The sequence below is a fragment of the Rhinoderma darwinii genome, chromosome 1, assembly GCF_050947455.1.
Source record: "Rhinoderma darwinii isolate aRhiDar2 chromosome 1, aRhiDar2.hap1, whole genome shotgun sequence".
NCBI classification, from domain to species: domain Eukaryota; kingdom Metazoa; phylum Chordata; class Amphibia; order Anura; family Rhinodermatidae; genus Rhinoderma; species Rhinoderma darwinii.
This window is the reverse complement of record NC_134687.1, coordinates 442,627,432-442,915,789: the sequence shown is the minus strand read 5'-3', so window position 1 is coordinate 442,915,789 and position 288,358 is coordinate 442,627,432. Positions and strand designations below refer to the sequence as shown.

The following is a 288,358-nucleotide window of genomic DNA, read 5'->3' as shown; positions in this document are numbered from 1 at the left end:
TGCTGGGCAGATAATACATTGAAACCATTCAGGTTACTGAATAGTATTGCTGCTGGAGGCTTATAAAGATTCCTCCAATCCCTTAAAAAAATGTCACAGATCTGATTGAATTTGCTTCTTGTCCAGGCTAATCCCTGTCTATATGCCCTGTTTGGGCTTACAGTAATCAAAGAGGGGAGGTTTTTTTTGCAAATGCCAGGAGAACATTACCAGCCTGACTGCATTGTGCCCAGTGGTGGATTAAGAAGACCATAGGCCCTAGGTCCCCCTTCTCCACCGCCACCCTGCCACGCCGTAACTATTTTTAACACTGCCTTTGTGGGCAAACATTAACAAATGGGTGTTACGATTCCCCTTGTCAAAGCACTGTGTCCCTACATACTGAGCATCTCCAACCATCACTGACAGTATCACACTGTGTAGGGACACATCCTCCTGACAAGTGGAATGGTAACACCCATTTGTCTATCAGTCCTGGACTACACAAATACTTTTTGTGAAATACAAGGATTTCTTAGAATAAACATGTCAGGAGAGGTGACAGATTCTCTATAAATCCAGTGACTCACAGTTAACGACTTCTCAGATTCTAGGCGTTCATTGCGACTTCTCCCGGCCATTACCCATTTCTGCAGAATTTGACCCTCAGATGTGTTCGGCTGCTCACTTTTACAACATATATATAGTGTATATAGGGCCACACAGCCCCCCTTGTATATAGTGCCACACAGCCCCCTTGTATAAAGTGCCACTCAGCCTCCTTTGTAAATGGTGCCACACAGCCCTCCTTGTATATAGCACCACACAGTCCTCCCTTGTATATAGTGCCACACAGCCCCCTTGTTTATAGTGCTACACATCACTCCGTCCCTCCCTTTTTTATAGTACTACACAGCGCTCCCCCATTGTATATAGTGCTACACAGAAATCCCCCCTTGTATATAGTGCCACACACTGCTCCCCCTTGTATATAGTGCTACACAGCGCTCCCCCTTGTATATAGTGCTACACAGCCCTCCCTCCCTTGTATATAGTACTACACAGCGACCGCCCTCCCTTTGTATATCGTGCTACACAGACATCCCCCTTATATATAGTGCTACACAGACATCCCCCCTTGTATATAGTGCCACACAGCGCTCCCCCTTCTATATAGTGCCACACAGCACTACCCCCTTGTATATAGTGATACACAGCGCACACCCTCCCTTGTATATAGTGCTACACACCCCTCCCTCCCTCTCTTGTATATAGTGCTACACAGCACTCCCCCTCCCTTGTATATAGTGCTACACAACCCTCCCTCCCTTGTATATCGTGCTACACAGCACTACCCCCTCCCCTGTATATAGTGCTACCCCCTCCCTTGAATATAGTGCTACACAGCGCTACCCCTCCCTTGTATATAGTGCTACACAGCGCTACCCCCTCCCTTGTATATAGTGCTACACAGTCCTCCCCCTTGTAGATAGTGCTACACGGACATGCATCCATTTTATATAGTGCTACACCGCTCTCCCCCCTTGTATATAGTGCTACACACCACTCACCCTTGTATACAGTGCTACACAGAACTTCCCTCCTTGTATATAGTGCTACGCAACATTTCCCTCTTGTATATAGTGCTACACAGACATACCCCTTGCAGGGGCGTAGCTAAAGGCTCATGGGCCCGGGTGCAAGAATTCAGCTTGGGCCCCCCTACCCCTCCCCAGCACCACCATCACCAGACCCATGTGCGCGCCTATGCCCAACAGCCCCCATAGTATAATGCCCCCACACAGTATAATGCTCCCATAGCTTCCCCCAAACAGTATAATGCCCCATAACTGCCCCATACAGTATAATGCCCCCCATAACTGACCCATACCGTATATTGCTCCCAATATCAGCCCCCACAGTATAATGCCCCCCATATCAGACCCCATACAGTATAATGCCCCCATATCAGCTCCCCATACAGTATAATGCCCCCCATATGAGCTCCCCATACAGTATAATGCCCCATATGAGCTCCCCATACAGTATAATGCTCCCCATACAGTATAATGCCCCTCAATATCAGCTCCCCATACAGTATAATGCCCCCATATCAGCCCCCTATACAGTATAATGCCCCCCATATCAGCACCCCATACAGTATAATGCCCCTCCATATCAGCCCCCATACAGTATAATTCTCCCATATCAGCCCAATGTAGTATAATGTCCCCCCATCGTATCACCCCCCCATGCAATATAATGCCCCCCGCCATAACAGTCCCCCAGCCGTATTAGAATCAATATATAGACTCAAAACGAATTTGTAACAAGGGCTGGGAACTGTTTAAACCACAACTGTCCCCCCATATCATCTAGGCAGCTCCATGATAATCCATATACCACAAAGAGACAAATAAGAGCCTTTATCGCCAATGTATATATAAAAGTTTAAATCTTTATTACACAAACACTGTACATAATAAAATAGCATAAAGAGACAACTCTAGTATAACAAGCGGAGACCGCACCAAGTATTGTGACTACCTATCATCCAAGGGTAGCTACATAAATATTTAAATAGGTGTCTGATTCAAAGTTAACATACCAGTAATACACCATTACTCAGAGGTAAGAAGAAAGGGAGAACAATGTCTCCATAAGTAAATAGTTTGAGTAGGAAAGGGTGCAATACCTATCATAATAGATAGTGATTGAATCAGATAAGATTACTAAGACACAGGCTTACCCATAGGTAGAATTAAGTAGGTATAAACAGGTGGTGTCCGCTCCGCTGCATAGACCCCAGCCGTATTCGCCCCGATACAATATAATGCCCCCCTATGTGCATAATAGAAAAATAACATAATTACTTACCTATCCCCATTCCCACGCCGGGTGGAGGATCCTTCAACTCCTCCGGTGTGTGCTTTGAGTGACTCGGCGCAGACAGGCGTGATGATGTCGCTACATCGTGCCTGCCTGCGTCGAGCCGCTCAGGGCACAGTGAATGCTGGAGCAAAGGAGACGTTAGCTCCTTGCTCCAGCATTGAATGGAACCGGGACCTCGGTGAGTGACTCGCGACCCCCTGGAGGTCTTCACACGACCCCCCAGGGGGACGTGACCCACCGTTTGTAATGTATTGTGCAGTTTGCGGTGGAGAGAGGAGCGGGGGTCTCCACCGCAAACACAGACAGCGCAATACAACACAATATATCACAATACATTACATTACAACAACACAATACATTACATTACAAGACAACACATTACATTACATTACAATACAGACTGCAGCTCACCTGGAATCCTCCGCACCGGCTCTTCCACTGCACTGGCTGGAAGACGTGGCACGTGACGTCACGGTCACATGGTACACTAAGTGTACCATGTGACCGTATACAGGAAGTGCCGGCTTCACGGCACAGAAAATTTATTTAACCAGCATGCTGTATGGCAACGGGGGCCCCGTGGGCTCCCCACGCTTAAGGGCCCGGTCGCAGCTGTGACCCCTATAGCTACGTCACTGCCCCTTGTATGTAGTGCTACACAGCGCTCACCCCTTGTATATAGTGTTACACAGCGCTCACCCTTTGTATATAGTGCTACACAGCGCTCCCCCTTGTATATAGTGCTACACAGCACTCCCCCTTGTATATAGTGCTACACAGACAGACATGCCCCTTGTATATAGTGCTACACAGACATCCCCCCTTGTACACAGTGCTACACAGCGCTTCCCCCTTGTATATAATGCTACGCAGACATCCCCCTTGTATGTAGTGCTACACAGCGCTCCCCCCTTGTATATAGTGCTACACAGTGCTTCCCCCTTTTTATATAGTGTTACACAGCGCTCCCCCTTGTATATAGTGCTTCACAGCGCTCCCCCTTTGTATATAGTGCTACACCGCGCTTCCCCTTTGTATATAGTGCTATACAGCTCTCCCCCTCCCCTTGTATATGGTGATACACAGTACTCCTGCTTGTATATAGTGCTACACAGCGCTCCCCCCTTGGATATAGTTCTACAGAGCACTCCCCCTTGTATATAGTGCTACACAGCACTCCCCCTTGTCTATAGTGCTACACAGACATCCCCCTTGTATATAGTGCTACACAGCGCTCCCCCTTGTATATAATGCTACACAGACATCTCCCCCTGTATATAGTGCCACCGGGCTTCCAAAAAAAGATTGTGCTTACCTTACCCGTTCCTCTGGCCGGGACGCCTGCTCAGATGAGCGTGACGTCATCACGCAGGCCTATGCAGGGAAACTTCCCAGCGCCTTATAGGCTTCAGGCTTGTCGTGGCCTGCAGCCTATAGTATTCATTTGTATCTGCGTCCTGAGTGAATGTTGCTATTGCTAGCACCAGGGCCCACTCCAGTGCAAGCGATGCCACCAGGCATGAGGGGGCCATGCGGTTCGGGCCCTAATGATGATCCGCCACTGATTGTGCCAGCTGTAAAGTTTGGTGGAGGAGGAATAATGCTATGGGTTGTTTTTCAGGGGTTAACTTGGGTCCCAGTGAAAGGAAAACTTAACTTAATTTTTCAGCAAACCAAGATATTTTGGACAATTATATGCTTCCAACTTTGTAGGAACAGTTTGGGGAAGGCCATTTTCTGTTCCAGTATGACAGTGCCCGAGTTCATAAAGCAAGGTCCATACCGACATGGTTGGGTGATTTTGTTGTAAAAGAACTTGACTGGTCCGCACAGAGTCCTGACCTTAACCTCATCGAACACCTTTGGGAGATTGTAAACCAGGCCCTCTCATCCAACATTAGTGTCTGACCTCACAAATGCTCTTCTGGATGAATAGTCAAAAATTCCCATAGACACACTCCAAAATCTAGTAGAAAGCCCTCCCGGTAGAGTGGAAACTGTTTTAGTTGCAAAGGTGGGACCAACTCCATATTAATGCCTATCGCTTTAGAATGGGATGCCATTAAAGCTCCTGTAGATGTAATGTGTAGGAGTCCCAAAACTTTATATATAGTGAGAGAGGTACCAGCTGCACCCAAGACTTGGTGCCTGAGACGGCCTGAAGGCTCCTCTGCCACATAAGAGAACACCAGTTATATAAATGGCACATTATGGGGGGCCCAAGGTTTTGCACGGAGGCCCAGGAGCTTCAAGTTAAGGCTCTGCACCTATTTGAAAGGCTGCTATGTAAAACTAAATTTATTCTGCTGTCCTTTAACAAAGTGTTAGAAATAGTTTGAATGTGTCTCATGCAATTGCATAAACTTTGAATTCCCTGGCATAAGGGGAAACTAAACTGTTATCAATAACTCTGTAATATATCAGCAGGTTCCCGAAGAAGCTGTCAGCAAGCTATTGAGCACTGTGTATAGCAGACTACAAACATGAGCAATGGGGTATAGGAAAGTAATGGACTGACACAGAAACCTCAGTGCTATTTTTCTCCAGTGGCAGCGCATGTAAAAGTAGCAATATAATAGGGACCTGTTGTTCATGCCATTCCATAATATTCTATGGTATAGCTAATAAGATGTGTACAACAAATGATTGTTTGTCATCTCCTATTGCTAAAATTAAAAGTACAGTATATTAAGATCTAGATCAGGTGTCTGTGGTCATTCACTGTGTTGTTGCATAGCATAAAAAGGGTTTTCCAGTCCCTAAAAATTGAAGGCCTATCTTCAGGCTAGGCCGTCGATAGCTGTTTGCTTGGAGTCCGACTTCCGGGGACCCACGCCGATCAGCTGTTTTGAAGGGCCGCAGCGCCCGTACGAGCGCTGCTTCCCCTTCATTCCGGTCACTGCTTGTATTGTGAATCGTCTACACAGCAGTAGCGGTGGTTCACATTATTACAGCCTTCTCCCACTCACTTCAATGCGAGAAGGTTGTAATACTGTGAATCGCTGCCGCAAGTGTGTCCTGAGGTTAAGCCATCAGTTGTTAGGGACTGGAAATCCCCTTTAAGTAAACTAAATGCAGCTAGTACAACTAAATAACGATTCTTACCCCTGAATGTCAATGTCCTCAGATGTGCCATAAAACATTTGATTTCATTTCTTAATGCTATTTATGACAGCACACAAGCATCTTGGGCAGATCTTTAAATCAAAACTGACAGCCCATGAAAGAGCATATGGATATCTTTGATATTAAATGTAGAGCTTCTTTTTACAGCTTTTAACTGAACGAAGATAGAAAAGTTCAGCTTATGACAACACAAATACATCAGCTGTGTCATTCATGCAATGTTTTTGCAGTTTGGTTCAATTCACAAGGCTGACCTTTTATCCCAATCTCCCAAATCCTTTACAGCCACATTTAGCATCTACAGACACATCCGTCATGCTCTGACAAGCACACAGGACAAGTTTTAAACACGGCACCAGCGATAGGCCGCCCTGAATATTTATATTGATTGTCCTCGTAAAAGCCTTGGCCGGAGATCGATAACCAGGTGATATCTCTTCAAACACTGAGAGCGATGGAACAGATTGCACTAATTACACGGCATGTACACAATCATTAGGGATCATATCATGAATTATTGCGTGGCCTTCTCAGCCGGCAGATTAATAATATGGAGAGCTTGATGTCGTCAATAATATAGCAAATTAGCTGGAAACAAATGGACAAAAAGACCTCTACTTTAGTATTTTTTATTATAACCGTAATGAAATGCAAAGAAAAAGTTTTACTGTGTGTGCATGAATTAATAATCTGGATAATGTCTGCTAATCCGTAACTCACACACAGACTAATATATAACAACGACTTTTATAACTTCTTATTAAAACTAAGCTCATTTGCAACATAATTGCATCACACTGATAAATGATTCAGGGTTAAATTTGTAATTGGTGTCTAGCCTATGCGCAACCTGTTAATATAATCCGATTTACCAGTCGTGCCCACAATATGCTTGATATAGCTATTAACTGTGGTTATAGTGTGTATTGGCTGAAGTATCGATCTCACCCGTTTAACCCCTCAGATGCGGTGCTCAATAGCGAGCACCGCATCTGAGTGGTTTTGGAGAGAGGGAGGGAGCTCCCTCTCATCCCACCGACACCCGGCGATGAGATCGCCGAGTGTCTGTGTCTCCAATGGCAGCCGGGGGCCTAATAAAGGCCCCCAGCTCTGCCTGTAATGAATGCCTGCTAGATCATGCCGCAGGCATGACCTAGCAGATGCCTGTCGTGTTAAACGGACAGGCAAGTAATACCCTGCAATACAAAAGTATTGCAGTGTATTATAATAGCGATCGGACGATCGCATAGTGAAGTCCCCTAGTGGGACTAGTAAAAAAGTTTAAAAAAAAAGTTTAATAAAGTTAATAAAAAAAAAATGTGAAAACAAAATTAAAAAACACACTTTTTCCCCTTACAAACTGCTTTAGTATTAAAAAACCAAAATAAAGTTAAAAAGTTACACATATTTGGTATCGCCGCGTCCGTAACAACCCCGACTATAAAGCTATTACATTACTTAACCTGCACGGTGAACGCTGTAAAAAATTATATAAAAGACCACGGAAAAATTGCTGTTTTAGTGAATCCTGACTTTAAAAATATGTCTTCCCGCAAAAAAAAAGCCCTCATACAACTGCATCGGCGAAAAAATAAAAACGTTACAGGTCTTCAAATATGGAGACACAAAAACAAATAATTTTGAAAAAAAAGCGTTTTTACTGTGTAAAAGTAGTAAAACATGTAAAAACTATACAAATTTGGTATCGTTGCAATCGTAACAACCCGCTGAATAAACTTATTGTGTTACTTATACCACACGGTAAACGGCGTAGATTTAGGATGCAAAAAAGAGTGGCGAAATATCCGATTTTTTTCTATTCCCCCCACAAAAAAAGTTTATAAAAGTTAATCAATAAATAATATGTACCTAAAAATGGTGCTATTAAAAAATACAACTTGTCCCGCAAAAAACAAGACCTTATACAGCTATGTCGATGCAAAAATAAAAAAGTTATAGCTCTTGGAATGCGACGATGGAAAAACGTAAAAAATAGCCTGGTCATTAAGGTCTAAAATAGCCTGGTCATTAAGGGGTTAAAGACATAGATACTCCTGTGTGTCCCGCCGCATGGTGACTCCATAGGATACTGTGATATGGAGGTATGCCCACCTAGCATCAATGTTTATATCTCACGTTTTTTTTCTTCTGTTTAGACTTTTCAACGGCTCTTTATGTCTCTGTATGAATTCGGAGTCATACAGCGGTATAGTAGGCCCCTATAGATTTCTATGGGTTTCTTATTACCACTCCATAAACTCAGAGTTTGTATGGGGTCTAAGGGTATGTTCACATGCTTAACAAAAAGGGAAAACAGTTCTTGAGCAACTGGCGTTTTTCGCTGCGTTTTTTTACGGCTGTTTTTGGAGCTGTTTTCAATAGAGTCTATGAAAAATGGCTCCAAAAATGTCCCAAGAAGTGTCCTGCACCTCATTTTACGCGCCGTGTTTTTACAGCGACGCGTAAAATTAAGGCTCGTGGGAACAGAACACCGTAAAACCCATTGAAAGCAATGGGCAGATGTTTGTAGGCGTATTAGGGGCGTTTTTTCAGGCATAATTCGAGGCGTAAAACGCCCGAATTACGTCTGAAAATAGGCCGTGTGAACATACCCCGATAAGGTGGTGCGCATAAACCCTAAAGCAGACTTACTAGAAGAAAATTCAAAAAAGCTCTTGAAAGGGAATCTGTCACCCCCAAAACTCCTAGACTACAGTAATCTGTAAATTGCTTAAAAGACACTGATTCCGAATCTGCAATTTTTATCTTTCTACTCACTTGCATTCTCCCACTGTCCGCCCCCAAAAAGGGTCGTGCGCTGCGTGTTGATGACGAGTCTAAGTAGACCTCTCCATTAGATCGCTGACTTCAGTAGTACGCTCTATGCATCAGCATACAGCCCACTGCCCATTTGCGAGCTTACAGCGGGATGATGCAAGGGAGTAGAAAGATAAGAATTGTAGATTCTGAATCTGCGTCTTTTAATCCCTTAGTGACCACCAATACGCCTTTTCACGTCGGTCACTAATGGGCTTTAGGCTAGGCTGACGCCTTTTCACGTCAGCCTAGTCTAAGTCCTGCACGGGTCTCCCGTGCAGGCAGGAGCCGGGGCTCTGCTGTCTGATGACAGCTGAGCTCCTGCTCCAACGCCCGCGATTGAAGTTTACTTCGATCGCGGCCGTTTAACCCGTTAAATGCCGCTGTCAATAGCGACCGCGGCATTTAACTTTGTTTACAGAGGGAGTGCGCTCCCTCTGTCACCCATCGGCGGCCCGCGAATGCAATCGCGGGTCTCCGATGGGGTGTCATGGCAGCCGGGGGCCTGATAAAAGCCCCCAGATCTGCCCTGGACATATGCCTGTTAGGACGCGCCGGAGGCACGTCCTAACAGATTGCCTGTCAGATTTACACTGACAGGCAATAATGCTCTGGTATACGAAGTATACCAGAGCATTATAGCAGCGATCGGAAGATCGCACAGTAAAGTCCCCTAGTGGGACTAATAAAATCAGTCATCAAAGTGAAATAAAGATTATTAATAAAAACTACAGTAAAAAAATAAATAAAACCAGTGTAAAAAAAAAAAGTACACATATGTGGTATCGCCGCGACCGTAATGACTCCATTAATAAAGTTAATATGTAATTTAAACCGCAAAGTGAACACCGTAAAAAAAAACGCAAAAAACCATGGCGAAATTGCAATTTTTTTCCATTGCCCCCCAAAAAAGTCATAATAAAAATGAATCAATAAGTCCCATGCACCCCAAAACAGTACCATTCAAAACTACGTCTTGTCCCGCAGAAAACAAGCCCAAAAAATCACTACATTGATGGAAAAATAAAAAAATTACAGCTCTTGGAAAGCGACGATGCAAAAACCAATAATTTTAGTTCAAAAGTGTTTTTATTTTGCAAAAGTCGTAAAACATAAAAAAAAACTCTACATATGTGGTATCGCCGTAATCGTACCGACCCATAGAATAAAGGTAACATGTTATTTACGTCGCATAGTGAACGGCGTCAATTTAAAAACGCATAGAACAATGGCGGAGTTTCAGGTTTTTTTTATAATCCCCCCCAAAAAGGTTAATAAAAGTTAATATAAAAATTATATGTACCCAAAAATGGTGCCATTAAAAAGCACAACTAATCCCGCAAAAAACAAGTCCTCATACAGCTATGTAGACGAAAAAATAAAAAAGCTATAGCTCTTTGAATGCGACTATAGAAAAACGAATAAAATAGCTTGGTCATTAGGGCCTAAAATGGGCTGGTCACTAAGGGGTTAAACTATTTAAGGATTACTGTAGATTAGGTGGGGGTTTCAGAGGTCACAAATTTCCTTTAGATGTACATTAAAATGTGTAAACCAAATATTCTATACTGTGAAATGATTGCTGTCCAAATCACCAAATACACGGATGCCCCTACATATATACACATAACTGCTACTATTCAAGTCTGGTAGGATGTAAATATTATTCCATTTGGTGATTTGTATCACATCAGTTCGACACTTGTGGAGCACTGTGAAAGCCCTGATGATACTAATAAAAAAAATAGAGACTATGTACTATTGAATTGTTTCAGTCACTTTGATAATATCATATAGTTAAAGCTAAGGCAATGTAAAATAATAAATTTGATATTTTATGATCTTAAAAACACACATATTAGTTGTTGCTTCTTCAATAGGCATCCTACCAGATCTATCATGTTATACCATGGCTCAACAATCCGCCCTCCGAACACTCCTGGATGCACTCAGAGAATGTTACATCCTATACCATTGGGGCTTCCCCTTGGCCTAACATTGGGCCCCTTGCCTCTGGAGGTGCTCAGTGACCCTGACCTGCACAGCCCAGTTCGGACTCTCAAATTGCCCTTCCACTGTGGTGCCCCTAGGCATCAGGATCCTATGCTAGCTTCATCATAGAGACTACCTTCACTGCCTAACCCGGCAGGTCTACATAACCCCATATGGGGTATTCTCTCTTTGGTGATGGGATTCTTTATGGTTTTCTCTTAATTTTTTTGTCCTCCTAATGCATTATGTGTATGCTGTTCCTTCCCCATAACTACTACTCCTTGCTCCACTGGTTGAAGCTCTATCACATTGCCAGTTTATTATTGTATTATGTGCTGTATACGGAGTATAAATTATCTCATGCCTGTCTACTTGACCCCCCTCTTATTGGCACCCTTTTCTCTCTTTCACCCAGGTGTATCAGTTGCTGCATCTTTTTTAAGCTAAATGTAGCTTCCTTCAATGCAAAGAAATGAAATACTCTAGAAAAGTGATGCCAGATTCTCCACTATTTTCGATACTCAATGCCACACTTTTGAATGGGGCCTTCCCCATCTTGGAAACCTTATCATGGTTCCCCCATCATTGATTCCCCCAGTTTAGACACCGTAGCAGACATAAAAAAAGGCCATTTACTTACCGTTCAATGCTTAGCATGCCCCAGGCTTTTTTTCAGTGCCTGACCATGAACCCCACAGGCTACCACATCAGACCACGGCACTGTGCCGTGGCGCATATAATGTCCTGATGCCGGGTAGCATCAAGATATAGTATATGTGACATAGCACACAACATTCTGATGCTGGACTTAATGTGTTGCGGTGCATACAAGATCCTGATGCTGCCCAGCATCAGCACCCTCTATGTACCCTGGCACAGTGTCGGGGCCTGATGTGGTAGACAGCCTGTGGCAATCCCGGGTGAGCCTACTGGGGCCCCCCTTCCCTCTAGTCCCGGTCGCACCCCCGCGGACCATGATTGTTATGCCACCGCATAAGTGCCAAATATACATAATGGCACTTTGCCAACAACCCTCACTCCAGATCCCATGGAGTAGCAATAGCCATCCACAAATCTTTTTGACCACCAACTCTTTGATTCTAGCATCCAACTACTGTTAGGAAAACACCTGTTCCCTTAAGGTCGCTACGACAACTTGTCTAGCTTCTGGACGGTTCCTCTTTTACCTTGAGACTATCTCTCTTCTCTGTCCTTCTGCCAATCAGCTGTGGGGTAATATTTATAGCTGGCTTCATCCACCTGTCTGTGCTTGTGAATGTTCCTGTTTTCTGGTATCTTGATCAAGCTTCTGACACCTGGACCTTTTGGAAACTGACCTCGGCTTGTCTCTTGTTAACCCCTTGTTTGCTGATTTGGATTATTCGTTCCCGTCCGGTTTTGACCTTTTGCTTTTTCTGATATCCGTTTGCTTTCTGATTTGGACTTTCTGTTAACCTCTAGCTATCTGGTTTCCTGCTCAGGTTAGTCTGCATTGCACCTCCTATCCAATGCTGAACTCTGCTAAGACAACCTGGGTCCTAAGCAGCAAAGACCATCTCACCCTGCGGTCAGCTCTGGCAAACAGCTTAGGATCGCCTTAGACACTGTCGATCAGAGTTGTGACGGATTCGAGGTTGCGGTTTTATGTGCACGCTCTCTCCCGGCACTCTCCAGCAGCCTTTGGAGAATCACTGAAATTGCAATTCCATAACCTCCGATACATTATAATTATTACATTTACCATTTTATCTGTTCCCCAAAAAAACACCACAGCATGTTTACTGACTCACTCATCATTGCAGCTGTTGTTTGTTTACAATCCTACCGCCCATTTATGCCTTTGCTTAACTCTATCCACATCAGTCTCTCTCTCCTTCCTTCGACCATGTACAGCTCCCATGCACTATTCACTTTCCTTAATCACCTTTAAACCATCTCATCTGTTCAACACAAAAGTCACTCTTATAAATCACTGAAACATTTGCAGACTCACTTCATTCTCCGGTTACTATCTGCAGGGGACATCTCTCCCAACCCTGGTCCTCCCTTTTCTTCTGCTAAGCTCAACCCCTTACCTGCCACACATAAACCCTGCAAATCTTCTTAACATTCCTTATATGTCTTCTCCTGTCTCTTTTAAGGGTATGTGCACACACACTATTTACGTCCGTAATTGACGGACGTATTTCGGCCGCAAGTCCTGGACCGAACACAGTGCAGGGAGCCGGGCTCCTAGCATCATACTTATGTACGATGCTAGGAGTCCCTGCCTCTCCGTGGAACTACTGTCCCGTACTGAAAACATGATTACAGTACGGGACAGTTGTCCTGCAGCGAGGCAGGGACTCCTAGCATCGTACATAAGTATGATGCTAGGAGCCCGGCTCCCTGCACTGTGTTCGGTCCGGGACTTGCGGCCGAAATACGTCCGTCAATTACGGACGTAATTAGTGTGTGTGCACATACCCTAACTGTGCGCTCTGGAATTCTCGGTCCGTGTGCAACAAACAACTTATTCCTTTCTAACACTCTCAACCTCCTGGCTATTACAGAAACATGGCTACACCTGTCTGGCACTGCTTCCCCTGCTGCTCTATCTTATGGAGGTCTCCTCTTCTCTCATTCCCCCAGAACTGAGAACAGGCAGGGTGGAGGTTTAGGCATACTTCTTTCCCCACACTGCACACTCCAGAGCATTCCCCCGGTACCCTCACTCACATTTCCCTCTTTTGAAGTCCACACCCTCAAACTCTTTCACCCATTCTTCCTCTGAGTGGCAGTTGTCTACCACCCCCCGGGCTCATCGCATCAATTTCTGGATCATTTTGCTGCCTGGCTTCGCAATTCCTATCATCTGAAACACCAACTCTCATCATGGGTGACTTTAACATCCTCATTGAATCTCATCTGCCTCCCAGTTTCTATCTTTAACCTCCTTCCTAGGTCTGTTACAACTTACTAACTCTGCTACACATGAAGACGGGCATTCACTTGACCTGGACTTTTTTCCGTCTCTGCTCAGTTTCTGACTTTAATAACTCTCCTCTCCCGCTCTCTCATCACAACCTTTACTATCGCAAATTCTCTGACACCCATCAGACGTACAGAATTCTACATGCCATTAACACTAAGCAACTCATAGACAGTCTACAGTCCACATTGTACCCTATCTCTTCCCTCTCCTTGTCCAATCTGGCCACCAAACATTACAATAAACACTCTCAAAAATGCTTTGAAAGAAGCAGCCCTCTCTACACTCCGAGCCACCAGGCATAAACGTCCACAACCCTAGCACATGCCTCAATCTCAATGCTTGAGATGTGCCGAACGTCTGTGGAGAAAATCGCATTTGTCAGAAGACTTCCTCCATTACAAATTTATGCTGAGAACTTACAACTCTGCCCTTCACCGAGCCTAAGAAGTCTATTTCACCTCTCTCATCTCCACACTATCCAATAATCCAAAATGCCTTTTTGCACTATAGGACTAAGGAGGGAATGAAAAGTATCAGACGCCAATCACAGATCTCAGTGCTGAAGACCTGGCCACTTATTTCAAAGTTAGAATTGACAACATCCGGGATGATATCTCCCATTCCCCTAGTAACATCGATCCTCTTCCCTCCCGCACTCCCTCTTCTCCACTTTCAGCATTTGACCCGGTACAGTATAAAATAGTGCAGTACCGTTAAACTTGCCTGAAGAAGGAGCCTGTGTGCACTGAAAGCTTGCATATATAATTTTTATGGTTAGCGAATAAAGGTATCATACCTACAATACTTTTTGTCTTTTTTGCCACAAGTATTTAACATTGCATAGCATTTGACCCAATAAACAGAAGAAGTCGTCTCTAGGCTCCTTTCTTCTTCTCGTCCTACTACCTGCCCTAGTGATCCTATCCCCTCAAACCTTGTCCAGTCCCTCTCCCACCTGTCACTAGTCACCTGACTAAAACATTTAACCTCTCTCTTTCTTCTGGAATCTTTCCCTCCTCTTTTAAACATGCTGTTATAAACCCATTACTGAAAAAAAACAACTCTACCCATCCAGCGCTGCTAACTACCGACCAGTCTCTAATCTGCCCTTCATCTCCAAACTCCTGGAACGCTTGGCCTACTCTCGCCTTATCCGCTATCTCTCTGCTAACTCTCTTCTTGACCCCTTACAATCTGGTTTCTGCTCTCTACACTCCTCAGAAACTGCCCTTACTAAAGTCTCAAACACTCTGTTGGTGGCTAAATCTAACGGCAAATACTCTACTGATTCTTCTAGATCTCTCTGCAGCCTTTGACACTGTAGACCACCAACTCCTACTGAACATGCTCCAATCTATTTGCCTGAAAGACACGGCTCTCTCTTGTTTTTTTTTTCCTACCTCTCTGACTGCTCATTCAGTGTGTCACTCGCTGTTTCTACATCTTTTCCTCTTTCTGTTGGGGTTCCTCAGGGATCAGTCCTAGGTCTTTTCCTCTGTTTTCTCTACACAGCCCCTATTGGACAAACCACCAGCCGATTTGGCTTCCATTACCACCTCTACGCTGACACAGGCTGATCCAGACTACCATACGCGTCAAAAGAGAATTCCTAAAGTTGCAATTATGTGACACTTCGAGGCTCCAACACCTCTCTGATAGGATAATAGCTATTACTTTCCCTCCACACAGTATGTACAGCCTCCTAGACCATATTGTTTTACAACATAACGACCTCCCCTGACCTTTTTTTTCTCATAGGAAATATCCTCTGATCTGACCATGCACCAGTCTTCTGTAAGCTACTGCTACCATTCCTCACTAAGGCTACATCCACACATAGTGGATTTGCTGTGGAAAATTTCCGCAGGGAAATCTGCAGCCTCAAATCCATACCAAATTCTGCGGATATCCCTGCAGTGAACATGTTAAAACAAAACACACTATACTCACCTCCACTGGCGCTCTCATGGCAACAATTCCTCAGTCCCTGCAAGTCTCTGAAACACCTGGCCTTCCGCGATTATGTGTCATCACATTGGATGCAGCGGTCACGTGTTGACAAGACACGTCTTCGCTGGAGGCTGGGTGTAAAGAAACCGGTGGGGACCAGGGAAGCGTTGCCATGGGAGGCGAGTATAGTGCTTTTTTAAATGTTATTCTTATTTTATACTTATTTTAAAAGATCTGGACTTGCAGATTTTGCTGCGGATCCAAAAGGTAATGTGTTGTAAAATCCACATCAATAGATTTTGCTTGTTTAATTTTTCTTCCCCATTAAATTCAATGAGGAAAATCTGTAACAAATCTGTGCATTTTCCGCAGCAGAAATTGATATGCTGTGTATTTAAAAATCCACACCACATGTCCATCTCTGTGCAGAAAATTTCCACAGCATGTGTACTTTTTCATCCGTGTACAAATTCTTGATCTCCCACCGTACTCAACAGCATCCTCTATGCTGTAAAACCTGGTAGATTTGACTGGACAAACAATTCACTAACCCCCAACTGGCCAAGTGTTTTTATTTATTGCATAAGGCAGCCATTGCCACCAAAGCTCAAGAAACGAGTTTTAAAATCCAGTCATGATGGTACAGTGCTACCTATCACAGGTGTTATCCCTTGGTACTGGATGCCTGCAATGTGATGATGTCACATATTTGGCAGAGTTGTCCTTCCTTCAGGGGTTTCTGGGATGCTGCCCTATTTTTATGTTTAACATGGCCGATTTACAAACAGAAAATCCCTCACACGCCACCTTTGTCAAGCCGTAAAAACAATTCTCCTGTATCTATGGAAAACTGTTGACTCTACAACCTTAGAGGAATAGAACTTAGAAGTGTCCCACAGCTAACGCGTGGAATAACTTATTGCACAAACCCATGAGGAAAGCAATCTATTTAACAATACCTGAAGTATAGCCTAAGGGTATGTTCACACAGGCTATTTTCCGCCGCTTTTCGGGCTGTAAACTGAGCTGTTTTCCCTTCCCAAAACGAATCTGGAATGGCAGAGAAATGAAATGACGAAGATTATGTAGTTTATAGTTATTCATTCAGTACGATACCTGCTACAACATTGTTTTAATGTGCACAGGCAACGATTACATTGTTTGCTATACAACAACTTGAGTTCAGAAAAGTATTACGATCACTCCAAGTCTAAATGCTGCTTGCTTCCATGGGATATATAACATCAGACATTTTCATTGCCCTGCAGCTCTCATGTGTCCTTCAATATCTTTATATTGCATTTATATTTCACAGTAGACGAAAGCATCATCCCATATATCTATAGAATGAAGCTGTTGGTGCATATAGTACAGTATTAGACATTGCAAGGAAACATCAAAGATGGACATCAATTCAGCTGCAGGGACGTATTTATATTGAGCCATCTGTCTCAGTTACAGCATTGAAGCACAGCAAAAACGCGAAGAAATTCATAAAGAATGCACATTGTATTGCTAGAAACTATGAACGTACGTGTTTTATTAGCAGCTCTAATGATGATTAAGAAGCTTGCTTTAATAATGTTAGCTATAATACAATTGTATATCATCTACTCCATTAAAAGAGTTAGCTTTGTGTTCACTCTAAAAGACTCAATTATTGCAGCAATTCTGCTGTATCAAGAAGCACTCTGGCGTTTAGATGTAGTGAAAAAAAGGCAAATATGAAACACTGCCAATATGTGGGCACCCATGTATATTTACTTTAAATGATTCATAAAAGTAACAGATCTCACACTTACTTCAACAGTTGTGTGTCCTAAAGCTGCTACCCTAGCTGGCCACTATAATGGCAACACCACGACCCGCTGCTGCTGCATACCTATAGGCTCCTGACGTCCTCTGGCTCCTGGCCAGTGCTGCTCCGTTCCTCCGGACTCTGCTGCTGGCGGCCTCTTACACCGCCTACACTCACCTCCTGGCCTGTCTTGTGTGACTCCTAATGCCCAAATTCCACCCAGATTTTGTGGGTATAAAAGGTTCTACACAAGGTTGCTAGTTGTACCCTACATTGTTGTATATTTGAATTAACCATTACTGGCCTCTTGCCTGAACTTTGACCATTCCTGACTGCCGCCTGCCCTGACCACTTGTCTGTTAACCGTGATGACCGTCTGCCGCCTGCCCTGAGCTCTAGCTCTGCTTATCGTGACTGAACGTATGCCACTTACTGACCTACTCTATACTGGACTCTGTATTCTGTCTGATGTTATTGTACCTGGTCTGTCCACATTGGCCATTGCTAAGGGAGACTACTCTGGGTGTAGCGACCTAGGGATACAAGTTCCACTCCCAGGTTTAGCCCTATGCAAATTCAAATCAGCTATTGATGGCCTATCCTGAGGGTAGGCCATGGTAGGCTATGGTAGGCTTAGATACATGGCCCACGTGTGATCCTGTCTGATGGGCCCTGTATCGAAGCCTACCACATGGTAGGTTTAGATACATGGCCCCAGCAGACAGTAGTATTATACTGTTTAAGATTACTATCTGCTGGGGCCCTGTGTCTAAGCAACTTACGATGACCACATGGTAAGCTTAGATATGTGTCCCATGTGTGATACTAATCAATATATGCACCCCAAAACGCATTAGTACTATGGGCTAGGTCTAAGTCAAAGACCGACCTCCCATGTGTAATCAAGATAGGCAACTCTATTTAGGTATATCGAGAACATACCTGTGGACAAGCCCTAAGATTACGGTCTGCTGGAGCCTTGTGTCTAAGCCTACCATATGGTAGGCTTAGATACAGGGCCCATCAGACAGTATCACACATGGAGAACACAGAAAGAAGAGAGCTTATAGCCAGGGGAATATATTAAACATACAAAATTTATTAGTAACATATACAGAAATACAATTTATAAAAAATATATGTATATGATACAATATATTAGAAGGACGAGACTCTAGAAAAAAGTTTCATGGAGCAGGTATCGGTAATCTCAATATGCAGATTGGGTTAGCTATATTGTCAAAGAGGCAAAATCTCTCAAATATATTTGGGTAAATCCCGTTTCTAAGACGTGGTCAGACTCACAAAGTCCCAGTATAGAAAGACATGATTTATATAGATCTAGATACTAAATATAGCATCCAAGTTACCAATGTCTAGCTAAAGTAGTGACTAGGAGAGAGAGTGCATTGGACAAGGCTTACCCATATTAGATTGCAGTAATAGTCCGATATGTGCTCCAGCACAAAAGCCCCATATCGGACTATGGAGCACATATCGGACTATTACTGCAATCTAATATGGGTAAGCCAGGGGGGATGCATACAGACTCTTATCTGTGTGTATAATGTTAACCCCTTCAGGACTGAGCCTGTTTTGGCATTGAGGACGAAGCCGATTTTCTCATATCTGACATGTTACCTTATGTAGTAATAACTTGGGAATGCTTTTACCTATCCAAGGTTTTCTCGTGACATATTGTAATTAATGCTAGTAAAAAAATTTGCTCGATAAAAGTAATATTTATGTGGGAAAAACACCAAAATGTTGCAAAAATTTGCATTTCTCTAAAATTAAATGTATCTGCTTGTAAGACAGACAGTAATACCACACAAAATAGTTAATATTTCATATATTCCAAATGTATGCTTTATACTTGCATCGTTTTTTGAACATTTTATTTTTCTAGGTCTTTACAAGGCTTAGAACTTTAGCAGCAATTTCTCATATTTTCAAGAAAATTTCAAAAGCCCATTTTTTCAGGGACCAGTTCAGTTCTGAAGTGGTTTTGAGGGCCTTATATGTTCGAAAGACCTCATAACTCACTCTATTTTAAAAACTGCACCCCTCAAAGTATCCAAAACAGCATTCAGAAAGTGTTTTAACCCCATTGGCGTTTCTCAGGAATTAAAGCAAAGTAGAGGTGAAATTTACAAATTTCATATTTTTTTTTGCCAAAATTCATTAGTAATACAGTTTTACACGAGAAATGCAACTCAATATATATTGCCCAGATTGTGCAGTTTTTAGAAATATCCCACATGTGGCCCTTGTGTGCTTATGGCCTGAAGCACTGGCCTCGGAAGCAAAGGAGCGCCTAGAGGATTTTGGGGCCTCCTTTTTTTTTTTTAATATATTTTAGAGGTCTTGTGGTGCCAAAACAGTAAAAAAAAAAAAAGTGACCCCATTTTGGAAACTACACCCCTCAATGAATTTATCTAGGGGTATAGTTAGCATTTTTTTTTTTTTTCGTTTCACTCCCCGCATTCCAAGAGCCATAACGTTTTTATTTTTCCGTCAATAAAGTGGTGTGAGGACTCATTTCTTGCGGGACCTACCATAGTTTTTATTGGTACAATTTTTTGTTACGTACAACTTTTTGAGCACTTTTTATTAACATTTTTTTTAGAGCTGAGGTGACCAAAAAACAGCAATTTTGGCGTTTTAAATTCTTTATTATTTACAGCGTTCACGGTGTGAGTTAAATAATGGTATATTGTAATAGTTCAGACTTTTACGGAAGCAGGGATTTTTTTTTTTTTTACATTGCTTTAGTGAAAGAATTGGAAAACGGGTTTTCTTTTGGACTTTAAATATTAATTTAATTTTTTCCACGAATAACTTTATTTACTTTTTTTTTTTTATATATACATTTTATTAGTCCCCCTAGGGGACTTGAACCAGCGATCATTAGATCACTGGTACAATGCACTGCAATACTAATGTATTGCAGTGTATTGACATTTTTACAAGCTCCTGTAACAGCGTGATCGCTGTTTCTGTCTGTTAGGCCTCATTTACACGAGCGTGTGCGTTTTGCGCACGCAAAAAAACGCTGCGTTTTGCGTGCGCAAAAGGCAATTGACAGCTCCGTGTGTCATCCGTGTATGATGCGCGGCTGCGTGATTTTCGCGCAGCCGCCATCATAGAGATGAGGTAGTCGACGCCCGTCACTGTCCAAGGTGCTGAAAGAGCTAACTGATCGGCAGTAACTCTTTCAGCACCCTCGACAGTGAATGCCGATCACAATCTACACCAACCTGTGAATAAAAAAAGACGTTCACACTTACCATGAACTGCCTGCTTCCTCCAGTCCGGTCTCCCGGCCGTTGCCTTGGTGACGCGTCCCTCTCTTGTCATCCGGCTCCACCTCCCAGGATGACGCGGCAGGCATTGAGACCGCTGCAGCCTGTGATTGGCTGCAGCCTGTGCTTGGCTGCAGCTGTCACTTGGCCTGAATTGTCATCCCGGGAGGTCGGACTGGAGGAAGAAGCCGGGAGTTATCGGTAAGTCAGAACTTCTTTTTTTTTTTACACGTATATGTATATTGTGATCGAAAGTCACTGTCCATGGTGCTGAAACAGTTTAAGTCTTTCAGCACCGTGGGCAGTGACTGTCTCCTGACGTCGCGTACCCGAACATTTTTTGCCGGGTTCGGTTAAAACGAGTTCGGCCGAACCCGGTGAAGTTCGGTGCGCTCATCTCTAATTTGACACTCCGTTTGGATGTTTGTAACCAGAAAAGCACGTGGTGCTTTTCTGTTTACATTCATCCTTTTGACAGCTCTTGCGTGATTTTCGCGCATGCAACGCAGGACCGTCAGTGTGGCATGCGTTGTTTTCACGCACCCATTGAAGTCAATGGGTGCGTGTTGCGTGAAAAACGCAAGAATATAGAACATGTCGTGAGTTTTACGCAACGCACTCACGCTGCGCAAAATTCATGCATCGTCTAAACAGCCCCATAGACTATTATAGGTGCGTACGACACGCGTGAAAAGCACGCGCGTCGCACGCGCGTATAATACGCTCGTGTAAATGAGGCCTTAGTCCTGGGTGTCATCTGTAATACACAGCTGACACCCGCAACGTATGGCACAGGCTCAGCGCGTGAGCCCACTTCATACATCCCCCCGCACACCACGACATGTTATTAAGTCGTGGTGCACGAAGGGGTTAATTTTTTTCCTATAGTAAAAGACTTATTATAGGAAAAAAAAATTTGTTGATGTAACTTATAACTTTTATATTTAAACTTTTATAAAACATTTTAATAATCTTTTTTTTTAACTTCTTTTACTTGTCCCACTAGGGGACACTTAGACTTGCAGCTCTGATCGCTGCTAGAATACATTACACTACCTACGTAGTGTAATGCATTCAAACTGTCATTGTGACGTGACAGTCACTCTGGCAGGAAGCCTCCGGCTGGTCCTCGTAGGCTTCTGTACATGGCAGCCTGGAAGCCTATGTCTGGCGTCCGGTTGCCATGGGTACCATCGCCAGTGACTTCACGTGGGGGCTGCTGATCTCCGCTAAACTCCTTAAATGTGGTGATTGTAATCAACCGCCGCATCGAAGGGGTTAACTGCCGAAATCAGCGGCAATGGGCTGCTGATCGTCAACAGGGAATGCAGGGCAGACACCCTGCACAGTTAACCGCCGCTGTCAAAGTACAGAAGTAACTGCACGTCGAGGTGCGCAAAGTTACTGCTCATCTTGACGTGCAGTTACATTAAAGTGCGGGAAGGGGTTAATATCCTGCCTTATCTAGACCTTCAGCAGTACTATAGAGCCCTCAATAATTTAGGCTTCATTCACATCAGTGTCGGGACTCCGTTCATGGGTTCCGTCTGACTTTTCCGTCAGGGGAACCCATGAACGGAAAACCAAACTGAAATGAACGGAAACCATAGGTATCACCAATGATTTCAGTGGTGACAGATCTGTTGCAAATGGTTTCCGTTTGTCATCATTGTGTAAGTGGTCTGTTCTTTTGACAGAATCAATAGCACAGTCGAGTACGGTATTGATTCCGTCAAAAGAACAGAACCCTTACATAACAGTGACAAACGGAAACCATTTGCACCGGATCTGTCACCACTGAAATCAATGCAGCACACAAGAAAATAGCGACAGCGCACTGCGAACACTAATGCCACCTACGCCACTAAATATTAATAAATATGCATTACTGCTAAATGTACTTACAATAGTGAGGTTCTTAGCGCACATTTTGATCAAATTGTGTGAGCCCAGCTGCCACGACAAGGCGCCCTCTAGAAGGTGGTTCCCTATGCTGCACATACACCCAGAACTGGGACTAAACCTACATATATATCTGGGGATAAACTAATTCAACTGAAATCAATCGTGATGCAAATGGAAACCTGTCAGTGTGGATTCCATTCATGGGTTCTCCTGACGGAAAAGGTCAGACGGAACCCATGAACGGAGTCCCAACGCAGATGTGGACGAAGCCTTACTTACCCTCTAATGATAATGAGATTAATCTGCCTATTCTCTCCCAGTCTATACAAGTTGCCAAATGAGCTAGACAACAGGAAACGTCAGCCTATAGTGGCCAGCGTGGATAGTCACATAAGAAAATTAAAAAAAACATCTTATAAAAATTTGTTTATAATAAAAACCTGATTAAATTATAGGTTTCTGAAAATACATTCACTTTAACTCTGGATGGATAACGCGATAGATATGTAAAGAGTTTAAAGGGGTTTTACGAGTTCATAAAAAATGTGGCATGGGGGGATGCAATAAAATAAAAAAGAGGCATTACTTACCCGACAGATCCCCCAGCATTCCAGAAAAGCCACTCCAGTTCAAGTGAGTAATGGCTCTTCCCCCCTCCCCTCCACCTTGGACACATGTTTGATGAACTCAGAAAGCCCCTTTAACTGTACTGATGAACATACCTATTCTTTATTACACTTTTTATATAATCATTACACCGCATATATGCACATTTTTTGGCCATAATCAGAACAATAATTTAATGAAAGATTGTATTGTTAGCGCAAATCGGCATAGCAGTACAGCACTTGCGCTCTATTCCATATAAGACTCTTAGCTAAATATCCTTATAGTCAACAAGTGTAACAGTGGGGACCATCTGCCCCAATAAATAAACCGACACGGTTGCTATATTTTTCAACTAATGGAACAGATTTTCGTTTGTTGAAAATGCTAAAAGTTTTTTTTTATCATAGATTTATAACTGCTTAGTGTCCATCACATCAGCCAAAGGATCTGTCCATCTTTGCCAGCTCTGGGCTATTGAGGGTACAGTATTTACAGCATTTATCTGCAGCATGGAACCTCAGTGACTCCAAGCCATTATATTCCTTTTCTCTTATTTTGGTGGTTATTTGCAAGGTCTTAAAATGATTATTTAGAAAGATAGCACAACATTATTCTTCATTATATAATGTAGTTAAAATGCCTAAGCATGAAATAGAAACTTTTTCCCTTTGGAGTGACCCTTAGTGAGCGGAATATTAATCAGACCCAGACACCTTAAGATGTAAAAAGAGTTAAGGCAAACAATTTCTATAAACAAAGCACGGATATAATTATTACTCTTCTGGGACATTGCCCTACATATGTTCAGAACACTGCTGCTTTGCAAAAAGACCTTTCCATGGTTTAAAGGAATGGACTTTGCGGTTAGAGATCTTGTGATTTTGGCTTCCTGGTCCCTTGACTCATCCCTTCATGTGATCTGGAATACATTCCTACTATTTTACAGGGTATTCCAGGGTCTTAACCCTTGGGGCACCTAAATGCTGACTGTCTGTGTGGATCGTCACCATATGATAATGGACTGGCTCCTATGTCATGAAAGATAGCAGCGGGGGTCCCCCATTTGTTGAGGTCATGCTGCAAGCACAAAGTCAGTGTAGAATCAGAGCAAGTTAAGCATTCTTGACTTTAACATCATAACCTTACAATGTGGCACTCATGAATCTCAGACAACTTCATGAGGATACATAAATGCCTTTCATGCTTACTAGTGAGCCTTAAGGTCTAGACCTCGTGCTCAAGGGATATAAAGCCCAAAACGAAAAGCAGTTATTAATTTAAGCACAGTATAGCATTCCCAGCTTCTGTTAACAGTATTTCATTAATGTATAACTTGTCAGCTGTTCTTTCCACTGGAACATTACACTAGTCATGTGAATTCTGCCTGGGCAGGCCATGCTCTTATTACTATTCCAGAACTTGGGTAGTTTATGTAACATGAAGTCTGTTAAACTCACTAAGAATTTGCTAGAGACACACACACACACACACACACACACACACACACACACACACACACACACACACACACACACACACACACACACACACACACACCGATCGTACGAGCGCTGAGGCCCCTTCAAAACAGCTGATCGGTGGGGGTCTCTGGAGTCGGACCCGAGCCACCAGTTATTGATGGCTTATCCTGAGGATAGGCCATCAATTTTCATTGCCTGGAAAAACCCCTTTAAGAACAATCTTCAGCATAAAGAAGAACAAGTAGTCCTGGAAGTGATGATATGGCCCCCACAGAGCCCTGATCTCAACAACATCGAGTCTGTCTGGGAAAACATGAAGAAACAGAAGGATTTGAGAAAGCCTACATCCACAGAAAATCTGTGGTTAGTTCTTCAAGATGTTTGGAACAACCTCCCTGCCGAGTTCCTTCAAAACCTGTGTGCAAGTGTAACTAGAATATATGATACTGTTTTGAAAGCAAAGGGTGGTCACACCAAATATCAATTTGATTTAGATTTCTCTTCTGCTCATTCACATTGCATTTTGTCAATTAAAAAAAAACAACTATTAACACTTCTATTTTTTTAAAGAATTCTTACTTTTTAGCAGTTTTCCACAACTGTCTAAAACTTTTGCACATGTGCCTGTGCTGGTGAATAAATTGGTCTAATTTTCACTGAATAGGAAGTGCTGCCTCATATTTTTTTGGAATATTGTTTATATTTACAGTATGTAGTATAGCTAGAATGTGAGTAAAATACGCTGAAGCCATTTTGTGGACTGATATACATATACACCGCATTCCAAATTATTATGCAAATGTTATTTTTCGCTGATTTTCCTAAATAGTCAATGCAAATGACAGTCAGTATAATCTTCAAGCCATCAACCGTTGGAGTATATTGCAAATTTTATTGAACAAATCTCCTAATGATAACAGATTGTTTTTTAGAAGTAAAAAACTCAAAATGCACTGTTTCAAATTATTATGCACAACAGAGATCAAAACATTTTAAAGGTTGTAAAGAGAACTGAAATGGTAATTTGTTGAATTTGCAGCATCAGGAGGTCATATTTACAGAAATCAAAAGCTCTTTCAATCAAAAAAAACGTAACAGGCCAAGTTACATGTTAACATAGGACCCCTTCTTTGATATCACCTTCACAATTCTTGCATCCATTGAATTTGTGAGTATTTGGACAGTTTCTGCTTGAATATCTTTGCAGGATGTCAGAATAGCCTCCCAGAGCGTCTGTTTTGATGTGAACTGCCTCCCACCCTCATAGATATTTTGCTTGAGGATGCTCCAAAGGTTCTCAATAGGGTTGAGGTCAGGGGAACATGGGGGCCACACCATGAGTTTCTCTCCTTTTATGCCCATAGCAGCCAATGACACACAGGTATTCTTTGCAGCATGAGATGGTGCAATGTCATGCATGAAGATAATTTTGCTACGGAAGGCACAGTTCTTTTTGTACCACGGAAGAAAGTGGTCAGTCATAAACTCTACGTACTTTGCAGAGGTCATTTTCACACCGTCAGGGACCCTAAAGGGGCCTACCAGCTCTCTCCCCATGATTCCAGCCCAAAACATGACTCCGCCACCTCCTTGCTGACGTCGCAGCGTGGTTGGGACAAGGTGGCCATTCACCAACCATCCACTACTCCATCCATCTGGACCATCCAGGTTTGCACGGCACTCATCAGTAAACAACACGGTTTGAAAATTAGTCTTCATGTATTTCTGAGCCCACTGCAACCGTTTCTGCTTGTGAGAATTGTTTAGGGGTGGCCGAAGAATAGCTTTATGCACACTTGCAAACCTCTGGAGGATCCTACACCTTGAGGTTCGCGCGACTCCAGAGGCACCAGCGGCTTCAAATACCTGTTTGCTGCTTTGCAATGGCATTTTAGCAGCTGCTCTCCTAATCCTATTAATTTGTCTGGCAGAAACCATCCTCATTATGGCTTTATCTGAAGGAACCCGTCTGTGCTCTTAATCAGCCACAAATCTATTCAATGTTTTCATACCTTGTCCAAGGTATTGCACTATTTCACGCTTTTCGGCAGCAGAGAGATCCTTTTTTTTTCCCATATTGCTTGAAACCTGTGGCCTGCTTAATAATGTGGAACGTCCTTCTTAAGTAGTTTTCCTTTGATTGGGCACACCTGGCAAACTAATTATCACAGGTGTCTGAGATTGATTACAATGATCCAAAGAGCCCTAAGACACAATACCATCCATGAGTTTAATTGAAAAACTAATAATTAAATGTTTATGACACTTAAATCCACTGTGCATAATAATTAGGAACACGGTGTAATGTACATACAGCATCATATCAAATGATATTTAGAATTTATTTAATTTTTCAGTCTGTGATTTTTTTTTTTTATGGGAATCTGTCAGCAGTTTTCAGACCTCAAAACTGCTGTGATATAGGGAAGGGTGAGGGGACTGTAATGTTATCTCTTGTCTCAGTCATGCAAGTTGCATAACCAAGAAACAACTTTAAATCTCCCAAGCCGCGGTCGCAAGTGCTACTCTCTGCTCTGAGTGATGGCTCTAGCTGCCAATTAGGAGCCTGTTAGAGTCGTCCCTCAGAGCGCAGGGGCGGGGCTGGCAGCGTTCATGAGGAAAGTGTCACGGTCACAGGGTATGTGGACCCACTAGGCCGCTCCGTCGTGGCGGAGAGGCAGCTTACCAGGTCACAGTCTATACAAAAGTCTATTGGCAGTTCGTAACACTTGGGTACCTGAACTAGTCCAGACAGTGGCTGTGGCTTCAGCACGGATGGAGGTCAGTGCAGCAGGTAGCGCAAGATGTGGCGGGAAGTACAGGATGTGGCAAACGACACTGGATGTGGCAAATGAGGTGCAGTAGGACACGACTCCAACACTAGTAGGCACAGGAACAAGAACAAGCACAGGATACAGGAAAAGGTAACAACTGGAACAGGAAACACTAAGGGATCATTTGCAAAACAGACTTGGGATAAACTAACAACGCTCAGGCAATGATCAGAAGGACTTGGGCCTTCTTATAGGCCAGAAAATTATGTGGATTGATGATGATGATTGTTTTCATGCACGCGCGCTGGTCCTTTAAGAGTGGGCACGGTCAAGCGCGCGCACCCTACGGGACACGGAGCGGAAGTGACGTCTCCTAGGAAAGAGATGGGGACCAGCGCTCACAGATCCATGGCTGCCACCGTCGGGAGGTGAGAGTAGATGGATTTTGATCAATTATGCTAACTTTACTTTTCTTCTTTTAAGAATGTATTTACACAATGAAGGCAACGGATAGACACACCAATGGAACTAACAAGAGGAAAACAGGCTAAGGGAGCTCTGGGCGAGAAGCAAATTAGGCCTCCTGCTATATATATATATATATATATATATATATATATATATATATATATATATAGATAAATATTTAGATAAAATATAAATATCTGCCATATAATATTGAATAATACTTCTACACAATGCCCACACAATATTGTCATTCAGTGTACAAAAAATACTGCCATATATTTCCCACTCATTAGTGCCCCAGTGATCTAGGGTATTAAAAATGTTATTTTTTTAAAGGTCTTAGGCAGTGCAGGTTTAGGGCTCATGCACATGCCTGTATTACGGCTCTGTTTTATTACAGAGTGTTTTTTCCAGGGCTGGCTCCAAGTTTGTGTGTGCCCTTCGCCAATAGTGTTGCCGCGGGTCCCATTAGGGTATATTCACAAGCAGCAGATTTGTTAAAGATTTATCCGCAACTGAACAATCCATTCCATACATCTGAACGGGTTGTTTCTGCAGCATGTGCACAGATTTCTGCAAGCCTCATCCAGCTGAATGAGACACAGAAATTTCTGTAAGAAATCTTCAGAGTGTGAACGTAACCTTATATTCTTTTCTTTTATCTAATATTAATGCCACCAGGTTAATCTTCACATGTGGCATTTTCACAATGTTTCTTGGCAGGTTTTTTTTTGTTGCTTTTTTTCTTTAAATTATATGAATATATTTTCTGGTCATTTTTACCAAGGAATGCCCAAAAAAGGCACCGAAAATGAAATGTTAACATACCCTAAGGCCTTATTCACACGACAGTGATAAATGGCCATGTGACGGTCGTTCTTTTAACGGCCATCACACGGCCGTTTTCAGAACATTGATGTTTTATGGGTGTATTCACACGGCCGTTTTTTAACGGCCCGTAAATAATGGCCGTCAAAAAATAGGACGTCCAATTTTTGTCCGTTTTAATGGCCTGACGGCCCCCATAGACGTCAGTGGATCCGTTTTTAATGGCTGTCAATACATGTAACAACTGTTAAAAATAGATCTGTGACATGGGGATTGGAAGGGGAACTACTAGTTCGCTTGCTGGCTATCGGCGGAACGACAACACATACTCACCGATTCACTGATGCAGCACCGACTTCTTCCGGTCTGGTCGCTTGTCTCACAGGTTCTGCGAAGGTGGCGCGATGACACCATCGCGCCGCCTTCGCAGATCCCGTGAGACTAGCGACCACACCAGAAGAAGACAGCGATGTATCGGTGAGTATGTGTCCTCGCGTTGCCGCAGATTCCGTGAAGACGAGAGGCCTTACCTGAAGAAGACTGCGCTGCATCGGTGAGTATGTAGGGCATTCATGTCGGCCTGTGTGGCATCATATACATCGGGATTGTGTGGCATCTACAGGGGGGCTGTGTGACATCATATACAGGGAGTCGGTGTGGCATCATATACAGGGAGACTGTGTGGCATAATATACAGGGAGGATGTGTGGCATATACAGGGAGGCTGTGTGGCATCATATACAGGGAGGCTGTGTGGCATCATATACAGGGAGGCTGTGTGGCATCATCTACAGGGAGGCTGTGCGGCATCATCTACAGGGAGATGTGTGGCATCATCTACAGGGAGATGTGTGGCATCATCTACAGGGAGGTTTGTGGCATGATATACAGGGAGGTGTGTGGCATCATATACAGAGAGGTGTGTGGCATCATATACAAGGAGGTGTGTGGCATCATATACAGGGAGGTGTGTGGCATCATATACAGGGAGGTGTGTGGCATCATATACAGGGAGTTGTGTGGCCTCATATACAGGGAGTTGTGTGGCCTCATATACAGGGAGGAGTGTGGCATCATATACAGGGAGGCTGTTTGGCATCATCTACAGGGAGATGTGTGGCATCATCTACAGGGAGGTTTGTGGCATCATATACAGGGAGGTGGTGTGGCATCATATACAGGGAGGCTGTGTGGCATCATATACAGGGAGGCTGTGTGGCATCATATACAGGGAGTCTGTGTGGCATCATATACAGGGAGTCTGCGTGGCATAATATACAGGGAGGCTCTAAATAGTGTCTAGGTGAACATGTGACCTTCTTTTGGGTGTTTTCAGGGGGTTGGAACAAAAAAAGCCTGACCAATTAAATTCATCAGTTTTTTTTTAACAGCCATGAAAAGCTGATGCAAAATGGAAGTCAAACGGCCATTAAAAACGGACAGACGGACTGGAAATGGATGAAAATTTAGAGACACACTAATGCAAAACTCCCATGAAAAACTGACAGTTGATCAGTTTTTAATGGACCTTTTTTTCCCACTGTCGTGTGAATATAGCCTAAGGCCTTATTCACACGACAGTGAAAAAAAATGTCCATTAAAAACGGATCAACTGTCAGTTTTTCATGGCCATTTTGCATCAGTGTGTCTCTAAATTTTCATCCATTTCCAGTCCATCTGTCCGTTTTCAATGGCCGTTTGACATCCATTTTGCATCAGTTTTTCATGGCCGTTAAAAAAACTCATGAATTTCATTGGTCAGGCTTTATTTTGTCCCAGTCCCCTGAAAACACTCAAAGGAAGGTCACATGTTCACCTAGACACTATTTACAGCCTCCCTGTATATGATGCCACACACCTCCTGTATATGATGCCACACGCCTCCCTGTAGATGATGCCACACCAGCCTCCCTGTAGATGCCACACCAGCCTCCCTGTACATGATGCCACACCAGCCTCCCTGTACATGATGCCACATACGGGTGCAGCGCCGTCTCTTGTCTTCTTCAGGAGTGGTCACTCATCTGCACGGGATCTGGCAAGGCAGCTCGACGGGGCGATGACATCATCGAGGCGCCTTCAAACCTGTGAAGACTAGTGACCACACCTGAAGAAGCGCTGCAACAGTGAGTATGCCAACGATAGCCAGCAAGGGAACTAGTAGTTCCCTTGCCAATCCCCATGTAACAAATCCATTTTTAACGGTTGTTACATGTATTGGATCCGTTTTTAACGGCTGTCATTGACTTCTATGGGGGCCGTCATGCCGTTAAAACGGCCCAAAAATAGGACATGTCCTATTTTTTGACGCCCATTATTCACGGGCCGTTAAAAAAACGGCCGTGTGAATGCACCCATAGAATATCATTGCTCTGAAAGCGGCCATGTGAAGGCCGTTAAAAGGACGGCCATCACACGGCCGTTTTTCACTGTCGTGTGAATAAGGGCTAAGGGTGCAGTCACGTGGCATTTTTCCTTGCATTTCTGCTGAAAACGTTATCATGTAAGTTTATGAAAAACATATTACCCAACGCAAGAAATTAAGAAATCTGTGTTAGTTGCGAAATAATTTTTCTACTGGATATTCCTATTGTCCAAGTGTACAAAAATCTACTGTGGAAATACGAGGCATATACGTCACATGTGACAGCACTCTTAGGCCCCATGCACACGACAGTAAAAAAAACTCTGTAATTGCGGACCCGCTCAGTTCTATTAGCCGCAGACACCTTTCCGTAACGCTACAGAAGTGTGTCCGTGCCGTAGAACCGTGCCGGGAAATATGGAGCATGTCATACTTTTTGGTTTTTGCAGCCCATGCTCCCATACTTTGTATGGAAGCACGGCACGAAAATGCGGCCTGTGGGTGTCGGCGGCCGGCCGTGATTATGGGCACGGCCGTGGGCATGAGGCCTAAGAAGGGGGAGGCAGCTACATGCCGCTAAGTTTGTAGTATAACCTTTTCACTGAAATATGAGTGCTGTATTTGTTCAGATGGAAAGAGGATGTTTTTGCCTTCCCATTTTGAAAGATCCAAAACTTTTTTATTTTTCGAAGATGCAGCTGTATGAGGTCTTATTTTTTGCAAGATGAGTGGTAGTTTTTTTTAGGCACTATTTTGTAATTCACATAAATATGCATTTCATCTATATTAACTTTTTTTTTTTATAAGAGAAATGCAGAAAAAAAAACAATTCCACAATTTTTTTCTGCTATGTACCTATTACCATAACTAACGCATTCAATGTATTGTATGGGTTGTTACGGTTAAGTAAATACCAAATATGTCTATGTTAATTTACTTTTTTGTGACATTTATTTAACAAAGTGTATTTTTACTTTTCATCTTTCTTTTCCCTATAATATCTTGGTAAATCTCTGAATATCAGTACATTATTCCTATAAATAATAATATTGAGGCATTTAGGCAGAGAGATCACACACATTAGAGGCAGTGAAGCTTGTGGCCACTGCTAGTGTTTCTGCCTCCCATACAGCAGGCCCTGAGTTTGAGACCCAGCGCAGAAGAGGTAAAAGTAGAGCTTGAAAATTAAATAAAGAATTTACAGAGCCCAGACTAGAGCCCCTAACCCAATATCAGAGATATGTGCAGCATCCTGTGTAGTTTCTGTGTCTGAAAGACAGGACTTAAAGAGAACCTTTCACCTGCCCATACATGTGCAGCTGAGTGCAGCATGTAATGGGGAGGCCTGCACAAACCCTGGGGCACTTTACATATTTTTTTTCTACCCTCCTCCGTTATTTAGATATTGGTGCCGTTATTTTGGCGCCCGATATTTAAAGAACCCCCTGAACTGTCAATAGGGCGTGTAATGGCAAGGGGATGTGTAACATGGCTGTGACACTGTCCAATCATCTACAGACAGTATCACAGCAAGAGCTGGAGGGAGGAGAGCTCTTACACTGTCCGTAGCAGTGACACGCCCCCTTGCCAATTCGGCAGACAAGAGATAAGTCTTGTCCTTGACTGCCAACAGCTGAAGAGTGAGAGCGTGCCAGTTCGGCACACAAGTACAAGACTGTGATCTCTCGCAAGAGATCTGTCTTGTCCTTGTCTGCCGGGTGCTGAAGAGTGAGAGTGTGCAGGCGCACACACGCTCTCTTCTCTCCAGCTCTTGCTGTGATACAGTCCGTAGCTGATTGGACAGAGTCACAGCCATGTTAGACGCCCCCTTGCCATTACACATCCCATTGACAGTTCAGGGGGTTATTTAAATATTGGGCACTCAATATAACGGCACTGATATCTAAATAACAGAGGAGGGTAGAAAGAAAATGTAAAGTGACCCAACTTTTGTGCAGCCCTGCCCATTACATGCTCAACATGTATGGGCAGGTGAAAGGTTCCCTTTATATGAGGAAAGCAGCGGACCCCGCAATCTGCTCAACCTTGTTGGGTGCTGATGATGGCCGTCGGATTCCAAACAAACAGAAAAACAAATTGTGGCATGCTCCACTAGAAGTTCTAGTCTAGTAGAAGCATTAAATATCTCTGGACATACTTTGCTATGTGCATGAGCTCCTGGGCAGTGGCGTAACTACCGCTGTAGAAGCCTTTATGGCTGCTACAGCAGTAACGACGCCACTACGAGGTCCGCACCGCCTGGCCTCTAACATTTATGGGCCGGGCGACACGGGCCCCCTCATGCCCCGTTTTGTCACTAGAACTGGAGGGGGCCCCGGTGCTAGCGACAGCCACATTCACTGTATCTGCGCCGCTACCCCCTCTTGCACTAATTGTACCTGCGTCTATAGCAGGCAGATACAAATACATGCATTAGCTATGAATGGCCGGGCACGTTCTTTACTATGAGGCTGATTGGCAGGGCAAAATTACTTGCCCCGCCAATCAGCGCCTTTGAACGACGCTAGCGGCGCCACTTCCGTTGTTGAAAGGCGCTGATTTACGGGGAAAATCATTCTGCCCTGCCAATCAGCACCTTTCAACGACGCTAGCGGCGCGATGACGTCATCGCGCCGCTTGCGTCGTTCAGACCCAGCAGACCTGCTCATAAGAGAGCAGGCCTGCATTGCCACAGGATGGCGTGGGAACGGGGTCATGTGAGTACGTAAAGTTTAGTTATTTTTCTAATAAAGCTGTGAGCAGCATTATCTACAGGGGGGTTCTATCTACATGTGGGTATTTGGAGCACTATATACAGGAGGAGCTATATGTAGGGCACCATCTACAGGGGTGAGCTATATGTATGACACTATATACAGGGGTGGGCTATATGTGGAGCACTATATATAGGGGGAGCTATTTGTAGGGCACTATCTACAGGGGTGGGCTATATGTGCGGCACTATTTACAGGGGTGGTTTACCTGTTGGGCTCTATCTACAGGGAGGGGCTATATGTAGGGCGCTGTCTACAGGGGTGGGCTATATGTGGGACATTATATACAGGGGAAGCTATATGTAAGGGAACTATCTACAGAGGTGGGCTATATGTGGAACACAATCTATAATGGGAGCTATATATAGGGCAGCACGGTGGCTCAGTGGTTAGCACTATTGCCTTGCAGTTCTGGAGTCCACATGTGGGTACTATCTACAGGGGGCTGTATGTGGGGCACTATCTACAGGGGGCACGGTGTGTGGGACACAGTGTATTGTACTATTATAAGCAGGGACACAGTCTGGTGCTATTATTAGAGGTGCAGTGTATGGTGATATTCTATTTAGGGGTGTTGAGAATTTTATCTTCGTTTATAGGTACAGAAATGTTGTAAAAGTGAGAAGCTGAAGACATCTGAGCGGAAAACTGCAGAAATGGGTTGTGGCCGGGAGAATGCATCATAGAGGTCTGGACCGGATGGAGAAGAAAAGAGAAAAACAACTGGAATCTGAGACATCATCGTTGAGTCACTTTATGTAATTGTTTATTCTGCCTCCAATCAGTAATGCAGAAGAAAATAACTCAAGCACTCAAATATGCAAATATTTAAAAAAAAATAATCTCTCACTATCAAAGTTTCCAAAGATTTTAATTTTTTATTTTTTGTTATTTTCCAATTCTGTTTTTAAGATATGTATTATCTTGGTACAGTAGTAGTTATAGCAGGTGATGTATTTGACGTTTCGGCCTATCCCAAGCCTTTATCACAATCGCTTGGAAAATGTTGGAAAATGTTGTCGTGTATGGCTAAATTCAGCGTCTTCCAGACGCTCTAATCAGTAATGTAGTCACTGTATGATCTGCAGCGAGATGAAAGGTGGTTTGATTCTGATAAGTTGTTTTTTTTGTGAAATAGTATCTCCCAGCATATCCTTACCATTGTTCGGGCCATGCTGGGAGATGTAGTTTTATACCGTACAAACCTATATGGCAGGGGTTGCACTAAATTGAGCTGTATTTGTTCTGGTGCTGTATATATGTACTGAGCTTGGTTCTCGTGCTGTATATATGTACAAAGCTTGTGTCTGGTGTTGTATTTATGTACTGAGCTTGGTTCTGGGGCTATATTTATGTACTGAGCTTTGTTCTGGGGCTGTATTTGTGTACTGAACTTGGTTCTGGGGCTGTATTTATGTGCTGAGCTTTGTTCTGGGGCTGTATTTATGTACTGAACTTGGTTCTGGGGCTGTATTTATGTACTGAGCTTGGTTCTGGGGCTGTATTTATGTACTGAACTTGGTTCTGGGGCTGTATTTATGTACTGAGCTTGGTTCTGGGGCTGTATTTATGTACTGAGCATGGTTCAGGGGCTGTATTTATGCACTGAGCTTGGTTCTGGGGCTGTATTTATTTATTGAGCTTGGTTCTGGGGCTGTATATATGTATTGACCTTGGTTCTGGTATTGTATTTATGTACTGAGCTTGCTTCTAGAGCTGTATTTATGTACTGAGGTTGGTTCTGGTGCTGTATATATGTATTGAGCTTGGCTCTCGTGCCGTATATACGTCAGAGCTTGGTTCTAGTGCTGTATTTATGTACTGAGCTTGGTTGTGGTACTGTATATATGTATGAGCTTGGTTCTGATGCTGTACTTATATAGGATATATTTATAATAACAAAATTGCAGGGCATTTGGAACGGTTTTCAATTCATTGTTTATTTAATGGGAAACTGTCTGGTAGTTTTAGCCCTTGAACCGCCACCATGCGGTAATACAAGACCTGACAATATTTCCAAATGTATATTTTTTTCAGATGCAGCAAAATCTATAAAATCAACTTTTAAAACGGTGCACACTATATACTAATTACTCATTAAAGTGTCATGGGGCGGTGCCGCTATCCTGACGAGTCACATAGTCCTGCCTCCAAACCCACCATTTCATGTTTGATTGACATTCCCCTGGCTGATACAACTTTCTCAGATGCGCCATTGCCTTGCACTACTTGGGCATTCACCGTGCAGTGAGGTGTACTCTGCCCGGCTTCATCGCTGCAGCGCACATACCAGGGGAGTACAAGTCAATTCAATTTTCGCCTCAAGCAGCAGAAAAGCTAGAATTGGCCCTGAGGCTGAAGGCCACTTTAGGCCTGCAGCAGGTCGGCATGATGACCTCACTGCATCCCGCTGGTCTGCGCATGTGTCCCGACCGGAGCCTGTGCAGCGCTCCGTCCATCGCAAGAACGGGGCAAGGTAAGTACAATATATTTTTTTGGGGGAGGGGGGCTGTGTGGCACTATAGAAAAGGGGGGGCAGGGTAGCACTATATACAAGTGGTAGGCAGGATGGCACTAAATACAAGGGGTGGGCAGGTTGGCACTATATTCTTGGGGGGAGCCTTTTGACCTGCCTGCACCTTCTTGACGCGTTTTTCACACGCTTTCTTCGTCTCCCATGCATTTCAATGGGAGGTCAGAGGCGAAACCGCGGCAAGAAAGAACATGCCACTGTTTTTTTGAAAAAAAATAAACGCCTCCATCTCCCATTGAAGTCAATGGGAGGCGGTTTCAGACGTTTTTGGCACTGATTCCGACACTGTCTCGATTCGATTCCAACAACTGGCCCTAATATATTTGATTTAGGCTAGTTTCAGACAAGCATATTGCAACGATGTATAACAGTGTGAATTATGGACCTTATTAATTTCTACAGAATCGAACTTCGCTTACCATAGGGTTAAGTCACAGGTACAGTTCACAACAATATATCAATAAGAAATACATGTGGTAAAAAAGATGCACAATTTTGAATATACAGTGGTTAAACTTAAAGTTAAAATTAATGCTGTTGTATGGCAGAAGTCTGCCAAAACTTTGTTTCTCTGAAGATTTGCTGAATGTGTGCCAATCCACAAAGAAGGCAGTAAAAATTGTGGCTGTGCATTTATAATGTAATGTACATTTTTTGGCTCCAACCCCTTCTGTAAGTTACATTTATTTCTTCTCTTAATGCCTTTTTATTGAAAACACTGATGTCACACACTGACTGAATATATCCCAAAACAGGATGTATCAAAAGGTAGTGCACAAAGCACTGCTATTCTAGTCTGTCTGCCCTCATATGTGGGTCGTGCGATACAAAAAATCCATAAAATCATCTAAAAGCATTCACATTACATATAAAGATTTTTTTCACCCATTGTGTCTCCCTTTCTTATTTCTGGGGACGCATATGGCACTCTGATGTCACATTATATATATATATATATATATATATATATATATAATGTGTGTATATATACACATATCTTTTCTCCATAACATTATTATAAGGGTTTATTATTTATATTTGCACCTTAGATCGCGCTTTATACATTTCCACATTTCTTCATCTCATTGTTTTTTAGGGAAGGTACAGCTAAGTACATACACTTTGAAAATTGCTGCTTATTTGTCAGTAACTATTGCGCTTATTGCTCTATCCCTAGCTTGGTATAGTCACTATAGTGTCATATAATTACATTAATGTATTTGTCTTATTATCCCTATGTGTGTCATCTGTATTAGTAAGATATTAGAAATAATATAAATAGTAGACCGGTTTGTATTTTACATTATGTGTGAATTCTGCAGTTGGTCCTGTGAGATATTGCACATGAAACGTTTCCTTGTCTAGTTTTAGATGTTTTTATGTATTTTTTGTACTGAATAATAAATATATTTATCTTTATCATATTGGGTGTGCACTTGTTTATAATGTGCTTCTTGACTTTTTGTGAAGCCAACCAAAATAGAAAAATCATGACCATATATTGAAGAAAATACAAAACATTCTTTATTGATGAACCACAAAATACACAAACATAAGTTAAAAACAGAACCCAAAAAACCAGAGCCTTCACAGAAATTAATGGAGTAAGAAAAACTGAGCAGTGAATGGTCAGGGTAATACAGTGTCAAGGTCCTTCAGGAGAACTACAGGCATACCTCCCAACCATCCCGGATCCGGCGGGACAGACTCACTCACCGTCAGAAAAAGGCAGGAGTCTTTCAGCGGTGTTCTCACTGGGATCGATGCCGGCCCGGGAGTGGACCAGTCCAGTCACCTGACCTGTCACCTGACCTGTCACGACCTCACCGGTGACGTGAAAGCAGAGCAGAGAGTGGCAGCAGTAGGCTACCTCTACCACTCTCCACTCTGGCGGCATTGTGGCACAAAGTATAAGTGTGGAGCTATCTACAGGGGGGCTGTGTCTGGCGCTATGTACAGGGGGGCTGTGTGTGGAGCAATCTACAGGGGGGCTGTGTGTGGAGCTATCTACAGGGGGGCTGTGTGTGGAGCTATGTACAGGGGGGCTGTGTGTGGAGCTATCTACAGGGGGGCTGTGTCTGGCGCTATGTACAGGGGGGCTGTGTGTGGAGCAATCTACAGGGGGGCTGTGTGTGGAGCTATCTACAGGGGGGCTGTGTGTGGAGCTATCTACAGGGGGGCTGTGTGTTGAGCTATCTACAGGGGGGCTGTTTGTGGAGCTATCTACAGGGGGGCTTTGTGTGGAGCTATCTACAGGGGGGCAGTGTGTGGAGCTATCTACAGGGGGGCTGTGTGTGGAGCTATCTACAGGGGGGCTGTGTGTGGAGCTATCTACAGGGGGGCCGTGTGTGGAGCTATCTACAGGGGGCCGTGTGTGGAGCTATCTACAGGGGGCCGTGTGTGGAGATATCTACAGGGGGGCTATGTGTGGAGCTATCTACAGGGGGGCTGTGTGTGGAGATATCTACAGGGGGGCTATGTGTGGAGATATTTACAGGGGGGCTGTCTCTGGAGCTATCTACAGGGGGCTGTGTCTGGCACTATGTACAGGGGGGCTGTGTGTGGAGCTATCTACAGGGGGGCTTGTTTCTGGCGCTATGTACAGGGGGGCTGTGTGTGGAACAATCTACAGGGGGGCTCTGGTGGATGATTTTTCCATTGACCGGTAGCAGAGTTACACAACTGGAAAAAAAAATCTTCTGTAACTCTGCTACCTGTCAATTGAAAAGTCATCCACCACAGGGTCTCCCTCTTGACTTTCATTGTTCTCAGCCTTTTGGTTTGTCCTGCAGCTGCCGCCATGATGAGCAAATGTTATACCCAAGATAGGAAAAGTAACACAAAGACGATATGACCGGATCCATAATATCTGTGATATTCAGACAGTCTAGAGATCCGTAGTGAGAATGTGGGCGCGTTATTTGCAGAAGGATCTGGCCGTGATTTGATGGGTTTATGCGCATTATTGGGCGTGGTTAGGGGTCGTGGATTAAAAATGTCCCTCTTTTCCGAATTCAAAAGTTGGGAGGTATGCTACAGGTATAATCAGGCTAGTCAGCACACATGCGGCTATACTCATAAACGGGTGTAAGTTGATAGTAAGAAAAGCACATTGCAGTTAATATTATTGTAGTAGCAAAATATGGCCGACATGAAGTATATACATACACAGATAGTTGCTGGTAACAGAAGAGGGACCAGGACCAGATCACCACTGCTGACCCGACACGCATGAGACTTAGTCATGGGGTGGCCTCTTGCATACAAACATCTCCCTATATACACCAAATCCTAACTATCCCCATGTGTAGCATAAGCAGCTTAATTGCTGCATCCCAGATGTAGGCATGTTATAGTCAGAGTGTCACCTGACGAAAAGCAATAGGTATACACCCAGGCAGCAAAGGTCCTATCAGGGTCTCAGATTAAAGCCCCACCCGTCTAAGCAGACCTTCCATGTCTAGGTCCGGGAGGATACGGGGGAGACGCAAAAGCATTGCGCTCGTGCACTCCGGGACCCACACACGGGGGGGCGTGGTCAGAGGAGGCGCGGTCATGTGACATATGATGAGAGTCATCACGGTCTATATCGTCAAGTGACCTCTGACTAATGGAAGTTGACAGGCTATTCTGGAACTTGTAGTACTACAACAGCTTTCAGAGCTGAAAGGTCATGCTGTAACTTGTAGTACTACAAATGCTGCCAGGCCTGACTAATCGGAACTAAAGGTCAAAAAAGTGTAGGGTGACTCCATAGTGCACAAAGAAATAATAAAAGAGAAAAGGTGATGTAACCAAGCAAACGTGAAGTGCAAAATAAGTGCCCAAAAAGTGAAAAGTGCTGGGGAAAAATACGGAATAGAAGTTAGATGCGAAAACTGAAAGTCTGAAAGGTAAATAAACAAATATTAGTGACAGAATAAACTAAATACGATAGATATATGTATACATGGCCGGCCTTAGATATGTTCGACCAGTGTGGTCGCACAGGGCGCCAGCCGCCACACTGCAAGAGGGGCGCCAGCGGGTGTGTGTATCCCCGCACCGTTGCAACTACCAGCGGGGATACACACACTAGCTGTAGTCGCCTTTCTACCCAGGCGCTTCTTCACTTAGTGGCCATCGCTACCGCTGTAGCATCCATAGCGGCTGCTAGCGGTGACACCGGGCATGAGGGCGGTGGCGCCGCTAGCAGCTGCTGTGGCTGCTATAGCGGTAGCAACGGCACTATAGAAGAGCAGGGAGGTATCTCCCTGCTCTGCTGTCTACTAGCGCCACTGTAGCTCTCTGAAGGAGCGCAATCCCTGTGTGGCCGGGGATTCCGCTCCTGGAGCGCTGCTTGATGTTTCTGTCCATATATGGACAGTGACATCAGGGGAAACTCCTGAAGTGGAATCCCCGGTCACAGCATTGCAGACTCTATGACCGGGGATTCCACTCCAGGAGAAGCCATTGACGTCATAGACACAGACGACAGGAGTTTCTCCTAGAGTGAAATCGACGGTCATAGTGTCTGCAACGCTGTGGACGGGGATTCCGCCTCAGGAGTTTTCCCTGATGTCACTGTCCATATATGGACAGAGGCATCAAGCAGCGCTCCAGGAGCAGAATCCCCGGCCACACGGGGATTACGCTCCTTCAGGGAGCTACAGTCGCGCTATCTTTACTGGAAGTGGGGGTGCTATCTACAGGGGAGCTGTGTGCCACTAACTACAAAGGACAACTGTGCAGGAGCACACAAAATACCCAGCTTTCCCGGGTATCAAAAAAAAGTGTGGAAATAAACTAAGATATAAGTTTTATTTAATCTAGCTAAAAGAATGAATCCTTTACTCAGACTAAATAAAAGTTATATCTTAGTTTATTTCTACACATTTATTTGATAGCTGGGAGAACTGGGTATTTTGTGTGCTCCTGCACAGTTGTCCTTTTTTGAATGTCTATTGCCCGCCAACTATCAGGGTCATTTCGTAGAACTTGCACTACCTACAAGGGGGCTGTGGGTAGTGTGGCACTACCTTCCAGGGGGCTGTGGGCTGTGTGGCACTACCAACCAGTTAGCTGCGGGCTGTGTGGCACTACCAACCAGGGGGCTGTGGGCTGTGTGGCACTACCAACCAGGGGGCTGTGTGGCACTACCTACCAGGGGGCTGTGGGGCTCTACCAACCAGGGGGCTGTGGGCTGTGTGGCACTACCAACCAGGGGGCAGTGGGCTGTGTGGCACTACCAACCAGGGGTCTGTGGGCTGTGTGGCACTACCAACCAGTTAGCTGTGGGCTGTGTGGCACTACCAACCAGGGGGCTGTGGGCTGTGTGGCACTACCAACCAGGGGGCTGTGTGGCACTACCTACCAGGGGGCTGTGGGGCTCTACCAACCAGGGGGCTGTGGGCTGTGTGGCACTACCAACCAGGGGGCAGTGGGCTGTGTGGCACTACCAACCAGGGGGCAGTGGGCTGTGTGGCACTACCAACCAGGGGGCTTTGAGGCACTACCAACCAGGGGGCTGTGGGGCACTATCAACCAGTGGGCTGTGTGGCACTACCAACCAGGGGGCTGTGGGGCACTACCAACCAGGGGGCTGTGGGGCACTACCAACCAGGGGGCTGTGTGGCACTCCCTACCAGGAGGCTGTAGGCTGTGTGGCACTCCCTACCAGGGGTCTTTGCGACACTTCCTACCAGGGGGCTGTGCGGCACTCCCTACAGCGGGCTGTGCGGCACTCCCTACAGGGGGCTGTGCGGCACTCCCTACAGGGGGCTGTGTGGCACTACCAACCAGGGGGCTGTGGGCTGTGTGGCACTACCAACCAGGGGGCTGTGTGGCACTACCAACCAGGGGGCTGTGTGGCACTACCAACCAGGGGGCTGTGTGGCACTACCTACCAGGGGGCTGTGTGGCTCTACCAACCAGGGGGCTGTGGGCTGTGTGGCACTACCAACCAGGGGGCAGTGGGCTGTGTGGCACTACCAACCAGGGGGCTATGGGCTGTGTGCCACTACCAACGAGGGGGCTTTGGGGCACTACCAACCAGGGGGCTGTGGGGCACTACCAACCAGGGGGTTGTGGGCTGTGTGGCACTCCCTACCAGGGGGTTGTGGGCTGTGTGGCACTCCCTACCAGGGGTCTTTGTGACATTTCCTACCAGGGGGCTGTGCGGCACTCCCTACAGGGGGCGGTGCGGCACTCCCTACAGGGGGCTGTGCGGCACTCTCTACAGGGGGCTTTGTGGCGCACTCTACAGGGGGCTGTGTGGCGCTATCTACAAGGGGGCTGTGTGGCGCTATCTACAAGGGGGCTGTGTGGCGCTATCTACAAGGGGGCTGTGTGGTGCTACCTACAAGGGGGCTGTCTGGTGCTACCTACAAGGGGGCTGTCTGGCGCTACCCACAAGGGGGCTGTGTGGTGCTACCTACAAGGGGCTGTGTGGTGCTACCTACAAGGGGCTATGTGGTGCTACCCACAAGGGGGCTGTGTGGCGCTACCCACAAGGGGCTGTGTGGCGCTACCTACAAGAGGGCTGTCTGGCGCTACCTACAAGGGGCTGTGTGGCGCTACCTACAAGGGGCTGTGTGGCGCTACCTACAGGGGGAATCTGTGAGTGGGGGCTGATGGTCATGTTACTGTGAGTGGTGGGCTGATGGTCATTTTACTGTGAGTGGGGGCTGATGGTCATTTTACTGTGAGTGGGGGGCTGATGGTCTAAAAGTGGTTTCCACCTCTGACCTCCAATTAATAGGAGGCAGAAAATACCTGCGGCGCCCATTTGGAGCTTTTTTTCCTGCGTCTTTTGCATTTGCTTCAACAGCTTAAGAACAAACACAAAAAAAAGGTCACACAACGCTGTCAGTTGCTGAAGGAATTTTGAGGCAGATTTTTTTTGCCTTACAAAAAATGTGTATGAACATGCCCTACGAGTGGAGTGCTTGTTCTTAGCCGTTTTCTGTCTTTCTCAAAACAATTTTTGGTAGGTGGGCCCTGAGGAAATGTCGTTTTTCCAGTGCTGCCTCGAGTCCGAAAAGGTTGGGAAACTCTGTACTAGGCTACAGGGTCCCATCATGGAGCAGCTCAGTTCGTCATGGGAACGGGGCCTAGGTGAGTACAATTTTTGTTTTTGTTTGGGGGCACTGTCTACAAGGGGGAGGTGCGGGGACTGTATGGCACGATCTACAAGGGGGAGGTGGGGGACTGTATGGCACTGTCTACAAGGGGGAGGTGGGGGACTGTATGGCAATGTCTACAAGGGGGAGGTGGGGGGCTCTATGGCATGATCTACAAAAAGGAGGTGGGGAATTATGGCACTGTCTACAGGGAGGCTGTATGGCAAAATCTACAGGGGGCATTATACTGTGTGGGGGCCACTAAGCGGACATTATACTGTGTAGGGGTACTACCGATGGCATAATACTGTGGGCACAATTAGAGGACAAAATACTGTGTCCTTGAAGGGGTTGTAATATATTATATTATTAAATATTATTATTATACTGTATGGGGGCACTAAAGGGGCATTATAATTTTTTTATGGGGCATTTTTTTTTATGATGGGGTGGGGCGCCGAAAGATCATTTCGCACAGGGCGCCATCTATCCTAGGGCCGGCCCTGTATGTATATATGCCATGCGATGCATAAGCAGGAAAAATAGTGTACCAAACGGTTGATAAACAGTGTGGTGGACAATGAATATGTGTGTGCGTGTGAAAAAAGGAGATATCAATGTCGTTTTGATAATAAGTAGTAAGAAAGCAAGAAAATGAATGTGAATATAAACAAAAATGTGAGTATGGATGCAAAAGGATGTAAAAAGTAATAATTAAGTGGGAGTGAATGGATATTGCGTAACCACATTCAAATAATGCAAAGAGAGTGTAAATAGATGTATATGTATATCATAAGTGCAAAATACACATACATAACCATACATGCCTATGCCTAATAAAATGTAATTAAAATACACAGTCTGCAAAAAAGTGAAAGTGTATGTTCCACATGTAGCACATAAAAGAATATATATGTATATATACATCCTACTCACCAGAGGTAATCACGATATTAAAGAAATACTTAAATACAGGGACCTTGACACTGAACAAGACATCCTACTTGGTCACGAGAGGTAATCACGATATTAAGAAATCACGATATTAAGGGACCTTGACACTGAACAAGACATCTAGCCAAAGTGAAAGTAAAACTGAGTAAAACGTGAGAACAAAAAGTGCGTTCTGATGAAGAAAAGGACACTCTGGAAGCCAAAACACCAGGCATTCGAAGATGGCATCAAGGATAACACGTCGAAAGAAAGAATCACAATCCTAAATTTAGACAAACATACACTGTAAAGACAAAGTATATACATATCATGTCAGTTTTAAGGCCTACATCATCGGACTGGGGACAGAGGTAAAAGTGACAAGAAGAAGGCGACAAATTCATGAGAACAAATGGCGGACAAATTAAAAAAAATAATATTTTTTTTTAATAAAAACAATATAAAAAACTGTCAGATGCCAATAAGAAAGCGGCAAAAAAAGTACTATTGGTTATAGGAAAGGAACAAAACTATTATGTTCGTTCAAGCCATAAGGATATGATCCACATGGTTTCTTTTTGGCCAAGGGTTCTTTTCCAATTTCCACCCCTAGGCTAGATCAGTACTCTATCGATTCCTCTTACTCTGGAGAGTGAGGCATCACAATTGTGTTCCAACTTGAAGTGGCGAGGGATGGTTTTTAACCAGGACACATCTTCAATGTCACGAGCAGCTTCTATACCTAAGACATGTTCTCGCACCCTCCCGCAGAGCTGTCTGGATGGCAGTCCAATATATATCTTATCACAAGGACATATTGCAAAGTAGATAACCCCGATGGTGGAACATTAAATTTCTTGAACAACTAAACAAAGAAATTGAGGAGGTTGGGTGGAGGGTTCAAACAGAATTTTCAAATGATGAGATTGATCTTCTCAACAATTAATTGGATGAGTCCTTTATTCAGTGGGAGGAAGAAATTTGTGCCACTAAAATGAAAAAGTATCAACACAATGTTGAGTATTTTCAGAATAAACGCATCTATAGGTGGCATTTGAAGTCCAAAGGCATACGAGAACTCTCACATCTATGACCTCTCTATCCTCACTAAGTGGTAACTTCTATTCCTTTTTTTCCCCAGCACTTTCGACTTTTTGGGCACTTATTTTGCACTTCACATTTGTTGTGCCACATCACTTTTTTGGCCTTTAGTTCCCATTGGTCAAGCAACATTTGTAGCACTACAAGCTCCAGCATGACCTTTCAGAGCTGAAAGCTGTTGTAGTATTACAAGTCCCAAAATGGCCTGTCAGCTTCCATTAGTCAGGTCTCGCAGTAGTTGGAGTACTACAAGTTTCAGCATGGCCTGTTAGCTTCCATTAGTCAGAGGTCACTTGACGATATAGACCGTGACGACTTTCATGATATGTGTCGGATGATGTCACATGACCGCGCTTCCTCTGACCACGCCCCCCGTGTGTGGGTCCCGGAGTGCACGGGCGCTATGCTTTTGCTATGCTTAGACGGGTGGGACTTTAATCTGAGACCCTGATAGGACCTTTGCTGCCTGGGTGTATACCTATTGCTTTTCGTCAGGTGACACTCTGACTATAACATGCCTACGTCTGGGATGCAGCAATTAAGCTGCTTATGCTACACATGGGGATAGTTAGGATTTGGTGTATATAGGGAGATGTTTGTATGCAAGAGGCCACCCCCTGACTAAGTCTCAGTGAAACGCGTGTCGGGTCAGCAGTGGTGATCTGGTCCTGGTCCCTCTTCTGTTTCCATCAACTATCTGTGTATGTATATACTTCATGTCGGCCATATTTTGTTACTACAATAATATTAACTGCAATGTGCTTTTCTTACTATAAACTTACGCCTGTTTATGAGTATAGCCGCATGTGTATTTACCCTGGCCATTCACTGCTCAATTTTTCTTACCCCATTCATTTCTGTGTAGGCTCTGCTTTTGTCCTGTTTTTAACTTATGTTTGTGTATTTTATGGTTCATCAATAAAGAATCTTTTGTATTTTCTTCAATATATGGTCGTGATTTTTCTATTAGGAAAATGGGCCTCTCCCTTAAATATGCTGCCCTTACATAGGTACATATTCAGGTGATAGATCTGCTTTTACTCCACAAGAATAAAAATGGCTAATACTCAGATGTTACTGGGCTGACAGGAAAAGTTACCACAATGATGCCTCCCTCTCCGACATGAAGCTATTGGCTGACGTTTCACAATACAGACTTCCTTCTCTACAGCTATTGGTTGATGCTGCACCTCACAGACTTCCTGCTCTGCCCGCCCCCTGCATGCACTGTGCACACAGTACTGGTAATGCTGAGAAGTCTCCACTCCCTTTCAGGCAATTCTCTCTGATTTCTGGTGCAAATACAGAAGAAATTTGTTAAAATGAAGCTCTTAGGAACTTTCAGTATTACCAGTATTGTGTACAGAGTGAATGCAAGCGGCAGAAAGAGCAGGAAGCCACAGCCAGCCACACATTTCTACTACAGTGGCCACTTCAGTTCCATACCAGAGTGTTTGTGGTGATGCAATGGGGTCTCACCCCTACTCTATTTGCCACATTAATTGTTTTTAACTCTCACCACAATTCCATGTGCTTTGCGTGCATCACTTAATCTGTTCGTCTTGGTCTTGTTGGTGGGGGCATTAATGTTGAGTACTGTTGTTTGTTTTAGTTAACACAAAATATATGTTTTATAAAAATCACAGCTATATTTGTATGCACTCAGTTCCAACCTACTGTCCCCAAAGTTGTAGGTAAGGCTCTTCTAACACTAACATCATGGATTCCAGTTTTAAATTATCGAATGACAGATGAGGCAGATTACGCTATTACAGAAACCTGATGGATAGAACCATCAAACTAGTGTGAACAGAGATTTACAATTTCTTAAATATTTACTGTGTTTGCTGATGCATATTTTCCCAGAAATTCTAGGGTTGACATTTGTGGGGTAATAACATCTTACTTCTTCTCTGCTTAGCCATGATGTTGCTGTGAAGTACCATAATCTTATATTTTTTCCAACTCAATCAATTTTAACATAAACATAATTTATCAAATATGTTATATCACCTATAATATTCATCTGAACAGAAATTCCCACTTGCACTGCCTGTGTCTCTCAAACTTTTGCCTTTGGACTACTTACTCAGGCTGTGCCAGCAACAGCCAGATCTCTCCCCTGGAGTGTTATTTCCATATCACGGGATAATATCAATGACTTCGGAATGATTTGTAGTAGTCAAAGAGAGAAATGATTAGGACCTCAATAAGCAAACAGTGATATGCCTTCATTGTGTCAACTCACTCCTGATGATGAAGCCTCTACTGTTCCATTTGGTAGAGTCTGAGTTATTTCAAAAGATAATGAAAATTTCCGGGCCTAGTTGCAAGATACCTTAAAAAAAGATTGGGGGTTCTCTGATATATTGAGAGATTTAAAAGTCCCCATATATAGACAATAGTGGGCCATATAGTTTTTGGGTTTCCTGCTTTGGTCCCATTGAGTCCCCAGACCTAAGCCCACTAAATTTTTACTTGATGGACATGGTGTACCAAGAAAAGATGCAAAACATGAATTACCAATAGAAGCGCATCTAAAATACATACAAATAATATAGTAATTACATGCATAACAACAGAAGTTAGTTCAACAGTAGAGGGAGTGACACATCCGAATTTGTATTCCAACCATATACAGTATATGTTTTGTGAATAAAGTGTCAGTGAAAAAGTGCCCATTTCTCTATGTATTGAGACTTTTAAATCACCTCAGGATAAACCCAAAGACTGACTTCCTTCCTTCTTTCCTTCCCTCCTCTCTTTCTTTCTTTCTTTCTTTCTTTCTTTCTTTCTTTCTTTCTTTCTTTCTTTCTTTCTTTCTTTCTTTCTTTCTTTCTTTCTTTCTTTCTTTCTTTCTCTCTTTCTTTCCCTCTCTTTCTTTCTTTCTTTCTTTCTTTCTTTCTTTCTTTCTTTCCCTCTCTTTCTTTCTTTCTTTCTTTCTTTCTTTCTTTCTTTCTTTCTTTCTTTCTTTCTTTCTTTCTTTCTTTCTTTCTTTCTTTCTTTCTTTCTTTCTTTCTTTCTTTCTCTCTTTCTTTCCCTCTCTTTCTTTCTTTCTTTCTTTCTTTCCCTCTCTTTCTTTCTTTCTTTCTTTCTTTCTTTCTTTCTTTCTCTCTTTCTTTCCCTCTCTTTCTTTCTTTCTTTCTTTCTTTCCCTCTCTTTCTTTCTTTCTTTCTTTCTTTCTTTCTTTCTTTCTTTCGTTTCTTTCCCTCTCTTTCTTCCTTCCTGCCTTCTTTCCTCTCTCTCTCTCTTTCTCTCTCTCTCTCTCTCTCTCTCTTACTTTCAAAAACATTCCATGAAATTAATTTTGTATGCATTTTTGTCTAGAACAGCATTTTTATCTGTAATCCATTACTACACTATAATACACTATAATATCCTAAAGTCATTGTACTACATTGTACAATGGATTGTAGATAAGGGTATTGCATGAAAAGGACATCTATATAATTTTAGATTTTCTGTACATTTATTACAGTCGTTTTGAGAACATCACAGGGTTTCTGAGAATAAAAATGAGGTCGTATTAGCCTTTGTAGAAAAATTGGAACATTGATAAAGATCTCGCTGTTTTTTTATTTTTTATCAGAGTAAAGTTAATTGAATTAGGCATCGCCACTTCAAAACAAGAAATTTGGCAGGGTAATAACTCGATAACATTGCATTAAACACTAAAAAATCATTACTTTAATTTTCATCCAAGACTCTTCTGTTACATAAAAAGTATTCTTTTTTTGGCTGCCAAAGTGTATTTCTTTTCACTCATTGTACAGACTAACATTGGCACATTGTAATACAGTCTTTCTACCTTCTTTAACATGATTATACAAGTTTATATAGTCACGCAGGGTTAACAAGATACACAGCACAACTCTGATAATCTGTCACACTGCTGGATTATTATATTTCCAGCACTACTGAACTGTTTCTCATCTTTCATCTTCAAGTACCCTCAACAGGCCATTGTTTAAGACAGGGGCAGCGTGAGCTTTTGGGCATTAGAGTAGTTCCTGAGAGCTTATGGCCCGTTTGTCAGTTACAACATGGCCTGCAACAAAACATTGCCGCGAAAAGTGCTCCTCAAGGGCAATTTATTGATACAAAACAAGTGTATTACAGCTTTGGTGGTTGGTAAGAGACCGATCATCTTTAACGCCTGGATATTCAGATCACTCTTAGTCCTTTGATAGTTTGAAGATTTTCTAGCGAGAGAATGACTATGGTAAATACTGATGCAATGACAGAAATGAAATAACCTGTTCAGTCCTCAGTACATGACCTATTCAAGGTATTTGAGGACTGAACATGTTTCTAATGCTAGGTTCACACTGTTTTCAGGCATATTGTTTGGTGGGGCCCCGAACCTATTCAACTGCATGCCTATATAGTTCTATACGTCTGCTATTGACTACCTTATTATAATAATAATAATAATAATAATAATAATAATAATAATATTATTATTATATACTATTAATAATAATAATAATAATAATAATAATAATAATAATAATAGAATACTAGATTTACTGTAGTCTGTTTCTGCATTAGAAAAATGTGATGACGAAAGAAAACCCTGAAGATTTGAGCCTAAACTGGAAAATTTAAAGGGAATGTGTCATAAGAAAATGACCTCTTGTTTTCATGTTAAATATATTTTTAAAGAATTTTTGGTGTTTTCTTTAATTTTCTACGACATTAACAATATTAAAAAATAATCCTGAATTCTCAGAATAGACTGACACTTCCTGATCTGTAGAGAACACTTCTCAGCAGACATCTCAGTATTATCACAGGCCGGATTACAATAAAATGTAACACCTCTATATAGATAGCACAGGATCACACCATTCACAATAGGTGATAGACACAGCTCCCCTCTCATTCCTTCCTGCACAGGTCACAGAGCATGCATAGAAAATGTTCCCATTGAAGTCAATTGGTCATCTCCAGACTAATGTTTTCTATGGTCCATGTGGCTGCTGTAAGACATATCTCTAAATGCTGTTAACAGCAGCTCAGCAAAATGGCTGCCCCATATTCATGTACAGAAAATAGAATTAAAAAAATCTACAATCCAAAGATGAAAACAGATTAGAAAAAAAATACAAAGTTTCCCTATCTGGTTTTAAATAGGAAAAAAATATGGGTAATACAGACCCTTTAACTCCTTCCCGCACCTTGGCGTAAATGAACGCCCAGGTGAGCAGTAACTTCGCGCACCTGGGCGTGCAGTTACGTCCGCGCTTTAACAGTTAACCGCTGCGCGGCGCTACACCGCAGCGGCGGTTAACTGTGCAGGGTGTCTGCCCTGCTCTCCCCGTTGCCGATCAGCGGCCTGTCGCCGCTGAAATCGGCAATTAACCCCTTCGATGCGGTGGTCGATTGCGATCACCACATTGAAGAGGTTTACAGCGGATCGGCAGCCCCCCACATGCATTTGCGGGGGCTGGCGATCCTTATCACGGCAACCAGAGGCCAGAAAATGGCCTCCGGGCTGCCATGTACGGAAGCCTCGGAGGAGCAGCCTCCGGCCGGTCCTCCGAGGCTTCCTGTCAGTGTGACTGTTACGTCACAATGACAGTTAGAACACATTACACTACGTAGGTAGTGTAATGTGTTCTAGCAGCGATCAGAGCTGCAAGTCTAAGTGTCCCCTAGTGGGACACGTAAAAAAAGTAAAAAAAAGATGATACATTTTTTTTTAAAAAGTGTAAAAATAAAAGTTAGAAGTGACATAAACAAAGAATGCCTAGCTTTAGAATTCTTTTATTATAGAAAAAAAATTAACACGTAAAAAAAAGTACACATATTTGGTATCACCGCGTTCGTAACGACCCCAACTATAAAACTATAATATTATTTTTGAACACTGCGTAAAAAATAAACGAAAAACAGTGCCCGAATCACAATTTTTTGGTTACCAACCCTCCCAAAATATGCAATAACAAGTGATCAAAAAGTCGCATGTACGCCAAAATGGTACCTATACAAACTACAACCCGTCCCGCAAAAATCTAGCCCTTACACGCTTTTTTGACTGAAAAATAAAAAAGTTATCGCTCTCAGAATATGGTGACACAAAAAATAATTTATTTTATAAATAAGTGATTTTATTGCACAAACGCTGCAAAACATAAAAAATTATATACATATGGTATCGCCGTAATCGCATCGACCCGCAGAATAAAGTAAAATGGTAATTTATAGCCCAGGGTGAAGGCCATAAAAAAAAAGTATAAAAAATATTGTCTGAATTGATGGTTTTTGGTCACCTTGCTTGCCAAAAAATTGAATAAATCGTGATCAAAAAAATTTGTGGTACCCCAAAATGGTACCAATGAAAACTACAGATTGTCCCGCAAAGAATAAACCCTCACACAGCTCCGGTGGAGAAAAATAAACAAGTTCTGGCTCTCAGAATATGGCGATGCAAAATGTGCAGAGTGTCCAAAAGTGGATAAGATTGGGCGCCATTTATCAGTGAGACACCGGCCACATATCTATGAATTATTATTTATTTACTGCATTATTATACCCTCTTATTATACCCTGATGTACCCCACACAGATAACATATGCCCCCACATTATAAACTGAAACACCAGTAAAACCCCAAACAGAACAACTACCAAGCTACATCTGCGCCCCCAAAAGCCAAATGGCGCTCCCTCCCTTCTGAGCCCTGCAGGGTGCTTAAACACCAGTTTACGTCCACAGATATGGCATCGCCATACCCGGGAGAACCCGGTTAATATTTTATGAGGTATTTGTCTTCAGTGGCACAAACTGGGCATAACATAAAGTGCACTAAAATGGCATATGAGTGTAAAATTTAAATTTTCACTCTGCACCATCCGCTGCACATTAACCCCTTCGCGCACCACGACATAGCATGTCTTAGTGTGGGGGGTGATGTATGGAGCGTCTCACGTGAAAAATAAAGAATTTAAAACGGCAAAATCGCTGTTTTTTTTGGTCACCTTGGCTATCCCTAAAAATTTAATAAAAAGTGCTCAAAAAGTTGTATGTACCAAAAAATGGTACCAATAAAAACGACCGCTCGTCCCTCAATAAATAAGCCCTCATACCGCTCTATTGACTGAAAAATAAAAAAGTTATGGCTCTTGGAACGCAGGGAGGAAAAATCTAAAAAGGAAAATAAAAAAATGGATCAGTCCAGAAAGGGTTAATTACTTTCTAATGAAAACCCATTTATGACCACATGTGGGATATTGCTGTACTCGGGAGAAATTGCTTTACAAATGTTGGGCAGCTTTTTCCTCCTTTATCAATTGTGAAATTGAAAAAATGCAACATTTTAGTGGAAGAAATGTTGATATTCATTTTCACGGCCTAATTCTAATAAGTCCTGCAAAAGACTTGTGGGATCTAAATGCTCACTATATCACTAGATAGATTCTTTAAGTGGTGTAATTTCCACATTTGGGGGGTTTCCACTGTTTTGGCCTCTCAGGGGCTTTGCAAATGCGACATGGCACCCAAAAACCATTTCATCTAAATTTGAGCTCCAAAAGCCAAATAGCGCTCCTTCGCTTCTAAGCCCTGCTGTGGGTCCAAACAGCAGTTTATTACCACATATGGCATATTTCCGTAATCGGGAGAAATTGTTTTACAAATGTTGGGGTGCTTTTTCCTCCTTTATTCCTTGTAAAAAAAAAAAGTATATTTTTACCTTTACAGAATAATTCCAATGAATTCAGCAAAACAACTGTGGGGTCAAAATGCTAACTTTACCCCTAGAAAAATTCCTTGATGAGTGCAGTTTCCAAAATGGGGTCACTTTCCAGTGGTTTCCACTATTTTGTTCCCTCCAGTGCATTTCAAACGCGACACGGCACTGAAAACTATTCCAGCAAGATCAGAATTTCAAAATCCAAATGGTGCTCCTTCCCTTCTGAGTCCTGCTGTGGGTCCAAACAGCAGCTTATTACCATATATAGGGTATTGCTATAATCAGGAGAAATTGCTTTACATATGTTGGGGTGTTTTTTCTCTTTTATTCCTTGAAAAAATGAAACATTTCTACGTTTTTTTCAGAAAAAAAGTAGATTTTCATCTTCACATACTCATTTAAATAAATGTAGCAAAAAAACTGTGGGTTCAAAATGCTAACTATACCCCTAGATAAATTCCCTGAGGGGTGTAGTTTCAAAAATGAGGTCACTTTTGGGGGTCTTTATTGTTTTGGCCCCACAAGACCTCTTCAAACTTGACATGGTACCTAAAATATATGCTAAAAAAAACGAGGCCCCAAAATCCACTAGGTGCTCCTTTGATACTGAGACCTGTATTTCAGTAAATTAGCGCACTAGGGTCACGTGGGATATTTCTAAAAACTGCAGAATCTGGGCAATAAATATTGAGTTACATTTCTTGGGTAAAACTTTCTGTGGTATAGAAAAAAATGTATTACAAATGAATTTTGTAAAAAAAATATGACATTTGTAACTTTCACCTCTACTTTGCTTTAATTCCAGTGAAACGCCTAAAGGGTTAAAACACTTTCTGAATGCTGTTTTGAATACTTTGAGGGGTGCAGTTTACAAAATCGGGTTATTTATGGGGACTTTCTAATATATAAGGCCCTCAAAGCCACTTCAGAACTGAACTGGTCCCTGAAAAAATAGGCTTTTGAAATTTTCTTGAAAATATGAGAAATCTCTGCTAAAGTTCTAAGTCTTGTAACGTCCTAGAAGAATAAAAGAATGTTCAAAAAATGATGCCAAACTAAAGTAGACATATGGGAAATGTTAACTAGTAACTATTTTGTGTGGTATTACTATTTGTTTTACAAGCAGATACATTTAAATTTAGAAAAATGCTAATTTTTGCACATTTTCTCCAAATCTTGGCGTTTTTTACAAATAAATATTGAATTTATCAACCAAATTTTTTCCCTAACATAAAGTACAATATGTCACGAGAAAACAATCTCAGAATCGCTTGGATAGGTATAAGCATAGGTATAAGTTATTACCTCATAAAGTGATACATGTCAGATTTGAAAAAATCGGCTTCGTCCTGAAGGCCACAACAGGCTCAGTCCTGGAGGGGTTAAAGGTTCGGTCGTTGGACTACGTCAGATTCGAGGACTACTTCAATTACAGCTTTTTTTTATTATCAATAAAATGGCTAATGAGGGATGTGTGTGGGGGGCTTATTTCAATAAACCTGTTGTGAAGGACTTTCCTGACACAGCTTCTGTGTCGACGCCTGTGATTAATCAGCCTGCATCTGTTCCTAGGTCTGCTAGAGTGACTCGATCTGCTACCACTCAGGCTGGTAGGCTGAGGAGTGGGAGAGCCTATCGCAGCCTGACCAGACGGTTCTAGCTCCCGTCCTTGGTCTACTTATACCTTCATTTGCTGCTTGTCCTTTGCCTGTGATTCTCCTGTTTCCTGGCTCTGCTGTTCCTGCTGTTACCATTGACCTCTGCTTCATATTGACCCTGGCTTGACTGACTATTCTCCTGCTCTGCATTTGTTACCACGTACACTCCTGTTTTGACTCGGCTCATCCACTACACTCTGTTGCTCACGGTGTCGCCGTGGGCAACTGCCCCACATCCCTTGCTTTTGTGTACTCTTGTCTTGTTTGTCTTTCGTGCACATATTGAGCGTAGGGACCGTCGCCCAGTTGTACGCCGTCGCCTAGGACGGGCTGTGCAAGTAGGCAGGGACTGAGTGGCGGGTAGATTAGGGCTCACCTGTCTGTCTCCCTATCCTGACATTACACCTGTTTTTTCTATGTCTTTTTATGTTTTTTTTTAATTTATTACTGCCGCCTTATTAATAGCTGCTGGCTGATTGACAGCGTCCATTACTAAGGCAGGGCTTAGTGTTAGCCAGTGCAAAGGCTAACACTAACCCCCGTTATTACCCTGGTACCTACCACTATAAGGGGTGCTGGGAAGAGCCGGGTACCAATGCCCCTCCATCACTAAAGATGGTCGGGTACTGGATCGTACCCAGCTCTTCCCAGTACCCCTGCTGGCGGTGGGTACCGGGGTAATAATGGGGGTTAGTGATAGGCTCTGCACCATCTAACACTAAGCCTCGCTTTAGTAATGGACATTCAGCCAGCAGCTATTAATAAGGCGGTAGTAGCAAAATTTTGAAAAATACAAAGACATAGAAAAAATATTTTATTGAAATAAAAATCCCACACACAACCCTTATTAACCATTTTATTGAGAATAAAAAAAACGCTTTTATCGAAGTAGTCCTCGAATCCAAAGTAGTCCAACTTCCAGACTTGTAAAAAAAACACAAACACACAAAAATAATTAGTAGCACATAAAGAAGCATCGGGTCACTTAGGAGACCCAGCGGGTCATCGGCCATGAGAAGTTTGGGGGGGGGGGGCGAAAGAAGAACCTTTGCATCGGGGCCCATGAGCCTTTAGCTACGCCCCTGCTCCAAACAACTTCACTCTTAGATCCATGGAGATTGCAAAATCCAGTGAAAAAGGGTCATTCTTAGGAGTACATGGTACAATTTCTAGGACAGACTATTTTTTTATTTCACCCTCTGTATTTGATAAAGTTCAATTTACAAAGATAATTATAATAATCTCGGATGATGCTCCGATCAGCATATATCTGGATATTTATCCGCTGGGTAAGGGTGACTATAAGCAGCGCTTTTCATCATGTTTGATATAAAATAGAGGCCTTCCCTTATGTAAGTATAATATTGAATTACTGTAAAGCTCTATATCTCTTATAATTTGCTCAAGTGCTAAATTGCTGTTCTGATACAACAGATATAGTTCATATCAGTGACACATTTTCCTTGTTTTCCATTTGTTGATGGTTTTGGTTTGTTTCCCCTCTTTTTCTTTGTTATAAGATACTGTATTGGGGAAAATGTAGTGCCTTAGCATATTGTATGTCTCTTTGTATATTGCTTATTTTGATATGTATTTGTGGCTTGGGATTTATACAATGTGATTAATATACTGTGTATTTTTGTATCTTTTTTCATTTTCTTTCCAAAAAATTTATTAAAGTGGAAAATGGGGAATTCTAAGATATGATTGTACAGGAGTGGAATAGATTTCTCAAAGACAATAAGGAATATCAGGGACATCATACTGTATACTTCTATGGGAAACTGCAAACATAGTGAAGAGTATAGAAAATCCAGTTAAAAGAGCTATTTAAGTTGGAAAAAGTGGAGATTTCGTTGGTGAAAAAGGAAACTAAATTGGTTTTATTAGGGAATAAGGCTGGCAGATTGCTAATTTGGTGAGGAGAAGGGGAGTTCAAACATTATTGCCCTAAAGAACCATAAAAGAGAAAATAAATATGATGAGATGAAAAAGTAATCAAATTCCACATCAATTGTATTACGATCTTTGCTGTACCAGACAGTGATATTTCATGAGCCAGCGAATACATGGAACAAATTTAAATTTCAATTTGGTAAGAAGAAATGAAGGCACACCTGACAGCAAAAATTTAATTGCAAGAAGTACAATATAATATTAAGATACTGGCACCAATTCATTTACCAGGATCTGATGGGTGTACAGCAGAATTTTTCATGAGTCACCATATATCGAAACTATTATTAAAGTATACAGGACCCGGAAAGTGGACATCTCAACGAACCGCTCTTAATTTATAGGAGCTATTGGATGCCACTCTGAAAAGTAACACCATATTACCTCATGTAATTAAAAAAAATCATGGCATTGATGATATTCCATAGGGCATACATAATACAATAAGACAAAACAAAAAATAGTTGTTTCCGGACAAGACCAGCACACACTGAGCTACAAAAATAATTAAATTTTATTCTACAGGGTGGGCCATTTATATGGATACACCTAAATAAAATGGGAATGGTTGGTGATATTAACTAGCTGTTTGTGGCACATTAGTATATGGGAGGGGGGAAACTTTTCAAGCTGGGTGTTGACCATGGCGGCCATTTTGAAGTCGGACATTTTGTATCCAACTTTAGTTTTTTCAATGGGAAGAGGGTCATGTGACACATCAAACTTATCGAGAATTTCACAAGAAAAACAATGGTGTGCTTGGTTTTAACGTTACTTTATTCTTTCATGAGTTATTTACAAGCTTCTCTTTGTTTACAGCCATTGACTGGTCGCAGAGGTTAACACGTGAGGAGCGGATAGAAATTGTGTTGATGTCTGGTGAACGCAGTACCCGGGTCATTGCAGCAGATTTCAATGCAAGACACCCTACGAGACCACCCATCTCCCATGCTACAGTTTGCAAACTGCTTGCCAAGTTTCGTGAAACTGGTTCAGTGTTGGATTTGCCCAAATGTGGACGCATGAAAACTGTCACTAATGAAGAAACATCAGTGGCTGTCCTAGCTTCATTCAGCAAAAGCCCACAGCGTAGCACTCGCCACATGTCACTGGAGAGTGGCATCAGTTGAACATCCCTTCGGCGGATATTAGCTACTCACAAATGGCACCCTTACAAACTCCAGCTGCTGCAGCATCTCAACGAGGATGACCCAGATCGGCGCACTGAATTTGCAGAATGGGCAAAACAAAAATTGGAACAGGACCCTCAGTTTACACAGAACAGCAACTGAAACTATGGATACTGGAAGCCTGTGCTAGCATTTCTTCTGCGGTGTTGCTATCAGTGTGTGAAGAGTGGGAGAAGAGGGTTTCATTGACAATCCAACACAATGGGCAGCACTTTGAACACATTTTATAAGTGGTCAGAAACTTGTAAATAACTCATGAAAGAATAAAGTAACGTTAAAACCAAGCACACCATTGTTTTTCTTGTGAAATTCTCAATAAGTTTGATGTGTCACATGACCCTCTTCCCATTGAAAAAAAGTTGGATACAAAATGGCCGACTTCAAAATGGCCGCCATGATCAACACCCAGCTTGAAAAGTTTCCCCCCTCCCATATACTAATGTGCCACAAACAGGAAGTTAATATCACCAACCATTCCCATTTTATTTAGGTGGATCCATATAAATGGCCCACCCTGTATATAATTAAAATATTCAAAATATGTATATAAGAATACAATTTCCCTGAATAATACCTATTACAACAATTTTTTAAAAATTCACCCGCGTCACCTGGCCAGGCAATTGAACAGCAGAACCACAGGTATATCAATATATGAAAAAAAGTTCAAAGTTACAATACAATTGTAAAGGATTTGCCAGACACAGCTTCTGTGTCGACGCCCGTGGGTAATCAGTCTGCACCTGCTCCTATGTCTGTGAGACTGACTCCATCTTCCACCACTCAGGATGGCAGGCTTAGGAGTGGGAGAGCCTATCACAGCCTGGCCAGACGGAGCTAGCTCCCGCCCACTGTCTATTTATACCTGCCTTTCCTGTTCCTCCTTTGCCTGTGATTCTTCTCTGCTTGTTTCCTGGCCTTGCTGCTACTGCTTGTACTACTCATCCTCTGCTTGTTATAGACCTTGGCTTTCTGACCACTCTCCTGCTCAGCGTTTTGTACCTCGTTCACTCCAGGTTTGACTCGGCTCGTTCACTACTCTTGTTGCTCACGGTGTCCCCGTGGGCAGCTGCCCCGTTTCCCTAGCTTTTGTGTACCCTTGTCTGTTTGTCTGTCTTGCACTTACTGAGCGTAGGGACCGTCACCCAGTCGTACCCCGTCGCCTAGGACGGGTCGTTGCAAGTAGGCAGGGACTGAGTGGCGGGTTGATTAGGGCTCACCTGTCTGTCTCCCTACCCCGTCATTACAACAATGGTAAAAAACCAAAATATACCACATACAAATGTACCAGATTATAAAGATGGGGAATGGAATAAAGGAAAGTTCAAATTGTCCTTTCACTTGGAATTATGATTCTTAAACTTTTCCAAGTACATATAGCCAGACACAGTGGCGTAACTACCGATATAGCAGCTATAGTGGCTGCTATGGGGCCCGCGGCATGCCCTATAGCTGGTACAGTGGTAGAGACACCACATTCAATAGTATCTGCGTCCTTAGGATGCAGATACTATTGTACACTATGGCAGAGCAGGGAGGTATCTCCCCGCTCTGCCATTAAAGGGGTTGTCCCACAAAACACATGTATCCCCTATCCACAGGTTAGGGGATACATGTGCATACTTGCCAACTGTCCCGAATTTGCCGGGACTTTCCTGAATTAACAGAGACAGTCCCGGCAAATTACTGTCCCGGGACTTGTCCAGGTAACTGCTACTTTCTATTGTAGGTAAAGTCATAGGGAGAGGGAGTGGGCACTGCTGTGCTGGAAGTTCAATGAAATACACGACACCAGTAACATCAGTGGTTCCACATCCATCCAGAGTGGTGCTCAGCAGTAAAGCATGTCATCAGAGTCAAGCACAACAATGGTAGAAGAGGAATAGAAGAAGCGCTTCCTAGCACCTAACAGTCTGTGACCCTTGTTGTCTGTCTGTCCTCGCTCCACAGCCCTTGGTTGATGCAGAAATAAAGGACTTTTTTCACTACATCTGGGTGAGTGCCACTCGTATTCCTCTTCTATCATTGTTGTGCTACTTTCAATTGTATCTGCGTCCTCAGGATGCAGAGACAATTGAATACTATGGCAGAGCAGGAAACTATCCGCTTCCTGTTCTGCCCTTCACTCCTCCTGGAGCAAAATCCCCAGCGAAAGCGTTCCCGACACCCTGGTCGGGGATTCCGCTGCAGGAGGTACCACTTACGTCACAGCCCTTATATGGACAGTGAAGTCAGGGCTCTCTCCATGAGCGGAATTCCAGGCCAGGGTGTCAGCAATGCTTTGGCCGTGGATTCTGGTGCTCCAGGAGTAGCCCATAACTTCACTGTCCACTTAAGGGCAGTGACATAAGGTGCACCTCCTACAGCGGTATCGTCGGCCAGAGAATTGCCAACGCCTGGCCGGGGATTCCGCTCATAGGAGACACAATGGCTCTATCTACAGGGAGGGGGTGGGGGCTATATACAGGGAAGTATGTGGCACTATATACAGGGGAAGTATGTGGCACTATATACAGGGGAAGTATGTCGCACTATATACAGGGGGAGTATGTGGCACTATCTACAGGGAGGTGTGTGGCACTATCTACAGGGGGCTGTGTGTGACTCTATCTACAGGGGGTGTGTGTGGGATCATCTACAGGGGTTGTGTGTGGCATAATCTACAGGGAGGGTTTGTGGCATCATCTACAGAGGGCTTGTGCACATGCGTAGCCGGCGCTCCATTCATTTCTATGGGGCTTCCGGACACACTAGCCGGACACAGACCCCAGAAGTCCCATACTTCTCATGGAGCACTTCGGGGGACTTTTGGTTCCCCGGTTTCCTTATCGTTGGGGGACCCAGCGATCAGGCCCCCAGCGACCACACATGTATCTCCTATCCTGTGAATAGGGGATACATGTGTTTTGTGGGACCACAATCCAAAAGAAGAGGCAGCACTCCAATAGTATAGAAAAATACAAAATGTGTGTGCTCAAAGCATTTATATAGTATGCAAAAATACAAACAGGCAATGTACGATAATCAAACATGATTAATGTTAAAGTGCATAGTGCAATACAGTAATATAAAATACAAATGCTGTAATTAATACAGCCTTAATGTGGAAGACATGTGAATCAATATTTCAAATCAAAAATAAACATATATCACAATAGTAACATAAAATACATCAATGTGCAATAAAGTATCAATCATATTAATATGAGTTACAGCTGGCACTCACCCCAAGTCGTCACGAACAACACAACTGTTCTAGTTTAAAGATTAAAATAATATATTACCATTATCGTCATGACGCGCCAAAATCTCAGCGTTGTGTAAAACCCATAGCGCATGCTCACCTCGGCACATCCGGGTTCCACTAGTAACCAATCATATAATAGAATGGAAAAAATCGTGAGAAGAAGGTCACCTGACAGGGCATCACGCGCACATGCATATTAGTAAGAATAATGCCTTCGTCGCCATCTTTGAAAAGGTAAGTGTATGTTTTAAATACCAGTCTCCCTTATTGTGTTAGCTAGAAATGTCAACCATAAAATGCTGACATATGTATCATAACGAAGCACAAAGTTTATTTGGTTCTCAAACAGACCCAAACTCAAAAAGACCATGTCACTATATACAGGAGCACGATCAAGAGTAAGATCACCACAGATAAAGCTGGGATGTATAAATGATACATTCCAGAGAACATGGGGCTCAAACGGGTTCTTATGACCAATACGTGCTTAATACAGAACTATATTCCACGTTATCGGAGAAGTATGTAAAGAAAAGATTAATATTGTTCTCAAACTTGGCACAGATGATTTATTATCATAAATCTAAGGCTATCAACAGTGTCCAGCTTTCATAAAGTGTCTAGCAACAGGTAACTCACTTTTACCGGTACGAATACTTGACTTATGGTTAATGAGTCGTAAACGGCATTCGGTAGTTGTCTCGCTGATGTAGACTAAATGACAGGGGCATACCAGAGCATATCTGACATAAAAACTGAGAATGGGGAAAGGGGGGGGGGGAGGAGATCCTCCAGCTCACCTTTTGTTGTGTCTATGAGTAGACAGCGCCCGGAATCCCGCACGACCAGCGGCAAACAACAGGAGAAGAAGTAGGACCAAGTTTAAAAATCGCCTTAATTCATTTGTTTTGCCAACGCGTTTCCGACACGTCTTGTGTCCTTACTCATGCATGCATGCCATGAGTAAGGGCACAAGACGTTTCGGAAACGCGTAGGCAAAACAAATGAATTAAGGCAATTTTTGATCCTTCACCTTCCACCCACCTAATGCACTCTGCAACATCATTTATTACTTTGTCATTTTAACCTGATTTACCATTAATAAAAGTGGAACGTCAGTTGCTTTTACTTACCACAAACGCTGGATTTTGGTCCTACTTCTTCTCCCATATATGACATAGCCATGTTTACACGTCAGCATGAATCTGATGTCACGGTGTATAAAACTATTTCCCTTGAGCATAAGGGGACAATTGTCACAAGACATGCACGGGTAACTGCCTTTCTTACTAGATTGCATGACATGATCCTCAGTTCTGGCAGACCGTATATCTGACTTGACTATTCTGTCTCTCAAATTACTTGGTCTCTTATATGAGAACAAAGGAGGTAAGGAAAACTCAGGTATGTGTTTATAGAAATTACCTATCACAGCCCAGTGTTTTAAGATAATCTTCTTCACATTGGTACTACATTGACTGAAGGAACTGACCATAGCAATCCTGCTGCATTTGTCTACTCTGTCCCTATGTGCTAGTAATGTATCTCTATTCATTATTATATTCCTATCCTTGTTTCTTTTGATTACTTTCTTGGGATAGCCTCTCCTGATAAATTTGTTAGTCATGTCTCTCAGCCTTAAATCAAGATTTTCTGGGTCTACCACAATTATTTTCACCCTAAGTAGCTGACTCAAAGGTAATGAGTCAACAGTAGGTTGTTGCAATCTGTCATTTTAACATATAGGTCCGTGCTTAATTTATCCCCTGACACATAGACAGTGGTGTCCAAAAATTGAATGGCTTTAGCAGAATGGACCATTGTGAATTTTATATCTTGGTCAATGCCATTGAGGAAGATGAAAAAAACCTCTTCCAACAATAAGAGGTCACCTGTCTAGATAGCAAAGACTTCATCTATGTATCGCCACCACCTCAATATGTTAGAGAAGCGGTGGGACACATAGATAAAAGTCTCCTCAAGGTCTGCCATAACAATATTAGCGTATGTGGGTGCCATGTTGGCCCCCATGGCTGTACCTCTCAACTGTAAATAAAATTTGTCGTCAAACAAGAAATTATTATTCGTTAGGACAATATCCAGAAGAGCTAAAATAAACTCCCTACAATTGTCAGAATAGGGTGTTGAGTCAAGGGCTTTCTTGACACTAGCCAACCCTCTATCATAGTTGATATATGCATAGAGGCTTTTTACGTCGAAGGACACAAGGATTGCATTAAGGGGAACTATCACCTCTTTGATTTTGGTCAGAAAGTCTGAGGTGTCACTGATATATGATTTGGAATCCATTGCAAACCTTCTAAGGATTTTATCCAAAAAGATGGCTATCGGGCTAAGGAAGGAATCTCTCCCTGAAACAATAGGTCTTCCAGGGGGTGACTCTAGATTTTTATGGATTTTAGGCAAAATATAAAGTAAAGGAGTCACTGGATAATACAGTATTAAATATGTATGTAGATCCTTATCAATCAAGTCAATGGCATAAGCATTGTCTATAACAATCTTCATTCGTTTAAGGATCTTTGTCTTAGGGTCTACTTCAACACATTTGTACACCAAATCATCACTCAGCTGTCGTCTGATTTCCCCAATATATAAGGATTGGTCCATTACGACGACCGCATCCCCTTTATCGGCGGGTTTAATCACTATGTCGTCGTTATGGACCAAACCCTTAAGGGCACAAGTCTCTTCAAATGACATATTTTTTGTTCCAATAAAGTCGTGATTTTTAGACCATTCCCCCTTCATTTCCTCAATGTCATTTTTTACAGTGGAGACAAATGTGGTGTTTGGAGGCTGAGCATTGCTTCTATTATATAGACCCCATTTCTTCAAGGTTAATTCAATTTTATCTGGATTAACAGGCGTGATTAATTGCTGGTCTCTATGTGAGAAACATGTTTTTAATCTTATAGTTCTAAAAAAATTATATAGGTCTATAACAACATGCAACCGATCAACCTGAGGGGTTGGACATAATCATAGGCCCTTAGTTAATACAGATAAGTGGTGGTTAATACATGTGTGGAGATATTATCGTTGTCGGCAGCACATCTTGTCGCCGACATGACGGTAATGCATGGGGAGGAGCGATCAGAGTAACGATCGCTTGTCCCCATACTTTACCGATCATAGCTCCTTGTGAAAGGAGCAAACAAGCGCAGAACAAAGAGCTGTCTCATTGATCGGCGCTCATTTTTACGGTCCATACTGGCCGGTGTGAAAGGACCCTTACAGTAGCCTAATAAAAAAAAGTTTAGCTTTACAAAATTGCTTTATTACACATTCGAGTCACATTATTATGACCACCAGCTAATATCCAGAGTAACCGCCGTGTGCAGCACGGACAGTAGCTAGGCTAGTGCTGGTAGGTTGTCTCAGGTATCTGGAGTCATGCTGACTGCAGTGCATCCCACATTTGTTGGAGGGTGCGTGGGGGGAGGATCCACAGAGTGAACAAGACGATTGAGGTGGCCCCACAGATGCTCAATTGGGTTCAAGTCTGGCTAACTAGGGGCCAGGGAAGTACTTGGAATTCATGGTCGTGCTCTTCCAACCACTGTCGGACATCTCTGGTCATGTGACATGTCGCATTGTCTGGCTGGAAGATTCCATCTGCCCCAGGGAAGACAAACCGCATGTATGGGTGGACGTGAACTGCAACGATGGATTCATACCCAAATCGGTTCAGAGAGCCTTCCACATGGATGGGTGGGCCCGGAGAATGCCATGAAAAAATTCCCCAGACCATAACGCTGCCGCCACCAGCATCTTCCAGCAATGGTTGCAGGGTGTTTGTTCTCTGATGTTTCTCGCCTGACACGCCAATGTCCATCCGTTCGATGAAGCAGAAAATGTGACTCATCAGAGAAGGCAACCGTTTGCCAATCATCAGTGGTCCAATTCCGATACTGCCGTGCAAATTGAAGCTGTTTTACTGATGCACCTTTGTTACCATAGGAGCAGCGACCATTTGTCTGCTTTGGAGCCCCATACGCAGTAGGTTTCGCTGAACTGTTGTTTTAGACACACGTCTGGTAGCCCCCTGGTTGATCATCATTGTGAGCTGCTCCACTGTAGCGTCTCATTCGGCCCTTGTGTACATTCGTAGCCGTCGTTCACCTCTCACATCAATTGCATGTGGTGCGCCGCAGTTTCCACATCCGTTATTCCCAATGCTGCCACTTATCCACTCACGATGTTCACACTCCCGTCAGAGGCCCCAGCAAATGTGTCGGGAAGAATAAGCGTGCTATTCTTACTGTCAAAATGACGGAAACTATGACAGAATGTGATGGACCCCACTGTAAGTTAATGATGTCTGTCGGGTGCTGGTGGTATTGGTTGTACAACAGATACGGCAAAGCCACAATGTAAATGTGATCATTGCCTAAAAGAAATACATTTGTAATGTACCAAACTCATTAGTAACCTATATGCATGAAAAAAACGAATGCAAAGTCCGGCTTTGGGAAATTCTATTTAGGCATATATGGGCTACTAGGAATTCTATGGGTAAGACATTTGGTTATCTAAGGCTGGGTTCACACACCCTATTTACGGACGTAAATTTAACCTCGAATTACGTCCGAAAATACGGCACCAAAGCGTCATTTTTTTTACGCGCCGCTGTCAAAAGACGGCGCATAAAAAAGACGCCCGCGTCAAAGAAGCGGCTGTCACTTCTTGAGACGTAATTGGAGCCGTTTTCCATTGACACCATAGAAAAAAAGCTCCAATTGTGTCCGTAATGGACGCAGCGAAAAAGCGCCTGCACTTGCCATTACGTTTGAAATGCCGGAGCTGTTTTCTCCTGACAGTGTGTTCACGTTTCCCTTGTAGCATGAAGTCAGTGGGTGACCATGTAATACACGGTTGCGCTGAGTTCTCTAGAATGAGAGATGCTTTTTGGGGTTCTCTACTCTGGTTAAAGGGGTTTTCCCAGAATCATCTGTGGATAGGTGATAATCTGTGATCGCTGGGGCCCCACACCGATCGTGAGAACGAGGGTTTTTGAGCCCCCAGATCTACCTCACTGCACCCCCCAATGAGGAGGAGCTTGAATGGAGCAGCAGTCAAGCATGAGCCACCACTGCATTCATTGTCTATGAGAATGACGGAAACAGCCGAGCGCTGTTTCTGTCATTCCAATACACTTTGAATAAAGCAGCAGCGCCCATGATCAACCGCCGCTCCATTTAATGTCCTCCTCACTGTGGATAGGTCATAATTAATGATTCTGGGAAAACCCCTTAAATAGAGGGGGTCCCTGAACAGTAGAACCCTCTATATGACGTACAGAGACCCTGATAGGTCATATGGACAGGGGTAAATTCTCCATGCCTCCCTTGTAGTCTGTTTTATGTTCACAGTATATAAAACAATGGTAAACATTGGATTTGCTAACAATTTCAAGTATTTCTCTACTGAACTACAACTTTCTACAGTATATTGAAAATTGCTTTTGAAATATATCCTGTACATATTTCCTGTTCAGCAAATGCAGCGATACAATCCTATCATGCTTATGACCGAATTTTGCAGCAGCCTGTGGTTAATAGGGCTCTAGACGACAAGCTCGTGAAAAAGCTCCATTGTATACATTGCAGGGAATGTATATACACCTATTCCCTAATATTTGTATCCAATATACATCAATGCCATGTCCGTAAATAATATCTGTATAAACATCACATTCTAATGTCAGAACCTGACGATTATACAGAGATAAGTGGCTCTAAATGGGTGCCGCTTATCTCTTATGACAGAAGAAGTCTATCCTAGATAGATTTTGCCGGAAATTTCTTCTCCTGTGCCAACCACTGATTGACTGACGTGTAGCGCTACCTTACGTAATACACCTCCGATGCTACAGGCTTTCTTTTCGAAAAAAAGGATGAATGAATTTCATATCAGTGGTGGAGCAGGACCATACACGTCAAATAACTGTCGGACAAACGCTCATTTTGCTGACCGCTACAGTACTTCTCCCGACTCCACCATAAACATGCACGCTCGGCCAATAGTACATGTTTATTTCCAGAGGTTCGAAATCCAATATGCCCGATCCTTCCTTCCCTTGACATCTGCCTTTGCGGAAGATCGGTGAGGCCGCATACACAAAGGATCGGTGAGGCCGCATACACAAAGGATCGGGGAGGCCGCATACACAAAGGATCGGTGAGGCCGCATACACAAAGGATCGGTGAGGCCGCATACACAAAGGATCGGGGAGGCCGCATACACAAAGGATCGGTGAGGCCGCATACACAAAGGATCGGTGAGGCCGCATACACAAAGGATCGGGGAGGCCGCATACACAAAGGATCGGTGAGGCCGCATACACAAAGGATCGGTGAGGCCGCATACACAAAGGATCGGTGAGGCCGCATACACAAATGATCGGGGAGGCCGCATACACAAAGGATCGGGGAGGCCGCATACACAAAGGATCGGGGAGGCCGCATACACAAAGGATCGGGGAGGCCGCATACACAAAGGATCATCGTCCGTTATCACCAACATTTTTGGATTGGATGAGTTTTCTCTTTTGTGTTGTGACTAACGAGGTTCTGCAGCAGTTGAGGTGTGCATTATAAGGCGTAACGTACACCCTGCATCCTTGTGCTCTTAGATAGTCACAGAACTCTAATATTCTTATAATTAACATTGAGGGGGGGGGGGGTGTACATTATCCCTTATATTATCAGATTCGGCTGAAGCGATCCTCTGTCGCCAACGTTTATGGCAATAACCAGAAAAAAACAACATATTCGAATTTTCAGATTAGTTTAAGATTTCTGCAGGATTATCTATGGCTGCCTAAACTAGAAAATCAATAGGAAGAAGCTAAAGAGAGATTGAGGCATAGTCCAGTCACCACAGGGCTTCTCTGGGACACTTCCTATAACTAGAAGGGAAACTCTGGGACTTTACTACAACTCCGGACAGAGGAGAAAACTTCAGTCAGTGACATGTAGCAGCGGTGGCGTGCCCATAGTGTTCGAGGTTGGGTGGGACACGTCCACTATGCCCCACCTCCTAGAGGATCAGGGTAGCAAATCTGGAATTTCCTTCTGCCACTCCTGCCGTAGAAATCACTTCAAGCTGCCTGGCAGTTAGAGGGACTGAGCTCCATTTCCGCTGTGTGTGAGCTGCGGCGCAATAACAAGACGGTCCCTCCTCATCCTCAGCACATCCCTGCTACTTGCTGGAGCCCCCCACTCCCAGCGCAGGGCATTTAGGGAGCTGCAGCTGGGCACCTCGTGGATTGTGGAGAACACGTTTAGAGCCCCCTGCTGACATGCCCATCTGCTCCCTCCTGCCAGCTGCCTCAGGGGGACTTTGAAACTTTGCAGTGGTGTCCGGGATGCAGGCTGAGCTAGCGGCTTCTCTGGGTCGGATGGGGATGAGGAGAGGCGGAAAGTTGACTGGGATGGAGGGAACATGTGTGAGGGAATGGACTCTGCTGCTTGTTAGACACAAGGGGACTCCGGGCTCTTACTTCTTCTTCGTGGTGATTTTAATGCTTTGCTGTGTGGACTATGGAAGTGGCCAAGAACTCAGTCCTAGAGGAAGGAATGTCTGCAAATCTCCAGGGTAAGAGCCGGGACCACTATATGGTCCTCAGCATGTTCTGCTAACAATGTATGTCCCTTAAAGGCAAACGTCAAGCTATGTTAGAACTAATATGTCCCTGACAGGGAAACTTTGGAGAAAACTTTGCAACTACTATGTTCCAAATTTGCAGCAAGCTGTTCCAGAAGTACCACGTTATCTTAAAGGGAAACCCCGGCCAAATTGTTATTGGTACTTTGCAAAGCCATTGGGGAAATACTTTGTCAAAACTCCTGCAGAACTGTTAGAAGTAGCTGATAGGTACATTTGAAAGCTGCTGCAGAAGGTCCTAGTTCCCTTAAAGGGAAACGGACAAAATCTAAAATAATTTCGAAGTTCTATTTCGTTTTCAAAGTAATTACTTTTTTGTTCCCTTAAGAAACATTTCTGCCTTTTACTCCTTTACTGTTGCCTAGCAACATCACATCTCATAGGGAGGTGACCGCTACAAGGGTGCAATCACATGTCACGTTGTTGCCTTGGATTTCGGCAGCGTAAAAATAAGCGCAGGAATACTATACAATGTCCAATAGGAAAAATATTCCGCAACGATGCAATTACTTGCGTTAGGGAATCTTTTCCCCTTAGGTTTACATTGTAACGTTTTCCACAGCATATTTTTATGCTGCGGAAATACAAGGCAAATACGCCACAATACAGCAGTAATCATCTCACTATTAGATAATATTAGATATAGTAATCTCACTATTAGTCCGATAATAGCGCCAGAGCTAAAGACAGGAACGAAATTTAAAATCAGAAGATACCTATACATTTTAGTGCTTGCTGGCAAATGAAGAGGGAAGATGGCGACTGGATCCGATAAAGTTTGGAATATTCTGAAAGTATTAGAAAAGATTGGGTGCAAGTTTCGATAAGGGAGCCAGGTTTATATTGTGAGTGTTTAGCTTTCATTTGCTGTCAATATTTTAAGAATGACACTAAATACCACCCAGAAGCAATAAGAAGTGGTCAGAGCGAAGAAGGATGAATAAGGCTGCGTTCACATCTGCGTTATGGCATCCGTTCTAGCGTATCCGTCTGACGACCACAAGAACGGAAGGTAACGTTTCCCCTTAAAAAACCCATTGATTTCAATGGGTATTATTTTTGCATCAGTTGGGCACTCAGTTAGGCTCCGTCTCCGCAGGTTTCCGTTTTTTTAACAGAAGAGATACCGTAGTCTGCTGCGCTATTGTTTCTGTCAAAAATTACGGAAACCTGACGGAAAGGAGCTTTCCGGGTTATTTTTAACATTGAAGTCAATGGATGATGGAAACAAACTAACCTGCCATCCGTTGGTATCAGTTATGCATTATGTTTAACGGATCCGTTTTTTTTTTTCTGCACATGCGCAGACTAAAAATGAAAGCAAGAAAGAGGCAGAGATAAATAAAGATCCGTTAAAAACGGAGTATAACGGATGACAAGCTGACAAAAACGGAAAGAAGAGAGTCTGTTTTCTTTTACGGATCCTGTAAACGTATCCATCAAAAACAAACATATTTTACCTTCCCTTGTCCTGTAACCGTCAGTCTGTCCGTTTTTTTTTAATTTCAAAGGATCCGCTAAAACGGATGCCAGAACGCAGAGTACGAAGCCTAAGTATGTATCGGTAAGTTTCCAATAGGAGGGCTCCAGGATTGCGTAACACATTATTGATTGGTTCCGTGTGTTCTAGGCAATGAAACAGAACCTAGGAATCCTACATCCGCCACTCTCGCTGAGACAGCGATCACAGTGACGGTGGATTTGCCATTGACAGGCAGAGAATTGCATAGAAAGTCATTTCATAAATTACCGCCAAACACAAAAGTCATTTCAAATGATGTGAATTACCTGGATTTTTTTTTCTAATAACTTGCAGCGTCGGTGACTTTTCGAACAGTTCTTATGTTACTTCTCCTCAACACTTTCATTATATTGCAATATATTGCTTTTGGAAGGCAATAAATCTCGGCTAATGTGAGGAATATGTCCCTTACCTGAGTTCTTTATGGTTTCTGGAATGAAATCCTGGAAGGTCTAATTGTAACAAGTGGCAGAACTTAATTAGGAGATTTATACTTATATTTTTTCTTTAATAATTCATAAGGTGACAGGTTTTATTCCTGTCGGGGACAGTTAAAGAGTGACTGGAGGGTCAGGCAAAATGAGCGTCTTTCCAGCATCCATATAGACCTTTTCTTTCCTCCAGACCACAACTTCTTTTTCCTCCAGCCCAGATCCGCAGCGCCTATACAGCCATGTGGTAAGATAGGGTACTGTTACTACCAGCAATTTTTTATTAAAATCTCAGTATGTCAAATTATTTATCCGACAACATTCATGACTATGTGACGTCAATGACTTGGCTAGCAACCTGTGGCTCTCCTGCCTTTGCACAACTACAACTCCCAGCAGTTGTCGTTTTGTAACAGATCCACTGCAGGCAAAGTGAGAGTCTAGCTCCAGTCTTATAGATCATTTAAAAAGTGGCAGGTTACCGAAAAATACTTTGGTTGCTCATAATGCAAGTTCCTCTGTGCCTTTTATATGGAAATATTGCAAGATTGTAGCTGATGTAAATATAATATTGCTAACATTTGTGACTTTTTTGGCCAGACATGGTGTGTAACAGAGGAGTCGTTGTAAAAATGTGGTGTAAGCTTTAATGTGCTCGGGAGGGGAAATCCAGAGTGTTGAGAAAGTTATTGCAGCCTTTTCCTTACATTGTGGCAGTAGACTAAGTCCCACATTAAGTGGCAGGCCCATAAAGATGAGGAGTATTACAACGTTCCCATACAATGCAGGTTATTTCATTGGAGAATAATGCAATGATTGCTACTCAACAGTAATATTCATGTTGTCTGTACCTAGCTGTGCATTGTATAAAGCCTCTAGAAACAGTATTGATATCTGGCCATTCAGTTCCCCATCATGCTGCTTGTCCAATCTTTAGAGACATAACGTAAAGCTCCTAGGCCCTAATGCAAAATCGGTATCAGAGCCCCCCACCTACCATGTACCAGAGGGGTCTTTGGGCACCTTCAGGCACCAGGTCCTGGGTGCAAGTGTTACCTCTGCACCCCTATAACTACGCCATGCCAGTCTTCATGGTGTTTGAATGTCTCCCAAATTCGTACACATATCTTACTGGAGTTTGTTGACATTCTGTTCTTTTCTACTTAGTAATTCATATACAGGGCCCCATATGGCTGTCAACCCCAATAAATGGAATAAAATAGAGTGGAAAAATAGGACCAAATATGCTAGGCGCTGCTATAAACGAACATATTTAATGCATGGAATAAATTACAGGCTACGCGTTTCGACGCAGGACATGCGTCTTCATCAGGCCAGTGTTTGTTTTTTTTCTCCTCATCCAACCCCAATAAATGGGCATACAGCTATCATGTATCAAAGTGTAGATTCACCATTGGTATGTTTGCTAAAGGGCTGGTTTTAATTCGCAGTGGCTTCTTGGCTGTATTATTGGAATGCTCTTACTTATAACATATGCTATTTATGCCGGTAGCTTTTATATCAGTGTACGTTCAAGTGAATGGAGCTATGCTGTGGTTCCATGCACAGCTGATGGCCAGGAGCGCTGCTGTGCAGGAAAAAAAGCTGAAGGAGCGCAGCACTAAAGTAGCTCAGAAAGTGATGGCAAATCCTACTAGTATGCCATTCATTTCTGTGATGGGTATAAACCTATAGGAAACGTCATTACTTCTGTCCTTTTCCTTCTGGTATTATTGAGTATAGAGATGAATGGTAACCTACACCAATGTTGTAACTTCCATGAATTCTAGCTATTATCTTGTTGGATCCGGTTTATCCAGTTGTTCAAAAAGTAACATCTATAAAATGTCACATTTAAAACGGAACATTGTATCAGTCAACAGAAGAAGCTTGACAGGGGCCGTAGATAATTCCGACAGTTCTGTCATTATTATTGAGGAAGGATCTAAAGATTTCACATCTGAACATTTAATTTCCAACATTATGATGTAATAGATTACGACAAAAATACCTCGTTGTGACTATATGGTTCACTAAGTTTTTGGAGTATAGACCTGAGGAAGAAATTATTACTACTTCAAAGCGTGTTGTCCAATGCAATATATCGTTTTTATATCAACGCGGGAGTCCAGCAGCGCTTCATTTAAACAGCAAGCTTGATCCTCGCGATCTTTGCGATACAGTTGCTTTCTAGAAGTCTGATTCCCACTTATCCGACATTTATGCCATATTCTCGATATATATTTTCAATATCTATGGTGGAAAAAGGACTTTTAATAAAAGTTTAAAGCGTAAATGAAGAATCATTTCTGTCCTTATGATGGGTGCACCATTTTGTATAAGCATAGATGACGAGAACGCACAACAGTGCTTATTGAGTAGCATTTCCTAAAGCCTGTGTGATATCTTAACATGGAAAAGTATGTGTTCTATTGTTTTGTTTCTTTTTGCTGGATTGTTTCGAAGATGACGGACTTGGTAATGGATTCATGAATTACAGGAAAAAATTAGATACAGTACAAAAATTCATGTCATTCGTGGCCATCAGCTTCTAAGTATATGTTGTCTACATAACAATTGACCAAATGATGTTATACAAAAAGATTGAAAACCATAAAACGTATAGAAGGCTCACATATAGAAACGCCTATAACGTCTTTTAGTATTGCTGATAAGTTCTGCTTCTTTTTTTTTTTTTTTCTGTTTGCAGTCACTTTAAAAGTTTTACCCAAATGTATTCCTGCATGACCTCAGAATCAAGCTAGCCAGGGTGGAATACGAAGTCCTTGAAATAAACCTTCCAAGTCAAACATTTTCAATGGCAGAACTAGGAAACATAATAGACCTCATGTAACATAATGTGTAAATGTTGAGCAGATGATGCAGAGCTTTTTGTAGGTGGTTTACTTGCACATAGGTACTTGCATTCTGCTTGGATATCGCAAGGCTTGATATGAACAGGTCATGATGATTTATCGTGAAACATGATGGGCCTCATGTCAAGACCATTACATAGAATAGGTGATCTTGTGGTCTATGGCAACAAACAGAATGTAAGGCCGACCGATAAATAGAAACATTTTAGATTTGGACATCCTACAGAAGTTCTACTGCTGTCATACTGGCAGGCACCTATGCATTCACTAAACAAACGCCCCATAATGTTGTTTTGGGGACTGGTAAATAAGTACCCTCACAAAGAATAAAGAATGAATGTAGTTGTATGACTTATATTCATATAACATTGGCACTTTGTAAAGTGCTGATTCAGAAACTAATATAATTGTTGGAAATTCTTGCCAGGCCCTGGTTCTATTTTTTTTGTGGAATGTACTGTTGCTGTATGGGTTTAACGTAAACTGTTTTGTATGCCCAAAACGAGAACACATTCCATTTGGTGTATTCTTCTTGGTTTAAAGTGAGTTTGAGTGTCCCCACATGTTCCTGTGTTTTTATGTATGTCTCCGTTCAAACAAAAAAGAGGGCTGACGGATAATATGTCCCTAGTAAGCGTCCTGCTCTGCTTACGGAGACGAGAATGCAGCACTTAAATATTCTGTATGTTTAAGGGTATGTGCACACACACTAATTACGTCCGTAATTGACGGACGTATTTCGGCCACAGGTACCGGACCGAACACAGTGCAGGGAGCCGGGCTCCTAGCATCATAGTTATATACGCTGCTAGGAGTCCCTGCCTCTCTGCAGGACAACTGGCCCGTACTGTAATCATGTTTTCAGTACGGGACAGTAGTTCCACGGAGAGGCAGGGACTCCTAGCATCGTACATAACTATGATGCTAGGAGCCCGGCTCCCTGCACTGTGTTCGGTCCACTACTTGTGGCCGAAATACGTCCGTCAATTACGGACGTAATTAGTGTGTGTGCACATACCCTAAGGGAAACTCTGGTTCCCATCGTAATTACCCATTAGCTTAGGCAGTATTTCTGTTTACACATACTAGTCATAGTTTTTGGGAGATTGAATCATTTTGCACGTTATTATGTATTTTTTGCATTGATGCAAGCAATAATTTATGGCAGCTCTATGACGATAAATAGTTCTTGTGCCTAATCTGCAACCTCACAAAATTACATATGCAACATTTCTGTGGATATGGAGTAATGTGCATCATATTGACAGATAAGAGAAATATAGAAGCTCTATTGTCTGACCAAGAGATGAGGAACCTGGACAAGGGACTCCCCCTCTATTATCTCAGAATTCCCTAATAAAGTATATGAAAATTAGCTTTCTAAACTGGACAAACCAGAAGCGATCAGGTCATTTGAGCGCTTCTGCTGCTTCGTTTTAGCGATCGGTGGGGTCTCAGTGCTCGTACCCCCACCGATCAAAACTTCTGATATGTCACTATAACATGTCAAAAGTTTTTAAAAAGTTTAGTTACCCTTTAACAATGATTTAAAAAAATCTTTCCTAGAAATCAGTCCAGTCCAGTTTCTTTAATCATATGGTCCGGAAGTCTTGGTGGCATGTATTTATGTTTTTTTCAGGCCCTACAATAAAATATATATATTAATTTTTTTGGGCTGCTATTCCTAACCAAAAAATACTACAGTGACAAAAAACATAAGTGCGATTTCTCATCAGTTTAAAATTTGGGTTATTCTATTTTACTTGGACAGTACGAATATTATAAGTCAGCAGTCGCTTGTATTTCTTTCTGTGTGACAGTAGAATTGCATCCGCTATCAGACTTGACATTTCTTATGTATATTGAGTGTGAAAGTCTTGTTGTCGTTTATGCAGAATTGATATCTGAAAATGAAATGGATGCCACTGAGATGTGTTCTGATGACAATCAATGTCATCTTTCTGCAGCAAAGGCAGCAACTTATATTAGGGGTTTGTTTATCAAACCTGTGTATTTAGTTTAATTGGGAAATACCTCTTAAAGGGAACCTGTCACTAGGTTTGGGGCCACTAAACCACCAGAATGTTGTTATGCAATGGGGATTTAGTGTTTTAAACCTGCCTACATCAATAATGACCGTTTAGGCAATGTTTAGTAAAATAACTTACAAGTCCCTGAGATAAGTCCGGGAACGGCATTGGGTGCAGTGCGCAGTAAAGCGAGGTGTACTGTCTTCGGCTTCATGTGCGAAATGCGCATGTAGCTGATACCGCCAGACTCCTCTTAGTAACTTGTAAGTTATTTTACTATTTCCTAAAAGGCCGGTTTCGACCTGGGCAGGTTTGGCTGTCGATGCTAAGAGCTTGTGTAGATATAAAAAAAGTAAATATGTCTGGCCACGGATGGCCCTACCCCTTCCACTAAGCTAAACCCACTTTTAAGAAACACTCCACGAGTGGCTGAAACAGCAAAAAAGCCACAATTTTTACTGCAGAAAAATGGCATAGAACAGTTTATAAATACTCCCTATTCTATTTAAACATTTCCTTTAATAGCATGGTTCTAGCTAATCCTGTTACTATGACATGAGATATACAGTAGACCATTAAAAACCCTGACTAAGAATACGACATCATAAATGTATGAACGTGAAATATGAGTAGCATTCCTACAGAAACATCTTTATAACACTATCTATAGGATAGAGTGTCAGGGCATATGGATTATTTTGTAACATTTCTAGACATGTTTATTTCATTGTCCCTATGTCTTAATCCAAACAGCTGCCATATTTGAAAATAGTAAAATGTGGAATGCATAATATTTATAGTATGCATGCACTCTTAGGCCCCATGCACACAAACGTAATTTTCGGGCCGTAGAAATGATCCGCAAAATATAGAACATGTCCTATTCTTGTCCGCAATTACAGCACAGACTTGCCCATAGTAGTGTAGGGGCGCTTCCGCAATTGCAGACGGCTACGGATGTGTATCTGTAGCCATCGGATCCATATTTGCGGACAGTTTACGGTCATATGCGTGAGGCCTTGTATACTCTTAATCAGCATAAGAAATTAAACATTCATTTCTGTTGTTTCGAGTTTTGTTAGAAAAGTTTAATTGTTTCATGTATCAAAAGGAAAAGTAGCCTTGTTGCCAAGAACAACAATTTTTACAATTTTAACTATGACTATTTTCTTATGTGAGGTCAACATTTTTCATCTGTTGATTTATTATTATTTTTTTTTACCTTAAAGCTTAACCCCTTAACGCACCATGACGTAACTGTACGTCATGGTGAGCAGTAAGTTCGCGCACCTTGACGTACAGTTACGTCAGTGCTTTGACAGTTAACCGCCGCGCGGCGCTACACCGCAGCGGCGGTTAACTGTGCAGGGTGTCAGCCCTGCTCTCCCCGTTGCCGATCAGCGGCCTGTCGCCGCTGATATCGGCAGTTAACCCCTTAATTGCGGCGCTCGATTTTGAACGCCACAATTAAGGTCTTTAGCGCCGATCGGCAGCCCCCATGTGAAATCACAGGGGCTGGCGATGGTACCCATGGCAACCGGACGCCAGACAATGGCTTCCGGGTTGCCATGTACAGAAGCCTATGAGGACCACCCCGAGGGTGGTCGTCGTAGGCTTCCTGTCAGTGTGACTGTCACGTCACAATGACAGTTGGAGTACATTACACTACGTGTGTAGTGTAATGTATTCCAGCAGCGATCAGAGCTGCAAGTCTAAGTGTCCCCTAGTGGGACAAGTGAAAAAAGTAAAAAAAAGAATAAAAATGTTTTAAAAAAAGTGTAAAAATAAAAGTTATAACTGACATAAACAAGAACTGCTTTTTTTCCTATAATAAGTCTTTCATTATAGGAAAAAAAATGAACACGTAAAAAAAAAGTACACATATTTGGTATCACCGCGTTCGTAACGACCCCAACTATAAAACTATAATATTATTTTTCCCACACAGTGAACGCCGCAAAAAAAATAAACGAAAAACAATGCCAGAATCACTATTTTTTGGTCACCACCAATCACAAAATATGTAATAAAAAGTGATCAAAAAGTCGCATGTACGCCAAAATAGTACTGATACAGACTACAACCCGTCCCGCAAAAAACAAGCCCTTACACAGCTTTTTTGACTGAAAAATAAAAAAGTTACGGCTCTCAGAATATGGTGACAGAAAATAAATTATTTTCTAAATAAGTTATTTTATTGCACAAACGCTGCAAAACATAACAAAACCTATATACATATGGTATGGCCGTAATCGTACCGACCCGCAGAATAAAGTATAATAGTCATTTATAGCCCAGGGTAAACGCCGTCAAAAATAAATAAAAATCATTGTCAGAATTGATGGTTTTTGGTCACCTGGCTTGCCGAAAAATTGAATAAAAAGTGATCAACAAAATCGCATGTACCCCAAAATGGTACCAATGAAAATTACAGATTGTCCCGCAACAAATAAGCCCTCACACGGCTCCGGTGGTGAAAAAATAAAAAAAGTTCCGGCTCCCAGATTATGGCGATGCAAAATGTGCAGTGTTCCAAAAGTGGATAAGATCGGGCACCATTTATCAGTGCGACACCGGCCACATATCTGTGGATTATTATTTATTTACCCCATTATTATACCCTCTTATTATGCCCGTGATGTACTCTGCCCAGCCTACATGTGCCCCAACATTATAAACTGAAATACCAGCAAAACGCCAGAGCTACTACCAAGCAAAATATGCGCTCCAAAAGCCAAATGGCGTCCCTCCCTTCTGAGCCCTACAGCGTGCCCAAACAGCCGTTTATGTCCACCGATATGGCATCGTACCAAAAAATGGTACCAATAAAAACGACAGCTCGTCCCGCAAAAAATAAGCCCCCACACCCCTCTATTGACAGAAAAATAAAAAAGTATTGGCTCTTGGAAAGCGGGGAGGAAAAACGAAAAAGCAAAACATGAATCAGTTCGTAAAGGGTTAATTACTTTCTAATGAAAAAACATTTATGACCACATGTGGGGTATTGCCGGAGAAATTGCTTTACAAACGTTGGGGTGCATTTTCTCGTTTATCCTTTGTGAAATTGAAAAAATTCAACATTTTAGTGGAAATAATGTTGATATTAATTTTCACGGCCTAATTCTAATAAATTCTGCAAAAGACGTGGGGGGCCTAAATGCTCACTATACCCCTAGATAGATTCCTTAAGTGGTGTAGTTTCCCAAATGGGGTTACTTTTGGTGGGCTTCCACTGTTTCGGTCTCTCAGGGGCTTTGCAAATTCGACATGGCACCCAAAAACATTCCAGCTAAATTTGAGCTCCAAAAGCCAAATAGCGCTCCTTCCCTTCTAAGCCCCGGTGTGGGTCCAAACAGTAGTTTATTACCACATATGGGGTATTTACGTAATCAGGAGAAATTGTTTTACAAATGTTGGGGTGCTTTTTCTCCTTTATTCCTTGTAAAAATTAAAAATGGCTACCTTTTTTCAGAAAAAAAGTAGATTTTCATCTTCACATACTAATTCAAATAAATTTAGCAAAAAAACTGTGGGTTCAAAATGCTAACTATACCCATAGATAAATTCCTTGAGGGGTATAGTTTCCAAAATGGGGTCACTTTTGGGGTGTTTCCACTGTTTTGGCAGCACAAGGCCTCCTCACACCTGACATGGTACCTAAAATATATTCTAATAAAATAGAGGCCCAAAATCCACTGGGTGCTCCTTTGCTTCTGAGGCCTGTGTTTCAGTCCATGACCACGCTAGGGCCACATGTGGGGTATTTCTAAAAACTGCAGAATCTGGGCAATAAATATTGAGTTGCATTTCTCGGGTAAAACCTTCTACAACCTACAAATGAATTTTTGAAGAAAAAAAATGAAATTTGTAAATTTCACCTCTACTTTGCTTTAATTCCTGTGAAACGCCTAAAGGGCTAAAATACTTTGTGAATGCTGTTTTGAATACTTTGATGGGTGCAGTTTTCAAAATGGGGTGATTTATGGTGACTTTCTAATATATAAGGCCCTCAAAGCCATTTCAGAACTGAACTGGTCCCTGAAAAAATAGCCTTTTGAAATTTTCTTGAAAATATGAGAAATTGCTGCTAAAGTTCTAAGCGTTGTAACGTCCTAGAAAAATAAAAGAATGTTCAAAAAACGACGCAAACATAAAGTAGACATATGGGAAATATAAACTAGTATGTATTTTGTGTGGTATTACTATCTGTTTTACAAGTAAATACATTAAAATTTAGAAAAATGCTAATTTTTGCTAATTTTCTCTAAATCTTGGCGTTTCTTACAAATAAATATTGAATTTAATGACAAAATTTTTTCAGTATCATAAAGTACAACATGTCACGAGAAAACAATCCCAGAATCGCTTGGATAGGTAAAAGCATTCTGGAGTTATTACCACATAAAGTGACACATGTCAGATTTGCAAAAATGGGGCTGGTCCTGAAGGCCAAAACAGGCTTAGACACTAAGGGGTTAATCTCGCATTTTCAAGGGTCCTGCAAGCTGACATGGGAGGTTGTTTGGTTCAAGCTTAAGGACCTGTTCACATCAGTGTTGCTTTTCTGTTCATGGGTTCCGTTGCAACTTTCCGTCGGAGGAACCCATGACCGGAAAGGCAAACGGAAACCATAGCTGCCGTTTGCATTACCATTGATTTCAATGGTAATTCTTGCGTTGCAAATGGTTTCCGTTTGTTTCTGTTCCGTAAGGTTTTAGGTTTTTTTAGCGTAAACAATAGCGTAGTCGACTAGTTTAGGCTTGCCTTTAGGTTAATGGGTTCCCCCTATGGAAAGGTCTAACGGAACCCATGAATGGAAGGGTGACATTCATGTGAACATTCCCTTAGGCTACATTCGTGCATTACTCTGGTCCGTGTCTGTTTCGTTATGCATCAGTGTGCTTTGCAAGTGCCATGTGTTTTTCACGCACTCTAAGAGATTTTTTTTTTTCAATAGAATTGATGCGCAAATCTCGCAAGGCACACAGATGTGCATCCGTGTGCTGTTCATGATTTTCACGCACCCATTCACTTCAATGAGCGATAGGTGCGTGAAAAACGCACCAGTATAGGACATGCAGTGAGTATCACGCAACGGACACAAAACTCCTGCATGTGTGAATGACCCCATTGAAATGAATGGGTCAGTGTGCAGTGCGTGATTTTCATGCACAGCACACGGACGAGTTTTACGCTTGTCTGAATGAGCCCTAAGAGTTCGTTTTCATTGGCATTTACCTATGATTTTGATGTCCTGACTAAATAGTGGTATATTTAATCTGTTTTCTGTTTTTTACCCCGCTGACCCATTATTTTGCTAATCACACAAAGAGAATAGCTAGTAACCACGTGTTCTCGAATGTGAAAACTTCCAAACTCTGATGGAGCAAAACAACGGAAACACAGACGCAGCCGTGTGAACAGGCCCTGATTCAGACAAGCGTTGTTAAACTCGTCTGCGTTCAGTCAATGAAAAACTGACGATTTAGCAACAGTTTGCATCAGTTTTTTCTGCGATTGCCTTCAGTTTGTCAGTTTTCTTCCATCCGGATGGTATCAGTGTACCATTCGTTTTTCACGTCTGTAAAAAAAACTGAAGAATGTCCTCAATTGTCCCAACCCACTGTGAAAACCCCCGGTTGGTCACATGACGGCAGAAACACAATTTTCTATTTCTTATAGCATTGAGAGCATTGTGAGATTTTTCTCGTGCGTATTTTTGGCTTTTGACCATGTTTGAATTCAGGACTACGCTGCTCTGGCTCTGAGTCCTAGTTTTACTTCTCATCTGTGGAAAACGGAACAGATGGTATTCACATGGCCTCTGTTTTTCACGCAGACCCATTGACTTCTATGGACTTATTCTGCGTGAAAAAAATAGAACATGCTGCAATATTTCCTTCACAGACGGAGCGTCCGTGATAAAAAAACTGACGGCTGAATTTGCCCATTAACTATAATAGGTCAGTGTTCAGTCCGTTCTACACTGGGACAGCTCCCAGATGTGAAAATTGTTCGTCTAAATGAGCTCTAGGGCTCTGTTCACATCTAGTTTTTGACCTATGTTCAGTCTATGGACAGCATATACAACGGACGTCACATGCCAGAGAAGTCGGCACACTTTTCTGCTGTGCTTTCCTGTACAGAGGCATACAGTACTAAACTTGGATTTTTGTTAATAATAAAATAATAATAATAGTATTAATAATAATAATATGAAAGTATTTTTTTTATTATTTTTTTTATAAAACGTACAATTATCACAAGTAAGCAATAGTAATTCTGTGGTTGCAGTGTATAGGATCCTCACGGACTAGTTATAATGAGGCCTTGGTTCTATTATTTGAGAGTACATTGTACTATTGACTTTGTAAGGCCTGAGAGACAGGAGAAAGGTTCTAAAATGTAAACATTTTACATTGAGTTGTACGTCGGATTTCCTGTTAACCCTCCTATTCTCTGTAGGCCTCGCTGGAACTTCACAATAATTGTAGCTGACAGCACACGCATCAATATTCATGTTCATCTCGGAACATTCTTTTCCTGCATCTGCTTGTATTGTTAGAACACTTCTCTACTTTTACATGATCACGTGAGTGAAAAGTTAACTTGTTTCTCAGCAGCAGCAACGACTGCCTTTTACTGAGGCCCTGTGCTAATAAACTCCGGTGCAGAAAGGCTAACACACTTCCCCAACTCTCAATTGCTTCTTTTATGGTGCTATGAACAACTGTGAGTTACCTGATGGCCTATGCATATTCATATCCTCAGTGAGTTCATGTGTCTTCCATACATTCCCTATGACTGCTGGCGTTGTGCGTGTCAATTACTGGCATAGGACAAAGGTAGCACAGAGAAGGAACTAGTCTCCAGCTTGAGAACTCATTTAACATACCGGTGGGCTGTGGATTAATGGGGAACTGTCAACTGCCCAGAATTGAAGGTGTTGTCCAGTTTCAAAATCCTTTTTGTACTGTGGCACCCCAGAGACAAGCCTGATCATGGAGGTTCAGCGGCTGGGAAGCTCGTGATCAGCTCGTGATCATTTTATAAGTGCTTGTTATACCTGCATGAAAACAAAGCACTATTCAGCACAATTGCAATAGTTGGCCTCCATTCCTCCTGCCACAAAGTTTTCTTTCACGTCAATATGCTTTAATATTTAAAGGGGTTGCCTGCTTTTTATTTATTTATTTATAGAATAGGAAATCATACAGTTTTTCAATATACATGTATTGGAAATTCTGCTCACATACATTTCTTATAACAGTACAGTAGGGCCCCTGTCTCTTCACAGTAGAATGCTATAGCCCACAGATCAGTCCAGTGTAATGCATCCATGGGCTAACTGAATAGGACAAAACATGGCGTAAGTCATGTGACCCCTGTGTATTTATTTGTATACCATGGCAGCCGGTCTGAAAGTGATGTATAAAATGTCTGCCTGTCTCAAGATAATGTTGTCATGTTGTTAATAAAGTTAACTGTAAAAAAACAAAAAAAAAGTACAGAGGAAACGGAGAAGAATGTAAGAGCTGCTCCTCACAAACACTGGCAGACATGATGATGAGATGTTGCTGGAGGTAGAAATACTTTATAACTTCTGCCCCTCAATAACTTACTATTCACCTGTTATATACCTGGACAGTGTCACCTGAATGCCAGGGGTCACATGATGTGTGGGTGGTGGGTCACATGATTGACGACATGTTTAGTCCATTCAGTTGTCATATGGATGCATTACTATGGACTAATATGTGGCCTATACCATTTGTTTTAGAGGCTATAGCACTCATATAAGAAGGGTATGTGAGCAAAATTTCTAATACATACTAGTATATAATATAAAAATGTATTATGTCCAATTCTACAAATAAAAACCGGACAACCCCTTTACTTTCTATATGTTTGCTCTCTGGTATATTATCTGTATTGTGGCTCCCACTGAGAAACAGTTCAAGTGGCTACTTTGGGTGTGATTTTGGGTCATCCAGAATAGATGTCACTATCCTTTTGTGGAGCTTAGGTGAGGTTGGACCTTTTAGGAAGTTTGGAAGTGGTATTTTGCACAAAGCATTATGGGATTTTTTTTTGTTATGAAAGGGATGTTCTTTCCCATCAAACAGTTTGATGGCCTATGATGTGATATTCTGGCCTGATTACCAATAAAGTGTTATTCTAACATAGGCATAAGGAGGTCATTTTTAAGCATTTCTGCAAAGTTTTAAGTATTACAGCCATATGCACATAGAGGTCTCAGTGTTGATCACATAAGTCGCTTACAAAGCATTGTTGTGTACATCATTTTCTTTTTAAAGTTTTATAGCCATATCTGTCCACCCTTTCAGATAATCTGCCACATCTATTGCAGGTGCCATCCATACATGAAAGGATATTTAGCCTAGGTTTGTCACGATTCCAGAATTTGGATTTCGATACCGATACTTAGAGTAGTACTGCGATACTCGATACCAAAACTATACTTTCCCAACAATAAAAAACCCACAAAAATGGTCTTCCGTTTTCTGATGTGAGGCACAGGGTGTTATCAATTTTGAATCTCCATGTGCCTCACATTAATAGTAATTAACCTCATCATGTACCTCACACATTAACCCAATGTTGCCCATTAAGACTGTGAGCGAGGTACTTGATGGGATCACTTACTATAATGATTTTAATGGGTAACATTGGGTTAATCTGTGAAGGAAGTGATGGGGTTAATTACTATTAGGCCTTATTCACATGGCTGTGTTTGGTCCATGATATACGGATTGTATGTTGCCTGTATTTCCCAGACCGAACACCGTTTAAGAAGCCGGGCTCCTAGTATCAGTTATCTATGATGCTAGGAGTCACTGCCTCCCCGCGGGAAAACTGTCCTGTACCGTAATCCTAGGCAGTTACTCCTAGCATCGAGATTTCGATGCATCGTGAATCCCTAGTTTGGCCAGATGACAATCAATTGATAATGAGTTTAAAGTCTAACCACTTTTGGTCAGAATTATGGAGCTCCAAATTTGGCCTGAACTGGGCCATTCTGGAGATTCCCCAATGTCCTCAACTAGGCCACAGCTGAAACCTGAGCAGGTCATGACAGACTCTAAAAGTTCCATCAGGGCAACCCTTTTTATAAGCCTTCCCGGTGATCAGCTGATCTCTGCATTGATGTCCTAATGGGACAAGGGGCTCACATTTTCAATATACAGTGCTGTGAAAAAGTTTTTGCCCCCTTTACAATTTCCTCTATTTTTGCATATTTGTTACACTTGAACGTTTTAGATTAGCTAACTACTTTTAAAATTAGGCAAAAATAACCCAAGTAAACACAAAATGCTATTTTTAATTTTAATACATTTTTATTGAACAGTTTTTTAAAATGTATTTTTGAATGATGATTTCATATATTGAAGGAAAAATGCTGTTCATCCCTTCCTGGGCCTATGTGAAAAAGTAAATGCCCCCTTAGCTACTAAATCAACCAGTTAACCAAATTCAATTGAAAGTTGGGTTCAATTTCACTAGCCACACCCAGACATGATTACTGCCAGACCTGTTGAATCTAAACATCACTTAAATAGAACCTGTCTGGTAATGTAAAGCAGACAAGAAGGTCTGAAAAGCAGCACATGAAGCCACGTTCTAAATAGATTCAAATACAGATGACAAACAAAGTAACTGAAATCTACCAGTCTGGAAAAGGTTAGAAAGCCATTGCTAAGGCTCTAGGACTCCAGCGAACCACAGTAAGAGCCATTATCCACAAATGAAGTAAACCTGGAACAGTGGTAAACCTTATCAGGAGTGGTCGGCTTATCAAAATTTCACCAGGTTTGCATCTACGACTTATCCATGGGTCACAAAATAACCCAAATGTTCATCTAAAGTACTGAAAGCCCCACTTGCCTCAGTGAAGGTCAATGTACACGATTCCACATTAAGAAAGACACTGGGCAAAAATGTCTTTCATTGGAGAATTGCAAGGCGCACACCACTGCTGACCAAAAGAACGCAAAGGCCTGTCTCACATTTTTCAAAAAAATATCTAGATGTCTTCCAGGACTTTTGGGATAATATTCTGTGGACTGATGAGTCAAAGGCGGAACTGTGTGGAAGAGATGGATCCCATTATATCTGGCATAAAACTAAGACTGGATTCACACGAGCGTGTTCGGTCCGTGATATATACGGTCCATATGTCGGCCGCATTTCCCGGACCAAACACACTGCAGGGAGCCGGGCTTCTATTGTCATAGTTATCTGTGATGCTAGGAGTCCTCTGCCTTCCCGCAGAACTACTGTCCCATACTGAAAACATGATTATATTGTGGGACATTTTTCCTGCAGGGAGGCAGGGACTAATAGCGTTATAGATAACTATGACACAAGGAGCCCAGCTCCCTGCAATGTGTGTTCGGTCCGGGAAATACTGCCGACATACGGACTGTATATCATGCACCGAACACGCTCGTGTGAATCCGGCCTAACACCACATTACACCATAAAATCAGCATACCAACAGTCAAACCTGGTGGTGGTATTGTGATGGTCTAGGGCTACTTTGCTTCTGCAGGACCTGGATGACTTGTCATAAATGAGGGAATCATGAATTTTGCTCTCTATCGGAAAATCCTGTATGAGAGTGTCCACCCGTTAGTTTGTGACTTAAAGAGGCTCTGTCACCAGATTCTCAAATCCCTATCTCCTATTGCATGTGATCGGCGCTGCAATGTAGATAACAGTAACGTTTTGTTTTTTTAAAAACGTTCATTTTTGTCCAAGTTATGAGCTATTTTATATATATATGCAAATGAGGTTTGAAATGGACAATTGGGCGTTTTTTTTTCGTTATGTCCAACTGGGCGTGTATTGTGTTTTTAACTGGGCGTGTTTACGTGTATGACGCTGACCAATCAGTGACCAGTCAGCATCATACACTCATCTCCATTGATTTACATAGCAGCGATGTGCAGCCACATAAACGGAGATTAACGTTAATCAAGTGTCCTGATAATGAATACACATGAAATCCAGCCTGGACGTCATGTGTATTCAGAATCCTGACACTTCTGACTCTTTTCTGTGAGATTTCCAGCAAGTGAAACTAAATCTCGTTTACCTCCGTAATCTCGCGAGATGAGTGTATGATGCTGACTGGTCACTGATTGGTCAGCGTCATACACGTAAACACGCCCAGTTAAAAACACAATACACGCCCAGTTGGACATAACGAAAAAAAAAACGCCCAATTGTCCATTTCAAACCTCATTTGCATATATATAAAATAGCTCATAACTTGTCCAAAAATGAAAGTTTAAAAAAAACTAAAAACGTTACTGTTATCTACATTGCAGCGCCGATCACATGCAATAGGAGATAGGGGTTTGAGAATCTGGTGACAGAGCCTCTTTAAAGCTCAAGATGGTTTATGCAGCAAGACAATGATCAGAAGCACACAAGCAAATCCCCGTCTAAATGACTCAAAAGATAAGGTTTTGGAGTGGCCAAGTCAAAGTCCTGACTTGGATCTCATTGGGATGCTGTGCCAAAACCTTATATCCACTTTATTTTTTTGTTGCACCCTCCATTTGTACATTTGTGTTTCAGTGGGGTGCTTTGATCAAAAATACTTACCGATCCCCGCATCCTGTGTTTTTCGGGTCCAACGCTGCTCACGTGATCTTTCCTCTGACTTGTCTGGAGTCACTGTGCTTTTGAATAAACCAGAACTCAGGCTCTCAATGCATTCCGATGGGAGGCAGAACGAGGCTCCATAGGAATGCATTCAGAGCCTGACTTCTGGTTTTCTGAACAGCAGCGATTCCAGACCAGGTCAGAATGAAGATCACGTGAGCGGCGCTGGACCCGAAAAACGACAAGATGCGGGGATCGGTAAGTATTTCTACACACAGCACCCCACTGACACATCAATGTACAAATTGAGGGTGCAATAAAAAAATAAAGTGGAGTACTTCTTTAATCGGGCAGTTCATGCTGGGAAAAACCGCCAATGAAGCTGAATTAAAACAAAGTTTGTGTGCTTGGCTCACAGAGTGCAGAGATCTAGATTGTAGGGAGTCCTTAGGGCAAGGCTTTGTGGAAAATGTATGCAAGCTAGCTTAAATTTTCACTCTACCGCTTCCCGACCGCCCACATTAAATTCACGTCGGCGCTTACTGAGCTCTGTGCAGCGCCGACGTGAATTTACGGTGGGTGTTAAAAGTGCGATCGGGTGTCTCAAAGTAGCGCTGACACCCGGATCGCGCTGTTAACCCCTGCCTCTGGTCCCGGAGACATGATCGGGACCTGATTGGTTCAGGTCCTGATCATGTGATCACAGGCAACGTTTGTTGTAGCAACAAACTGGAAAGTTTGTTGCTATAACAAACTGGAAAGTTTGTTGCTACAACAAACTTTCCCAGGGACCGATTGTGGGTGCTGCCGTCGGTTGTCATGGCAAAACCGGAGGCTGATCCTCATATGCTTCCTGTCAGTGTGACTCTCAGCGTCACACTGACAGTTTATAATACATTACACTACCTTGGTAGTAAATGCACAGGAACTAGGCACTCAAGTTTGCAGTGAAATAATAGGAATATTTTATTTTGCAATCCATTTATTATGAACGTTTTCTGCCCACATAGGCCTTCATCGGATAATTCTATACAAAACAAAGCAAAAGAATATAATAGTACAACAACATCCATAATGTCAATAGAAAATACAGGTGAAGTATAATATGAGATAAACTAAAATACAGATAAACTACAACTCATATTATACTTGACCTGTATTTTCTATTGACATTATGGATGTTGTTGTACTATTATATTCTTTTCTTTGTTTTGTATAGAATTATCTGATGAAAAAAATAAGCCCTCACACCACTCAATCGACCAAAAATAAAAAAAGTTATGGCTCTCGGAATGTGGTGAAACATAACGTTTTTCTTTTTTAACAAATAGATTTTACTTTGTAAAATTAGTAAAATATAAAAAAAAAACTGTATAAATTTGGTATCACCTTAATCGTATTAAGTCTCAGAAAAAAATTAAGTTGTTTTTACCGCACGGTGAAAGCCGTAAAAACGAAACCTAAAAAACAATGGAGGAATCACAGCTTTTTCCAATTTCAGCCTGCAAAGTTTTTTTTTTTTCAGTTTCCCAGTGCATTAAATGAGACTTTAAATTGTGTCACTAGAAACTACAACTTCTGCCGCAAAAAATAAGCCCTCACACCGCTCTACTGACGGAAAAATAAAAAAAGTTATGGCTCTTGGAAAGCGGGAAGAGAAAAACTAAAATTAAAAAGCAAATAATGGTTCAGTACTGAAAGGGTTAATTAATTTCTAATGAAAAACATTTATGACCACATGTTGGGTATTGCCGTACTTTGGCGAAATTGCATTCCAAATGTTGGGGTGCTTTTTCTCCTTTTGTGGAAAAAATGTTGATATTCATTTTCACGGCCTAATTCTAATAAATTCTGCAAAAGACATGTGGGGTCTAAATGCTCTCTTTACCCCTAGATAGATTCCTTAAGGGGTGTAGTTTCCTAAATGGGGTCAGTTTTGGGGTGCTTCCACTATTTTGGTCCCTCGGGGTCTTTGCAAATAAATGCATGACACCCAAAAACTATTCCAGCTAAATTTGAGCTCCAAATATTGCGTCTTCCCTTCTGAGTCCTGCCGTGGGTCCAGACAGCAATTTTGGGGTTCTTTTTCTCCTTTATTCATTGTAAAAATGAAACATTTTTTCAGAAAAAAAATAGATTTTAATTTTCACGGTCTAATTCCACTAAATTCAGCAAAAAAACTGTGGGGTCAAAATGCTAAGTATACCCCTAGAAAAATTCCTTGACGGGTGTACTTTCCAAAATGGGTTCACTTTTGGGGGGTTTCCACTATTTTGGTCCCTCCAGGGCATTGCAAACGCAACATGGCACTGAAAACCATTCCAGCAAAATCTGTGCTCCAAAATCCAAATGGCGCTCCTTCCCTTCTGAGCTCTGCCGTGGGTTCAAACAGCAGTTTATTACCACATATAGAGTATTGCCATAATCGGGAGAAATAGCTTTACAAGTTTTGGGGTGCTTTTTATTCTTTATTCCTTGTAAAAAAAAAAAAATGTATATTTTTTCAGAAAAAAAGATTTTCATTTTCACAGATAATCTCCTGAATAAATTCTTTGAGGGGTGCAGCTTCCAAAACCGTGTTAATTTTGGGGAGTTTCCACTGTTTTGGCATCACAAGACCTCTTCAAACCTAACATGGGGCCTAAAATATATTCTAAAAAAAGGAGGCCCCAAAATCCCCTAGGTTCTCCTTTTCTTCTGAGGCCTGTGTTCCAGTCCATTACCGCACTAAGGCCACATGTGGGATATTTCTAACCAGTTCAGGACCGGGCTATTTTGCGCCTTCAGGACCAGACACCGTTTAGCCATTTTTAGCACATGTTAGTTAAATGGCTATAACGTTTTTATTTGTTGGGCTAACGACGTGATTTTTGCGACGTTTTTTCCGTAGACAATGCAGGTTTCATTTTTTATCGTTTTTAAACACACCATTTTTGCTATTTTAGAATTTTTATTCATAAAGTTTGAAAATAATAGTAAAAAAATAAGCTTTTTTACGTTTCAGCTATTTTTTTTGGGTAATAACATAGTTTTACCCTAAAATAGGCCTTTTATTTGTGATCGTCATTGTCTACCGTAAATTTTAATATATTAGGGTAATTGGGTCAGCGCTAGCGTTACAACAATGATTGGCGGGGGGGAACGTTTCTTTTTGGGGTGGGTATTTTATGTGTATTTATTATTTTATTTTTTTTTGCACTTTACTTTATTATTTTTTTATTACTATGGTCTGTCCCTCAAAGGTCAAAAAAGACCTTTGGGGAACTTTATATATTTTTTTTCTTTCTTTTACACCAGGCTTTTCCCATGTAACTGGGGCTGCACAGCAGCCCCAGTTACAGGGGAAATCAGCCCTCTCATAGTGACGATTGTCACTAACTGGGCTGTGCTGGGTATAGTAAGACCCAGCAGCAGTCTGTCAGTAACGGCACCCGGCGATCATGTGACCAGTCACATGATCACCGGGAGGAATAGAGACAGCGCCGCTGCTGCTGTCTCTATTCCTATACACAGCGTTCATTGAACGCTGTGTAAAAAGACATCGGAGAAGACAGAAGCAGTGAAAGCTGTTTCTATCCTCTCTTCAGGGTCCCCGGCAGTCACTGACAGCCGGAGACCCGACATTGAGCTGCCCGATCGCGCGGGCAGCAAGTTAAAACCCGAGCTGTAAAAAGTCTATGGCTCCGGTTTTAAGGACCCTGACCGCAGGCCGTAAATATACAGCCAGCGGTCGGGAACCAGTTAAAATGGAGTGATTTATGGGGTCTATCTATTACTTTAGGCCCTCCAAGCCACTTCAGAACTGAACTGGTCCTTGAAAAATAGCCTTTTGAAATTTTCTTGCAAATGTGAGAAGTTGCTGCTAAAGCCTTGTAACGTCCTAGAAAAATAAAATAATGTTCAAAAAAGGATGCAAATATAAAGTAGACATATGGAATATGTGAAATAATAACTATTTTGTGTGGTATTACTATTTGTTTTAAAGGCAGATACATTTAAAATGAGAAAAATCATAATTTTTGCAAATTTTCATTACATTTCGGTGTTTTTCACAAATAAGCAATGAATTTATTGACCAAATTTTTCCACTATCAATCTCAGAATCGCTTGGATAGGCAAAAGCATTCCAGAGTTATTAACACATAAAATGACACGTCAGATTTGAAAAAATGGGGCTGGTCCTGAAGGCTAAAATGAACTCGGTCCTAAAAGGGTTAAAAGAGCTTTCAAACATAATGTGTTATAAGACAAACCAAGACAGCCCCTTGTAGACTATACTGTTTCTGAGTTGTTGCTCCTTAGCAGCACAGAGTAGAGTTCTGGCTGGCTGTGTAAGTAGCATGTGTAGTGGTTAATGGAAGGTACTCATTTTCCTTGCGAGATCCAGCTGGCATGGAGCGTCTAATGTAGTAATCTGGCATCAAGTCTAATGAAAGATAAATTAGAAAGTAAACTATGTTACCTGTTTACTATCCCTAAAGGTGCCTTTACACATTAGATGAAAGTCGGCTGAACCCACCGATTTAGGCAGGACCGACCTACTATCTAATGTTTCTGGGGGTTCCAATGGCAGATGGTAAAAGAAAGAGAAGGGGGTTGACCATGTTGCATTTTCACATGCCCGAACCTTTGTTCCAGAGGGGTCTGGAAGTGGCTTATTCCTCTCTGCCCATTAAATTAAGATACCCGGCCGAGCAGAGAGTGTATGTTAATGGTGGAATCGGATGAACGCTCGTTCAGTTGTCAGCTATCTAAAGTGTATTGGCACAGGGGTCTCCAAGTTGTGGTTCTCCGGCTGGCAGGGCATGCTGGGAGTTGCACTTTCACATCAGCAGGTGAGCCACAACCACTATTTTAGATGGTAACCCATGTAGTAAATATGATATTTTACATCATACAGGAAATGCAGAATTCCCCTTTAAAGAGGCTCTGTCACCAGATTTTGCAACCCCTATCTGCTATTGCAGCAGATAGGCGCTGCAATGTAGATTACAGTAACGTTTTTATTTTTAAAAAACGAGCATTTTTGGCCAAGTTATGACCATTTTTGTAATTATGCAAATGAGGCTTGCAAAAGTCCAAGTGGGTGTGTTTAAAAGTACAAGTCCAAGTGGGTGTGTATTATGTGCGTACATCGGGGCGTTTTTAATACTTTCACTAGCTGGGCGCTCTGATGAGAAGTAACATCCTCTTCTCTTCAGAACGCCCAGCTTGTGACAGTGCAGATCTGTGACGTCACTCACAGGTCCTGCATCGTGACGGCCACATCGGCACCAGAGGCTACAGTTGATTCTGCAGCAGCATCAGCGTTTGCAGGTAAGTCGATCTTACCTGCAAACGCTGATGCTGCTGCAGAATCAACTGTAGCCTCTGCTGCCGATGTGGCCGTCACGATGCAGGACCTGTGAGTGACGTCACAGATCTGCACTGTCACAAGCTGGGCGTTCTGAAGAGAAGAGGATGTTACTTCTCATCAGAGCGCCCAGCTAGTGAAAGTATTAAAAACGCCCCGATGTACGCACATAATACACACCCACTTGGACTTGTACTTTTAAACACACCCACTTGGACTTTTGCAAGCCTCATTTGCATAATTACAAAAATGGTCATAACTTGGCCAAAAATGCTCGTTTTTTAAAAATAAAAACGTTACTGTAATCTACATTGCAGCGCCTATCTGCTGCAATAGCAGATAGGGGTTGCAAAATCTGGTGACAGAGCCTCTTTAAGTGAATCTAATTAATTTTAATGACACACAACAGAAACAAAGCGCAGACGTTTTAATATCAGTTCAGGTATTTTTAATCATGGTTAGAAATGCAGACTGGACAGCTCTTTACAGACCTCGTAATGTAAACTGGAAAGTTTCTTCCGTGCACAATGTGAATGTTTAAAAATAGCAAGCTGTGGATGGGATGATTAATATGCGCTCCTTGCTTTGCACAGCTTTCTTTATTTCACTTTGGAAAGATTTGGGGGATGAATCAACTTCTAGATCTAAACCAAATGGCTACTTCATTTAAAGGGAAAGTGCTTAATCTGCTAGTGACCGCCCATAGGTGTTTTTACTGCTGTCACTAACAGGCTTTATTCTGATGCAGCAGCCTTTTTACGATGCTGCATCAAAATAAAACAGCGCCGCCGGATGAAGTAAAAGCTCCCTGCTGCCAGCTGGCTGGGAGCAGACCTGCTTCGGTGATTGGGATCTAAATCAGCATCGATCATGCTCTTTTAACACCTCAGATGCAGGGGTCAATCGCGCATCTGAGTGGTTATCGAGGGAGGGGTATGCACACTTTTACAAAGAAGTACATATTTCTGATAGTGTGCATGTACAAATGTAGGCAAGAATATGTACATTGTATGGTTAACTGTATATTCACATTTCGTGCACCCTCACAGGTAGTGGATTTATTGAGGCTTTTCCGCAGCATATTGCATGCAGATTTTTCTGTAGAAAAGGGTGAACATCCGGAACAGGATGAACATGTTGCGGATTAAAAAATCGGCAGCATTTTCTGATTTCCATGCGGAAAATGTTCAGCAGCATGTGGATGAGATTTTTTAAATCTCATCCACTTGCCTGGAAAAGTCTGGCAGGAAAAGCTACAACAAATCTGCACCGTGTGTAGGTAGGTAGGGCTGGGAGCAGACCTGCTCGAGCGAACGGGATCTTTTAACACCTCAGATGCGGCGGTCAATAGCGACCACTGCATTTGAGTGGTTTTCGAGGGAGGGGGCTCCCTCTCTCATCCTAATCGGCACACCCGCTATGCGATCACGGGTTAGCCGATGGTTTTATTGGCAGCCGGGAGCCTAACAAAGGCCCCCAGGTCTGCCTTCAGTGAATGCCTGTTAGGCCATGCCAGAGGTACCCATTTTAAAGAGATGTGAAATGAGATGGATTCAATGCTGCGAATATGTTTTTCTCCTTCTCTGTTTTTTTTCAAAGTGCCAATCTCAGGTAATTCACATCTTAGAGTTTGTTTTCTACACTTGGAATGCCTAACAACCACAGTTACCCAGCATACCCCTAGTAACTTGTCTTTCTCGTTTACCTCCGTAATCTCGCGAGATTTCGTATCCGTTGCTGGAATCTCACAGAAAAGATTCAGAAGTGTCAGGATTCTGAGTACACATGACGTCCAGGCTGGATTTCATGTGTATTCATTATCAGGACACTGGATTAATGTTAATCAAGCAGAATCGCTGTGTATGTGGCTGCATGTTCTAGTAAGAACGCGATTCTGCTGTCTAAATAAATGGAGAGGAGTGCATGATGCCGATTGGTCAGCGTCATACACTCCTCTGTACAACGCCCACTTGGTCGAAAGTAAAAATACGCCCACTTGGGCATTAAAAAACTCATTAGCATAAACCAAAATCGCTCCTAACGTTGTGAAAATAGATTGTTTTTTTAAATAAAAAGCATTACTGTCACCTACATTACAGCGCCGATCTCCTTATATAGGAGACAGGGCACTTATAATGTGGTGACAGAGTCTCTTTAAGTCTTAAAAAGAGTTGTCCCTCTGTCCTATTTTCCAAGAGTGGCTTTCCTTTTTAAGGACACCGGCAACATTGACCATTACAATTTACTTTGGAAATGTAAACGCAATTCCAGCTCATAGTTAAATATTGAGGTTTCCAGGAGCTGAACCCCAAAATCAGATCAACATTAGGATAGCTGACTCAGGATATGGGCTTTTGCTAGGTGGAGAACCCCTTTCAACTCAAGACAGTATTGACACTGAACTGGAAGTAGAGAATAGATAAAGGTGCCCATGAACATTAGATATATGTTGGCCGAACTCACCAACTTCTGCAGGATCATCTGTCCAGCTAATGTGATTGGAGGTCTCCCAGCTCTCCCCCGATGGTAAATGTTGGAGTACATAGAATCCCTTGTTTCTGCAGGAAATTAGCCTCTGCCAGTGGAGACTTATAGCCTCCCCCATTGTAAAAAAAAGTTGGGAGGAAAAGCTGTCAGCCAAACGGATCTTCGGACGAAAGCTGAGTGCATGGCCAGCTTTAATGCTTGGTAGGGCTTAAACCACAACCTTCTTTTCCTCTTACAAAGTGAAATATTATCAGAAACAATTCTTTAAGAATGTGTACATATTTAATGTATGTACACATATAGGCAAGGTGTTTTTTATTTTTATATATATATATATATATATATATATATATATATATATATATATATACTGTATGTGGGGGTTAAGGGCATGTACACATTGCATACTAAAGGTACTGTACAGCATGGGCACATTTATACACATTTGAGGTTAATGTTTTATGTTCAAATTGAGGTTCAGGGTATGTACATATTTACTCAATGCCATATAAACATTGAGGTTAAGGGTATGTACACATACTGTGTATTCAGTGGCATGACACAAGTAGCCAACTGTGTGCAAGAAATAGCCTAATCCTATTCACAAAAGACACTTTTCAAAAAAAATATAAGGGAACACTTAAATCACACAGCGGATCTTGATAAATGAAAAATTCAAAATGAATATCTTTACTGATATAAATGGTGTAATTCGATGAGAATAAAATGACATATTAACGGTCTATGGAAACAAAAATCATCAACCAATTGAGATGGCTGGATCAGGGCATCAGTCCCAGAGGTTCTCAACTGGATTCGGGTTTTGGGAACGTGAGGGTTAGACAATGGCATGAACTGCCTACACACTCGGGTCACATAAAGCCGGGCATTGTACTGCACCAGGAAAAAAACAAGAGCCCACTGCACCAGTGGAAGGTCTGACAATGGCTCTCATCCCGGTACCTAACAGCGGTCAGGGTACTGTTGGCTATCACGTGGCTATCTCCATGGATAAGACTCCCCAAACCATCACTGACCCACATCCAAACCGGTTATGCTGGATGATGCTGCAGGCAGCATAACGCTCACCACTGCATCTCCAGACTCTTTCACGTCTGTCACATGTGCTCAGTGTGACCCTGCTCTTATCTATGAAGAGAACGAGACCTGCCAATTCTGGTGTTCTCTGGTGAATGGCAATCAAACTGCATTGTGCTGAGCACAGGTCCCAGTACAGGATGTCGGACATTCATGTGGACCCTTTTGGAGTCTGTCTCTGACAGTTTAGTCAAAAACATGCACACCAGTAGCCCGCTGGAGGCCATTTTGTAGGGCTCTCCCATTGCTCTCCTCGTGTAATGGCCCGCTTTCTAGTATCTGTTTCACGCTCTTGACACAGTGCTATGAGACACAGCAAACCTTCTTGCAGTGGCATGTATTGATGTGCCATCCTGGAGGAGCTGTGCAACCTGAATGGGCTGCAAGTACCACCTCATGCTACCAGTAGTGACAAGGACACTAGCAAAACGCAAAACTAGAGAAGAATCAGTCAGGACGAGAGGAATTGTCTGTGACCACCACCTACAAAACCACTCCCTTTTTTGTTGGTTGTCTTGCTGATGCCTCTCCAGTGCACCAGTTGTCACTTTCATTTGCAGTAAAGCAAGTTAAATTGAGTCCCGATCTCTTAAGGGGGTTTTACACTGGGCGATTATTGGGCAGACAAGCGTTCATAAAACACTTGTCGCCGATAATTGGCCAGGGCAGTGATCAGTGGATGAACGAGCAAATGATCTGCCGACGTGATAATAATGTATGTAGCAATCGGAGGAACGACCGCTCGTCCCCATCCATAGCTCCTTGTGACAGGAGCAAACGAGCGCCGATCTACAATGTCTTGTTGATCGTCGCTCGCTGCCCCGGCCGGTGTAATAGGGGCTTTATACTTCCTAACTGGACAGATTGATATCCCTGAAGTTTTATTGACTTGGGATATACTGTGATAGAGGTCTGATATGTTAAAGTGTTTTCCAATAAAAAAATAAAAAATAAAGATTGGCCAAATTGCTGAAGTAACACAATTTTTAGTCTACCTACACCTGTCAGCAAAAGATCGGTGAAGAATGCTAAAGGTTAGAATATTGAGAACTTTATTATTTTAGTATTTTGGGAAGTTTCAATAGTTTTTTTCTTGTTTGTTTTTATTATCCCAGAAAAAACAGTTCAAGACTCATAAAAGAGTGATAGTCTAAGGGCTAATTCACACTGAGTTTTTTTGGCGCTGTTTTTGATGCGGAAACCGCGTCGGAAACTGCACCAAAAAACGGCTGAAATCGCTTACGGGAAATAAAGCGCCATGTTCTTTTTTCTCACGGTTTCATCTCTGACATTCCATTGAAATAAATGGGAGGCAGAGAAGCATTTTTCACTGTGTGTTTTGCCCGCGACACTCAATGGCTGCGGCCGAAAACTGCAAAAAACGCAGCACAGAAAGTGTAGGCAGGTCAAAATCTGCCTGCAAAAAAACTCGGTGTGAACATGGCCTAAAAACTCGCCTATTTTTTTTTAGTAATACTGTGTGGTGGGCACCTTGTTAACCCCTTCCCGCACCTGGACGTAACTGTACGTCCAGGTGAGCAGTAACTTTGCGCACCTTGGCGTACAGTTACGTCCGCGCTTTAACAGTTAACCGCCGCGCGGCGCTACACCGCAGCGGCGGTTAACTGTGCAGGGTGTCAGCCCTGCTCTCCCCGTTGCCGATCAGCGGCCTGTCGCCGCTGAAATCGGCAATTAACCCCTTCGATGCGGTGGTCGATTGCGATCACCACATCGAAGAGGTTTACAGCGGATCGGCAGCCCCCCACATGTATTTGCGGGGGCTGGCGATCCTTATCATGGCAACCAGAGGCCAGACAATGACCTCCGGGTTGCCATGTACGGAAGCCTCGGAGGATCAGCCTCCGGCCGTTCCTCCTCTGCTTCCTGTCAGTGTGACAGTTACGTCACAATGACAGTTAGAACACATTACACTACGTGTGTAGTGTAATGTGTTCTAGCAGCGATCAGAGCTGCAAGTCTTAGTGTCCCCTAGTGGGACAAGTAAAAAAAGTAAAAAAAAGATAATAAAAATGTTTTTAAAAAGTGTAAAAATAAAAGTTATAAGTGACATAAACAAAGAATGCTTTTTTTCCTATAATAAGTCTTTTATTATAGGAAAAAAATTAACACGTTAAAAAAAGTACACATATTTGGTATCGCCGCGTTCGTAACGACCCCAACTATAAAACTGTAATATTATTTTTCCCGCACGGTGAACACCGCAAAAAAAATAAACAAAAAACAGTGCCCGAATCACAATTTTTTGGTTACCAACCCTCCCAAAATATACAATAAAAAGTGATCAAAAAGTCGCACGTACGCCAAAATGGTACCAATACAAACTACATCCCGTCCCGCAAAAAACAAGCCCTTACATCGCTTTTTTGACTGAAAAATAAAAACGTTATGGCTCTCAGAATACGGTGACACAAAAATGTATTTATTTTATAAATAAGTGATTTTATTGCACAAACGCTGCAAAACATAACAAAATTATATACATATGGTATCGCTGTAATCGTATCGACCCGCAGAATAAAGTATAATGGTCATTTATAGCCCAGGGTGAAGGCCATAAAAAAACGAATAAAAAACATTGTCAGAATTGATGGTTTTTGGTCACCTTGCTTGCCAAAAAATGGAATAAAACGTGATCAAAAAAATTTCTGGTACCCCAAAATGGTACCAATGAAAACTACAGATTGTCCCGCAAAGAATAAACCTTCACACAGCTCCGGTGGAGAAAAAATAAAACCGTTCTGGCTCTCAGAATATGGCGATGCAAAATGTGCGGAGTGTTCCAAAAGCAGATAAGATTGGGCGCCATTTACCAGTGCGACACCGGTCACATATCTGCGGATTATTATTTATTTACTGCATTATTATACCCTCTTATTATACCCTGATGTACCCCGCACCGATAACATATAACCTGATGTACTCCGCACAGATAACATGTACCCTGATGTACTCCTCACAGATTACATATGCCCCCACATTACAAACTGAAACACCAGTAAAACCCCAAACAGAACAACTACCAAGCTACATCTGCGCCCCAAAAGACAAATGACGCTCCCTCCCTTCTGAGCCCTGCAGCGTGCCCAAACACCAGTTTACGTCCACAGATATGGCATCGCCATACGCGGGAGAACCCGGTTAATATTTTATGAGGTATTTGTCTTCAGTGGCACAAACTGGGCATAACATATAGTGCACTAAAGTGGCATATGAGTGGAAAATTGTAATTTTCACTCCGCACCATGCGCTGCGCATTAACCCCTTCGCGCACCACAACATAGCATGTCTTAGTTTGGGGGGTGATGTATCGAGCGTCTCACGTGAAAAATAAAGAATTTAAAACGGCAAAATCGCTGTTTTTTTGGTCACCTTCGCTCTAGCTAAAAATGTAATAAAAAGTGCTCAAACAGTTGTATGTACCAAAAAATTGTACCAATAAAAACGACCGCTCGTCCCTCAATAAATAAGCCCTCACACCGTTCTATTGACTGAAAAATAAAAAAGTTGTGGCTCTTGGAACGCGGGGAGGAAAAAACTAAAAAGGAAAAGAAAAAAATGGATCAGTCCAGAAAGGGTTAATTACTTTCTAATGAAAAACCATTTATGACCACACGTGGGGTATAGCCGTACTCGGGAGAAATTTCTTTACAAATGTTGGGCAGCTTTTACCCCCTTTATCCTTTGTAAAATTGAAAAAAATGCAACATTTTAGTGGAAGAAATGTTGATATTCATTTTCATGGCCCAATTCTAATAAATCCTGCAAAAGACTTGTGGGGTCTAAATGCCCACTATACCCCTAGATAGATTCTTTAAGTGGTGTAATTTCCACTTTTGGTGGGTTTCCCCTGTTTTGGCCTCTTAGGGGCTTTGCAAATGCGACATGGCCTCCGCAAACCATTTCAGCTAAATTTGAGCTCCCAAAGCCAAATAGCGCTCCTTGCCTTCTAAGCCCCGCTGTGGGTCCAAACAGCACTTTATTACCACATATGGCGTATTTACGTAATCGGGAGAAATGGTTTTACAAATGTTTGGGTGCTTTTTCGCCTTTATTCCTTGTAAAAATTAAAAATGGCTACCTTTTTTCAGAAAAAAAGTCGATTTTTACCTTTACAGAATAATTCCAATGAATTCAGCAAAACAACCGTGTGGTCAAAATGCTAACTTTACCCCTAGAAAAATTCCTTGATGAGTGTAGTTTCCAAAATGGGGTCACTTTCCGGGGGATTCCACTATTTTGTTCCCTCCAATGCAATTCAAACGCGACATGGCACTGAAAACTATACCAGCAAAATCAGAATTTCAAAATCCAAATGGTGCTCCTTTTCTTCTGAGTCCTGCTGTGGGTCCAAACAGCAGTTTATTACCACATATGGGGTATTGCTATAATCAGGAGAAATTGCTTTACATATGTTGGGGTGTTTTTTCTCTTTTATTCCTTGAAAAAATTACAAATTTCTACGTTTTTTCAGAAAAAAAGTAGATTTTCACCTTCACAAACTAATTCAAATAAATTTAGCAAAAAAAACTGTGGGTTCAAAATGCTAATTATACCCCTAGATAAATTCCCTGAGGGGTGTAGTTTCCAACATGAGGTCACTTTTGGGGGTCTTTATTGTTTTGGCCCCACAAGACCTCTTCAAACCTGACATGGTACCTAAAATATATGCTAAAAAAAAGGAGGCCCCAAAATCCTCTAGGTGCTCCTTTGCTTGTGAGGCCTGTGTTTCAGTCCATGACCGCACTAGGGCCACATGTGGGGTATTTCTAAAAACTGCAGAATCTGGGCAATAAATAATAAGTTAAATTTCTCGGGTAAAACCTTCTGTGGTATAGAAAAAAATGTATTACAAATGAATTTTGTAAAAAAAAAATGAAATTTGTAACTTTCACCTCTACTTTGCTTTAATTCCTGTGAAACGCCTAAAGGGTTAATACACTTTCTGAATGTTGTTTTGAATACTTTGAGGGGTCCAGTTTTCAAAATGGGGTGATTTATGGGGACTTTCTAATATATAAGGTCCTCAAAGCCACTTCAGAACTGAACTGGTCCTTGTAAAAATCACCTTTTGAAATTTTCTTGAAAATATGAGAAATCGCTGCTAAAGTTCTAAGTCTTGTAACGTCCTAGAAAAATAAAAGAATGTTCAAAAAACGATGCAAACATAAAGTAGACATATGGGAAATGTTAACTAGTAACTATTTTGTGTGGTATTACTATCTGTTTCACAAGCAGATACATTTAAATTGAGAAAAATGCTAATTTTTGCAAATTTTCTCCAAATCTTGGTGTTTTTTACAAATAAATATTGAATTTATCAACCAAATTTTTTCACTAACATAAAGTACAATATGTCACGAGAAAACAATCTCAGAATCGCTTGGATAGGTAAAAGCATTCCGGAGTTATTACCACATAAAGTGACACATGTCAGATTTGAAAAATCGGCTTCGTCCTGAAGGCCAAAACAGGCTCAGTCCTGAAGGGGTTAAGAGCAATTCTTTGTGGTTGTAACTACTGCACTGACAATAGTATTTGACCTAGAATACTCCATGGCACTGCAGTATTGACTTTCTGCAAGGTGGCACCACTATGGAGGCACTAGTTATGGCACTTATGAGGTATTATTTTAAAAGAAAATGAGGCAGCACTATCAGATATTTGGATAAGGATCCTTTTATTCCACGTGCGACGTTTCAGCTCAGTGTGAGCCTTTTGCTCTGATTGAGGGGTCACCCTTGGACTGTGACCTAGGAGGCGTGCACCCGTTTTACAAAGAAAAAATAAAATAAAAAAATTTCCTGATCCGGTGCTGCTGATTTGTATCTGTCTATGAGGTATCATTAATGCCACTAGTTCTAAGTTCTCAGGGAACACAGAATTGCCTTAAAGGGGTTGTCTGAAATAAAATGACTATGTGTTAATATTTGTAATTTATTAATGTAAATACATTTGTAATATACTTACATTCTCCAAATTGGCCCGTTTCCAGATGCCATGGGGTACTTGACGGGTGACGTCACTCTCTGGCCGCTGTGTTGATCTTCATTTATTTTCTGGGTATACGACACATCATTTGTGCCGTGCCGTGTATGGGCTGTTCTGCTGTACAGCCCGTAACGCGCATGCGCGGTCCCTGCTGTTATCTCGAGAACAGCAGGGACCGCAAGAACAGCAGGGACTGCGCATACGCGTTACGGGCTGTACATCAGAACAGCCCATACACGGCACGTCACAAGTGATGTGTCGCATACCCGGAAAATAATTGAAGATCAACACAGCGGCCAGAGAGTGACGTCACCCGTCAAGTACCCCACAGCAGGATCTGGAAATGGGACCACTTAGGAAAATTTAAGTATATTACAAATGTATTTACATTAATAAATTACAAACATTAACACATAGTCATTTTATCTCGGACAACCCCTTTAAGATTACAGCTAGGATTCATTTTTAAATTGTAGCCAGGGTAATGATAGGTGAGGCAATGGAGTCGGTTATATCTGGGGAATGTGCTTCTGTGGTTCCATGATTGAGTCTCTTCAATGGCTTGTTGACATTATTTTTGCTCCCAAAAATCATTTTGTTGGATTTATATGTCTTCTAGTTATTAGGATGGTGATTTAGCTCCCTGTCCAAAATGACAGGTATATACCAAATCCATAATAACAAAATTATCATTACATCAGACATAAGTGTTATAAATGTTACAATTGTAAGTGCACATTCACACACAGCCTGATGTTACACTGTAATGAATGGGATTTAATGAAATCCTATTCACAAGGTGCGGTTAAAAGCTAGTTGTTTATTAGGGCATTCTGTGGTTTTTGAAAACTGCAGCATTGTCTGTTCTTTAGGGCATGCCCACACGTGGCGGATTTCTTCCGCCATTGTCCGCATCAATGCCGCACAGAATCTGCGTTGCAGATTCTGTGGCGGCTTTGCCTAATATGGGCATTAAATTGATGCGGACTAGCCGTTGCGTATTGAGGGGAAGAGGGCTTCCCTTCTCTCTATCAGTGCAGGATAGAGAGAAGGGACAGCACTTTCCCTAGTGAAAGTAAAATAATTTCATACTTACCGGCCGTTGTCTTGGTGACGCGTCCCTCTTTCGCCATCCAGCCCGACCTCCCTGGATGACGCGGCAGTCCATGTGACCGCTGCAGCCTGTGATTGGCTGCAGCCGTCACTTAGACTGAAATGTCATCCTGGGAGGCCGGACTGGAGGAAGAAGCAGGGAGTTCTCGGTAAGTATGAACTTCTATTTTTTTTACAGGTTGATCTATATTGTGATCGGAAGTCACTGTCCAGGGTGCTGAAACAGTTACTGCCGATCGCTTAACTCTTTCAGCACCCTGGACAGTGACTATTTACTGACGTCGCCTAGCAACGCTCCCCTAATTATGGGTGCACACACGTAGTCACCAGTAATTATGGGTGCACACACGTAGTCACCAGTAATTATGGGTGCACACACGTAGTCACCAGTAATTATGGGTGCACACACACGTAGTCACCAGTAATTATGGGTGCACACACGTAGTCACCAGTAATTATGGGTGCACACACGTAGTCACCAGTAATTATGGGTGCACACACGTAGTCACCAGTAATTATGGGTGCACACACACGTAGTCACCAGTAATTATGGGTGCACACACGTAGTCACCCGTAATTACGGGAGCCCCATTGACTTCCTCAGTCTGGCTGTAGACCTAGAAATACACATAGGTCCAGCCAGAACGAAGAAATGTCATGTTAGTAAAACCAATACGCTCCACAGCACACATAACATCTACATAACATCTACATAACATCTGCGGACTTCATTGCGGAATTTTGAATCTCCATTGAAGTCAATGGAGAAATTCCGCAATGAGTCCGCAACAAGTCCGCCACACGTCCGCAACAACCATTATATGCTGCGGACACAAAATTCCGTGCCGCAGCCTATGCTCCGCAGCGGAATTGTCCGCAACGTGCAAACGAACACAACTAAAAAGCTGTGGAAGGCAATGGAGAAACGTGTACGCTGCGGATTTTCGCTGCGGACTGTCCGCAGCGGAATTCCAGAGCAATTCCGCTACGTGTGGTCATGCCCTTAATGCTGAAATCGCTTCCGCAAAGGAAACCACTAGGCTGAGTTCACACGTTGCGGACTTGTCGCAGGTTTTGCTGCGGTTTTGACGCAGATCTCACCCTTTTGCATTGCAAAGTGTAAAATCTGTGCTGAAAATCTGTGTCAAATCCGCGACGTGAGTAATCAGCCCAATAACTACTTTACTCGAGGTACTTTTATTGTGGTACTACAATACGATTTTCCAGTGTTCTAAGAAAATTTCACTACGACAATTTTTTTTTCCAATACCACAAATACAATTTGGCTAAACTGAAACAAACACTCATATATTTCAATATTTTTTTTTTGCCACCGTGTCAATGTCTTTTTGCGGTTTTAGTGCAGATTTTCAGCATTAGTTAGTAGATAACCATGAATGTCCTTCCATAGTGAGAAATTAGGATGTATGATTTCCCAACTAGCTGAAGTGGAATCCCTCTTGTCTCTCCTACTTGTACCCGGCCCTGGCACACACTGAATAGTTGTAACCTTTTATTCTGTTGAAGAACGGTCTCGCTTTCAGCAGGGCCTCCGCAGGACGTTTAATACTGTGTGCTACATAGTTTTCCCAGCTGCCCCATAACACATGGCTTCTGTATAGGAGACAAACAGCTGCATCCTGTCAGACCCTGCTCTTATTTTATAGATAGCTGCTTATAAAGCCAAATAAATATTTACTCAAGTTTGAGTATTAAGAATCGTCACCGTTTTTCAGATGAGAAGAATCACCATCCAATTCTGAGATTTCAGGCCTGGCATAGAACAACATATGGACAGCTGGCATACTCATTGCAGCTCCTAGGATTAATGGTAGTCACTTCCTTTCCTCCACAGTTTTAGATAATCAGAGGAAATCAAAGCAATGCTATAAATACGTTTTTTTTTTTTTTAGAAGACAGGCGGAAGGGCTGTCTTGTACGAAATAAGATCATTTGAGCTTTTGTAAAACTAAGAGCGGTTCTGCTGAATATTGTATGCTAATATATGACAAGACTATAAGAAATGTAAATAGCATCCCTTTCATACCACGGCATTAATCATATGTACATAACAACCATATCCTCATGAATTTTTCAAATAAAACAAATATGCAGACTTCAGAAATAAGGTCAAAGAGGGACAGCGTGTATGCAAGGAATGAGTAAAATAATGTAAAATTAAGGAGGCAGGCAATATATAATGTAAACTTAAGGCGGCAGACAATATAAAATCTACACATAAGGCCACGTTCAGATGTGACAGAATTGCAGCAAATTTTCCGTGCAGATTACGCATCGAAAATCCATGACAGATTTACAGTGCAATACATGTGGAAATGGTTTTCAAAACTAGGAACTCAGAGCGAACTCATTCTTTTGTAGAAATCATGAAGATTTTTGCAGCGAATATAGACTTTTGCAGTGCATATTGGGAAATCCATGGTAAAATCAGCATGTAACACAGCAAGTGTGATACTGCTCCATGCAAACTCTATGGGAGTTACGGAAAAACCAAGTGCGATTGTGCAGGTGGGGAGGAACGGGGGATTCGGAATATCTGTTATAGTTATTGGCGGTAAATAGGTGATAAATGTAAAACCACTTTAACCAGTTCCCAACCGCTCACTGTAAATTCACGTCGGCGCTTGTGATTGGGTGTCCCACAGTGCCGCTGATGCCCGGATCGCGCTGTTTACACCTGCCTCTGGACATGATTGGTCCAGGTCCCGATCATGTGATGGTCATGGTAACCAATCATGGCCATCGCAGGGAAAGTTTGTTCCCTGTGATCTAGTATATATAACATCGTCTCTACCCTGCTGTTCTGTCAGAGAGTCAGAGACCAAACAGGAGAAACAGTGTCACATCTGTGAATATCACACGAACAGACACAAAAAAGACACAGTAAAACCAATTCCAATCCCATTAATCTGCCTTGTTACGTATGATTTAGGGTTAGGTTACGTGATTAGGGTATAGTATTAGGTTTTAGCATTAGGGCACATTCAGACGTGGCAGAATTGCTGCTGAATTCTGCTGCGGACAGTCCGCAGTGGAATTCTGCAGCGGCCGTTTTTTACATTTGTTTCTATACATTTTTAGGAAAGTTAGTTCAGACGTTGCGGAAAATAACTGTGCGTAAATTATGCTGCGGTGCAGAATTTTCCCTCCCCAGCATCCTCATGACGTTGCGGAGAAGGAGCGGAATTTCACTGCGGATTTCAGCCTTTGCAATGCAAAAACTGAAATCTGTGGCAAGTCCGCTGTGATATCTGCAACGTCTGAATTACCTGTCAAACATGCAAATGTTGCTGCAGATTCATTGCATAATTGCCCCGAATCTGCACCAACATTTGCAGCGGAAAAATTATGCCACGTCTGAACATGGGCTTAGGGTATAGTTAGTAATAATTATAGGGTATAGTTAATTTAGGGTGAAGTTTAGGGTAGTATAAGTTAAGCTTGAGAATGGCAGTTGCATCTGCCGAAACGTCGCTCACTTGAGGTCAATAAATCCACCCTGTTTCATCTACCTTGAAGTCCTGGTGCCGTTACTTTGCTCTACGGTCATATTGTATTGAAATTTGGGAACCGATTCATCCCCTGGAAACGAGCACATGGCCTAATCTATGATCTATGGTATGTTGGAGTGCTGTGTCCATTTGCTTTTGGACTGTATATATATATATATATATATATATATACGCACATATATATATGTATATATATATATATATATATATATATATGTATATATATATATATATATATATATATATAAAATATACTGTACCAGTTCATTCAAATTAATTTCATTAAGTCGATTAATTTAGAAATTTACAACTCATTTTTAAAACCGGTTATATTAGTAATTAATTTATTTGATCGGAAGCGCTGTGCCAGTTAATCAATTAATTTGTAGTGGCAATTAATTTAAATTCAATTCTTAATCTGATATACATTATTAGTTCAGCAATTTCAATCATTTATGTTTATATACGTTAAAAAATGGCCCATCAATTTTATTCTGCAGAGGAGGCTTATGCCCTTTTATGTTCTGACAGCGAAGAAAGTGTTTTGCCAGATAGCTATGACAATTTTGAGGGTTTTGCTCTTGGCAAAAGTGACAGCTCAGAATCTGGCAGTCATTCTGGTCCTTCCTCAAAAATTACAAGGACCAGTATAGAAGAGGTAGAGAGGGCTGTTCTCCAATTCAGGGCACGATGCCCAGTACAAGCGACATGCCTCGTTTTAGTGAAGAGGCGCATGGCAACCTAAAAGGGAGTTTGCCACTAGATGTAGCCAATGGCGGATCATCATTGGGCGTTTTGGGTGGCCGCTCGGAGCCCGAGACTTCCGGGGGGCCCATGGCCGCTCCAAGTACAATGCGTTTTTGCCACGAATCGCGGAAAAAAACGCAACAAAACGGCATTGTGTATGTCCTGTAAATGACCTGCAGACATAAAGATCACATGACCTTATGTCTGCAGTTCTTGTTACTGATTAGGGACCTGCTGGTCACATGACCGCATGTCCTACAACAGCAGCAAGAGAGAAGACCGTGAGGTGAGGTGAGCTGCTAGGTAAGTATAAGGGGATCATGGATTTGTTTAAGGGGTCTGGGGTCTGTGTTTAGGGGGGTCTGTATTTAGGGGGTCTGGTCTGGGGTCTGTATTTAGGGGGTCTGGTGTCTGTATTTAGGGGGTCTGGAATGGGTTCTGTATTAGCTTAAGGGGTCTGTATTTAGGAGGTCTGTATTAATTTAAGGGGTCTGGGGGTTTGTATTTAGGGGATCTGGTCTGGGGTCTGTATTAGTTTAAGGGGTCTGTATTTAGGGGGTCTGTTAGTTTAAGTGGTCTGTATTTAGGGGGTCTGGTCTGGGGTCTGTATTTAGGGGGTCTGGTCTGGGGTCTGTATTTAGGGGTCTGTATTTAGGAGGTCTGTATTAGTTTAGTGGGTCTGGTCTGTCGTCTGTATTCAAGGGTTCTGGTCTGGGATCTGTATTTAGGAGGTCTGGGGTCTGTATTAGTTTAAGGGGTCTGTATTTAGGGGGTTTGGTCTGGGGTCTACTAGTTTAAGGGGTCTGTATTAGTTTAAGGGGTCTGTATTGAGGGGGTCTGGTCTGGGGTCTGTATTTAGGAGGTCTGGGGTCTGTATATTTAGGGGGTCTGGTCTCTATTTAGGGGTCTGGTCAGGAGTCTGTATATTTTTGCGGGTCTGGTCTGGGGTCTGTATTTAGGGGTCTGGGTCTGTATTTAGGATGTCTGGGGTCTGTATATTTAGGGGGTCTGGTCTGGGCTCTGTATTAGTTTATGGGGGTTTGTATTTAGTGGGTCGGTTTCTGTATTAGTTTAGATAGTCAAGTATGGGGTCTGTATTAGTTTATGGGGTCTGTATTTAGGGAGTCAGGCCTGGGGTCATTATTAGTTTAGGGGGTCAAGTCTGGGGTCTGTATTTAGGGTGCTTGTTCTGGGGTCTGTATTTGCTTAGGGGAGTCTGGGGACGGCAATAGTTTAGAAGGTCCTGGGTCTGTATGCATTCTAATTTATTAGTTTGAGTAAAAGGGGCTGTCCGGGCACATCGATAGGTCATCAGTATGAAAAACTGGTCCGTGCCCAGACAACCCCTTTTATGTATGGTCCTGGGCCTTCGTGTCTGAATTTTTGTGTTTCTATAGAGGCTAGAAATGGCTGCAGAAGCGTGGAGCAAAGTTGTATCATCAGGAAATGTCGCCATACCGGTCTGTGTCAGATGTAGAAGAAAAGAGAACGACTCCCATCAGAGAAGACATCACTTATAAGTCACTGGATCTATAGAGGATCTGTCCCCTCTCCTTACACGTCTGTTGTAGGAAATCCTTGTATTCCACATAAAGTCTTTGTGTACCCAGGACTAAAAGACAAATGCGTGTTACCATTCCCATTGTCAGGAGGTTGTGTCCCTACACAGTGTTATACTGTCAGCGATGGTTGGAGACTGCCAGTATGTAGGGATACAGCCCTTTGACAAGAGGAATCGTAACACCCATTTGTCAATGCTCGCACAAAAAGGTGGTGTTCACTATAGACACAGCAGAGCGGCGGTCGGGAAGGTGAGCCCAACTTTGTGGAACAGCCCAGGGCCTATGGTCTACTTAATACGCCACTAAATGTAGCATTCACTAGATTGGAGGCTTCAAATTCTGGTAATCCATTCATCCCTGATTTTAATGCCATCCCAGGTACAAATGAGGAGGTGAAAGGTTTTGGAACAATTCATTTTTTTAACTTGTTTCTAACAAATAAATTTGCTGGAACATATTTTCCAAACAAATTTATATGCTTCCCAATTCATCTCTCAGAATCCCCGATCCAGGCAAAATTCATGGAGGCCAACAGATATTCATGAAATGAAAAAACTTATAGGAATTACATTTGCAATGGGGCTTGTTAACAAACCGAGCATTCAGTCTTACTGGTCCACCCGTCCTGTTCTAACCACCTCAGCCTTTTCTGCCATTCTTCCTAGAACCCGTTAGGAAATGCTCACGAGATTTTGGCATTTCAACGATAATCGCCAGTGCCTCCCTAGAAGTGCCCCAGATTATGACCATCTCTACAAAATCAGGCTCATCATCAAAGTGTTGTCAGACACATTTTTAAGATGTTACACCCCCACGCAAAACATTTCCATCGATGTAAAATTCAAAGGGAGACTGCACTTGAAAAATGTATTCCATCTAAAGGAGCAAGGTTTGGAATAAAGTTCTATAAAATGTGTGAGAGTGCAACAGGGGACACATTAGCTTTTCGCATTTATTAGGGAAAAGATAGCCAACTAAATCCACCAGGATGCCCTCCCTATCTAGGGACAAGTGGAAAAATAGTTTGGGAGCTGATTAACCCATTTCTAGAAACATAGTTCAGAAAGCTGGGCTTCTAGCATCATAGTCATCCATGCTGCTGTGAGTCCCTGCCTCCCCGCGGGAATGCTGTCCCATAGTGTAATCATGTTTTCAGTACAGGACAGTATTCCCGTGGGGAGGCAAGTTCTCCTAGCATCATATATATAACTATGATGCCAGAAGCCCAGCTTTCAAAACTATGTTGGATCCAGGAAAAGCGGGCGACATACGGTCTGTATTTCACGCACCAAACACAGCCATGGGAATTAACCACATCATTTCCCTCACACATTAAGCCAATGAGGCCGACTATAATCATTATAGTAAGTGATCCCATCAAGTACCTTGCTCACAGTTGTAATGGGCAACATTGGGTTAATGTGAGGTACATGATAGGGTTAATTACTATTAATGTGAGGCACATGGAGATTCAAAATTGATAACACCCTGTGCCTCACATCAGAAAATGGAAGGACTTTATATTTTTGTGTTTTTTTTATTGTTGGCAAAGTATCGTTTTGGTATCGAGTATCGCAGTACTACTCTAAGTATCGTTATCGAAATCCAAATTCTGGTATCGTGACAACCCTAGCTTTTGGGGGTTTCCCTTTTGAGCCCTGCCGTGTGTCCAAACAGCTGTAAATGACTTCATATGGGGTTTTACTGTACTCGGAAGAAATTGCTTTACAAAGGTTGGGGTGCTTTTTCTCCATTAGTCCCTGTCTAAATTTTTTTTTTTTTTTTATCAAATCCTATATTTTATCTGAAAAAAAAAATATGTTGATTTTCATTTTCACAGCCTAATTCCAATATTTTGCTCACTATACCCCTAGATAAATCCCTTGAGGGTTGTAGTTTCCCAAATGGGGTCACTTTTGGGGGGTTTCCACTGTTTTGGCTTTGCAAATTTTACATGCCATTCGCAAACCATTCGCAAACCATTTTAGCTAAATTTGAGCTCCAAATGGCGCTCCTTAATTTCTGAACCTTGCCGTGTGTCCAAACAGCAGTTTATGACCACATATTGGGTATTACTGTACTCAGGAGAAATTGCTTTACATTTTCATTTTCATGGCCTAATTCCAATAATTTCTGCAAAAAAAATGTTCACTATACCCCTAGATAAATTCCTTGAGGGGTGTAGTTTCCCAAATGGGGTCACTTTTTAGGGGTTTCCACTGCTTTGGCCCCTCAAGGGCTTTGCAAATGCGACATGGCCTCTGCAAACAATTCCAGGTAAATTTGAGCTACAAAAGCCAAATAGTGCTTCTTCCCTTCTAAGCCCCGCCGTGTGCCCAACAGCAGTTTATGACCACATATGGGGTATTGCCGTGCTCAGATGAGTTCGCTTTACAAATGTTGGGGTGCTTTTTCTCCTTTATCTATTGTGAAATTTTAATAACCTTTGATAAAATTAAAACCTAATTTTACTAGAAGAAAGCAGTCATATTTTTCTAACCCTAAAAAAACTCCTTTAATATAAAGTAATTTTCAGAATGAAGGGGCCTCCGCGCCGATCCCATAATTTGTGCTGGACAAAATAGTTCAGCATGCAGCACGCACCATGATGGAATCCCGACGGAACCCATTAAAGTCAATGGGTACCGAAGGGCGACGTTAGTTTCCGCCATGCGATGTTTCCAGACGCTTCCATTTTTCTCATTGCTCTGCTCCTATGATGTAGCAGAACAGCGGAAAACAGAACGCAGATGTGAACATAGCCTAATCTGTTACTGCATATGTTATTTTTAGCAGGATTGCTTACTGGTAGGGGTAGTCCACACAGCATATTTAGGAGCTGATACTGACAAGGAAACCACGTAGAAATCAGCACCAAAAAACGCCCCAAATCACCCCCCATTGTTTCAATAAGACGCAGAGCGGGTTTTTTTTTTCCTTATTGATCTATTTTTGTGCTTTCTATAGTTGAAGTGTATATTTGCTTTAATAGAATCCAAACAAATCTAAAAAAAAGAACATACCCAAACTAGACAACATGTTATTTTTGATGGATCTGCACGTACTAAAGGGTCCTGTGGCTGTCTAATCCAGCATCCACACGAAGAAATCATCTGATGAGGAGTCCACGTCAATTAACATTCTACCCTTTATAAACATATTTCTGCATTTCCACGTGTTGCTGTACACCTTATGAATAACATTGCTAAGACTTTTAGAGATCCAGCGAATGTAATTTAAGGAAAGTAACATGTAGATCTGTGCTTCTTATGTCTGCTGTAGGCTAATATAGACATACAGTATAAATCCTATATAACAGTTCTTGTTATGTGTGACTGCGATCTGAAAGACACAGGAAACAATGTGGTTAAGTCCCATTGTCCGGCGGATTAGCTCAGCAGAGTTCAGACCACATCTGGAAAATAAAAATAGTTTATGGCAAGATTCCAGCTATTCTAACAAACCAGTGGTAAGTGGCTGCTTGATAGCCTTGTAGTGATAGAGATTAGTAGTTCTTTCTAATACTTCATCACTTATAGCTGGCTCCAATGGTAGTGGAACCAAAGTAGCTGACAGCAATATCAGTGGCCACCCAAAGCAACCACTTTATCATTGTAGAGGCTCTGACCACAAATGCATCGCAGTACTCAGAATAGGGCCGCTTTCACACAGCTGTAATATGGCCGCATTTTACTGGCTGCAGTAACTGGATCTCTCATTGTACTTAGGTCCATATAGGGTTCTATGGTGTGCTTCATTCTGGTCCGTAGAACTGCAACTAAACAGCTATGACAGCTTCATCACAATGGATAAGGTCTTTAGGGTGCAGTCACAGTGCGTTTATGTTGCATTTTAAAACCGCAGCAAGTCATTTTTCAATAGAAGTCAATGGTGAAATGTTTGTTATGGACAGACTGCTGCTGTTATATTACAATGTGTTTTTTGTGCGGTTGAACGCATCTTCATAATGTCCGACCGCATGCAGTTAATGACCGCTCTGCCAATGTTGTTGCTGAACTGCTTGCGTTTTTGCTAACAGTTCTGCAATGCAATGTAATGAACTATATACAGGAAGCACCTAACAAACACAGAACTGCAGCATTACAGAGACAAAAAACGCATGCAGTTGACCGCATGCGGTTTTCAAACGCAATAAAACCGCAACAGAACCCGCGTCAACGACGCACCGTGTGGCTTTACGCTAAATGAGATATGAAATGAACACATGAAGTACACACAGCTGTATGGGACCATAGCTATAAAGATAGTGTCTGGGCACTGTATATAACATCCTCACCTGTACAGTAAGGTCACGTTCAGACGTTGCAGAAGTTTTCCGCTGCAAATGTTGGTGCAGATTCAGGGCAATTGCGCAATGAATCTGCAGAAACATTTGCATATTTGACAGGTAATTCAGACGTTGCAGATATCACAGCGGACTTGCCACAGATTTCAGTTTTTGCAAAGTCTGAAATCCACAGTGAAATTCCGCTTCTTCTCCGCAAAATAATGAGTATGCTACGGAGGAAAAAATCTGCACCGCAGCCTGATCTCCGCACAGTTATTTTCTGCAACGTCTGAACTAACTTTCCTAAAAATGTATAGAAACAAATGTAAAAAACGGCCGCTGCAGAATTCCACTCCGGACTGTCCGCAGCGGAATTTAACAGCAATTCCGCCGCGCACTGTAAGTACTTCATGTTCTTCTTTCAACTCATTTTCTAGAAAACCTGCATTGAATTGCCATGCTTTAATGTAAAACATTGCAATCCAGTCCCAAAACCCAACACTTTAGGCTGGGTTCACACAACCTATTTTCAGACGTAATGGAGGCGTTTTACGCCTCGAATTACGTCTGAAAAGACGGCTGCAATACGTCGGCAAACATCTGCCCATTACTTTCAATGTACTGTGCCGACGACCTGTCATTTTACGCGTCGCTGTCAAAAGACGGCGCGTAAAATTACAGACTCGTCAAAAGAAGTGCAGGACACGTCTTGGGACGTAATTGGAGCTGTTTTTCATTGACTCCAATGAAGAACAGCTCCAAATTACGTCCGTAAAAGACGCCCCGCAAAACGCGAGTACATGCAATTACGTCTGAAATTCAGGAGCTGTTTTCTCCTGAAAAGTGCTCTGTAATTTCAGATGTAATTGCAGTTATCGTGTGCACATACCCTAATAGTCACACACATTGCTTTTATTAACAGGATGCCATGTTGTGATACATCATTGGAATGAAGCCAAGGCTGTGGACATTACTTGTCCTTTATTTTATAGGGCTTGTCCCCACTTAACGGAATTGCTGCAGAAAATTTCTGCAGCATTTCCGTTAAAACTAGCAGACATTCCACTGCGGAAAAACCGCACCATTTCCTAAGATTTTTACTGCAGAAAATGGTACGTATTTTGCTGCATTTTTTTCAATGCTGGGCGATGACTTCTCTTCTAAAAAACGCGACAATTCAGTCCACTTTTCGCAGCAGGAGTTGACGTGCTGCGGTACGAAAAATGCGGAATTTTTACGCAGCATGTGGATGAGATTTGTTAAATCTCACCCACTTTGCTGCTACTGTATTCTGCGTATTTTCCGTCTGCAATTCCGGACGGATAATACGCAGCAATTCCGTTACGTGTGGTCGAGCGCTTACAATCAAAGCAGACAATAGTTACTTACTGCCATCCATAATACCAAACGCTCCTCTTCTTAAATATACAGTCGTGTGGTGCAAATATATATACAGGGTGGGCCATTTATATGGATACCTAAATAAAATGGGAATGGTTGGTGACATTAACTTCCTGCTTGTGGCACATTAGTATATGGGAGGGGGGAAAGTTTTCAAGCTGGGTGTTGAATATGGCGGCCATTTTGAAGTCGGCCATTTTGTATCCAACTTTAGTTTTTTCAATGGGAAGAGGGCCATGTGACACATCAAACTTATCGTGAATTTCACAAGAAAAACAATGGTGTGCTTGGTTTTAACGTTACTTTACTCTTTCATTAGTTATTTACAAGCTTATCTTTGTTTACAACCATTGACATGTCGCAGAGGTTAACACGTGAGGAGCGGATAGAAATTGTGTTGATGTCTGGTGAACGCAGTACCCGTGTCATTGCAGCAGATTTCAATGCAAGACACTCTACGAGACCACCCATCTCCCATGCTACAGTTTGCAAACTGCTTGCCAAATTTTGTGAAACTGGTTCAGTGTTGGATTTGCCCAAATGTGGACGCATGAAAACTGTCACTAATGAAGAAACATCAGTGGCTGTCCTAGCTTCATTCAGCAAGAGCCCACAGCATAGCATTCGCCGCATGTCACTGGAGAGTGGCATCAGTCGAACATCCCTTCGGTGGATATTAGCTACTCACAAATGGCACCCTTACAAACTCCAGCTGCTGCAGCATCTCAACGAGGATGACCCAGATCGGCGCACTGAATTTGCAGAATGGGCAAAACAAAAATTGGAACAGGACCCTCAGTTTACACAGAACATTTTGTTCAGTGATGAGGAAAACTTTTATGTGAATGGTGAAGTTAACAAACAAAACCACCGCTATTGGTCTGACACTAACACACATTGGATAGATCCCTCCAAGACTGTTGGAACACAAAAATTGATGGTATGGTGTGGTATATTGGGTACAAAGATAGTGGGGCCATTCTTCATCAGTGGAAACCTCAAGGCCACGGGATATCTGAAATTGCTACATGATGATGTGCTTCCCTCTTTATGCACTGAAGCTGGCACGTTCCCTGAGTTTTTCTAGCAAGATGGTGCACCACCACATTATGGGTGTCCGGTCCGAGCATTCCTAGATGAACAGTTTCCTGGAAAGTGGATTGGTTGTCGTGGGCCAGTTGAATGGCACCCTAGGTCTCCCGATCTGACCCCCTTAGACTTTTATCTTTGGGGTCATCTGAAGGCAATTGTCTATGCTGTGAAGATATGAGATGTGCAGCAACTGAAACTACGGATACTGGAAGCCTGTGCTAGCATTTCTTCTGCGGTGTTGCTATCAGTGTGTGAAGAGTGGGAGAAGAGGGTTGCATTGACAATCCAACACAATGGGCAGCACTTTGAACACATTTTATAAGTGGTCAGAAACGTGTAAATAACTCATGAAAGAATAAAGTAACGTTAAAACCAAGCACACCATTGTTTTTCTTGTGAAATTCTCGATAAGTTTGATGTGTCACATGACCCTCTTCCCATTGAAAAAACTAAAGTTGGATACAAAATGGCCGACTTCAAAATGGCCGCCATGGTCAACACCCAGCTTGAAAAGTTTCCCCCTCCCATATACTAATGTGCCACAAGCAGGAAGTTAATATCACCAACCATTCCCATTTTATTTAGGTGTATCCATATAAATGGCCCACCCTGTATATATATATATATATATATATATATATATACGTTTTCTGTTTTGGACAACTTAGGTTATTGAAATACTTTTAAAATAATAATTAGTCATTTCTTTTCTTTATTCTACACTGCCATATGATATTGTATTGGTTTATATACCTTTACTTACCCTCAATCTATCTTCTATCTCTTAATTTCACGACTAGAGTGGATTCCGGTATACAATACAGCAGTGGATATGGGTGCACATTACTACAAGTATGAACTGACTGGCATGACAACATATATGCTCTTCTGGCACATGGGTATGGAGAATTAACAAGCACTGATTTATTGGAGACTGGACTGGGGGGTTGACTTCTTCCATCCCTTTTTTTTTTTATGGATGTTTAAAGCAGGAACATGTGCACATATGGACCCCGAGATCATAATTTACAGTTTCCTGTCTCTCACACTCCGTTTCATGCTGTGAGCACCGCTTAGTTAATGAAACCAAATCCCGCGCAGAGTTTTTGGTTATTAGCACAATTCTACCTCAAAGCAAGTCTTGGGCTGAGATTGCCTGAGTTTTCAATTTCAACAGTGTGTGGAGCTTGCCGAAATAATTTGAGTTGGCACGTCTCCAGTGCTGATAAATTGGCCCACACCGCTGACTTCATGCTGTTTCAGTCTAGGTGCAGTTAACTCCTGCTGGAAATCCTAAAGCATTGTGGATTTTCACTGGCGGAATCCGGGGGGCTTTTCAGGGAGGTTGATATTGTCATGGATTTTTGTAAAAAATACCGCATTGACAATAATCTGGAGCATGATAACATTAAGAGGACTGAAGTGGAAGTCAAAAAGCAGCTAGTCATATGAACATATTAGCCAACGTGCATGTGTACACGCTTCAATAAAAACATTTGGTTAGAGAACTAATGTTCAAAAAGAGCCTCATTCATTGGGGATAGGTTATCAATTTTTAGGGACTGGACAACCCCTTTAATACAATCATTTGTCTTCAAACAGTTTTTACATCTTGTCGGCAGCACGTCCCCTATTTATGAGCTGCCAACAAGCGACCATTTTTATAGCCGCATAAAAGATGCGATCAGGCGTTGAACGAGCGTTTGCTCGTTCGTCAGCTTATTGCTTCCCTGTGTACATAGGCCAATGATCGTGAACGAGCGTTCGTTCGCCCGATCATTGGCCCGTGTAAAAGGGCCTTAACACATGACTGCAGGACCTGACTACATAAAGGGTTCGTTTGTAGTCCATAGCCATGGGTACCCAGAGGTTTGCATAGAAGCAGACATAGTCTTTAAGATCTATTTTAGAAGTTCCTTAAACCACAGCCACAGAGTGAGCATCATTAGACGATAATCACTTCATTTATTAAATGAAACTTTTTATTTTCCCTTTAAAGAGACTCTGTCACCACATTATAAGTGCCCTGTCTCCTACATAAGGAGATCGGCGCTGTAATGTAGGTGACAGTAATGCTTTTTATTTAAAAAAACGATCTATTTTCACAAAGTTAGGAGCGATTTAAGTTTATGCTAATGAGCTTTCTTAATGCCCAAGTGGGCGTACTTTTACTTTCGACCAAGTGGGCGTTGTACAGAGGAGTGCATGACGCTGACCAATCAGCATCATGCACTCCTCTCCATTCATTTACACTGCACTAGCGATATAGATATATCACTATGTGCAGCCACATACACAAACCCTAACATTACTACAGTGTCCTGATAATGAATACACATGAAATCCAGCCTGGACGTCATGTGTACTCAGAATCCTGACACTTCTGAATCTTTTTTTGTGAGATTCTGGCAAGTGAGACCAAATCTCGTTTAGCTCCGAGATCTCGCGAGATTTCGTATCCGTTGCTGGAATCTCACAAAAAAGAGTCAGAAGTGTCAGGATTCTGAGTACACATGACGTCCAGGCTGGATGGTCATGTGTATTCATTATCAGGACACTGTAGTAATGTTAGGGCTTGTGTATGTGGCTGCACATTGTGATATAACTATATCGCTAGTGCAGTGTAAATGAATGGAGAGGAGTGCATGATGCTGATTGGTCAGCGTCATGCACTCCTCTGTACAACGCCCACTTGGTCGAAAGTAAAAGTACGCCCACTTGGGCATTAAGAAAGCTCATTAGCATAAACTTAAATCGCTCCTAACTTTACTGTTAGCATTACTGTCACCTACATTACAGCGCCCATCTCCTTATGTAGGAGACAGGGCACTTATAATGTGGTGACAGAGACTCTTTAACAATTCTGTGCACTGTAGCACAATTCCTGATCTTCCCGGTGCATGAATAGAATGCAAAAACTAGAGTGAAGACTGACACATAATAGGGGTGAACAATAAGGATAGAGTGAGTAGAGGTGGTGCAAATCTGTATATCAGTGTAGATGAATGCACTGTTACAGTCCTATGGAAACCTGAGAACCCGTATAGACATTAGTGGTCGTCTGTTGGGCAAAGATATCTCAGAAATGGCGGAGTACAATCTTACACAAGATGCCAACTTGGGACTTATATACTATACGTCTACCATGCTTTAAAATGCTCCTACTTTTGGTACTCCGCTTTAGTAAATCTCTGATTTAAATATATTTAATTTTCTAGATTGTTGAATGTCTTGTAGATAAATTTCTAGATTGTAATTTCGGGACCTTTAATTACGGAGATGTGCGCTCTGCAATTACCTTTCCTAGATAACTCAAATGATGAAGGGCGAGGGAACAGTGTCCCAAAATGCTTTGATCCTTTTTTTTGTCACTGTATGATTGTCAAACACACACAGTAAAAATGAAATATTACAGTAATAATTACTTTAATCTAGCTCTAGCTGTGACCTGAATAAGTCATTCTTGAATGTCTGCCGTTGATATATGATGCAGAATTCTCTGAAACTTTAATACTACGTTGGCTTGTCACATTATTTCCGTGCAACAAAATAAAAACTGTGTTTATTTCTAATTGTAAAAGATATATCATTTAACAAAATGTATGGATGACTTATAAAAGAGAAGCAATTTCATTAATTAATTTCCTAATGAATAACCGCGCTATCCCCATTGGACAGCCTATTTCTATGCATGAGCAGGTTCCGCTGCATCGAAATAATAATGATGCAATTCTACAGGCATAATGAGAACATCCAGCACACAAGAAATCATACCTTCAATTAGGTGGTTTTCCCATTAAAGTCCTGTTTTCTGGAACATGATACTGTTCCGGGGGAGAGAAATAGATGCTTTAAGGAGTTGTCTGGCGTTAGAAAAAAAAAAAAAAGAGTCTGATTTCTTCCCAGAAATAGCGCAATTCTTGAGCTGTGTCTGGAATTGCAGCTCAGCCCCATTTACTTGAACGTGTATGAGCTGCAATAGCATATACTGTCCATTAACATGTGTGGCGCTGTTTCTTACAAAACAGAAATGTCCACTGGTATAAACATGCAATGAAATGTTGAACTGTATAGACATTTTAGAAAATATGCCATAAGGCATAAGGAAGCAGTTGCACTCAATAAGGATTTCATTGTGATAGTTTTACATAACTGGCCCATCCAGCAAGGTTATATTTATAGTTGGTGCTGCCTCAGGCACTGGGGGTACTGGGGCAGATTTACTAATATTATCTAAGTTTTAAGGCCCTTTTACACAGGGCAATGATCGGGCAAATGAGCGTTCATATGAACGCTTGTTCCTGATTATTGCCCTGTGTAAACAAGGCAACGATCAGCCGATGAACAAGCAAATGCTGATCGTATCGTTTATGCAGCAGAAAATGATATCGTTGTCGGCAGCACATCGCCCTGTGTCCCTCTGGCACCCGCACCTATCTCTAGAACGGGGGTCCCTAACCCCTGTTCTACCGCTCTATGTTGCGGCTGAAGCGTGTGATTTCCGACCATGAAGAAGAAAACAGCGTAGCTCGCTGTTTCAGTAACTCCTGTAGGAGTGAATGGCAGTTACAGAAGCAGAGTAGCATGCGAGCTACGCTGTTTCCGTAACTACCATTCAGTTCAATGAGATTTCTTCTTCATGGTCTGAAATCACACGCTTCAGTCGCAACATAAATGTCCCTAAAACTTGGAAAACCTCTTTAAGACCCTGTTCACACTTAGTTTTTTTATGCGGAAAATGCACCAAAATATGTCCGAAAACACCTCCCATTGATTTAAAAAAAGCGACATGCTCTATCTTCGGGCGTTTACGTCTCTGACCTCCCATTGACATCAATGGGAGGTAGAGAAAGCATTTGCCCACGGCGCCCAATGACCGCGGCTTAAAAAAGCCGCTAAAAACGCAGTGTGAACCGGGCCTAAGACTTCCTCAGACATCCATTAGACAATGCAGCTGAAGGAAAAACAATCAATACATACTAATCCACATAACCTACAACCGTTGAACACAAAATAACAAGATTCATAACTTCTCACCCATGTTATCATGACACAGCCAAATTATCACTGGGACATCCAATTGGTTTTAGCAGTCACTGGATTCTGGCAAAAACGACACTATGAACACCAAAGACATTCCATAGAATTTCATGAGGTTATTGAAAAGTGTCAGTCATACCAAAAAGGTCCATATTCAATAGCTGTCACACAGCAGTCTGTGTCTTATGATACCCATTTTATTTCTGTGAACCATAGAGTTGGCAGCAGTACAATGCTAACAACTAGGTGGGTACCATTACCATGTGCTGTATATATATATATATTGACCAACAAGAACTATTGAATTTCGGTTAACAGCAGTAGAAAGTAACAAGGGCAAATCAGCTGCAAGTTCTAGGTTCAGAGAACATGCTGGCACCAGTAGTTTTATGTTGCCAGCGCTAAACTACTGAGCTGTAGGCAGTTATTTCCTTACGCAAGTTTAGTGAACGCTGTAAAAGAGTGAACAGTATAATGTCATAAAGCATCACAAAGTGGACGTTCTCTTTAAGCATGCAAACGGAAATGATATATTGCAGAAGCAGCTGACATTTATGGCAACATTATCGGTGGACCTATAATTATGTAAGAAAATGGAATAAAAAGTCATTTCTAGGAACAATGTCATATTCTGCCATCAGAATACAGGCTGTAATTTATATCACCCTGCTGAAGATCTGTAGGGATCAAGTGGTGAGTTTGAAGCAACGTTCCTGCTACAAATGGGATAATTCCAATAATGATTCCAGAATTCCTATTTATGTAATTCTTCTTAATGGACCAGTGTAGGATCACCAAGGGGAACCACACTTTCAATTTTGTATCATACATTTGTGTTATATGTGAAATAAAGATAATAGACTGAAAAGGGATTTGTCCATTTCCATCGATATTATTGGCTAACAACCATCCTAGTTTTATTTTATTTTGAATATTTTTCACGATATTATTTTCTTTTATTCCCTTTATTATGAAACGCAGGCTTGTGTGTATTCTATATTTTACCAACTGTATCTTCTAAAGAGGCAATTCATTTCGATGTGATATAATAATTATTGTGTCACATAGGTTGGTAAATGGCACTTGTAAACAAGCAGATTACTGTGTACCAAGCATGCCATGTAACCCAGTAATAACAACAGGGATGATAGACGTAAAAACTCTCGGCCCTTTTAGTTCAAATTTCTTTCAAATAGGATTAGAAAATGCCCATACTTTGGCCCTCAGCAAAAGAATCTTATAGTTATTCCCTCTATACAAAGAGAATTTGTAAAGGCTTACTGCTGCTTGGCACAGAATGTCTCAGGGTGGCATCTTGCCAGCATCTCTTACATGTGGCCTTCCAGTGCTGGCATTGACGCTCTGAAAACACTTGGTTGATGGAGTGTGGCCAATGGCAAAATGCCACAGCATCCTCCTGTCTACTGCTCCACCCAACTCTTTTGTACAATATTAATTTGTACAGCACAAACACACAAACTTAGGGTTGCATACTCTATTGCATTTTTCCTATACATACAGATGAAGCAGAGCTGACAAACTGATGTGATATCACAAAGTGTTGTCTATGATTTTCTAAAGGACTATCAGTTATTAACATGTACAAAAGAAATGATTGACAAATTCAGCTCTGCTACATTTTTCAGTTATAACCTAGAAAGTTGCATTCTAAAAATAGTCTAGGATCAACTCCCTTTTAGACTCAATATTTTTTCAGCTATACTCAACTAGGACTGTGGCCCCTGCAAATTACCTGCATTGACAGTCATTGAAATATGTGCTGGTAGCACCTGTGCTTCAAGAATTTTCAGTCTCGAGTGTCGGGGAAGGTAACTAGAAATCATAATCCATTGATGGATGTAGTTTAGAGTCTATATTTTAATAATATTGTGTGGAAGGGCCTGGTTTGGAGTTTTTATTTAAAGTACCACTGTCATGAAAGGAGGAAGAGCATTGTAAGGAGAGTCCAGACAGTCATGTGCTTATAGGCTGAGAACAGCGGACTGAGAAGCCTCTCCTCATAAAGCTCCACCCAAGGGCATGCCCACACGTGGCGGATTTCCTCCGCAACTGTCCGCATCAATGCCGCACAGAATCTGCGTTGCAGATTCTGCACCGGATCTGCCCAAAATGTGCAGTAAATTGATGCGGACTAGCTGCTGCGGACTGCGGTAAAAGTGCTTCCCTTCTCTCTATCAGTGCAGGATAGAGAGAAGGGCCAGCACTTTCCCTAGTGAAAGTAAAAGAATTTCATACTTACTGGCCGTTGTCTTGGTGACGCGTCCCTCTTTCGGCATCCAGCCCGACCTCCATGGATGACGCGGCAGTCCATGTGACCGCTGCAGCCTGTGATTGGCTGCAGCCGTCACTTAGACTGAAAAGTCATCCTGGGAAGCCGGACTGGAGACAGAAGCAGGGAGTTCTCGGTAAGTATGAACTTCTATTTTTTTGACAGGTTGCTGTATATTGGGATCGGTAGTCACTGTCCAGGGTGCAGAAACAGTTACTGCCGATCGCTTAACTCTTTCAGCACCCTGGACAGTGACTATTTACTGACGTCTCCTAGCAACGCTCCCGTAATTACGGGAGCCCCATTGACTTCCTCAGTCTGGCTGTAGACCTAGAAATACATAGGTCCAGCCAGAATGAAGAAATGTCATGTCAAAAAAGCAAGACGCATCCGCAGCACACATAACATGTGCATGACAGCTGCGGACTTCATTGCGGAATTTAGAATCTCCATTGAAGTCAATGGAGAAATTCCGCCATGAGTCCGCAACCAGTCCGCCACAACTCCGCAACATCCATTGAATGCTGCGGACACCAAATTCTGCACCGCAGCCTATGCTCCGCAGCGGAATTTTCAGCCTCGTCTAAACTAACCCTACTAAATAGAAGTGGAAGTCAATGGAGAAACGGCTCCGCTGCGGATTAACGCTGCGGAGTGTCCGCAGCGGAATTCAAGAGCAATTCCGCCACGTGGGGCTTTGCCCTAAATGTCCTTTCCAGTAGGATGCAGGTGCAGTGGAATTTGTGCCTTCTGAAGTACAGGCCTGGGGAATTTTTCATGAATCGAGCAGGAAAATGATTAGGATAATATGTTTACAATGCAATTGCCTGATATATTAACCCCTTAAGGACACGGCCAATTTTGGCCTTGAGGACAGAGCAATTTTTTTTACATTTCCCTCTTTGCATCCCGACGCTCATAACGCTTTTATTTTTTATACGACGTAGTTGTATGAGACTTTGTTTTTTGCGGGACGAGTTGTACTTTATGTAGGTACCATTTTTTGGTGCAAATACATTATCGTTTAATTTCTATACATTTTTATTTTGGCGAAAATGCAGAAAAAAAGCAGTTCCGCTGCAGTTTTAATATTTTTTTTTTTACACCATACACCGATCATCAAAAAAAATGTTATACATTTGTTGTACTAGTTGTTACGGTCATAGCGATACCAAATATGTCTATATTATTTTATGTTTTGGGACTTATATTTAAAAAAGTTTATTTATTATAAAAAATGTGTGTTTCTGTGTATTTTTTTTACTTTTTATTTATTTATTTATCATAAAAAAAAATGTACATTCATTTTACTTTTTTTTTTAATCCCATAAAGGGATTTATCATTTTGATTTTGTAATTGTAATGTACTGGCATAGATCTGTATGCCAGTACATTAGCCTGTGTACTGATTGTACCTCAGTATACCCTAACAACAGGAAATATGTTCAGACAGCCCTGGGGTCCTTCAATGGACCCTGGGCTGTCTGCCCATACGAGTTGTGGGCTTTGATCGCGTCACAGTTATTTTCTGTGACGCGATCAATGTGTAATCCCCTCTCCTTGAACGCCGCGATCAGCTTTCATCGCGGCGTTCAAAGGGTTAACGGCGGAGAGAAGATGTTTCTCTCCTCTCCGCTGTCAGAGCGGGGCCGTGTCTGTGTATTACAGCCGTTGCCCCGCTCTCGATCGCGCGCACAGACTGCTGTCACACAGGACGAGTATGCTCGTCCTAATGCGCGAAGTGCTCGCCGCTCAGGACGAGCATACTCGTCCTGTGTCGGCAACCAGTTAAAGTAGTTCCAAAAGAAGAGCCCTCTAGAGGTAACACAAAATTTTTGCATTAGGTGTCAGTAAAACAAGTGCTGATTTACTGACTGAAATTTGCACTTTTTGTATAGAAAAGAGAAGTAAGTGGTTTTAATGGAAAATGTGTCCCCATTTGAGTTAAGAGTTTTCCTTCCCTAGTGTACTGACTGGATGATGCATGGCATGGAATTCAGCACATAAAAGATAAAAGTATGTGGAGATATATGCAGAATGTACTGTTCCTTTCTCTTGGAAGATGTGAGTTCACTTGGAGAGGAATGTACCATTTGATAAAGTAAAGCTGTACGCATCTGTAAGTAATATTGCTATTTTATTAATAGACATATACTCCGCAAGGTTTAACAAAATATAGCGTTTTACACTAAATACAATGAAGCCACTATTTCAGGTAAAATGACTGGTGTGGAGACACTTTTACATTACTCAGCATTGAAATTGCAACACCAAGAAGGAAAGGTTTTGGAATTGTGGAAATCACAGGATCGATAGACATGTCAATGATATGCAAATGATAAAAAAATGGAAACAAAATATTACAAACATGTTGATTTATTCAGTATCGAGTATGAGCGTCACATGCAGAAATACACGCACTTAAAGGCCTTGGCATGCTATCAATGAGGTTATTAATGGTTGTCTGAGAAATGTTATGCCACGCTGAATGCACTTGGGAATGCAAATCATCAAGCTTGGCTGCTGGCGTTTATTGTCATACATGGGGGGAGGACACAATCCACTAGAGAGTCTGGAAGCGCATACCTTTAAGAGATTGGCGAGTGCTAAACCAACGTTACTCCTGATACATAAAGTATGGTGGCAATGCAAACAGATCCTGGGAGTGGGAATGTGCACCAAATATACTCCCCTATGGCATAATCCGGTCCTGTGGGAATTATACCAATTAGAGGGCATGCAAAAATGGGAGTTGGCAGGGGTTAGACGAATACAACACTTATATGATGATAACGGGCTGAGATCATTTCAGCAGTTGAAAGACCTATTTCCACTAGAGCACAATATGTTTTATCAATATTTGCAGATCCGTCATGCCCTACAGGCGCAGGCGCAGGTAGTGGACCTGACGGTCTGTGCTCTTGGGGTCCTGGAGTATGTGGGAAGGGCTGACACGACCAAAGGCCTGATCTCAATGGCGTACAGGAGCTTACTGTCCAAACACCTGGGAAACCCAATGATGCTGGTAAAAGCGAAATGGGAACGGGATGTTGGTCCATTGACTGAGGAGGAGTGGGAGGAGATATTAGCATCCACATGTCACTTATCGCTCAGTCTGGCGCAGAGGAGATCACAACTCTTCCTGATACATAGAGTGTATCGCACCCCGTGGGTATTAAAACAGATGGGTATTAGAGCGGATGCTAAATGTCCTAGGTGCACGGAAGAGAAAGCGGATATACTGCATATGTTTTGGTCATGTGAGGCTCTGAGGACCCTATGGGGGGAAATATTGGATCTGATAAAACAGGTGTATGGTCGGGAATTGGCGGCAGACCCTAAAGTTATGTTGTTGGGAGTAGTGGGAGAATTGGAGAGTGACAGAATGGCAAACCTGGCAATTGCCAAGATATTATATCAAACCAGGAAATGCATTGCTAAACACTGGCTGGATGAGGAGACACCAGGGATGAGGGAAATTGTAGGAATGGTGAACTATAATATCCTGATGGAGCATAAGATATTTTCTAAAAGGGGCACGGAAAAAAAATTTGAGAAACAATGGAGCAGATGGATGGCCTGTCCTGAGGTGCTGACACCTGAACTGAGCAGAATAAGGGCGAGAGTCGTCTGAGGAACTGGAGGTGGTAGAGTCTGGAGCAAAAAGGGGTGGTGGGGAAACTTGATAAGAGAAATGTGCTCTGGCCAGGATTGGTACTAGAAACAAAGGGCAGAGATATAGTGGGGGGCCGTGCGGGGAGGGGGGAAAGGGGGGAAGTTGGGGATTTCCTGATATGTTGTCATTATTGTATACGATGTTGGAAAATTGAAATGTGAATGTTACTATGTTATTTCTTTTCTGTGTTCGTATCAATAAAATTGGTTTGATTTTAAAAAAAAGCTTGGCTGCTGGCACTCCCATTGCATTGACTGACCAATGCGGTCTGGGGTTGTCCTGTTGAAAAACGGCTTCTGGGACACTTTGTAGAAATGGCCATACCACTGGTTCCACGACCAAATCAATGTAACACCGATAAGTTAGTATACCTGAAATTAAGACTAGAGGGGTCTGGCTACTATACATTATGCCACCCCACACCATAATCTCAGGAGTAGGATCGGTGTGAAGGCCACTTCATGGCGTCGCCCACGTGGCCTCCAGACCAATCTCTGGCTATCATTGCATCCGAGACAAAAGCGGGACTCATCGCTGAAGAGGACAGACCTACATTCCAGCCTCCATTGCTGTCTTGCTGTGCACCATGATAGCCTTTGAGAGCTGTGGCGTGGGGTGAATGGAACACCTGTAGCTGGACGTTTGTCGTGCAAATGCCTTTTGATGGTTTGTGTCAACACTGGTTGCCGCTCTAGACTTGCGATGTGACGTCCAATTTCACTTACAGTACAGTAAGTAAAGAGTATCCGACACACCAATATGAGATAAAGGTAATTTTTATTTTGTTTTTAATGCCAGTGGCAGAGTGCGACGTTTCGGTCTAGGCGACCTTCTTCAGGCACTGAGCCGTGCTGGTTGGACTGCATGAACGAGCGCTCCTAAAAATAATAGTGGCTGGCCGCTGTGTCCCATCCCCCCCATTCACTTACAGAACAGATTGGATCACTACGCGCCATTCTTCCAATCAGACGATGCGTCTGTGCAGAGGTTCGTCTCTACGCACCTCTTGCTGTCATTCCTGTCCGTTCTCCCAAACTCTGGGTCACGCAACGTTGAACAGTGCTCACATCTCGGCCTAGGCGCATGGCGATCTGCCGCAGTGATAAACCAAGGTCTCTCAGTTTGCGACAAGTGGCAATAAGTGGCACGTCGACACCCCCACAATCATTCAACACCACTTGATCCAATTTTTGGGATCAGATTTTTTAGATTTTATGTGGCTAAAAAACTTTGCTTTCAATCTGGCTTTTATGACCCTCCCACATGCCACAGATTGGAGCCAGGCACTTGAAAATGTGATAATTTGCAGATCTTATTGACACCTGCTACTTCCTCAATTTGCTCGGCCTGCCCTTCTTGGTGTTGCAATTTCAATGCTGAGGAGTGTATTTATGTTCATTATAAACAACTTATTCCGCAGTACTGAAGTTATGATCATCACTCACTCTCCCCAATGGGACTCACAATATAAATTTCCTATCCTTATGTTTTTGAAGTGTGCGAGGAAACCAGAGTACACAGGACAAGCCCATGCAAATGTAAGTGGGGTGACACGCACATTCCATACCCCGATGTAAAATTGTGTTTGTATCACTTAATTGTGTGTATATCACTTTAAATGTTTAATATTTACCCGCTATGTACACCGTGTTCCAAATTATTATGCACATTGGATTTAAGTGTCATAAACATTTAATTATTAGTTTTTCAATTAAACTCATGGATGGTATTGTGTCTTAGGGCTCTTTGGATCATTGTAATCAATCTCAGACACCTGTGATAAATAGTTTGCCAGGTGTGCCCAATCAAAGGAAAGCTACTTAAGAAGGACGTTCCACATTATTAAGCAGGCCACAGGTTTCAAGCAATATGGAAAAAAAAAAGGATCTCTCTGCTGCCGAAAAGCGTGAAATAGTGCAATACCTTGGACAAGGTATGAAAACATTGGATATTTCAAGAAACCTTAGGCGTGATCATCGTACTGTGAAAAGATTTGTGGCTGATTCAGAGCACAGACGCGTTTGTTCAGATAAAGGCAAAATGAGGAAGGTTTCTGCCAGACAAATTAATAGGATTAGGAGAGCAGCTGCTAAAGTGCCATTACAGATCAGCAAACAGGTATTTGAAGCCGCCGGTGCCTCTGGAGGCCCGCGAACCTCAAGGTGTAGGATCCTCCAGAGGTTTGCAATTGTGCATAAAGCTATTATTCGGCCACCCCTAAACAATGCTCACAAGCAGAAACGGTTGCAGTGGGCTCAGAAATACATGAAGACTAATTTTCAAACCGTGTTGTTTACTAATGAGTGCCGTGCAACCCTGGATGGTCCATATGGATGGAGTAGTGGATGGTTGGTGAATGGCCACCATGTCCCAACAAGGCTGCGACGTCAGTAAGGAGGTGGCGGAGTCATGTTTTGGGCTGGAATCATGGGGAGAGAGCTGGTAGGCCCCTTTAGGGTCCCTGACGGCGTGAAAATGACCTCTGCAAAGTACGTAGAGTTTATGACTGACCACTTTCTTCCGTGGTACAAAAAGAAGAACCGTGTCTTCCGTAGCAAAATTATCTTCATGCATGACAATGCACCATCTCATGCTGCAAAGAATACCTCTGTGTCATTGGCTGCTATGGGCATAAAAGGAGAGAAACTCATGGTGTGGCCCCCATGTTCCCCTGACCTCAACCCTATTTAGAACCTTTGGAGCATCCTCAAGCAAAATATCTATGAGGGTGGGAGGCATTTCACATCAAAACAGAAGCTCTGGGAGGCTATTCTGACATCCTGCAAAGATATTCAAGCAGAAACTGTCCAAATACTCACAAATTCAATGGATGCAAGAATTGTGAAGATGATATCAAAGAAGGGGTCCTGTGTTAACATGTAACTTGGCCTGCTAAGTTTTTTTTGATTGAAAGTGCTTTTGATTTCTGTAAATATGACCTCCTGATGCTGCAAATTCAACAAATTACCATTTTAGTTCTCTTTACAACCTTTAAAATGTTTTGATCTCTGTTGTGCATAATAATTTGAAACAGTGCATTTTGAGTTTTTTACTTCTAAAAAAAAATCTGTTATCATTAGGAGATTTGTTCAATAAAATTTGCATTATACTCCAACGGTTGATGGCTTGAAGATTATACTGACTGTCATTTGCATCGACTATTTAGGAAAATCAGCGAAAAATAACATTTGCATAATAATTTGGAATGCAGTGTATGTAATATACAGCAGTCTTTTTGTAATGTTATGTTTACTGTGCACCCAGCTGGCCTGGACTAGCAAATGGACTAGTGGAGGATAGTGGGACTAAGTCAAGCTAGAAGAGTTATTAGAAGCAGAGACAAGTGGTAGTGAGAAATCCCTCCTCCAGCAATAAGAGCAGTTCAAGTGTTATGAAAGTTTTCTATGTTACAGCTACTGTTAATATTACTGTTTTACGACTGTTACAAGTTAAGTGATCCTTAGGGAGACTGAACCCTCTTTCTAACAAGAACATGGACTGGACTGCAAATACCTCTGTTTCACTCTCGTTGCACTAGTGTTGTGTGGTGTGTACATTGCACGTTCATACCCGTGGGTGGTTGGGCTAATCCTTGAAAGCTATTGGTGTAGCACAACGATGACACACAAAGGCACAAGGCACATCTAGACTAAGCGACGGGTGCAACTCGCATGTTATGCTAAGGTGGTGTAGGCTGTGGTCGGAAGGAGCCTCCCTGAGACCCATAGCGACACTGTAGGATAGAGCGGAAGCTGACAGTCACTTAGGGCTTTATCCAACCTTGGTGGACCCGTTGGTGTGTCACACGGCTCCTGGCATTGGCAATAATCAGTTTTTTACACCATTTGTTCAGTATTTGTAATACTAATTTAACGATAATGCATGCAAGTAAAGTAGCCCACTGTTGTGATAAGAAAAAAGGCTACTGTTTAACTGCAACAGATTGCCTACTGCGATCACCATTATCCACCTCATCCTTAGAGTGGGAGCCCCCCTTACACTTGGCGTAGCAGGGAGAAAATGTAAACTCCATATGGTTGTGGCCCTTGGTTGGATTTGAATCCTGGACCCCAGTGCTGCAAGGCAACACCCTTAACCACTTTATGATGGACTGTTGATCTGTATGAGGGACATTAGTGAAGAATCGGAGCTCTGATACTTCTTTCAGGTTGCAGCACCCTCAAAATTCTCCTAGTTGAGAAGTACATGAACCACTTACATTCTCATCCAAGGATTTTGCAGCATCTCATGCTTCTACTACTAGGTTCTGTCATAGTTGAACATTTTCATTATCAGTCATTACGTTTTAAATAACAGATGCAAATAAAAGATTTACTATCTAACACATTCTCCATCATACGCTACCATATCAGTGATCAAGACGATGCAGTAAATTATGTTTGCTCTATTGATTGGAAAGCAAATCTTCCCTCTGTTTTTCTAGGAGCCTATGGGAAACATGTATACCTTATCTCCAAATTCCAAAACATCTTTATTTGTTGTGGATCATGTATACAAACTTGTCCTATTGCCTGTGGTGACCAATTAGATGAATGTCTGACCCCCATAGATAGAATCTGATTCGTTTCCATGGGCAATATTACTGGTTTTATTTGTATGTTCTTATACATGACACCCTATGTGTCTTGTGATCAGTGTGCACTATGCTTCTGTGTGTGTCACTGCAGTGGAGAGAATCATTTTCGTTGTCTGGAATGGAATATATTAATATTACTGCCATTTGCACAATAACCCTAGCCCCTAAGTCTCTATTCACATCAGCCTTGTGGCTTTAGTTTATTAAGGAAACTACAACGCTGTGCTCGATCGGTTGCAATACAGACATTGGCGGCACTAAACGGAGCCCATTAAATTATAAGGGAGTCCGTCGGGCTCTGCCGAGGTGTTTGTTTTTTCGTTAAAAAAAATAGCGCTGCATCCGTCAAATTTGATGGAATCTGCGATGGAAACTCTGAACGGAAACTCTGATGCAATTATTCTCATTTCAATTTTCTATTGTTAGCACTTTTGCATTTGAAACAACTCCCATTCAAAGTCTCTATGTATAGAGATGGAAGGTTGGGGGCAGGGTGGTTGGAGAGAGATCTGTGTGAGAGCACTAATAGACTCTCCCTTAGGCCGGATTCACACGAGCATGTGCATTTTGCGCACGCAAAAAACGCTGCGTTTTGCGTGCGCAAAAGGCACTTAACAGCTCCGTGTGTCAGCCCCGTATGATGCGCGCCGCCATCATTATGACACTCCGTCTGGATATTTGTAAACAGAAAAGCACTTGGTGCTTTTCTGTTTACATTCATAATTTTACTGCTGTTGCGCGAATCACGCGCGTCCCACGGAAGTGCTTCCGTGTGGTGCGCGTGATTTTCACGCACCCATTGACTTCAATGGGTGCGTAATGCGCGAAATACGCACAAAGAACGGACATGTCGTGAGTTTTACGCAGTGGACTCACGCTGCGCAAAAATCACTGACAGTCTGCACGGCCCCATAGACTTCGAAAATCACGCGCGTTGCACGGACGTATATAACGTTCGTCTGAATAAGCCCTTACATCGTCTCCAGTTATTGCAGGAGCACCTATGTTATAGGGTACAACGCAGAAAGTGTAATTTCGTTCTGATTCTAGCCTATTAGGCAATGCTATCATATAGTATAGGGTCCCTTTGATCATTGCATGAAGTTTATCTTATGAAAGATCACATTTTGCTTGTAAATGAACACATTCAATACCCTTGAAATAAAAATAGAACTTTACATTACATACTGTATGTAATATGCCATAAAGAACTAAATGGGCAGCTGCCTTCCCTCAGTTCGAGAATGGAAAGTCTTACACAAATAACATGAGAGGTCCAGTCAGCACTACCTCAATATCATATGCCATCTACACTCCATAGGACCTTATATCAAGCCTGCCATGGTGACTGCCTGTTCTGCGCTGGTCCTTACTGGTGGATGAGGGTATTCAGTAATGTCTACCTGCACATCTTCCTCATTTTCCAATTAAAGATTTATATTTATTTAGCAAAGCTACAATCATGGCCAAAGAAAATAACGTTAAACAGAACCTCTAATTTACATAAAATATATAGGAATTTCATAAACAGCAATTCTGAAATATAGTAACATTACGGAGTCAGCACGTTATAGACCTCTCTTTACTCCATGCTATATTCTATAAAGAGGGAGCAGACTACAGACTGCCCTATTAAAGCCTACACTCCGATGATGAGTAATATTATAATAATCTTTCATGTAAAGTGTCTAAATATCAGAGCTAAGTTTTTGTATTTTCAGCTACTGAATCATCTTTTCTATAAACAGCGTTATTATTTGTGTGATTTTCGCACCGTCTTCCTCCCCTGTTCTGTACATTTGCATTTTCTGTTATGCCTGCATTCGATTATTTGAGAATAACTTTCTCATGTTTCTTTTTTCCATTGCACTGAGAAATTCTTTATATCTATTATTATTTAAAAAAAAAAGTCTCTCTAACACTTAATTCATAGCACAGTATCTGAATATTTTCTTTCACCTTTAAGCCTTTATTGTTTTCTGTGGCTTACAACTGTCTACATATTTCATGAGTGTTCCTGGCAGTATATCTCAATATTATTTCACTTTATCAGGCTTGTATTCATTGGTTTATTACCAGCGGAAATGTCTTGGTGTTTCACAGAACTATTATACTGATGTTTCATTAATTAATAGTGAGATGTTTTCAATATTCAACTGTGGTGGATTTTCTTTTGCTACTGTGTCACCATTCATTAATCACAAAAATTCCCTCGCTTGGTCAATTTCTTGGTTTACTATTATACTGTTAACATAATATTCACTTCTTCATCTTCACAGAGTCATATTATTCACTTCTTCATCTTCACATTTTAGAAACGTACATCATTTTATATATACAATTGCTGATTAAAACAATTTGAGTCTTTCTGTTTTCTCCTGTCTACAGCACCAGTTATACTTTAGTTTCTGTTGGAATTTGTGCCATCGTACCACCCAATACAATATTCCTTAGCTTGGTCCCGTGGCGGTCAGGGTCTGAATAAATTAATTTTTTTTGCAGTGTTAAGCATGGGACACCTGCTCCTTGTCATCCCTTACTATATAAGCACATCCTGTAATCTCAGCTAGGATAAACCCCAATTACTTAACATATCAGATGGTTAGGATGGTTCAGGTGAATATTGTCAGTTTGAATGCAAGTGTTTAGTTGTTTTTGCAACTCATAGGGTGATAAAGTATATTTGGAAAGCACTCTTTCTGTCTAGTGTTCAGTTTTTTAATATTGGTCATTATTTATGGCATGGTGGCATTAATGTATTGTGGAGGAGCATAAAAGGGTAAGGAACTCTACTGATTGTTCATTGACTCAACCTAAAGCTCATGACTAGAACCCTGCCAATTAATTTTAGGACACTACTTGTGGAATTACTAGATTTATGGTTAAAGGGGTTGTCTCATGAAGACGACCCAAGGCTATATGCCCTATAAGGGCTTATTGACATCAGAAAATACACTTTTAGCATCCTCCGTCTGTAAACCAGAATGGAGGGCTTTGCTGTAAGAGATTTTCTTGCTCTAGCGGACCCAGTCTGACCAATATTAAAAATGTCTTCTCAAACGCGGCTTCCCCTGAAAATAACAGCTGATCACTGAGGCTTAGAGAAGCTGGGCCCTACTTCCAGTTAAACAGGTTGGTCTTCCTGAGACAACGCTTTTAAGTCCATCAAGAACTATATATGGTGTGCTTGGTTTTAACGTTACTTTATTCTTTCATGAGTTATTTACAAGTTTCTGACCACTTATAAAATGTGCTCAAAGTGCTGCCCATTGTGTTGGATTGTCAATGCAACCCTCTTCTCCCACTCTTCACACACTGATAGCAACACCGCAGAAGAAATGCTAGCACAGGCTTCCAGTATCCGTAGTTTCAGTTGCTGCACATCTCGTATCTTCACAGCATAGACAATTGCAGATGACCCCAAAGATAAAAGTGTAAGGGGGCCAGATCGGGAGACCTAGGGGGACATTCAACTGGCCCACGTTGACCAATCCACTTTCCAGGAAACTGTTCATCTAGGAATGCTCTTATCTGACACCCATAATGTCACCCATAACTTGTAAATAACTCATGAAAGAATAAAGTAACGTTAAAACCAAGCACACCATTGTTTTTCTTGTGAAATTCTCGATAAGCTTGATGTGTCACATGACCCTCTTGCCATTGAAAAAACTAAAGTTGGATACAAAATGGCCGACTTCAAAATGGCCGCCATGGTCAACACCCAGCTTGAAAAGTTTCCCCCCTCCCATATACTAATGTGCCACAAACAGGAAGTTAATATCACCAACCATTCCCATTTTATTTAGGTGTATCCATATAAATGGCCCACCCTGTAGAGACAGATCTGGGACTCGCATCTATCTGACATTTATGACATATTCTTTGGATGTATCATAAATGTATCATAAATGTCCTTGATTAAAAAAGCCCCTTTAAGTCACCTTGACCTCACTTTAAGTAAGTAGGGCAGGCGGACTGAGCCAAGGAGGGAATGACATGGCGGCAGCGGCGGTCAGAGTGAGGTCGAGGCGTGCTGTTACAGGAGGGGACCAGTCCGGTCACCTGACCTCACGTCGCTGACTCAGGTCAGGTGGCCGGACTGGTCCACTCTTGGGCCGGCACAGTCCAGTCACCTGACCGCATATCACTGACTCAGGTCAGGTGACCGGACTGGTCCACTCTTGGGCAAGCACAGTCCAGTCACCTGACCTCACGTCACTGACTGGGCCGGCACACACCAACCTCACTCAGATCGCCGCTGCCCGCCGCCATTCTTGGTTCCGTCCACCCTTCTCCTGCTCCTGAATGTGAGTGAGTAGGGCGGACTCACGGCGGCAGCGGCGGTCAGAGTGAGGTCGGGCCGAACCAAATGATCCCACAGACCTTATACGGCCCGCGGGCCGGACGTTCCCCACCCCTGTTCTAACACATAACATATGCATATCCAGTTCAAGTAACATTGTAGCCAATCTGGTGGGTATCGGATAGGCTAACAAAACCTAATACAACCTTGTTGGTGAGATATAGCATACCATGCTTTAGTTGCGCTCTGCACAAACAGAAAAAAAATTCTCTTTGGCAGCTTTGGCAAACCACTGATTTTGCTGAAGCTTTACTGCCACTCTGCCTGTGAGCAAAGCTGCAGGATGCCTATGTCATGATGGTGTTCAGTGGGTAGAAATAAAATAGTAGACATTTTAAGAAACAGGTTTGTACCGGAGTATAATAATATTGGCTTACAAAAACATGAGAACAATGTCAACCTAATGTAGCTCTTTTTGACTGCATTACTACATTAGACCTTGTCAATACACTACCATATTACTACGCAGTTAAACAATGCATTAATTTTAGGAGCAGAAAATCAATTCTAAGGATTACAAGGGTCAGTTCACACTGAGTTTTTTGGCGCTGATCTTGATGCAGAAACCACATCGGAATCAGGGGCAAAAAAAGCGGCATGTTTCGCTGCGATTTTTCCTATCGATCCTCAATGGCCGCCGGTGAAAAATGCAGCCAAAAGAAGCGCAGGCAGGTCAAAATCTGCCTCAAAATTCCTGAATACTCCGTGTGAACTAGGCCTAAAAGTGCAGTTAATAAAAAAAGTCACTACTATCATTCACAAATATGTATATAAAGGTTTCCAGATGTTCTCAGTACTGGAGATATGAGAGATAAAATAGTGATCACGTTGCCGACATATTTCTGGACTTCCTGTCAGTAATTCCATTGAAGAACATTATCGGCAGCCTCTCCCCAGCTAAAGATGGCTGATTACAGGGAACAATAGATTGAATTTTACAGCAACTATAGATAAGATGCTCTCCTTATGAACACAAATTTATTTTGCTAGGTTTAGGAAGTATTTTTCTAGTTTTTAGAATTGTTACAGTACATGTGGGAAAAATCCGATTTCACATGAATGAATAAGTGGGACTATATATAAGTTACATTATACTTTACAGGAGTGACATGTTTATTTCCAAGCTCTACTTTACTACTTGGCTATCTCTTAGCAAAGACTTCACAAGCCATGTTTCGTTTTGCTTACTTGCATCACCTGTAACTATGCTACATTTATAACTTGTGTGATGAGTCTCGCAGGCCCATGATGTCAAAATATAAAGGGAATTTGGAGACCTAACTTAGACCTCATATTTCAATAATTAAATACTGTACACACTTTAAAAAGCAGTGAGCAGAATAATAAAGAGAGAGGAAAACAATGTCTAAGCTTCATAAATAATTGAGCATCAAACAAATGTAAAATAAATGTTCTGAGATATGAAGTTTTTAAAACAAAAATGAGGTAACATGTACTGAACTTGACATGCTGTGTATATGTGTGTATGGATGGCAAGGACTTTATAGAAGACTCGAATAGAGGGAAGAAAAAAGTGTAGCTTTCGGGACACGGCGCCAGGGAGGTGATTGTTGGAGTGAAGTCTACAAGTATTCTTCAGTGTACATCCTTTATTGACACACTACGCGTTTCAGGACCGAACAGGTCCCTTTATAAGCCTGATAAAGGGACCTGTTCGGTCCTGAAACGCGTAGTGTGTCAATAAAAAAATGTATACTGAAGAATACTTGTTGACTTCACTCCAAGAATCACCTGCCTGGCGCCGTGTCCCGAAAGCTACACTTTTTTCTTCCATCTATTCGAGTCCTTCTCCCCGGGCAATGTGGACTTCGCCTGTGGGATAATAGTGGATGGCAGCCGGGGTCCATTCGGAATATCTTTTTCCCTTGATGCAATGCAGTAGTGTTGTGCCTATTCTTGCACAACCAAACCAGGTGTGTCTAACAGCTCACTGTGCATTGTTTCTTTTATCTTTCCATCAAACAGTATTACCTTAGAGGAGCGCCGTCTTCTCCCCTTTTTTTCTTCCTTTCCTTGCTGTTCTATAGAAGACTGACACATTGGCAATGTGCAGCTGATGGAACTAGAAAGGATGAACTTAGTTAGCAACAATGCTTAGATAACCTGTGTTGTGTTATCGTGTCCTAATCGGCAATAGAGAAGCCAGTGCCTAAAGGATATTCCACGAAGAATATGCACGGAGCCGAAATAAGGCTGTTATTGAAGTGCATGAGTCCTCTACTCTTCCTCTGTATGCCTCAGATTTCATACGTACAGTTTTTTCTTTTGCATTCTGTAGGATCCGTGCGGCCTCTGTGCACTACCCTGCAGGCTCTGTGCCCACGTGCATATCAATACTTATTTGAGAGGTTTGAACAACATTTTGGCCAATCCTGTTTCTAGGCCTCTTTGGTCCAGGTTTGATGCTCACATCCATTGCACTCTCACTTTATTATTTTTGTTGGACAACACCATAACATGATCTGATCTTCTGCACTTATGGCCTATCTGTGCTAGGGACAAATAAACTTCACATGCTGAGATGACATTGAGTGCTTACCTGTTTTACTAATGGGTGTATTTTTTTATTTTTTTAAATTAGTCCAGAATGTTTATGGCTCTAACTTTTCTAGAACTTTTTACCATGATCGAGACGTGTTTAGAGTGGCTCATACCAAAGTTTTACCCATTCTTATGTGTAATTAAGCAAAAATTGCTACTCATTATATCTGGCTACTTGAGTTATAGAGCATGGTGTGGTCTAGTTACTCATGTTAATCCTACATTACCTCATGTAGAAAAAGTTTATGAAGCACAAGGTGAATCAAGACTGAATTACACAGTTATCCACAGTAAATTGGCAAAAATGAAATTTCTTGGGTACTTGAGGACTGTAGGTCGGCCTAAAGGATTCCAAAAAAAATGGGAAGGATCCAATGTATATTGGGTTTGGGTCACATTAAAATGGAACTTGGATACTGAAGAAGTGTTCACGTTCAAACCCATATCTGGGATTTGTATCACAGAGATATCAAATACAATAATAATGAATTTCAGTGGGATCTTGCATGCCACCATATCATATTACAGCTTGCTCCATCAGATGCTGTACTTCTTACCAAGTTTTCCCCTAGAAGCGCTGTTTTCAATCCATGGGAAAACTCAGTCCAAGATACGTAACCGCACATATATATGCGGCCTGCAATACCATACATGGTGCACGTTCTCTTGGGGCAAAATCCACATGATCACAAGCATAAGGCCTAATAGAAGTACAGCACACGGCATTTAGCGTAAAAATCATTTTCAATTAATTATAAAGTATATAAAAAATATTGGAAACTTTAACCTATTCTATGAAAAATGTTTTCAGCATTCAAAATCTAATTGATGTTGTGCAGAGGGGCACATCATATTTTAGCAGCACAGCTGATGAATAGAACTGTTTTAATTTTACAGACTTTATGACCCATTGATGGTATTTGTTAAATGATTACATCACGGGTAATCCATTATATTGTAATTGCGCTGAATTTAGCTGTGCAAAATTCACCTTTTATCGATTAGAATGAAGCTTACATAAGAAAGCTGCAGTAACTTGCATTCAGATCCATAAATCATTTCTAAACCTATTCAACATGTATGAACCCAAATCTAATCACTATGAGAAATTGTTTCCAGAACCTCAATTGACAATGTAGATAAAAAGGTAGAAAATATCCTTCATTTCATTCTATTCACGTTTATTCTTATAATAAAATGCACATTTCTTCTTTTGTTAAATCTGAGTTTCCAGAGCAATCCTCTATGATACAATTAATGGATCATTTTTCTACACACGTGGTTAACCCTGCTGTCTCAATTACTGCTTGTAAGACAGTTAGGTCAGACCCTATGGACTAATCCTGATCCTATGAGAATTATTATAACTTAATCAGCACATTTTAGAATCAGTCGTTCTGAGTCATGATCAACATATAGTAAGTAGCCTACAACTTTTAGTTCAGAATACACCCATGTATGCTGTCTAGTTGCTTAGTGGTTTCAGATTTAGAAAAGACGCTTTTATATAGTAGGCTGCATCTCATGAGGATGACAAGAACATAAGTTCCATATTCAATACCTAGTGAGGCACCTCGATTATCTATGCTGATGTGCAATAGTAAGTGCGGATATCCATGTTGTTATTGCACTGTACTCTATGTATATTGAAAAAAACATATGAATATTTTATTTATGGGAATAATCTAAACCTTCTTAATTTCATTTGTACTAAAAGCCATATATTTAATTTTAAGGAAGACAAGAAAGGGCATGCTGCAGTTGAACAGAAATATATACAGCAGAGGCTCAAAACGCACCAGACAGAATTGTGGAACAATTCAGAGCAAGGAAAAAGAGCGAAAGGCAAAATTTACCTTTACTTATATAAAAATTCAATAAAGTAATTTACTGCTGTAAAGCAAGATTGTTGGGATGAGGATGTGGATATTGTGAGGATGCTTAAAGTAAGTGGCGCAAATTACAGGAAAATCCTGGTGAAAACCTGCTGCAGGCAGCAAGAGAAATGCATTTTGGGATAACATTTATTTCCTGCAATACAATGACCTCAAACATAAAGCCAGATATTCAAAATAATTTTAGAGTCGCAGTCTATACATCAATCCAGTTGGAAATTTGAGGCTTGACTTAACAATGTCACTCTTAAAAAATTATCAATATTTGTCACACAAAACACAAAATTGGTAGTATCCAGGGAGCATCAGTTATTCTTGACCCTCCTCTTTAATCGGTGTGCCCAAGGGGGAGCTGGTATTACGCCATGATGTACTTGAGTAACACGGTGGAGTACCCCATTTTCCAAATATCATTGGCCATGGATTCATGGAATGTTTGGAGTGATCAACATGTTGATATTAAGAATTTTTTTATGAGTGAGTTATGAAAAGTTTTGTTTTAGAGGTTTTTGCTTGTCAGTGATAGATTGGATGCTTTTCACAAACCGTTTTCCACATTGTCTCAGTGATAGCTATTCAATCTTGTCCTCATTGGGCTTTAACGATTTTTAAAAGGATGTAAAAGAATTGCAGCCACTTGTAGAGACATACATAAAAAAACACTTACTAAATACTGAGAAATTTTGCATTCAATTATTTCGTTTGAATGGTTCCCTTTAATTCTAGTCATTTCTGGCATTACACTTCAAATGATTGTCCTCATTATGTTATATGAATATCATGTTCAACAGCAATCATTTTATTACAGTAGATCATCATAACCATTAAAACCCTGTGCATGACCAATTAACCCTTTTACCACTATAAGTTAATTGCATACAAGTGTGCTTTAGATTTGTACAACACAGATGGTATTAAGAGAAACACATGTGCTGTTTTATAAGTAGGTGTCAGCCCGTGTGACATATCTGCAACTCGAAGCCAATAACAACATGCTGGAACTGGACAAAGCTATCTTGTGAATACTAACTTGGAAAGGTTAGAAAGTTACTGTACTTAAGCCAAGCTCTGGAGACAGTTTAGGAGGAAAAGACCAAATGCAGATCAAGCAGTCGGACTGAAAAAATAACACCCTCTGGCTATTCCTAACTTAAGAGTTGTGAATTGCACAGTGTGAATAGTCTTCTGTCTGGGTTTAAACCCATCATTGGTACTTACTGCAAACTTGGAACATGCTGGAAGTACTTTCTGAGTATGAGGTTTGTAGTTCTGCCAGACTGACTGGCTCTCACGTATGAGTTCATGATCCTCACTGGACAAACATATGCAGATTGTGCATTTGCAGCACACTTTAAGAAGAAGAAAGGACGGATTTGTGTTTTAAAGAAGCTTTTTTTTTTTTTCCACTAACAGGGGAGGCTGACCAGAAATGAATATCACTTTATTCACACTTGGAGTTCAACAGTCCGTAAACTGTATGGTAGATATTCTAATTTCTGGACAGCTTCCCCGGAAGAGTGACTAAAGCAGTCACAAATAGTGTTTGCTTAGTTGGGGCTAGACTTTGGTAAAGTGGTTTTCTTACCCTTAAACGGGTATTAAACTTCCCCATAAACAAGAAATTAAAAAACAAAACAAATATAGAAAAGCTTTCTGTAAGTTCTTTTAACACACAGTCCTCCTAATCCCCTATATTTCAGTTGGTAACCAAGTAGTGCCTGAAAGGGGCTGGGTTTAGAATGCCTGATCTACCAATGCACACAGAGCAGCACAAGAAGGTTTCTGTTGCAGTAACCTGCCTCCCAGCAAAAGACTCAGATCAGAGGTCTGAGGAGGGGAATGAAAAATAAATGACACTATTGGGCTCATGTTTTAGTTTTCACTATTTGAACGACATATGGGACAAAGCATGATTAAAGAAAAAGAGGATACGGCAATATTTTTTGTCTATTTTTTTTTTTTTTGTCATCGTTATTCATTTGTTCTTATCCCTAGTAGGAATACATTGATAATTTTACCTAAATTAAGTTAGGGTAAATGTGTTTAATTTACTAATGTTTAGTGATTTTTAGCATCCAAATGCAAAATGTCAGGACCACATTGGGCCATACGCAGTGTAAAGGACATATATGACCTGTGAGCAAGGGGTTGACTAGTGCCTGTCTGAATGATCTATATCTAGTTGATTAGAACTATAATATATAAGTCCTAATTTGTTGACCAGCTGTATTATTTAATTAATCTGCCCTTAAAAAATCTGATCAATAATGTTTCAGAAACAATTCCATGGGAAATCTCGACCTTATTCTGCAGAAGTGTGTGAAAGGTAGATCAAAGACACTTTTTTTTGTGTTTGAATACATATATTGACAAAACAGTCCTTTTTGTCTTTCTATAACTTAGCTTGTTCAAATGATCGGACTTCTTCAATGACAATTACCCTAATAGCTAACTAATGACTTTCCTATAGAGAAATCGAGGAACCTCTCTCATAGCTGCATTACATCAGAGGCTGAGTACTGATTAAAGCTCTACCCTTTGGGTATTTTTTGTAAAGGAACAGAAGGCTTCTTATACTATTACTTATCAAAGGAGCTCTATATAATCCATTTGATTATATTCTGAGACGGATCAGGATGTGCTATACTTGCACTCGCACTCAGAATCAGTATCTGCTGGAAAAAAAGAGGAAAACTGGGCAGCAAAAAACAGCAGAAGTATTCAGTCTAAATTGTTTTACCAGATGGGTTGTTAAAGTGAATACAGTCTTTGTCCCTTTAAATGTATGCACATGCTGGGTGTTATACATGTTAGATGTAAACAAGTGAAAAGTATGCGCCATATAAACTTTTATTAGTCTGAAATCTTTGATATCCCTGAATTTCTGGAAAGGGCTTAAGCCCCCTACGGAATTAGTTTATTGCACATATACATCTCTCCAGTCACAGTTATTCACAATGCTCGTGTATTTTATACATATACGGATCTTGCCATCAGAGAACCTGGCCTTACTGGTCAGTATTTTGTATCAATATTTGTAAGCCAAATCCAGCAGTGGAACCTACACAGAAAAAGTATAATGGAAATATTTGTACCTCTTCCATATTTTGGACCCACTCCATAGGCTTACAAATAGTGATGCAAAATGCTGCCGTGTGAAAGTGGCCTTAGGATATGTTCACGTCACATTTGAACACTACGCTTGGCGTATATGTGCCAGGAAAGCTCCTGGCGCATACAGTGAATGTATCCATAGGGCCCTGTGTACATTTGTGCTTTTAGCATACATCATGCGTCAGAATACCTTTCTTTACTGTATGGAACAGCGAAGTACACTATGCTATTCCACATAGAGGCATCCAGTAAAAGCAGTGTACGGCGCAGTGTACGTTTTTTACAATGTGACCCTATGTGTGACATATAGGCATTACAGTGGCAATTATTGAAACCTTCCGTTGAAGGTATACGTTGGGAAATACTCTTGACATATTCCTCCTAAGGAAGGCTCTGATATGATGTGAACAGACCCTAAGCAAGCAATTAAGAATTCATTTTGCTTTTCTTTTTTTTTGTTATAAGAAATGTATTCCAGGACTGATATTTTTAGATATAAACAAAGCATAATAAGCTATGTCAACAGAATTCACTGTATAGAGCTAAATGTTTTTCATTTTGCAAATGCAGCCATAAATGTGCTGGACAGTTTGTGACATACAAACTTTATATGTGGTCCGAGATCTGAGATTTTGAGGACTACAACAGATGCACAATCTTTCAGCAGTACATGTGGATGGACTGCACACATTGGAGACTACTGTATGGAGGCCTGTGTGTATATAAACACGTCATGTAGCAGCCAAAGATGTACTTTGGTCTTTTTTCTCCAAGATAAGATTTTATAGAACATGTTAGGTCCTCTTCACATCGCGATTATGAACTACGTTTATTTTGCACATTCGGAAAGCTCCCGATGTATACTATAAACGTGATCATAGGGCTCCATTAGCCCGACAGAGGCCAAAAGAGTGTCCTTTTGACCTCTGTTGGGCTAGTATATGTCGGTAGATCTTTTTTTGAAGGATGTAATAGCATAGTACACTACGCTATTCCATCCTGAGGAATCCCACAAAAAAAATGTATACTGCATACAGTGGGATACGTTGCTGCCTTATGTTGGAGGTATGCCTCAGACGGAAGACCAAAACGAGATGTAAAGATGGCCTTATACACACCTGATCAGTGGGGTCCAGCCTCTAGGACCCCCACCATTCCTATGAACAAACTAGTTTTGGTCCCGGCTGTTGGTGGCCACACATTCAAATGTCTATTTCCATTCAAATGAGGGTGATTTATGGAAACTGTTGATTGAGTGGTCAATACCAACTAATTTGTGAGGTATCAGTGCCTGGATGAGTCTTATAATATATCATTTAAATGTATCATGAAACCCTTATTTGAGGAAACCCCTATAATCTTCTGGCTAGGAAACACCCAAGCTTGCCAGGTATAACTCTGTGTCTTGGGTAAATACACTGTTTCAAGCTTATGCTTACAGCTTACCTGTAAATATTGGAGCCAATGACATAAGTCATGGCTTGTAGCCAAAGGACCAGAGAAAGGAAGTTTAGATCCGGCACAGACGATTCAAATAAAATGGAAAAAGTTTTTCCAAGTTTAATGGGCCAAGAACGTTTTGGCTAATAAAAACAGGGATGAAGAGCACAACGTGCTATCCTGGTGGTGTAGGGAAAAATGGCTGATAATGATAAGTGAGAAGCCTACGCGTTTCAGACGCTTCAAGCGTCCTTAGTCATGGCTGAAGCTTCAGCCATGACTAAGGACGCTTGAAGCGTCTGAAACGCGTAGGCTTCTCACTTATCATTATCAGCCATTTTTCCCTACACCACCAGGATAGCACGTTGTGCTCTTCATCCCTGTTTTTATTAGCCAAAACGTTCTTGGCCCATTAAACTTGGAAAAACTTTTTCCATTTTATTTGAATCGTCTGTGCCGGATCTAAACTTCCTTTCTCTGGTCCTGTCTACCGTGTGCCGACACGAACATCCGTGCACGACTATCTCTATTTCCACATCAGCAATAAGGTGAGCTGGAGGTCTTTCTTTTTTTCTCTTACTCTTGTAGCCAAAGGCTTTGTTCCGAATTGCAATGCATCTAAAATAAAGAAATGAATTAACTTTGCAAATACTCTTCAATAAAAATACCCTACACTTTTGTGTATACAGCTCCTATGCAGATGTGTCTCCATAGTTACAGACTACAAACAATCCCTGCATGTAGTCTGATCCTGCAGTTATGTGTTTCTTCCTTCCAGCTGCTGCTTCTTGCGAACCTACAGAAAGAGGGGCAGATGGTATAATGGTTACTATGAATCATAAGGTTTTTACACACATATATAATATACTTTCTATCTTAAATGTCTTCTTGACTGCTGCTTTGGTATGCTGTTCAATGCTTCTTTTTTTTTTTACTTCTGGCTTTACATAGCAATAAAGGACTGAAGAATGAGAGAACACATTACAAGGGCTGCTACACATTATTTTTTATTGTGTTTGCTTTTTCTTTTTATTACTTAAAATCTACTGGGTATTTTTAATTAACATACATAAAAAAAGAAAAATATATGTTTTACAGATCATCAAGATCTCAGTCACTGCATAGAACAAAATATGTTATGACTTATTGGCACCAGCCACGTGTTCCTTTCTGCCCATGATTCTGCATAATCTGTTCAGTATTTTCCATGTGAGCTGTGCAAAACCCCATCAGCCTGTGGCAGTTTGGCTATTGACCAAGTTGTAAATGATACTTTCCATGTGTAATTCTTTAAATGGCAAACAAGTAAAGGAGTCATTTGGTGAAGTGAAAAAGAATATTATTTCAGATCTGTAGCTTTGCAGACCAGGACGCAACTAACAATCTTCTCGTCCTCACCAAGCACAAGCAAATCTAACAAAAACAAACAGAGAATTGTCAAAATTTATTTAACAGATAAAGAAAGTTTAGTTTTATTTAGGCCTCTTGCACACGACCGTAGCTGTGTGCTTGGTCCGTGATTACGGCACAGACGGCCCGAGAAGTGTCATCCGCGGTCCGTCTGCAATCATGGACCATGCACACACAAGAGTACATTAAGTTAAATGAACCCGGAACGCAAATGACATGTCCTACTTTTTTTACGGTCCGGGCTTCGGGCAATACACGGACCGTGGAAACCACGGTCGTGTGCATTGGCCCATAGGATATAATGTGTTATATACAATCTGCAATTGGAGTTCCGCAATTGCGGATAGTATGCGGACGCAAATGCCCGGTCATGTGCATAGGGCCCTAATAGGGGGTTTTAGGTTTTGTGTAAACACACCTTAATTAACCCCTTCCCGACATATGACATACAGTTACGTCATAGCCGGGTAGGGGAAGTATGGAGCGTGCTCACGAAGTGCTTAATAGATGCCTGTCAGAATCATGATATACTGCAATCCATTAGTATTGCAGTATATAGTGTAAGCGATCTGACGATCGATGGTTGAAGTCCCCTATGGGGACTAATAAAGAAAGTAAAAATGAGTTAAATAAAGGTTTTTTTGTGTGTAAAAAAATTAATATTAAAAGTTCAAAAAACTCCCCTTTCCCCATTTTCCCCCTAGAGCATAGTAAAAAAATAAATAAATAAACATAATTGGTATTGCTGCGTCCGTAAAAGTCTGAACTATTACAATATCATTATTTAACCTGCACGGTGAACGCCGTAAAAAAAATTGTAAATGCCAGAATCTCTATTTTTTGGTCACCTCATCTCCCACAAAAAATGAAATAAAAAGTGATCAAACCGTCACAAGCACACCAAAATGGTATTATTAAAAACGACAGCTTATCCCGCAAAAAATAAGCCCTCATACCACTTAATCGTCGGAAAAATAAAAAAAGTTATGGCTCTTGGAATTTGGCGACACAAAATAAATTTTCTTTTTTACACTTAGGTTTTTACTTGTAAAAGTAGTAAAATATAGAAAAAACTAGATATATTTGGTATCGCCGTAATCGTATTGACCCACAGAATAAAGATAACATGTTGTTTTAATTGCACAGTGAATTCCGTAAAACCGGCGCGCAAAAAACCATGAAGGAATCGCTGTTTTTTTTCATTTTCTACCCCACAAATAATTTTTTCCCCATTTCCTAGTACATTATATGGCAAAATAAATGGTGCTACGAAAAACTACAACTAGTCCCACAAAAATCAAGGCCTCATAGGACTATATCGACGGAAAAATGAAGATGTTATGGCTTTTGGAAGTTGGGGAGGAAAAAACTAAAATGAAAATCTGAAAAAGGTGTTAAAGGGGTTAAAACCCCTCTGTACAAGCCTTTTCTGTATGCCCTATTACGGAATATGGACATCATGGGGATCCACCACTTGGGCCTCCGTCTATGTGCCAGGTTGGAGAGCTACTAAAATTACATGGTCAACCATTCACTGCAAGGTGCTTGCTGTAGCAATATCAGCTGATTTCCAGGGATTTCAAAAGTTGGATCTGTGGGGATAAGCTGTTTGCCAGGGCTGCAGTTTTTCTGCAATTTTGTAAAATACTTTTTGTTGCATGATTTCTGTTTGCACACAGTGTATGGAAACATTATTATTATTTACTTCCAGAGCTCTAACACTTCTTACAGCAAGAGTAACTAAACTTTTAAAAAAACTTTTGACATGTCATAGTGACATATCAGAAGTTTTGATCGGTGGGGGTCCGAGCACTGAGACCCCCAACGATCACTAAAACGAAGCTGCAGAAGTGCTCCAGCTGAGTGCGGTGCCGCTTAATTTCTGATCGGCTTTTCTCGAAAGGCAGAGCAAGCGGTGTATGGGTTAAAAAGAAAGTCTATGGCTCCGTACACTGCAGAAACAGAAACACCGCGCTTACCCGAGCGTTTCTTCCGCTTTGTTATAGCAAACTGTTTCCGATCGGTTTTCTTCGGGAAGCCAAGCCAGCAGTGTACAGACTTATAGACTTTCTTTTGAGACTGTACACTGCTCGCTCGGCCTTCCGAGAAAAGCTGATCAGAAATGAAGCGGGACAGCACTCACTCGAGCACTTCTGCCACTTCGTTTTAGCGATCGTTGGGCATCTCAGTGCTTTAACCCCCACTGATCAAAACGTCTGACATATCACTATGACATGTCAAAAGTTTTTAAAAAGTTTAGTTACCCTTTAAGTTTTACTTCAATTGTATGAAGAAAGGAGAGAGATTTGTTCTGCTGACATAGTTAGTTCACATAGTCTAGGCTGGATAAAGTATTAGTTTCATGATACACAGGCATTTTAAACAATGACACCTATAAGATACGCATAAGGAGTTAAATTAGCGGGTTCTAAGGGCTACCACTGCAGAGTTTATAGAACTACGTTTTTTGGGGTTAAATGCTATTCCTGGCATCTTACGAAAAAAATGCATTTACCAGTTTATTCCTTTATGGGAATTTTAACCATGTTATTGTTTAAAGTTCATATGATTCATGACAATGGGAGTTTAAAACATTAGGGAAATGCAAAAAAAAAAGAAAAAAGAAATGTCCTATTTTATGGTTATATTTCAAATTAGGGTAGCTAAAGAAATTCAGATTTTCTGCGGTTGTCCTGAATATTAGTTAGGATGATCCCTGTCTATGGTCTCCAGGCTGCTGAACGCCTGCAGAGAAGCAGCAGGGAATTTGACTAGCAATTCCCCTAACGCTCTATTTTCAGATGATTCATTTCCACTCTTGACAGGATCTATTCTGTTAATAACAACACATTAGGGATTTGTGGTTTATGTAAAGTACTAGAGGTACACTTTTAGAATAACCTTAGAGTATCCGCATGTCACGTAAAAGCAGAAAAATTCTGCTGTGTCTGGACGTACTCTAAAATTCACCTTGATAGAGAATACAAAATGTTAAATAAACGATTGTAATAGAGAATACATTGAATGGTGCAAGTATCAAAGTTACATTTTCTCTATAGGTCTTTGATGGTCAGCTCTTGTACTCTCGCATATTTGCATTGCATGTTGTTTCCTGACCTAACTTTAAAGGAGCTTTCATTGAAAATATAGAAATTCCGCTCATGTTTGCGACCCTATCGTGTTTAAGCAAAAGTTATTTCTTTCTAAAAATCTTTAGCATTTAACAACCATACAGATTGCTGCAGCTGGTTCACACTCCGATAATTCTTTAGAGTATGGGATCGATAAACTCTGCATTGCAGCATTTGCCAGCACAACTATTTTCTTGCATTTGGAAGGTGCTTGGCAGGTTTGAAACACTAAGTGGATATCTTATGAAGAGCCAAGACATAAATAAATAAATATATATATATATATATATATATATATATATATATATATATATATATATAAAATGCAAATCTCATTGCCATTCATAGACTAGGGTTTTTGGGCTGGTGGAAGTATTCCTGTAATGCAGGAAACACTGGCCAAGAAGGGATGCACCTGTCCGACACCAGTCATGAGATGTGCTGTGGCATTTAGATGTGGACCACTTGGTATCAGGGGCCAGAATATCTGCCAGTAAAATGTTTCCAAAAACATTACACTATATGCACTATTCTTTACCGCTTACATCAGGTCAAATGAGTCTCTGAATTCAGGTTGTTTTCAGTGTTCAATCTGTAAAAACAGAAACAGAGTAAGGAAGCATGATATGCATGTATATTAGACACCAATATCCTGTGAATTAAAGTGTACCAGATTTAACAAGATATAAAATATATAGCACTTAGATTGAAACCTTGAATCAATTGCCATAATATTATATCTGCTCTGACAAGATAGTCTCTTACTGAAAGGGTCTCGGCAGGGAAAACAACATGCAGCAAACCACATCCCTACTATCGTTATTTTATTTTTTTACCAATACATTTTTTATTGAATTTTGTAGAATAACAGAACCAAGAAGGGAGAATACTCAACATGAGGATCTCCCCAAGACAAATAAACATAAAGTAACACATACATTACAGGGATTCATATGCAATCAGGTAAAATATACAGAAGAACATCTCAGTTCTACATATAACACATAGGTATGACAGGAGACAAATCGATACAAAATATACTGACAACCATCGAAATAAAGATCCTACATCTAGAATCAAGCAAAAGGGGAAAGTGGAGCTCAGGGCTAATCCGGGGCCAGAGAAAATTTGCTCCAAGATTTCCAGGCTCTTTCAAATTCAGCTAGCGAGTGAGTCTTAGTAGCCCATGACTTCTCCATATGATAGGAAAACTGAACCTGATTAACTAACTCCGCTTTAGCCAGAGGATCCGAGAACTTCCATTTACGTGCTATCATAAGTCTCGCAGCCGGAATGACATGTGACATAGCTATATGCCCAAAGGCACAAGGCCTACCCAGGAGAAGCCACTATATTAGATTTCAAAATTTTGGAGATGAGCCGGAAAGCAATCAACCAGAGCAATCCCACACATATGCAAGTACGTACCCTTTGCTCCACAACCCCTCCAACAAGACTCTGATGCAGAGCCTGACATTTGCAGGTGTAAGATACCATCGGAAGGCAATTTTCCTAGACATTTCCCAATGTATCGAGCTCTTAAAGGCTCTTCTCACCCATGCCAAGGCTGTAAAACAATCTTGAAGAGAGATATCCAAACCTAGATCGATATCCCATGTGGACATATACGATAATTTATCAGTAGGTGTATGAGTAGTAAATGAACCGTAAAATAGAGAAATGCCCTTAACTTTGGGGAGTTTATTAGCATAAAAAAATATAGCCTGACGTGGAAGAAACCGGCTGGAAATCTCCACTGAAGCAAGCGCATTTCTGATGCAGAGATACTTATAAAAATCTGTTCTAGGAATACCATAACAAGAGGATAAATCCTGAAATAATCTAAAGGTAGAGTCGCTATAAAGAGAGGAAATGGTCGTCATAACTGCAAACTCCCATGGCGTCGATATTAACATTGTCTAACATTGAATATAGGTACCTAAGGGGCAGAGCTTTCAGTGACCCGCTACTATCGTTATTTTAATGGTATTACTGGATTGGAATTCAACATGAGCCATGAAGATTGAAAGCATTCTATAGAAGTAGTGTCATATAGGACTTTATCGTAACGTCATGTAGTAGTGCCTGTATAGTATTGTCAATACCCTAACATTTTTATACCATGACTGTGATTTGTGTTCTGCACAGCTTAAATACATTTTGGGGCTTGTTGGGCGATGGGTGGCGGGACATGAGAAGGTTACATGGATGGCCATGTCTCCTACCAACCGTTTGGACTGATATGGTGGTGGTATCTCCTTATTTAACATAAGTGTCCAACTTTAGATCGACACTCGCAGCTCCTTTTTACGCATATTGTGCAACATATTGTGCATGTTTACAGTTATTTACAGGTTTTTTTCTCTTTCAAAATACAGTGGTTCAAGTTTTGTGTGCTGCACAGGGTGGAGACAGCTTGGAGAAGAGTGTCCAATTGGTAAGCATGAATATATTGGAATGTTGGAAAAAGTAATTATTGTAGTGATGTTCTTTATCAACTGGGGAAAAGTATTTACACTAAATAAGTAGATAGAAGAGTTTGATGAGGGGGGACGAATGAGTAATAGGTACTGACCCTCACAATAAACCCCAATTTTCTTTTCTATTAAATTCTAGTAGAGATCACTGAAGGGCTGGTTGATTCTTATTTTAACCTGCTCCTTTTATTTTGTACTTGGAGGGAGTAGAAAGTTGGTTTGGAAAGGAGGGCAACTTGCTGGAGTAGAAATAAGTCAGTCATGCTGCCCCTCTGCTTCATTGTAGGCTGAACTAGACTTACTATTGTACCACGGTGTAGCTAAAGGGGGGTTAGAGGTAGCAGTTGCTCTGGGACCCTGGTGCCTGAGTTTTGCATTGGGGCCATTGACTATACCATACTAGGTTTAATTGTACCATTAATTCTTTGCATAGTGTATATAAATATTGGTAACACTTATATTGACCACAATTTTTAGAATCCAGGCCTTGGAATTTATTTTAAAGACTATTAAAAAAAATTGGTTAAGAACAGTCCTACTTGACTTTTTCATATGGAATACCATAGCATGCTCTATGTACTCCTTACGTGGTTAATCCAAGGATTTATTTTGATATTGGAGTCAGGAAGGATTTTTTTCCCCTAAGATGAATATGATTGACTTTTGCTTTATGTTTTTTTTTGCCTTCCTGTGTAACAACAGTTCAGGATTACAACCTGAACTGCATGGGTTTATGTCTTTTTTCAGCCTTACAAACTATGATACTATTCATGAGAAGATTGGCACCCGCTCGAATCAGAGTCTCTGAAGAAATGTATTCAGCACACCTTAGTAGTATTCAACATAGATTTTATTTCTTTAGGTATATGCCAGAGGCTACAAGTGCAACGTTAACGTTTCGGTCGTGAGACCTTCGTCGGGCACTGAGCCGTACTGGGGACTGATTCAGTCTTGCTTATGGCGCTGCTTAAATCGAATATGGCGGCTATGTTGAATACTACTAAGGTGTGCTGAATACATTTCTTCTGACCTACAACTGGGTTGGGACCCTATTTCAAGCACCCAAAGAAACTGGTGCTGTCTGAACAAAACCACACGAATCAGAGTCTCTGTCACTACTTTATGCTGCCCTCAGATTGGCCAGCATAAGGCCTTGTTCACACGGTGCAGATTTGAAGCAGATTTTACATATATTTCTAAAACCAAAACCAGGAATGAAACCTAAACAGAAGAAATATATAAAGAAAGGTCTTACACGCCTCCTCTTCTGGATCCAATTCTGGTTTTGGCTGGTAACAGACACTTTAATTTCATAAACAATGTTGTATTTCATACATTTGTGTTTCATAGACGACTAATAAAATCGGAGATATTCATTTTTAAAGTCTGCTAGCGTATCCTTGGGATTATAATTCAGGTTAACGCTTCCTACAATAACATGTTGAGTAAGAGAAAAGAAATGAAAAAAAACTTCACGCAGGATGAATAATTATTCTGCTGTAATTCCAAAGCATTCCTGAAAGTCATTGGAGAGATCCTAGAAGACTGTTTTATAATAATGTTATCCAATTACCTATTATGTGACCTCATTCACAGCTGTTTAGTTATGGCCCTTATTTATAGAATACTTTATATACTTTTATATAAACACTTTATATACTGAAATTTCAAGCATGGTCTGCAGTTATCCTGTATGCAGTGGTTAGAAATGCTTATAGCTCATGGGCTATTATACTAGTGTATACTAGGGTATAATAGTGTATTGTAGTGTATATAGAACTGAGGCGCTTCAGTAAACTAACCCTCAGGCAGGAGCCAGTCAGGCCACAAGATCCTTCTTCAGTGTATAAGACAACACATACAAGGTTACGAGCTCTTAGTGGTCATATTTTGGCTGTTTTTATCAAGGTGAAAAAATATCCGTTATCTCAAGGCCTTCTGTGCACAACCGCATAATGGATTTGTATTGTATGGATTCATAATATAGCACCCATAGAATCTATAGGCCCATAGTATACATCCACACATATCCAATTTCATATGGAGGTACACAAGTTTTTCTCGCAGATTCATATGGAATCTGTGAAAAAAAATAATCATGGAATCGCATGCCGAATTCCGAAGCTGTTCTCCCCGGAAGCATTGCTTTTAGGCTAGAATATGATGCCTGACTGACCGCTGTTTATAGCCTTCTGAAGTAATGCGGCCTACAGTCTATTCTTAAAGCCACAATCACACGGGTGTATTTTGTTCAGTATTTTGCATCAGTATTTGTAAGCCAAAACCAGAGGTGGTTCCAAAACACAGAAGAAGTGTAAATCTTTCTATTATACTTTTCTATGTTTATGTTCTACTGCTGGGTTTGCCTTAAAAATATTGATGCAAAATACTGATTTAAATATGTGTTAAAGAGATCTATTAACCGCTCTGATCTATGTCAACGTAGTGAAATTCCCTAATATCATTTGTTCAGTATTTTGCATCAGTATTTGTAAGCCAAAACCAGAGGTGGTTCCAAAACACAGAAGAAGTGTAAATCTTTCTATTATACTTTTCTATGTTTATGTTCTACTGCTGGGTTTGCCTTAAAAATATTGATGCAAAATACTGACCAAAATATGTGTTAAAGAGATCTATTAACCGCTCTGATCTATGTCAACGTAGTGAAATTCCCTAATATCATAGCCATTGGAACAAATAGTGCAAAAAAGAAAAATGATTGATTTTACAAAGTGAGTTCTGCTTTCATTCATGACTACACAGCTTTATTCCTAATAAAAGTTAATAACCGTTTAGATCCCCATTTTAAGAAGACATTGGTCGATTTCGTGAGATGTTTGTTTTAGTAAAACACTATTATTACTAAAATCAACAATATAACACTACAGTATATCTATATGAAGTCCACAATATATCAATGGACTGTTGCCCAGACTCTCATGATATTGTCTAATATATTGGCATTCAAAAATCCCCAATGTATATTCATATGCCATGTTTACATAAATATTAATGTGTATTTTTTTAATATAATAGTTGAGCATTAGATATTGTGCCACAATTTGCATTTCTGGCAGATTGTTACTATCCGGATGCTGAGAAGGTCCAAGTCAATCAGGAATACAATTTATTTTCTCAATTACCAAAGTTAAATTGCCAAATCTAAGGTTGATGATTTTACTATATAATGAGTCCTAGTTACCGAAGTCAATACTGTAATTTCCATATTTCTTATGCAAATAGCAGAAAGTTTAGACCAAATACAAGTAACAAGACACTAGTGACTTTTATCTGTCTGATTATTACATTCTATTCACCAGGAAATGTTAGACTAAGGCCCCATGCACACGACCGTGCCCGCAATCACGGCACGGCCGGCCGCTGACTGACAGCGAAAGAACGGACATGTTCCATAATTCCCGGAACATTTCCACGGCACGGACACCCTTCCGTAGTGCTACGGAAAGGTGTCAGTGTTCAATGAAAGTGAATGGCTCCGTTATTGCGGACCGCAATTGCGGTCTGCAAAAACGGAGGTTTTTTACGGTCGTGTGCATGGGGCCTAAGCAAGAATGTCCTTGGGTATGAAATGAACAATAACATACTGGTTAAGGGAAAATTTTTAATAAAATGACTATTTTCACCATTTTACTCAATAGGTATAAAACAATCATTATTGTACTCAAGTTTCATATATAAGAAATGTGATCGTATGATCAAAAGTTCGAACATTTTTCAATATACTTTCTGTATTAATTCCTCAGTAGGAACATTCATTGTTTACTTCCAGTGGATACAATTCTATCCTTTGAAATTCAGTAGGAACATTCATTATTTACTTCCTGTGGATACAATTCTGTCCATGGTCATGTGATGGACACACAGGTGCTGGAATCGTTAGAAGACACAGCTCTGATACACATAATGTAACAAACCATACACCTGTGTGTCCATCACATGACCATGGACAGAATTGTATCCGCTGGAAGTAAACAATGAATAATCCTGCTGATTAGCAAGAAGCAGAGAATTTGAAAACCGTGACAAATTAATACAGAAGGCATATTGGAAAATGTTATAAATTAATTATACAAAAAACAAATAACATTAATTTGCTAAAACCGGACAACCCCTTTAACTATTCTATAAACATCTTAATATTAATAGAAATATCTGTGTGCATTTGATCATTACTCATAAGTACTCATTGAGTATTATGAGAGACAGCAAGCCATGTGATCTTGTGAAATTTCTTGTGATGTTATGGAGCCTCCATATTTTAATGACATTAATACAAATTTGTTTGGTGAAAGCTGCCCACACTAACAAATTATCACCTTACAAGACAACTAGTGCCAGGATCCCTTAATTCTTAACACTATTGAGGGTCCCAACTACTGGACTCTTAACCAATGTAAGTCTTATGACATTTTCGGCACGGGATAAAAATCCATGGTTGGAAGCTCCTTCAAAATATCTAAAATAGGGCAGAAAATACCTATTATTAGATTAACAGTGGACTGATTTTGACTATAGGTTCCACTATTAAAGTAACCTCCCCAGGTCTTACACTGTCCGTAGCATTGGCCCGCCCCCTTGCCATTTCGGCAGACAAAGTACAAGACTGATCTCTCGCAAGAGCTGAAGAGAGGAGAGCGTGTGTAACGTCTATGGCCGCGGACCGTCGTCCTGACTTACCCTCTGACGGCCGCGGCCATGAACGAGTGAGTTCCCGGCGGCATCTCCCTCCTGTGAGACGCCAGCACTCACTTCCTGGTCCAGACACTGTCTCCCGCAGGGCGTGCGCACCCGCGAGTGCACGGCCTTAAAGGGCCAGTACGCGCACAGTTGCAGAATACTGCAATTAGCCCAGAATGCTTCGGGACTATAAAAGGGGCTCTGCCCTCTCGATCCTTGCCTGAGCATTGTTGTGTTACCTAAAGTTTGTCATTGCAAATGGTCTCCTAGTGTTTCCCAGTTCCTGCTGCTTGTACCCTGTATCCCGTGCTACCGTGCCTCTGTGCCGTTAAGAGTTGGAGTCGTGTTGTGCCCTCCGCTGCATCTATCGTGTCGCACCCCGCCGGGTGTCTGTCTACTGTCGGAGCCTCATCTTAGCCTGAATCTACTGCTACTGTCTACATTGCCTCAGGTACCCTTTCTGAACTATAGACATTGCATTGTACCTGTTTGGCCAGCTGCTATCCCGCTACCCGAGGCTCAGAGAAAGATCCCAAGAGGTTTGTCAAGAGAGAAGGCTTTCTAGGTTGGCTCCCAACTTCCAGCTACCCATCTTGTGCTCATCTGCTGCTCCACCCGAGGTTCCGATTCAAGTAGATCAGCTTAAACTATCTGTCCAGGAAAAACAGCGCAGGTGCACTTCTGGACTCTGTCTATATTGCGGCCTCGCTGGCCATGTCGTGCGTCTGTGTCTCCAGAAGCCAAAAAACTCCAACGTCTAGGATTGGTTGGAGAGACAACCCTGGGCGACACAGCATTTGACAGAGAACTCTCCTCCAAGCTGTTCATCCCTGTGACTATTGTCGCTGGCGAGAGGCCCCATCTAGTCTATGCCTATCTGGACTCTGCAGCCAATTTTATACGCAAAGACGTTGTGGATCTTCTTCACTTGCCCACTACCCTTCTGGAGAAGCCGTTGATCGTTGCCTCAGTAGATGGACTGCCGCTGCCCAACTCAATATTGTCTGTGACCAAGCTACTGAGGCTTCAAGTGGGAGCCCTTCATTCTGAGCTCATCTCCCTGTTTGTCCTGCCCAAGGCCGTCAACCCCGTGCTGCTGGGTTTGCCTTGGCTCCGTCTACACGCCCCAGTCCTGAATTGGAATTCCGGTGGGGCCCCAGGTGCCTCAAACGCTGTCTGGGGCATATCCATCCGCTTCAGCCTCCTCCGCATCAGTCATTGGCAGGGTTGCCCTCTTGCTACTCTCAGTTCTCAGGTGTCTTCGACAAGAAGGAGGCAGAGACGTTGCCACCACATCGAGCGTATGATTGTCCTATTGACTTGGTGTAAAGGATCTGCCAGGCACTACGTCTGTGGATACTCCCAGGATTAATCAATCGACACCTGAGGCCGGACCTCTTAGACTGACTCCGGCTCCCACCAATCAGGGTGGCAGGCTCAGGAGTGGGAGAGCCTATCGCGGCCTGGTCAGTCGGAGTTAGCTCCGCCCCCTGTCCATTTATACCTGCCGTTTTCTCTTCCTCATTGCTTGTGATTCTTCCTGGTTTCCTGGCCCTGCTCAGCCTTGCTCCAGCCTGCTACTGCCTTGCTTCAGCCTTGCTACAGCTTCCGCTTATCCTGCTTCGCTCTGACCCCAGCTTGCTTCCTGCTCATTGCTCTGCGTTCGTACACTTCGTTACTTCTTGACTCTGACTGGCTCGTTCACCACTCTGGTCTCCTCGCGGTGTTCCGTGGGCTACTTCCCCTTCCCTTGCTTGTTCCCTGTTTGTATTCCCGTGCACTTAGTCAGCGTAGGGACCGCCGCCCAGTTGTACCCCGTCGCCTAGGGCGGGTCGTTGCAAGTAGGCAGGGACAGGGCGGTGGGTAGATTAGGGCTCTCTTATCCCCTTCCCCTTTTTCCTGCCATAACATAATCACAAGCCCATACCTAGTCTACGCTTTCTTCTACTCTATCATGGACCCCCTTGAGACCCTGACCCAGCAGATGCAGGGCCTCTCCCTACAGGTCCAGGCCCTGGCTCAGAGGGTCAACCAGCCTGACGCTGCCATAGTAGTACCCCTCCCCCCACCTCTAGAACCTGACCTCAAGTTACCTGACCGGTTCTCAGGGGACCGTAAGACTTTTCTCTCCTTTCGGGAGAGTTGCAGACTTTACTTCCGTCTAAAACCTCACTCCTCAGGTTCCGAGAACCAGCGGGTGGGAATCATTATATCCCGACTCCAGGAAGGGCCCCAAGAGTGGGCCTTCTCCTTGGCTCCTGACGCCCCTGAACTTTCCTCCGTTGATCGTTTTTTCTCTGCCCTCGGACTCATTTACGACGAGACTGACAGGACTGCCTTGGCCGAGAGTCAGCTGGTGACCTTACGTCAGGGTAGGAGACCTGTTGAGGAATATTGTTCTGACTTTAGAAAGTGGTGCGTAGCTTCTCGGTGGAATGACCCTGCCCTAAGGTGCCAGTTTAGGTTAGGCTTATCTAACGCCCTGAAGGATCTGCTTGTTAGCTACCCCTCTTCTGACTCCCTAGACCAGGTTATGGCCTTAGCAGTACGACTTGACCGACGTCTCAGGGAACGACAGCTTGAACGTTTCAGTGTTTTCCCCTCTGACTTCCCTGCGATTCCCCCCGAGGTCCCGTCTCCTCGCTCTTCCACGGAAGACTTGGAGGTACCTATGCAACTCGGGGCCTCCGTGTCCCCCCGACAACGTAGAGAGTTCCGCAGGAAGAATGGTCTCTGCTTCTATTGTGGGGATGACAAGCATCAACTGAACACCTGTCCCAGGCGCAAGAATAAGCAGCCGGAAAACTTCCGCGCCTAAGTGATCACCGGGGAGGTCACTTGGGCGCACAGGTATTTCCCGTTAATATGAAACGCAATAAAATTTTGCTTCCCTTTCAGGTCTCGTTTGGTGGTCGGTCTGCCACCGGCAGTGCCTTCGTGGATTCAGGCTCATCTGCTAATATCATGTCTGTGGAATTTGCTATGTCTCTAAAAATGCCTTTTATTGATTTGCCTAATCCTGTCCCGGTAGTGGGTATCGACTCCACTCCTCTTGCTAATGGTTATTTTACTCAGCATACTCCTGTTTTTGAACTCCTTGTTGGCTCCATGCATTTGGAGCAGTGCTCTGTACTGTTGATGCAGGGATTATCGTCCGATCTGGTATTAGGTCTTCCCTGGTTGCAGTTGCATAATCCCACGTTTGATTGGAATACTGGGGATCTCACCAAATGGGGTAGTGAATGCCTGACGTCATGTCTTTCGGTTAACTCTATTTCTCCCCGTGAGGAGGTAAACACGCTACCTGAGTTTGTTCAGGACTTCGCTGATGTTTTCTCTAAGGAGGCCTCCGAGGTGTTGCCCCCTCATAGAGATTACGATTGCGCTATCGATTTGGTACCAGGTGCTAAGCTTCCTAAGGGTAGGATATTTAATCTTTCATGTCCTGAACGTGAAGCCATGAGGGAATATATCCAAGAATGCCTGGCCAAGGGTTTCATTCGCCCCTCTACTTCTCCTGTAGGTGCTGGCTTCTTCTTCGTAGGGAAGAAGGATGGTGGTCTTAGGCCGTGCATTGACTATCGTAACTTATAAGGTCATTGAAGTACTCAACCCTGTATCCTTCCGTCTGGAGCTGCCCCCATCCTTTCGCATACACAACGTCTTTCATGCCTCCCTCCTTAAACGCTGCTTCCCGTCCTGGTCCCCCTCGAGGAAACCTCCTGTTCCCATTCTCACCCCTGAGGGGGTGGAATTCGAGGTGGCCAAGATTGTGGACAGTAGGATGATCCAGGGCTCCTTCCAGTACCTGGTCCATTGGAGAGGATACGGGCCGGAGGAGAGGACTTGGGTACCTGCTCGAGATGTTCACGCTGGGGTATTGGTCAGGAGGTTCCACCTTCTGTTCCCCACTAAACCAGGTCCTCTTAGTAAGGGTCCGGTGGCCCCTCATAAAAGGGGGGGTACTGTAAAGGATCTGCCAGGCACTACGTCTTTGGATACTCCCAGGATTAATCAATCGACACCTGAGGCCGGACCTCTTAGACTGACTCCGGCTCCCACCAATCAGGGTGGCAGGCTCAGGAGTGGGAGAGCCTATCGCGGCCTGGTCAGTCGGAGTTAGCTCCGCCCCCTGTCCATTTATACCTGCCGTTTTCTCTTCCTCATTGCTTGTGATTCTTCCTGCTTTCCTGGCCCTGCTCAGCCTTGCTCCAGCCTGCTACTGCCTTGCTTCAGCCTTGTTACAGCTTCCGCTTATCCTGCTTCGCTCTGACCCCGGCTTGCTTCCTGCTCATTGCTCTGCGTTCGTACACTTCGTTACTTCCTGACTCTGACTGGCTCGTTCACCACTCTGGTCTCCTCGCGGTGTTCCGTGGGCTACTGCCCCTTCCCTTGCTTGTTCCCTGTTTGTATTCCCGTGCACTTAGTCAGCGTAGGGACCGCCGCCCAGTTGTACCCCGTCGCCTAGGGCGGGTCGTTGCAAGTAGGCAGGGACAGGGCGGTGGGTAGATTAGGGCTCTCTTATCCCCTTCCCCTTTTTCCTGCCATAACACTTGGTTCCTGATTCGTCCCCTCCTCGCGGTAGAGTATACCCTCTCTCCTTACCTGAGACCCAGTAATGTCTGCCTATATTAACCCCTTAAGGACACAGCCTATTTTGGCCTTCAGGACACAGACAATTTTTTCAAATCTGACATGTTTCCCTTTATGTGGTAATAACTTCGGAATGCTTTTACCTATCCAAGCAATTCTGAGATTGTTTTCTCGTGACACATTGGACTTTATGTTACTGGCAAAATTTGCTCGATGCAATAAGTATGTAATTGTGAAAAACACCAAAATTTAGCGAAAAATTGCAAAAATTAGCATTTTTCAAAATTTATATGTATCTGCTTGTAAGACAGATAGTAATACCACACAAAATTGTTGCTAATTAACATCACCCATATGTCTACTTTAGATTGGCATTGTTTTTTGAACATCCTTTTATTTTTCTATGACATCACAAGGCTTAGAACTTTAGCAGCAATTTCTCACATTTTCAAGAAAATGTCAAAAGATTATTTTTACAGGGACCAGTTCAGTTGTGAAGTGGATTTTAGGGCCTTATATATTAGAAACCCTCGATAAGTCACCCCATTTTAAAAACTTCACCCCTCAAAGTATTCAAAACAGCATTTAGAAAGTTTATTAACCCTTTAGATGTTTCACAGGAATTAAGGCAAAGTAGATGTGAAGTTTTCAAATTTCTTTTTTTTTTTTTTTTGCAGAAATTAATTTTTTATCTATTTTTTTGTAACACAGAAAGTTTTACCAGAGAAACGTAACTCAATATCTATTGCCCAGATTCTGCAGTTTTTAGAAATATCCCACATGTGGCGCTAGTGCACTTATTGACTGAAGCACAGGCCTCAGAAACAAAGGAGTACCTAGAGGATTTTGGGGCCTCCTTTTTATTAGAAAATATTTTAGGCACCATGTCGGGTCTGAAAGGCTCTTGCGGCACCAAAACAGTGGAAATCCCCCAAAAGTGAACCCATTTTGGAAACTATACCCCTTGAGGAAATTATCTAGGGGTATAGTGAGCATTTTGACCCCGCAGGTTTTTTGCAGAAATTATTGGAAGTAGGCCATGAAAATGAAAATCTACATTCTTTCAAAGAAATTGTAGATTTAGCAAATTTTTTCTAATTTCCACAAGGAGAAAATACACCACTACTTTTGTAAAGCAATTTCTCCCGAGTAAAACAATACCCCACATGTGGTCATAAAAGGCTGTTTAGACACACGGCAGGGCTTAGAAGGGAAAGAGCGCCATTTGGCTTTTGGAGCTCAAATTTAGCAGGAATGGTTTGCGGAGACCACGTTGCATTTGCAAAGCCCCTAAGGGACCAAAACAGTGAAAATACCAAAAAAGTTACTCCATTTAGGAAACTACACCCCTTGAAGAATCCATCTAGGGGTGTAGTGAGCATTTTGAACCCACAGGGGTTTCATAGATTTTATTAGAATTGGGCAGTGAAGATAAAAAAAAATCCTTTTTTTCCAATAAGACGTAGCTTTAGCTCAAAATTTTTCATTTTCTCAACAAATAAAGGAATAAAAGAACCCCAACATTTGTAAAGCAACTTCTCTGGAGTACGGCAATACCCCATTTGTGGTCATAAACTGCTGTTTGGGCACACGGCAAGGATCAGAACAGAAGGAGCGCCTTTTGGCTTTTGGAGCACAGATTTTGCTGGATTGGTTTCTTGACACCATGTCACTTTTGCAAAGCTCCTAAGGTACCAGTACAGTGGAAACTCCCCAAAAGTTACTCGATTCACGAAACTACACCCCTTGAGGAATTCATCTAGGGGTGTAGTGAGCATTTTGACCCCACAGGTGTTTCATAGATTTTATTAGAATTGGGCAGTGAAAATAAAAAAAATCCTTTTTCTTCAATAAGACGTAGTTTTAGCTGAAAATGTTTCATTTTCTCAACAAATAAATTAATAAAAAGCACCCCAACACTTGTAAAGAAACTTCTCCTGTGTACGGCAATACCACATATGTGGTCATAAACTGCTGTTTGGGCACAGAGTAGGGCTCAGAAGGGAAGGAGCGCCATTTGGCTTTTGGAGTACAGATTTTGCTGGATTGGTTTCTGGGCGCTATGTCGCATTTGCAAAGTCCCCGTGGGACCAAAACAGTGGATCCCCCCCCAGAAGTGACCCTATTTTGGAAACGACACCCCTCAAAGTATTCACCTAGGGGTGTAGTGAGCATATTAACCCCACAGGTGATTGGCAGAAATTGGTGTGCACTCGATGTTGCAGAGTGAAAATGGGATTTTTCCATAGAGATGTGGCGCCCAGCTTGTGCCACTGGAGACACACACCCCAAAAATTGTTAAAAGGGTTCTCCCAGGTATGGCGATGCCATATATGTGGAAGTAAACTGCTGTTTGGGCACACTGTAGGGTTCAGAAGGGAGGTAGCGCCATTTGGCTTTTGGAGCGTGGATTTTGCTTGTATTAGTTTTGTTTGGAGTCCTACTGCTGTTTCCGTTTATAGTGTGGGGGTACATCTAAGCCGGGCGGACTATATAAGGGTCATAGTCAGGTGGTATAATAATGGGGTAAAAAAAAACAATAAAATAATCCATAGATATTTGTTACGCTGTGACACAATCCTTTCTGCACAGGCCGGTGTCGCGCTAATAAATGGTCCTTACTTATTCCCCTTTTGGTCCACACTCGGGATCTTTGCAGTTTGAGGAATTTTGCTTTGAAGTGTTGTCCTGGTATAATACGGGCACCCTTCCAGCAGATATGTTTGGGCCCTCCCCTTCCTGGTTCCCTAATTTTAGGTGCCTTGATAATTCGCCACTTGAAACAGAAGAAACGTTCCCTTCGGGCCGCCACAGCATATTTTTATTTCCTGGCTTATTGGAGCCTTAACTCATTTTATTTTTTCATAGACGTAGTGGTATGACGGCTGTTTTTTTTGCGGGACGAGCTGTAGTTTTTATTGGTACCGTTTTGGGGTACATGCGACTTTTTAATCACTTGTTATCCTTTTTTTTTTTTGGGAGGCAAGGTGACCAAAAAGAGCAATTCTGGCATATTTTTTTTTAAATTATTTTTATACAGCGTTCACCATGCATGTTACCTTTATTCTGCAGGTCAGTCCGATTCCGGTGATACCTAATCTATAGCACTTTTTATGTTTTACAACTTTTTGCACAATTAAATAACTTTTGTAAAGAGAATGAATTTTTTCTGTCGCCAAGTTGTGAGAGCCATAACGGTTTTAATTTTTTCGTCGACGGAGCTGTGTGATGGCTTGTTTTTAGCGAGACGAGTTATAGTTTTTATAGATACCATTTTTGGGTACATGCGACTTTTTGATCATTTTTTATTTCAATTTTTGGAAGACAAAGTGACCAAAATATAGCAATTATGTCAGTATTTTTTAGTTTTTTTTTTACGGCGTTCACTGTGCAGAATAAATAACATAATATTGTTATAGCTAAGGTTGTTATGGTCGCAGCGATACCAAATATGTATGGCTTTATTATTTTTTTCAATAATAAATGACTTGATAAGTGAAAAAGGGCGATTCTGTTTTGTGTTATTATTTGAAACTTTTATTGTATTTTTTGACAACTTTTATTTTAACTTTTTTTACACTTTTTTTTTACACTTTTCTTTAGTCCCACTAGGGGACTTGAAGGTCCAACTGTTTGTTTGATCTTCTAATACATTGCACTACCTATGTAATGCAATGTATTAGAACTGTCAGTTGTTCACTGACAGCAAGCCGATCAGGCTCCGCCTCCGGGCGTAATGGCAGATAGGAAGCCATTGTTAAGCATCCTGTTGCCATAGTAACAGTCGCCAATCTTGCCATCGCATGGCAGGGCTGCTGATTTCATACAAACCACTTTGATGCAGTGATTGCATTGAATCGCTGCATTGAAGGGGTTAATGGCAGGAATCGGAGCTAGCTCCGGTTCCTGCCGATAGATCGGGGTGTCCGCTGTAACATACAGCGGACACCCACTGCTGATGATGCCGGCTCAGCTTCTGAGCCGGAAGCTGAGCCGGCGCCATCTTGCCGATGGTACCGGAAGCCTCCTGGGCCCCGCTGACGACGGGGCATAGGAGGATTCCGTTACTGGCAGACTGGGAGGTAAGTATTAGCCCTCTGATCACCTTTGCAGCCACCGGCAACCCAGCGATCACGTTGCTGGGGTGCCGGTTGCTATAAACTCCTCACATGCTGAACGCTAAGCGGTCGGATCGGAGGCTAGCTCCGGTGCTGGACGATACCTCAGGGTGCCAGCTCAGTTACGTGGAGTTGCGGGAAAACACCATCTCCCATCCCATCACCTAGCTGTACGTGAAAATGCGGGAAGGGGTTAAGGAGAATCTAGAGAGGGGCTTTATACGCAAATCCTCATCCCCGGCCATGGCCGTTTATTTTGTCAAAAAGAAAGACGGATCCCTCCGACCCTGCATTCTCAACCAGATCATGGTAAAGAACAGATACCCATTGCCTTTAATCTTGTAACTGTTTGATCGCATACGGGGGGCTACAATCTAATACGGATTCGTCAGGGTGTCGAGTGGAAGACAGTATTTAATACACGTGATGTGCGCTACGAATACCTGGTTATGCCCTTCGGCCTGTTCAACGCCCCCGCGGTTTTTCAAGAATTCGTCAATTACGTTTTACGTGATCTCCTCTATGTCTGTGTTCTGGTGTATCTCGATGACATTTTGATTTCTTTCCCCAGATCCAGTAACTCATCAGAGACATGTTTGCCAAGTTTTGCTTAGATTAAGGGAGAATCACCTATATGCCAAGCTGGAGAAGTGCGTGTTCGAGAGAAAGTCTCTACCCTTCCTGGGCTATATCATCTCCGGTCAGGGCCTCAAAATGGATCCTGAGAAGATAAAGGCTGTCTTGGAATGGCCACGCTCTCAAGGCTTAAGGGCCATACAGCGCTTCCTGGGATTCGCCAACTTCTACCGGCTGTTCATTCCCAACTTCTCCTCACTGACAGCCCCCATCTCTGTCCTCACCAAAAAGGGCATGAATGCCAAGGCGTGGACTCCCGAATTAGAGCCTGATTTCAATAGCTTAAAGAAGGCCTTCACGTCAGCCTCAATCCTTCATCATCCTGATGTGTTCCTACAGTTTTCGTTGGAGGTGAAGCCTCCTCTATTGGTGCTAGCGCACTTCTGTTCCAGAGAGGTTCCAAAGGCAAGACTGTGGTATGTGGCTACTACTCTAAGCTTTTTTCTCCCGCAGAGCGCAACTACTCGATTGGGCCATCAAGCTGTCTCTGCAGGAGTGGAGACACCTACAAGAAGGCGCAGTTCATCCAATCCTGGTCTTTACGGACCACAAGAACCTCCCCTATCTCCAGATGGCCCAACGGCTGAACCCTCGTCAGGCCAGGTGGTCGCTGTTCTTCGCTCGGTTCCAGTTTGAGCTCCACTACCGCCCTGCCGACAAGAATGTGATTGCCGATGCCTTGTCTAGGTCATTCGAGACAGAGGACACTGTGGAGTCCCCACAGAATATCATTGACCCTTCCTGCATCATCTCTGTCAACCCTCTGCAAGTTAGAGACATTCCTCCGGGGAGGACCTTTGTACGTCTGGCAGACAGAGGAAGAATCCTCCGCTGGGGACACAGTTCCAAGCTGGCAGGTCACACGGGTGCCCATAAGACCCGAGACCTAATTGCCTGTTAGTTCTGGTGGCCTACGCTGCCCAAAGACGTCACGTATTTTGTCTCTTCCTGCACGGTGTGTGCAGCAAATAAAGTTGCCCACTCCAGACCAGCTGGTCTGCTCCAGCCACTGCCTGTGCCTGATGCTACATATTGCAATGGACTTTGTCACAGATCTGCCTCTCTCTGCTGGATGCAGTGTGGTCTGGGTGGTGATGGATCGATTTTCCAAGATGGCTCATTTTGTTCCACTGACTGGTCTGCCTTCTGCTTCCCGACTGGCCGGCCTATTCGTCCAACACATCTTCCGTCTCCACGGCTTGCCTCTGCATATTGTCTCGGATCGAGGGGTCCATTTCACCTCAAAGTTCTGGGGAGCACTCTGCGGTCTCCTCGGTGTAAAGTTGGACTTCTCCCCGGCCTACCATCCCCAGTCGAATGGTCAAGTCGAGAGGGTTAATCAGATTATGGAGAACTATCTGCTGCACTTTATCTCCAGGCAGCATGATGACTGGGTGCAGCTGCTTCCTTGGGCTGAGTTCTCTTATAACAACCATTCTAGTGGTCCACCACCTTCAGCCCGATCTTCATTGTCTACGGCCAACATCCACTAATACCTCTTCCTTTTTCCACTATGTCCCAGGTGCCTGCAGCTGACTCTACCTTCAGGGACTTTCTGCAGATATGGCAGCAGACCCGATCTTCTATTCTGCTGGCAGTCGACCGCATGAAGAAAAAGGCAGACACTAGAAGACGAGAACCTCCCCAGTTTCTTCCAGGTACCAAGGTCTGGATATCTTCCAAGAATATCCGGCTGAAGGTGCCATCTTGCAAGTTGCCCCCCAGGTTCCTCGGACCCTTCCAGATTGTGCTGCAAATAAATCCTGTCTCTTACAAGCTTCGGCTGCCTCCCACCCTCAAGATCCCAAACTCCTTCCATGTCTTCCTGCTGAAGCCCGTGGTCCTGAACCGCTACTCTAGGACTCCTAGTTCCGCAGTGGCTCCTGGCGGCGCGTCACGGACATTCGAGGTGAGGGAGATCCTGGCCACTAAGAAAGTAGGAGGAAGGACGTTTTATTTGGTGGATTGGACGGGATTTGGTCCAGAGGAGAGGTCTTGGGAGCCAGAGGAGAACATCACTGCTCCTGCCCTCGTGAAGAAGTTTCTCTTCCGCTCTGGCCCCAAGAAGAGGGGACATAAGAGGGGGGATACTGTACGGCTGCGGCCATGGACGAGTGAGTTCCCGGTGGCATCTCCATCCTGAGAGACGCCAGCACTCACTTCCTGGTCCGGACACTGTCTCCCGCAGGGCGCACACGCCCGCGAGTGCACGGCCTTAAAGGGCCAGTACGCGCACAGTTGCAGAATATTGCAATTAGTCCAGACTGCTTAGGGATTATAAAAGGGGCTCTGCCCTCTCGATCCTTGCCTGAGCGTTGTCGTGTTACCTAAAGTTTGTCATTGCAAATGGTCTCCTAGTATTTTCCAGTACCCAGTGTTACCTATATCCCGTGCTACCATGCCTCTGTGCCGTCAGGAGTTGGAGTCGTGTTGTGCCCTCTACTGCATCTATTGTATCGCACCCCGCCGGGTGTCTACTGTTGGAGCCTCATTTTAGCCTGAATCTACCGCTACTGTCTACATTGCCTCAGGTACCCTTTTTGAACTATAGACATTGCATTGTACCTGTTTGGCCAGCTGCTATCCCGCTACGAGGTATGGCCCAGTGGGTCCACACCCCGCACTGTGACAGCGTGCATGCGCGCTCTCCTCTCCCCAGCTCTTACACTGTCCGTAGCAGTGACACGCCCCCTTGCCAGTTCGGCAGAGTACTAATCTTGACAGCTGAAGAGTGAGAGCGTCTGCGCGCGCGCACTCTCTCCTCTATCCTCGCTCTTGCTGTAACACTGTCCGTATCTGATTGGACAGTGTCACAGCCATAGTAACACGCCCCCGTGCCATTTCACGCTCCATTGACAGTTCAGGGGGTTATTTAAATATCGGGCGCCAAATATAACGGCACCAATATCTAAATAATGGAGGAGGTAAGAAAAAAAAAAAGGAAAGTGCCCCAGGGTTTGTGCAGCTCTGCCCATTACATGCTGCACTCAGCTGCACATGTATGGGGAGGTGAAAGGTTCTCTTTAAGCCTAAAAATTCTAAAAAAGCAAAAATTATGTGTACAAAAATGATAGAAAAGAAACCCGCATAAATCACGATTCTAGCCCAACAAATAAAAAAGTTATGGTTAACGCGTGCTAAAAATGGGTTAACAGTGTTTGGCTCAAAGTAGCCTGGTCCTGAATCGGTTAATATATATCGGCTTAGATGAGGGCAGTGTATACACATTAGTTTTCTGTATTTATTTGCAAATGACCTAAATGCAGACTTTCATGAAAAATTCATTTTTGTATTCTGTAATTTTAATTTTAGTGCAATGTCCTTGAATATTACAAAAGTGTATTGAGTCTACTCTGAGGGGAAATGTCATTGTTTCACTTGACTAATTTTAATGAATCACATATATGGAAAATGCTTTGGGCTAAATATTGTTCAGCTGAGCCATACAGAATTTTCTTAGACCCCCCCCCCCCCACATAATGTCACATTATTGTTCCTTTATTTTACACACTAAGGGCATGACCAGACGTGGCATATTTTTTCCGCCACTGTCCGCATCAATGCCGCACATAATCTGCGTTGCAGATTCTGTTGTGGCTCTGCCTAAAATGGGCATTAAATTGATGCCCACTAGCCGTTGCGTATTGAGGTGAAAGTACTTCCCTTCTCTCTATCAGTGCAGGATAGAGAGAAGGGACAGCCCTTTCCCTAGTAAAAGTAAAAGAAATTCATACTTACCCGGCCGTTGCCTTGGTGACGCGTCCCTCTCTTGACATCCAGCCCGACCTCCCTGGATGACCCGGCAGTCCATGAGACCGCTGCAGCCTGTGATTGCCTGCAGCCGTCACTTAGACTGAAACGTCATCCCGGGAGGCCGGACTGGAGGAAGAAGCAGGGAGTTCTCGGTAAGTATGAACTTCTATTTTTTTTACAGGTCGATGTATATTGTGATCGGAAGTCACTGTCCAGGGTGCCGAAACAGTTACTGCCGATCGTTTAAATCTTTCAGCACCCTGGAGAGTGACTATTTACTGACGTCGCCTAGCAACGCTCCCGTAATTACGGGTGCACAAACGTAGTCACCCGTAATTACGGGAGCCCCATTGACTTCTATGGGCCTGCACGTGCCGTAACAACGGCCCGTGATTACGGGCGTTTTTACGTTAGTGTGCATGGGGCTTCAGTCTGGCTGTAGACCTAGAAATACATAGGTCCAGCCAAAATGAAGAAAGATCTTGTTCGTAAAACAAATACGCTACGCAGCACACATAACATCTGCGGACTTCATTGCGGAATTTTGACTCTCCATTGAAGTCAATGGAGAAATTCTGCAATGAGTCCGCAACAAGTCCGCTACACGTACGCAACAACCAGTGTATGCTGCGGACACCAAATTCCGCACCACTGTTTATGCTTCGCAGCGGAATTGTCCGCAAAGTGTAAACGAACCTAACGAAAAAGGTGTGGAAAGCTATGGAGAAACGTGTACGCTGCGGATTTCCGCAGCGGACTGTCCGCAGCGGAATTCCAGAGCAATTCCGCCACGTCTGGTCATGCCCTAAGAATGTCTGTATGGAGCAACTGATTTCAATGTGGTTTGTTCCCCATTTATCGTTATTTGGTACCATAAATTTATATAGGTGAACTCTGTACCTCCACATACTGCAGCTCATGTAAATGTACTCCACTCTACTGTAAAAAAGACATTACATTTGGTATGCATATGCCTTATTACTTTCTTGCATATCTCAATATAATTTCATCTTCTTCTTGAGAAGTCTGTCAACAAACACGGCACTTCATTTACAGTGAAAATTCACAATTCCAACAAGTTCTACATATTTCTTGTGTGGATCCAGAAAAAAGAGAAAACCCTATTGGGGTAGATGCCATTTGTAATTGTGTGACCAACATGATCAAAATTTATGTTCAATATGTGATGGATTTCGTATGAAAATAATTATGTTTTGTACTTACTGAATTTGGAAACCCTTCTATAATGTAATGGTCATGTTAATTGTTTCCTAGCGACATGTGAAGGAAACTTTACCTGCAAAGAAAATGAGGTCTGTGTCCGGCCAAATGAATGTCGCTGTCGTCACGGCTACTTTGGTGCCAATTGCGAAACAAGTAAGTCTTGTTTGCTCCTTTATGTAATGATATCATAATGACTTCATAAAGTGATTTATATTATTTCATGTATTAGTATAGCAAACGGTTAATCATCACACTGTCCTGTTCTTGTAGTGTAGTTCTGTTGAAGGTTAAAGCATGTAAAGGAGTTTTCCCACAAAAACATCACCTATCCACCGGTGCCCAATCGACCCCATTAACTTATAAAAGTGTCGGTCAGGTTAAACAGATTTCTTGAATGTGACAATGACTACATTTAAGCAGCAACCAAACACATCAGATTGAGTTGTTGTTAGACAGCTACCTTTGGTCAACATATATGGACACACATGGGTGTCTCACACACACATATGTATATATGTGTACACACAAATATATTTTTGGGTGTATGTTTAGTCCATATGTGTGGCCATGTACTTGACTAGAAGCAAGTTACGAATGTGTACCTGCATATGCACTTTCCCAAATAACTACAGAATTGTGTATACCTTATTTTGTGAAAGTTCCAATTTTATAATTTTGATTGATGTATTTTCATGTTTCGTGATTTCCCAAAGTAAATAATATGCAATACGATTTGGTAGTAGTTAATCATTTGCTATGAACTAGTAAGAGATTGCATTGCCAAGGGCAGAGGAGAAATAAGATGTTTTCATACATTTTAAAGTCAGCAGTACATCATAAGTTGCCCAGTACACTTTGTGTGTAGATTCACTACATTTTAAAAGATTGCCGTTTCACACTAAAAGACGCTCATTCAAAAATGAAAATAATAGTATAGAAATATGACTTTAACTAAAGAGGTATCAACTAGCATATCAATAGTCTCTACCGATGTTTTAAATGCTTTATATCTATGAGAATTTCATAGAAAAACCTTTTCGTCACAATACTTTACTTCTAGATGAACCTCCTATATATTGGATCACGTCTCTTTTTACTAAGTGATACAATGTATGGTGACTTGATATAAGAATGTATAATATGTTCTATTAAACTTTTCTCTACTAGAGTGTCCTAGACAGTTCTGGGGTCCAGACTGTAAAGAAAAATGTTCTTGCCATCCTCATGGACAATGTGATGACGTAGGCGGTCAATGTACATGCAATGCAAACCGGTGGGGACCCAACTGTGAGAATGCCTGCCTTTGTAAATATGGCAAGTGTGACCAAGAAACTGGGAAATGTACGTGTGATCCAAGCTATTGGGGACCTCAGTGTTCAAATGTCTGTTACTGCAGTTCCAACTCACAGTGTGACCAAGCCACTGGAAGATGCATTTGCCACCCAGGATGGTGGGCACGGAGCTGTAACAACCAGTGCACATGCAACAACTCACCATGTGATCAACTAACAGGACGCTGCCTGTGCAGAGAACGTTTATGGGGCACACGATGTGATCGAATATGTCAGTGTTTAAAAGGGAAATGTAATCAAGTGGATGGAACCTGCACTTGTGAGCCTGGCTATAGGGGCAAATATTGCCGTGAACCATGTCCAGCTGGACACTATGGACTGTTCTGTAAGAAGCGGTAAGGAGACCTCACTACTTCAATTATCTTGACTTTATGATATGTTACAAATTATTTTAATAATGTTTTCACTGCATAAATAGTGGACTGGTCGAATATGCAAAATATTGAGTAAACTTTAGTTGTGGGGCGTAGACTTTTACTGCTTTCCTGCATCATTTTTGGTACATAATTTTCAACTTTTAATTGTTTCACATGTATTCTATGTCCTGTTCATAGTTCTTCAGCAGTAATCTGTCATCATTAACTAGATCCCTCCTTATGGGACTTTCTAGCCTTGTCAAACATTTTTAAATAAACTTTATATGTGTTAAAATAAAAAAAATTGACTTTCCTTTACCCCTGCTGCACCCACGGATCCTCGCTCGTGTTTGTTTTAACTGCTACAACATTGACGTGTCATCACGACACGTGAGCACAGCAACTAAACACTAAAGTGTTGCAAACAGAGACCAGTAGGGGCCTGGGAAACGATCAGCACAGGAGCAGCGGGTGGGGGTGGGGCGTTAAAAGAGAAGTACATATTTTTTTTATTATTTTAACACATATACAGCAAATAGAATTATTTGAAGTTGTTAAAAGTTGTACCCAGCCCTTCCATAGTTTAAGTCTTTTTTTACGGATGGCACGAAAGGATTCCTGTTACAGCACCTACAGATGCTGTTACATGGCTTTCCCAAATTACTGAAGCTATGCACCTTCGTCATTTTCACTGTATAGTGACATTTCCGTTCAGACACTGTGCAAAGAACTGAAACACATACTTATTCAAGTGATTGGTCTCAGTTGTAGTACCTGCAACAATTCCTTAATGTCAGAGGCGCTGTCCAGAGAAAAATTTTGAGTGCCACAGTCCTTTCATTGTAACAATTGGTCCAAGCAATATACTGTCACTGGAAAATCCCTTTTATATAAATTCACACACTTTTCTATTCTCCATTTGTCATAGATCATGCTAAGAATATTTTTAAAGATGATCTTTGCCACTTGAATGAACCAAAAATGTTTTATCTTTCAGGTGTGGTCAGTGTAAGGAACAGCAGCCTTGTACCATTGCTGATGGCAGGTGCATTGCATGTGGACCAGGCTGGAATGGGACAAAGTGTGATCAAGTTTGCTCCAATGGCTTCTATGGTGATGAGTGCTCTAAAATATGTCCTTCTTGCAAAGATGGACACACCTGCAACCACCTAAATGGGAAGTGTACAGTTTGCAATCCTGGCTGGATAGGTGACCGGTAAGGAGAGGACGTATTTTGTTGATTTTATTTGACTTCACTGTGACACTGATATGATAGATACAAAAGCCAGAGTAAGTAATTATGGACTAAGTAAGCAAAAAGGTACGAAAAAAAAGAAACCACAGAAGGCAAAAGGTCTAAGAAAAAAGAAACAGTGATGTAGGCTGACCATCAAAAGGTCTTTGAGAATTGTGGTTTACACATCTGGCCAACATTTCACATAGCCAACATTCCTAACGTTTGTTGTGCGAAAAAGGACATTTAAGAAGTGCAGATGAAAAACAGTGGGGTAGTCTATTACAAAGAAAACACTTATTTTGACTTGCAAAATGACAGTTGATATCAGATCGGTTGAGTTTCCAATCACTGTATGATTACAAAGGGAGTAGCAGAAAAACTAAAGATGGATTTTGTTCTTATTTCATTTGTACTGACCAGTACTAGAGACTAAAAAGAGAGATTATTTATAAAGGAAGGGCGAAAGGAGATAAGTTATAAAGGAGCCTACTCCTACAGAGGAGCCACTTATATTATACAAAATATCAGGGTATACTCCAAAGGGTCACAGTACAAAGTTTAATGCTGTGGGATGCCTGAGGCAAGTGTGTTTGCTATTACATTTGTATTGTTATATGTATAGTTAAAGGGTTATTCCAATCTAATATGATGGCATATCACCAGTATGTATATGGCATTACTTTCTGATTGGTGGGGGTCTGACCTCTGGGACCCCCACCAATCCTGAGAATGAAATGTCCACAAGCAGTTATTTAGCGATGTGTCCCCTTCACTGTTTTTCCTTGCACAGTGGCGTTGTGAGATGGGAAAACCTAATATATTTGGACATTGACCAAGTTGATGTTATTTTAGCTGACTGCAATAGCATATTGGAATTGAATTTAAATTATGACTAGGAGCTCAAAGAGCAGATTTATCTTTAATATGAGGGTATATACCAAATCAGTGAACCGGGCAGAATTTACAACCAAAGACCCCCCTCCCAATTTAGGGGCTCTAAAGTAATAAAAACGTTTGCTGCTTAACTGTTTCATGGTCAGGTGTGTGTTATCCATTTATTTCACTTACAAGTAATTATATACAATGTCTAGTGTTGATTTTAAGTGTGGCATTTGTGTTCGGAATCAGTTGCTGTTGACCCTCAATATGAAGTCTTCAGCGGTGTCCCTGCCAGTAAAGCAAGCCAACATTAGGTGGAAAACAACTGTGGTGGATGACAGTATTCTTTTCCTGCTGAAGAAAAAAGCCCTCAAAAACAGTTGGCTGGATTAAGAACACGTTCCATGGGATAAGAAGCCTTCACCAGAGTAAATACAGAGGGTTTACCACGAGATGTAAATCATTGGTGAGCCTCAAAAACAGGAAAACCAGAGATCAAATAGAATGAAAAAAATAAATAAAAGAAATATATATATATATATACAGCAAAACAGGGGATAGGAGCAGCACTGTGTAAATATCCAAGAAAACGTTTGGTGCTAGCTTCAAAGATAAGGAGTGACGTGCTCCTCATGCATATATCCAAGAAAAGAGACTGGAAGCAACACTCAGCAAAAAATTTGAATTTATTCACCCAACACAGCAACGTTTCACTTCCTCCATGGAAGCATTTCAGTGCTGCTTCCAGTCTCTTTTCTTGGATATATATATAAACAAGCACAGCTCTGAGACAACATCTGATGGACAAATGAAACATCAACTTGCACGAGAATTTTGGAGGAGTAGAGCATACAAAGGGAAGAAATTGCTCATGAACCAAGGAACACCACCTCTTCTGTCCGTTCACCTCATCTGTGGAGGTAGTGTTATAGTGTGGGCACATATGGCTGCCAACGGAACTGGTTCCCATGTATTTGTTGACTATCTGACAAAAACAAACAGAATTAATGTTGTGCTTCCTAGGGCTATAATATCTGCTCATAGTCAGACAAATGCTTAAAAACAAATTGATAGCTCCAGTGTTGATGAACAATGACGTTAACAGAAAAAACGTGAGTTGCTAAAAAAACAGCCTTGAAAACAGCTCTGTATTTTCAGACGTTTTTTTATTAAGCATGTGCACATACCCTTAGGGTATGTGCACACACACTAATTACGTCCGTAATTGACGCACGTATTTCGGCCGCAAGTCCCGGACCAAACACAGTGCAGGGAGCCGGGCTCCTAGCATCATACTTATGTACGATGCTAGGAGTCCCTGCCTCGCTGCAGGACAACTGTCCCGTACTGTAATCATGTTTTCAGTACGGGACAGTAGTTCCACGGAGAGGCAGGGACTCCTAGCATCGTACATAAGTATGATGCTAGGAGCCCGGCTCCCTGCACTGTGTTCGGTCCGGTACTTGCGGCCGAAATACGTCCGTCAATTACGGACGTAATTAGTGTGTGTGCACATACCCTTAGAGTTATGGAAAGCGGTGCAGCTATCCCGAAGTAACGCAATCCAGTCTCCAATCCTGCCTTTCCAGGTTTCATTGACATTCCCCAGCCGCTCTTTGTCACTAGTGGCCTCCTCCAACTCTCACGGATGCGCCATTGCCTTGTACTTCCTGGCACGCACAGGAACAGGTGTACTCTGCTCGGCTTCATTGCTGCCCCGTGCATGCCTGGGGAGTACAAGGCAATAGTGCTTCCAACAGAGTTAGAGAAGGCTGTTCATTATGTAGAGCTGCTTGGGATGTCAATCAAGCCTTAGGGTATGTTCACACGACACGAAAACAGCTCCTGAATTTCAGAAGATTTTGCATGTACTCGCGTTTCTGGCGGCGTCTTTTACGGACATAATTGGAGCTGTTTTTCATTGGAGTCAATGAAAAACGGCTCCAAAAACGTCCCAAGAAGTGTCCTGCACTTCTGTGACGCGGGCGTAATTTTACGCGCCGTCTTTTGACAGCGACGCGTAAAATTACACCTCGTCTGAACAGAACATCGTAAGACCCATTGCAAGCAATGGGCAGATGTTTGCAGACGTATTGGAGACATCTTTTCAGGCGTAATTCGAGGCATAAAACGCGTGAATGACGTCTGAAAATAGGTCGTGTGAACATACCCTTAAATGGCAGGTTTGCAGACGGACTGCATGACTCCAGGATATTGATACCGCCTCCCATGACTCTTAGGTGCAGTTCCCACGGAGTATATTGCAGGCAGAAATTTTGAGGCAGGTTTTGACCTGCCTGCACTTTCTTGCCGGGTTTTTTGCCCACAGCCATTTCGCCACTGCCAAAAGCACTTTTTCTGCCTTCCTTGATTTCAAAGGGAGGTCAGAGGTGGAACCGCGGCAAGAAAGGACAGGTCGCGTTTTTTCCCCGCGAGCGACTAACAGCCGTTCAGGAAAACAAAACACATCCATTTCCCAATGAAATCAATAGAGGCGGTTTCGGAAGTTTTTTAGCGCTGTTTCCGACGCGGTTTCCGCATCAAATTCAAAGCCAAAAGACCCAGTGTGAACTAGGCCTTATAGAACGCACAGTTTCAAAAAGGCTGTGAAAACATACAGGGGCATTTTTGGAAACCTTGTCAGATCATTTTTTACAGCATGATGGCGGCTTAATGGGGGCAAAATTACATGATAGGTTCCCTTCAAACTAACTGCAAAAGCAACCCAAGAATCTTAAGACAAAAAATTATCTGTAATGGCTAAGACAATATCCTGAGCTCAATCCAATTGACCAGTGGCGTAACTACCACTATAGCAGTCGTAGCGGCTGCTACGGGGCCCACAGCATGAGGGGGCCCGTGCCACCCGCTGGCACGGCCCTCCCCCCATGGCCGGAGGCTCCGCTAGCAGCTGCTACGGCTGCTACAGCGCGACGCCACAGAAAGAGTTGTTCCTACAAAAGACATGCATCCCCTATCCACAGGATAGGGGATACATTTGGGATCGCTGGGACGCCCAGCGATAAGGAGAACGGGTGACCGAAAGTCCCCCCGAAGTCCTCCATGACAAACCTCTGACTTCCGGGGTCTATCGGCAGCTCCATAGAAATTACTTGTGCATCGGTCGCGCTTGCGTGACCAGCGCACCTTTCATTTTTATTGAACTGCGCAGACCCTGGAAGTCCGAGGTTTGTCATGGAGAACTTCGGGGGACTTTCGGTCCCCTGTTCTCCTTATCGCTGGGCGTCCCAGCGATCCCAAATGTATCCCCTATCCTGTGGATAGGGGATACATCTTTTTTGTAGGACAAATTATAGGCCGTTTTTTTATTTTTTGGGGGGGCTGTATGGCGTTATCTATAGGGGGAGAGGCTGTATGGCGTTATCTACAGGGGAAGGGCTGTATGCCGTTATCTACAGGGGGCTGTAAGGCGTTATCTACAAGGTGCTGTATGGCGTTATCTACAGGGGGAGGGCTGTATGGCGTTATCTACAGGGGGCTGTATGGTGTTATCTACAGGGGGCTGTTAGGCGTTATCTACAGGGGAATGTGTGTGGCGCTATCTACAGGGGGCTGTATGGGGCTATCTATAGGGGGGGGCGCTGTGTGGCGGAATCTATAGGAAGGGACTATCTACCGGGGGGGGGGGGGTTGTGTGATACCCAGGGAAGGGAGGGCCCCAGTCAAAAGTTTGCTATGGGGCCCAGTCTTTCCTAGCTACGCCCCAGCAATTGACCATTTGCTGAAGGCAAAATTGGAGGTAATAGAAGAAGCAGGAACTGAAGACAGCTGCAGCACAGGCCTGGGAAGCCTAACATTGGGGGGGGGGGGGACTATGTATTAAAATGGTTGTAAGCCCTTATTCACATGAGCGTATCTCGTCTCCGTGTACTGTCCATTTTTTTCACGAACACCACACGGACATATGAAAATCAATGGGGCTATTCAGACATGCGCTGCGTGAAAATGACTGCATGTCCTATTTTGGTGCGTTTTTACGCACCACGCAGCCTATTGAAGTCAAAGAGTGTGTGAAAATAACGGACAGCACACGGACGTCATCCGTGTGTTGTCCGTGATTCACGCAAGAGTTGCTAAAGAAATAAATAGGTAAAAACCGCGTGACAAAAACCGCAGATGTGCACTGTACACGGATGCCACACGGAAGTGCAACACAAGAAAAACGGTGCATTTTTTACGCGTGCAAAATGGACACGTTCATGTGAATAAGGACTAATACTTACATTGTTGACCTGATTTGGATGTAAAACCCTTTTATTATTACAATAATTTAATTACATCTCAACAAATGCTGTGGTAGGTAGGTGGTATTATGAGAGACAAATAGAGAGAGAGGTGGATAGAAAATGCAACTATAAAAGAAACGCTGCATAATTGTAAATGATACTATGTTACTAGTTTGGAGGAGAGATCTAGTTACACTGTGTATATATTTTTGCACCAATTTTAATATGTTGGCGGGTATGCACTTAAACTATTTTTATTCTATTGATCCTGCTCACGATGAGAGACGTGCAGGCTTCATAGACCAGGAAGCTGTTTGAATATGGATTGGCACATTGGTCTAATGAAAACACATTTCAATATGTTATGTTGCAGTATATTGAGTCACAATGACAGTTAGGCCTTAGAATTCCTCCAGGAATATTAAGGCAGATTTTGAACTGCCTGCACATATTTTTCGGCGTTTTTCGCCCCCGGCCATTGAAGCTAATGTAAGGACCACAGGCAAAAAATGCTGCGAAAATAACGCTCAGAAATGAGCATCAGAGGTTTTTTCTGTCTTCAAATGATTTCAATGGGAGGTCAGAGGCGGAAACCGCAGCAAGAAAAGACATGTAGCCTATTTTCCCCGCGAGCGAGCAAAAGCCAACCGGGGGAAAAAAAAACGCCTCTGCCTGTCATTAAAGGGGCGATTTCGGACGTTTTTGGCGCTGATTCCGACGCGGTCTCCACGTCAAAATCAGCGCCAAAAAACTCAGTGTGAACTAACCCTTATACTTGATGCCTGTACATGTTTATAAAATTCTGAAAGATTATAAGTGATTATTATTGTTATTTTCAGGTGTGAAACAAAATGCCCTAATGGTACATATGGAGAGGACTGTGCTTTTAGGTGCACGGACTGTTTTAACGGAGAGTGTTGTTTTGAGACTGGAAAGTGTCTTTGCAGTGCAGGATCTTATGGACCATAGTAAGTGTTCGTTTTCTTTATCACATCTGTTAATGTCTAATGTTTCATCCATCCCACTAGGGGCCTCTGCTATGCGTTTCCTAAGTCTAACATCTTGGGGATGTTTATAACAATGATTAGTAGGAATATGCTCACAGGAGGACGGCTTGTGTTCAAAACATATACACTCATCAACATCATTTTAATACATTTTATCGTCTGGCCCAGATGCTGGTGGAGTTGATGATATATGTGTCTTTTATACTATCTGAAAGAATTTTATTGGAGGATTACATATTTCAAACTAGAGCGAATAAGACCTATCTTCTTGGCCATGGTAAACGGTTGGATGCCAATGGTAATTTAGAAGGCTAAGATTGAATTCCAGTTGAAGTATTAAAATATATTTCAAGAGGATCTGTCACTAGGTCATATAAGTTGAACTGGTTAACTGACCTGAATACAGTTTATTCGGAAAGTCTCCAGACCCTTTCACTTTTTTTCACATTTTGTTATGTTGAGGCCTTGTGATAAATAAAAATTAAAATTCAAGCACCTAAAGGACTCTCAGGCCCATGCACACGACCATATTTTCATCTATCCCAAAATACTCTCCGTAAATACGGATCCGTAGGCATCCATATTTGATCCGTATATACAGAAAGGATGTCTGTAAATACGGTCCGTATTGCATCCGTATTTAAATACGTATTACATACGGATCCATAAAATAAAAAGGGAGGGTGCAAATTATGTCATCAGCATGTTACATAGCAGAGCTTCCGTAAATACGGACGGTATACGGAAATTCCCAAAGACTTCTACGGGAGAGTCCTTGCCGTAATTACGGACAAGAATAAGACAGGCTCTATAATTTTTTCAGCACACACACCCATCAGTAAAAATGCTGAAAGTTGTCCGTGGCCAATAGAAATGAATGGCTCCGTAATTACTGTCAGTAGTTACTGTCTGTAATTACTGATGAAAAATACGGTTGTGTGCATGGAGCCTACGACTGAGAAACCAGATTCTGTGGTCTAACAAAACCAAGAAGTAAACTTTTTGGCCTCAACTTTAAGATTCATGTCTGGAGGAAACCAGACACTGCTCATCACCTGCCACATACCATCCCTACAGTGAAGCATGGTAGTAGCAGCACTATGCTGTGGGGGTGTTTTTCAGTGGCTAGGACAGGGTTGACGGAAAGATGAATGGAGATATTGCCTACAGAGATATTCTTAAAGGAACAGTGTCATCACAAATTATTTTTTTATATGTTAAAGATGTTAGTGCTTTATTAAAAACGTTTATATTCATTTGTGTGTTTGTGTTTTACTTTTTCTTATTTTTACACTTTTTCTTCCCTATGGGGGCTGCCATTTTTTGTTCCATTTCTGTCTGTGTCGATTAACGACACATACAGACATGGAATACGGCAGCCACAGTCCCATAGGGACTGCGAACGGCTCCCGTCCCATTGACTTCAGTGTACGGCGTCTGTGTGGGAACTGCGCATGCGCCGCTCCCACACAGTCCAATTCGAAATTGGCGCCGTCCGGCGCCATTTTCCTGTGGACCGGAAGTCGCGGCCGGACAGTAATATTACTACTTCCGGTCGCGGCTTCCGGATTTGTGCACTTGGACCAGCGGCAGCAAACGGAGCGGACGGGCCGGAGGGAGCCGCGGCGGCAGGAGCAGGTAAGAGATTTCAATGTATGTTCGTGTTTGTGTGTGTTTACTACTGTATGTAAACCTACTACACTGTGTGTTAGCTCAAAAAATGGCGACACACAGTGTAGGAGGTTACACCGTTCAAACCCCTCGTTTATCCCGGCACTAGCCAGGATAAAGGAGGGGGGGATGCTGAGAGCTCACTAGAGCGAGGGCTTTTAACCCAATGTTGCAATGCTGCAATTTTGGGAATAGCTCCATCTAGTGACCAAAAATGGGTAGTATTATAAATTAGAATTAATTTATAATATTTCCTGACTATTTCCTGACTCGTGAAAAAAATAAAAAAAATTTGAACAATGTTTAATCACCCACACACTAAATGTTTAATTTTTAAAAAAAAAACATGTTTTTCTGGCAACACATTCCCTTTAATGAAAACCTGGTCCACTGTGCTCTGGACCTCAGACTGGGCCGAAGATTCACCTTCCAACAAGACAATGAATCTAAGCACACAGTCTTAGGGACAACTCTGTTAATGTCCTTGAGCGGCCCCATTGGAGTCCTAACTTGAACCCAATCGAACATCTCTAGAGAGACCTGAAAATGGCTGTCTACCATCCAACCTGACAGAGTTTGAGAGGATCTACAGAGAATGTCAGAAAATCCCCAAATCCAGGTGTGCAAACCGTATGGCATCATACCCAAGGCGGCTAGTAGTTCACACCCTGTTGGCTAACTACAGCAAATTAGCACATAGGAAGTCAATACAACAGTGGGTCATATCTCTGGAACGAGGGCGTCCAGGAAAAAAAGAAAATCAGTGATAGAATCAGGGAGACAGTGCTAATCAGTTCAATAAACCAGTTCAACTTATACGACCTAGTGACAGATCCTCATTAAGCCAGTATTCCATAGGTGATGATTACCTACTATTATTATTTTTTTATTGTATGTGTCTTGCCAACATTTTAGCTTGTAAAGAAAGTAATCTTAATGATGCCCCCCATAGCTCATTGGTGGCTCAGGCTGCTGCTCTGTCTTTCCCTCTTTTACACTGCAGCTCTGAGTGTTCAGATTGGCTGCTGTGAATAAGCACAAGCCCAGCACAAGCTCTACAGCAAGCCAGTGTATTTTGAGATTTCTCTTGCAAAAAGGATAGAAAGATAATACATTACAAGCAACTAAACCTCCTGTAAGAGATAGACTATTAGGTTATTGACACAAATATATATATATATATATATATATATATATATATATATATATATATATGAATCTGATTGGTCAAGATAGGTAGCTCCACTGGTCTTCCTCTGCATTCGTTTTTACACTTGTTCTCCAATGTTTGTGTTAATATTGTCTGCTGAAATTTGACCTTGATAGTGACTCACAGAGACTGCCGGGAACTAAAACAAGGAACGCTCTACTAAACAAAGGAAGCGGGTAAAATGTAGTTGGCACTGTACAGTATTCTTTCACTCTTCCCCTTTAATGGTAGAAATAGCTACTGGCTGGGTTGTTTGTTTGCAGTTCTAACACATTTTACAGTCTTCATTTCTGTGCCAAACGATATTAGGCAATCATTCATGTTTAGTGCATGATGTGCGGAAAAGGTAATGAACTTAATTTAAATATAAATGACTTGTGCAGAGATAATCTGGAGGTCTGAACACCTTGTATGTATTTTGTGAGTTTCTAGGGAAGATACGCAGGCCTGTTTTGCAAATTAAAGTTAGTCATATAGAACAGATGAATACAAGACATGATTTTATAAGTAGAAACATATGATAGGATATTCAGTGACATTTCTCAGTATACATTGTTGAAATGTTACCAAAAAAGGTCAAGGGTTGAATAACTGAAGAATCAAAACGGGCTTTATGGCATTTTCGACAAAAAAAACAAACCTTTAACTTATGAAATATGATTCATCTGTTAAAAGATAGGAATTACAAATCTGGACATTTATGCATCAACATGGCAACATCTTCACATATGAAGAGTCTTCTAGTCAACCAATACAGCAACATTTAACCCCCCGGCTGTGTATATGAGATCCTCATTATCTTTGAATATGGAAAAGTTCTTAGAGAACAGTTTATGCACAGCTAGGTGTACCTGGTCAGTCTATAACAGAACATAAAGGGTTCAATAGCTTAGTCCTAAGGACTACCACACAATGGCTGCTCATACCATTATAGATCTGCTACCATATTTTAAGAGCATTGCCTCCTGAAATAAAATAATAATCACTAGAGTAGAAAAGAACTTTGAAATGTTGTCCAGACCTTTCTAAATTATAACTTCTTCCCTTGCAGTGATAATTTGCATGCCCACATATTGCATATACTATTCAGATTTGCCTTTTAAGAATTTTGGGGGGAAAATGGTGATAGAATACGTGATCTTTTGTAATGGCTGCTGATTTTATTTTATTTTTAGTGAAAATGCCCTCTAAAGATTACTAAAAAAAATTACACTTTAAGGGTATGTGCACACACAAACTCAAAAACGTCTCAAGGGAAAACAGCTCCTGATTTTCAGACGTTTTTTAATCATACTCGCGTTTCTTGCTGCGTTTTTGACGGACGTTTTTGGAGCTGTTTTTCTATAGAGTCTATGAAAAACGGCTCCAAGAACATCTCAAGAAGTGACATGCACTTCTTTTTCGCTAGCATCTTTTTACATGCTATTTTTGAAAAACGGCCGCGTAAAAAACGCCCTGTCGGAACAGAACGCCGTATTTCCCATTGAAATCAATGGCAGATGTCTGTAGGCGTTCTTCTTCTGATTTTTCAGCCGTTTTTCGGGACCTTTACGGGACCTTTACCCTAAAGGTATCTTTCGGCTCAATCCAATAAAGTTACATCCAAATGTAGGAAAAAAGATAAAAGATGTTTCATTGGCTTTTCTGTAACTGGTTTATGATGGACAATGCTGATATATATTCCAGGTTTTTTTTGTAACGCATGTAACTTCGTAATATTTTATGTTGCAACTGAGCCATAAAAGTGCTAAATTATTACTAAGTCCTGAATTGTGAAGTCCTGGCTGATTCTTGGTATTATAAGGGTATGTTCACACGCACTGTTTTCAGATGTAATTCGGGCGTTTTACGCCTCAAATTACGCCTGAAAAAACGGCTCCATTACGCCTACAAACATCTGCCCATTGCTTGCAATGGGTTTTACGGTGTTCTTTTCCCACGAGGTGTAATTTTTTACGCGTCGCTGTCAAAATACGGCGCGTAAAAAGACGCCCATGAAAAAGAAGTGCATGTCACTTCTTGGGACGTTTTTGGAGCCGTTTTTCATTGACTCCATTGAAAATCAGCTCCAATAACGTCCGTAAAATACGCCGCGAAAAACGCGAGTGGCTACAGAAACGTCTGAAAATCAGGAGCTGTTTTCGCCTGAAAACAGCTCCGTATTTTCAGACGTTTTTGGTCACTGCGTGTGAACATACCCTTATAAGTTTTTTCTCAAGCTTTGACTTTTGACCACTTGTGACCTTTTTACTGGAACAGTTTACCCATGTTTTATCATAGTTTGGCTATTTCCCTTGGCACTTTCAATTACAGTTTTTGTGATGTGCTACTACAATTCAGAACATGGCTAGTTACTAAGTGCTATTCCATCTAGCATGACTTGTCTATGCAGCTGCCTCTGTCATTGAAGTATTGTTCCATCAATATTAGGGTATGTTCACAAGGAGTGTATTCGGCTGTTTTTCGGGCCGTAAACGGCCCGAAAAACTACTGAAAAGTCGGAAGCAGAACGCCTCCAAACATCTGCCCATTGATTTCAATGGGAAAACGGCGTTCTGTTCCGACGGGGCATTTTTTACGCGGCTGTTTTTCAAAAGAGCCACGTAAAAAAACGGCCGCGAAAAAGAAGTGCAAGTCACTTCTTCAGCCGTTTTTGGAGCCGTTTTTCATAGACTATAGAAAAACAGCTCCAAAAACGGCTGTAAAAAAACGCAAATTTCCTCCTAAAAGCAAAACCATAAGGGTATGTGCACACAAAAACTCAAAAACATCTGAAAATATGGAGCTGTTTTCAAGGGAAAACAGCTCCTGATTTTCAGACGTTTTTTAAGCCACTCGCGATTTTCGCTGCGTTTTTTACGGCCGTTTTTGGAGCTATTTTGGAGTCTATGAAAAACGGCTGAAGAAGTGACATGCACTTCTTTTTCGTGGCCGTTTTTTTACGCGGCCGTTTTGAAAAAAACGGCCCGTCGGAACAGAATGCCATTTTTCCCGTTGAAATCAATGGGCAGATCTTTGAAGGCGTTCTGCTTCCGATTTTTCAGCCGTTTTTTTAGGACGTTTACGGCTCGAAATACGTCCGAAAACACTCCATGTGAACATACCCTTACAAGTAACTATTTATCCTTAAAGGGGTTGTCTAGAAAAATGGGTCTGCTTCTTTTTCACAAACCGTGCCACTCTTGTCAATGGGTTATGTCTGGAATTGCTCATCCACTTTTGCTTCAATGAAGATAAGCTGCATCACCAGGTACAGCCCATGGACAAGAGTGATTCTGAAAAAAAGCAGACTCTTTTATTCTAATCCTGGACAACTCCTTCAAATTGTCTCTTGTCCAGTTGACAAATAGTTCCATTTAGTTGTTTTTTTCTCTCTTGCTTTTTAATATATGTTTCTGTGAAACCAGGTTAACAACCCACATGGTTACCTAAAGCTCCTGCCCCCCGCCATCTATTATATGCAATTTGTAATACTTTTGTCTTCATGTGTGACAGATAGGCCTCTAGGCACACTTAAAGTGGCTCTGTCACCAGATTTTGCAACCTATTGCAGCAGATCGGCGCTGCAATGTAGATAAGAGTAACGTTTTTTTTTGTTTTTTTTAAACGAGCATTTTTGGCCAAGTTATGACCATTTTTATATTTATGCAAATGAGGCTTTCTAAAGTACAACTGGGCGTGATTAAAGTTATGTACAACTGGGCTTGTATTGTGTGTGTACATCTGGGCGTTTTTACTTCTTTTACTAGCTGGGCGTTGTGAATAGAAGCTGATGATGCTGACGAATCAGCATCATCCACTTCTCTTCGTTAACACCCAGCTTCTGGCAGTGCAGACACACAGCGTGTTCTCGAGAGATCACGCTGTGACGTCACTTCCTGCCCCAGGTCCTGCATCGTGTGTGGACGAGCGAGGACACATCGGCACCAGGCGACAGAGGATACAGTTGATTCTGCAGCTGCATCGGCGTTTGCAGGTAAGTCGATGTAGCCTCTTTAAGCCCTGGTCAATCTGCCTTGCTAAACAGTGATACAGTGATACATTTCCTACTACTGTTGCTAAACAATTAAACATAATAACCATTTAAGACCCTAGAAAGCTCCTTCAAAGCTGTGTTGTCCACGATATTGGTTGTCACCCCGTTTTACCATATCCAGATATAACTAAGAAACTTAGCAGAAAAGGACATTATATGTACTAGGGATGTCACGATACCAGAATTTGGACTTCGATACCGATACTTAGTTTAGTATTGCGATTTCAATACCAATTCGATACTTTGCCAACAGTAAAAAAAAAAAGTTCTTCCATTTTCTGATGTGAGGCGCGAGGTGTGATGATGAATTTAACCTCCACGTGCCTCACATTAATAGTAATTACCCCCATCATGTTTCTCAGTCATAATGAGTTAATGTGTAAAGTACATGATGGGGTTAATTACTATTAGGCCTCATTTACACGAACGTGATATACGTCCGTGCGACGTGCGTGCTTTTCACGCGGGTCGCACGGACCTATACAAGTCTATGGGGGCATGCAGACAGTCCGTGAGTTTTGCTCAGCGTGAGTGCGCTGAAAAAAACTCACGACATGTTCTAAATTTCTGAGTTTTTCGCGCATCACGCACCCTTTGAAGTCAATGGGAGCGTGAAAACCACGAAGGTCGCACGGTAGCACTTCCGTGCGAACTGCGTGATTCGCGCAAGTGCTGTCAAACTCTGAATGTAAACAGAAAAGCACCACGTGCTTTTCTGTTTACAAACATCCAAACAGAGTGTCTTAGAGATGAGCGAACCGAACCGAACTTCACCGGGTTCGGCCGAACTCGTTTTGACCAAACCCGGCAAAAAATGTTCCGGTACGCGACGTCAGGAGACAGTCACTGTCCAGGGTGCTGAAAGAGTTAAACTGGTTCAGCACCCTGGACAGTGACTTCCAATCACAATATATATGAACGTGTAAAAAAAAAAAAGAAGTTCTGACTTACCGATAACTCCCGGCTTCTTCCTCCAGTCTGACCTCCCGGGATGACAATTCAGTCCAAGTGACAGCTGCAGCCAATCACAGGCTAAGCACAGGCTGCAGCCAATCACAGGCTGCAGCGGTCACATGGCCTGCCGCGTCATCCAGGGAGGTGGGGCCGGATGTCAAGAGAGGGACGCGTCACCAAGGCAACGGCCGGGAGACCGGACTGGAGGAAGCAGGAAGTTCTTGGTAAGTATGAACGTCTTTTTTTTATTCACAGGTTGCTGTATATTGTGATCGGAATTCACTGTCGAGGGTGCTGAAAGAGTTACTGCCGATCAGTTAACTCTTTCAGCACTCTGGACAGTGACTATTTACTGACGTCGCCTAGCAACGCTCCCGTAATTATGGGTGCACACACGTAGTCACCCATAATTACGGGAGCCCCATAGACTTCTATGGGCCTGCCGTGCCGTAATTACGGCCTGAAATAGGACATGTTCTATATTTTTCAACGGCACGGGCACCTTCCTGTAAGCATACGGGGAGGTACCCGTGGCCAATAGAAGTCCATGGGCCTGTAAAAACGTGTCGTAATTACGGGCGTTTTTACGTTCGTGTGCATGGGGCCTTAACTAGTGAAAACATGACATAAACATGTAAAGTTACTTACAAGGTTAATAATAGTGGACACTTCCATATCCATTCGCCTATATCTGGCCATGGTAATAGCTCTGCGTTCATGTAATAAGCTTGGAAGGCGAAAATGGAGGTTTTCTCTCCCTCATCATAATGATGAAATATCCTCTTCCTGAAAGAAATCCGCAACGCAACACACAGCAAATCCGCAACACACATTACATCTGCAGATTTCATCACGTAATTTTGAAACTCCAGCCGTTTTTGGAGCCGTTTTTCATAGACTATAGAAAAACAGCTCCAAAAACGGCTGTAAAAAAACGCAAATTTCCTCCTAAAAGCAAAACCATAAGGGTATGTGCACACAAAAACTCAAAAACATCTGAAAATATGGAGCTGTTTTCAAGGGAAAACAGCTCCTGATTTTCAGACGTTTTTTAAGCCACTCGCGATTTTCGCTGCGTTTTTCGCAGCGTTTTTTACGGCCGTTTTTGGAGCTATTTTTCTAGAGTCTATGAAAAATGGCTGAAGAAGTGACATGCACTTCTTTTTCGTGGCCATTTTTTTACGCGGCCGTTTTGAAAAAAACGGCCCGTCGGAACAGAATGCCATTTTTCCCGTTGAAATCAATGGGCAGATCTTTGAAGTCGTTCTGCTTCCGATTTTTCAGCTGTTTTTTTAGGACGTTTACGGCTCGAAATACGTCCGAAAACACTCCATGTTTTCATACCCTTACAAGTAACTATTTATCCTTAAAGGGGTTGTCTAGAAAAATGGGTCTGCTTCTTTTTCACAAACCGTGCCACTCTTGTCAATGGGTTATGTCTGGAATTGCTCATCCACTTTTGCTTCAATGAAGATAAGCTGCATCACCAGGTACAGCCCATGGACAAGAGTGATTCTGAAAAAAAGCAGACTCTTTTATTCTAATCCTTGACAACTCCTCCAAATTGTCTCCTGTCCAGTTGACAAATAGTTCCATTTAGTTGTTTTTTTTCTCTCTTGCTTTTTAATATATGTTTCTGTGAAACCAGGTTAACAACCCACATGGTTACCTAAAGCTCCTGCCCCCCGCCATCTATTATATGCAATTTGTAATACTTTTGTCTTCATGTGTGACAGATAGGCCTCTAGGCACACTTAAAGAGGCTCTGTCACCAGATTTTGCAACCCCTATCTCCTATTGCAGCAGATCGGCGCTGCAATGTAGATAAGAGTAAAGTTTTTAGTTTTTTTTAAAAAACGAGCATTTTTGGCCAAGTTATGACCATTTTTATATTTATGCAAATGAGGCTTTCTAAAGTACAACTGGGCGTGTTTAAAGTTATGTACAAGTGGGCGTGTATTGTGTGTGTACATCTGGGCGTTTTTACTTCTTTTACTAGCTGGGCGTTGTGAATAGAAGCTGATGATGCTGACGAATCAGCATCATCCACTTCTCTTCGTTACCACCCAGCTTCTGGCAGTGCACAGACACACAGCGTTTTCTCGAACCCGGCAAAAAATGTTCCGCTATGCGACGTCAGGAGACAGTCACTGTCCAGGGTGCTGAAAGAGTTAAACTGGTTCCGCACCCTGGACAGTGACTTCCAATCACAATATATATGAACGTGTAAAAAAAAAAAGAAGTTCTGACTTACCGATTACTCCCGGCTTCTTCCTCCAGTCTGACCTCCCGGGATGACAATTCAGTCCAAGTGACAGCTGCAGCCAATCACAGGCCAAGCACAGGCTGCAGCCAATCACAGGCTGCAGCGGTCACATGGCCTGCCGCGTCATCCAGGGAGGTGGGGCCGGATGTCAATAGAGGGACGCGTAACCAAGGCAACGGCCGGGAGACCGGACTGGAGGAAGCAGGAAGTTCTTGGTAAGTATGAACGTCTTTTTTTTATTCACAGGTTGCTGTATATTGTGATCGGAATTCACTGTCGAGGGTGCTGAAAGAGTTACTGCCGATCAGTTAACTCTTTCAGCACCCTGGACAGTGACTGACGTCGACTAGCCTCATCTCTATGATGGCGGCTACGCGAAAATCACGCAGCCGCGCATCATACACTGATGACACACGGAGCTGTCAAGTAGCAAAACGCACACACTCGTGTAAATGAGGCCTTAATGTGAGGCACATGGAGGTTAAATTCATCACACCTTGTGCCCCACAATAAGTGATAGAAAGCAGTTTTTATTTTATTTTTTTACAGCGTACACATCATAAATGATGCAAAAAAATTGTTGTGCAGGTTATTACGGCCGCGCCAATACTGAATGTGTGTGTATTTTATGTATTGAGACTTATTTTAATGTTTATTGTAAAATAGGTGTATGTGTATATTTTTTTTAATTTAACATTACTTTATGTTTTTACTTTATTTTTTAAACTTGAATGTACTGGCATATATCTATATCCCAGTACATTAGCCTGTATACTGATAGTACACAGGCAGTTGTTAGGACATGCCTAAGTATGCACTAACAGGAAATATGGTAGGACAGCCCTGGGGTCTCTCTGCCCATATATGGTATGTCCCTCAATCGCGTCACAGGAAGGGGCATCCCCCCTTCTCATTTTCCCCTGAATGCTGCAGTCCGCTGTGATCGAAGCATTCACGGGAATAATGGCGGAGATGAGAGGTTTCTCTGATCTCCGCCAGCGGGGCTGCGGCTGTGTAATACAATCATTGCCTCGCGGCGCTGCACTAATGAGCGGCGGTTCAGGCACTGAAGACAGAACATGGGGGTGTTTTGCAGCGCGCCTGCCATGTTCTGTTTTCAGTGCCGCCGCTCATTATTCTAATGCCGGCCGCATCGCATTATCCTGACCGCGCGCACTTGTTATCAGGACTCAGGAGCGCAGCAATGACTGTATTACACAGCCGCAGCCCCGCTCTCATACATTCATGTGTTACAATACTGAGCTGTGCGGCCGCACAGCTAAGTATCGAAATACAGGAAATAACGGTATCGTACCATTTGGGGTTGCACAGTATCGAAACAGTATCGAAGTTTCGGTGCATCCCTAATATGTACTAGTTTTTGCTTAGATGCTGTTTTAACATAATTTTTCGTGTGTCGTTTCCTTTAGTTTGTCTTCCTCCTCCATAGGACAAAGGAAGATCATTAAGGCTGCGTTCACACGACCTATTTTCAGGCGTAAACGAGGCGTATTATGCCTCGTTTTACGTCTGAAAATAGGGCTACAATACGTCGGCAAACATCTGCCCATTCATTTGAATGGGTTTGCCGACGTACTGTGCAGACAACCTGTCATTTACGCGTCGTCGTTTGACAGCTGTCAAACGACGACGCGTAAAAATACAGCCTCGTCAAAAGAAGTGCAGGACACTTCTTTCAGACGTAATTTGAGCCGTTCTTCATTGAACTCAATGAAGCACAGCTCAAAATTTACGGCTGTCAGAGAAGCCTCGCAAAATGCGAGGAGGAGCATTTACGTCTGAAACGAGGCAGCTGTTTTCTCCTGAAAACAGTCTGTCATTTCAGACGTAAAAGCCTGCCACCGTGTTCACATACCCATATAGCAGATTAGAAAATTAAAACTGGGAAATTCATTAGGAAAGAAACAATTTGTTAACTATTCTGACAGATTCAGGGAAACTTTCAGATCTCCTCCACGTAAACGAATAGTTTCTATCGGATTTCTTCACTTAAACAGAGTTTTGTGTAATACATACCGTTCTCATACACATGGTTATGATTACTTCAGTATTTACCTAGCACAACCTCCAGGTTAATGTGTAGCTTATAAATTAGTTTAATAAATTTTCTCAGCAGGGATTGCTTTTTCATTAAAAAAAAAAAAAAAGAACCTCCAATAGCATAGTGGTACAATATGTAAACAGGTATGCAGAAATAACATGTAGTGCTACATGAACCATATATACTGGGAACAAAACCAGATTCCAAAAATCCAAAAATTACATTTTATTGGTGCCTTTTTATTTGGATCACCTGCATATTATTTATGAGGAAAGAAAAACGTCTGACTATTGGCTGTCAATAATTGCTTTTCTATGTGTAAAAGAAGTAATTAACTCAAATTTCCTGTTTAATGGTGCTATTATATTGATTAAATTTTGTATATTAAATTATAGCTTAAAAATGTGAAAATTTTATTTTAAGGGTCACAGAAACTAAACTATGACTTGATCCTACATGAAACAGCAAATCATATTATTTTTCACACCGTGACTCAATTTATAGAACTTAAAAATGTACACATATAGAAGCTAGATGGGGATTCTCATTGCTCATCATTGGCCTGCAAATCCCTCAGCCAGCATTCAGGCTGACATAAAGCATACTTTGTGTAGTGAAGGTGTGATCAGGAAGTGTCAGAATGCTGATTCCATGCCATGCGGCACAGCTAGCGTCTACGATCACATCGGCATTTACTTGGGTTTTCCCTGTATGTACGTCGACAATGTACCATAGACGTGTAAATTGGGCCACGTGTAGTTTAATAGCTACAACTCAGTAAGCTGGCAGCAGAATGGAACAGAGACAATATAGTTCGTTGGGTTTTCTCTCAATGCTCTTATAATTTATTCACATAGATTCAGGTAACACAAATATTCAGAATGTAAATATACCTGTTTTTTCCCCCAGTAAATTCCTTACTTACTTTACAGATGTAGCGATCTTTAACTTGACTTTTAACTTTTTAAAAACAGTGGCAAGAAACTAACTTCACGTTTTCAATGGCTTAAGCGATAAGTTATCATACTGCAGAAAGTTATCAGAGTCAAGATAAGGCTTGTTACGTCTGTACATCATAATGAATATCTATATGGAGACCTAGAGTATATTTACCTTGTAAATGTAATGGCGGGGTAAGGAGACAGACAGGTGAGCCCTAATCTACCCGCCACTCAGTCCCTGCCTACTTGCATGACCCCTCCTAGGCGACGGCGTACAACTGGGCGACGGTCCCTACGCTCAATACGTGCACGAGAGACAAACAGACAAGTGTACACAGAAGCTAAGGGAAATGGGGCAGTTGCCCACGGCAACACTGTGAGCAACAAGAGTAGTGAACGAGCCGAGTCAAACCAGGAGTGTACGAGGTACCAAACGCAGAGCAGGAGGGTAGTCAGTAAAGCCAGTCTCAAAATGAAGCTGAGGTCAATAGTAATAGCTGGAACAGCAGAGCCAGGAAACAAGAGAGAATCACAGGCAAAGACAAGAAGCAAATGAAGGTACACATAGACCGAGGGCGGGAGCTAGAACAGTCTGTGATAGGTTCTCCCACTCCTCATCCTACCAGCCTGAGTGGTAGCAGATCGAGTCACTCTATCAGACCTAGGAGCAGATGCAGACTGATTAACCACGGGCGTCGACACAGAAGTTGTGTCTGGCAGATCCTTTACAGTAAAGCGGAAAAACATGTGAATTATAAATATAGTGGAGATCTAGCACTATAAATTTGCTATGTAAAAGAACATATCCTTTGCTTCGAGCAGAGTACACACGCTTGCGCGTTTCAAGTAATAAATTCTTATGCTTAGTCATTTAAAGCAATAAGCTTTTATATTGAGGTATTTTGAACAATAAGCTGTTACTCATACCATGATATCATTAAGAGCCTATTGATGTAAGTTATTAGGCAGAGACAATAACAGCAATATTTAAAGTAGCACTCCAGGCAAAATTGTTGAACAGTGTTCTGCCTAGTTCAGGGCTTGCGTGGGCGGTGCTTGACACAAGAATTTAAAGAGCAAGTATTCAAAGCAGAAGAGAGAATCCTTGTGTTAAGTGCCAGTTTTACAAAGAGTATTATTCAATATGGTTATACAAATTAAATAGCTATCTACCAATTTATTTACTATCATGTTGTGTATCCAATACTTTCAGATATGTGCAGTTATAATATTGTAAGCCAACCCTAAGGTCATGTTCAGACGTGGCGGAATTCTGCAGACACTGTCCTCATCAATGCCGCAAATAATCTGCGTTGCAGATTCGATTGAGGATTTGGCTAAAATGTTAAGAAAAATGCTGCGTATTTGTCGTTGCGGATCACACCCTGCTCCCTTTCAAATATTCCATCCCAGTCTGGGTATAGACCTCGACACACATAGGTCCAGCCAGACTGATGAAATATCCTGTTCCTGAAAGCAATCCGCAACGCAACACACATCACATCTGCGGATTTCATTGCGTAATTTTGAAACTCCATTGAAGTAAATGGAGAAATTCTGCATCAAGTCCGCAACAGCCAGTGTATGCTGCGGACACCAAATTCCGCACCGCAGCCTATGGTCCGCAGCGGAGTTTTACGCAACGTCTGCACGAAGATAACTAAAAAGGTGTGGAAACCAATGGACAAACTGCTGCGGATTTCCACTGCGGACTGTCCGAAGTGGAAATCCACAGCAATTCCGCCACGTCTGAACGTGCCCTTATAGTATGAAACTTTGTAGACTTCTGCGATTCCCCATGAGACAAGTATATAATGAGAGACATTGGCGCACATTTAATAAGACTGGAGTTTTTTTTACATCATTCTAAGTAGAGGAGATAGTTGGAGTTAAAAGGTGCACACACCTAAAGGGGTTGCTTTAAAATTTACATTTATCACATTTGCACAGGGTAGGTGATAAATGTCTGATCGCTGGGGGTTCCACCGCTAAAACCCTTATCAATCAGAGCTGGGACCTGCATCTTTTATAAATTTATGACATATCCTGTGGATATGTCATAAATGTCTAAGGAGGGAATAGCCCTTTAATAAATTTGACACATTTTCTGCAGATGTAGATTTGTAGCAAAAATTCACTGATTTTACGAAATAAATGAAACTAAAACTACATCTCCCTGAAGATCATTCCAATTTCCTTGTGATTTTTCAAATATAACAAGTGATAAGAAAAGTCACAAATTTTACCGCAAATTTGTCACATATGCTGTTTGCTTAGTAAATGGGGCCAATGACTTACAGAAAATCGTATTAATTAATTTTTAATCATTTTAGGAAAATGTTACATAGTTACATAGTTACATAGTTACCGTGTTTCCCCGATAGTAAGACACCCCCGATTGTAAGACGTATCGGGGGTTTCAGGGGGGTCGGCTAATATAAGCCGTACCCCGAAAGTAAGACATATATCTTACTTTCGGGGAAACACGGGGGTATTGCCGCCTCCTGCCCACTTCCGGATATATCCGTCCTCAGCAGCTGCTAGTTCGCGCAGGAGGACGGATATATCCGTCCTGTGATGGCGCGGGTACTGAGACTGTACCCACGCGATCAGCGGCAGGAGCACGGCTGTTATACACAGCCTGGCTCCTGCTGCAACTGCCGGAATCGAAGCGCGCGCCGATTCCGGCAGTTTAACCCATTAAATGCCGCTGTCAATAGTGACAGCGGCATTTAATGTGTTTGACAGAGGGGGGAGCTCCCTCTGTCACCCGATCGGCGCCCCCGCAAACAAATCGCGGGTCGCCGTCGGGTTTCCATGACAGCCGGGGGTCTAACAAAGACCCCCAGGTCTGCCTTCAGCATCTGCCTGTTAGGCGATGCCGGAGGCATGACCTAATAGGTTGCCTGTCAGTTTTACACTGACAGGCAATAATGCTTCGGTATACTAAGTATACCAAAGCATTATATATGCGATCGGCACATCGCATAGTGAAGTCCCCTGGTGGGACTAAAAAAAAAAATGTAAAACAGTTAAATAAAGTTTGTGGAAAAAAAAAATAAAAAATTCGACAATTTTTTTCCAATATAAGACATACCCCGAAAGTAAGACATAGTGGGGCTTTTGGGGATAAAAAGAAAGTAAGACACTGTCTTACTTTCGGGGAAACACGGTAGTACGGCTGAAAAAAGACACATGTCCATCAAGTTCAACCAAGGGAAGGGAAAAGGGAAGGAAAAATTTCTACACATAGGAGCTAATATTTTTTTGTTCTAGGAAATTATCTAACCCTTTTTTAAAGCCATCTACTGTCCCTGCTGTGACCAGCTCCTGCGGTAGACTATTCCATAGATTCACAGTTCTCACTGTAAAGAAGCCTTGTCGCCTCTGCAGCTTGAACCTTTTTTTCTCCAGACGGAGGGAGTGCCCCCTTGTTTTTTGAGGGGGTTTTACAAGGAACAGGATTTCACCATATTTTTTGTATGTGCCATTAATATATTTATATAAGTTAATCATGTCCCCCCTTAGTCGTCTTTTTTCAAGGCTAAATAGGTTTAATTCTTTCAATCTTTCCTCATAACTTAAATTCTCTATGCCCCTAATTAGCTTCGTTGCTCTTCTTTGTATTTTTTCCAACTCCAGGGCATCCTTTCTATGAACTGGAGCCCAGAACTGGACTGCATATTCTAGATGAGGCCTCACTAATGCTTTGTAAAGTGGTAATATTACATCCCTGTCCCGCGAGTCCATGCCTCTTTTAATACACCACAATATCCTGCTGGCCTTTGAAGCAGCTGATTGACACTGCATGCTGTTATTGAGTTTATGATTTACAAGTACACCCAGATCCTTCTCAACAAGTGAATCCGCCAGTGTAGCTCCCCCTAGGACATATGATGCATGCAGGTTGTTGGTACCCAGATGCATAACTTTACATTTATCTACATTAAACTTCATCTGCCAAGTGGACGCCCAAACACTTAGTTTGTTTAAATCTGCCTGTAATTCATGAACATCTTCCATAGTCTGAACTATATTACATAGCTTGGTGTCATCTGCAAAAATAGAAATAGTGCTATTAATCCCTTCCTCTATATCATTAATAAATAAGTTGAATAATAGTGGTCCCAGCACTGAACCCTGGGGTACACCACTTATTACCGGGGACCATTCAGAGTAGGAATCATTGACCACAACTCTCATAGAGACGTCCTGTGCTCTTCAGGTGTGGTTCACGTTTCTCATCCAGCGATCCCACTTTCATTAGGTTGTTAACATTCTGTGCTGACTATTCAAAATTGATGCATCCTCTAAGAAAGGGTAAGTTTGTTACTTTCTGCACTGATGTTAATGTGCTGATTAATTTTTCAACATATATCTTCTAGAAATAAAATATTTTGAACATTCTTACATACCATACCATTTAACCAGCATACAAATCGATAGTGAGCATGTTAGAACAGCTTTCCTATTATATCTATTCTGATAATTTCCCTTATTTGTGTTTACTCCTGTGTTTCTGTATTATAGCACATGCAGCAAGCATTGGGTGTGGGAAATGATGAAAATTTGGAAAATGTATGCACTTAAAGAGGCTCTGTCACCAGATTTTCAAACCCCTATCTCCTATTGCAGCAGATCGGCGCTGCAATGTAGATAACAGTAAAGTTTTTTTTTTCAAAAACGAGCATTTTTGGCCAAGTTATGACCATTTTTATATTTATGCAAATGAGCCTTTCTTAAGTACAACTGGGCGTGTTTAAAGTGGGCGTGTATTGTGTATGTACATCTGGGGGTTTTTACTTGTTTTACTAGCTGGGCGTTGTGAATTGAAGTGTATGATGCTGACGAATCAGCATCATCCACTTCTCTTCGTTACCACCCAGCTTCTGGCAGTTCACAGACATACAGTGTGTCCTCGCTCATCCGACGCGATGAAGTTCCTGTGGGAGGAAGTGAGTGACGTCACAGCGTGATCTCGCGAGGACACGCTGTGTGTCTGTGCACTGCCAGAAGCTGGGTGGTAACGAAGAGAAGTGGATGATGCTGATTCGTCAGCATCATACACTTCTATTCACAACGCCCAGCTAGTAAAACAAGTAAAAACGCCCAGATGTACACACACACAATACACGCCCAGATGTACGCACATAATACACGCCCACTTGGACATAACTTTAAACACGCCCAGTTGTACTTAAGAAAGGCTAATTTGCATAAATATAAAAATGGTCATAACTTGGCCAAAAATGCTCGTTTTTGAAAAAAAACAACGTTACTGTTATCTACATTGCAGCGCCGATCCGATCTGCTGCAATAGGAGATAGGGGTTTGACAATCTGGTGACAGAGCCTCTTTAATACTTTACTGTGTAATAGATGGGAGATCTGATATATAGTTTCTGAGATAGAGGAACATCAGTTCTCTATTTTCCTTTGGAAAGGAAATGTCATAGTGAAAAAACCGTGATGCAAGTGGTGCCTCTTCAAGAATTAGCTGATACGGCTGTTTTTCTGTTATTTCCACTTGGTATTTCAAAATCATATAAGATACCTCAAGAGGATTTTGATATTGAAATGCAGTTTCTATAGGTCCTTTGTGGGCTTATATAGCTAAGGGGATTGTCCACTACTGAACAACTGATGACCTATCCACCGGATAGATCATCAGTATATCATCGGTGTGGGTCTGACACCCGGACCCCGCACAGTTAAGCTGCTCCAGCTGTCTCTGGGCACGGGGTGTTATGGTCCATTATGCGGAAGCAGTTGCCTCCGTACATAGCATAGCGGCCGTGCTGCCAAACTGCAACTCTGCTCCTATTCACTTGAATAGTTGCAGAGCTGCAGTACTGTAACTCTGCTGCTATTCAGCGGCCAGAGCCAACTGCTTCCAGCATGTACGTCCGCTGCTCGGAGGCAGGCGAAGCGGCTTATCGGTGCGGGTACCGGGTGTCGAACCGCCACAGATTATGTACTGATGACCTATTTAGTGGATAGGTCATCAGTTGTCCAGTAGTGAACAACCCATTTAACCATGAAAAGAACCTGATTTGTCATAAATTAAAAAGTCTCATGTTTGTTTTGCGTAAAACTTTGCGACTCATTACCCTTTTACGCTGCACTTGGCACTTGAAAAAAGTGGACGGGGCTAAGCAGAAGTGGCAAGGCCCCCCACAGCCCGACAAATTTTAATATAATTTACGCCAGAAATTGTCATAAATTATAGCGGAAATTTACTCCAGGAAGAGTCTGGTTTAGATTTTACTTTGTGGTGCATGGACAGGCCAAGATGCGATAAATTCATTGAGGTGTTCAAATCTTAATAGATTTTTTTTGTCACATCTTACTTTAACGGGCTTAAATCTAAAACTGGCATATTAAACACCAATCTTAGTAAATCTGGGCCTAAGTGTGTTCAGACTTTAATCACTTGATTGAACTGAAGTCTCCGCTAAAGTTTAAATCACTGGTAAGGAAATCTCTTTTTTTACTTGAAACATTTTCTAAAACCTTTCCCCCAACTTTTCAATTACATTCAAGTGGTTTTAGTTTATATTATGCACTATTTTCTCCACCATCACACAATTTGCAATTCTACTCTCAGCAAAATCCTATAGCGTATTCAGAACCAATTCAGAACCATTTCTAAGGATTGTAAGGGCTCATGTACATGACCATATTACGGCTCCATACAAACTTGTACAGAGTCATAATACGGCACCATTAGACTTCTATGTAGCCATGCTCTTTCTCAGCATGCCTTCGATTTCCTAGGGAGGCTTTTATCTGCTGGATTCTGTAAGTAACTTGTGGCATGCTTCGTCAAGTATTCTGCATATCTCCATACAATGGTGCCATTTGAAGGCACAAAATGTCCAACCAGGAGTGTCTAGAGCTCTGTAATACATTGCAAAAACGTATACATAAGGGTTTTTATATAACTGTTTCTATTGTAAAAGAGAGACAGTGTTACTTTAATTGTTGTCATAGAAATACATTTAACTTAATATTCTACAATAAATAATTAACTACATAGAATTTACAGATACCATGAAATGGTGTGTACATCATTAGAAAGTATTACGAAGATTACTAAAATTACTTAGCAACCATCAGTAATAATAAAACAGATTTATTTTTTTTATTAGTCAAATAACTTTAACACAGTGGAAGTTCAGTTGTGGTCTTAATACATAGAGGTAAATCACTAACTATGAGTAATTCTTTTTTTGTTATTTATTTAGTACTAGTTGCTTGGCGGCTCCATTAAAACCGATTCAGGACTGACCTATATATATTTATGTCAGGCGGCGGGCTTAAAGGAGTTGGCTGACGAAAGGAAAAGCTATTTATTATTTTGCTTTTGTAAAATAAAAAAACTTGTTCATAGACTTTCGTTTTCTAACCTGTTTTCAGTCCCCCGTCGCGTGGACCCGGATGTTCGGATCCTCCATTGTAGCAGTTACACAAGGTGGAGGCGCTGCTAACCCTATTGGTCCCAGTGATCATATGACTGATCAATGTCTCAGGCTACTCTGCTCCTCTACCATGCTTTACTCTTAGATTGACCACTGAGTATGGGCACAATGTATGGTGCCAAAGCCAAGACTAAAATAATTATAAAACACCAAGCAACTAGTGACAAAAATATTATCAGGAGATTACTACCTATTTACTGAGGATTATGAGCTTCAATAAGTTTTTCTCTAATAACATTTCTTACATTATATGGTCACAAAATGTGATATCAATTACGTCCCATCTGCATAAATATAATGGCAGATTTACCACCATAGCTGTTGTGAGGCTGCTACGATAATGTTGGCATGGTAATAGATAACTGTAGACTCCGAAGCATCATACAAAAGTTTAGTATACTAAACCTAAAGGGATCTGTTACAATTTTGCCTTTTAGAAAAAATGACTAATTCAAACAGCCTTAGGTCGGTTTTGTTCCGAACTTTGATCATGATAAAACCCTTTGATAATCTAAGTTTGGTTCAGTAGAACTGCAAAGGGTCCAGATGTTGTGGCCGTAATGCAGACACTAAAATGCAGCCATATTACACCCATGTGAAAACCGTCTTCATTGGTGAAGTAGGATACCAGCATAACTGCATAAAATAACCAATGGTGCAGATTGCAGAACTGAAACCTTTATAACAAGCACAAAACATTGGATATAAACAAGAATGATAAACATTATTCTGCAGGAACAGTTGATGAGAACCATTTGCTGTCCACACAACATACTAACTTCCCTTCCCAAGTAAAATATTAGTCATAAGGAAGCACGCTTCTCCTACAAACTATCAATGTCACATGACAACTTTGTGTCCATGGCATTGGTGCTGAATCCACGTTCCCTTATTGTTTCAGCATGCTGCACTCGACATCTGGATTCTGCTCTGTACAATTTATGCATATGATTGTTCACATATTCATTGTTTTCCTAAATAAGAAGTGATGCCAACATTAGATATGGTTGTCTGCTCTAGCAGTATACATCATCCATATCTGTGCCTCCAGACTTCTATCACAAGATCGTTCAGCATAAATGTCAGAGTCCATGGAGAATAGTCTAAACATGCCAGAGAGTGCATAAATATGTTTAGTGTTGTGGCACGGAGTTGTTTTTCTTTTTTTATTGGGATTTATGTGTCATTTTCATGTTCAGTTGTAACATTGACAATAACACAATTTACTAAATATTAAAATTTTAATAAAACATATGGAATTTCACAAGGAGAAGATTGTGCGTTTACCACTTGGGTATTTTATAGCCATCCTCCGTTTATTAGCTACATGTATTTTGTTTTGCGCCTGTAGTGCTCTTCATATTATATCTATGTTTCATGTATTGTGTTTAATAAATATTGAATATCTGAGCCGAAGTGGTACATACTAAAACTAATGGTGCCCATTTACAAAGTAGCTTTCATTGTTCAATATAACAGGTTATCCCATTCCTAGCACCATCTGTGGGATGTATAGGAATCTTCATAATCAGACCAGTTACATTTAATTTGATTGGTCATGGCAGGAAATCACATGAAGCAAATTCTTCTATATGTTGTTAATAAGTATGCTATACTTATGGCTTCTATATTTTAACTTATCATATGGGTTGTACAGTATCATCTCTTGTTACAATAAATGCAATAACATTTTATAAAAATATTTCTAAGTGGAACTGTATTGTGTTTTTTATTTATAGCTGCAACCTAACGTGTCCAGCTGGCCAGTTTGGAGTCAATTGTGACCAGTTTTGTAATTGTCACGATGATAAGTGTGATCCTGTCACTGGAGCCTGCCATATGGGTAAGTTTTGGACATGCTACAGATATTAATATGGATATATACTTCATGCTGTGTACAGAAATAACCCCTTTTGACACATATGTAAGAAGTTGGCTGGTTTTCACAACCCTGTATCAATGTACTTTTAAGAGAAGGGTACTCATGACAACAACCTATGTCCACTGCGGACCCCTTTCTTTGGGCCAGAACAGAGAGGTGCTCCTTCAGAATGGCCGACTTATAATTTGAATAGCCGACATTTAATGCTACATTTCCCCCGGAGCCGCCACTGCAGAGGAAATGTGCAGCTGTCTAAGACTTCCGCAGGGGAATTTGTCATCTGAAAACCCAACTCTTCTAGGGCTCTACAAGTTTTAAGTTCTGCAGAGTCGTAATCTGGCATAGAAGTCTTTAAAGCCATACTATATACCTCCGATCACTTTCAGAGAAATAGGCTTGATGTTTCTGTCAAATTGATAGAGAATACATTAGGAAGAAAAATGGTGGCATGCTCCACTGGCTCTGCCATGTGTATGGCGCTAAAGGGATATATCTAAGAGCCCTTCTACACGGGCTAATGATCGGGTGAAAGAGCGTGTGTAAACAGGGCAACGATGAGTTGGTGAATGAGCAAACGGGATATGCTGCTGACAAGATGAAAACTGTATGGGGAAGAGCGATCATATTAATGATCGTTCGTCCCCATACTTGCGATCATTGCTCCATATAATCATATAGATCAGCGCTCGTTTAATGGGCAGAATATCTATCCAAGTAAAAGTACCCTAAACTATTGAAGTATTTATATTTGTGGCCACATTAATTTTAGTGCAGATTTATACATACTTTAATTCATTATCTGTTTGTCCGCCATCTTATCAATCAATCTGTCGCAGTCATTTAGAGGAATGATGTACATGAATGTAGTCTTTTTTAATTGAACAGTTCTTCCAGTCCTCTAACTTAATGTGTAATTACAAAATGATATAAAAAATGCATGCAGGTGAGGGAACGCTATTCTATGGTGGTTTAGTTTGTGCAGACGTAAATTAGTTGTCCTAAGGCTACCACAGGCTCTCCTGCTAATGAATACATTAAGAAGACGCAAGCTTGCTAAGGATTGATAAACAGACACTTAAAGAAATTAATGGCGCATATGTAAGCATAGTATCTAATTTCCGGATTATATTAACATAGTACAATATACAAACCTCAGTAAATATTGTCTTCCAAAGGAACAGTCATTTCGCTTCTATTCAAAATGTCCAAGTGTTTTGTTGTTCACTCTATCTTAACAACAGTACAATGGCACATATGTGGGGCAATTTTCTGGCATAATTGCATTGAAAAGAATGGTGTTTAAGTTGAGCACCATTTTTATCAAGCCCTCTACCACTTTTTCTGTCTTTTCTAATTAATCCGTTCTTCCAGTCCTCTAACTTAAAGTGTGATTACAAAATGAAATAAAAAATGCATGCAGGTGAGGGAACGCTATTCTATGGTGGTTTATTTTGTGCAGACGTAAATTAGTTGTCCTAAGGCTACCACAGGCTCTCCTGCTAATGAATACATTAAGAAGACACAAGCTTGCTAAAGTCCGATAAACCGAATGATGAATTAAAGACACTTAAAGGAATTAATGGCGCTTATGTAAGCATAGTACCTAATTTCCTGATTATTGTTAACATAGTACAATATAGAAACCTCAGTAAACTTTGTCTTCCAAAGGAGAAATCATTTTGCTTTTATTCATAATGTTTTTTTTGCTCACTCTCTCTTAACAACAGTATATTGGGGCATATTTATGTCAGTTTTCTGGCACAATTGCTTTGAAAAGTATGGTGTTTAAGTTGGCCACCACATTTATCAAGCCCCCTACCACTTTTTCTGATGCTTGCGAAGTGTTGGAAAAAAGGCGGTTATAGCTTGCAAGTTGCACAATGTGCAATTTATTTACAGAAAAAAGTCATCGCTTTTTCCGCATAAAAAAGTGGTGGCGAGCGACACTAGATTTCCACTATGCTTATCCCAGTTAAGCGTCATTCCGAGCCATGTGCGTAAAGCATGTACAGTGGTTTATTGTAATCCCTGCAGTTCTGTACTACCTCTGTATCGCACAGTATTAAGTAGGTATTCTTCCCTAGAAGCAATGCTTCTAGTTGAGATTACCTCTATAATACTACAAGTATAGACTGCTCAAATAAAATAATTAAGGGAACACTTAAATCACGCTAAGGATCTCGATAAACGAAAGATTTAAGTTGCAAATCTTTACTGGTGAAAATTGTGTAATTCGTTGAGAACAAAATGATGTATCAACAAACCAAAATTATCTACCAATTGAGGGCTGGATTCCAAACCCCCTGAAAATCAAAGTAAAAAATGTAAATCACAGGCGGATCCAATTTGCATGAATTTCATCACAGCAACTAATAATGTGACTTTGCAGTATGTATGGCCCCCACGTGCCTGTATGCACTCCCACCATCTTCTGAGTATGCTCCTGATAAGACAGCTGGATCAGGGCATCAGTGAGCTCCTGGACAGTCTGTGGTGCTACTTGGTTGCGTAGGATGCAGACTTTTCCCCGTCTGTCACATGTTCTTAGTGTGAACGTGCTGTAACGTCCGTGGTCGCTGACCACTAACTCCTTCCATCCAGTCGACGCCCTTCTCTCCAGAGATAACTGAACATACGGCCGTCCTGTTCCACAGTGACCACCAGGGTGCGCTCGCGAGCTCAGTCCAGACTTAAGAAGCCAACGTGCACACAGGTGGGAGATTGAGCTGATTGCTCTTAGAGCACCCTGGGCTATCAGAAGGGCCCAGCCCCTTCCTCCCATGCCTCAGGGTCGTTGTCGTACCCAAAGTTTGTCTAGGCAAATGGTCTCCTAGTGTCTTCCAGTTCCCAGTGTTTCCCGTACCTGTATCCTGTGCTATCCTGGTCAAGTGCCGCGCTGAGCTGTAGTCGTGCTGTGCTGCATACCACGCCTGTCTTGCTACACCATGCCTGACGTCTGCCTACTGCCTAGTCCCAGCCGAGCCTGCCTTGCTACTGTCCGAGCTGCCACAGGTACCCTATATGAATTATAGTCTGTTACCTGCGTCCTGTTGTCCACGAACCCAACGTGACAGTACGCTCAGGCCATGGACCCCGCTAATCGATCCAAGACCAAGATGACTTCACAAGAGATGCGGGCGGATATGCTGGACCTCCGGTCTCAACAGTACTAACTCCTCCAGGCCTTGAACATTCTCGCATGTCGGCAGGAGGCACAAGTTGCTGTTCCTCCTACTACACCTCCTGGCAGTGTTGATCCTCAGACTACACCTCCTTGCAGTGGTGAGCCCCGTTTTTCTTTGCCACTTCCTGACCCCTATAATGAAGACGCAGGTGCCTGTCGTGGATTTTTGAACCAGTGCCAGATCCACTTCAGCATATATGCAAGGGCATTTTCATCTGATGCTGCAAGGGTCGCTTTCATCATCTCTCTCCTCACTGGCAAGGCTCTTGCAGGGGTGAATCCTATCTAGGAGAGACAAGGACCAGAGACACGTGACTTCCAGGGCTTCCTCCGGACTTTTCGCATGCTATTTGAGGAGCCTAGACGAGTCTCATCTGCAGCGGCTTCCTTGCTAAACCTACGCCAAGGAGACACCTCCGTGGGCGAGTACGCCATCCATTTCCGCACCCTGGCGGGAGAACTGTTGTGGAACAATGATGCCCTGGTGGCTACATTCTGGCAGGGACTGTCTCCTAGGATTAAGTGTGAACTTGCCGCTCGAGATCTACCGTCTACCCTGGATGACCTCATCCTTCTGTCCACCCGGATTGATATGAGGATCCGAGAACGGCTCCAAGAAGCTCGTCGGGAGGGAGGCCTTCCTAGTCCGATCCCACCCTCTTCTGTCCTCAGGTGCCGATCCTCCTAAGGAGTCTGTGAGGATGGACCAGTGTATGCTAACCACCCAGGGGAAACAACGCAGACGCACTTCGTGACTCTGTCTATATTGCGGCCTCGGAGGCCATCTTGTGCGTCTGTGTCCCCAAAAGTCCCAAAGCCTAGGGTTGCTAGGAGAGACAACCTTGGGTAAAAAAGGACTTCCGTCTTTATTGTCTATATCCGTGACCATAGTGTCCGGCGAGAAAACGCATCGGGTCTCTGTGTATCTGGACTCTGGATCCGCTGCTAATTTCATTTGTAGAGACCTGGTGAATCTTCAATTACCCACTATCCCTCTGGAGAGGCCGTTGACGGTTGCATCGGTAAATGGACTACCTCATCCAGACCCAGTTATAGCTGTGACCAAGCCGGTGAGGCTCCAAGTGGGAGCTCTCCACTCCGAGCTGTTATCGTTCTTTGTCTTGTCCAAGGTCGTTAACCCCGTGCTGCTGGGCCTGCCTTGTCTCCGATTACATGCCCCAGTCCTGGACTGGAACTCTGGAGAGGTTCTCCAGTGGGGCCCCGGGTGTCACAACCGTTGCCTGGGACAGATTCGTTCGGCTCAGCCTCTTCTGCCTAGTAATTGGCAGGATTGCCTGGTCATTATGCTGCATTTTCGGAGGTCTTCAGCAAGAGGGAGGCGGAGACGCTGCCCCCACACCGGGCGTATGACTGTCCTATTGAGCTGATTCCTGGTGCATCCCTTCCCCATGGTAGGGTATATCCTTTCTCCTTACCAGAGACTCTGTCCATGTCCGCCTATGTTAAAGAGAACTTGGAGCGGGGCTTCATATAGAAATCGTCCTCCCCGGCAGGAGCCGGGTTCTTCTTCGTCAACAAAAATGATGGTTCTCTGCATCCCTGTATCGACTACCAAGGTCTCAACCAGATCACGGTGAAAAATAAATATCCGTTGCCATTGATCTCAGAACTATTTGATCGTATACGTGGTGCCAAGATTTTTTACAAACTATACCTGCATCGGGCTTACAACCTAATCCGAATTCGCCGGGGTGACAAATGGAAGACTGCATTTAACACCCGTGATGGACACTTTGAATATCTAGTAATGCCCTTCAGCCTGTGTAATTCTCCCGCGGTCTTCCAGGAGTTCGTTAATAACATCTTCCGTGACCTCCTCTATGTTTGTGTAGTAGTCTATCTTGATCACGTCTTGATTTTTTCTCCAGATCCTATGACTCATCAGAGACATGTCCGTCAAGTTTTGCTGCGAATCGTCTGTACGCTAAGTTGGAGAAGTGCGTGTTTGAGAGAGATGCTCTACCCTTCCTGGGCTACATCATCTCAAATTGAGGTCTCGATAGATCCTGAAAAGGTAAAGTCCGTCCAGGAATAGCCATGCCCTCAAGGCTTGAGGGCCATACAGCACTTTCTGGGATTCGTCAATTTTTACAGACAGTTCATCCCAAACTTCTCCTCACTGACATCTCCTATCTCTAACCTCACCAAGAAGGGCATGAACTCCAAGGTGTGGACTCCTGAGGCAGAGTCTTCATTCAATAGCCTGAAGAGTGCCTTCACGTCAGCCTCTATTCTCCATCATCCAGATGTTTCTCTACAGTTTTCGTTGGAAGTGGACGCCTCCTCTGTCGGTGCTGGTGCACTCCTGTTCCAGAGAGGTTCCAAGGGCAAGTCAATGGTATGTGGATATTTCTCTAAGCTCCTCACTTCCACAGAATCGCATCTACTCGATTGGGGATCGGGAGTTACTGGCCATCAAATTAGCTCTGGAGAAGTGAAGACATCTACTAGAGGACGCAGCTCATCCCATCCTAATTTTTACGGACCACAAGAATCTCACTTATCTCCAGACGGCACAACAGTTGAATCCTGGTGGTCGCTATTCTTTACCAGGTTCCACTTTGAGCTCCATTATCGCCCAGCTGACAAAAATGTGAGGCCCGATGCCTTGTCCACGTATTTCGAGACAGAAAACACCATGGAAATTCCACAGAACATTATTGATCCGTCTTGCATTGTCTCTGTCAACCCCCTGCAAGTTGGGGACATTCCTCCAGGGAGGACTTTTGTGCGCCTAGCTGACAGAGGGAGAATCCTCTGCTGGAGACACTCCTCTAGACTGGCAGGTCACACGGGGACCCATAAAACCTGAGATCTAATTGCCCGTCATTTCTGGTGGCCCACGCTGAACAAGGACATTATGGACTTTGTTTCTTCCTGCTCAGTGAGTGCAGCTAACAAGGTCGCTCACTCACTCCAGCTTCTGCCTGTGCCCGATGCTCCCTGGCAGCATATAGCTATGGACTTTACCACTGACCTGCCTCTCTCTGATGGATGCAGTATTGTCTGGGTGGTGGTGGATCGATTTTCAAAGATGGCCCACTTCATTCCTCTGACCGATCTTCCTTCTGCTCCTCAACTGGCCAAGCTTTTCATCTAACACATCTTCCGCCTGCACGGCTTGCCGCAGCATATTGTCTCTGATCGGGGAGTTCAGTTCATCTCGAAGTTCTGGAGAGCCCTCTGCGGACTCCTAGGTGTAAAGTTGGACTTTTCCTCTACCTACCATCCTCAGTCCAATGGTCAGGTTGAGAGGATCAATCAGATCTTCGAGTACTATCTACACCACTTCATCTCCAAGCAGCATGATGACTGGGTGCAGTTGCTCCCGTGGGCTGAATTCTCATAGAATAATCACACCAGCGAGTCCACAAGGAATACACCGTTTGTCTATGGCCAACACCCACAAATTCCTCTCCCGGCTCCTAATACGTCCGAGGTACCAGCAGCTGACACTGCTTTTAGCGACTTTCTGAAGATCTGGCAGCAGACTCGATCCTCCATCCTGCTGGTGGTCGACCGCATGAAACGGAAGGCGGACACAAGGAGAGGAGAACCTCCTCAGTTTCTCCCTGGCACGAAGGTCTGGCTGTCCTCCAGGAATATTCGATAGATGGTGCCATCATGCAAACCTTCGAGATCCTACAGCAGATCAAGCAACTCGCCTACAAGCTTCGGCTTCCTCCTGCCCTCAAGTTCCCCAACTCCTTCCATGTCTCCCTCCTGAAGCCGGTGGTTCTGAACCGCTTTACCAAGACTCCTAGCCCTGCGGTTGCCTCAGCGGTCCTTCAGACACCTTCAAGGTTAAGGAGATCCTGGACATTAAAAATGTAAGAGGAAGAACCTTTTATTTAGTAGATTGGAAGGGGTTTGGTCCAGAAGAGAGGTCCTGGGAGCCAGAAGAAAATCTCAATGCTCCTACCCTCATTAAGAGGTTTCTCTCTCGTTCTGGTCCCAAGAGGAGGAGACATAAGAGGGGGGATACTGTTACGTCCGTGGTCGCTGACCACGAACTCCTTCCATCCAGTCGACACCCTTCTCTCCAGAGATGTCTGAACATACGGCCGTCCTGTTCCACAGTAATCACCAGGGTGCACTCGCTAGCTCAGTCCAGACTTAAGAAGCCAAAGCACACGCAGGTGGGAGATTGAGCTGATTGATCTTAGAGCACCCTGGGCTATAAGAAGGGCCCAGCCCCTTCCTCCCAACAAGAATAGGACAGGTTCTATAATTTTTTCGGCACGGACACCTATCAGTAAAAATGCTGAGACGTGTCCGTGGCCAATAGAAATGAATGGGTCTGTAATTACTGTCAGTATTTACTGTCCATAATTACTGATGAAACATACTGTCGTGTGCATGGAAATTGTAAATTGTAAATTGTAGCACACTTATGTCAGGGTGATGTTCATTTAGTTTAACCGCTAAACTAGGTATATAAGGATCAAGCATTAGCAAACACCGGATGTGTGGAGCATCTCATCCACTTACATAACACTGACCGCATATTCATAGAGGGTTATTTTATACCTAGCAGAACCATTCCAACATTAGATGGGAGGAAGTCTTCTATCCAGCAGGCAACATAACAAGCATTTTATTTTCTCCTCCTGGGATACTGCTTCTTGGCTCAACTTTCCTGGATAAAAGTGGGAAGAGTGTGGAAAAGAATACAATTTGCCAATTGAAAAGTTGATTTATTGGACTTCAGAAATACTTGTTACCGTAATCCTTAGTACAGTAAATTTTGGTGGGGCTTAAAATATGCTGAAGGTCATTTTTTATTTGATCACAGGGCAAACATTTTCTGCTATTGACTTGTTAATATTTAATGAGTGTTTAATAAAGTTATAAAAGTTCATTGAGGAGAAAGTGTTTTTGGGAAAGAGCCTGGGTGTTGATGTCATACATGGGGAATTGTTCAACTAATTTATTTGAAAGGTTTGATACAAGACTGAAAAAATCGTGTATAACTGTATCAGGGTCATTTTGTATTTTTCTTTTCTTTTCTTTCCTTTGACTAGCTGGAGATGTTATGTATCTGTTTTGACAGTTCTTCTGGTGAAAAAACGCAGCGAGTCTCTGCTTATCTGGACTCTGCATCCGCTGCTAATTTCATTCGAAGAGACCTGGTGGATCTTCTCCAATTGCCCACAACCCCTATTGAGAGGCCTTTGATGGTTGCATCTGTGAATGGACTACCTCTGCCAGACCCAGTTGCAGCTGTGACCAAGCCACTGAGGCTCCAAGTGGGAGCCCTCCATTCCAAGCTCTTGTCGTTTTTTTGTCCTGTCTAAGGCCGTTAAACCTGTGCTGCTGGGTCTGCCCTGGCTCCGACTACATGCCCCAGTCCTGGACTGAAATTCTGGAGAGGTTCTCCAGTGGGCTTCCGAGTGTCTCAACCGCTGCCTGGTACAGATTCGTTCGGCTCAGCCTCCTCTGCCTCGGTCCTTGGCAGGATTGCCTTGTCATTTTTCTGCATTCTCGGATGTCTTCAGCAAGAAAGAGGCGGAGATTCTGCCCCCACACCGGCCGTATGACTATCCGATCCAGCTGGTTCCTGGTGCATCCCTTCCCCGTGGTAGGGTATATCCTCTCTCCTTGCCAGAGACTGTCCATGTCCACCTATGTTAAGGAGAACTTGGAGAGGGGTTTCATACGGAGGTCCTCCTCCCCGGCTGGAGCCGGGTTCTTCTTCGTCAACAAAAGGGATGGTTCTCTGCGTCCTAGCATCGACTACCGGGGTCTCAACCAGATCACGATAAAGAATAGATATCCGTTGCCATTGATCTCTGAACTGTTTGATCGTATACGAGGAGCCAAGATTTTTTCGAATCTAGACCTAGGGGGGGCTCACAACCTAATCCGGATTCGCCGGGGTGACGAATGGAAGGCGGCATTTAATACCCGTGATGGACACTATGACTATCTGTAATGCCCTTTGGCCTGTGTAATGCCCCCACGGTCTTCCAAGAGTTTGTTAATGACATCTTCCATGACCTCCTCTATGTTTGTGTTGTGGTCTATCTTAATGACATCTTGATTTTTCCTCCAGATCCAATGACTCATCGGAGACATGTCCATCAAGTTTTGCTGCGGTTAAGGGAGAATCGCCTGTATGCCAAGTTGGAGAAGTGCGTGTTTGAGAAAGATGCTCTACCCTTCCTGGGCTACATTATCTCGGATCAAGGCCTCAAGATGGATCCTGAGAAGGCAAAAGCCGTCCTGGAATGGCCACGCCCTCAAGACTTGAGGTCCATACATCGCTTCCTGGGATTCGCTAATTTCTACAGACAGTTCATTCCAAACTTCTCCTCACTGACATTTTCTATCTGTACCCTCACCAAGAAAGGTATGAACGCCAAGGGGTGGACTCCTGAGGCGGAATCAGCATTTAATAGCCTGAAAAACGCCTTCACATCAGCCTCTATCCTCCATCATCCGGATGTATCTCAACAGTTCTCGTTGGAGGTGGATGCCTCCTCTGTCGGTGCTGGTGCACTCCTGTTCCAGAGAGGTTCCAAGTGCAAGACAATGGTATGTAGCTATTACTCTGGACTTTTCTCTTCCGCAGAACGCAACTACTCGATTGGGGATCTCGAGGTACTGGCCATCAAATTGGCTCTGGAGGGGTGGAGACATCTACTAAAGGGTGCAGTTCATCCCATCTTGATATTCACGGACCATAAGAACCTCACCTATCTCCAAACGGCCCAGCGACTCAATCCCCGTCAGGCCAGGTAGTCGCTGTTCTTTGCCCGGTTCCAGTTTGAGCTCCACTACCGTCCGCCGAATAGAATGTGAGGGCCGATGCCTTGTCCAGGTCGTTAGAGACAGAGGACACCATGGAGTCTCCACAGAATATCAGCGATCCATCCTGCATCATCCCAGTCAACCCTCTGCAAGTTAGAGACATTCCCCCCGGGAGGACTTCTGTGAGTCTGGCAGACAGAAGAAGAATCCTCCGCTGGGGACACAGTTCCCAACTGGCAGGTCACGCGGGTGCACGTAAGACCCGAGACCTGAATGCTCGTCAGTTCTAGTGGCCCACGCTGCCCAAAGTCGTCACAGACTTTATCTCCTCCTGCGCGGTGTGCGCAGCAAATAAAGATGCCCACTCCAAACCGGCTGGCCTGCTCCAGCCACTGCCTGTGCCCGATGCTCCCTTGCAACATATTGCTATGGACTTTGTTACGGACCTGCCTCCCTCTGTACGGTCTGGGTGGTGGTGGACTGATTCTCCAAGATGGCTAATTTTGTTCCACTGACTGGCCTACCTTCTGCTTCTCGACTGGCCAGTCTCTTCATCTAACACATCTTCTGTCTGCACGGCTTGGCTCTGCATATTGTGTCGGATCGGGGGGTTCAGTTCACCTCAAAGTTCTGGAGAGCTCTCTGCGAACTCCTCGGTGTGAATTTCGACTTTTTCTCAGCCTACCATCCCCAGTCCAATGGTCAAGTAGAGAGAATAAATCAGATTATGGAGAACTATCTACGACACTTTATCTCCAAGCAGCATGATGACTGGGTGCAGCTGCTTCCTTGAGTTCTCCTACAACAACCACACTAGTGAGTCCGCCGCCTCCAGCCCATTCTTAATTGTCTATGGCCAACACCCATGAATACCTCTCCCTGTTTCCACTAAGTCTGAAGTGCCTGCAGCTGACTCTACATTCAGAAACTTTCTACAAATCTGGCAGCGGACCAGATCTTCTATTCTGCTGGCATGAAAAAGAAGGCAGAAACAAGAAGATGAGAGCCTTCCCAATTTCTTCCAGACACCAAGGTCTGGCTGTTCTCCAGGAATATCCGGTTGATGGTGCCATCGTATAAGTTTGCCCCCAGGGTCCTCGGACCCTTCGAGATTTTGCAACAAATCACGCCTGTTGTCTACATGCTTCGGCTACCTCCTACTCTCAAGATCTTCAACTCCTTCCATGTCTCCCTGCTGAAGCCTGTGATCTTGAACCGCTACTACAAGACTTCAACTCCTGCAGTGGCTTCCAGTGGTTCATCAGATACTTTTGAGGTTAAGGAGAACCTGGACACTAAAAAAGTAAGAGGAAGAACCTTTTATTTAGTAGATTGGAAAAGGTTTGGTCCAGAGGAGAGGTCCTGGGAGCCAGAAGAGAATCTCAATGCTCCTACCCTGATTAGGAAGTTTCTCTCTCGTTCTGGTCCCAAGAGGAGGGGGCGTAAGAGGGGAATACTGTAACGTCCGTGGTCGCTGACCACGAACTCCTTCCATCCGGTCGACGCCCTTCTCGCCAGAGATGTCTACACATGCGGCCGTCCTGTTCAACAGTGACCACCAGGGTGCGCTCGCAAGCTCAGTCCAGACTTAAGGAGCCTGAGCGCACACAGGTGTGATATTGAGCTGATTGCTCCCAGAGCACCCTGGACTATAAGAAGGGCTCTGCTCCTTCCTGTATTGCCTGAGCTTTGTTGTCGTTAACCTAGTTTGTCTCTGCAAATGGTCTCCTAGTGTCTTCTAGTTCCCAGTGTTTCCCATTCCTGCTACCTGTATCCCGTGCTTTCCTGGTCAAGTGCCGTATCGAGTTGGAGTCGTGCTGTGACGTATACCATGCCTGTCCTGTTACACTACGCCTGGTGTCCGCCTGCTGCCAAAGTCCCATCCGAGCCTGCCTTGCTACTGTCCGAAGCTACCTCAGGTACACCTATAGGAACTATAGACTTTGACCTGTGTCCTGTTGGCCAGCTGCCATACCGGTAAGGCGGTACGGTCCGGTGGGTCCACGTACCCAACGTGACAGTGGTGACCAAAAAACAGCAATTCTGTTATTGATTTTTTATTCTTGTTTTTTTCATGGCGTTCACCGTGCACTATAAATTACATATTTACGGTGTTTGCACAATAAAATCCCTTTTTTCTAAAAATCATTTAATGTTTGTGTTGCGATTTTCTAAGAGCCATCAAGAAAGCTGGATGAGGGCTTGTTTTTTGCAGTTTTTATTGGTACCATTTTTGGATACATGCGACTTTTTGAACCCTTTTAATTCCATTTTTTGGGAGATGATGTGACTAAAAAATAGCGATTTTGGTATTGTTTTTTTTGTTTTTTTTTTACAGCGTTCACCGTGCTGGATAAATAACATAACATTTTTATAGTTCAGGCCGTTACGGACGCGGCAATATTAATTATGTATGGTTTATTTCTTTTTTTTCATTTTTTTCTAATATTAAATGTCTTGATAAGGGAAAAGGGGTGATTTTTTTTTTTTTTTGTCCCACTAGGGACTTGAAGGTCCAACTGTGTGATCGTTGGTATAATACACTGCAAATACTTACACTACCGTTCAAAAGTTTGGGGTTACCCAGACAATTTTGTGTTTTCCATGAAAACTCACACTTATATTTATCAAATGAGTTGCAAAATAACTTGAAAATATAGTCAAGACATTGACAAGTTTAGAAATAATGATTTTTATTTGAAATATAATTTTCTCCTTCAAACTTTGCTTTCGTCAAAGAATGCTCCATTTGCAGCAATTACAGCATTGCAGACCTTTGGCATTCTAGCTGTTAATTTGCTGAGGTGATCGGGAGAAATTTCACCCCATGCGTCCAGAAGCCCCTCCCACAAGTTGGATTGGCTTGATGGGCACTTCTTGCGTACCATACGGTCAAGCTGCTCCCACAACAGCTCTATGGGGTTGAGATCTGGTGACTGCGCTGGCCACTCCAATACAGATAGAATACCAGCTGCCTGCTTCTTCCCTAAATAGTTCTTGCATAATTTGGAGGTGTGCTTTGGGTCATTGTCCTGTTGTAGGATGAAATTGGCTCCAATCAAGCGCTGTCCACAGGATATGGCGTGGCATTGCAAAATGGAGTGATAGCCTTCCTTATTCAAAATCCCTTTTACCTTGTACAAATCTCCCACTTTACCAGCACCAAAGCAACCCCAGACCATCACATTACCTCCACCATGCTTGAAAGATTGCGTCAGGCACTCTTCCAGCATCTTTTCAGTTGTTCTGCGTCTCACAAATGTTCCTCTGTGTGATCTAAACACCTCAAACTTCGATTCGTCTGTCCATAACACTTTTTTCCAATCTTCCTCTGTCCAATGTCTGTGTGCTTTTGCCCATATTAATCTTTTATTAGCCAGTCTCAGTTATGGCTTTTGCTTTGCCACTCTGCTCTGAAGGCCAGCATCCCGGAGTCGCCTCTTCACTGTAGACATTGACACTGGCGTTTTGCGGGTACTATTTAATGAAGCTGCCAGTTGAGGACCTGTGAGGCGTCTATTTCTCAAACTAGAGACTCTAATGTACTTGTCTTGTTGCTCAGTTGTGCAGCGGGGCCTCCCACTTCTCTTTCTACTCTGGTTAGAGTCTGTGTGTGCTGTCCTCTGAAGGGAGTAGTACACACCGTTGTAGGAAATCTTCAGTTTCTTGGCAATTTCTCACATGGAATAGCCTTCATTTCTAAGAACAAGATTAGACTGTCGAGTTTCACATGAAAGCTCTCTTTTTCTAGCCATTTTGAGAGTTTAATCGAATCCACAAATATAATGCTCCAGATCCTCAACTAGCTCAAAGGAAGGTCAGTTTTATAGCTCCTCTAAACCGCAAACTGTTTACAGCGGTGCTAACATAATTGCACAAGGGTTTTCAAGTGTTTTCTAAGCATCCATTAGCCTTCTAACACAGTTAGCAAACACAATGTACCATTAGAACACTGGAGTGATGGTTGCTGGAAATGGGCTTCTATAAACCTATGTAGATATTGTATTAAAAAACAGACGTTTGCAGCTAGAATAGTCATTTAGCACATTAACAATGTATAGAGTGTATTTCTGATTAATTTAATGTTATCTTCATTGAAAAAAACTGTGCTTTTCTTGCAAAAATAAGGGCATTTCTAAGTGACCCCAAACTTTTGAACGGTAGTGTATGTATTGTAGTATATTATACCTGTTAGTTTCACACTGACAAGTAGCGTATTAGGTCCTGCCTCTGGCAGGGCCTAGTCGTGTTTTGTAGGTGGCAGACCCGAAGGCCATTGTTAGGCCTCCGGTTGCCATTGCAACCATCGTCATCCCACGATCGTGTCGCGGGGGTGCCGATGGTGTTGTAACCCCTTAGATGCGGCAGTCGCTATGGATTAATGGGTTAATCGGTGGGGACCACCGCTGTGATTTGACCCGATGTCTTTCCTCAGTACTAAGACTGCTAGTAGCCAGTACTGAGAGATGACGGGCATTTGGGGAATCCCTGTGCGCTCCGTTAGGAGAACACAAAATTTAACGGGCTGCAGGCAGAAGGACCAGCGATCAGGTGGTCGGGAAGGGGTTAACATTACTTTATTCATTTTTAAAAAAAATAATCCCATAGGGGGATTTTTTTATTTTATTTAAATTTTTTAACTTTAATGTACAAGCATATATCTATATGCCAGTACATTAGCCTGTGTACTGATTGCACACAGACAGTTGTTAGGGCATACTTCCGTATGCCGTAACAACAGGAATTTTGGTCAGACAGCCATGGGGTCCTTCAATGGACCCTGGGCTGTCTGTCCATTTATGGCATGTTCCTCGATCGGGTCATAGGGATTTTCTGTGACGCGATCAAAGGGAGGGTCCCCCTGCTAATTTTCCCATTGATTGCTGTGGTAAGCTTTCATTGCAGCATTCAAGGGGTTAACTGTAGAGAAAAAAGGTTTCTTTACGCCGTTAGAGCAGGGCTGCAGCTGTGTATTACAGCCTTTGCCCTGCTCCTGATAGCGCACACACTGTGTGTCACACAGGACGAGAATGCTCGTCCTAATGCAGTGAGCACCCACCGCTCAGGATGAGTTTTCTCATCCTGTGTCGGCAACTAGTTAAAGGCTATGTAAACCTTTTGAAAGTGTTTTTTGTTTTTTTTTTGTAAATATGTCAGTCAGTGTGTTTGGTGCAACTTTCAATTTAGTTTTTATAAAAAATTATTTTTACTTTTTGAGATACTGTATGCAGAGCAGCTGTATCTTATGCTGAATCCTGTACCCGTCAGGTCCGCCAGACTGTCAGGTTCAGTGAAAGCGGCTCCTGCGTGTCTCTAGGATCGAGATGCTATCGATCACACCTAAATTCATAACTTAGGTGTGATAGATTACACTGTCCAATCAGTGCTGACAGAGTGAGACTGTGTAGGGACACATGCCTTCGACAAGGGTAATGGTAACATCCAATTGTCAATTTATTAAAAAATTTCTAGAAGGAATAAGAGAGAAACAGAACAATACAGAGTTCTAAGAAAATATGTTCCAGAATTGTTGTTTCATGGGAATTATAAGTAATTACTAAAATAGGCATGTCAGTAGAGCTGACAGGTCCTCTTTAAGGACGCAACAATTTTTTTTAGTTTTTTCATATGCGAATTCCGAAAGCCATAACTTTTTATTTTTTCGTCGACGTAGCCGTATGAAGGCTTGTTTTTCACAGAATAAGTTTTATTTATTTTAATAGCACCCTTTTGGGTTACATATAATCTAACTTTTATTGTTTTTTTGGGTGGGGGAATGAAAAAAGTCTTCAATTGCGCGTTGGTTTTTTAGGATCTATTTTTACAGCGTTCACCTTGCATTACAAATAATATGTTAACTTTATTCTGCTAGTTGATATGATTATGGCAATGCCAAATAAATATTGTTTTTTTTATGTTTCACTACTATTCACAATGAAAACACTTTTTTTGCAAAATAATTAGTTTTTGTGTTGCCGCATTCCAAGAGCCTTAACATTTTTATTTTTATGTCTACGGAGCTTTATTAGGACTTGTTTTTTTGCGGGATTACTTGTAGTTTTTATTGGTACTATTTTGGGGTACATAAGACTTTTTGATTACTTTTTATTCCTGTTTTTGGGGGGTGGGGTGAACAGAAAAAAGCTATTCTGTCATAGTTTTTATTTTTTACAGTGTTCAGCAATACCAATTATGTGTACATTTTTAATCCTTTTTTTAAATAATAAAACATTGTTTATAGGGATTTTTTTTAAAATGGATCTAGGAATTTTTTCTGTCAAATTTGTTTGACTTCTTTTTTAATTTGGTTCCACTATGGGACTTTACCCGGTGATCCTTTAATTCTACTTCTGTATTGCAGTGTATTATGTCTGTCACTGTTACACAATGACACGCATACTATTAGGTCCTGCCTCCGGCTGTTAAATGTAGTCTGTCACCAGGTTTAGGCTGCCCTATCTGAGGACGGCATCAATTAGTGCCAGAGACATTGATTTGAATTATGAAGTCCTCAATATTCATAAGTTGCAGCTAGCCCGACCTACCCGCTGCTGATTGGAAGCTTTCTTCCTATACACATTATGGGGAGAAAGCTGTTAATCAGTGGCCAGTGGGCAGGGCTAGCCACAGCTCATGAATACGGGCTGCATGAGAAAAACTGATTTTTACAAAAACTTCTGAACTCTGACTAGTAAGTTTATACATCCTTGGACTCAGGGTCTCTGGCACTAGTTTTTGCTACCATCAAATAGGGCAACATGAACCTGGTGAAAGATTACCTTTAAGCCCCAATCTGTTATGGCAACTCATCGGTACCTCGCAATCTTGTCACGAGGGGTGCTGATGGGCTTTCAGAGGTAGCCGCCTCTGCGAGGTTAAACAGACAGCATCGAAGTCAATTACAATCCTGGCTGTTACAGCAGAGTTGTCAGCTGTATGTTACAGATGAAACTCGCTGCAGATGGCACGGCACGATTCTTAAGCCCGCTCCATCTTTCAGCTGTAAGGGTAAACAGCTCCGTAATTTCAGACGTAATTGCATGTACTCACGTTTTGCGAGGCGTCAATTACGGCCGTAATTTGGAGCTGTTCTTCATTGGAATCAATGAAAAACGGCTCAAATTACGTCTCAAGAAGTGTCCTGCACTTCTTTTGACGAGCCGTCTTTTTTACGCATCGTCGTTTGACAGCGACGCGTAAATGACAGGTCGTCGGCACAGTACGTCGGCAAACCCATTCAAATGAATGGGCAGATGTTTGCCGACGTATTGGAGCCGTATTTTCAGATGCAAATCTTTTACGTCTGAAAATAGGTCGTGTGAACCCATCCTAATAGTACAGGGAACTGTATTATAAAACAGGAAAAAACATTGAATGACTTTATTAAGACTGCCTTTTTCCCTTTGGTATGATAATTATATCATCCTAAGCAAGCATTTTCAGCTATTAATTGTCTATGGCTAGATTTAGGTTATTATACTCTGAAGGAGTTTTTGTGCTTCATCTAAATAAAGCTTAAAGAGTTTGTATGAGGTTAGAATGACCTGGTTGCTTTCTCCCGGAAACAGCGCCTCTCTAGTCCATGGGCTGTATCTGATAAATGGTGCTGAGCTGCAATACCATCCGCAGCCCATGGGAAAAAGTGCCGCTGGTTCTGGGAAAAATCAGCTATGTTTTTTTAATCGTATGTCATACAACTTTGATCATTGTTTCCAATCTACTTTATGTTTAACATCCTCACCATGTCAAGATCTCTGTTTGCTTTCCGTGAATGTGAATACTCTTGTTTATACCTAGAGTCTGAAAACTTGTACAGAACTAATATGTCTCACATCTTAGGGTTTGCTACAATTGTACCCAGTCTAAGCGACCCTTTAAAAATATCAGCAAGATCAATTTCTCTGCTGTTGTGAAAGTCTAATGTATAATGTTTGCTAAATGTATCAGCCATTTTAGCTCACAGAGGATTATCTAGTCTTGATACCATTGTCAAATAAATAAAATAACACACAAATATTAGAAAATAATTTTCTTATCTAATGTTTGAGCTTTATTTACATACAGTAAAACCAGGAAACCTTCAATTCGTAAACATATACATAGAGGAAAAATGTTAAATGGGATTTAGATGGTTATATTATAAGTTAGTAAGTACACATAATGCATTCAAATCTCCAGTCTTTAGCTCATATTAAACTTTTTTTATTTATTTTTTAATTGGGAATAGTGTAGTCCTGAAGTCATTCATGAAGTGAAATCAACACGTCGTGAAACATTCACCAGAATGAAACCATTAAAAAAAACATGCGTAGGCATCCAATTTCCCACGTTTCACAAGAAAGGCACATACAGCTAAGAATAGACCTGTGGGCCTCCTTATAGATGACATAGTTTATGCTAAACATTATGCTCATTTCTCCCCATCTTTTGATATGGGTTGCAAGATGTTGCTTTGCGCCTTTGAGATTACACAGAATAAAAAGTTTATTACAAAAAACAACTTTGAAGAATTTATAATACTAATTCAGATGAGTAATTAGATTACTTGCAAGTTGCATGTTCCCAGAGGTAGAACACCCACACAGCACAATAAAATGGAACATTAGACAAAGCAGACAACATCTGAAAACAATTTCCAGATCCGCTAGTTATTTTGAAGCATTTTGACTGTTTTAGTTTGCTTATTGTGAAAGATATTATACTGGGTAACCTAATGGGGAAGATGTAAAATGGCTAACACAAAGTAGGTAGTTTTAGGGATACTATAGTCTTTTGTTTTTTTAAATAAGTCCAAAATTTTGTGCTAATAAATGCATACTATATCTTTATAGGAGTTGAAGCTCAATTTTTCTGTTTCTGAAGTTCAAAACCACTGCTTCCCTTCAAACAGCTAAAGAGTTAAAGGGAACCTGTCACCAGCATTTTAGCTATAAAGCCAGCAATACCTGGTGAAAGTGGGTGAAAAATCATTGTCATCTAAGCTATAAATATGTTCTAAGTAAGCTCTGTAGCTTTAGTATTCCGTTTTTCAGTGGTCCCACGCCGTATGCAAATGAGCAGAAAAGAGTCAAATCTTCATCTGAAAAGAGTCAGGTTTTCATTCCTCCAGCATCTCAGAGTGGACTCCACCTTCTTCTTTTTGATTGACAACTCCTTAGCCAGTCAGGGCCGGACAGGTGGTGGCAGTGGGCGTGGTTAAGAAGCTCCATCCCAGAGGGAAAAATAATTACCATAAAAGGCGGGAAAAGTTTAAACGACTATATTTACAGACAGAGGAGGACTTCAGGAAAGAAGAGAACAGGAACGAACTCTGGACAGCTGCGGCCATTGAGGGGTCAGGCTAGTTTAACAGGTAAGATGTTGATGACAGGATCCCTTTAAATTATAAAATTCTGGCTGCTTGCAGTCACCATTAGGGGGCGTTTACAGAAGACAGATTTATTATTGGGTGCAAATGAGCTGTATGAAGCTGACTTTAGTAAGAGAGAAGACAAGTTTGGTATATTGTAATGACATAGGGAGGTAGGGATCTTTGTCTAGAAGGATTGTGTGGCATTCATTAAATGAATCTTCTTGTGTCCCTCGTGTTTATCATTTGCTAATCCATAGTCAACAATTATCTAAAATTACCATGAAAACTCTACGGCCCACATTTACTGAGCTTGGCATTTTTTTTAAAGAAGGTAGTTGGAGTAATTTATAAAAGGCACAGGTGAACAAGGATACCGCAGATCCTGTTTGAGTTTGGGATGCCTTTAAGGCCTTTCTCAGGGGGTTCTTGTTTTAGGAGGTACATCATTACAAAAAGGTATCTAGATGGTCTGAAACAACAGCACAAGAGGGGACCAGTTGGAAGCAGAATATTTAGCCTTATCATCTTGGGATAGTAGAATTAATTGGGAGGAGGCACAAGTAGTCCATAATGGTATCAGAGAGCAGAATGCACAAAACATCCTGTTTCTTTCAGGAAAAGAGAACTATCTAGATGGGGGTGCCGTCCTGGGAAATTGTTGTCCATTATTGTAAATCCTCAGTTTGGCCAAAAAACTATTTCTGCTATTACAACAGAAAGTGGTTTGATACTCTCTGACCCTTCACAAATTCTGCAAGCTTTTACAGACTTCTACAGGGAAGTGCATTATTCTGAGGGTATGTTCACACGGCTTATTTTCGGCTGTTTTCCGGGCTGTAAACAGCAGAAAAAGCAACCGCGTCAAAAAATGGCTGCAAAAAAGAAGTGCATGTCACTTCTTGGGACATTTTTGGAGCCGTTTTTCATGGACTCTATTGAAATACAGCTCCAAAAACATCCGTAAAAAACGCAGCGAAAAACGCGAGTGGCTTAAAAAATGTCTGAAAATCAGGAGCTGTTTTCCCTTGAAAACAGCTGCGTATTTTCAGACGTTTTTGGTAAAGCGTGTGAACCTACCCTAAGGCAGAAGTAGAGGATCATAAAATTCCTGAAAGACTCCCACCTCCTCTGTCTATCAGAGAAAGACAAGGTATTTATGGATTCCCCAATAACTATTGCGGAGCTAAACTTAGCGTTAGATCAGGTAGCTAACAACAAAGCGCCTGGAACAGATGGGTTGAAGTATATAGCCAATATAGGGGTATAATGCTGTGGCACTTGCACTCGACTGTGTAAGCTAGTTGTTGAAGCAGGCTAAGAATAGCATGGATTTAAACTCTTACCGTGCTATTTCTTGGATTAATACCGAAATAAAACTTCTTTCCCTTGTTCTGTCATCAAGGTTTTTCAACTCTGGTTCACAAAGACTAAACAGGCTTTATGCCAATTAAATCAACCAAAATGAATATTCGAAGTTTGTTTTCTCTGCTCCAAATGCACAACCCTGATTGTAGTGCTATACCATCATTGGATTCTACCAAAGCATTTGACAGTGTAGAGTGGACATTTTGCTTCAGGCTCTATCATGTTATGGATTCGGTCCTAACTTTTTCAGTTGGATCAAACTTTTGTATGCCAGACCCCGGGCAAGAATTTTGGTAAACAAATTGATTTAGAAATACTTTCTCCTGGGGCATGGGTTAAGGCAGTGTTGTCCTCTGTCTCCATTGCTATTTTTCTTATTAGTCGAATCAGTTGCGCAACATGTTGGAAGGAGTGAACAAATTAGAGGGCTCTGGGAAGAGATGGTAGAGCATAAGATTTCCCTTTATGCCGATGACTTGCTGATTCTCTTGGACTTTGGAAGTTTTTCTGGCATTAATATAAACTGGTTGAAATCTGTTTTGTTACCTTTGGGGTCGGTAACACCAGACATAGACTCCGGGTTGAAAATTATAGAGTAAGGAGGGAGTATTAAATATTTAGGGGTACATATCTCTAAAAATCCAAGTGACTACTAAGATTTTCATTTATTTCCCTTCTTGCAAATGTTAAGGGCAAAGATAAAATTGTGGAAACATCTCCCCTTGCCGTTTGCATCAAGGATATATGATAAATATGGTTATGCTTCCCAAATTTCTTTATCAGTTGGTAAATTGTCCACTGGGGGAAAGCAGAAGCTTTTTCAAAGTCGCACAAAGTCTCTTTCGTGATCTATTCCGGAAGGGAAAATCAACAAGGATGCTAGAATATATGACATTCCCCAGGGCGAATGGAGGTTTGGCAGTTCCGAATCTAAAAGCTTTTTTTTTGCAACCCAATTATCCTATTTGGTGGAAGGGGAGGATAATCAAATTACAATTTTTTTTTTCTAAAATTGTCTCCCTGTCAGGTCAGTTAATGAAACCTCCATACCTTTTGTACAGCAAAGTTACTTCACAGAATCTGGTATTATGTCAGAGGGGGGGGGGGGGGCAATGGTCGGTCTACTTTGTGGGACAATACTAAGTGCTAGATTTTGGCAACAACAGGGGATTACCAGAATATCGCAATTATTCTGTAATGGGGAATTAAAAACCTTTCAACAGTTGCAGGCATAGTATGATCTCTCAAATACATTTCTTTTACCAGTATGCACAATTAAAAATGCCTGTTCGATGATCCAGGACAAAACCACACTTAGAGTGGTCGATTGGGATTATGGAGATGGTAAAAAAGTTTGTGTGTCTCTAAAAAAGGGTTTGATCTCTGAAATGTATAAAAAGGTTATGAAATCTTTAACAGGAGGGGCAGCCCTCTCGGCTTGTGAAAAGCAGGAGGCGGAATTAAGAAGCAGGGTTAGCCTTTATATTTTTAGTGAGATCTGGAATTCATCCAGGACCAGGAATCTCTCACATGGTATTTCAAAATGGTTCATAATTAATCATTTGCATTATTCACCCAAGCAGCTACATATCATGTGGTTGAGGGAATCAAGTATCTGTCCAAAATGTCAATTTACTGATGCGAACCTAATCCACATGCTTTGGCGTTGTCCAAATCTTTTTTAGTACTGGCAAATGGTGGTGGAGCGCCTGGTGGTGGTCTTTGCAGTTGGGCTGGCTATGGACCCTAGGGTGTGTATTCTGGGGGACAATACTAGTCTTTATGGCTCTCCATCAGAAAGACTGGCAGTTGCAGGACTCTTAATAATGGCTCGCAAAGTATTGCTTCAGTGTTGAATGTCCCCAAATGTACCCCGCTATGCAGTCTGGAAGAAAAGAGCATATCAAATGTTACTCCATGAAAAGAATTTACTCTATGAACAAAAACAGATGGTGGAATTTAGGGAGACATGGGAATATTGGGTACATACCTATAGTACTCTAGAACAACAGTTGATATGGTCATAGATTTGTTATATTTCCCTTCTCTTACGCTTTTTAACTTTTTTTTTGTGGCGGCATGGGACGAGAGGGGATTGGGGCAGGGAAATATATTTAATTGTTTTGAAATTGTAGCATTTGGAGTTAATAAAGATATTGATACAAAAAAAAGGCACATTACTTTTTTTTAGGTGTCTTACCTGCATCAAAATGTGGGCCATTTCCACCTATTCCACATAAGAAATCTTGCCTATAGTACGTCTCTTTTGGTGATCACACCCACTTTTATCAGCACGTTCCAAATTTGAGCGCAACGAGAAAAGTCGCAAATTGTACAGCTAAAATCATTTGTAACATTTTAGCGCCATATTTTATTCCAAAAACAGGCGTAAATTGCTTTAGAAATGTGGCCCTTAGTGTGAAAAAGTCTTACAACAAAGACGATAAAAGTCTCCACACCAAGTGATTCTTTTTCAGAGATACGTATAAGCATTTTTACAGAGAACATGTGGCTTTTTGCATTTCATCCAGGTATATAAAGCATACAGATTTACATTTAGTGCACAATTTCCTAAACATTATGACTCAAATGTGATCTTACCATCTGCTGTCCATCTATATCTCAGTCACGTTGCTTGCATGCTCATTTTTTCTTGGCGTTCTCTATACTGACAGTAAACAAAAAAAGAGAATGAGATGCATCAGGGAGCGAAGAGTATTTGGACTCTTTCATCAAGTAAAGCTTCTTTCAGATGGCTTGTGTATGAGGGGTGTAACTTCCGCCCTTACAGGGTTTTCAAGGTCACACTTCAGAAAACTATAATACAGTTTTTAACGTATATCTTTTAAAACAAATGATTCTGGAGTTGCTTTGCCTTTCTCTTCACAATATTATCAATAGGTTATAAATCCTACCCATACAGTAATATTGTAGTAATGCACAGGAAGATATTATTCTCAAAACTTTTTTTCAAATTTTCAGATACCAGAGTAGCCCAGCAAATATTCATCTTCAGAGCATGTTTTAATAATTGAAACAGGCGGATAAAACCATAAAAACCTATTTACTGATTACAAGACAATTATTGTAATCTAGGATGTGTTACCCTTAAAGTGACGGTCCGTTCCACTTTGCATACGATGTCAATGCTAAGTAACTATATTCAGCCCTTACATCCTTTCTCTTTTAGCTGCTAATGCTTTCCCAATAAGAGCCATGGGAACTGATGTCGCCAGACTAGCGCTTCACTGGGTGAAGGGGTCGTCTAAGATTCCTCCTACACTTTGCTGACACCGGTAATGAGATGTTAGCACAGTGTAAGTAAATGAAGCAGACGGGCACAGTTGGTGACATCCCTTACTAGTATCTGCCCACCGGGGAAGGAGGGCAGAAACACTGCCGAGTCGAAAAAACAGTCTCCAAATTTATGAATCTTAAGCAAGAAGATAACAAGGAAGAATTAGTGGTGACACTGAGGGAGACTGATGCATGTCAGATAGCTCACTGGTTTTATATTCCATCAAAATCAATCATGTCTACCTTTAAAGGTTAAGCCTACAAAGAGTATCGGTTGCATACGTCGCACTATATGAGGCACGTTATTCTCTCATAGAAGCTTTGTTATGTAATACAGCATATGATGAGACATGCCATAATCTTTTTTTTCTCATGAATTCTACCAAAATTTGTAAGAAAAAGTCTGTGTGCCTTCATGTAAAATCGGAGGCACACGGAGGTACAGCATTGACCCATAGAATTATATGCGCACATATTCGAGATCCATGTTATTCAGATCCAAGATATGGCTATGTGCATGGGGCCTTCATGGCATAATTTACAGTTTCAGCAAAAAAAGGTGTTTCATTGTGTAATGCAAAGTAAAAAACAAATTCCAATATATTTTCTGTATCAATTTCTCATGATTTTCAAGATCTCTGATTGCTAAAATTCTATAGGAACCTTCATTGTTTACTTACAGTGGATAGCAATCAATCCTGGTCATGTGAGGATCACACAGATGCTTGGCTCTAAAACTGTACTGTAAGGGTATGTTCACACGGCAGCCTCCGTTACAGCTGAAACTACGGAGCTGTTTTCAGGAGAAAACAGCTCCGGAATTTCAGACGTAATGGCATGTGCAGGCGTTTTTCGCTGTGTCCATTACGGACGTAATTGGAGCTGTTTTTCCATGGAGTCAATGGAAAACGGCTCCAATTACGTCCCAAGTAGTGACAGGCACTTCTTTGACGCGGGCGTCTTTTTTACACGCCATCTTTTGACAGCGGCGCGTAAAAAAAATGACCGTCTGCACAGTACATTGTAAAACCCATTCAAATGAATGGGCAGATGTTTGCCGACGCTTTGGAGCCGTATTTTCGGACGTAATTCGGGGCTAAAACGCCCGAATTACGTCCGTAAATAGGGTGTGTGAACCCAGCCTAACGAACCGTGCCCCTGTGTGTCAATCACAGGACCAGTTTAGATTTGTATCCACTGGAAGTTAGTAATGAAGGTTCTTAATGAATGACAGCAAGCAGAGAACTTTAAAACCCTGAGGAATTGATGCAAAAAGTATATTGAAGAAATATTGAACTTTTCATGATACAAAGAATAACATTTAGGCCCCATGCTCACAAACGTATTTTTGCGGCCGCAATTCATCCACAAATCTGCGGGGGAATTGCGGCCCTATTCATTTCAATGGGTCAATGCACATGACCGTGGTTTCCACGGTCCGTGCATTGCCCAGGAGCCTGGACCGCAAAATGATCGGACATGTCTTATTACGGCTGCATTTTGCGGTCCAGGCTTGTTGAAAGTAATGCACACGGCATTTGTGGGCGGCCGCTGGTGACACTCTGCGGCCGTCCGAGCCGCAAGTCACGGCCCGTGCACTACGGTCGTGTGCATGAGGCCTTATTTGCAAAAATCGTATAACTCCTTTAAAGAAAAGTGAGGACCAATTGAGGCTAAGGATGTTAAGAGTCTTTAATTAAATGACATTACACACACACAGTTGTTTTTACACACATTTTTGCATAGGAGTATTTTTCTTTGAAATGTCACTGATGTCCACAATGAAATGTCTTAGATGTGGTTTATACTAGCATTTTACTAGGTGTGTGTATAGAAAAGAATTCCCATTAAACAACTCTTAAACCCTTTCAACAATTTCCTATGATCAGCAGTGTGCAAATCAAATGTCTGGAATATATTTAAACAAAGAATTTCATATAGACTGTACACTTGGTAACAGCTAAGATTATGTTTTCTTTAGCCTAATTAATAGCTTAAAGGGGTTGTCCGGGGCATTTAAAAGGCAGGCTAAAGGCAGCGGATGTGTTAAAATAACAAAATAAGTCATGCCCACCTGGTAAATCCCTTATACGCTAGTCCGTTTACTTTTACAGGAAGGCATGACAGCCCGTTCCATCCATGTGACCGCTGCTGCCAATCACTGACCTCAACCACCGCTGACAAGAATGGTGCATCACCACTGGTGCCAGCGATTGGCTGCAGTGGCCAACCAATACCCTACACTGTACTGATGAGGAGCAACAACTCCAAAACAGTGCTGTCTATAGATGAGTGTCCCTGGTTGACTATTAGCCCCAGTCATGTTTCAAGTCTCTATAAAGGATTGGGAATGTACTTACAGTGTAGTCACCTATAGGTGGCACTATAGAGACCCTGTTCTTCCTTCTGGGTGAGTGCAAATTTATTAACAGCATATCTGTTTTTTGGGCCCAACATACACATGTAAAGTTAGCCAGCCATAAGATACCGTAAGGCAAATAAAAGTGTTTAATGACTAGAAATATGTGCCATATTTATCATATCACATGTATCATCTTGATAAATTTGGCGCCATTTTTTCTATCATCATGTATAATGATGTATTTTATGACACTCTTGATAAATCTCACCCAACAAGTCAAGTAATGCAAAGTGCTGTAATAATGACCATGGTAATGTAACAATAATACAATAGTGGATGTGCACAAAAAGCATAATTTGATGTGCCAAATGAATAAAACTGATGGACGGATGTTTGTGAATTTGGTGCATGTTCTAGACTATCAAATACTAATGTAGATGACTGTTCTGAAAAACTGTTTTCTGTTGTTACATGCACTTTACAAATTTGGTACATTTTTGCAATAAATTAGACTAAACCCCAAAATGAAAACTGTCAAAATAAAATATGTAAAAAATGGCAGCCAGATATAGATAAGGTGCTCATTTTGCACCATTTTCTTCTTATAAAACTTATAATTAACACATTATTTACTTATAATTAAACGTTCATCGTTAAAAGCAATTTTACTTTACAGATCATTGTACATGCAACAATGCTGTATCTGTTTAAAGGAGTACCCCCACAAAATGTTTTATTCTCTGGCGCATTAGAGAGGCAGATTATATAAATTGTGGTGAAGGTAATCTTCTTACCGGTGGCTGTATTTGTGAGTTATCCGCTCCTTTCTGGTCCTCAGCTGTGTTATGTGAACAATAGGACTTTCCAACTGCCACATCAGTCTCATGTGTGGACAGGAAGTCAGTTTCTCCATTCATTCCTATAAGACTCGCATCGAGGCTGTGATGGTAAGGAATAGAGAAACTGACTTCCTGTCCACACATGAGACTCTCCAACTCCCACAGCTTCCCATGTGTGGACAGGAAGTCAGTTTCTCCATTCATTCCTATAAGACTCACATCGAGGCTGTGATGGTAAAGAATAGAGAAACTGACTTCCTGTCCACATATGAGACTCTCCAACTGCCGCAGCTTCCCATGTGTGGACAGGAAGTCAGTTTCTCCATTCATTCCTATAAGACTCGCATCGAGGCTGTGATGGTAATGAATAGAGAAACTGACTTCCTGTCCACACATGAGACTCTCCAACTGCCACAGTGTCCCATGTGTGGACAGGAAGTCAGTTTCTCCATTCATTCCTATAAGACTCACATGGAGGCTGTGATGGTAAGGAATAGGGAACCTGACTTCCTGTCCACACATGAGACTCTCCTACTGCCACATCATCTCATGTGTGGACAAAAAGTCAGTTTCTCCATTCATTCCTATAAGACTCGCATCGAGTCTGTGATGGTAAAGAATAGAGAAACTGACTACCTGTCCACACATGACACTCTCCAACTGCCACATCGTCTCATGTGTGGACAGGAAGTCAGTTTCTCCATTCATTCCTATAAGACTCACATCGAGGCTGTGATAGTAATGAATAGAGAAACTGACTTCCTGTCCACACATGAGACTCTCCAACTGCCACAGCGTCCCATGTGTGGACAGTAAGTCAGTTTCTCCATTCATTACTATAAGACTCACATCGAGGCTGTGATGGTAAAGAATAGAGAAACTGACTTACTGTCCACACATGAGACTCTCCAACTGCCACATCGTCTCATGTGTTGACAGGAAGTCAGTTTCTCTATTCATTACCATCACAGCCTCGATGTGAGTCTTATAGTAATGAATGGAGAAACTGACTTCCTGTCCACACATGAGACTCTCCAACTGCCACAGCGTCCCATGTGTGGACAGTAAGTCAGTTTCTACATTCATTACTATAAGAATCGCATCGAGGCTGTGATGGTAAAGAATAGAGAAACTGACTTACTGTCCACACATGAGACTCTCCAACTGCCACATCGTCTCATGTGTTGACAGGAAGTAAGTTTCTCCATTCTTTACCATCACAGCTTCGATGTGAGTCTTATAGTAATGAATGGAGAAACTGACTTCCTGTCCACACATGAGACGATGTGGCAGTTGGAGAGTCCTATTGCTGGTCAAATGACACAGCTGAGGACCAGAAGGGAGCGGATAACTCACAAATACAGCCACCGGTAAGAAAAATACCTTCACCATAAATTACATAATGTGCCTTTCTAAAGGGCCAAAGAATAAAAATAATTGTGGGAGTGCATCTTTAATTTCACAAAAATATTTATTTTGGGTCAACACAATCCTACATCCAATGTTTTTTACCATCTTTGTTCTATACCCATTTAAATTGTAATGTGTCACTTCTGAAATGTTGTACTTGTATTTAATGAATGTCTTTTTATATTTGTATAGAGCTGTGTAAAGAATGAGAGCTGCATACATACTGGGTTATTAGGTTTATTCATAATACTTTGTATCATTTTCTCTCTATTGCAGAAGCCAATCAGAGAATGGGAGTCATAGGAGCCGGGGTACTTGTTATAGTTCTGCTAATTCTCCTGCTATCATTGTTATGTTGCTGTTGTGTCTGTCGTAAGAAAGAAGAATCAGCTGAGTAAGTTTATATTTTCAGTATTTAGTATTATTGACCGTGACTTGTATTTGACATATTACAATGTGTACAATAGCACACATTCCAGACAGTATATTGTTCATCAAAAGCTTCATAGGTAAAATAGTCTCATTCGTTTCCTGATATATTTCTACTTCTATAATATAATTTACTCATAATTAAAGAGGCTCTGTCACCAGATTTTACAACCCCTATCTCCTATTGCAGCAGATCGGCGCTGCAATGTAGATAAGAGTAACGTTTTTTTTGTTTTTTTCAAAAAGAGCATTTTTGGCCAAGTTATGACCATTTTTATATTTATGTAAATGAGGCTTTCTAAAGTACAACTGGGCGTGTTTAAAGTAAAAGTACAACTGGGCGTGTATTATGTGCGTACATCGGGGCGTGTTTACTACTTTTACTAGCTGGGCGTTGTGTATAGAAGTATCATCCACTTCTCTTCGTTACCACCCAGCTTCTGGCAGTGCACAGACACAGCGTGTTCTCGAGAGATCACGCTGTGACGTCACTCACTTCCTGCCCCAGGTCCTGCATCGTGTCGGACCAGCGAGGACACATCGGCACCAGAGGCTACATTTGATTCTGCAGCAGCATCGGCGTTTGCAGGTAAGTCGATGTAGCTACTTACCTGCAAACGCCGATGCGGCTGCAGAATCAACTATAGCCTCTGGTGCCGATGTGTCCTCGCTCGTCCGACACGATGCAGGACCTGGGGCAGGAAGTGAGTGACGTCACAGTGTGATCTCTCGAGAACACGCTGTGTGTCTGCACTGCTAGAAGCTGGGCGTTGTGAAGAGAAGTGGATGATACTTCTATACACAACGCCCAGCTAGTAAAAGAAGTAAAAACGCCCAGATGTAACGAACACAATACATGCCCAGTTGTACTTTTACTTTAAACACGCCCAGTTGTACTTTAGAAAGCCTCATTTACATAAATATAAAAATGGTCATAACTTGGCCAAAAATGCTCGTTTTAAAAAAAAACAAAAACGTTACTCTTATCTCCATTGCAGCGCCGATCTGCTGCAATAGGAGATAGGGGTTGTAAAATCTGGTGACAGAGCCTCTTTAACAAGATATATATTTGGTTTACACGTCAAGTATTTCCTGAAATGGTATTTTAGAGAATTTTGTAACCCTATCTGGTACTAATTTGGAAAACGGCCCTTTCCTGATTCAGTATGACCATGACCTCACTGATGAAAGGTCTGTAAAACTGGTTTGTCAAGTTTGGTTTGGAAGAACTCCACTGTTGGTGAATTGGAATAATGACTGTGAACCAGGGCTTATTGCCCACCATCAGTGTCTAAACAAATCCTTTCAGCTATGTTCCCAATTCTACTGGAACGGCCCCCTATAAGCAAGTGGAGGACCATCTCTATATTCTTGTTCATGAATATGGAATGATCTGTTACATAGATGTGATAGAAGAATGTACACAAAGATATATAACAGATCTGAGTTGTAGCATGTGCACAATATATGCTCAAGGGCGTATATATGGGGGGCAGGGTAGAAGTTTTACCTGGGGTGCTCAGAGGTGCCACATAAGAAGTATTATAAATGGCACATATCAGGTGGGGGTCCCTGACATAGACAGTGCATTGGGCCCAATGAGCATGAAGTCATGCTGTACATATATATATATATATATATATATATATATATATATATATATACTTCAGTGCAAAACAATGAAGAGCACAGTTACTATTGTGTCCTACAAATTTTAATTATGTTTGTGCACAAAGGTATGATGCATTTTGAAAAAAAATATTCATAAAAATATTCATAAATTACTGCAGTTTATAATGCTAACACCTCTAACATGACAACTTTTTCTGTTTGACAGTGGAAATCAGGAGCAGGTAACAAACAAGAAACCCTCTCGACGCTTCTGTGGGCGTTTTAGTCGAATCAGCATGAAGCTGCCTCGAATTCCCTTGCGCAGACAGAAGCTGCCAAAAGTTGTGGGTAAGATTATTTGTAATGATTTTTCAAGCTGTTGCGTCAGCAGACCTACAGAAGCCAGCATTTTTCTGGAATAGATGAGACTGGGCTAATATGATATACTATGAAGCTGCTCCATTGTACAGTAATACATTAACATAGAAAAGACAGTTTGGAATGAATAGGACTCGGATAACAGAGGTTAGGTCGGCAGAGTAAACAGAGGAGGAGACGACTTTGTCAATGCAGCAAAGTTGATATAATGTGTTATCTTGCTATCTGCCTCTCGGCTACAAGAACCTAAGGCTACATTCACACGAGCGTATCAGATTCACGTGTGTGAAAAACGCGTGTGAATCTGGTCCGTGTGTGTTGCGTTATGCATCAGTGTGCTTTGCGAGTGGCATGCGTAAATTCACGCACTCGCAAAGCACATCTTTTTTTTTATTTCTTTTTTTCAATTGAATTGATGGGTTTCAATTCAAATCAATGGGTCCGTGTGCTGCGCGTGATTTCCATGCAAAGCACACGGACATTATTCACGTTCGTCTGAATGAGCCCTAAGGAGTTTCTCAGAGGAGAAAATAAACAGTTTTGTTTAAGAGCTGCCCTTCAGAAAAAAAGATCAAATTGGAAATGATTTTACTAGGGAATATTGTAGTTGATGTCAGTAGCATTATAAGGGTATGTTCACACGGCTTATTTTCGGCTGTTTTTCGGGCAAAAACGGGCGAAAAAATCAGAAGCAGAATGCCTCCAAACATCTGCCCATTGATTTCAATGGGGAAACCGACCTTGTAAAAAAACAGCCGCGAAAAAGAAGTGCCTGTCACTTCTTGAGCCGTTTTTGGAGCCGTTTTTCATTGACTCCATAGAAAAACAGCTCCAAAAACGGCCGTAAAAACGCAGCGAAAAACACGAGTTAATTAAAAAACTTTAAAGCTCCATATTTTCAGAAGTTTTTTAGTAAGCGTGTGAACATACCATTATGCCTAGGGCCTGTGACCCAGATTAAAGGCTTTGTGCTCCAAACTTACTGGGAGGTCAGAAATACTTATGCATTGAAGTGTTGGTACCTTCTTGCGAGAGTGAACCTGCTGACTTGGTTAAACTTAATGGACATATGTATTTTTTCTGACACTGGTCTGGTTGCTGAAACCACAGACAATAGTAGTATTACATGGCACCCTTTCAAATAAATGGGAAACCATATAATACATGGCCATGCTGACTCCGCCGGACCTTTAGGCACTGTTCACACAGAGTTTTTTTACACGTTTTTTGAAGCGGAAACCGCGTTGGAAAACGCGAAAAAAAAAAGTCTGAAAACGCCTCCCATTGATTTCAATGGGAGGCAAAGGCGTATTTTTCCCGCGAGCAGTAAAATCTGGCTCGCGTGAAAAAGAAGCGATATGCCCTATCTTTGGGTGCTTATGTCTCTGACCTCCCATTGACATCAATAGGAGGTAGAGAAAGCGTTTTTCACTGTGTTTTTGCCCGCGGTGCTCAATAGACGTGGGCGAAAAACGCGACAAACGCCGTGCAGGCAGGTCAAAATCTGCCTCAAAATTCCAGATGGAATTTTGAGGCAGAATTTTCAGCCTGCAAAAAACTCCATGTGAACATACCCTTACAGCAGCTCTCCACTATGGCTAATAGGGCTGTCCATAGCTTACAATATAAACTTTTATTCAAGATAATGGGATGCGCTAATGTTATTATGGCTGTGTTAACATAGCACAGTATTTTGATGTCTCAAAACTACACTGTGTGAACAAGGCCTAAGATTGGCCTGGTCTCATCCAGATAGCCGTACTGTGGCCACTTTTTAACATCCGTATTATGGCCACAAATCTTGGGCTGACAACTTGTCTAATGACCCAAATTACCAGCATCATAGAGACCTAGATTGTAGTTATTTCAGGTCATTATACCCGCGACGGGGCTGGAATTTGTAGCTATATTATGGGAGAAAATATGCACTTGTATCACTCTTGTCTGAAACCAGGCTTATTAGTAATGAGGAAAGACAGGCTTATCTGAATTTATTTTTATGAAGATTGCAGAATTATTTTCATTGTTTTCATTTATTATTTCCCCTATGAACACAGTTTAATGTTTAGACATCAGTTTAGTTGGTTGTATTAAATGAAACAAGTAACAAGACCCGAGACAAAATCTCAAATCCTTGATATCCACCATTTAGTATTAGGTCACTTTCACAATGCAGTATTCTGGTCTGTATTTTGTATCACTATTTGTAAGCTAAAACCAGGAATAGAAAATAAACAGAAAATGTATAATGAAAATTTTTGCACCTCTTCCGTGTTTTGACCCACTTTTGGTTTTGGCTTCTAAATACTGACCAAAATACTGCCGTTTGAAAGTGGCCTTAACGTTTTCCCATAATTAATATAAATCACCTATCCACAATACAAGTGATAAATATCTGATTAGTGGGGGTCCGACCGCTGTGACCCCCACCGATCACAAAAACGGGCGTACCTTGCTGTTCCTGGAAGCCTCATAGGAATAGAGCGTTAGAGCACATGCTCGGTCACCGTGCCTTTCATTTCTATAGGGCTGCCAAAGATAGCGAAGCGGCAGCCTTATAGAAATGAATAATGCGGTGGTCGAGCATGTGCTCTAACGCTCTATTCCTATGAGGCTTCCAGGAACAGCAAGGTAAGTCCATTCCCATGATCGGTGGGGGACCCAGTGGTCAGACCTCCACCGATCATATATTTATAATTTATCCTGTGGATAGGTGATAAATAATGGTTATGGCAAAATCCCTTTAAGTGTATACAATTCACACATAGATGAGAAAATGGCAAACATTCGATTTACTGATTTTCTTATATATATGCAAAGTCTTGTCCAAAACTATTTTTTTATTGTTCTGTGGATTTTCCTGTGCCATCTGCTTTCACATTTCACAAGACAAGATTTATTTTCATTTTAAATCCCATATGTTCCAGAAATTAAAATACATATATCATTCTTTAATTTTCCCATAACCTATACATATAGTTTTTTGAAGAACACCTGTCATTGTTTTATGTGTTAGAAGAAATGGTATCTTAATATATTCTTGAAGAATCTTCAATAAATTGATGTCTCCTACATCTTAGTATCCAGTAGGGCTTTTTTTTTTATTAGGTGTAAAAATGTGTTTGCCTATGAACAAGGCTAAGGTGTGGGGCTTGTAGACTTGTTCAAAGAGGTCTTTGATGTTTCACATTCATTATTTATCTGCGTTGAATGTAAGGCCGGTCTAACAGGCCAATCAGCTGTCAGCATTTAATAAAGGCTGTTAAATTATATGCAATAGGGTCCATAAGGTATCGTATCTACCCTTTATACTTACTTATTGGGGGCAAGAATTGCATCTAAGTAATTTGCTGTGGAAGTGGAGGCTCCTCCTTCCTAATATTACAGATTTCGACTGGACTGAAATTTTGGAATGTCATATTCATATTTGACTACATGTAATCCATTAAAGTGATTGTATGAATATAGCGTCACATCCACGTTTCTTCAGATGTCCTGTGGACCAGGTGGACTTTGTTCATCTTATATGGAGTTGCACATATATTTATTCTTTCTGGACTGATGTCACAGGACTTCTGAGGGAAATTGTTACAAAGCCTGTAGCCCTAAATTCTGAGGTATGTCTCTATGGGCTCCTTCATGAGAGGCAGTGGCATCAACCAAATCTTTCTTTGTGATATACTATTTCTAGATCATAAGGCCATAACAATGTGTTTGATGGGGCCAAATCCCCATCACTACCGCATTGGAAATATTTGGTAAACACTTTAATTCCATATAAAAATATAATATTTAAAAATAAAGGGTGTCCCTAAAAATGTCACAATGCATGGGGGGCTTGGTGTGTCTCTGCTCTGACACATTTATCATTTCTTGTTATGTCTGCTTTACTTACACGTATTCAACAATGATGAAGATGTGTCTATGTGGAGTATCCAACATTTCTTGCATCACTTTGTGTTGTTACTTACTCTTTTATATCTTATATGTACTGTATGTAATATATGCTACATTATCTTTACTGGATAAATGCTTGTTTATTCATTTAGGCTGACAGAATCCAGATTGTAGCATTACATCTGTATAGGAAATTAAAGTAGCTGTAACTTTTTCATTGTTAATACAATAATGAACCAAACTAGAAATTTATCATTTATCAGTTCAGTCGTTTTTTCAGCACGGTATTTTTGCTACGTGGAAGGATATGAGTGATGAGGTGAGAGGAAGTAGTAAAATACGGCTCGTATACTACATCCTGTATGCGCTGTGTTTATTTACTTCCCTGCAAGGTCAGGCGTGCCATACTTTTCTCATGAAACTGTCCCTATTTTATTACATTTCACCCTGTAGAAGTAATGAAAAAGGAAATGGAGCACATTTAACAGGTGACTTTTTTCAGACTAACATTATTTACTTTGTCATATCCAGTTTTAGAAGTAAACTCTCAGACTAAACAGTGGTAGATATGCTGGATTTCCAGGCTTTCAGCACAAAATTACTCATTAAAAAGCAATCCAAAAACGCTAATCTCTGTGTGATCATTTTTGTATCAAAGAAAAATAATTAATTGGTTTAGTTGTATGAAATAGCTTTGCCTGGGGCAAATTTGCTATAGTTCTTTGTAAGGGTATTGTTTACAGATTATGTGTGGCCATTAAAAAGGGGGATATCACAGTCACAATTCTATAATATTCTTGTTCACCTAATCTCTTGTAAGGGACGACATAATAACTATAGAAACAGATGCTGTAAGCGGCATTCACTCGCACTTTCATGTTCTACAATAATAATAGCTTTATTGTGTTTTTTTTAAAATCCATGTAGCATTGTATTATACAGTGGATATAAAAAGTCTACACACCCCTGTTAAAATGCCAGGTTTTTGTCATGTTACAAAATCAGTTTAAGATGAATAATTTCAGGACTTTTTCCACCAGGCTAAGTTCACACAGAGTTTTTTGACGAGTTTTAAGACGCAGAAACCGCACGGCCCGAAAATGCCTCCTGTTGACTTCAATGGGAGGTGGGGGCGGTTTTCTCCCGCGAGCGGTAAAACCGCCTCGCGGGAGAAAGAAGCAACATGCCCTATCTTCGGGAGTTTCCACCTCTGCCCTCCCATTGACTTCAATGGGAGGCAGAGAAAGCGTATTTCGCTGCGTTTTATGCCCGCGGCACTCAACGGCCGCGGGTGAAAAAAGCAGCGAAAATCGGTGTGCAGGGAGAGGAAAATCTGCCTCAAACTTCCAAACGGAATTTTGAGGCAGAAATTCCGCCTGCAAAATACTCCGTCTGAACATAGCCTTAATGTGAACCATAATTTGTACAATTGTATTGAAAAACAAACCGAACTCTTTTAGGGTGGAAAAATAAAAATAAAGAACAAAAATAATGTAGTTGCTTAAATATGCACACCCTTAAACTAACACTTTGTTGAATTACGCTTTGACTTTATAACAGCATTCAGTCTTTTTGGGTAGAAGTCTATCAGCATGGCACATCTTGACTTGGCAATTGTTGCCCACCGTTCCTTGCAAAAGCGCTCCAAATCTGTCAGATTGCGAGGGCATCTCCTGTGTACAGTCCTCTTCAGGTCACCCGACAGATTTTCAATGGGATTAAGTCCTGGGCTCTGGCTGGGCCATTCCAAAACTTTGAACTTCATCTGGTGAAGCAATTCTTTTGTTGATTTGGAGGTATGCTTTGGGTCGTTGTCGTGCTGAAAGGTGAAATTCCTCTTCATCTTCAGCTTTTTAGCAGAGGCCTGCAGGTTTTGTGCCAATATTGCCTGATCTTTGGAACGGTTCATCATTCCCTCCACCTTGACTAAAGCCCCAGTTCCAGATGCAGAAAAACAGCCCCAAACATAATGTTGCCTCCACCATGCTTCACTGTGGGTATGGTGTTCTTTTGGTGATGTGCAGTGTTGGCCTTGCGCCAAACATACCTTTTGGAATTATGGCCAAAAAGTTCAGCCTTGGTCTCATCAGACCAGAACACGTTTTTCCACATTCTTTTGGCAGACTTGATGTAGGTCTTTGCAAAACATAGCCGGGCTTGGATGTTTTTTTTTGTTAGAAAAGGCTTCCGTCTTGCCACCCTACCCCACAGCGCAGACATATGAAGAATATGGGAGATTGTTGTCACATGCACTACGCAACCAGCACCTGCCAGAAAATCCTGCAGCTCCTTTAATGTTGCTGTAGGCCTCTTGGTAAACTCCCGAAAAAATAAAAAGCACCAAAATCTGTGAGGCGCCTACAATCTAACTGAGATGTCAACTGCAGTTTTTATGGGTAGATGACAGGTCGCCTTTTTCTTCTATATGGAAAGGAGTTGTTGAGACGAGATAAATAACCTATATATATATATATATATATATATATATATATATATATACATATATCTATAAATAAAATGACGTTGTTAAATATTATTAATATGAAGTTTACCCTTACATTGATGTAAATATGACGTATTTTACAATAAAATGCACATGTGAGAGAAGGTAGTAGTTGAGCTGCCATTCTGATGAGTAACGGCATATTATTACTGGGCAGCAGCATTTGATAACACGTTCAGAACATCTACATTTGTTACAAAATCACAATTTGGAAAGGCCTTTAAAGGATTTAACTTGTCTGCCCTTTCAATTACAAAGGGCCAATAAATTGCTTCCTTTACCTCTTGACTGCTCGGGAAAACTTCACCAGAATATATTTAGTTCTCAGATGGTAATAGGACAATATATTATGTTTGCACGGCCGCTTACATGATGATTAATTAGTTGTGACCATGAAAAGGCAGATGTGTTGAAACCTTTCTCTCTGTCAGCCCTTTAGAAAGGGGATTGACCAGGCCTTGAATTGATAACAGGAAAAACTACTTATTAGAAGAAACAACAGGCGCAGGGTTATCTGTGTAAGTGGAAATTAAGAACCACTCAAGTTAAGACAAACTGATAAGCAACTTAATGTGTTTTCAATTCTTTTTTTTTTTTTTTATGAAAAATCGATTGGCTCAGTCCCATGTAAGATAATGTTCATATCTAACATATTATATCTTTTTTCCTTATCTTTAGAATGTAGCTTTGTCCAGGTTCTGGTAACTGGAGATTACCATTTATTTTTAGACTACTTCATGTTTATCTGGTGACATTTAGTATAAGGAATATTGGGTCGTCCCAATTACTAAACCATTTATTCAAACATATATATTTGTTACAGACATGTAAACAATCATCAGTGCAAGATATGGAAACCATGCCTTCATATTATAGGGATTGGAGAGTATTACCACAACATAATCTGAAAGGTCGGGGTCAACAATTAAATTGCCCTCCGATGACATTTCGGTTACTGCAAAGGCGTTTATTCACCATAATGTGTAATGACCTATTTATAGGGTATATAATAAAACATTAATCGTAGTGGTCTGACCCCTGAGACCCCCACTAATCCCGAGAACAGGACAAGAATAGTCTGACTGAGAGTAGGCTACACATGTATTGTCTTTTCTCCATAAAATTAATGGGCATTCCAAAAAACGGCAACAATTTTTTAGATTCTCTGTAATTCCCACTCAGGATCCAGGGGAGTCCCAGTGATCAGACATCCCACTATCAGATTGACAGTTTAGAGTGAGTTTACAAAATTTCGATTATAATAAAATACCAGTATTAAGTGTATTATATTTAGATTCTCATACAGGCAAAGGGTTACTAGCAGGGCCGTATTTAGAGTTTGTGCTGCCCTAGGTACTTTTAGGGCTGACGTCCCCCAATAACGCAGCTTTTCCACCGCAAAAATCGCAACAATTGCTAATTGTTGCGGGTTTTACCTCCCCAATGAATTCAATAGGGAAAACCTGCAACAAATAAACAGCGATTCCACAACATATATTGACATGCTGCGGATTAAGAAAACGCACCGCAGGTCAATTTATGAACAGTTTTTCGGTGCGTTATTTACGCAGCGTGTGGATGAGATTTGTTCAAATATCATCCACTCTACCGCTACTGTATTACGCTGCGGATTATTCGTAATGAAATCCCTTGCGTAAAATCCTCAGTGTTTACGCTACATGTGGACATACCCTAAAATAATTGCTCAGTGCTACACCATTAACATTCGCTCCCCTGCCCCCCACATGAACACTGGGGCTCATTTCCCCTATTATTAATCAGGTCACAGTTTATTATTTTTTTAGAAAGAAAAACACTCCTGCAGCAGCCGCCCTTTCCGACTGGGGAAAAAAACGCCCTGCCGGTTACCTCAGTACATTGTCAACTTGTAAAAGTAGACCAATGAAAGGGAGGTAACCTGGGACCACGTGATGTACACTAACCAATGGCACCTTAGAGCTGTCACAGACCCAGGAAGGGAAGTATTATAATGGTTTTGCTTTTTTAGTTATTAGTGTTACTAATGTGTTTTTTTTGTGTTTTTTTACATGGCCGGTTGTTTTTTTTTTGTGTGTTTTTTTACATGGCCGGTTGTTTTTTTTTAGTGTGTTTTTTTACATGGCCGGTTGTTTTTTTTTAGTGTGTTTTTTTACAGGGCAGGTTGTAGTTCTCGAATCCGACATAGTCCAATGACCGTACCTGTAGAAAAAAATTTAAAATACTTTAGTAACTTTAGCAACATTAATAAGTAAAAAAAACAAAACCATTATCATACTTTCTTTCCTGGATCTGTGACAGTTAACTAAACAGTGACAGCTCTTAGCTGTTATTGTTTCATTTACATCACGTGGTCCCAGGTTACCTCAGTTCATTGTCATACTTTTAAAAATACGCCAATGAACTTAGGTAACCGGTCACCATGTGATGTAAACTAACCAATGACAGCTTAGAGCTGTCACTGCTTAATTTACTAAGCCTTGTAAGTGACACAGGATCACCGGAGATGCGCAAGAATTTTGGAGCGTCTCGGGTGCGTGTGCCACTATAAACCTTGTGCGGGGACTCCTTCAGCGCGTTTTTTTGCGCGCGTAATACGCACACGCTCCTGTGAATAAGGCCTAAGGACGCGGATACAATTGAAGACAGTACATTACATGTCTCGATACCAGAATTTGGAGTTCCACACCGATACTTTGTGTAGTATTGCGAATCTCGATACCAAAACGATACTTTGCCAACAATAATAAAAAAGCTCTACCATTTTCTGATGTGAGTAATTAACCCCATCATGTTTCTCAGTCATAATGTACAACATTGGGTTAATGTGTGAGGTACATGATGGGGTTAATTATTATTAATGAGAGGCACATGGAGGTATAAAATTCATAACACTTCGTGCCTCACATTAATAAGTAAAAGAAAGCAGTTTTTATTTGACTTTTTTATACTGTACACATCATAAATGACACTATAAATTTGTTGTGCAGGTTATTACGGTCGCAACGATACCGAATGTGTGTATATTTTATGTATTGAAAATTTTATTTTATGGTTTGTTGTAAAAATGGGTGTGTGTATTTTTAAAAAAATTTTTTTAATTTAACATTACTTTATTTTTACTTTTTTATTTTTAAACTTTAAAGGGGTGTTCCAGTTACAACAAGTTACCCCCTATCTGTAGGGTAAGGGGTAACTTGCTGATCGGTGAGTGTCTGACAGCTGGGACCCCCAATGTTTACGAGAACGGTGATCCCGTACCCATCGTTTGAACAGAGCGGCAGGTCGCTTATGTGTACTGCCGCTTCATTCTCTATGGGTGCGCCGGAGATAGGCGAGTACAGCATTCGGCATAGAGAGTGAATGGAACGGCAGTGCGCATGAGCGACCTGCCGATCGGTTCAAACAAGGGGTACGGGACCCCTGTTCTCTTAAACTGTGGGGTCCCAGCTGTGAGACACCAACCGATCAGCAAGTTACCCTCTACCCTACGAATAGGGGGTAACTTGTTGTAACCGGAATACCCCATTAATGTACTGGCATATATCTATATTATATTATCCTGTGAACTGATAGTACACAGGCAGTTGTTAGGACATACCTAAGTATGCCCTAACAACAGGAAATATGGTCAGACAGACCTGGGGTCCTTCAATGGACCCTGGTCTGTCTGCCCATATATGGTATGTCCCTCAGTCGTGTCACAGGGATTCCCCCCTTCGCATTTTACCCTTGAATGCTGCGGTCAGGTTTGATCTCAGCATTCAGGGGAATACCGGTGGAGATCAGAGGTTTCCCTGATCTCCGCCATTAGAGCGGGGATGCGGCTGTGTAATACAGCAATTGCCGCGCTCCTGACAATAAGTGTGTGCACGCGGTCAGCATAAGGTGATGCGGCCGGTGCTGCACTAATGAGCGGTGGCACAGGCACTGAAGACAAAACATGGGCTCTGCCTGTAATAGGTGACCAGGAACACTAAGCTCCGCCCACTTAGTTATCTGCCAGACAAAAATGGAAAGGATCATAAGCAGATAAATACCTGTGTTCTCTATATTCTATAAGGCTGAGTTCACACGTCGCGGATTTGACCGCAACAAAATCTGCGACAAATCTGCAACGTGTGAACTCAGCCTAAAAGCTGTTTTAGGAGGTGTAGAAAATCCTGCTGACTTACAAACACTGTGTGCATGTTTTCCTTCTGTACTTTTATCAATCATTTTTAGGTTTAGGCTGGGTTCACACTACCTATTTTCAGACGTAAACGAGGTGTATTATATGCCTCGTTTTACGTCTGAAAATACGGCTCCAATACGTCGGCAAACATCTGCCCATTCATTTGAATGGGTTTGCCGACGTACTGTGCCAACGACCTGTAATTTACGCGTCGTCGTTTGACAGCTGTCAAACGACGACGCGTAAAAATACAGCCTCGTCAAAAGAAGTGCAGGACACTTCTTTCAGACGTAATTTGAGCCGTACTTCATTCAACTCAATGAAGCACAGCTCAAAATTTACGGCTGTCAGAGAAGCGCAAAATGTGAGGAGGAGCATTTACGGCTGAAACGAGGCAGCTGTTTTCTCCTGAAAACAGTCTGTCATTTCAGCCGTAAAAGCCTGCTACCGTGTGCACATACCCTTAGGGCTCTTTGGATCATTGTAATCCATCTCAGACATGACTGCCTCGTCAAAGAAGTGCAGGACACTTCTTTGGACGTTTTTGGAGCCGTTTTCTCATAGACTCCAATGAAAACAGCTCCAAAAACGGACGTAAAAAACGCTGCGAAAAACGCTAGTTGCTCAAAAAACGTCTGAAAATCAGGTGCTGTTTTCCCTTGAAAACAGCTCCGTATTTTCAGAAGTTTTTGGTCATTACGTGTGCACATACCCTAAGGGTATGTGCACACGGTAGCAGGCTTTTACGTCTGAAAAGACAGACTGTTTTCAGGAGTAAACAGCTGCCTCGTTTCAGACGTAAATGCTCCTCCTCGCATTTTGCGAGGCTTCTCTGACAGCCATAAATTTTGAGATGTGCTTCATTGAGTTCAATGAAGAACGGCTCAAATTACGTCTGAAAGAAGTGTCCTGCACTTCTTTTGACGAGGCTGTATTTTTACGCGTCGTCGTTTGACAGCTGTCAAACGACGCGTAAATGACAGGTTGTCTACACAGTACGTCGGCAAACCCATTCAGATGAATGGGCAGATGTTTGCCGACGTATTGTAGCCCTATTTTCAGACGTAAAACGAGGCATAAAATGCCTCGTTTACGTCTGAAAATAGGTCGTGTGAACCCAGCCTTAGGGTATGTGCACACGTAGTGACCAAAAACGTCTGAAAATATGGAGCTGTTTTCAAGGGAAAACAGCCCCTGATTTTCAGACGTTTTTTGAGCAACTCGCATTTTTCGCTGCGTTTTTCGCGGCATTTTTTACGTCCGTTTTGGGAGCTGTTTTCATTGGAGTCTATGAGAAAACAGCTCCAAAAACGTCCAAAGAAGTGTCCTGCACTTCTTTGACGAGGCAGTCATTTTACGCGTCGTCGTTTGACAGCTGTCAAACGACGACGCGTAAATTACAGGTCATCTGCACAGTACGTCGGCAAACCCATTCAAATGAATGGGCAGATGTTTGCCGACGTATTGTAGCCCTATTTTCAGACGTAAAACGAGGCATAATACGCCTCGTATACGTCTGAAAATAGGTCGTGTGAACCCAGCCTACGGGTATATTCACACGCAGTGTTTTAAAGCGTATTTTGGGGCATTTACGCCTCGAAAAACGCCTGAAAAAACTGAAGCTGAACGCCTACAAACATCTGCCCATTGAAATCAATGGGAAAAACAGCATTTAGTTCATACGGGACATCTTTTTTTTTTTTTAAAAACAGAGCATAAAAAGACGCTCCGTAAAAAGAAGTAGCATGTCACTTCTTGAGGTGTTTTTTTGCACTATGAAAAATGCATCAAAAACCGACTCAAAAGAAGCTCCAAATTAAAAGAAGCTTTATTTTCAGCTTCAAAAACGCCTGAAAATCAGAGGCTGTTTTCTCTGAAAACAGCTCCGTATTTTCAGACGTTTTTGGTTAAGCGTGTGAACATACCCTTAGGGTATGTTCACACGGCCAAATTTCAGACGTATACGAGGCGTATTATGCCTCGTTTTACGTCTGAAAATAGGGCTGCAATACGTCGGCAAACATCTGCCCATTCATTTGAATGGGTTTGCCGACGTACTGTGCAGACGACCTGTTATTTACGCGTCGTCGTTTGACAGCTGTCAAACGACGACGCGTAAATTTACTGCCTCGGCAAAGAAGTGCAGGGCACTTCTTTGCCACGTAATTTGAGCCGTTCTTCATTGAAATCAATGAAGCACGGCTCAAGGTTTACGAGCGTCTCAGACGCCTCGTAAATTACGAGGAGGAGCTTTTACGTGTGAAACGAGGCAGCTGTTAACAGTCTGTCTTTTCACACGTAACTGCCTCTCAGCGTGTGAACATACCCTCAAAGTGCCCTTATTCAGTTTTTGTGGGCGGCCATTTTGACTTATGAAAATCTGTAAATCAGAGCCAACCAGAAGAGTCATGTGCTGAGTGCCATGAATCTTTGATACATGGCCTCACGGAGAGTCAATCTCCCAGACGTCCATCAATGGAATCTTCTGATCTACTGAAGTAAGAAATTCCTTTAATGCAGGTTGGATTATTAGGGTATGTTCACACGAGGGCGTCCGTAACGGCTGAAATTACGGGGATGTTTCAGCCTGAAAACATCCCCGTAATTTCAGCCGTAACGGCATGTGCAGGCGCTTGAACGCAGCGTCCATTACGGCCGTAATTAGCGCTGCTATTCATTGGAGTCAATGAATAACGGCTCCAATTACGGCCAAAGAAGTGACAGGTCACTTCTTTGGCGCGGGTGTCTATTTACGCGCCGTCTTTTGACAGCGGCGTGTAAATTACGCTTCGTGTGAACAGACAAACGTCTGCCCATTGCTTTCAATGGGCAGATGTTTGTCAGCGCTATTGAGGCGCTATTTTCGGACGTAATTCGGGGCAAAAACGCCCGAATTACGTCCGTAAATAGGCCGTGTGAACATACCCTAACAGTTGGTAAAGAAAGTCTATGGCAACTTGTAATGTCACTTGGCAATGTATATCTGACATTAAGAAAATCGACATAACACCAGTATGAATAATTTCACTTACACGACAGTGATTGCAGTAAGATTTATGATCCCAAAAGAGTGAGAAAAGATTAGCTTGCATTTAGTATGCGTTTGAATAAACCAATGGCGAGGATACGCTGCAGGAATATAAATACCCAGGTCTCTAATGATTTTCTTAACAAATGTCTCCTGGATCAGAGAAAATTCACTAAATTTAAAGCCAATTCAGAATGTTTTACTTATTAGATGGGATTTTTATTATCTAGTGTACAGATGGCTGTTAAATCTATCCAAATCTCTCTCTTATTTTCCTGTAATATTTCCTATTTGTTGGCAAAAAAGCAGATATTTTATTTTGCTTATCTAGTAGCAATGTCAAAAATTAAACCACTTTGGATGAACAGCTCTGCTCTATTCACACGGATTACTAACTTGGAATTTGCCCACAACCCATTGGTTTCTTACGTGCTAGTTCCAGTAATGGATGGGAACTCACTAAAACATTCAAACAGATGCTCAAAAGTTGGAAATAAGAAGCAAGTTTTGCATTCAGTGCACAGTTCACTTTCGTAGTTACTGTAGATTTTGTACCATGTCTAATATGCGGATTTGGAAATCATTAATTCATATGTTGAAACTACTGTGGTTTTTAATGAATTCATTTAGATAACCACAAAAAGTTAAAATTAATATTATGATGAGCACAAATTGCACGTTCCAGTTCAAAAATAGTGGTCCTTCCACCACCTCTACTGAGCATGGGTCCTCCAAACACAAAATGAAACACTGATGACTCAATATACTTGGCATTCCAAAGCAGCCTGACAGTAACATTGTCTAGCTGTCAGTTTTCGGCTAGTCAGTAAATTATACCTCCAGCTAAAAATGTACTTAGCTCTTTACGGGTAGTAGCTGTAGGGAGTATTTCTCTTGTATACTCAGATGTTTGTGTTTAAACTTTCATTGTCTGACTCAAGAAAAAGCTACGGATCCTGCTACACATGAAGATAAATTAGTAAAAACGAGCGCCGATCAACGATGTAATGAGGCGTTAACATTCGAAAAACATGCATTTATATGTAATAATAATCGTATGTTTTTTATAAATTCTATCACGTTGAGATTTCTTGTCATTCCTCCTTTCATCCTGTCTCATCTGATAATGACTACTAGATGCCTGTTTACACGAGGAGATAGAATGGTGACAAACAATAATTTATGGGTCATCATAATCGATCATTGACAAGTGAGCAATTTATCAATAATTGTGAAATCGCCGAACATGTTTACGCAAACCAATGAATGCAAACTTTTACGCAATCTTACAATATTTACATGATAATCGCCCTTAATGTCTGTCAGACATATTTGATTTCAAGAGACAAATTTCCCTGTTACCTGGTCACCTAAACGATCCTTTGTCTCCTTCGCTCGAGTCTCACTGAATCACAGCGAGAATCACTGTGGCACTGATGCAAATGTGAACAGAACCTAACATATATAAGTGCATTCGCTTCATAGAATCGGTTCTGTCTTTAAGCTAAGTAACAACATATACTAATAGATCACTATATGTTATTATGTTAACAATTGGACATATAATGGCAGGGGGCATCTTGTATGGAAAGATGATTGTTATCATTGGTATCAGGTATATTGGTATATTAGCTTCTGATTCATTCCATGGCGTTGGCATGGTTATTTGACCCATACTTAAAAAGCAATATTTCACTCAAACAATGTATCAAGCCTTTATTATTTCTCTAGCCACACAAAGTTAACTTGAAGAATATGTGAATGATTAATATGAGGATATTCTATTTTATCTTAAAATACCATGCTGAATTCTGAGATATTCTAAATCACAAAAATCGAAGGTTTTTCACACCATTAAATATTTCAAAGTTTTTTTTTAAAAAGCTCTTTTTATTGAATAACATCACGTTAGATGGTCCGTCTTGTCTTGATATGTAACACAAAACTGTTTTTCATTAGTGATACTTAGAAGTCAAGTAAACCACAGTTCTTGTGGTTTTCTCAAAAGAAACCTTTTTCATGAGGTTCTTACATTCTTTTCATCACAGTCATTTTGTTTCACACAACACAAAGGGAGAGAAGGGGAAATGCTTTCTCAATGTCTGTTTTTATTGCCAGAGGCAAAGTGTTATTTCAGTGGAATAAAATGTTTGGTCAGAGGCCCTGTTTTCCTTGGCAGTTGGTCTTTGCCATGTGTTTGTGTTATTATACATTGTGCATCTAAAAACAAATCTAAATATCAGTTGAAGTAATGTAACAGATTTAGTTAACAAAAAAATCCTATGTCATAAACATGTTTATACATACAAGGGTTTACACTTCCTCGCATAGCTGACACTTTAACTCACACAAGACGTACAGATTTAGCAGTTGCCAACTTGACTGACTACAGCAGTAACGTAGCAATCCTGCGCTATTTGCGTAGCGCGCCTCTCATTCACTTTGAATGAAAACGGCTGCACTACACAAATAGCGTAAAATGCTGTGGCACGCTACGCTATTAAGGTAGGAGAGAATTTGGCAGGTGTATCATCTGTATAAATATTGGTTTCTAAGTGTAGCATTTTATCACAAAGAACTAAGGCCTCATGCACACGACCGTAGCCATGTGCACGGTTGTGATTTTCGGGACACCCGCGAGCCGCCTGCAAATCGCGGGCTGTGCACATGGCCGCGTGCCTTATTTCCTATGAGACTGGACTGCAGAAAACGGCCGTAATAAGACATGTCTGTTCTTTCTGCGGTCCAGGCTCCTGGACGTGGAAACCACCGTCGTGTCCATGGGCCCATAGGTATGAATGGGGCCGCAATTCTCCCGTGGATTTTCGGGGGAACTGCGGCCGCAATAGCACGTTCGTGTGAATGGGGCCTTACATAGTACTTCATGAATAGCCAAAACATTTTGTATTAGTTCTAGTTCTGAGCTGGGTTGAAGTAAATTTAGGGGTGCTAAGTCATATGCCAGGGCCTGGTAGGTCAGAGTGGGACAGAGCTTAGGCACCATAAGCGAATAGTATTTGTAGAAACGTATTAGGCACTCTTTATTGAATTAGGGAACTGTGTGATTTTTAAACTAAACTAAGAATGTTTATATTTGTTTACGAGATTTGAATTTCCTAAATGAGGACAAGGTCTTCATGGTGCTAAATACGAATCCCTTGACTTTTTTACAAGCATTGTACTTCAATGTTAAACATACTGTTAAAGAGGCTCTGTCACCAGATTTTGCAACCCCTATGTGCTATTGCAGCAGATCGGCGCTGCAATGTAGATTACATTAACGTTTTTATTTTTAAAAAACAAGCATTTTTGGCCAAGTTATGACCATTTTCGTAGTTATGCAAATGAAGCTTGCAAAAGTCCAAGTGGGTGTGTTTAAAAGTAAAAGTCCAAGTGGGCGTGTATTATGTGCGTACATCGGGGCGTTTTTACTACTTTTACTAGCTGGGCGCTCTGAAGAGAAGTATCATCCACTTCTCTTCAGAACGCCCAGCTTCTGGCAGTGCAGACACAGCGTGTTCTCCAGAGATCACGCTGTGACGTCACTCACAGGTCCTGCATCGTGTCAGACGAGCGAGGACACATCGGCACCAGAGGCTACAGTTGATTCTGCAGCAGCAGAATACACGCCCACTTGGACTTTTAGGGTATGTGCACACACACTAATTACGTCCGTAATTTACGGACGTATTTCGGCCGCAAGTCCCGGACCGAACACAGTGCAAGGAGCCGGGCTCCTAGCATCATACTTATGTACGATGCTAGAAGTCCCTGCCTCGCTGCAGGACAACTGTCCCGTACTGTAAACATGATTACACTACGGGACAGTTGTCCTGCAGCGAGGCAGGGACTCCTAGCATCGTACATAAGTATGATGCTAGGAGCCCGGCTCCCTGCACTGTGTTCGGTCCACTACTTGCGGCCGAATTACGTCCGTCAATTACGGACGTAATTAGTGTGTGTGCACATACCCTTACTTTTAAACACACCCACTTGGACTTTTGCAAGCCTCATTTGCATAACTACAAAAATGGTCATAACTTGGCCAAAAATGCTCGTTTTTTAAAAATAAAAACGTTACTGTAATCTACATTGCAGCGCCGATCTGCTGCAATAGCAGATAGGGGCTGCAAAATCTGGTGACAGAGCCTCTTTAATGACTAAAACCATTTAAAACCTGTCTGAAATGTTGTTAAATGGTGTTAAAAAAATACTAGCTAGACAGATAGATGATAAACCATGAATAGATTTACATAAAAGATAGGGTCAATAAAGACATATTATGAGAATCTAAAATAAATGCTTCATTTGGACGTCATTCCCTGTTACTGGGTTTGTGAAGTTAAAAAAGAACTTGGCAATGGATCTTACTCTAGTTTTCTTCATGAGAAAATAACTGCCTGGACTGTCTGACTTTTTCCTTTTTTCAGCTACTGCGATAACCTCAGCCTTAAAAATGTTTTCATTTTAACAAATGTTTTTACCCAACTGCTGGAAATATTTATAGCTCTACTAGCAAGTATATAAAAATTCCCTAGCTTTCTTCTTGCATTTACTGTAACTGTCTATATTGTTAATATTTATATTATTTTACTGGAACCTCTGCATACAGATAACAAATATATGTACACAATAATATGTAACTTAGTACAGAAACACTAATGCTATGTTCACACGGGGTCTTTTGCCGAGTTTTTTGACGCGGAAACCGCGTCGCAAAACTCGGCAGAAACGGCCCGAGAACGCCTCCCATTGATTTCAATGGGAGGCGTCGGCGTCTTTTTCCCGCGAGCAGTAAAACTGCCTCGCGGGAAAAAGAAGCGACATGCCCTATCTTCGGGCGCTTCCGCCTCCGACCTCCCATTGACTTCAATGGGAGGCAGGAGAAAGCGTGTTTTATGCCCGCGGCGCTCAATGGCCGCGGGCGAAAAACGGCGCGATAATTGCTGTTCACACGGAGTATTTTGGGGGAGGAATATCTGCCTCAAAATTCCGTTTGGAACTTTGAGGCAGATATTCCTCCCCCAAAATACTCCGTGTGAACATAGGGTATGTTCACACAGAGTTTTTTGCAGGCAGATCAAAATCTGTCTCAAAATTCCAGCATTTTCTGCCTGCAAAAAACTCTGTGTGAACATACCCTTAGTGTTTCTGTACTAAGTTACATATTATTGTGTACATATATTTGTTATCTGTATGCAAAGGTTCCGTTTGCCGCGTTTTTCGCACGCAGCCATTGAGCGCCGCAGGCAAAACCGCAGCGAAAATCGCTTTCTCTGCCTCTTATTGATGTCAATGGGAGATCAGAGACATAAACGCCCGAAGATGGGGTATGTCGCTTCTTTTTGTGTGAATAGGGCCTTTTTGTACCAAGAAATTTTGTGTGTCCAAGTCCAGACCTTAATGCAATTGAGAATTTGTGACTCGACTAAAAATGAGGATGTTCACTCCCTGCTTCCATGCCATTTTTTCACTGGTATGAGTAAAATGTTCAGAATATAAATGTCTATAGCAACTTAAAGAGGCTCTGTCACCAGATTATCAAATCCCTATCTCCTATTGCATGTGATCGGCGCTGCAATGTAGATAACAGTAAGGTTTTTTTTTTGTTTTTTTTTAAAACGATCATTTTTGGCTGTTATGAGCAATTTTATATTTATGCTAATTAGCCTTTCTAATGGACAACTGGGCGTGTTTTCTCTTATTTCCAACTGGGCGTGTATTGTGTTTTAAGCAACTGGGCGTGTTTACTTCTTTCACTGCACAATCACACTGTGCTGTGGATCATGCTGGGCTGGAACAATGAGAAGTGGAGGACGCTGATTAGTCACTGATTGGTCAGCCTCATACACTTCTTTACAACACCCAGTTGGTAAAAAGTAAAAACACGCCCAGTTGTCCATTGAGAGTCATTAGCATAAATCTAAACTAGCTCATAACTTGCTCAAAAATGATCGTTTTTCAAAATAAAAACCACTGCTGTTCTCTACATTACAGCGACGATCAGATTATGTAGGAGATAGAGCACTTATAATCTGGTGACAGAGCCTCTTTAACCCCTTAGTGACCAGCCCATTTTAGGCCCTAATGACCAAGCTATTTTATTCGTTTTTCTATAGTCGCATTCAAAGAGCTATAACGTTTTTATTTTTTCGTCTACATAGCTGTATGAGGACTTGTTTTTTGCGGGATTAGTTGTACTTTTTAATAGCACCATTTTTGGGTACATATAATTTTTTTATTAACTTTTATTAACTTTTTTTGGGGGGATTATAAAAAAAACTGAAATTCCGCCATTGTTCTATGCGTTTTTAAATTGACGCCGTTCACTGTGCGGCGTAAATAACATGTTACCTTTATTCTATGGGTCGGTACGATTACGTCAATACCACATATGTAGAGGTTTTTTATGTTTTACGACTTTTGCACAATAAAAACACTTTTGAACTAAAATCATTTGTTTTTGCATCGTTGCTTTCCAAGAGCCGTAGCTTTTTTATTTTTCCATCAATGTAGTGATTTTTTGGGCTTGTTTTCTGCGGGACGAGACGTAGTTTTGATTGGTACTGTTTTGGGGTGCATGGGACTTATTGATTCATTTTTATTATGACTTTTTTGGGGGGCAATGGAAAAAAATTGCAATTTTGCCATTGTTTTTTGCGGGTTTTTTTTACGGTGTTCACCTTGCGGTTTAAATTACATATTAACTTTATTAATGGTGTCATTACAGTCGCGGCGATACCATATATGTGTACTTTTATTTATTTTTTACACTTTTACTAAATAAAACCACTTTTTATGGAAAAAAATGGTTTTATTTATTTTTTTACTGTAACTTTTATTATTAATCTTTATTTCACATTTATTATTTATTTCATTAGTCCCACTAGGGGACTTTACTGTGCGATCTTCAGATCGCTGATATTATGCTTTGGTATACTTCGTATACCAGAGCATTATTGCCTGTCAGTGTAAATCTGACAGGCAATCTGTTAGGACGTGCCTCCGGCGCGTCCTAACAGGCATATGTCCAGGGCAGACCTGGGGGCTTTTATCAAGCCCCCGGCTGCCATGACACCCCATCGGAGACCAGCGATTGCATTCGCGGGCCACCGATGGGTGACAGAGGGAGCGCACTCCCTCTGTAAACAAAGTTAAATGCCGCGGTCGCTATTGACGGCGGCATTTATCGGGTAAACTTCGATCGCTGGCGTTGGAGCAGGAGCTCAGCAGTCATCAGACAGCAGAGCCCCGGCTCCTGCCTGCACGGGAGACCCGTGCAGGACTTAGACTAGGCGAACGTGAAAAGGCGTCAGCCTAGCCTAAGGCCCCTTAGTGACCAACGTAAAAAGGCGTATTGGTGGTCACTAAGGGGTTAAGTAACAGATATACAACTGCAGGCAGACAACTATTATAGAGGACTCTCCAGACTACACAGCCAGACTGCTGTTATAGGGGGTGGTTCAAAGTACACAGCCAGACTGCAGTTCTTGGGGACACGTCCAAACTACACAGCCAGTCTACTGTTATACGGGGTGGTCCATACTACACAACTGGACTGCTGTTATAGGGGGTGGTCCATACTACACAAACAGACTGCTTGTTATTGGGGTTGGTCAAGAGTTCACAATCCAACTGCTATTACAGATGGCGATCCAGGCTATACACCAAGACTAATGTTATAGAAGGGCAATCCATACTACAAAGCCAGACTGTTGTAAAAGGTTATAATTGTTCTGCCTGTGTAAACATTTAAAACAAATTTTAATTAGCAAAATTTATCAATAAAAAATGTAGGGCAAGACATGCCAAAGAATCCAGATACAGGCGTTGGCAGGCAAATCCAGATTGTACACGAAAGCTTGCAGAGTATAGACATGCAATTAGCACCTAAATACGAGTGCCAGACATGTCACATACACCCTGCACATTTAATCCTGCCACGTGTGCTGACAAATATTCAAATGGATCTGCCTGCCACAGATATAACAGACACACTTCCCAACGCGTTTCTGCACCACATAGGGGAGCGTCCTCAGGGGTATATTTTGTCTAGTTATCTTTATTAGTGAAAAGCCGGTCAGCATGTATTATGCTGTTCATTTAAATTTCGGCGCGCATGAGACATCTGATATCGGTCCCAATGTGCGCCGGGGAAATGCTGAAGTCTTATGCACCAGACCCCACCTCCCCAGCCACGAGCAAAGTCGAGCCACACCAATAGGATCTTGAGACTTCTAAACCGACGCCCATCCAATCGGCCGGCTCCCTGGTAACCACATGGCCAATAGGATCAATGCATACTGCATCATTGGTAACATGGGGGGAGCCAAAGGCGGCTAGACATACTGAACCGACACCGCACCGAACCGAACGCTGTGCAACAGCAAGAGAAGGGGCTCAAAGAGTGACTCACAAACAATAAAAACGGGAACGATCAAAAAGACGCACATAGATAAACCACATACACATGCCAGAATAAAAGACATAGCATTAGTACCGCAACACGGTGGCCAAAAAACCCCTAGACAACAAGGGCCATGTGAACGGAGTATCATAGGCAAATGATGCGTAATGATGACCCAGCAGACAATGTCAGCATCCGACATGATATCACCACAGTAGAAAATAAGACAGTACAAGTGGAGTGCCATAATCCCACACATCATGTAAATGGACCAAAGCGGCCCGGACCAGCCTGCATGGCACAGCCCCATCAACATGATGACATATAACAAGGAAAAATACCAGACGTGCCATGCGCTAAGCAATGATCAAAAAATGGGAAGGAGCAGTGACAGCAGGGCGCCCCATAAGGTTAGAGGAATGGAACATAAGAGATCGATTCATTAAGACCCAGTGGCTTGACAGTTTGCATCCTGAAAATCCACCGGGCCTCCTTCTGTAGGATACGTTTATCCCAATCACCTCCTCTAATTGGTGCTTTGACACATTCCATGCCCTGAAACTTAATGACAGAAGAATCTCCAGAGTGACATTCCCAAACATGCTTTGAAATTGTAATGTCAATTTTGCCATTAATATCACCTATGTCGTTCCGAATTCTATGTCTGAATTCTCTCTTCGTTTTACCCACATATTGCAGCCCACAGCTGCAGGTAATAAGGTATACTACCCCTTTTGTAAGGCAGTTGATAAATGCCCTGTTGTAGAACACATCTCCCGTTACATTACTTTTAAAGGTCTTGCTCTTAAGGAAAGAGGCACAGGCTTTGCATCGACCACACTGATATGAACCCACAGTGTTGGTAGACAGCCATGTGGTAGCAACCGCTCCCTCCAGATGACTGTGTACCAGCCGGTCCTTTAAGTGATAAAAAAAAAATTATTTATATTTTTTTTATTCAATACAATATAAAATTCCATACAAGTAAGGAATAAAGAAAATACAATTATGCACATTTTTACATTTTCCCCCTACTCCCACCCCCCACCCTCTCAAGACCGATCTTGGTAAAACAAAAAGAACAAAAATTCTTACCACTCCCCCCAATAGGTTTTGCAGTGTTTGCCTTGATTATAGATTTTCTCATATTTCATTATAATTTTTACATTATTTACCCAAGCATTAAACTCCGGTGGGGAGCTAGATATCCACTTTCTAACTATTAGTAATTTTGCAATAAATAATAGTTTTATTAATCCACATTTTTTTTCCTTAGAAATTTTTAATTTGGAATCATCACCCAGCAACACCAGTTGAGGTTGAAACACTATATCTGGATCTATTTTTTCCAAAATGTTTTTAAAAATTCTATCCCAGTAATCAGCAATCTTAATACAATTCCATAACATGTGCAAATAGTTTGCTTCCGCTGCACCACATCTGGGGCAGTTAGAAGCTTTATTAATCGAGAACTTACTCAAAAGGACTGGCGTATAGTAAAGCCTATGTATCAAATTGAACTGAATAAGCTGATGGTTCATGCTTATCGATACTTTAGAAATATTTTGAAATATTATGTTCCAATCAAGAACACAATCGTTATTCAATTCCTTCTCCCATTTAATAACACAATTAAATTTTATTTTCCTTGACTTTATTTCCATCCATTTCCATCTATTTAAGTGATAAATTTGATGATAAATTTTGCTAATTAAAATTTGTTTTAAACGTTTACACAGGCAGAACATTTATAATTGAATAAAAGGAAACGTACACCTATTACATTGTAACTTTTGAATTTAAAGAGGCTCTGTCACCAGATTTTGCAACCCCTATCTGCTATTGCAGCAGATAGGCGCTGCAATGTAGATTACAGTAACGTTTTTAGTTTTAAAAAACGAGCATTTTTGGCCAAGTTATGACCATTTTTGTAGTTATGCAAATGAGGCTTGCAAAAGTCCAAGTGGGTGTGTTTAAAAGTAAAAGTCCAAGTGGGCGTGTATTATGTGCGTACATCGGGGCGTGTTTACTACTTTTACTAGCTGGGCATTCTGATGAGAAGTATCATCCACTTCTCTTCAGAACGCCCAGATTCTGGCAGTGCAGACACAGCCGTGTTCTCGAGAGATCACGCTGTGTCGTCACTCACAGGTCCTGCATCGTGTCAGACGAGCGAGGACACCGGCACCAGAGGCTACAGTTGATTCTGCAGCAGCATCAGCGTTTGCAGGTAAGTAGCTACATCGACTTACCTGCTAACGCCGATGCTGCTGCAGAATCAACTGTAGCCTCTGGTGCCGATGTGTCCTCGCTCGTCTGACACGATGCAGGACCTGGGGAAGTGACGTCACAGCGTGATCTGCCAGAAGCTGGGCGTTCTGAAGAGAAGTGGATGATACTTCTCTTCAGAACGCCCAGCTAGTAAAAGAAGTAAAAACGCCCCGATGTACGCACATAATACACGCCCACTTGGACTTTTACTTTACAACACGCCCAGTTGTACTTTTGCAAGCCTCATTTGCATAAATACAAAAATGGTCATAACTTGGCCAAAAATGCTAGTTTTTTTAAAAATAAAAACGTTACTGTAATCTACATTGCATCGCTGATCTGCTGCAATAGCAGATAGGGGTTGCAAAATCTGGTGACAGAGCCTCTTTAAACTGTTGTAATAGGGTGCGATCTAGACTGCACAGCCAGACTGGTGTTATAGGGGGTGGTCCAGACTACACAGCTAAGCACACAGGTAGACTACTGTTATAGGGAATGGTTCAAAGTACACAGCCAGAATGCTGTTATAGGGTGTGGTCTAGACTCCACAGCTAGACTACTGTTATAGAAAGTAGTCCAAACTACACAACCAGATTGCTATATGGGGTGGTCCAGACTACATAGCTAGACAACTGTTATAGGAAGTAGTCCAGACTACACAACCAGACTGCTGCTATAGGGGTTAGTCCAGACTACAGAACTAGACTGCTTTCTATTGGGGTTGGCCAAGACTACAAAACCAAACTGCTATTATGGATGACGATCCAGGCTATACACCAAGACTAATGTTATAGAAGGGCACTCCATACTACAAAGCCAGACTGTTGTAATAGGGTGCGATCTAGACTGCACAACCAGACTGGTGTTATAAGGGGGCGTCCCGGAATACACAGCTAGACTACTGCTATAGGCTGTAGTCCAGACTACAAAACTATACTACTGTTAGAGGGAGTAGTCCAGACTAGACAACCAGACTGCTTTTATAGAAGGCTGCTCCAGACTACACAGCCAGACTGCTGTTTTAGAAACAGTTCAAGCTATACAATGGATGGACCACAGTCAGACGGCTGTGTAGGGTGCAACTGATTTGTTTTACTCTGACCAGAAGTAGATTCTGCAGGAGACAAAGAAAGATGAAAAGCTTATCAACATATATTACAAATGAACTTATTTCAATTTATTAAAATGTATTTAAGTGAGCCTACACTTTAAGGGCTTATTCAGACGAACGTATAATACGTCCGTGCAACGCACGTGATTTTCACGTGCCTCGCACGGACCTATGTTAGTCAATGGGGATTTTCACAAAGCGTGTGTCCGCTGCGTAAAACTCACGACGTCCTATATTTGTGCGTTTTTTGCGCATGACACACCCATTGAAGTCGATGGGTGCGTGAAAATCACGCTCAGCACACGGAAGTAAAAACTATGAATGAAAACAGAAAAGCACCACGTGCTTTTCTGTTTACAAACATACAAACAAAGTGTCATAATGATGGCGGCTGCGCGAAAATCACGCAGCTGCGCATCATATGCTGCTGACACACGGAGCTGTTATGGACCTTTTGCTTAACCTTACAGCTTGCCCTTCTTGGTGTTGCAATTTCAATTTTTAGGAGTGTATATTATTAACGTATCTGATCCAAATATTTCATTAGAGAATTTTGACAGTCACATTAAAATTGAAAAAACCCTCCTGAAATTGTTTTTTTTTTTATTGCAGATAATGAATTTATGTTTCAATTAAATATAGTCGGAGCATAATTCAGATTTCTTACGTGCATTTGAACCCCTTAAGTATTTAAATGATTTTAACCTTTAGGGTATGTGCACACGCTAGCTACCTTTTACGTCTGAAAGACAGACTGTTTTCAGGAGAAAATAGCTGCGTCGTTTCAGACGTAAAAGCTCCTCCTCGCATTATGCGAGGCGTCTTTGACGCTCGTAAATCTTGAGCTGCTCTTCATTGACTACAATGAAGAACGGCTCAAATTACGTTGCAAAGAAGTGTCCTGCACTTCTTTGCCGAGGCAGTCATTTTACGCGTCGTCGTTTGACAGCTGTCAAACGACGACGCGTAAATGACAGGTCGTCTGCACAGTACGTCGGCAAACCCATTCAAATGAATGGGCAGATGTTTGCCGACGTATTGTAGCCCTATTTTCAGACGTAAAACGAGGCATAATACTCCTCGTTTACATCTGAAAATAGGTCGTGTGAACCCAGCCGCAGGCTTAATAGAAGTTCTGGTATTGTTTTGTAGGGTCTTCTTATAGCGTTTCTTATGGCGTTTACCATGCAGGATAAATAACATATTCATTTTATAGTACAAGTTGTGACAAATGCGGCGATACCAATTACGTGTCGTTTTTTTATTTATTTTAAAAAAAAATCATTATAAAAGATTTTGCAAGGAACAAAAAATATATTTTTTTATCTAAAACCTCGGTCAGCATTGACCATGACATTTGAAAATGGCCAGATCGTGGACTATAAAAAAAAGAGCTTGCTCTCTGATTGATAAAAGGGGGTGTTATCGTGAATAACATTTCACGATAACACACAGGGTCATATGAATCCATACAGGGACAGGAGAAGGATCAATCATAAATCCCCCTTCTCTGCCAGCACGTCCCCCTATGCCCTTCCTCCGCTCTGCACACACAGGCTGAGGTGAGAGCTGCAAATACAGTATATGTAACACACACTTAAACCTGCTCTAAAGCAGGCTAGATCACAATTTAAAATGAGATAAAAATCGGAGCTCTAGCCCTGTTCTAGTCAGAGCTTGAGCTTTTAGAATGGCAGCTCCCTCTGCACTTACAATGCTGTGTTTGGGTTGATCTTGTTCTGCAGCCAAAGCAAACTGTTAGGTGGTTAAAGAAAAGCTGATTTTAGTTAGACACCCATTGTTCTAACATTTATCACCTATCCTGTGGATAAGTAATTAATGTTAATGGCTGGAATACCCCTTTAATGGGGTTTTCCCGTCCCTAAAAATTGATGGCCTATTCTCAGGATAGGCCATCAACAGCTAATCGGTTAGGGTTTGACTCCCGGGACCCCCGTCAATCCGCTGTTTTGAAGGGAGTGCAGCGCTTATATAAGCGCTGCTTCCCCTTCATTTCTACTTGCTCACAGTAAATCGTCGACACACATGTAGCAGCGATTCACAGTATTGCAGCCTTCTCCCTGAGGATAGGCCATCATTTTTTATGGACTGTAAAACCCCTTTAACCCCTTAACGACATGCCATGTACGTGGCAGCAGTTAAGGGGAAGTATAGAGCGGGCTCACGGGCTGAGCGCACGCCATACTTAGCGGTAGACAGCTGTGTAATACAGCCGACACCTCACTGCAAGATCACTTTGATTCCGCCCGTTTAACACCTTAAATGCCGCGATCAATCGCTATTGACCGCAGCATTTAAAATATTTGAATCAGGGGCAGCCCACCTCTACGTGCCATCCATTGACGCGATCGCAGGGGGCCGATGGTCGTCATGACAGCCTGGAGTGATTTTAAATGTTCATAATTACCCAGTGTTTTGGCAAAAAGATAAATGATGAATGATAAACGTATTGTTGATCGTTGGTAAAAAATTGATCATCCATGCATACAAAATAATTCTTGTTTGTGCAACATTGTTCAATTATAAAATATACATTTCTGTGCTTGGGATTGCTCCTACTGTAATGCATTACAATTATGATCAAATTCTGGCTGCGGCATTGTGCATTGTTTATATTTGTATCCCGAATACCTAAACCAAAGAAGTCTCTTGAGCTTGATCCTTTCAAATATTAAAAAGATGTAGGCACAGATAGTGCTGTCTCCCTGTCTCTGCCCAGGTGATGAGGCAAGCTGCAGCCTTTCTAATTCATTCATTCATTCATTCATTCATTCATTCATTCATTCATTCATTCATATAGCACTAATCAATGAAAGGAAGTACCTACTAATAAAGAAGTCAGTTAAAAAATCTTGGTCTCAAAAAATCAAAGGGGTTGTCCGTCCCAGAATTGACAATTATCATCTATCCACAGGATAGGTTATAATTGTTTGATCGCTGGGGTCCCCATCACTGGGACCCCCACCGATCGCAAGAACAGGGGTCCAGAACTCCCATTCCCTCCTCACTGCTCGACCACAGTGAGGAGAACTTTGAATGGAGCGGCGGTATAGTATGTGCGCTTTCGATCATTTCGAAGTCTATGGGAATGGTGAAAACAGCTGAGTACTTTTCTCAGCTGTTTCGGTCAGTCCCATAGACATTAAAGAAACTCTGTCACCACATTATAAGTGACCTATCTTGTACATAATGTGATTGGCGCTGTAATGTAGATTACAGCAGTGTTTTTTATTTAGAAAAACTCATTTTTGACGGAGTAATGACCTATTTTAGCTTTATGCTAATGAGTTTCTTAATGACCAACTGGGCGTGTTTTACTTTTTGACCAAGTGGGCGTTGTGGAGAGAAGTGTATGACGCTGACCAATCAGTGTGTATGTGGCTGCACATAGTGATCTAATAAGATCACTATATATCGTGTAAATGAATGGAGAGAAGTGTATGACGCAGATTGGTCAGCGTCATACACTTCTCTCCACAACGTCCACTTGGCCATATAGTAAAACACGCCCAGTTGGTCATTAAGAAACTCATTAGCATAAAGCTAATATAGGTCATAACTCCGTCAAAAATGATCGTTTTTCTAAATAAAAACCACTGCTGTAATCTACATTACAGTGCCGATCACATTATGTAGGAGATAGGGCACTTATAATGTGGTGACAGAGCCTCTTTAAATGGAGCAGTGGGCACATGCTCTACGGCGTTCAGGACTCCCGTTCTCATGACCAGTGGATTCCCAGTCGTCGGGCCCTCAGCGATCAGACAATTTTCACAAATCCTGTGGATAGGTGATAGTTGTTGATTCCTGGAAAACCCCTTTTAAAGATAAATGTATCCGAAAGTGATTTAATATGAACAGGTAACTGCTAACTAGCAGAATTATGAGGGTGAGAAGATGCATTCTTGTGTAATGTCTAATGTAGCCAGAGTTACAGAATTAGAAGAAATACATTCCTGTCATTGTTTTACATTTTGATGACATCCTAAAGGAAGGCTGGGAAATATTTGTGAGCAAACTTTATGTGACAGGAGCGTCTGTGTTCTGTTTCTAAATTATGGGAATCCTGCTTGTACCTTCCTGAAAATCAGGATCTCAAAGCATGGCACGCTTTATTCAGACAGATCTTTGCTTCCCTTCACTTTGGCTCTCTGTTCCTCAGATTTAAAAACTGGGATACTGCCAACATTTCCTCTGGATTCTGTGTGCATTGAGATCATATGACCTGCCTATGATTAAACAAAGATGTGACTTAAAATGGAAATTGTGTAAGCTAGCTAATATATGTCATCTGCTGCTAGAACATTGCTTTGTTTCATTACTTTGTATGTGGGGTAGCATATGATTGAAGAAAACATAGGATAGAATAATCTGTTCATTTATGAAGGGAGAAGTATTAATCAAGAAACCAAAATGTAATTTATTGGTAAATAATATAGACTCAAGAACAATGCATTGTGTAAAAGACAGCCAGGCTCGGCTCACATCTGCATATAAAAAATCACATCGCAGTGCCAATCCGTTACACGAAGAACACTAGCGACAGCCAACAGATGCCCATTGACTCACAATGGGGTTCTGCTGGGGTGTCCTTCGTTTTGACGGGATGAATAGCACTGCCTGCTGTGCTATTCTTCCCATCAAATATGACAGAATCTGTGACGAGCTTCCGACGCAGGTGTGTACAGAGCCTAATAATGATTGAAGAACAAGTACTGGTTTAGGCTAATACACATTCATGAATCCATTCACTATGCTGAATGCATAGTAAAGTCAAAAGTGTTAACTACTGTAGCAAGCAGTGGTGTAACTACCGCTGTAGCAGCCGTAGCGGCTGCTACGGGGCTTGCGGCCCCCCCTATGTGCCCGGTGGCACCGCTAGCAGCCATTATGGCTGTTACATCGGTAGCGACGCTACTACGGGGCCCGCGCTGCCGAGCCTCTAACATTTATGGGCCGGGCGGCATGGCCCTTTCATGCCCGGTAGCATCACTAGCACCAGAGGGGGCCCCGGTGCTAGAGACAGCCACCCCTTCTTGCAGTAATTGTACCTGCGTCTATAGCACACAGGTAGAAATACATTCATTAGCGCTGAATGGCCGGGCAAGTTCCGTGTCCGACCATTCAGCGCCTTACAATGAGGCTGATTGGCGGGGAAAAATAACTTGCCCCGCCAATCAGTGTCTTTCAACGATGCTAGTTGTTTCCGTGGTTGAAAGATGCTGATTGACGGGGCAAGTCATTCTGCCCTGCCAACCAGTGACTTTCAACGACGCGCCGCTTGCGTCGTTCAGCTCCAGCAGACCTGCACAGAAGAGAGCAGATCTGCATTGCCACCGGACGTCGCGGGAACGGGATCAGGGTGAGTATGTAAAGTTGTTTATTTTCTACTAAAACTGAATGCCATCTACAGTGGGAGCTCTATCTTTAGGGGGGTCTATATGTGGGGGTGTGGAGCACTATATACAGGGGGAACTATATGTGGGGCACTATCTACAGCGGTGGGCTATATGTGGGACACTATATACAGGGGTGGGCTATATGTGGAGCACTATCTATAGGGGGAGCTATTTGTAGGGCACTATCTATAGGGGTGGGCTATATGTGGGACACTATATACAGGGCTGGGTTACCTGTGGGCCACAATCTACAGGGGGCTATATATAGGGCACTGTCTACAGTGGTGAGCTATATGTGGGACACTATATACAGGGGGTGCTATATGTGAGGCACTATCTCTACAGAGGTGGGCTATATGTGGAGCACTATCTATAGGGGAGCTATTTGTAGGGTCCTATCTACGAGGGTGGGCTATATGTGGGACACTATCTAAAGAGTCGGGCTATATATGGAGCACTATCTATAGGGGAAGCTGTATGTAGGGCAGCATGGTGGCTCAGTGGTTAGCACTATTGCCTTGCAGCTCTGGAGTCCATATGTGGGCACTATCTACAGAGGGCTGTACGTGGGCACTATCTACAGGGGCTACTATGTAGGGCACTATCTACAGAGGCTCTATGGGGGTCACTATCTACAGGGGGCTACGGGGGCACTTTCTACAGGGGGCATGGTGTGTGTGTGGGACACAGTGTATGGTACTATTATAATCAGGGACAAAGTGTATGGCGCTATTATAGTTAGAGGCGCAGTGTGTGGTGCTATTATATTTAGAGGTGTTGAGAATTTTATCTTCGTTTATAGGTGCAGAAATGTTTTAAAAGTAAGAAGCTGAAGACATCTGACCGGAAAACTGCAGAAATGGGTCGTGGCCGAGAGAAATCCATCATAGAGGTCTGGACCGGAGGGAGAAGAAAAGAGAAAAAAACTAGAATCTGAGACTTCACCGGTGAGTCACTTAATGTAAATGTTTATTCGGCTGCTAATCAGTACTGTAGTCCCTGTATGATCTGCAGCGAGATGATGGGTGATATGATTGTTTTTTTTTTGTGAAACAGCATTTCCCAGCATATCCTTACTATTGTTCGGGCCATGCTGGGAGCTGTAGTTTTGCGCCGTACAAACCTATACGGCAGGGGTTGCACTAAATTTAGCTGTATTTGTTTTGGTGTTGTATATATGAACTGAGCTTCGTTCTGGGGCTGTATATATGTACAGAACTTTGTTCTGGTGCTGTATATATGTACTGATCTTTGTTCTGATGCTGTATTTAAGTACTGAGCTTTGTTCTGGTGCTGTATTTATGTATGAGCTTGGTTCTGGTGCTGTATTTATGAACTGAGCTTGGTTCTTGTGCTGTATTTATGTACTGAGCTTGGTTCTGGGGCTGTATTTATGTACTGATCTTGGTTCTGGTATTGTATATATGTACTAACCTTGGTTCTGGTATTGTATATATGTACTGAGCTTGGTTCTAGTGCTGTATTTATGTATTGAGGTTGATTCTGGTGCTGTATATATGTCAGAGTTTGGTTCTGGGGCTGTATTTATGTACTGAGCTTGTTTCTAGGGCTGTATTTATGTATTGAGCTTGGTTCAGGTGCTATATTTTTGTACTGAGCTTTGTTCTGGCGCTGTATATATGTACTGAGCTTGGCTCTGGGGATGTATATATGTACTGAGCTTTGTTCTGTTGCTGTATTTATGTTCTAATCTTGGTTCTAGTATTGTATATGTAAAGGATCTGCCAGGCACTGCTTCGGGGTTAACTCCCAGAATTAATCAGTCAACACCTGAGTGTACATCCCTGAGACAGACACCAGCTTCCTCCACTCAGGCTGGCAGGCTTAGGAGTGGGAGAGCCTATCGCAGCCTGGCCAGACTCAGCTAGCTCCCGCCCTCGGTCTATTTAAGCCTGCTCTTCCTGTCCATCTGTGCTTGTGAATTCTTTCCTTGAGGTTTCCTGGCCCAGCTACAGCTCCTGCTATTTTTTGATCCTGCTCCATACAGACCACGGCTTACCGACTACTCTTCTGCTTTTCGCTTTGTACCTCGCACTCTCCTGGCTTGACTCGGCTCGTTCACTACTCTGTTGCTCACGGTGTTTCCGCGAGCAACTGCCCATTTCCCTTGCTTGTATTCCCTTGTTTGTTTGTCGTGTTTGTCATGCACTTACTGAGCGCAGGGACCGCCGCCCAGTTGTACCCCGTCGCCTAGGGCGGGTCGTTGCAAGTAGGCAGGGACAGAGTGGCGGGTAGATTAGGGCTCACTTGTCCGTTTCCCTACCCCCCCCACCATTACAAATTCACAAGCCCTATACCTAGTCTACCCTGGTCCCTGACACCATTATGGAACCCCGTGAAACCCTGGCTCAGCAAATGCAGGGTCTCTCCCTACAGGTCCAGGCCCTGGCTCAGAGGGTCAACCAGCCTGATGCTACCTTGGTAGTTCCCCTCACCGCACCCCTTGAACCCCACCTCGAGTTGCCCGACCGGTTCTCAGGTGACCGGAGGGCTTTTCTCTCCTTTCGGGAGAGTTGTAGGCTTTACTTTCGCTTAAAGCCTCACTCCTCAGGTTCTGAGAGCCAGCGGGTGGGTATAATTATGTCCCGGCTCCAGGAAGGGCCCCAAGAGTGGGCCTTCTCCTTGGCTCCTGGCGCCCCTGAACTTTCCTCCGTTGATTGTTTCTTTTCTGCCCTCGGACTTATTTATGACGAGACTGACAGAACTGCCTTTGCCGAGAGTCAGCTGGTGACCTTACGTCAGGGTAAGAGACCTGTTGAGGAGTATTGCTCTGACTTTAGGAAGTGGTGCGTAGCTTCTCGGTGGAATGACCCTGCCTTAAGGTGCCAGTTTAGGTTGGGTCTGTCGAATGCCCTGAAAGACCTGCTAGTTAGTTATCCCTCTTCTGACTCCTTAGACCAGGTTATGGCTTTAGTGGTACGACTTGACCGACGTCTCAGGGAACGACAACGTGAACGTTTATGTGTTTTTTCCTCCGACTCCCCCATGATGCCTCCCGAAGTCCCGTTGCTTCGTTTCTCCCCTAAAGACTCAGAAATACCTATGCAACTCGGGGCCTCCGTGTCCCCTCAACAACGTAGAGAATTCCGCAGGAAGAATGGTCTCTGCTTCTACTGTGGGGATGTCAAGCATCAAGTAAACAACTGTCCCAAGCGTAAGAATGCTGTCAGAGAGCTCCCGCGTCTAAGTGATCATCGGGGAGGTCACTTGGGCGCACAGGTATTTCCCGTAAATATGAAACGTACTAAGATATTGCTTCCCTTTCAGGTCTCTTTTGGTGGTAGGTCTGCTACCGGCAGTGCCTTCGTGGATTCAGGGTCCTCTACTAATATCATGTCTGTGGAATTTGCTATGTCTCTCGCTATGCCTCTGATTGATTTGCCTAAACCTGTTCCGGTAGTGGGTATCGACTCCACTCCTCTTGCTAATGGTTATTTTACACAGCATACCCCTGTTTTTGAACTCCTTGTTGGCTCCATGCATTTGGAGCAATGCTCTGTACTATTGATGCAGGGATTATCGTACGATTTGGTTCTAGGTCTTCCCTGGTTGCAGTTGCATAATCCTACGTTTGACTGGAATACTGGGGAGCTAACCAAATGGGGTAATGAATGTTGTACGTCATGTTTTTCTGTTAATTCTATTTCTCCCCCTAAGGAGGTGAATACGCTACCCGAGTTTGTTCAGGACTTCGCTGATGTTTTCTCTAAAGAGGCCTCCGAAGTATTACCGCCTCATAGAGAATACGATTGCGCTATCGAATTGGTACCAGGAGCTAAGCTTCCTAAGGGTAGGATATTTAACCTTTCTTGTCCCGAACGTGAAGCCATGAGGGAGTATATCCAGGAATCCCTGGCCAAGGGTTACATTCGTCCCTCTTCTTCTCCGGTAGGTGCTGGCTTCTTCTTCGTAGGGAAGAAGGATGGGGGTCTTAGGCCATGCATTGACTACCGTGGCCTGAATAAGGTCACGGTAAGGAACCAGTATCCCCTTCCTTTGATTCCTGATCTCTTTAATCAGGTTCAGGGGGCCCAATGGTTCTCTAAATTGGATCTACGGGGGGCGTATAACCTTATTCGCATCAAAGAGGGGGATGAGTGGAAGACTGCGTTTAACACGCCCGAAGGCCATTTCGAATACCTCGTCATGCCCTTTGGGTTGTGCAATGCCCCTGCGGTCTTCCAGAACTTCATAAATGAGATTTTGAGAAATTACCTGGGGATATTTCTTGTAGTGTACCTTGATGACATATTGGTGTTTTCCAGGGACTGGTCCTCCCACATAGAGCATGTCAGGAAAGTGCTCCAGGTCCTTCGAGAAAACAAACTGTTTGCCAAAATCGAAAAATGTGTATTTGGGGTACAGGAGATACCATTTTTAGGTCAAATCCTCACTCCTCATGAATTCCGCATGGACCCTGCCAAGGTTCAGGCTGTGGCTGAATGGGTCCAACCTGCCTCCCTGAAAGCGCTACAGTGTTTTTTGGGGTTCGCTAACTATTACAGGAGATTTATTGCTAACTTCTCGGTCGTCGCTAAGCCTCTTACGGACCTCACTCGCAAGGGTGCTGATGTCCTCCATTGGCCCCCTGAGGCCGTCCAGGCTTTTGAGACCCTCAAGAAGTGCTTTATCTCGGCCCCCGTGCTGGTTCAGCCCAACCAAAGGGAGCCATTTATTGTGGAGGTTGACGCGTCCGAGGTGGGAGTGGGGGCCGTCTTGTCCCAGGGTACCAGCTCCCTCACCCATCTCCGCCCCTGTGCTTACTTTTCTAGGAAGTTTTCGCCCACGGAGTGTAACTATGATATTGGCAACCGCGAACTTTTAGCCATTAAATGGGCATTTGAAGAGTGGCGCCACTTCCTGGAGGGGGCTAGGCACCAGGTAACGGTCCTTACCGACCACAAGAATCTGGTTTTCCTAGAATCTGCCCGGAGGCTAAACCCGAGACAAGCTCGATGGGCGTTGTTTTTTACCAGATTCAATTTTTTGGTTACCTATAGGGCCGGGTCTAAAAATATTAAGGCGGATGCACTGTCGCGTAGCTTCATGGCCAGCCCTCCTTCGGAGGAAGATCCTGTTTGTATTTTGCCTCCAGGTATAGTAATTTCCTCTATCGAGTCCGATTTAGTCTCTGAAATTGCTGCTGATCAAGGTTCAGCTCCTGGGAACCTTCCTGAGAACAAGCTGTTTGTTCCCCTGCAATTCCGGCTAAGGGTACTTAGGGAAAATCACGACTCCGCACTATCTGGCCATCCAGGCATCCTGGGTACCAAACACCTCATTACCAGAAATTATTGGTGGCCTGGTTTGCCTAAAGACGTTAAGGCCTACGTCGCCGCCTGTGAGGTTTGTGCCAGGTCCAAGACTCCCAGGTCCAGACCAGCGGGCTTACTGCGTTCGTTGCCCATTCCCCAGAGACCTTGGACACATATCTCCATGGATTTTATCACCGATTTGCCTCCATCCCAAGGCAAGTCGGTGGTGTGGGTGGTGGTAGACCGCTTCAGTAAAATGTGCCACTTTGTGCCCCTCAAGAAACTACCCAACGCCAAGACGTTGGCTACCTTGTTTATCAAACACATCCTGCGTCTCCATGGGGTCCCCGTCAATATTGTTTCTGACAGAGGGGTACAATTTGTTTCATTGTTTTGGAGAGCCTTCTGTAATAAGTTGGGGATTGATCTGTCCTTCTCCTCTGCTTTCCATCCTGAAACCAATGGCCAAACGGAGAGGACTAATCAGTCTCTAGAACAATACTTAAGGTGTTTTATCTCAGACTGTCAATTTGATTGGGTTTCTTTCATTCCCCTCGCCGAATTTTCCCTTAATAACCGGGTCAGTAACTCGTCAGGGGTCTCTCCCTTTTTCTGTAATTTTGGGTTTAATCCACGGTTCTCCTCCGTTTCACCTGGTTGTTCCAACAATCCCGAGGTGGAGGTCGTTCATCGGGATCTGTGCACAGTCTGGGCCCAGGTTCAGAAGAACCTAGAGGCGTCCCAGAGCATACAGAAGGCTCAGGCCGATAGAAGACGTTCTGCTAACCCCCTGTTTGTGGTCGGGGATCTGGTGTGGTTGTCATCCAGGAACTTGCGTCTCAAGGTTCCGTCCAAAAAGTTTGCTCCCCGGTTTATTGGGCCGTATAAGGTCATTGAGGTCCTCAGTCCTGTCTCTTTCCGGCTGGAGTTACCCCCGTCTTTTCGTATACACAACGTGTTTCATGCCTCCCTCCTGAAACGCTGCTCCCCGTCCTTGGCCCCCTCGAGGAAACCTCCTGTTCCCGTCCTCACCCCTGAGGGGGTGGAATTTGAGGTGGCCAGGATCGTGGACAGCAAGATGGTCCAAGGCTCCCTCCAGTACCTGGTCCATTGGAGAGGATACGGGCCCGAGGAGAGGACTTGGGTACCCGCCCGGGATGTTCACGCTGGGGTATTGGTCAGGAGGTTCCACCTGCGTTTCCCCAGTAAGCCAGGTCCACTTAGAAAGGGTCCGGTGGCCCCTCATAAAAGGGGGGGTACTGTAAAGGATCTGCCAGGCACTGCTTCGGGGTTAACTCCCAGAATTAATCAGTCAACACCTGAGTGTACATCCCTGAGACAGACACCAGCTTCCTCCACTCAGGCTGGCAGGCTTAGGAGTGGGAGAGCCTATCGCAGCCTGGCCAGACTCAGCTAGCTCCCGCCCTCGGTCTATTTAAGCCTGCTCTTCCTGTCCATCTGTGCTTGTGAATTCTTTCCTTGAGGTTTCCTGGCCCAGCTACAGCTCCTGCTATTTTTTGATCCTGCTCCATACAGACCACGGCTTACCGACTACTCTTCTGCTTTTCGCTTTGTACCTCGCACTCTCCTGGCTTGACTCGGCTCGTTCACTACTCTGTTGCTCACGGTGTTTCCGCGAGCAACTGCCCATTTCCCTTGCTTGTATTCCCTTGTTTGTTTGTCGTGTTTGTCATGCACTTACTGAGCGCAGGGACCGCCGCCCAGTTGTACCCCGTCGCCTAGGGCGGGTCGTTGCAAGTAGGCAGGGACAGAGTGGCGGGTAGATTAGGGCTCACTTGTCCGTTTCCCTACCCCCCCCCACCATTACAGTATATATGTACTGACCTTGATTCTGGTATTGTATATATGTACTGAGCTTGGTTCTGATGCTGTATATATTTACTGAGCTTGATTTCGGTGCTGTATATATGTCAGAGCTTGGTTCTAGTGCTGTATTTATGTACTGAGGTTGGTTCTGGTGCCTGTATATATGTATTGAGCTTGGCTCTCGTGCCGTATATATGTATGAGCTTGGTTCTAGTGCTGTATTTATGTACTGAGCTTGGTTGTGGTGCTGTATATATGTCAGAGCTTGGTTCTAGTGCTGTAGTTATGTACTAAGCTTGGTTGTGGTACTGTATATATGTATGAGCTTGGCTCCGGAGCTGTAATTATATAGGATATATTTATAATAACAGGGCAGATGGAGTTATTTTCAATTCATTGTATATTTAATGTGAACCTGTCTGGTAGTTTTAACCCCTTGAACCGCGGTAATACATGACCTGACAATATTTCCAAATGTATGTTTTTTTCAGAGTCAGCAAAATCTATGAAATCAACTTTTAAAACAGCGCACGCTATATGCAAATTACTCATTAAAGGGTTGAGGGGCCGATATCTTGAAGTGTCACATAGTTCTACCTCCAAACCCACCTTTCCAGGTTTGATTGACATCCCCGTGGCTGATACAACTTTCTCGGATGCGTTATTGCCTTATACTACTTGGGGGGCTGTGTGGCACTATATACAAGAGGGGGCTGTGTGGCACTAGACACAAGGTGGAGCTGTGTGGCACTATACACATGGGGGAACTGTGCGACACTATATAAAAGGAGCTGGAACTATCTACAGGGGGAGGGTTGTGGCTCAATCGACAGAGGGCTGTGTGTGGCGCAATCTACAGGAGTCTGTGTGTGGCACTATCTACTAAGCGGGGGCTGTGTTGCACTATCTACTAAGGGGGGCTGTGTGGCACTATATACAAGGGAGGGGGGCTGTGTGGCACTATATACAGGGGGAGCATTATGGCGCTATATACAGGGGGGCTTTATGGCGATATCTACTAGGGGGCTGTATGGCACTATCTACAAGGGGGAGTGGGGGGCACTATCTACAAGGGGGGTGTGACACTGTCTACAGACGGGGCTGTATAGCACTGTCTACAGGGGGACTGTATGGCACAATCTACAAGGGGCAGTATCTATAAGGGGGGCTGCCTGTGGCACCTGCGGCAAAGTTTGCTATGGGGCCCAGTCTTTCCTAGTTACACCCCTGGTATCAAGTATCTTGTAATGGGTAGGAATTTATCTAGTTCATGGTTAAGTCTAGTTATCCTATACAGTAGGTAACATTATATCTATCTATCTATCTATCTATCTATCTATCTATCTATCTATCTATCTATCTATCTATGTATCTATCTAATTCAATAATAAGAAATTAGGCAGCACGCCAAAAAAATGTATGAATACATTTTTGGACTTTATTAGCCCACGTGCAACGTTTCAGTCCTTGTTTCCAGGACCTTTCTCGAGAAAGTCCAAACATTTTTTAATTTATTTTTGTGGAGTGCTGCCTACTTTCTCATTATTGTATACCTAAGGCTTGCAGACTACAAGTCGTGGGTTTTGCACCCGCCATTGACTATTAATATTTGGTGCTGCTCTAATTTCCTTTTTTTTAAATCTATCTATCTATCTATCTATCTATCTATCTATCTATCTATCTATCTATCTATCTATCTATCTATCCTTCCACACATTTAAAAAGATCTGGCTACACATTGGAAATAGAGTGAGAGTCCCTGAGGTGCAATCCAGGGATGCTGCTGCACTTTTCTTTGCTTTTTCTTTTGTCAGATAACCCCTAGCCATATAACCTATTACTTTAATGCAGAATAAACTACTCACGATGCAATTTATAGCACGGCTTCTCTACAGAATTTTTATTAAATCATCAATACATCATTAATGTGTGGAGCAAAAGTGCTTCCATCATCAATATAGGAAAGCATTGTTATTTACAGTAAGAGCCGTAAAATTCTGGAACAGCAAAAACAATGACAGAATTGATAAAAGTCTAGTTCGAGGAATTTATCTCATGACTAATGGTGTTTAATTTCCATGTGCTGAAAAAAACTAATGTGGGCCAAGGTGGTGTTTGTGTGGGTAGCACTCACATAGAGAAAGGCTAGAGGGAAACTGCTGCTGAGTTGATTTCTCCTAAAGTTCCAGTTGCTTGTTAGAAACCAGCCCCAGGGGCACATGCCAGCTATGCCCCTGCTTATTCTGTATGAGATATTTTTACTAATGACTGGCTGCTTATCCATCTTTAGGCTAACAATCTTTATATGCTTAAATTACTAAGTCATAATGGGCGACTGTCTTAGGGTTGCTGGAATAAAACATATGTGGCAGCTAATCTTTCTTATCTCAGGGAGGCCTCTGTGACATATTCTGCAGCACTGAGTCACCTCATGTGGCATGCTCCAGGTCTTTGATATATTCTTCTTTGTATCCAATATTTTAGTGTCATTATGGGGATCTTACAGCATTCTGTCCTAGTATAATTTCCTTTTTTAGGTATATTCTTATATACATAAATAAAGTATGTCCCTCTAACTTGCTCAAAACTGACAATGGCTGGCCAAGTCAGGAAAAAATATGGAGAAGCCTTGCAGGTTCAATAAATAACGGGGGACAAATAGATGCCTTCACTGTAAGCTTATAGTTTAGCAGTATGGGTTTCACCTATAGTTACCTGACTAATGGTACAGATAATAGCGACACCTAGTAATTTTGTCATATTTGCAGTATAAAGTAACAGAATTTAGCAAACTAGCGGATTACGGTCAGTTTTCAAGCTTTCTGATAAACATTGTAAATATGAAAACCCATTTTTCTCATACATCATAGGAAGTTTAAATTGAATAAATACCCTTTAGCGGGCAAAGGTGAAAATGTATCATGTAATTTAGTGTATGGAGAAGTCCCATCAATTGTACACTTGAAAATGTCTGTGAGTTTTGAAACCTCTGTACCTTGCACTATTATTTATGAAGATATTAAGTGTTTATTTGCCAAAGGGTGTCAGAATCTACCATAAATCATCTTCTCTACAGGACTGATTTCTCTACTAGGACTTTGTAAATACAGGGAGCACTAACAATTCAAACGTCACAGTAGAAACCAATGAAATATTCTAATAAGCATGCTTTTTCATTTAAATGCACACAAACTATTCATACAACTTATACTGATCTAAAAGTATACCTGATAACCTGACAAATTTGTAGTTTACTTACTATTAAAATGTTGTTGTTTTATCCATGCAAATTTTGTGTACGTTACTGCCACTTCGTGTCTCCCATCCTGTAATCTGCTGTTCACCCCCTGCTGTCAAGCAAAGTCCATCTCTGGTTACAAAGCAGAACTGAAGGACTGCAGAAGGTGGGTGTAATGTCCACAGCCACGAACCATCGTTCTGACTTACCCCTTGACGGCTGCGACCATGGACATGTGCGTGCAGGGCGGCATCTCCATCCTGAGAGACGCCCACACTCACTTCCGACCTCGCTATGCTGGTTCCCGTAGGGTGCGCGCTCGCTTACGCCCGGCCTTAAAGGGCAAGTGTGTGCACATGTAAAAAATCACTAAGTAGCCCATGATCACCCTGGACTATAAAAACGGCTCTGCCCTTTCACTCATTGCCTGAGCGTTGTTGTGTTTAACCATGTTAGTCTTAGCAAATGGTCCCTTAGTGCTATCCTGTTCCCGTTGTCCCCGTGCCCTTCTACCTGTATCCTGTGCTATATTTGTTCCTGTGCCTTAGAGTGTTGGAGTCGTGTTGTGCCACCTGTCACGCCTGCTGTTATACACCACGTCTGGTGTCCTCTATCTTCAATGTCATCTGTGCCTAGCCTCCGCTACTGTCTGGACTATCAAAGGTACTCTTGTACTAGGAGTGTTGTTTGGCCAGCTGCTACTCCACTACGGCGGTGCGGCCTAGTCGGTCCACATACCCACGGATCGTGACAGTGGAGCAGAGAGAGAGTGAATTAGTAACACACACGCTGCATGTAAGTCTATGGAGAGGGGAAGGGGTGAGCAGGGGGAGGAAGTAGGAGCAGAGTGATAAAGACTGAGACGTGCTGGTAAGATTTCCATGTTACCCCAGTGCTGGGTTCTGAGCTACACTACTCCATACTGCTGTATAATCTGCTCCATGCTGCTTAAATATATATATATATATATATATATATATATATATATATATATATATGCACACATACACACACACACACACACACACACACACACACATCGGCTGATTGCATTGTTTTAAATGCCTAAACTATTATCATTGTCGGCAGCAGATCTCCCTGTGTAAACAGGGAGATGCACTGCCAATATGATATAAATGTATGTGGACAAGTGATCGGAGTAACGAGCGCTCATCCCCATACTAGCTGTTTGTGAAAGGAGCAAACAAGCACCAATCAACAAGCTGTCTCGTTGATCGGCGCTTGTTTACAGACCCCCTTCGGGCCATACAATATCAACTTAAGAATGCATTAAAAAATAGAAGTGTCAATAGTTTTTTATTATCAATTAACAAAATTCAAAGTGATTACTTGAGGGTATTGCATGATGGATAACCATCTGCCTGTATAGACCACTGCGTCTATGGTCCTCAACGTTGCCCGTTTTTTTATTCATCAAAAGAGCTTGAACATCGGATCTTGAAACCCCAGTCTGCTTTGAAATCTTTGCCTGGGAGAGACCTTGCTGATGCGGTATTACTACCTTGTGTCTTGTTGCTGTGCTCAGTCTTGCCATGGTGGACCTGTGACATGAAACTGTCTTCCACAACCTCACCTTTGTAGCAGAGTTTGTCTGTTCCTCTCCCAGTTTTAAACCTCATACACAGCTGTTTCTGTTACAGTTAATGAATGTGTTTCAACCTAGATTTGAAAATGATGATCATTATCAATTGTTTGGTATAATTGGTTAATCCTACACCTGACTATAATCCTACAAAATCCATGACTGTGCAAGTGAACCTAGAAGAATTGATGCTTTTTTGAAGTATTGATTTGATTTAGATTTCTTGTCTGTTCATTTACTTTGTTTTTTCTTAATTGATAAAAAAAAACTATTAACACTTTTTAAAATCATTCTTACATTGCAGCTTTTTTCCACAACTGGCTAAAAATTTGCATAGTACTGTATATGATAGAGATAGGAGAGCAGGATTCTCCTCTGCTATGTGTGCTGTGTATAGAAGACATGATAGCCAATAGGCTCCGCCCACTAGCTCAAAGAAAACTAAGAGTTAGAGATAAAGCCTGCAGTAGAGAAAGTAAAAAAAAAATGCAGAATACAGGTAATATACAATGGTTAGAAATAGTATTAATACTCATGTACACACATGATAGCTTATTTTGAAACGTCACCTGAAAAGTTAGGTACGCTTTAAGTATTTTTATCCACAAGTTCTAATTCACATTTACATGTTTCGTATGAATTTATCAGATCTCTCTAGGTTTATAGGCAGTGCTTCAGAATATGCTTGGCAGTTTATGAATTAATATACTCACCTTACCGATTCTGCTGTGTTCCTATGCCACTGCTCATCGAAGATGCTTAGTCCGCTGAAATGCACACGATGATGTAAGATCCATGCAATCATGTGGCTGTGATGTGAGGGACAAAACATCCCTTCAGTGGCTTTTAAAGTCACATGACATGGCGTTGCATGGATGTCATATCAGCATATCCATTTCACCTGAAAAGTGGAAAGCTACGTGGAAATGTAGCAGAATCGGTAAGGGGCACTCATTGTTTTCAAAATGAATATTGTACAATCTAAACTATGAGGTGATAAATGTAATGGGTACTGGCCATGAGGGCTGGGAAAGGGTCACCAATAGCTCTGAGACATAGTGTACATGGAGATGTTATTGGTTCCCTTCCCTCACGTGGCAGTAATGACAGAATTACATGTTAATTTTCTTATTGAACTTGTCATTATTGCATTTGTTTTCCTTTGTGCTGGATCTAATATATACACTACCTCAGCTATTGGAGGCTATGTGAACTTACTTTATACTAATAAAAAATAGATGCTTTTCGAAGCTCGACTATTTCTTGCACAAGAACTAAAATAACTTTTTCATACTGGCACCACTTAGAGTCGTGTACTGTTCATTTTGCCCTAGAGATTGATGACGGAATTGTAAAAATTCCATGTTCTATTTCTCCACCGATATTACAGTGCAATATACTGTATGTAATCCTATTCCAGACCATAATGTGCTTTCTGTGATGTTACATTCTACTTTCCACTTGACAATTCTTGTCTGGATTACTTACATTTTTTGGGTTATGGCCTAAGACCTTGAATTAAAATTGAATTGTTGGCTCATAACTTCAAAGAGGAAGCACATTTCTATTAATGTGATGATGTTCTGGCTGGTTGTAGTTAGAAGTCAGGGAAAGCTACAAGTGAATGTCAAGTATGGAGAAGAAATCTCAATCTATCAACCACAGTTGCTTCAAAGAATGCTACTTTTTTTTTCCGGCAGACTATTTTAAGAAGGACGCCGTTTCCGAGAACAAGCGCGCAAGGAAAGGGGCTTTCTATTAACCAATCAGATTCATGCTGTAGCATAACATAGTATCTCAAAAGTTGCTTTGAGTTTTAAGGGACCCTTTTCTCATCTTAAAATGTTTGCATTTACCGCATGTCATTTAGCTTCATTCGAAATCGACATCTGATTCATCTTTGATAGGCAATTCAATTGCTCCAGTATGGAAATACTCCTTGCTTCTTAAGACTGTATGCAGACTGCCTTTGTCTGGGGCAGCTCGTGGTTTCCTGTGAACACACTTCTGTAGAACTCATTTCTTAGCTACAGGTGCTCTGGATTATTTTACCACTCTGCTGGCATTGTATCAAGATAGAAACTACAAGAAAGGCTGAGGGTGGGTAGAAATGTGTCTGCTAAACTTTTTACATGTAAAAACAGAGATTTTCTGCTATTTAAGTAGCGTTACCCACCGTGCTGCGCACTTTAGCATGGATTAAGGCATTCAAAGGGCAGACTCAGAAACGCTCATTATTATGGTATCACTGCAGTGTCTGGGTGTTTTTATTATTTTGCTTACTGTGCTAAAGTAAAATCCCTTCTTCATGGGGTCACTGCTTTGATTACCTTACCTTGGTCGCTAACTCATACAAATATTAATCAGAATTATTTTTCAAAAGCTGAGAGAGTTGTGTTGGACGACTCCATGCATCCATTAGAAAGGTTAATCCTCAGAACAAAAGCTTAGCAAGCTAGTATACAAGAAGATACACAAGTGTTTTCAAGTTCATGGAAACAAAATTCTTCTAAATATGTCTCATTCTAGAACCAGATAAAAATGGGGATCTTTGCATTTTGGGGTCTCCCTCAAAAGTTTAACATCACTATTGTACAAATAGCATCATTTATTGTTCTATGCATTCAGTTAGTTGGTTAAGATAACTCCTGTATACTACTTGACAATAATAATGTATATCCAATACTTGAGGTCTGGAGGACAGTGCTCTGTGTAGCATTCTTTGCCTTAGACAAGGATCACACACGCAGTCTTAACCGTATTCATTGTGTGTGTGTGTGTGTGTGTGTGTGTGTGTGTGTGTGTGTGGCAAATCGGTATACAGCTTCCAGACCAGACAATTAGTGGTATATACAAAGTGACTTGTCCTTAGCAGTCAGTGGTGAGTACAGCTTCAATTCCATGGTGGTGACTAGTGACAGCATTCTTTGGCTGAAAAAGCGAGCTAAAAACAGCCACAAAACCGTATTCATTGTGTGTGTGTGTGTGTGTGTGTGTGTGTGTGTGTGTGTGTGCTTCCTGGTGGTCAATTAAGCTGTCCTCAAATCCCTTGTGGTCAGTAGCATATGCAGCATAAAATAACTGGTCACAAGTGAATTTTTTTCATGTGTGATTTTTGTTACCATATTGGTGTGATTATGCCACTTCATGTCTTCTATCTAATTAGTCAGAATAGGAAGTTAGGCTTGGTAGCTGAGAAGGTGCCACATCTTATGTGGCTGGTGATGGAACAGAGAAATAATCTGTTACCGGTCAACGCCTAAGGCAAATTCTTACATTGACTAGTTAGTAACGTGGCTGGCCATCAGGTACTTATACTATTAGTTATTTAGCTATGAAAAGATCTAAGGTTTGCTAAAAAGCAAATGACTATTCGAATGCCATCTACAGCAGAACACACAAACAACTATTACAGTAGGCATCAAGTGATAGCCTACAATGGCAAGCTTATGTCACCATGTAGTAGAGAAAACTATAATTTGCTGGTAGGTAGCTTTTACATTAAATTGATTTACTATTAACATTGGTCAATTCCATAAAATAAATACATATTTAATGTATTATATGAAGTGATTGTATTGTATCCTTCATTACTTTTATTAGTAGTTCAAACTAAGTAGTAGTTTAAACTGCATTTTGCTTCATTTCAGTGGCTCATCATGATATGGAGAATACATTTAACTGCAGCTTCATTGAACCACCATCTGTTGTTGAACAACCATCTCCTTCATGGTCATCCCATGGTTCTTTTTCATCCTTTGATACCACTGATGATGGACCTGTGTACTGTGTCCCCCATGAAGGTGAGTAAGTCAAGAAAAAAATATATAACTATCTAATTGTATTGACATGTGGCATTATATCCTAAGAAAGTGGTACTTTAAATACAAGCATCTACAAGATGCCTATGGCAAGTTAAGACTGCGGGCATTGACCCAAAGTTTATGAGTACTGTTTGGTGCTTTCACAGTCACAATCAAAAGGATGGATGGGCGGCAATGGCAAAGGAGAGCCATGGGTTCCCCAGCGTTCTAGCAACACTCTGCGATTACTGTCTCAACTGCTCTCTGATATCTTACAGGTTACACTGTTGACCAGCTGACTTACCTACTTTTTATATCTCAGGATTATAAGCCACATGTAGTTCAATACCATAGTTTGGATTTTTACAAAAGCATGGATTCCACTTTTTGGAACTTACCAATCACAAATTAAGGCCACGTTCAGATGGGAGCTGCATATGTAGTTTCTAATGTATTCACAGATTATATTTAGAAGACTACTATGTACAAACTACTAGTTGAAAGTGGCCAACTTTCCATGACACTCGTGGCTTTAAAGTGAGTGGCTATATTGTTGGCAATACATTGAAATTCGATTTGTGGAACTAGATATAGATATTTTAGTTCAGAAATTCACAATAATAGTGTTCTATGCTTCCAGTGCACTGAATCCTTTGCTTTACATCGCATTCATGTAAAATAAAGTTCTGAATTCACCAAATCTATTTAGGGGTAGGGATGCCATTTGCTTTCTGGATCTTTCCTTTTTTGGAGCAGATGTTTGAATGACGCAATATTACATTACATGTTAGCAGTAAAATCAAGTATTACCTTTTTATTCTCCTTCTCATTGTATAAATGTGACATTATCTAGCATGTTATTGCTATGTATGTGTTAATGTCATAATGTTTTATCTTTTAGAATCAATGACGGACTGTAAAGAAAAGGCGAATGTCAATGTTCTGGAAAAAAATACACCTCCAATTAATGAGGAGGAAGCTGGAGAATATACTTACTTAAAAGATTCTGGATCTCCTAAATCATCCCAGGTTGATAACAGTGAAACACCATTACTGAAGTCATCTGACAGTGAAAGATCATCTTGTGGTTCAGGATCAACTGGCGGGGCATTGTATGCTAAGGTTGCAAGGTTATCTAAACAGTCTAAAGATGAAGATGACTCTGCCATGGACAATAGAAGTGCTACGATAGGTGCAAAACCCCCATCGCCTGAAAGAACAAAACCACCTCCACCTGATCCTTCTACAAAGCCTAAGGTTTCTTGGATTCATGGCAAGTATAATTTAAACCAGTCTAATTCACTACCAGTATTTAATAAATCTCCAGATAAGACATCCTCTAATACTGACCAGTCAGAACTAAATTCAAGCATTAAAGATCATCATAGAAAGAGAACACCCAGTGATACTTGCCCTGCTGGTCAAGGCAAAAACGAAGAACAAGTCATCATGAGGAATAAGGACAAAGTGCAAAAGCACTTGAAGGATATAAGCACTACAGAGAGCAAACCTAATGAATCTCTGTCTCCATCCAAGTCAAAGCACAGAAACAAAAGCCATGATCACATAGAAAGTGTTAATGGAACAGTTCAAAATGCTCTAAAAAGAATAGGAAACCTGCATATTGACAAAAAGAGTGGTGATAGTAAAGATGCTCCAAAAAGTCCAGATCACACCAAGTCTCGGGCTGAGGTATTTCATCCTCACTTATCCTCAGAGGCAGCTTCCTTGCTGGCTGCCCAATTAAAAGAAAAAACACAAAGCCTCAACAGAATAGAGAGCAGCACCAATCACAATGGTATAGGCCCCCTAAAAACACAAAAAGAGAAACCTACTCCTCCACAGAAAGCCAAACGATCTGCTGCAGCCATCAATCAAAAGTCCAGCAAAGCAATTCTACCTACAACCACCAATCTGCAAAAAATGATCAGTCCAGTTACGGAGTCAGTATCAGTTGCAGGAAATCCGCTGGAAAAGCAAAACTCTAACAGCAGTCAAGAGCAGCCTGCAAATGTCAAGCAAGATACAGGAGAACCAACAGTAAGGAAAACACCTATTAAGAAGCCTCCCAGGAAGAAAAGCAAAGATGCTACTTTGGACACTGATGGAAAAGTGCAACCAAAGATGGCCATAATGCCACCACAGTCCGTAAAATAATGATGGCAGTTGTACACATTGTTATCTCTCCAAAAGGGGCATTACAAGGAATTATCTTGACTTCTGCAATACACTGTGGTGTATTTTGCTGTAGCCACATTTTGAGCCAAAGGAAACCGAAACAGTGAGTAACTTTGAGATGAGCACACGTATATGTGGAAACAAGGTTGTCGAATTCAGCTCTTCAGAGCCCAAGAAGACACATCAGTGGCCAAACTTTTTATGGAACAATATCTAGAATACCATATATGTGCCTCTATATGTGGATTGTAATGCCAGTGCATATTCATGGGAAAAGTACCATGCTTAAGAGAAAAGGATGTTCTTCCAAGAACACGTATCATGTCTCTTAAACAACACATGTAGAATGTGGTATAAACACGCCAGCAACCATGAGACCTTCATAGTGTTGGCTTGTCAAACAAGACTATTCAGCAACTATTCACAGTTCTTATTGCATAAGTGCCTACTGCCAAACCTTGCCTCTATTTAGACGCTTCATCATACTTTATTGTTTTAAGCAACTAAGTTATTTAAATAAATGCTTATTTTTGTATTCTATTGAAAAGTGAAGATTATGAAGGATCTTTTTGCAAGAGGGATCATAAAACGCCAAGTGTCAACATGAAATGCTAATGCTCAGCATAGCTATTGACATTGAACCTTAGCTTCTTTCTTGTACAGTGCATAAACAGTGCTTATTTTAATATAAAATACTTAATACGTTATGAGTCTGTTATAATTATGCAGTAATAGATAAGCTAGCTTTTTTTTTATTCTTTTGTTTTTGGTTATTTTAGACCAGGATCAGTATTACTATGGTAAGAATAGCCTGGCTTACAATGCATCAGCATACAGTATATTAGGGTAAGATTGCTGCTTATGGCTGGAACTTCACAAATGATATACATAAATATTTTAAGTGTACTCATTCTTTATACGTAGTAAATACAGTCATTTCGAAATGTAAACTAATATTTGCAAGAATATATAATATTGAAGTCACAGAGACCTGCAGCTCAGTCTAAGTGATTTGATATATTGCATTCTCTTAAAAGAGTTATACAGGATGAAAAGAACGTTTTGGATTTTTTCCAGACACAGCGCCAGTTTTGTTCATGTCTGGTATTGCAGCTCAGTACCATTCACTTGAATGAGTATAAGCTGCAATACCAGACACAGACCATGGATAAGAGTGTTGCTGTGTCTGAAAGAAAATATATTTTTTTTTTCTGAATCTAACAATGGGTACAATTCATCAATGCTCCTTTAAATCAATTTATTTTCTAGCATTTACAATTTTTGTGCAAAAATTAACTGCTAATATTTGGATGGAGTTTTTGGGTTGTAATATTTTGAGTTCTAAAAAAATGTTCCACTTTAAAGTATAACGGGAGTAGTAGTAGTAGTAGTAGTATTAGTAGTAGTAGTAGTAGTAGTAGTGGTATTAGTAGTAGTAGTAGTAGTAGTAGTAGGAGTATTAGTAGTAGTAGTAGTAGCAGTAGTAGTAGTAGTAGTAGTAGTAGTAGTAGTAGTAGTAGTAGTAGTAGTAGTAGTAGTAGTAGTAGTTTCTAATTTTGAGAAATAATGCTTTTCCAGGTCCTCCAATCTCAATTTGGTTTATCATTTATTGCAAAACTAAAGGCATGCTCTCTCAAGCTACATAATCGAAAAGACAAAAAATGTTACTATTTAATATGTGAAATAAACATCATAGAAAGTTTATAGAAATCAGATCTGCGAGAAGCTAGCCGTTTGGTAGCACTTAATTGATTATTACTAATTGAAGATTTTATATAGACATACAAGGAACTTAAAGAGGCTCTGTCACCACATTATAAATGGCCTATATTGTACATGATATGATCGGCGCTGTAATGTAGATCACAGCAGTGCTTTTTATTTAGAAAAACGATCATTTTTGCCGGAGCTATGACCTATATTAGCTTTATGCTAATGAGTTTCTCAATGGACAACTGGGCGTGTTTTACTATATGGCCAAGTGGGCGTTGTGGAGAGAAGTGCATGACGCTGACCAATCAGCGTCATACACTTCTCTCCATTCATTTATACAGCACATACATACACTATAACGTTACTGCAGTGTCCTGACAGTGAATATACATTACCTCCAGCCAGGACGTGATGTGTATTCAGAATCCTGACCACTTCTGTAGCGTCTCTGTGATTTACAGCACAGCACAGTGCGATGTCGCTGTGAATGACAGCTTACAGCGTAATCTCGCGAGACTACGCCTGCTATGCTGTAAATCACAGAGAAGTGGTCAGGGTTCTGAATACACATCACGTCCCGGCTGGAGATAATGTATATTCATTGTCAGGACACTGCAGTAATGTTAGTGTTTGTGTATGTGGCTGCACATAGCGATATATCGCTATGTGCAGAATAAATAAATGGAGAGAATTGTATGACGCTGATTGGTTACTGATTGGTCAGCGTCATACACTCCTCTGTACAATGCCCACTTTGCCATATAGTAAAACACGCCCAGTTGTCCATTGAGAAACTCATTAGCATAAATCTAAAATAGGTCATAACTCCGTCAAAAATGATGGTTTTTCTAAATAAAAAACACTGCTGTAATCTACATTACAGCGCCGATCACATCATGTACAATATAGGCCACTTATAATGTGGTGACAGAGCCTCTTAAAGCAATAAATGATGTCAATTTGGATGTCAAAAGTGTGACATGAACCCTGAGCTATTCTGCTTGGGATCAGTGACTAAGTTATACAAGTTTCTAGTGCACATTTTAATTTTGCTTCAATTAAAAAGTGAGAGTTATTTTACTAGAATTTCCCCTTCTATTTTTCTGTTAGCATATTGTCTGTAATCATTCTTAGAACATTTGCCTTTACTTCTGCTCATATTTTCATTGAAGGAGAATTTTGTCAGGCTCTGTAAAACAGAGCCTTAGAACTTTGTTTGCACCAGTGGACAGTTCTGAGCATGCAGGATGCTCTAACATTCCCTCTATAGCTTTACCAAGTAGCCTTTATGGAACAAGCTAGAGAAGGGTCTTAAGCAGGCCATACACATTAGATGGCCAAACACCCTCCAGCCGACAGCTATCTCTACTTAGCGCTCCATAAACATGCACGCCTGACTACTTACAGCAGGTTATCTACCGGCAGAACTAATGTTTAAATACAACATGTCTGATCCTGCCATGGGGGAAAACCTGTCAGGAAGCCAAATACACATAAGGTTGTCAGCGAATCAAGCTGAAACCAGTGGGAACCATATGGGCAGCTTTAAAAGCAAGCAATGATACTTGTAATATTGCTTTGCATCAAAGACGCCCACCATGCTCACTCTATAGTGTTAAATGATAGATATTTGGGGGATAATTTCAAATGCTTGCTAAGAAATGGCCACTGATGCTAGTCTACATGAGCCCATGTAATAGCTGATCGATGTAGAAGGACCCTTCACAAAATGTTATCATTTGCAAGGTAGCATGGTTCAATTTCTCGTATTGTCAAAGTCAAAAACAACTCTTTGTATAGTGTTGGTGAAGTAGAGTAAACTATGGGTAATATTTGGCAACTTACCATCAATTGTTGTACCTGTGTAGTATTTTCCTTAGTATTCACCAGAGGTTATACAGAAGTCTGTAAGCCATATGTGTATTAAAGGTAAAATATTCAAAAATTCCTTATTTACTGATGAAATTGAAATGTACATCAATAGTCACATCAGAGCCACAACATTTACAACATTAAGGTAGCGAGACTGATTGTTATTTTGGTTGGTTGTACGTCTGTGAGATATGTTTCTTAGATCGGAGGTAAGGTTATCAGATCAGCATATTTATATCTACTTAAACTCCAGGTCCACCATTATTTCAACAGATATAATGCAAGAGGCCCTCTTCTGGAATCTATTTTAGAGTATTTCCTTTGACCAAGCAAGAACTACTTTGTAGAGTAGGATTAACAGAAACATCAGATTTAAATACAGTAAGTGACTTTTCTCAGTAATGTCTCAAATCAACCCAAAATTGTGCAATTTATCTAAACTGGGAAGAGCTTTACATTTTGGTTTCAGTTAGGAAATGGTAATATGTGTCGTGTTTCCTGGTTGCCGGTGACTGCAGGGTAACTACAGTAATTGTCTTCATCTAATTGAGTATTATGATAAAACATATCAATGAACTCAAAGGCTTTGTACAGACTTTTTTTTAAAATAAATCAATGTTTTTAGTGAATTCAAACAACTTTTAAATTGACTTAAATTACAATTTTTTACTTTCTAAGATACAGCTTCTACGTATCCTGTATACATAGAAGCTGTATCCTGCTGTTGAAGCCAGTTCCATCAGGTCAGCTGCACTGACGGCTCCAGTGAAGGCTGGATATAGCTAATAACTATCACATCTAAGGATAGGACAGGATACAGCTTCTGTGTAACATAGATGTTTTATCTTAAAAAGAAAACTAAAATGTAATTAAAGTCAATTTAAAATTTGTTTGAAATCACTAAAAAGATTGATTACTCTAAAAAAAATTATTCAAAGGTCTACGCAGCCTCACAACTTCATTGATTTTAATAAATGGTAGCTATGTGCTGCATTTTGGTTTAAAAAATGTTGCCATTGTGATGACCTTGGTCCATTCAAATAAAAGTAGTTTGAGGTGAGACCGTTGGCACCAGTCTCTTCCCCCAGTATTCCCTGGCATATATACTGAACATTCTGCTGTTTTCCTTACTTCCATTGTTACCCTTGGAGGGTGCTGTTTGTTCCCATACTTCCAGTGTCATAAATCAATGTAATGAACGTGGGATTTCAAATTATAGAAATGTGGAAACCCTTTTATTCTCTTTGCACACAAGCCCTAGCTTTAGATATATGTTGTAGTAATTCAGAATTCAGTTTCTAGCATGTTATTTCAAACTGCAGTTGTGCTACAGTGAATAACAATGGTTCACGTAGGCGCTTCAGGTCGGAGATTAAGGCTATGTTCACACGGGGTATTTTGCCGAGTTTTTTGACGCGGAAACCGCGTCGCAAAACTCGGCAAAATCGGCCCGAGAACGCCTCCCATTGATTTCAATGGGAGGCGTCGGCGTCTTTTTCCCGCGAGCAGTAAAACTGCCTCGCGGGAAAAAGAAGCGACATGCCCTATCTCCGGGCGCTTCCGCCTCTGACCTCCCATTGACTTCAATGGGAGGCAGGAGAAAGCGTATTTCTCGCTGTTTTATGCCCGCGGCGCTCAATGGCCGCGGGGCGAAAAACGGCGCGATAATTGCCGCGAAAATCGGCGTGCAGGGAGAGGAATATCTGCCTCAAAGTTCCAAACTGAATTTTGAGGCAGATATTCCTCCCCCAAAATACTCTGTGTGAACATAGCCTAACACTGTATCCCTTTGATCCATCTTCTTTGACAATCTAGAAGAGTAGCAAGAAGTCATTTCAAAGTTTGTGTCCAAATTATTCTAGAAATTTTCCACAATATATATTTTTTTACATATCCTTCCTCCATCTTTAGAAAATTGAAGCTGTCTCATGGACTGGTCTAATTGCATTTAACTCCATTCTATTCACCGTGAAGCAAAAGTATAGTATGTCATTTATAATATGCAAAAACACACAGTATTCAAGAACTTTTTTATACGATCATTCATCCCCATACATTTTCATCTTGCTGGCAGCACATCCCCTGTTAAAGTCCCTTTTATATGGGCCAATATTTGTGTGA

General features: G+C 42.0%; 1 protein-coding gene and 1 long non-coding RNA gene across 2 annotated transcripts; one reads left to right on the top strand and one right to left on the bottom strand.

Moving 5' to 3' along the window:
• The first annotated feature begins 68,570 nt into the window (after positions 1–68,570).
• SCARF2 (scavenger receptor class F member 2) lies at positions 68,571–284,457 on the top strand. The gene is made up of 11 exons (XM_075831042.1): positions 68,571–69,073; positions 152,218–152,276; positions 171,390–171,491; positions 172,506–173,025; positions 174,044–174,262; positions 180,249–180,377; positions 202,776–202,879; positions 231,778–231,895; positions 233,768–233,889; positions 280,322–280,474; positions 281,376–284,457. The coding sequence occupies exons 1-11, from the start codon at positions 68,844–68,846 to the stop codon at positions 282,629–282,631; spliced, it is 3,012 nt and encodes a 1,003-aa protein (XP_075687157.1). The 5' UTR covers positions 68,571–68,843; the 3' UTR covers positions 282,632–284,457.
• On the bottom strand, positions 225,206–230,277 carry LOC142656156 (uncharacterized). The gene is made up of 3 exons (XR_012849598.1): positions 230,047–230,277; positions 226,195–226,261; positions 225,206–225,478 (listed from the first exon to the last, which is right to left on the bottom strand). It is a non-coding gene; the product is annotated as an uncharacterized LOC142656156 (long non-coding RNA).
• Positions 284,458–288,358: the final 3,901 nt, after the last annotated feature.

What these genes read in the sequence shown, in the direction of transcription:
- SCARF2 (XM_075831042.1), top strand. Translation starts at nt 68,844, where the DNA reads ATGCAGGCTGAGCTAGCGGCTTCTCTGGGTCGGATGGGGATGAGGAGA. An exon ending in AATGTCTGCAAATCTCCAGG is followed by an intron (nt 69,074 to 152,217) that starts GTAAGAGCCGGG and finishes TTCAAAATACAG; the next exon opens with TGGTTCAAGTTTTGTGTGCT. An exon ending in CCTGGCTGGATAGGTGACCG is followed by an intron (nt 174,263 to 180,248) that starts GTAAGGAGAGGA and finishes TGTTATTTTCAG; the next exon opens with GTGTGAAACAAAATGCCCTA.